A 288,358-nucleotide genomic window follows, 5' to 3' on the forward strand; every position below is an offset into this window, starting at 1 on the left:
AAATCCTTCATTTTGTTGAGGAACCCTTAAGATGGAGTTAGCACAATTTGAACAAGTTCAAGAAAATTTTTGCATTCATATTACTTGGCTGTTGGTGTGATGGTTTCTTCTTGGGGGTTTTGACTCTGAATCAGATAGTTTCATTCAGACTTATGTAAATCACAGACTAGTCTACCCTACCATGCACACACAGCAGGTTTGACAATAGAACAACATGCAAGACCAATGCACCTTGGTGATAAACAAACAGATGCTTATGCAACATGGCAAAATAAGGATAATATTTTATTGTCCTTATTTTGCCTTAAAAGGTAGTTGAGACATCAGTAAATTCACCACTTAGGGCTTCAGAGGTCCATAATTATTCAAAGTGTTTTTATTTTTCCCTTAAATACAAACAGTATTTTGTATACAAAGAGTGTGGCAGATGCACCAAGAAATATGTAAGCCTTTTTTAATTTATGTACTCATTTATTCAAACATTTATTAAGCCCCTTCTATGAAGCAAGTATGAACATAGGGGTGGGACAAAAAATACAGTGTAAGATGTGATCCATCTCCTTCTAGAATTTACAATTTAGATGGGTGACCATATCACATTAAATGGGGGGAAATCTGAAAGCAAAATACTGTCAGAGACTGTTCCAGTGGCATCTTTTCTTTTGTGCCACTGCCCCAAACTGTCAAGGATCCATGAGAACCCATGAAAAAAGACATTAGGGTTGTATATGTGCTATGGGCCCAATATATCATGACTACTGTGATTATCAATTGATTCTATCTCAGAAATAGTCTTGCATCATCTCATTTTCCCAATCTCATGACACTTATGTGGTTCAGGCTCTTATTAGCTCTCATGTTGAGCAGTTATACAGCCTTCTAATCAGTTTCCTTGTTTATACTTGAGTATCTTACCTTTATTCCCCTTAAATCCATTCTCTAGCATTCCTGTCATGATCTTTATAAAACATAAATCTGGTAGTCATCTTTCTCAATTTAAATGCTTCACAGTTTTCCATGTCCACCAAAGTAAGGTCCAGACTTGCCAATGAATGCCGCAGTGACCTGATTTCTGTAGACTTCTCCAACACCTCCCCTTGGCTCCTGCATCTATACCTGTCCATAGTGACCTACTGTGATATGCCTCACCAGCTTCTGCTTCGTGTTTTAATACCGTCATGCCTTTGTGCATGGTGTATGCCCACCTCCCTCTAACTCCACCTTGTTCTATAGGTCTAGTTCCATTTCTCTCCATCTCTACCTCTTCCTCAGGAGTTATCCCTGGATAACTGCAATAGCTTCCTGACTAGTCTCCACATTCACTTGGCCCCTCTCTAATCCATTCTTGACTGTTGGGATAAAGGAAACCATCTCCTATCCACTCTCTAACTAGTTATTATTACCCTTAGGATAAAGAACACAGTCTTTACCAGGGTGTATATAGGATACCCTACCTGACACTGCTTGTCTCTTCAGCCTCATCTCCCCCTTGTGCAGCAGGCATCAACCACAATGACCTTTTCCTCCTGCCGTAGGTTTTATACACGCTGATCCCTCTTGGACAGCTTGCTCACCTCTCCTATTCATTCCATGGAACTCAGTTCAAGAATGACTCTCAGAAGGAAACCCTCCCTGACTCTGATCTAAGTTAAGTTTCTTTATTCCGCATTCTCATAGAAGAGTGTTCCTTTCTTTATAGCACCTACTATACAGGTATTGTAATTAATGTCTGTCTCTGCCCTAAAAGCAAGTTTCATGGGATATAGATAGCATCTACTTTTGTCCTTCATTGAATTGTTAACCCAGCACAGTATCAGGTATAAAGAGGGCACTCAAAAAATTTTAATGAATTAATAAATTCTCTGTTGGAAAGCTCTACCATTAGTACCATTGTCATCACAGGTGGTACTGTGTATATATAAGAGCACATACCTTCATTCTGGTGTTATTTTACTTGTGAGTTCCTTGAATACCTCAGAGTCCAGAGAGAAAAAGCAATATCTTAATCAACCCTACATCTACTATGACTACCCCATAGATAGTGAATAATACATTCACTGATAAGATATTTTTAACCTAGATAAAAGTGATATAATAGAGACTGTACCATTTTAACCATTTTAAAACATATAATTTAATGGTGTTTATCATATTCACAATGTTGTACAATCATCATTATTATTAAATTTCAGAATATTTTTATTACCCCAAAAGGAAACCCCATACCTATTAAGCAGCCACACCTCACACTACCTCTGTCCAGCCCCTGGCAACCATTAATCTGCTTTCTGTCTCTGTAGGTTTTCTTATACTGGACATTTCATAGAAATAGAATGATATAGTATGTAGCTTTTTGTGTTTGGCTTATTTTACTTAACATAATGCTTTCAAGATTTATCTATGTGTTACATAGAATATACTTCATTTTTTGCTTTTTAATTTAATTTATTGGGATGACTTTGGTTTGCAAGACCATAAGATTTCAGGTCTACAACTCAATATAACACCATCTGCACATCAAATCACCCTCCACCCCCAAGCAGTCTCTTTTCATCCCCATTATGATCCCCCTCCACTTTGCCTACCTCCATGACTGGATAATATTCCATTGTATAGATATATCACATTTTATTTATTCAGACATCTGTTCATAGACACTTGGGTTGCATCCATGTTTTGACTATTGCAAATAGTGCTGTTATAAACAATCATGTACAAATTTTTGTTTGAATACCTGCTTTTCGTTCTCTTGGGTATATATACCTTGGAATGGAATTGCTAGGCCACATAATAGCTGTATATTTAGCTGACTGAGGAACCACCAAACTCTTTTTCTACAGAGTTTGCACCATTTTAAAATCCTGCCAACAATATTTAAGGATTCCAATGACTTCTCCACATCCTTACCAATATGTGTTATTTTCTGTTGATTTTTAAAAAACTATTATAGTCATCCTAGTCAGTGCAAAGTGGTATCTTATGTGGCTTTGATTTGCATTTCCCTAACACCTAATGATATTAAACATCTTTTCATATGCTTCTTGGCCATTTGCATATCTTCTTTGGGGAAATGTCTATTCAATTCCTTTGCCCATTTTTTGATTAGGTTATTTGTCTTTTTGTTCTTTTTGTATTCTGGATCCTATACTCTCACAGACATATAATATACAAAGAGTTTCTCCCATTCTCTCAGCTATCTTTTTACTTTCTTGGTAGTGTCTTTTAAAGTAAAAAAGTTTTAAGTTTGGTGAAGTTCAATTTCTTTCTTCTTTAGTTGCTTGTACTTTTGGTGCATATCTAAGAAATCATTGCCAAGTCCAAGGTTGTAAACATGTACCCCTATGTTTTCTTTTCACATGGTTCTTTTGAGTTTTAAAGTTCTACAATTATAAATATTATTGAACATCTATTAGAAGCAAAGAACTGTAGTTCATGGAGAAATGGCCTACTGACTAGAGAGGCTGACCAAACCTAGAAACTCCTGTAAGATGGCTTCATTGTGAAAAAAGTGGAGAGAAAAACCATTTATTAAGCATGTCACAGAATTTAAGTAGATTCTGCAATTTCTGGTCTCACCTGGAAAAAAAAATCCTGTATCTCAGCACAAAAATGAGAGCAATGACAACAACAGAAATTTAAGGGATTTTGAAAACTATGAACATGGAGTCAAAATGGTGTGTGACATAAATTTGATAGTCTTAGCTTTTTGTTTAATAATATACACACTTTTAATGAAGATCAGTAATAAAAAAGGAAAACCCCCAAAATAACAAGTGCAGGCTAGAATGTGGAGAAATTGTAATCTTTGTGCACTGTTGGTGGCAATATAAAATGGTATGCAAAGGAACATACTGTTAAGAAAAACAGTATGGTGGTTCCTCAAAATATTAAAAAATAGAGTTACCATATTCAACAATTTCACTTATGGGTGCATACCCAAAAGAATGGAAAGCAGGGACTGAAACAGATAGTTGCACATCCATGTTTATTGTAGAATCCTTTGCAATAGCCAAAAAGTTGAAACAACCCAAGTATCTATCAATGGATGAACAGATAAACAACATGTTGTATGCACATACAATGGAATATTATTCAACTTTGAAAAAGAAGGAAATCCTGTTAAATGCCATAACATGGATGAAGCTTGAGGACATTATGCTAAGTGAGATAAGCTACTCTCTAAAATGACAGTACTGTATGATTCCACCTATGTGAGATACTAGAGTAATCAAACTTATATAAAGAGAAGGTAAAAGGGTGGTTGCCACATGCTAGGGGGAGAAGGAGAAATGGCAGGCAAAAGACTGAAGAGACTTCCCTTTTCTCAAAATATAGAGAATTAAAGCAGGCACTGGCATGGGGTTGTAACTTCAATGTTTCGCTGTCTCTTATGTTCCTCTAACAGTGACAAGAACCTCTTCATAATGTAAAGATTTTCTAACAGTGGAAGGTGACTTTAGGCATAGCATTTGGGAGAGAAATAACAAGTGAACAGCAACAGGAGGAAAGGAACAATGGAGAAAATGACTGAGTTGGGAATAAAACTGACAAAAGTAAAATTAAAAACTATTTTATGTGAGGGAGAAGCAAATGAGGAATTCAGAAGTTGTAAAAGGCATGACAAAAGAGCTGAGCAAGAAAGAAGACATTCTAGAGAAAAATCCTGGGGTCTAGGGGTTCTGGCTGATGAACAACACTGTTGGCTAGTCAACTTTTGGTTAAAAGATTGAAACCAATCTGTTTTCTATAGGTAGCAAATTTTTATTGCCTGAATGTTAGTTCTGCTGATATACCTAGCAAAATCCAATATTCATAAGCAGATGTTTTATAACTGGAAGTCATGGAAATACCCTTAAAAAAACAGAAAGGCATACTGTTCAGAGTCATATACTTTGATTTTTTCTTTTATTTTTTTAATATAAATTCTTATTTATTTTGTGTCAAGATGAGCTCCAGAGAATAAAATTATTTTGGTGAAATACAATTCATACTTCCCCCATACATGGACAGTAAGTTATTGCATTCAAATAAACTTTTATATCTAGTTGTTTAAGTACTTAAGCCTTTCTTAAGTTGATTATACAGGGAAAAATTTTCAGTTGGGATTATCCTTACTTTTTATAACCTCTCTTCATTCTTGGTAGATGGCTTTAGCCAGTGCTGATTCTTAGAATACTAAAAAAAAAAGATGAATTAAGGAAAAGGAAAGGAAATTTTAAGAAGTCAGTGGGGCTGATTGGCAGTAATGAACATAAAACGTGATTAGGAAAAGGTTGAAACAAACTAAAATTAAGGCAACTGCTTTTTTCACTAGTACTTGCTATTTCTTTTTTTTTTTTTTTTTTTTTTTTTTTTTTCATTTTTCTGAAGCTGGAAACAGGGAGAGACAGTCAGACAGACTCCCGCATGCGCCCGACCGGGATCCACCCGGCACGCCCACCTGGGGCGGTGCTCTGCCCCCCAGGGGGCGATGCTCTGCCCATCCTGGGCGTTGCCATATTGCGACCAGAGCCACTCTAGCGCCTGAGGCAGAGGCCACAGAGCCATCCCCTGCGCCCGGGCCATCTTGGCTCCAATGGAGCCTCGGCTGCGGGAGGGGAAGAGAGAGACAGAGAGGAAAGCGCGTAGGAGGGGTGGAGAAGCAAATGGGCGCTTCTCCTATGTGCCCTGGCCGGGAATCGAACCCGGGTCCTCCACACGCTAGGCTAGTACTTGCTATTTCTATCCTCCATTTTCATAGAAGACAAACTAAAATGATATAATAAAAATAGCCAATATTTAGCAAACTAAGCATATGATGTTCTAGGGCCAGTTCTAAGTGTTTTCTATATATTATCTAATATTCACAACAACCCTACAAGGAAGGTACCCTGTAAGAACCTATTATTATAAATAAATTGCCATGAATTTTGTGAGCCTGTTGGTATCTTTAAATCAGCCACTGTGGAAGTATTTACATCATGGAAATCAACATATGCTACAAATCAGAGATTTGGAGAAGAGAGCCAGTTGTAAAATATCTTCTAGAATATCACTGCTATTGCCCTCCTTTCACAGATTGGGGAAACTAGAACACAGAAAAGTTAGGTAAATTTTTCATGATCATGCAGCTAGTAGTTGGTAGAATTAATATTGTATACTAAGCAGCACCATGCTATCATACTGTTTATATGTCTGATATACATTGACTTGGCTTACAAAGCCTAAGTTTCTCATTTAGACCATTCTACTATCCACTGTAATAGATACGTTACAATCTAATAAGGTTTCATATTTATCTCTGATGCATCACAAATAAAGTAGATTAAGTGAAAATGCAAAATAATCCTAGATCATCTCCCTCTCTCCATTCCTTCCTTCTTTTCTTCCTTCTTTCCTTCCTTCCTTCCTTCCTTCCTTCCTTCCTTCCTTCCTTCCTTCCTTCCTTCCTTTCTTTCTTTCTTTCTTTCTTTCTTTCTTTCTTTCTTTCTTTCTTTCTTTCTTTCTTTCTTTCTTTCTTTCTTTCTTCCTCCCTCCCTCCCTCTCTCCCTCCCTCCTTCCTTCCTTCTTTCCCTTCCTTCTTTCCAAACTTTGATTATGTCTTTGCTCTTGGTAAGGTGACCAACATTTTTACAATGAAAAAGAGAACAAAAATAAATGGAAGAAAACAATATTGTAAATAAAAGAAACATTTTATTCATTGCAACAATAATACACTATAATATGATAAATGCATAATAAAAACATTTGTAATATTTTATATTGTAATTATGCTTACATGCCTATTAATTTTTAATAATTATAAGAAAAAAGTACTTATTTAGATACAAATACGTCACATCTCACACAATGGATCGACTCTGCATCAATTGAATACGGACATTTATAGATTAGTCTTCCAATATCAAAAAGGAGGACAATTAAAAGGACACTTTTTGAGCCTGACCAGGTGGTGGTGCAGTGGATTGAGCATCGGACTAGGATGTGGAGGATCCAGGTTCGAGACCTGAGGTCGCCAGCTTGAGCATGGGTTCATCTGGTTTGAGCAAAGCTCACCAGCTTGGACCCAAGGTCGCTGGCTTGAGCAAGGGGTCACTCACTCTGCTGTAGCCCCATGGTCAAGGCACATATGAGAAAGCAATCAATGAACAACGAAAGTGCCGCAATGAAGAATTGATGCTTCTCATCTCTCCCTTCCTGCCTGTCTGTCCCTCTCTCTGACTCTCTGTCTCTGTCAATAAAAATTAAAAAAAAAAAGGACACTTTTTGAGAGAGGATGGAACTTACAAAAGAAGGACTGTCCTCCCTAAAGGTGGACAATTGGTCACCTTACTATTAGAATAAAATGTATGTAAATCTCTTAGGAATTTTGGCAGCATTTAAGAAGTGAATTTTCTCCCTAATGCTCCCAAACTGCTTTTCTTATTATTGTAGAAAGTGGAACAGCTGTGCTGACAGTGGGCATCATAATCATCATTAATAAATATTTATTGAGCATGCTCTTCGTGTTGAGCACCAAAGACTCAGAGAGGTACAAGCTATGTTCCTAGGACTTGCCCAACAAGTGCTCAGGTATCAAGTAGAAATTGTTCAAAAGAGAAAAGAGAGTAATCATAATGGGTAGGGCCGCTGGGAAGATTTTTCTCGGGAGAGAAATAGCTCCTGAGCTAAAAAGTCAAAGGGAAAGGGAGCATTAATGGTAGGAAGGATGGATGACTGAAGAAAGGCAGTTGGGCTGAGGTCATTTTTGTGTATGGAATAAAAGGAATACAGTTTGGCTAAAGGAAAGTTTCTATAATAGAGCATGAGCCTTGAATGATAGATTCCTATTTGAGGGGGGTGAGGGGCATCTGACCTTGATTGTGGAGCCTGGGCTTCATTTTTTGAACAATAAAGAATCACCCAAGGTTCTGCCACACATGAAAGATGTGTAAAGCCGTACTGTGAATAAGGTTAATGTTAGCCAGGTGTGTAGAATGAACTGGAAGAGAGAGGTACTAGAAACAGAAATAACAGTAAAACAACAATCTGTTAGGAAATCTTTTCAACCTGGAAAGTCGTTATGAAAGAATTAGAATTGTAAAAATATATATATAATTAAAATTGCAAACTGTGATTACAATGACACAAAACATATGCATGGAAAAGACTAGAAAGAACTACAACTAAATTATTAGCTATTGAGTTGAGCTGGTAGAGTTATGGGTGATTTTTTTTATTCCTATCTCACCACTCCACTCCTCTTTGGCAACCATTGGCTCTATATCTATGGGACTGTTTTTGTTTTGTCTTGTGTTTTTTTTTGTTTTTTGGATTCCACATATAAGTAAAATTATATGTCATTTGTATTTCTCTGTCTGACTTATTTCACTTAGCGTAATATCCTCTAGGTCCATCTATGTTATCACAAATGTCAAGATTTCATTCTTTTTTATCGCTGAATAATATTCCATTGCATATATTTTTTTCACTGATTTTGTATACAATAGCAAATTATGCTTTAGACATAGTAAGATAAAGGAAAATCCATTCAAATGTAGATTTGGGGCAGCTGGAGTTATAAGACTAAAATTTTGGAAAGTGGTGAAGATGTGACATCTTATTTTGTGAGCCATAAAACTGACTGAGAATTCTGATAGGGAATTCAAAGCAAGAAAGGCTTAGCAAAAAACCTGAGCCTTGAGGACTTGCCCAAGAAGATGCAGAAGAGGAGCAGGAAGTGAAGTCTATGAAAGGGACTGAATATCATGAACCTGAGAATAAGAAGTGTTAAGACTTGTTAGGACAAAAAGACCAATGTAACTTAGTAGTTTATAATGTAATTATCCTCTGAGAGTTAGAAAAATAATGAAGACTAAGAAAAGCCACTGTTTCTAACTTCTTGAACTGATGAAGCTGGAAAAGAACGATAGTGGCTTCATATTTTGAGTGTTTTCTCTGTACTACGACCCTGATATGTGCATTATATCTATTGTCTTTTATAATTTTCATAATAGTGTCTTGTGCTGGGTGCCATTATTATCCTCATTTAGTAAATGAGGAAACTGAGACAGAGCATTTAAGATGGAAAGAAACTTAGAAATTATTTGAAAAAATTGCCCCATTTTATCAGTGAACTTAAATGGGCTCACAAGTCAAGGTCACATGACTTGTCTAGGGCCAAAGCTATTTGGAGAAGGGAAGCGCACATTGTAGGGAAGTCATGCACCCGAATTTTTCCTTGATGATGGCCAACCTACCCCCTAGTGTGTCTGAGCCCTGCAGTGGTATTTTTTCATGTCCACTTTCTCCATTTTCTCAATACTATATATACTTCTCACAAAAATCTGGGATCATTTATCACTTCATATTCATTTTGAAATATCCTCTAATTTTTGTGAGCAGTATAAATGGTCTACATGTACAGATTTTGATGCTGATGTCACTCAATGTCATTTGGCTGCTCCAAGTAGTTTTCCTACTCCATTTAGCAGCATTTATAGAAGATGTCATCTACAGCAATGCTGTGTAAGTGTAATAATGAATCTAAAGTGGGAATTGTTTTCCTGCATCTGAGAAGGGGCGGATGTTATTCAGGAGAGAATAAAAGTTGTGATCATTTAGTAGAACACTAATTAAAAGTGTGATTAATGTTATACATTGACAATTCAGTCCTACAAAAAAAAAGTGTTTAGGTTACAAATGGCCTAACTAATCTTTATTTTCAATGTTTTGTTAATAGAGTATTAGATGTGTATAGAGCATCTAGACAATTTTACTCTGTTTCTGAAAATACGTGGAACTTAGCATAGGCCCGATACTATACCCTCTCCATGGCTAATGAACAACAAATCCATCATGAGTCTACTAAAACCTTGGTCCCTGAAAGTGTTGCTAGAAATTTTCATAGTCTAAACTCTCACCACAGTGGGAAATTTTATAAACCTTGCTGTTAGCATGAAATGTGACCTGATATGCAAAAAATATAATTATAAACTAAAATTTTCTTGTTATTCATTTGAATTAGAAAAGTGTGCATCTTTTACTAGATTTCCAAAAGTCTGAAACTATTTCATATGCAATTATATATATATATTTATATATTATTAATATACTATTATATTATATCTATTATTTAAAAGATAGTCTGAGTGTGGACCCAATAAAATTTTATTTTACTAAGATTTATATCATCCATAAACTCCTGATGATGAGGCCCATGTTTTAGTGACATGACCTAAAAGCATAATATTTAGGTGAGGGCAAAATATTCCTGAAATGTCTATCTCCTAAGGGCCCAAAGATTGTTTTTCCACTCTGTGAAGTTTGAGTCATAGTGGCAACATAAAAGAAATAGAATAGAAAATATTAACTTGAGAGGGCATTATGCTTAGTAAGAGTCAGAACTGTTTTAGGAAACTGCTGTAGTTATTGTGTTTGTTAGCCCTCAGATCCACTCCTCCTTCTAATCAGCCCTATAAGGCAAGTGGGGACCGACCCTTGTGGACTGCAATTCCCAGGCTCCTATGTCAGCAGCAGTCTGCCCATGAGAGGCACTGGCAAGAGACAAGACAACTGAAGGACAGGAGGGAAGCAGAAGACAGGGTACTTCCCATTCTTCTTTCTGCTTCTAACTTCACCTTGGCTCTTCACCTTGGCTCTAACTCGGAGAACCATCATTAGTTTCAGATTCACTAGGAGACCCTGGCCTCTGAGCTCTGTTAATTCTGCCTCATACCTTGGTTCCCTAGCTTAGGTGTAAAAGTGACCTTACTGTTTATTGTTACTCTCAGTTCTTTATTTGACTTCTCAGCTCTTCCATCACCTGTGTAACCAATTCCCTAAATTAAATTCCTTCTGTTTTCCTGGTTGGACCCCAACTGATACAATTTGCTATGTACATAAGTATGTGTATATTGGGCCATAATATATAATACATTTCATACTGAGAGTAGCTGTTAAAAGAGTTTTGAAAGCCACAATCTATGAAAATAAATTTTATAGCATTTAATGAATTATACTGGTGCCATTTCTTTAGTTGAGTATTGATGGCTGTAACTGAGCTGGAGAACATGAACTTGGGGACTTTATTTCTCCTCTAAAGGAAATAGTATAGTAGAATAGCGTACTGACTGAGAGTAAGGAGACCAAGATTCTAACCTTGGTAGGTGGCCATGGGCAATCCATTCAACTATCTGTTCTATCTAGCACATTATGTTTACTTAAGTGCATGGAAACAAAGGTGATGAGTTTGGCCTGTATTTTTTAAACCAGTGACGATTATAAGAAGTTATAGTGTTACCATTCCAAGGAAGACACATATAGTCTGTGACAGCTCAGACACCAGTGATATTAGCAATTGAAGGCTGAAAGAATAGTCACTTATCTAGATCATTATATTTTGCTTTCACTATTTAATTATGTTCCTCACTTGATAAGTAGTAATTTATTATGTTAGCATTAGAAATAGTAGATCACCATTCTGGTCTTAAGTTCTTAGGAAAATAATAAACATTGATATATGCAGTAGGACATGCAGAATATCAGGTAATGGTGGATATAGTCATTAATGTCAGTAAATAAATCACACCATACAATTGAGGTGTCCCATAAAGACAAACGCCCCTGACAGACAGGTATATTTTTAAAGTAGTTCAATAAAATATAGCTAAAGTGTGAGGTGTCAACCTCTTTAAGACTCAGCTATACCTCCAAGTCCTAAATCCTAAGTATTAATTATACAAAAGCACAAACAAATAATGTTGTATGTTATGATCTTCTTTAACCTTATCAACAAATCCCTTATTGTCCCTCAGATTTAAAGAAAATCTATAACCAAAAAGGCCCCAAATAGTCTTCATAGAAGTAAAATTCCAACCGAATCACAATGTCTCTGTTAAGATAAGCAATTGAATATGTACAATTCCAGACTTTTCCTTTATGCCCAGCACTCACTGAAGTCGGTGACTGTTCGGCTGACTTTATCTGAAGGAGAGATGAAAGCTTCCTGCCCAGCATCAGGCCTCGCCCCATGCAGAATCCAGATGCTTGCAACCCTTTCCCAAACTACTTATTCTTGTTTTATATATTCATCGCTTTCTGTGATGAAACCTAAAATAAAGCCATATTGTTGTGGAATGTGTTTAATCCCTACCTGTGGAGAGATTTACTCCCCTCCCCCTCCAAAAGCAGATTATTTCATCTCAATTTCTTTAAAGAGTCATCTAATGCAATTTTAGTGGTTAGTTCTGATTTTATATGCTCCTGACTTATTTCCTACCCTTCTCTTGAATTTGCATCAAACTGCAGGAATAGAATAATGACTGCAAGAAGACAGCATCAGAGTGCACTTCTGTGTACTGAACTTGAAGTGAGAATCTGGTGCGGGACGTAATGCAGGTAGAGCCCGAAAAGGGTCACACACAAATAAAAGGCAATAAATAGTACCTGAGAAGATAAGTCCAGTGTAAGCTGAAGTGGTCTACAAGTAAAATGCTACAACAAAATCCCATAAAACAGCAGGAGAAATAGAGATAGTAGAGCCTGCTCCTGTGGCATTTGGTTGTGGGGCTTAGAATGAACTACGGTGTCACATTGGTACAAAAGCACATTATCATTCAGAGACACACAGTAGCATGACCTGCCATAACAAATATTAAATTATTTAAACAATTTGTGACGAAAAATATTTAGACACTAAATTTATGTTCTGATTCTTAATGTGCCACTGCCCAAAGATGTGTCAAAACCTTAAAGACATGTTGATGGCAACATTTATAGAACTCTTTCTTGTCTAGACAGCATACCTATAATAGAATGTTCCTGAGAAAATCCTTCAGAAGGAAATTATCCTCAGAAAACCTATCTTCAGAGACAAATGAAGCCTTCGTTTGGGCAGTTATAATGCACTTAAATTATCTAGAGATAGATTGAGTTCTATAAGGTGTTTTGTTTTGTTTTTTTCTTTTTTAAGGGTAGACATGTATGGACATATAAAAGTACAGTTAATTTTATAAATGTTACAGAAAAGATTAATATCTTATCAGAAAATAACCATGCATCATTAATGCTCTGATAACTCTATATCAGTAAATCTTATCCCCTTGGAGGAAGATCCCCTTGAAAATCTGATGAAATGTGTGGATTCTCTGTGCAGAAGTACAAATTAACATGATCACAGAATTTCAAGCAGGTTCAAGAGATTCTCAAATGCTTCAAAAATTATTTATATTCCACCCTTACCTGCACCATAATGAGTGAAGAACCCTGTATTTATGACAAATTATTGGGCAGTTTTTACACAAGCAACATAGATCACTACTCTGAATCTCAAGTTTTATGATGCTGAGATAAAAATTTTGATCTCATTATTTAGTCTTCTCCAAGTTGCTTGATCACTTGCCCCTTGCAGTTAAAAAAAATAGTGTGATGTATGTATATTTATTTATAATACATGTATTCAGTATTAAGTCATATAAAATATATACAAAAAGAAGTTATATAAGAATGAGATGAAAATGATGGAAAAACTTTATTTTCTAGGCATTTTATTTTACTTTTTAATTTTCATTGAGTTTATTAGGGTGACATTGGTGGATAAAATGAAATAAGTTTCAATTCGCCCTGGCCGGTTGGCTCAGCGGTAGAGCGTCGACTTGGCGTGCAGGGGACACGGGTTCAATTCCCGGCCAGGGCACACAGGAGAAGCGCCCATTTGCTTCTCCACCCCCCCCCTCCTTCCTCTCTGTCTCTCTCTTCCCCTCCCGCAGCCAAGGCTCCATTGGAGCAAAGATGGCCCGGGCGCTGGGGATGGCTCCTTGGCCTCTGCCCCAGGAGCTAGAGTGGCTCTGGTCGCGGCAGAGCGACGCCCCGGAGGGGCAGAGCATCGCCCCCTGGTGGGCAGAGCGTCGCCCCTGGTAGGCATGCCGGGTGGATCCCGGTCGGGGGCATGCGGGAGTCTGTCTGACTGTCTCTCCCCGTTTCCAGCTTCAGAAAAATACAAAAATAAATAAATAAATAAATAAATAAATAAATAAATAAATAAATGTTTCAATTCTATAATTCACCTGTGTATTGTATTGTGTGTTCACCACCCCAAGTTGTCTCCTTCTGTCACCAACAATGCATGAGGGTTCCCTTTCCTCCACCTCCTCACCAACACTTGTTGGCAAATTTATTGATGATAGCCATTCTGACAGATGTGAGGTGACATCTTACTGTGGTTTTAATTTGAATCTTTCTTATGATTAGTGACAATGAGCATCTTTTAATATGTCTATTAACCATCTGTATGTCCTGTATGGAGAAGTATCTATTCAAGCCCCTTTCCCATTTTTTTAAGTGGCTTTTTCTCTTTTTCAGATGCTGAGTTATATGAGTTCTTTATTAGTTTTGAATATTAACCCCTTATCATTGGTGAATATGTTCCCCCACTCAGTAGTTGTCTTTCCATTTTGTTTATAGTTTGATGTGCTGTGCAAAAACTTTTTACTTTAATATAGTCTCATTTTCCCCCTTTGCCCAAGGAGGAGATAATATCAAATATATATTGCTATGGGAAATGTCTGAGATTTTACTGCCTAGGTTTTCTTTTAGGATTTTTATGGTTTTGAGTCTTACATTTAAGACTTTAATTCATTTTAAGTTTATTTTTCTGTATAATATAATAAATTGATCTAGTTTCATTGGTTTTGCATGTATCTGTCTAATTTTCCCAAAACCATTTCTTGAATAAACTATCTTAACCCTATTGTATGTTCTCATCTTCTTTGTCGAATATTTATTGACCATAAAGAAGTGGATTTATTTCTTCACTCGCTATTGTGTTCCATTGATCTATATGTCTGTTTTTATACCAGTACCATGCTGGGGGCTTTTTTATTTCAATTTAAACAACATTTTTAGATTGACTTTATTAGGGTGACATTGTTTAATAATATTACATAGGTTTCAGGTGTACCATTCCATAATACATCATCTGCAACATGTTTACCACCCCCAAGTCAAGTCTCCTTCCATCACTATTTAATTCCCCCTTTATCCTCTTTTACATGCCCCACCCCTCTCCCTCCTGTAATCATGACATTTGTCAGTGTCTATGAGTACCATGCTGTTTTGATTACTGTAGCCTGATAATAGGTAAACTAGTTCCTCCAACTTTTTTCTCAAGATTGATGTGGCTATTTGAGGTCTTTTGTGGTTCCATATAAATTTTTGGAATATCCTTCATCTTTCTTGGATCACTTGCCTTTGAGGAATCTAGCTACTAGTTTGGTAAGAACATTCAAACAGACACATGTGTCAAGGAATGGAGCTCTTTCAACAGCCATAAAAAAAGTGAGGTTTCCTGCCAACAATTATGTGAGTGAGCTAACTTGGTAGCAGATTTCTCAGCCCTAGCCATGCCTTCCAGTGATCTATATTACTGGTTAACACCTTGACTATAATTTCTTTAAAAACCATGAGTCAGAACCAGCCAATACTGTTTTTAAATTTCTGACTCATAGAAAGTATATTTGTTCTAGTTTGTGACATATGCCATTGGTATCTTGATAGGAATTTAGCTGAATATATAGGTTGCTTTGGGTAGTATGGATATTTTAATGATGTTAATTCTTCCTATCCATGAAAATGGTATATGTTTCCACTTGTTTGTATCTTCTTCAATTTTTTTCTTAGTAGCTAATAATTTTCCAAGTACATGTCTTTTACATCCTTGGTTGTTTATTTCTAGGTTTTATTTCTTATGCTGCAATTGTAAATGGGATTGTTTTCTTAGTTTCCTTTTCTGAACGTTCATTATTGGTGTATAAAAATGCAACTAATTTCTGGGTATTTGTTTTGTATCCTTCTACTTTACTGAATTCATTTATCAGTTTTAGTAATATTTAGATGGAATCTTTAGGATTTTTTTTATATACAGTATCATGCTATTTTCATGTGTGCATGCCTGCCTGTTGAAATCACATGTATGCGGTCTAACAATTGGGATCCTGGATGCAGAGAGTTGGTCAGCCTGTCTCACAAGAGAGGACACACGAGATCATTATGTGTTGGCACATAGAGACCTGGACACCCACTTCAGCAGCTGCTCAGCCTCCCTCATCCATATGGAACAGGATTGGTGGATCCCATCCCCTCTCCATGGACATTAGTGTTTATCCCAACTCCTATTTCATCAGTTCTCTAATAGGTAGTCTGGAAAAAATATCTTTGGAAGGTTGTACAAGAATCTATTTGGGGTCACTTCCTAGGATGCACACTGCCAAGTGAAAATGAGCACTGGTGGGACTTTGACGAGTCCTGCACACTGTTCTCCCAGAGGAGGGTCCTTGCCCTCTTCTCCTCAGGGGATCTGCAGGGGCCTCTGCTTCGGCATGTTGTCCCCAGCGTTGGATACCACCAAATCAAAAGCCTGTCAGTCTGATGGTGACAGTTCTTCCTCCCCAGTATTTACAGTGTGTGTGTCCCCATCAGGAAGGTCGGGCAACTCTGACATGTAGTGACGTGTACGCTGTCTCTCATTGGAAGTGCGTGTGTCCTTATACAAAACATCAAGTTTCAACAGATTTCTGCACTACAGGGATGTTAAGTCTTTGTCAGGCCTTGGGATTGAAGAAGGCTTTCCAGCTTGTGGTGTGTCTTTCCTGATTTCTATATCTTTCTCATTTTTGTTTTGGGCACAGAAACAGCCAGCTGTTGCCTGACTCGCTCCTGGCCCTGTGGTCACACTTAGCACAGCACTCTCTACCCTGAAATGATGCACATACTTACTAAAAGGGTTTTATTTATTTATTATTATTTTTTTTCATCTGATCTCTAATCCATCTGGGATTTCTCTGTCAAATAACAAAAATGCTATTTCAGATAAAAACAAATGAAACTATGTGAGCAGACACAAAAGGCATCTATTTTAAGATTCCATTTATAGAAAATGTCCAGAATAGGTAAAGGAGCAGAGACAGAGAGCAGATCAGGTACACTCAGGGACAGGAGGAGTGGGGTGAGGACTTTAGGTGCAGGGTCTCCTTCTGGGATGATGGGACATTCTGCAACTAGATGGTCATGCTTGCACAGCATTGGGAATGTACTTCCTGCTCAGGAATGACACAATTTAAAATATATATATATATATATATATATATATATATATATATATATATATAAATGTTTATTACTAAAAATAAATCACACATTGGAAAAACAAAGGATAAAAAAAGAAAAAAGAAAGAAGAAAAAAACCCCAAATCTTCAAATAGTGAAATTTTAAAAAAACTGAATCTCAATAGGGAGAGAAGAAGAACATAACAATGAAAGAAAAGAAAAGAAAGAGGTCAAAGAGGAAGGGCTAAACAAATCCTTCTGATGGGAGGAGCGCAGGTTCAGCAAGCAGCTCAAGAGCCGGCCCCGATGTGTTTTCTAGAAGCAGCTGCTGCTCTGTGGTGAGGATCAGGGCAGGTTTGAGGAAAGCTTCCCCAGATAGGGGTGGCGGGGCCTCAAGTAGCTCAGGAGATGCTGCGCAGGCCCACCCGGCTCCAGAGCCTCAGCTGGAGCAGCTGCTGGAGGGGGCATGACCATGGGAAATGGACACCCTCCAGGCCTGCAGCAGCCTCCTGGTCCACCCCTGCATCTGGCTCCTCAGGGGCTGAGGTGGGAGCAGCCGGCTCTGCCTCCTGGGCAGGTGCTGGAGCTGTGAGAAGAGAAAAGATCAGCCACATGTCTGCATTGCCATGTGATCCCCAAAGACAGGTCACTCCAGAGCTTTCCACAGAAGGGCAGCCCAGGACCCACCACAGGACGTCCTCCCCGCCAGCAGTCCAGCACATGGGTGAGCTGAGGCTGGTCTTTGCTCCTGGCTGTTCTCTGGGGGTGCTCCCTGTGTGTCTGACACTGACCCCTCTCCATAAACTTGCATGCACCTCCACCCTCATCACAGCCCCACCTCCTCCACTTTCTCACCCTTACCCTTTATCTAGTTGGGTTCCAGGTCATCTAGCCCAGTTCCTTTATACTTGGGTATGGTACTCCAGCCTGAAGTCTGAAATCTGGAGCTGTTTGAGAAACTTGGGTGGCTTTGGGGAAGGAGTTCTTTTCTGGCCATCAGAGACCCTGGGTCCCCAGACCCCCAGGTGGTCACACTCACTTCGAGCCTGCTACGGCCCATGGTGGTGTGGCACACCTACCTCTCACTGGTGGACAGAGGGCAGGGGTCTCCTTTGACAGGCTGCTGCTCCTCCATGTAGTGGGATGAGCTCTGCAATGACAGTGACCAGCAGCCACTCCAGAGGCCTCAAGCCCTGCCTGGCCCTAGTCGCTCTTGTATCTGCCCTTGTATCTGCCCACTGGACCTTCTGCTCCTGGATCAGGTCCAGCCCTGTGTCTGTACAGACCTCCACCCAGGGGAAATGAGAGTCACCTCCAGGGCTCAGAATAAACTTCTGGTAAAGGGTACAAAATTGCACTCCATGTCCATCCATCCAGCCTTGACCTGGGGTGTGAACATGACCGGCATACCAGGCTTCTGCCTCCTCCTCAGCTTGTTCTGCGGGGGGCAGGCTCTCCCCACATGAACACTTTTCCCCCTGTACCTGCCACACACACATGGGAAGGGAAATAGAGCTGTTCAGGTAGGGGATCAGAGGGGTGGCCTGACCAAAATAACACCTCCTAGGGTCTCCCTGTGTTACCTCTGGGTCCCCTGTGAAAAGGACCACAGGAATCTGGGTTGAGCCCGGAGCCAGCCCAGATGGCCTTGGCGGAATGTGCTATCACTGCTGCTTCTTTTGAGGCTGCAGCCTCAGAGCACTGACACACAGCAGGAGAACATCTTGTCTCTGCCAGTGTCTCTAGCCAAGTGAGCTGGGTAAGGTCTGATTTAGAATGTGGCTGCCTGGTTACCAGGGTTCCAAATTCTGTTGAGCTCTATGGTCAGAGAAATGAGGTCACTGCTTGGTATAGAGAGGTCATTGCTCTTGTCCAGAAGTGAAGTCACTGTTCTACTGAGGAGATGTTAGGAGTAAGGGACCCAGGCAGTAAGATGATATCATACTACCAATAACTAATATCTCAAGGCAAAAGATAGGCTTAGGTCAGAATTCATCATTAATGATAGTTAACAAAAATCCAAATTTCTAGTAGTCTTGGATAACTGAATATTTTGACCTATCTTGTCAGATGTAATTAGACCATTTCTGCTTCTCAATATGACTGTCTAAGAACTCTTAGAGTTTAGCCTGACTAGTGGTGGTGCAGTGGATACAGCATCTTGGGCTTGAGCCCAAGGTTGTTGGCTTGAGTGAGGGATTATTGACATGATCCCAAAGGTCACCAGCTTGAGCCCAAAAATTGCTGGCATGAAAAGCCCAAGGTCACTGGCTTGAGCCTAAAGAATGCTGACTTGAGTAAGCCAGGTATCTGGCTCTCTGGTCAAGGCACATATGAGAAGCAAGCAATGCATGACTAAAGTGAGAGGAACTACAAGTGGATGCTTCTCTCTCTCTCTCTCTCTCTCTCTCTCTCAGATGCATGCACATGCGTGCTTTCTCTCTGTCAACAACAACATAAAAATAACTCAGAGGATAGAGTGGCAGATTTGATCTTGGTTTTCACCTGTGCTCAGTATTATCGGATTTATCTCTGTTTTCTTTCAAGTAACATTTTTAAAAACCACTTGTTTTCCAAACAAGAAGTTTGCTTGGTTGAGACCAAGTAATATAATCTGTGGAAGCAGTAAACTTCAGGCAATGCCAATGCCTTGACATTGAAATACCCAGAGGAAGTAAATCCCATGATCATCTTCTGCCAGTGGCCCTTTTCTTCTGTAAGTATTTCACATACACAGTGTTTGGTACATGGCCAGTTTATGTGGAACTGTGTAAAGGTGCTAGTATAAATGAGTATAATAAACAGTTACAATTTTTTTTTTTTGCTCATCATTACATATTTTAATCATTAAAGGAAAAAAAATAGAACTAACAATCTTCCCAGATCATGATGAATTAATTATATTGCCCATTCCACATTGGAAACCCCTACCTTAGGTGAATTATTTATTCTCTCTTAGCTTTCTCATCTGTAAAATGGGGATAATACCACATATCTCAAAACATTATGTGAATTAAACGACATATATAAAGGTCTTTGCAGTAATTCTGGCAGATGAGTTTAAAAATAAACAGGAGCCGCTATTTAATTACTACTACTTTATTGCACAATTGACATGTAAGCACTCATGTTACTTTGAGACTAATTTAAAATTCAAACAAACAAAACCTCCTCTCAATGCTTTTTATATGACTGCAAGAGATATTGCTTCCTCACCTCCTACCTCTAAGCCCTACCAAAACAAAACAGAATAAAACAAAAACAGGAAACATATTGGCCTTTTCAGCTTGGAAAGTAACATAAAGATTCAGACTCTTCTTTTTTATTAAGTTAGAGGAGAGGCGATTGACTCCTGCATGCACCCCGACTGGGATCCGCCCAACAAGCCTTGTCTGGAGCCTATTCAACAGAGCTAGCCTCAGCACCTGGGGCTGATGCTTGAACCAAATGATGCCACTGGCTACAAGAGGGGGAGAGGGAGGGGAAGAGAAGCAGATGGGTTGCTGTTCATGTGTGCCCTGACCAGGAATCAAACCCAGGACATCCACACATAGGGCCAATGCTCTATCTATTGAGCCAACCAGATAGGGCCTAGATTCAGAACTCTTAATCTTGTTCATTAACTCTTTGAGTAGTGAGGTGTTTTTTTTTTTATGCTTGCTGGCTTCTGGGAGTGAGTTTTTTTTTTTTTTCAAAAAATGAAATGAGTTCCAGTTACTCTGGATGGTCAGGAGGCACGAGAATGTACATGAATGTTCGTACTACTCAAAGGGTTAACATGATAATTGTTAATAGTGAAGACCTGCAAATCCTCTTTCAGATAGTTTTAATATATATCTCTCATCCTTTCATTCAACAAAGTTGTTTTTTTCATTAACAATATGCAGTAGGTCTCCCTTATCCATAGGACATGGCCCAAGACCCCCAGTGGATCCCTGAAGCCACAGGCAGTACTGAACCATATATATCTATATTTTTTCTATACATATAATTTATGGTTTTTCTTTGACATGTCCAAATTGCCAGATCACCACTCATGGACTTTGGGGCCAATTATTAAGTAAAATAAGAAGTTATTTGAACATAAAATACTGCAATACAGCAACAATCCACCTGATAACCTAGAAAGCTACTAAATGACTATCAAGGCGCACATACAATATGGAAACACTGAACAAAGGGATGATTCATGTCCCAGGTGGGAAAGAGTAGGACTTCATGAGGTTGCACTGCATAACCTGTTTATTTCTGGATTTTTAAAAAATTTTTTTTAGAGACAGAGAGAGAGTCAGAGTGAGGGATAGACAGGGACAGACAGACAGGAACGGAGAGATGAGAAGCATCAATCATTAGTTTTTCGTTGTGCATTGTGACACCTTAGTTGTTCATTGATTGCTTTCTCATATGTGCTTTGACCGTGGGTCTTCAGCAGACCGAATAACCCCTTGCTCGAGCCAGTGACCTTGGGTCCAAGCTGGTGAGATTTTTGCTCAAGCCAGATGAGCCTGCACTCAAACTGGCAACCTCGGGGTCTCAAACCTGGGTCTTCCGCATCCCAGTCTGACGCTCTATCCACTGCGCCACCGCCTGGTCAAGCTATTTCTGGATTTTTAATTTAATGTTTTCAGACCAGGGACCACAGGTAACTAAAACCACAGAAAGCAAAACTGTGGATAAGAGAGAAACTACTGTACAATGTGCAAGGTATCCAGTTACCGTATTTCCTCATGTATAAGATGCTCTCATGTATAAGACACACCTTAATTTTGGGGCCAGAAATTTGAAAAAAAAGTATTATATAAAGTTATTAAAATCAAGTTTTATTCACCATAAAATTCATACAACTCGTCACCGTCAAAACTCCCGTCCATTAGCTTGTCCTCAAATGTATCTAATGAGGAATCACTGTTTTCATATATTGCCTCATCCTCAGTTCCATCTATGGCATTTGAAATGCCACAATCACTGTATAAAATGCACCCAGTTTTTAGACCCCAAATTTTTCAAAAAAGGGTGCATCTTATATATGGGGAAATATGGTAATTGCTGAGGTTTCAAAGATGAATGAACTAGCTCTACACTCTCCAGGTACCAACATTCTGGTGGAGGAGACCAAATAAACGCATCAAAGAGGTAAGTGCTATAAAGGCCGTACACACTGGTTGCTATGAGAGCAGAGTAGGATAAGTGGCTTCTCTGCCTGTGGAGGGCAGGGAGGGCCACTGAAAGGATGCTAAGCCATAGCTGAGTCTTGGAGGATGTGGATTGGGGGCTTGTATTTTAGTCAGAGGAGAGTTTGTCCAATATGGTATCTTGGGAAACAGCAGGTAGATCACGTTTTCAGAGCTCAGTCATTTAGAGAATCTCAGCAAAGCTGGAAGAGAGCTGTCCACACACAGCCTTGGATGACATGTTAGGATATCTTAAATTTCTCATATAATGGATTGAGAATAGACAAAGGGTTTTAAGCTGGAGAATAATATGATCATAAAGAGAATTGGGTTGTTATTTTGGAGGAATGATTGTGGAAAAACAATCTAATAAAACTGCTGATTGGAAAAATGAAAGAAAGGAGTGTTTATTTCTGCAATAAATTTACCTGTTAATTCTAGACTCTTCACTAAATTAAATGTTGGCTGACTCACTTTGTCAAAGTTTAGTTTCCATAACTGCAGATGAACAACTCATTCCATAAATGGTCTTACTTTCTACTGTTTGAAGCTGGGCAGTATTTCAGTCAGCATTAACTGTTTACCTCAGTGGGACTAGAAGCTTCCTAACTTTGTGCCTGGTCATTTTCTTAATTAAGGTGTTGTAACTATATAGATAGCATTTTTCAAATCCAATATCTACCTTATACAGAACATCAACCATGGCAAACTTACATAACATGTGAATGTGGCCATACAAACATGAAAAGGTGACTTCAATTCCTTGATCCCAAACTAGAAAGAGAAAAGCAAGATCAGAGAACCCAATTTGACTCATTAAAGTCCTAAAGGAAAGGCTTCATGTGAATACAACATCCTGGGCAACCTCCCAGAGTCCTTTTAGCCTCCAACTATATTTGCTTTTGTGTGATTTTCTGAAAAACACAAGAACCCCATCATTTTTCTCTTTAACATCACCTGTTAAATTTTGCTTTACCTTGGAGATGAAGTTCATGCTATATGTTCTACAATCTTCTCTTTGTGCTGAGTGAATGGTGCTACCTTTTCATTTCTCCTGAGCATAGATCTTATTTTATAGAATTCATACTTGCTGCAGTGCAAGCTACAAACAAGACAGTGCTTTAGAGGAAAGACCTGAAGGGAGAAGGTGTTGCTCTCTAAGACCAATGTGAAGGAAAAAGGAGATGGGATATCTATATTTAATCTCTGCTCCCCATGATAGGTTGTATTTTTCAAATCCCACAGTTGTGCATATAATGCATGGATACACATCCCTCCAGGTACTGCATCAAAATTTTATATGCACTAAGGAATATATATATACATGTAACAGTGGGAGTGTTTTCTTCTTTACTTTCTCTCTTACAAATTGCCAGAAGAAATGGCCAATCTCTTTTTCCAGTGTCTTACTAAAGTGACTGTTCTCTTTTCTGAAATTGGCATGGCAAGTGGAAGTAGAATCATAAGGGATAAAGGGCACTTATTCATAAGGAAATAATGGTAAATTCATCAATTTCTGAAAAATGGCATGTGAGTTTGGTGCGCCAGGAAAACAAATTAGGCCCTACCCCCAAATTAAAACCTAACATTACCTAATGTAATAAGTATTGCCATTAGGTTAAAGTCCTTTTATAGACAACTAGACTATCTGGCTATATTATTAGGTATAATTTATTGGGTAGTTAGAAGTTATACTTTAACTACATTGCTAATTTTGTTTAAGATTTCTGACTGTATTTTTCCCAGTTAACAGTTATATTGGCAAAAAGAAGAAGGAAGGAAAGAAAGAAGGAAGGAAGGGAGGATGGAAGGGGAGAAAAGCTTATACTGGAACGTCCTTAGGCAGAAAAAGTTGTTCTTACAAAAGATTCTTCAGGTCATATTATATTCTGTTTCTCTTAGTTAGATGTGTTATCTTTTGTTGTCTTGAGATTCCCTTTGGGAAAGACAGAAAATTATGAAGGTGAAGTTGACAAGCAAGTAACAAGTCCTTAAAAAAGGACAGGGTGGGAGATCACTGACACTCCTAGCCACCTGAATACTGTGCCCCTGCAGACTCTACTTCTGCCAGCAGTGGACCAGCAAGGTAAACAATTCTTGACACTTAATGCCTACATGCAGCATTTGGTGTTCTTTCCATTGCTTGGTGTCTTCAATGGGTCCAGTGCATAGTTTTAAGCACCCCATAACTGCATTTCAAACCTGATTCCTCAAATAGAGTCAATTTTGCAACAGTGAAATAGGCTTAAAATAGGATTTTACTCTAGGGGGAAAATCCCCAATCAAGTAGTCACAGTGCACTTTGAATGACTAATTTAAACCATTATGTTACAAAATAGGGGATAAATCATTCTTTTCATAGCGCTATTGTATAGGAATAGTTTTAATTTTAAAAGTCAAGCACCTACATTAATCTGAGACTAAAATAATAGGCCCCTGATTTAAAATCTAACATTCTTTCACACTTCATAAAACTAAATATAACATTGTCTCAGCAAACACTGACCTATTCCTCCCGCCGAAGTACTGTATTGCAAGGAAAATGGGAACAAGAGGTCTCAAAACCACAAAGTGCCAGCAGTTTACTGTTTGTAACCTTAATTGGTCCTAAATGTTGGGTAGGAGAGAAGATTCTGTGGTCTGTAGAAAGAAAAATATTTATTCCCCTTCTTAAAAGCAGATTCCATATTTCAACTGCCCCCCTCACCCCCCGCCCTGCCCCCACGGTGTTGATTTCCCAAATTTTTGTTTGTATTTTATCGAAGAAGGACAGGTGAGGGAAGGTCAAAGTGCTGTGTCTCGTCCACAAAGTAAACAGAAGAGTTAGGGCGGGTTTATTTATTTATAAGGTGTTCAGCCTCTCAGCTGTTTTCCCCCCCGATTGGTATTTGGAAGCTTGCAGTCCTTTAGAAAAGAGGCAGATTTGGCAGGAATGTTCTTTGTGCCCGCCTCCCTTTCTACAGGGGAGAAAGGGGACAGATTTATGATTACAACCTTGGCTGCGGAGCGGGGGGCTGGCGATAAAAAGTTTCAGTCGGCACATTTTTTTTTTTCACGGTCAACACTGTGCCACAAACAGCTTTGGTGCCACTCGGAGTCCTTCCCCTGTTCCCTCCCTTTCCCTCTGCAGGCTCGCTCTGGCAGGCGGAGGCACAGTTAAATTCCAGCACCTTCTTCACCAAACCCCAAACTACTACACAATATTACTACGGCTGCCCTCCCTTTCGCTTTGCCTCCTCCGCTTCCCCAGCCTCCGGGGAGGTGCCCGGCAGCGCCCCTGGGAGAGGAGAAGGATAACCGGCGCCCCGCTCCATCAAGGCTTGGGGCTTCCTGCGTTCTGTGCAGTTTCTCTGCTCTAGGAACAAACACAGCTCCAGAGCCGGCGCCCTGCAGACACTCACTGATCCACGCATACAGTAGAAGCTGTCTCCGACCACATTCTTGCACACCGCCCCCTCCTCCCCCGGCGCTCACGGAGTCGCTGAGCGGGTCGAGTGACAGGCGCTACCCGCCAACCCGCGCCAGGGCGGGCAGGGAGGAGCGGCGCGCGGGGCCAACTGCAGCGCGTCTTCCGGCGCCGGTGGAGGCGGCGAGGGTGGGACGCGGGGCGGAGCCCGAGTTTAGGAAGAGGAGGGGATGACTGTCATCAATGAAGTCATATTCATAATCTAGTCCTCTCTCTGTGTTTCTGTACTCTGGGTGACTCAGAGAGGGAAGAGATTCAGCCAGCACACTCCTCGCGAGCAAGGTAAATATAACTTACAACTCCTTTCTCCTCTTTCCCCTCCCTCCGGCCTCCCGGTTGCAACCGCAGCACAAACCCCTCCGTCACCGCGCCGCCTTCGCCGGGGATTATTCATTATTATCCTAATTATTATTTATTGAGCATGCACGGAGACCAAAACAAACAGGCGGGCCAACCGCCACAACAACAACAATAACAACAAAAAAGAGCCCGCCTCCTCCCCGCGGGCCTCAGGTGGAATGCTCATAACGACAGAACCCGGGCGGCGGTGGAAGAAACGGGAAAGTTTAAACCGAACCTTGCTGTTCTAATAATAACAGTAATAATTACTACTTCAAGGAGGCAAGGAAGGGAAATCCCAACAAACCATTGCCTTGACCCTGGGTAGGCAGAGAGCGATGCGCTGCCAACTCAAGGTTGCAACACACAGTTGGCAAGATTGCAACACCCCCTCCCCATTCCCTTAAAAGCTTGGGGGGTTGGGGAGTGGGGGGGATGGAGACACGACAGTTCATCCCGAGCAGTCCTCCCCGGAAGAGTTGGAAGTGGAGCGAGAGAGGAAGGCAAGGAGCCTAGGTTGACGGCCAGGCGCCGATGAACGCGGCTGCCAATCGCTTCCCGGGGACTTGTTTAAAAGGCTCCGGCTGCGGAGACCCAGAGGATCGCGGCGATAGAAGCCTGAGCTGGCGCGCCGTAGAGGCGGCTGCCACCGCCTCGGGGCTGGTGCGTGCCAGATCGGAGGTGTCACCTCTACTTTGCGCGTTCCCTCGGGCGGGGATGGAAATGCTGACCAGTAGGCAGGCCTTTAGGGGAAAAGGCTGCCACGGGTTTGTGCCGGGGACTCTGCGGGCGTCCCTGCCTCGGGTACCTGGCGACCGCGCGGGCTCGAGTGTTGAAGTTCGGGGTGTCCGGTCCGGGCCGCACTGCTGGGAAGAGGGGGTGGCACCGAAGAAGGAGGTCGGAGGAGCCGGGCGGGCTGTCACCCTACCCTCTTTCTCCCCGGGTTTGTCTTCTTTTGCTGTGCGTCTTACCCTATCTTGAGACGCGGGAATCGCAAGCGTAGGTGGCCCGCAACCGTCCGGGTGCTAGGGGCGCCCTGGGGCCAGGGAGAGCCACAGTGGCTGCGGGCGGGGAGGCCATGATCTGGATAATCTTCTCTGCCTGACTGTCACAAACAGGACTCGCGCGCACCCGGACAGCAGCAGTGGCGTTTGCCAGAGGAGAAGTGCTGCGGGGGGTACGGGGGGGGGGGTGAGGGAATGGTGCGGGGGGTGGCTAGAGTGGGAGGCGGGGAGACCCAGTGGGAGCCTTCTCCCGAAGATAACACGCACCCTATCTTTCTCGTTCCTTGCCTTCGAGTTGCTTTATTCCCATCCTAACCTGGTTTACCCCTTCCTCTTCTCTCCCCCTCCATCCGGCCGTCTTCCCTCCTCCCGTTAGCGTTGCAAAACACGGCCATACCATCTGCAAAGGTGTCGTGATGCACTTCCCCAAATAACCGGTCCGGCGCACCAGCCCCTAGCCGCCCTTCGGCTGCGGGCGCACTCCGACTCCAATGCCCCGGGTGTCCCGCACCAGGCCTTGCAGCCTGGGCTCATTTGTACCGCGCGGGGCCAGGCGCAGTAGTACGAGCTGCAGGAGATACCAGCGCTCGGGTCTAGGCATTCGGGCCGGTTTCCGGTACACGCGGGGAAATCTCCTTCTGCCAGTGTCTGCGCTTTCGCCTCCGCCGGCTGGATTGCATTATTATTTTTATCCGGGTTGCGGTTTGCAGCTGATCCTGGTGAGCGCGGGGCTGGCCGAACTGCTGGAGGGTTGGGGGGTGGGGTGGGGTGGTGATAGAGGAAAGTTGGATGCGGATCAGGCAGAGGAAAAAAAAGTTTGGCAGGGTGGCTAAGTAGGATTAGGGGGGTTGAAGAGGGTGGCGAACTCCCGCGGCTCGGGTCTCCGCACCCTCCGGGCTGTCGCAAGTGTGTCCGAGCGTGAATGTGAATGTGTTGTGCGCGTTAGGTCCAGTAAGTCGCGAGCAGCGGCACGGGCAGACGCTCCTGCTTGTGCCTTCCCCCGGAGCTCGGGGAAGACAGGCGAGGTTTGGTGGCGGGGGCTGGTTGGGGTGGCGTGTGCGTGTGGCTGTGAGTGTGAGTATGCGCGCGCGAGCGACAGAGAATCAGGAAGTCACAGCAGCGAAGCGCACACAGACATGTTAGATCGCCGTGACATGACGCGCTCGAGGGAGGAAGCGGTGGCGGGGGCCGGGCCGCAGGCTACCGCGCTGGCCTAGGGCTCCGGCGGGGAGACCAGCTCTCGGCCGCCGGCCTCGCCGCCACCGCAGGCTAGGCGAGCCCAGCTCCTCTTTTTGTTCCGCATACCCCAGGTAAGAAGCCTTCGTCGCCGCCGCCCGCTGTGTGCGGATCTTTCCAGCACTTTCTCTGCCTGCTCCCTCTAGTCTCCCGGTTCGCTTTTCCTGCAAAGTCAGGCAGGCGGGAGCAATGGGCTCCTTGCTCTCCGATTGATCGCGTGGAAAACTTTCCAGCGGGAGGCATCATGAGGGGGAAGGAGAACGCTTTTCTGGCCGTTGTCGCTTGTCAGTTCTTTCCCGTGCGGGTCCCGAGAGTGGAGCAGCTTCGCGCTGGGGCTGTTGAACATTCAAACTTAGGGCCTAACCGTGCCTCCAACTCTAGCAGGATTTACTCCAGCAATAAAATAAATATTCAGAGTCGTTCGCTTGATCTTGCCAGGCTTTTGGATTTTTAAAAAGAAGGAGACAGACTCCGGAGTCTAGGGAATTGGGGATATTGTGCAGAATCCATTTCTTTAGTGTCTGCACCGGTTGTTATGTAATTCTGGTAGCACATGGGTGCAAAACCCATTATGGTCTTCTCTCTTCCTTTGTTTATATAACTTTCGGGAGAGTTTTGCAAGGTTGTCACCTTTTTTCCTTCCTCCGTAACCTGATAGAGGTTGGTGCTTTTAAAAAGCAAAGAGATCCGGGTTAGTATTTGATGGAGAGGTGTCATTGTCAATTGGTGGCTGTATTCCTAAGCATGTGTAATGCATAAGGAAGACATTAAGGATGCACGTTTGTTTACTGCAGTCAGTGGTTAGTGTTCACCTCTGTGTGTTACCAGTAGCAAAGTTAAATTTTAAATTTCCATTTCAAAGGACTTACTTAATTTACACCTGATTCTGCTGTGCTTGTAGGAACAAAATGTTTGTAGGAGCAGAAAGATTGTTGCTTGCATGTCGAGTAGAAAATTCCTGTCCAACCAGTACGACTCAGAAACCACTGAGAGTTGTACTAAAATAAAGGCCATGCCCAGTTTTGTGTGTGTGTGTGTGTATATACTTACGTATGCACATTCAGATGTTTTCGGTAATATTTTATATGTGGGACCACTACCCAAGGCTTGTTTGCCCATACTAGACTTGGTGGGCTTCCAGCCTACTGCTAGCACACTGGTGAAGTGTTAAGAGGTGTGTCGGGTTTGAATCAAGTTAGTGTATTGTTATGCAAATTGAGACACACTTAGGAATTTAATTGCCCTCCTATTCTGGATTTTTTTAAGCTTGCTGACAGCACAAATGTTTGCTACTATAAACAAGGGATTTGGAGATACCTACTAGGTAAATATGATATTTATTGAAATGAATTTAGGACAAGACCCACACTTCTAGATTGAGGTCCATGTCTCTTGTTGGAAGGTATTCAAGAGAAACGCTATTTTGATAAAGAATATTGTCAAATAAATTAGAAGCTTGGGATATCAGAATCCTTGAAGAATTGACAGAGGCAAGGAACTGTTTCCTTCAATGCAGCCTTCTCTTATGAGATATATCAGTTACATCCCAGTTTTGGGACTGGCTGCACTGTGGTGTTTCACAGAAGATATTCACTGCCAGAGTGTGTTCAAAGCAGCCTTAGATCTTTCCTTTTGTTCCTTTTTTAAAGTGGTTTTTGAGCATTTCTCATCAAGTTTCTTGAAAAGTGCTTTGACCAACACCTGAGGCTTGGAATTGACAAAAATAAAACAGAAAAGTGCCTCTGCTTCTATGGTTAATGCTTGAATTCTATTTAAAATATTTCTGACAGTATAACTAGAAGGTAAGACTTTGGCAAATAATTATTTAAAACTTTTTTCCCTTTAATTAAGTGTAGAATAATTAATTTTACTGACCAGTATGAAAGCATATCCCATTCTTTTCTGGGAGATAATTACGATACCCCTTATATTACTGTAATATTTTGACATTTCATTTTAAAGGCTTATTATGTATTTGAGCAAGACCATAAAAAACTTTCATAAATTATAAAAGTGGTGCTGTCCTCCAGTGTCTCATGCCTTTTTTTCCTTTTAGAAGTCTTCCTTTGTAAACAAGGCTTTTGTTTGTCAAACTCTCCTAGGTCAGCAGTTTTTTGATACTCGAGAGAAATAATAAATCATAGTTTATGACGTCTTGACATGCTGCCATGAGAACTGAATTATCACAGACAGAACGCTGAGGGGTGTTGCCCAGCACTAGCTTATTGAAGGTGTGTTGGGAGGACCTGATTTAACCACCACAGATTTTGATTCTCACTGTTTCTGGTCAAGATGATTTTAAGGAGAGTCATGGACAGTTTGTTGCTTAACATGAGTGGCCTTTGAAAGTTCTCTATAAATGAGTCACATCTCTAGTACTTTTGGTGAACAAATGAGAAAATTTCCCTAATGTAAAAAGGCACATTTGGAACATACTTTTGATTTTTTCTTGTCACTTTTTTTTAATGTAAAAGAATGATTTTCTAATTTGCTCCATCTCCTTAAATGCTGAATGTTCTGTCATCTTTGCAAGAATTTGTGTTATGGAAATTTAATCTCTAGCCAGTTAGTAAAGCCATGGATCATTTTGTAAGTAGATGGGAATAGAAAATACAGATAGATGGTGGTAAGTTATTTGTTAGAGTATTTAAAAAGGTCTGTGGCATTTGTTTTTTCTACATAGAAATCGAGAATTTATATTTATAGGAAACATAGGAGTCTAAAACTGAATTGTGCCAAAGTCATTGTGAAAGATAGTATATTTATTTGCCTAAGCTACGTATCGCCAAGTTAAATGGGATCTTGCCATCTGGGTTTAGAAAACTTTACAACTTTATTACTGTTTATTATGACTTCTTTTCCTCATATTAATAAAGCACTTTTCCTTGTATATATTCAGGATATATTAAAGAGAGCCTTTAAGCTATACCAGTTTTAAAGATATAGTCAAAGATACTTGAATAATTATAATTTAGCAAAAAATAATGGAGCTGACCAAATTCAGGAGCTAAATTACTGGATCTTTTGAATGTTACATATAAACATTTAATTTAAATTCTGAGTTCATTATATTTTAATTTATTCATTTGGAATGATCTTTTAGATAAGGAAAACAGAATTTTTGAAATGTTGACATAAGTAGTGCCCTTATAAACTTTTGGATTTATAATACATTATTATATAACTGAAGTCTATAAATTATGATGTTTTGTTACATATATAAGACTTTCAGAACATTTGGACAGTCTCTATGATTTAAAATATTAAAAAATATAACTATTCTATTGTAGTTTTAGGTATATAAGCACCAACTTAAGCATCAGTCATATATATCATCTACCTCTATGCATGAATTATTGTTTTAGAAACTTTTTAGAAACTGGCCTAATTTAAATATGGCTTGGTCCCTTTATAAATTGATGAATGGAATCCACAGAAGTTGAAATAAATTTAAAATTTAAAAACTGTTACATATAATTATAACCCACCACCTCCTTTTTTTTTTAAACTTAATTCAGAATTTGGGAGTTAAAAATACTTAAACAGAATAAAATGTCTGACCAAAAAGAGTCAGGATATGTGGGTTTATATAAGTGATCAAATTTGGAGGTTGAATGTCCATAAGGATAGCCCTCTCCCCTCTCCTCACTGAGCTTTTGAACCAGGCATGTAATAATGGCTTTGAAAATATTTGCAGGTCTTTTTGTAGCTTGCTGTTGTCCTGTATTCTTATGTGTTCTAAAAGGCTATTAAGCAAAATCCATCGTTCCGTAAAAAAGTAAATAATCTACAGTTGAGAATTTATGTATTTTAAAAAATATACCTGAACATGTAAACATGAATAGCAAATGGTAAACTCCACAGGCCACGTGATATAGGGAGCAATCAGGATGAGCTCTAATGGGCCCATGGGGTAGGTAGACAAGGACTTCGGATACGGGATGGGGTAGCTTTGCTGTTGGAGTGGGGTAGGATATGTCGTGGGCTGTGATCATCTGAGATCAGAAGAAAGTTCTGGTACCACAAGGACTGAGCCGAAAGAATCTGTGAGAAGACTAATATACCAGCTTTGACCTAGCTACCCAGGACAAGAGGTTTCCAGTTGGGGAGAATTTTCAAAAGATATAAAGTTGGAGATGGTAGAAAGACTTGACTTCCAGGCTAAAGTATGACTGTTTTAGCCAATGCATATTGGAGGCTTGTCTCAGAAGTTTTAAGCAAGGGAATTCAAGAACAAAAACAGAGTAGGAATTGAGGCCTTTGGAAGGATCCTTGGGATAATGTACATTTTGATATGATAGCTCAGCAGGTGTCATCATATGTAATGTTTTATTAAAATTGAGATGGTCATCGCAATTATTATGCTTATTTGTAGATAAAGGACTTGAAGCTCAAAGAGGTCAAATGAACTACGTGATGATTTTCTTAAGGACATATAAATGTCATAAATGACCGTTATTCAGTTTAATTGCAAAGAACTTGAAAGGGCGCCTTCTTGAATTTTTGTTGCTACTGCAGAAGTTGCTGCATATCGGAGCTGGCCTGTCACATCACCAGCATATAATGTTGGAATTTTGGTGCTAAATCCAGTGGTCCAGAAAAGTTTTAAAGTATGTATTTCAGTATGTTTAAAAGTATGTTAAAAGTTTTAAAGTATGTTTAATGTATAAATAATATTGCTCTAGCAGACAGAGGAGGAAGTGGCTGTCACTGATTCTTATCAGCATCCCAAAGGAGGGTGCCTTGCAAAGGGCCTACCAGGACTTAGGAAGGCCAGGCAGACGGGGAAGCACACCCGGCACAGTACATTGCAGGATGTCATGTTTTGAAACTAGCTTTGCTTGCTTTGTTTGATTTGGTTTGGTTTGGATTTGACTCATTGCCTGGCAGTTTGGGTTCATAGGAGTTTTAGACACAATCATTCCCCGCAATGACCTTTACAACCACCAATGGAAGTGAGTCCTAGGTTAGGGGGATGCTCTGTTGAGGTGCTTTTTGTTGAGGGGTTTTCTTGTGAACACCCTTTATAAAAGATTTTCTTTCCTTTGTGGAAACATTCACTGCCCTCACTGAGGAGGCCACTGAATCACATCCCAGGTAGATTCTTGGGAGAAGAATCTCCAGGGTGACAGTGTTAAGAGCCAGGTTCCTGTGAGGCTGTGCCTGGGAATGGCAGGGCACTAATTAGCCACTGCGGGGTTTGTTGTTGCACAGAGCTGCCTCAGAGCCTCTGCCAGCTCTGACTTGGGGCAAGGACAGTTCTAAGGCAGTTTATTGAAAGCGCAGGCCACAGCTCACATTTTAATATGTTTCCTTGACACCATGATGAACAGAAGCCCCACAAACACAGCACACTTTCAGTCCAACCACTTTTTAGAGACATACTCGACTTTGAATGGTAAACTGACAGGAATAACCACGAGAGAAAATGTTTTCCGTGCTTTTCTAGAGTTTCCATCCAGCAACGTGTAATGGTAACTTTAAGTGCAGTGTGGTTTTGACCCATGGCACAAACCATATTGTGCACTGTGTCTCAGACCAAGAAGCACAAGGGTTTTTGGTGATGCTTCACCGCCTAGCCTGACAACCTCAGCCTCTGAAAAAGAAACTTCTGGTGTTTATTTCCTGTACCTTCATTGCTGCTCTCCTTACCCAGCTCTGCTGCCCCATTCAGAGTAGTACTGCTTGTGTCCCAGTTCTAGAGATATTGCAACTTCTTGTCTGGGAATTATCAATTCATTTATAGAGAAAGCTGCATAGAAGACAAGAAGCCCTTCAGGTCAGAAAAGACTTTCTGAATCAGCAGACAAAAAAGAACTCTTTTTTTAAAAAAAACCTCCTATCTTTACTATCTCCTGAATCTTACTGTTCTACAGAGCAGCCAGGAAACTTTAAAAAGACCAAGTTGTTTGGGATGTGAACTGGGCCTAATTTTTTGTTCTTAATTTCCACCTTTGACTTGTTCCCCCTTTCTGTAGATCAGCAGTGATAAATATCTGCCAGCAATCCAAGATTTTTCATCTTCCTTATCACCTTTTTGTGGAAAGTGTTAAGAGGTGTTGCCTATTCAAAATGGTGGCACTTCTTCAAACTCTTTCTGTGTAGAAAACAAAAGTTTCCAGGAAACATTTGTTTATGTATTTGTATATCAAAGCCTAGCTGAAATGCCTCAAGGCATGGCTGAAATGCCACCTTCTCCAGGAAGCCTTCCCTAATTCCCTTTTCCTTTCATACTTCAGGCAGCAAGTCATCTTTACTGCCCTGTGGCTGTGTTGGACACTTTAGCTATATCCTTTTTTTTTTTTTTCATTTTTCTGAAGCTGGAAACAGGGAGAGACAGTCAGACAGACTCCCGCATGCGCCCGACCGGGATCCACCCGGCACGCCCACCAGGGGCGATGCTCTGCCCACCAGGGGGCGATGCTCTGCCCATCCTGGGCGTCACCATGTTGCGACCAGAGCCACTCTAGCGCCTGGGGCAGAGGCCACAGAGCCATCCCCAGCGCCCGGGCCATCTTTGCTCCAATGGAGCCTTGGCTGCGGGAGGGGAAGAGAGAGACAGAGAGGAAAGCGTGGCGGAGGGGTGGAGAAGCAAATGGGCGCTTCTCCTGTGTGCCCTGGCCGGGAATCGAACCCGGGTCCTCCGCACGCTAGGCCGACGCTCTACCGCTGAGCCAACCGGCCAGGGCTATATCCTTTTTTGTCTTGCAGGAGGTTGTGTGTGTGTTTTCTTTCTCTCTCCTTGGTATTTATGGATGGATCCTATTTCCCCATCAGACTTGCAGGGCCTTGGGGTAAGCCCTCCAGTCATGTTTGTGCATTCTACATGCCTTGTGCGGAGTGGAGGGTCAGTACAGTTGGGAATAGATGAGTCAAATGGGCCCCCTGGATGTTTGATTAAACATCACTGACCTCTTTAGTTATGACATTGTCTTCACCTCGTATTCTCTGTAGGGCTTCCCTTGACTTCTCTGTCTCCTCGTAAATTAATGTGTTATCACAGCCAATTCTAATCCTTGCAGAAATTCTTCTCCCATTGTTTCCATCTTTGTTTCTCTGCCCCCTGCTTCCCACTGCTCTGTGTCCTTGCGAATTCTCCACGCTGGTGGATGGCCTTGCCAGTGGCTGCAGTGGCTCAGTAGTAGGTGGCAGTCAAGAGATAAAAGGTTCTACTTACAGTTATGACTTTGGTTCATGCCACGTAGTCCCTTCTTGCCTTTCTGCCCTCATCATTTAAATGGGGATGTGACAAAATGTCTCCCCAATTTACGTCACTAAAAGCATTATGAAGCACATGTGGGTGTGTTTTACTACAATGCCGGGGTCTTTGGTATTTCCGTGGATGGCAGTAAGACACTAAGGCTTAGGCTTTGTCATGGTTGTCATGGTTGGACTGGTGACCCTTAAAATTCCATGAAGTGGAAGTCCTTTTAATATGCAGATGGGTGTGCTGTGGCTTTCAGCAAGGGGAGGGGAAGGAGGTTGTGGCTGAGGGAAGATGTCTGTGGTGGCTGGAGTTGTGGGCAGCTCCGAGCTTTTATTTTTAAAAAACACACTCCCCAGTTGTAAAGGCGGGAACATCAGGATGAAAAAAGACATGGTGTACTGCTGAAAAATTCTTGGCTAAGAATGCAGTGGCCTGTCCCTCAGGGAGTCCTGGTCTGTGGTAGAGAGAAGCAAACGGGAGGTTCAAGGACTAGCAATGTGTGTATGGGGAGGTCCCTGTGCCTTACCTCCCCTCCCCTCCCACCACACATTTTCTTCATTGTATCAGCCACATAATTGTAGAATGGGTTGTTCTTTTCTGTGACAATATAACTCCCTCCCCAAACACAAAATAAAAATAAGTTTTGAGTGTTATCTTGTGGACAGACCTACCGCCACCCTATCAAGGTCATCCGAGCCTTCTCTCCCTCACCACCCCATCTGCATCATTTCCTTAGTGCTTTGAAGAAGAGAAAAGGGGTTTGGATTCCTCTGGGATAACAGTAGGGTTGAGGAGGGAGTAGCTGAGTTGGCCAGCACTGGACTTTAAAACTCAGTCCTAGTAACTTAGTAATAACATGCACCTCTGCCATGACTGGTTCCTCTTTGTAATTTATACTCCCCAGTTGCTTTATACTGTGGAGAACTTTAATTAGGCACTCAATCTCTCCTGTACAGTTGCCACCAGAAATGAAGAGGAAGGAGTAGGAGGCCAGGACTGTGGCTGCATTTTTGAGAGGTGCTCATCATCAGTACATTGGATGGTGGCAGCAAGGTACAAATACTGGGACAGCCTAGACTCGGCCCTGGTGCCTCTCTGATGATCTCCATGCACAGGATTGGAGGAAGTGTGCGAGGTGTTCTCCAGCACTGATGGGCAGGTGGAGGGAGCTTTGAGATACCCCTATTAGAAGCCCAGGGAAAGCCTACAGACCCTCAAGGAAAAGGACTTTGACCAGGGCCCCAGAGTTGGAGGTGGCCCTGAGTTAAGTATACAAGAACCCAGGTCTCTGGCCTCTTGCTAGTCCAAATTCCTGCCAATCATGAGTTGTGGGGCATGGGGCAAGTGTCCTCATTTACTAGATTGTGCTATTTCTCGGAGCTCGTTTCTCATTTGTGAATCTCCGCTATTTCATAGATACATTGTTTATGCATCTAAACTTTCTCTTAAAAGTCTTTCTCCTGTAAAATATTAATATTCCACGTGTATGTCCATACTTTTCCATTTCCCTTCTCATATGCTTTCCACTGTAAGAAATTTTTAGTAGTTTCCTTTAACAAAAAGTGAGGAGCATGTTTATAGGACCATATATGAGTAATTATAGCATTCTACGAGATTCTCAGGTGAAGATGATCATATTTGTAGAAAGTAGTATTACAGGATAGTTACTATATATTAAAATATAAAACCTGAAAAGTAGAACTGCCAGATAAAGTATTTGTATTGTCATTTTTCACATTTGTGCTATATACTCAGGGGTCCCCAAACTTTTTACACAGGGGACCAGTTCACTGTCCCTCAGACCATTGGAGGGCCGCCACATACAGTGCTCCTCTCACTGACCACCAATGAAAGAGGTGCCCCTTCTGGAAGTGTGGTGGGGGGCCGGATAAATGGCCTCAGGGGGCCGCATGTGGCCCGTGGGCCGTAGTTTGGGGAAGCCTGAGTCTAATAGCTATTGAAGCCCATTTCAAGGTAGAATTGTAACAGGAAGTAAGCAATTTCCTTTTATTCACTAAAATATAAAGGGGTATATTAGTTTGCTGACATACATAAAAGAACATTATATCTTGTAGTACCTCTGAATTGACGTCAGCTTCCTAAATTTAAAATGCTGACTGAACATGTGTGTGTTTGTATATGTGAGGAGGTAGACAGCAAAAAAAAAAAAAAAAAAGTTACTTCCGCCTGCTTTGTTAATCACAAAGAATAAATAATAACATTTGGCTCTCTAGAGAATTCAAGGCTATAATTCACCTGCAAGGCTTCCCTCTTGTTTTAAAAACCACTTGAACTACATATGTTCTTAGTCCCATCTTGTATCAGCAAAACAGTTTTGAGTGATCCCCTGCTGGTAGTCACTCCGAAGTAGCCTTTCACTGCTTCTGGGTTTAACCCTAACTCATCAGGATGCCCTGAATTCTTTTTTTTTTAAACTTTTTTATTAAAGTATAGTTGGCATATATTATTGTATTAGTTTATTAGTTTCAGGTGTACAACATGATGATTCAACATTTAATAAATCTTGCAATGTGATCACTGCAGTAAGTCTATTAACTATTTATCATCATTCAAAGTTATTAAGATATTGACTGACTATATTCCCTGTGTTTTACATTATATCCGTGGGGCTTATTTTTTTAATAACTGGAAGTTTGTACCTCTTATTACCTTTCACCTTATTCACCCATCCCCCAACACCTTCCACTCTGGAATTTGTTCTCTGTATCTATGAGTCGGCTGCTCTTTTGTTTTATTTATTTTGTTTTTTTAAATTACACATATAAGTGAAATCATATGGTATTTGTCAGTGTCTGACTTCTCCCCTAAGTTCTTGCTTACACGTTTAAGATTTTTCTTTTCAATTACAGTTTACATTCAGTATTATTTTCTATTAGTTCCAGGTATACAGTGTTGTACTTAGACAATCATATGCTTTACAAACTGGTTCCTGTGAACATGCTTTTTAGTCTCTAATTTTTATTTATTAAATAATTGACTCTATTAATAGTTTGCCCTTGAAATTGTGTTTGCACTTCATTCAGATCTTTTTTGAGCACTAACTACATGCTGGTTGGGATACAGGAGTGACAAAGAGCCAGACCCCTCCTTCCTGGCCTCACATTTTAGAGAGTCAGTGAGAGGTGACACGAGGTAGCTAAGAATGGAACTAATGTGGTTTTTTTAAACCTCTGCTTTCACTGTGGACAGAGCCCTGCTACGGGTGACTGGGCCCTAGGGTCTAATTTCATCCCTGCCACTAGGTAGTGGGTAAGCAAATCTCTTAGGGTGGCTCATTCTGTATTTTATGAGGTTGGCAGTAGAAAGTTTTTGTGTGTACAGGTGTGTGCCCCCAGATAACATACAATGCAATTATTAATGTCACTAGTGAATTCAGCTATCTTCATCAGAATTTGGAAAACAGCTTGTTCACTTGTTTTGGCTCATGTCCAAGATGCAGTTGTATCTACCCCACAAGGAGCTCCCCGGTGGGCATGCCAAGAAGTTTTGGAGCGTGGGCGATGGACTATTGCTTTGCTGAAATTGGAGAATCAGAATTTGCATACCTAGTCTGTGGTAGGCCCTGAGCCAGTATTCATGGAGGACTTCTTCCAGGATGTTGGACCACAGAGAGGCCTAGGATGAACTCTTAACTGGACAAGTTGTCTTCAGTTAATTAGCTGGCAGGGGGACCACATCTTAATCTGATCCTTCCGATCCACTTCTGGTATAGGGGAAGTGGTGGGGAAAATAATGCTAAATAGGAGTGGCTAAAGAGGAAGAAAACGCTAATTTGAAAAGATATATGCACCTCATGGTCATTGCAGCTTTATTTACTAAAGTTAAGACACGGAAATAACTTCAGTACCCATTGATAGACGAATGGATAAAGAAGATGTGATACACACAGACATGTACACACCCACCCACCCACACACACCCACCCACACACACACATCATGGAAATTACTCAGCCATAAAAAGAAAGAAAATCTTGCCATTTATGACAACATGGATGACCTTGAGGATAGTATATGTTAAGTGAAGGAAGTCAGTCAGAGAAAGACAAATTTCGTATGATTTCACTTATATGTGGAATCTTAAAAAAAAGGAACAAACAATATAAAACAAAAACTAAATCATAGGAAGAACAGATTGGTGGTTAACAGAAGAGAAGTGGGTGGAGGGGAATGCAGACGGGGAAAGGGGCTCACTTGTATAGTGATGGAGGATAACGAGATTTACACTGGTGAACCCTGTGCAGTGTATACTCATATCTATAATGTCCAACCCCTGAAATGTGTACAATCTGTATACCACTTTTACTGCAATAATATAATAATAATAAATATTGCAGCTTGTTGTGCCAGGCAGAGTTGTGTTTTATATGTGTTGTTACATTTCATTCTCCACTAATAATTATGTAATATGGGTATTTGAATCCATATTTGTCTGACTCCCATAACCTCTGCTTTTCCTATGATTGGGAATTCTCTTTCTCAATTTTTTAGAATTGTACTTTTTCTCAGTTTTAACTATCTAGGATTTTCTATAAAGTTTTCAATGTCCATTTACCTATGAAAATGACTCTCGATTGGATATTTTTAAGGAGGTTATATTTTAATGGCTCTGGGAGGTTAATAACTTGTAAGGTCCCCCAGCCAGTAAGTAATGGAGAGCGTCTGTTGAATTCAGTAATAATTTCAAACTTGTTTAGAATTCTGCTTATGCGTTAAATCTGAGTTTTTCCAGTGAGTCTTTTTTTGTGTACTACATGATTTATATCTTCCCGGGGAATCATTTAGAACATTTTTTTCTTTTAAACAAGTGGTCTTCATAAAGACTAGGGCAGATGGATATATATCACACTCAAACATCTGGATCAGACAGGGTAGTTCTGTTTGATGTTTGTTATAGAAATGGCACCATCAAATACTAACAACTGTTTTATTCTGATCTTAACATCATGTTGAAAACTTTTCTTTCTTTTTTCTTTTTTTCAACTCAGTATCGTTGTACTGACCGGCAGAGAGAGGAGAAGTAGATGTCCACGCCCACAGACCCTGGTGCGATGCCCCACCCAGGGCCTTCGCCAGGGCCTGGGCCCTCTCCTGGACCAATTCTTGGACCTAGTCCTGGACCGGGGCCATCCCCAGGTTCTGTCCACAGTATGATGGGCCCAAGTCCTGGACCTCCGAGTGTCTCGCACGCTATGCCTGCAATGGGGTCTACTGATTTCCAACAGGAAGGCATGCATCAAGTGCATAAGGTGAGAGTTTCTTCTCCTGTGCAGTCTCATCTTCTGTGTTGTGGATAGCGAATATGCCTGACAACCCCTGTATCTGCTATTTTTACAAGAGAAGCTAGGTCTTTGTCTTATCTTGAATAATATTAATAACACACATTCTGAGCTTCTTTTATTGTTACAGATGTTATACTAGTCAAGAAGATCAGATCTTGGCTTTTTAAACACACAAGATAGAATATGCAGTTCTGATAGTTAAGTTCTGTGATTTATGGGCTGAAGCTATTTTGGCTTGGGGAATAAGTGTGTAAGTGAATAGGTCTTGATTTCCTTTTTCTGACTATGTGTTAATAATTTATATCCACAAATAAACATATTGAAAATTATTCTTTCTTTATAATGTTGGTATTTATTTTAAAAATTAGATCTCAAAGAGTGAAAGAAAAATGAGTCCCTTTCTAAAGATTTTATGAAGATTCTAGGGAAATCCCTAAGGGGCACTTTGCTGTCTCCCTGGGAAGTGGCTTTATTCTGGGAGAGGGGTCTGCTTTAGCAGAGCTCAGGTTCGATTGTAGGCTCCTGGACTAATGCTATAATAGTCCTCTATTTATAAGGCTTGGATGGTTGCTGTGGGGATGATCATACTGGTATGATTTTGGCATTAGGCCTTCACAGGAGATGCAAAGAAGAAAGAACAGCCTTTTGAGAAAGTAAACAAGAGCCTCTGAGACAATACGCTTTGGAAGTTAGCAAAGCCAAAAAACTCTATGAGGCTATTGAACATTAACCTGAAGATCATGCCTGATGAGACAAGTAGAGGTTTTATTTCCCTGTGGGGTGACAGCACAGGTAGAAAGGGTGGTGAATGACTCTTGATGCTAAATAGACAAGCTGTGGAAGATACTGGTGTAAAACTGGAAGATTACTGAAAAAAACGAACAATTCATTCCTCTCATTGTGTAGGACTGTAAGTCAGATTTAAGCTAAGGCATTGGAGCCCAGAGGAGAATATCCACCTTTTTACAACTTTTGTAATTTGATGATTTTTCAAATCAGGAAAGTAATGTATTGCTTATTTTGAAAAGTGAAACCATACTGACATAAATAAAGGAAATAGTTAATCCTGGCTTTATTGTACATGCTTTTCACACCTCACTTTTCTCCATGTTCAATAAAACTCATATACAGGGGTGATTTTTTAATAATTTTTCTTTTACCATGATAGAATCAATCATATTATTACCATTAGTTACTCTGCAACTTTCCTCTTTATATTTACCTGAAGAAATAAAGCTGTTTGTTTCCCATATCATATTTTTTAGCAGACATATTGAACATATAGACATATTGAAGTCATTAAATTGTCTTGTGCACATATTAAATTAATTTGGAGCTATATTACAGCTCTGATCTGTCACTTGTAAACCTTAGTCCAGGTGTGTTAAATATTTTCAGAATGGGTTAAGGATGTCTCACCTCCGAAATGAAAGGTACAATTTGAAGGAACTATTTAGCTAATCTCTGTTATTATTTAAGCATTTAAAAGATAAATGTATAAATGAGCCCTTGGGTCAGTGTTACATTTTTGTCCTGGGTTGTTTATATTGATAATTATCAGTTTTGTTACCTCACGTCTTTGTCACACTTTGTCAGATTCTCTACCCCCATCTATGGTCTCTTTTGTTTTGCTCTCATTCTGCAAGGTGTGCATTTTTTTTTCATTCTGGTTTTCCTTAACCCTTAGCCCCTCAGATAATTCCCTGCATGCGGACATGTTAAGTGCCTAAGTTCACACCTGCTGACCAGATGCCTTCACTTCTTTAGATTCTTTTTATAGGCAGCTTTCTTCCCTGTCTTTCTCTTCCTTCTCCCTCTGAGCTTCAGCTTTCTGCTTTTCAACATTACTGGAAATAAATAAACAAGTGGCCTAAATACATCTGCTGTGTTGCCTTGATTTCCTCTCTATTATTACTATTGAACACATTCAGAGACAGTCTTTATACCCAATTCTTCCCATTTTTTTCTTCTGAACATCCTCCTTATGGTAAATTTTTCTCTTTTCAAGTGCATGCTTTGACTCTGCAGAAATTAACTTTTCTTTCTCCAAAACTGCAAACATTCATACTTTCTTGCTTGAAGTTATTTGGTTTCTATAAACTCCTGGAAATATTCCTCCTTTCAGGCTGTTTTGAAAATTGCTACTGCAGTTTGCAGAGGAAGAGACTTTTCCTTTTTCTAACACATGTTCCGTTGCCCAATTCTGGATTGGATTAACGTCAGTTCAATCTCTATTTATTGTGTGTCTGTTATGTACTAGGCCTCAGGTCCCATTTCCAGACCCTGTGCTCTTAATGCTTTTCCCCAGCTCTGCTTCTAGCCTTCTCGGTCTCCCTCCCTCTGTGGCACAGCTTCGTTGCACCATCTTTCCCCTTTTGTGTTCACCCCATTCACTGCTCTGCCCTGGCTCTCTTTTCCCAACTGCCATGGAACTTTTTGGCTTCTGCTTTTCAACTTTCCATAGTTCCTACCCTCTGATGACAAACAAACAAAAACCAAAACCCCATGAAACAGATCATTGCAGGTATTTCAGATAGTCTTCCTTCGGACTTGAGACTGACTTCACCATACAGCAGGTTTCGGGACTTACTTAACAAGGTATGGAGAATAGCTTCTGTTTGCTGGCATGCCTTGGGGACAGGATTTTATTTTTATTTTCAGCTTTTGACATTACAAAAAGAAATTGAACTATTTGCAGTCTTAACTTTTGACTTACAGATAGTTTGGAAGATTCTATTGATGCAGTCTTTTAAATTTTTTGTCCCCACCTATAAAAGAATTCTAATATATAATAATACGTGTAATGTAGGTGTAAAAGTATATGACTATCCTATGGGTAAGAAGTGGTTGTGCCTCAATTTTGAAGACTTTAGAGAGAGGTCTTAAATAGATATATTGTATCTTAAGGAGGTATCTAACCAATGCCCTTCCACATTTCAGCCCATGGATGGTATGCACGACAAGGGGATTGTAGAAGATATCCACTGTGGGTCCATGAAAGGTGCCGGCATGCGACCACCTCACCCAGGAATGGGCCCCCCCCAGAGTCCGATGGATCAACACAGCCAAGGTCTGTAATTCTACATACATGACTTTGGCTTCATACCATAAGCTTTATCTCTTCTATTGGTTACTTTAACTCTGACTTCCAAAGAACATGTCTAAGGAGGATTGAACCCTGCAGGTTCCTTTCCCTATAGAAATTCTGTACCAACACAACTTTATGATTTATAGAGTCAATTTTATTAACAGAATTATAGTAATTTTACTAGCCTCCACAAGTTCAAGTATTCTGCACAGTGCTTTATGAACTTTATTCAGACTCTTTATCATAATCTTATAAGGTAAATTTTATATTATCCTAGTTTTATAGACGGGGAAGCTAAAGCTCAGAAAATTTACTTTATTTTCCTAAGTTTATACAACCTGTGAGTGACAGGGCCAGAAGGAGAATCCTGGTTTGCCTTCCAACAATAGAGTAGACATGAAGGTAAAGTGCACCACCTGTGTTCCTTGAATTGCACGTTCATGCATTGTTTGTAAAGTGGCCTTTTCTGGAAGTGGAATTACCAATCATTACTGGCAGGTAGCTATAGTCTTCTAAGGCTGCCATAACAAAATACCACAAACTGGATGACTTAAAACAATAGAAAATTATTCTTCAAAGTTCTGGAGGCTAGAAGTCTGAAATGAAGGGACCAGAAGGGCTATGCTCTTTGAGGGCTCTAGGGAACAAGTTTTTCCCCCCTCCTAGCTTTGGTTGCCAGCATCCTTGGCATTCAGTGGCTTGCAGAGCTATTACATCTATTTCTGTCTTGGTCTCCACATGACATTTTCCCTGTGTGTCTGTGTCTGTTTCCAGATTTCCCTCTTCCTATAAAGATACCAGGCATTGGATTAAAACCTACCCTAATGCACTATAACCTCATCTTAATTTGATCATATCTGCAAAGATCCTATTTCCTAATGAGGGCACATTCACAGGTACTAGGGGTTAGGGGTTCAACTTATCTTTGTAGAGGGCACCATTCTATCTACAATAATGACCAAGTCAATACATAGTATATTTCTCTTCTCCTTGATGCCTTCTTCCCTCAGTTGAAGGCATGGAAAAGATACCTCACAGTCCTTTGAATGCAATGTAACTTGTTTTCAGAATCATTGTATGGTCATTCCAACATGCAAGGGGCCTGGCTTAATCTAGCACTAATTAACCATAATATGTGGACATTCTAATTCAAAGTTTATGGTTTTTGTGTTGCTTTATATACTCCTTTGTAACATAATATAGGTTAATTTTTTCAACTATCTATGATTAGACATCCATCTACCTGAGAGAAGATTTTTGAGTGTGAGGATTTAGAAAAATATACTCAGTTTTAAAAAATATATATATAAATAAGCAAGTCAATGAGGGGGGGGCATAGAGTAGCATCTTCATTAATATTCAAACACATTTTGATCAATCTGATCTGAATTTTGATGACAGACAGGCATAACTATTACAAATGACTCATAAAATCTTGAACATATCAGAAAAACTGCCTGTAAAAAAAGTCTTGGGATTTTTTGCAATCCAGGAAAAAGAATTTTGATCCATTTAGTGTTAAGAATTAATTAAGACAACACTTTCAGGTTTATCATTCAAATTCTAAGGAGCCCAGTTGTGTTCACAGCACTAATATGGTTCTAATTTTTAATACTTGGGAAGTATAGATGAATTATATTCAGTGATTCTCAAAGCCAGGTGCTTGTTCACTCTGCTCCTGGGTTTGCAGTACTTCTAATTGTGGGGCCATTAAAAAATTCCAAAATGGGTGAATTATAATTGAGCATTTTTACTTTTATGTATCTTCAGATTTCTCTCCTTGCTTGGTTTCTTACTTCAAGTGAAAGACTGATGATTGTTCTTGGCCTCTCCAACACTTGGCGCCAGTGTCTAGCATATGAATGGATAGATACTTAGTACATTTTGTTCAATTAAGTAGAGAAGCAAACCTCTGCATTCAAAAGTCAACAGTTTTAAATAGCTCTTAATTTTTATATAATTTCAGTAAATTATAATTACTTTAAAATGCAGAGGACTGCATTAAGTGGAATCATAATTAGCATGTAATATTTTTCTCTGAAATAGCAAAGTGCCTTGTAGGCTGGGAAATGAGTTATTTAAAAGTGTATTTTTTGACCAAGTAGTATTGGTATAATGCAGTCTTATTTCATATAATGATTTTAAAAGAATTTAGAATCTGTAATAGCACATATCTTTAAAAATTCTGTTGTACAAAGCCATTTATAAACACACAGGTACAGAGAGGTGTGGTACTAAAAAAAAAAAAAGAAAAAAAAAAAAGTTAAAGCTGCCACCTTTAACTACCTAGGAACCCATTAGGTTATTTTAAGATATTGGTTAAGAAGCAAAACCATTTCCTTCAATAAATACTGAATTGTGTACCTTATGGTCCCAATGATAACATTGTTTATTTTTAGTCCTTTGGGTAAAAAGCCTTCAAAGGCAAGTACATAATATTTAATGTTTGTGTGTGTGTGTGTGTGTGTGTGTGTGTGTGTGTGTGTGTGTTTGAAGAGAAAATTCATATAAAATTGGCATTTATAAGTTCAAAATTATTAAAAGGAGTGAGAGAGATGATTGCTTCTTTCTGAGGCAAGGTGAAACTGGGGAGATAATGGTTCTTGAAGACGAGGGAAGGAAAACTGCCACTTTTTGACCACTTTTGAATGAGCAAGGCACACCAGATTTCATAAAGAGCAGATTCTGCATCAACATGGTCATTCTCCAGACAAATGTATATTGATTCTCGGGCAATTTCTTCTCTCTGTTTTCTTAATGAAAGATAATTACCAAAATATGTTACATTGTTTTATTGTCTAGGTTTTATTTTTCCTTAAATTTTATTGAATGCTAGTCATCTAGAACAAAAAATTCTCTCTTTAACTGAAATACTGTGACATTTTTAACATCATAATGTGATAAAATGATTCTGTTAACATCCCCTACAAATTCTAGGACACGATTTTTCCCACCTTTAGTTTCTTCTTATTAAATCTGAAATTAAATTTTGTTTATTAATTCTGAAAAATAATTTTTATTCCACTCTCATTTCTTTTTTAGCATATTTAGTAAAATTACTGTGTATACTGTAACTGTTTCATTCATAACTTTGCCTTGTCCCCAGGTCATAGTTTATAAGAGATTTATTAAAGTGTTATACAATGAATTTAGACTGGATTGTCTAATGTTTTGGTTCATTATATTAGGCAGCCTATGATTTATCATGGATAAGCTATAATTGATAACCTTAGGAAATAGGAGAGAACAGAAGGCAAGAGACATGTGACCCATTTGAACGCCTGGGTGTATCCCGTCTACTATGAAAATGTCATTAGCTTTTGTAGGAAGTTTTTCTCCCTGCGATAGGTGCAGGGTTGGCTAAAAAGGCATCAAGAAGGTGCTTTCTTAATGAACAAATTGCCATTTTGCACCAACATTACAATTAAAGAATGAATGTAAGCCTCATGAAAAAGGAAAAATGCTAATGATCTAGTTATGCGTGTATGTTATTGATATTCTGTAAATGTTTATTGTGATAAATAACAATATACTGGGATTAAATTTCAGCTAGTCTTGCAGGCTGATTTCTGGGGTGTTTTCTTGGCTGACTTCTGTGGCCCACTAGAACCCTGATTGCTGCGTGGTGTTGTGCTCCGTGATGGAGTTGGGATTTGAAGGATGCGAGGAGCTCTTCCATTTCTCTTCAGGACAGGCTTTTTTCCTGAAAGGAGTTCTGATTGTCACCAGTTGATCGAACAAAACCTATTGTCTTAGGGAATCAAGCTAAATTCATTTCTGTTTGCAAATGGCAATTTGAGATAAAAGTAACAGTCCTTTACTTTCTGTAGTCTTGTGAATGGATGGTGACGGTAGGTCCCCAGTCTGTGGCAGTCACATAGTCTCAGGTATCTGATTCCACAAAGGTGCACAGAGCTGTTTCAGCTGAAGCTTGACCTAGTTTCAAACATACAGCAGATGACTAATAAACATCTATGTGACGGCTTTGATGATAATTATGACACAAGTACATTTAGTAAGGGCAAAAACCTTTAATCTGATATTTATATTGTGCCTGAGGGTACTTTGACTTCATTAACTAGCACGTAGTTTGAATTCAAGGCGACCTTTCAGATTGCAGCAGACCCCTTTGTTTTGTCCTCTGGCTTGGGTCTCCCTCCAGTGACATACAGTCATATGATTTTCTAGGACTTCTTTGGCTGAACTCTAGTTAAACTCCTGAAATAAGTTCCTTGCAATTTTTTTCTATTTTGACTTCTTTTCCTCAAGAAAAGCATTTTTAAATTTCCCATGTAGATCTCTTATAATACAAACTATTTACTCTCACTTTTATGTATTGTAATCTTCTAGAACATTTTTGAGACTTTTAAGTCTTTAATTTAAAACCAAAATTAAGACTAGCATTTTTTTTTTTATATATTATGAGAGGAGGGGAGGCAGAGACAGATTCCCACATGCACCCCAACCCGATCCATCCAGCAAGCCCACCTAGGGGCGATGCTCTGCCCATCTGGGGCGTTGCTCTGTTGCAACCAGAGCCATTTTTTAGCGCCTTAGGTAGAGGCTGTGGAGCCATCCTCAGCCCCCGGGGCCAACTTGCTCCAATAGAGCCCAGGCTGCAGGAGGGAAGGAGAAGAGAAAGAGAAAGAGAGAGACAGACAGACAGAAAGAGAAGCAAGAAGGGGAGGGGTGGAGAAGCAGATGGGCTCTTCTCCTGTGTGCCCTGACCAGGAATTGAACCTGGGACATCCACATGCCAGCCAATGCTCTACCACTGAGCCAACCATTCAGGGCACTACTATACTAGCATTTTTATAAAACCAGTTCATATTCGACCATGGAAAACTGTACACATTGGAATCAGACAAACCTTAGTTTGAATCATGAGCTACTGAGATCTAACAGGGTGACTTTGGGTCACTTGCTTTCTCTCTGAACCGGTTTCCCCATTTTAAATCAAAGAGGTGACAATATATATCTTTGGGATGCTGTGAGGATTAAAGAAATAACATGCTGCATCCCTATCCCTTTAATTCTCCTTATCATTTCTGTGCTCCCAGCAGCCTCATAATCACTGGACAGACCACCATCTTGCTTACTATGTCCACCATTTCCACACATGGAAAAGTCCCTAGGGACTAATTTTCCCCAGAGTCGTAACCAGTGATATAAGTAGTGACAGATGATTCTTAACATATAAATACCTCAACTCCTGATCCCTTCCCTGGGATAATTTGGAGGCAAGTAATTTACTTTATATCCCAGTGCTTCTGCATGAGATTAATTTTCAGGCACCCATGCAGCAGCTGGCTCAACAGCACACCCCTTACTGGCTGCCTTCTCTTTATGATACCACCTTTCCATCCCCTGCCAGTGCCCTTGTACCTTCCATATAAATCACCAGCACTCAGTCCTTCCATCAGGCTCTGTTTCCAGGGAGAACTCAATTAAGATAATATGTACAGTGCCTGCAGCAGTAGAGACCCTCGATAATTGGAAATTATTCATAATATTCATAACAGTAAACCAAGTAATATTTGTTATCTCCATAAGATACTCTTCATTTCATTGTTATATAGTAGACCCCTTCATGTTTTGATCTGTAGTTTGGAGCTCCTTTTAATATATAATACTACCTATTGGTGCCTTTCCTTTGGGTGGACAGTAGCCACTAACATTTGCCTTGTAGGACTCACATGGCTATTGATCATTTGCAGTGTGGTTAGTTTGAATTGAGATGTGCTATAACTTAATATGAAAAATAGAATGTAAAATATCTTAGCCCTGGCTGGTTAGCTCAGTCAGTTAGAGCATCATCCTGAACCACCAAGGTTGCGGGTTCAATCCCTCCCTGTTCAGGGCACATATAGGAGGCAACCAGTAGAACAACAAATGAATGGCCCCCTCCCCTCCCCTTCCTTCCTTCCTTTCTTTCTTCCTCTCTCTCTAAAAAATAAAGCAATATAATATCTATTTAATACTTGATATATTTTGAAATGATAATATTTTGGCTATGTAGATTTAAATAAAATATATTACTAACATTACTTTTTGTCTGTTTCTTTTACTTTTTAATGTAACTACTAGAAATTTTTATTTTATTTTACCTTTCTTTTAATCATCTTTTTATTTTTCAATTATAGCTGATGTACAATAGTATGTTAATTTCAGGTGTATACCCAGTGATTAGACATATTACATAACTTACTAAGTGATTGTCCTGATAAATCTCGCACCCACCGGACTCCATGCACAGTTACCAGAATATTACTGACTGTATTCCCCATGCTGTACTTTACATCCCCATGACTATTCTGTAACAACCAGTTTGTACTAATTAATCTCATCACCTTTTGCACCCACTTCCTCAACTCCCCTTCCATCTGGCAACCATCAAAATGTTCTCTATCTGTGAGTCTGTTTCTGTTCAGCTTTTTATTTATTTTATTTTTGGATTCAATTATTGATATGTGTTAATTGCCATTTTATTGTTCATATTTTTAATCTTTCTTTTTCCTTCATCTTAAAGGAGACTGACGTTTCATATAATACTGATTTGGTGGTGATGAACTCCTTTAGTTTTTTCTTGTCTGGGAAGCTCTTTATATATCCTTTGATCCTAAATGATAGCTTTGCTGGGTAGAGTAATCTTGGTTGTAGGTCCTTGCTTTTCATCACTATGAATAAATTCTTGCTGATCCCTTCTGGCCTATAAAGTTTCTGTTGAAAAATCAGCTGAAAATCTTATGTGAGCTTCCCTGTAGGTAACTAACTGCTTTTCTGTTGCTGCTTTTAAGAGTCTTTCTTTGTTTTTAACCTTTTGCATTTTAATTATGATGTGTCTTGGTGTGGGCCTCTTTGGGTTCATCTTGTTTGAACTCTCTGTGCTTCCTGGACTTGCATGTCTATTTCCTTCACCAGGTTAGAAAAGTTTTCTGTCATTATTGTTTCAGATATGTTTTCAATTCCTTGCTCTCTCTCTTCTCCTTTGAGCACCCCCTTGATGCAAATGTCCCGACAACCTGAAATCCCAGAGGCTCCTTACCATCATGTTGTTGTTTTTTCTTTTTACCATTCTGATGGGTGTTTTGCTTCCTTATATTTCAAATTGCTGATTTGATTCTTGGCTTAATCTGCACTATTGTTGATTCCCTGTAAATTATTCTTCATTTCAGTTAGTGTATCACTCATTTCTGACTGATTCTTTTTTATGGCTTCTGTTTCCTTTTTCACGCTTATTTTTTTGTTGATGTTCTCAGTAAGTTCTTTGAGCATCTGTATAACCAATGTTTTGAGCTCTGTGTCTGGTAGATTATTTGTTTCCTTTTTTATTTTCCTGGAGACTTCTCCTATTCTTTCGTTTGGGATGTGTTTCTTTGTCTCCACATTCTCTGCTGCTGCTTCCTTGTGTTTAAGCAGAGCTGCTACATCTCCCAGACTTGGTAGAGCGGTCTTGTGTAGTAGGTGTCCTATAGGGCCCTGTGGCACAGCCTCCTCAGTCACCGGAGCTAGGCCCTACAGGTGCGCCCCTGTGTTAGGCTGTGTGCACTGTCCTGTTGTAGTTGAACCTTTATGCTGTTGGCGTCACTGGGAGGGATTGGCCCTCAGGCTGATCAGCTTTGAGGACTGGCTGCAACTACAGCAGAGTAGCTGCTGTGCAGGAGTTGACTGTAAGGAGGACTTGCTTCCTGGGGCTTTGGTCCTCACAGATTCTGCCCCTTGAGTATGTCTTTTGTGGAGGTGGTAGAGTTATAATCTGATGTGGTCTGAAGCTGTCCACTGGGTACACTGGCTCTGGGATCTCCTAGGAGGTGCAAGGTCAGCTACTGCCTGTGCCCTGCCTGGGGCCAACCAATAGGACCTACAAAGCGATCTGCAGATGGCTGCTATTTGTGCTGGGCTTGGAGGTGCCCAGGAGAGGCCAACCTGTGAACGAGGGCTGGCTACTGCTAGTGCCAGGCCTGGGACCACTTAGCAGGAGGTATGGGTCAGATGCTGTTTGTTTGAGAGATTTTAGGAAAGTCTGAAGCCTGAGCCCATACAGGCTGTTTGTATGGAAAAGCCACTGAAAAAGGCTTGGAAGGGCCAGCAAGTTGGGTGTGTCAGGGCCTCAGGGAATCATCTTAGCCTAGAGGACAGTGTGAACCAGGTTGATGGAATCTCAGATAGGGCACCTGTCTGCTGACTGTGTTGCTGATGGTGGTGGGGGTCTCAGAAAAGCATCAATGGCCTCTGCTAGCACTTTTGTCTGGCAGAAAGCTGCTCCCTCAGCTCTTTCCTTGATGCCTAATAATCCAGTTCCTCCCCCTATCCCTCTGGTTTCTTTCAACCTGCTGCCCCAGTGCAGGAGCTCAGAAGGAGTGAATCAGAGTAAATCTGTTTCTGGGCCCTTTAAGAGGAACTGCGTGGGACTCCCACAGTCCTCAGTCTCCCTCAGCAACAATCCCCTGTTTTTACAGCCAGAAGTCATGGGGACTTCTCTTTCCGGTACTGGAACCTTAGGCTGGGAGGCCTGGTGTAGGGCCAGCACCCCTCACTCCTCAGGGACAACCTCCCCTGATTTCAAAGCGCCACACGTGGGTGTGTGGGACCAGCCCGTTCTATGTCTTCACTCTGCCTACCAGTCTCGATGTGGCTTCTTTAAATCCTTAGTTGTAGGACTTTCATTCAGCCAGATTTCAGGTGGTTCTGAATGAGGTTCTGTAGTTTAGTTGTACTTTTGATATGGTTATGGGAGGATTCAAGTACTGTTTACTGATGCCAACATCTTGAGCAGAAATCTAGAAAATTTTAAATTACATATATATATAATTATGTCATGATTAAGTTACATATACTTTAAATTTCTATCAGACAGCACTGTTGAAATTATCAAAATATTCAGGAATGCCTCTCTTTCTACGTTATCAAAGGCAGCCTGTGATTTTCCTTTTGTGTTTTCTTCTAGGTTATATGTCACCACATCCATCTCCATTGGGAGCCACAGAGCATATTTCCAGCCCTATGTCATCGGGAGGCGGCCCAACCCCACCCCAGATGCCACCGAACCAGCCAGGGCCCCTCATCCCCGGCGATCCTCAGGCGATGAACCAGACCAACAGAGGTCCCTCGCCTTTTAGTCCTGTCCAGCTGCATCAGCTGCGAGCTCAGATTTTAGCTTACAAAATGCTGGCCCGAGGCCAGCACCTCCCTGAAACACTGCAGCTTGCAGTCCAGGGGAAAAGGACGTTACCTGGCATGCAGCAGCAGCAGCAGCCACCGCCACAGCAGCCGCCACCCCAGCCCCCGCAACCGCAGCAGCAGCAGGCCCTTGTTAACTTCAACAGACCATCTGGTAGGTTAATGTGCAACCAAATGAGCGATGTGATGGTCTGGCTTGGATGAGAAAGACTGAGAATGGCTCTGAAGCTCCAGGTTGCTATAGCCCAGGGCTGTTTGAGCCTTTTGTTGTACCTAGCTGGCCAGCTCCCTTGTCTTGCTTCAGTTAGTTGGCCAAGATTCTTTTTTTTTTTTTTTTTGCTGTTAGCTGTTAGTCCTGGAACAATGCTTCTTCACCTTTGGGGTCTCTGATACAAGGTTGTAGTAGGAGAAAAAGCACTATCCCCTATGATTTTGCATTCTCTTTCAAGCGGTTCCATTCCCATACTGGGGTTTAAGAACCCCTGCACGCAGTGCATTCCATCGCCAAAATGTGCTCCTCGAATCTACTCCTCGAGACATTTTATGTCCGTTGGTTTATTTAATTCTACCCCTTTTTGTTGTGAAAAGCATTTGGGAAGGCATCCAAGAAACATACCTGCAGTGGAATAATTAATTGTCAAGTAGAAAATCAGAAACAAAGGGAACCAGAAGTTGAGACCAGGCATGGTGGGGCCACAGGAGATGTCATGGTTGCCACGTCAGAGCGTTCAAGATGATGGAGTTCTGAGGCAGTCGAGAAAGGAGAGGCAGGGGCAGGTACCTAATTCTCACCATTTGGAAGGAAGTTGCTTACCATTTTGCGGAGGGCACAGGCCCATTTCTAGCATGATAGTATAAAGTAGATATCCCAGGTAGAATTACTTTTTAATTACTGTTATTATTGTAAGAGGCCCTGCATGATAGAGACATCCATGACATCTGTTCATCATAAACACTATAACAGAACCCACACGGCCGATTTCTTACATCCAAACTGAGGCTGTGACAGATCCTGGTTGGAGATGAGACAGTCCGTGTATGCCCTCCCGGTGGTCTGCCCTCATCTCGCTGGTAGACTGCAGAGGTACAGGGGCTAGAGCAGCGGTTCTCAACCTAAAGCGACCCCTGGGTTTTGGTCGTTCGACCCCCGCCGGGGTCGTGACTCACAGGTTGAGAACCGCTGGGCTGGAGGATGACCTGTGCATGTTGTTTTCTCCGGGAAGGTTGAAGGATGAAGTTCCAGTTCTCTGGATACTCACGTAACAAGTGCTTCATGTCCCAATAAACAAAATCCTGTGCATTTTTTGGATCATGTCCAGAGGAAAGGGCTTCGTTTTTTTTTTTTTTAAACCCAGCGCAGTGTTACATCTTCCTTCAATCAGGCCTCTGTCATTTTGGAGGAATTCATTTTATTACTCACTGCTCGTGTCTTTTGTATTTCCAGGAGTCAGACTTCACTAGAAGTGAAAATATTTGGGCAGAATGTGTTTTATGCCAGAGTAGGCAAGGAGGCCCTGGGTAGAGGAGGAAAGAAGATACCCTTTCACATAGAGCAGACCCACTCCTGCCCCTGGGAAGGAGGTTGTATTGACAGCATTGCTGAACTTTTCCCCAAATCTCAGGTTTCACAGGGAGATGATAATCTTACTTGACAAAGGTTTTGGCTTTTTTTTTTTTCTTGTTTTTTTGAATTGGCATGTAGGACAAGTCAAAATAAGGAAAAAAATATGTTTAAAGTTAAAATTACCTTTTATTAATTGTTATTGTTTATCTTTTCCCCTTTTTGAAAAAGGTATGATTACTTACATTTTCTTTTTATTGAGGAATTAAATTTAATGGGGTGATGACATTGATCAACAAGAGTGCATAGGTTTCAGGTGGACTTCTCAATAGCATTTGAACTGTGTATTGTGTTGTGTGCCCATCACCCAAAGTCAAATCATTTTCTGTCACCATATATTTGTCCCTCTTTATCCCCCCACCCTGCTCTGTTAACGACTTCAATTTTATCTATGTCCCTGAGTTTCAGTTTTATATTCCACCTATATGTGAAATTATATAGTTCTTAGCTTTTTCTGATTTACCTATTTCATTTAATATAATGTTCTCAAGGTCCATCCATGTTGTAAATGGCACTATGTCATCATTTCTTATGGCTGAGTAGTACTCCACTATATATATGTACCACAACTTCTTGATCCCATCTTTTATTGAAGGTCACTTTCGTTGTTTCCATGTCTTGGCCACTGTGAATAATGCTGCAATGAACATGGGAGTGTATGTATCTCTGCATACCAATATTTAAATTAAAAAGTATAATTACTTATAAATACTAATATTTCAGAAAAAAATAAGTTTAAGTATGTTCACTTACTGGAGGTGGCTGTGATTTCATTTTTTTTCCTCCCATTTTCTGGTGTTATTCATGTGTGAAGAGAATCTTTTTGGCTGGGGTGGTCTGCCTCAAACCTTCTCCAAAGTTACAAATCACAGAATTGACATCATCTTAGCTACCACCAGAGAATTACAGTTTGACTGGAGGAATCTTACACCGAACAAATAACTCTTCAGTCCTGTCATGGGCTCCACTCAAATCTAAGCTATCATTTTTCTTTTCATTTTGATCCATTTTTCCTTTTAGAGACTAAACCAAAATTAAAAATGGGAACTGAAAAAGGTTTGGATTCGGGGGTGGGGTGCAGAAAGGACTGAATGGGAGAAAGTAAAAGTTTTATTACTAAGTTTTTTCACTGCTTGTCCCTTCCCCCTTTCCCCATTTTTTTTAGTTATCTAAAGTTTCTTGGTATGTTCATTTAAGTACACTTTATTACATTTCTTTTTTTAACCTTTGGAAACCACTTAAATCCTTATTCATTGCACGGAATTGTTATTTGCATAACTGTCCTTGAGTGCCAGCAGGCAAACAGGGACCACTGAATGCACAGATATTCTGTACATGTGATGCTCAGGTGTTTTGATGAGTTTGGACCTGTTTCTTATAATCAGGCATGGAGTGCATCCAGTTAAACCCCTCAGCCTCTTGGCTCTACTGGGGTGCCCCTCAGGAGTGTCAGGGCACCTCTACCTTGACTTCTAAGCTGAAGTCTAAAGCAGATTCATCGTGTGTTTCTGACAATTAAACCTGGATTGTTTACATTGGAGAGGGAGCAGGAGATAAGCTAAAGAATGTAATTTGTCTTCCATCTGAAGATTCTAGGGAGAGTCTTGTCACGTAGCAGACCACAAGTATCTGTTGTAGAGATGATTTTTGTCAATAGCAAATCCAGGTAGGCAGCTCAACTCCTGAGGGACAGGCATAAACCCTAAGGAATAGGTGGTGACATTCTGGGCATGTTTAATTTTGGTAAGCTGCATTCTGTCCCCAGCCTCTGTAAATAGAAGTTTTTATATAATCTGTTGGAGGGAGTAGAAAATAGACCCAGGCAATAAATAAACTAACTTGTTTAGTTAGGAAAAGAATTTGCTTAGAAGTGACTGATAGCAGATTTCCAGGAAGCACACGGCAAGCCAGCTTATCTGAGTATTTGTGCTGAGTTGTGTTAAACTATAGAAACATTCTGGAGTTCGCTGTAAAAATAGTACTCCAAAGTTTCCAGCTAATACAGTACAAAATTTCCTAAAAGCCTTTCTTTTGCCGTGGAGTGTATGTAAAGGTAATTCAATTAGACTTCTTTATCTTTGTGTCCTTGGTGGCAGTAAAGATGCTGAGGTGAGGGTGAGCACATGGCCACACTGTCTCATTGAATCATCACTACTACCCTCTGAGGTGGGTACTGTTATTATTGCCATTCTTCAGATCAGAAAACTGAGGCAAAGGGGTTAAGTAACTTGCTCAGGCTCACACAACCAGTAGGTGATGGAGCTGAGTTGAAACTTACTATTCTGTTGATACAGGGCACTTTAAATGTACCTGTTTAATTCACAGCAAGTTGTAGTACTTTCTAAATTGGAGCTTTGGATACGTAAGTCCATGTTTGAATCTCTCACTGCTTCTCAATGTTAAGAATCCAACAACCAGATCAGAATGTCTTTATATGTAGTAATAAAAGGCCAGCCATGAGTATATCAGTCTTAGATGGGAGTAGTAAGCTAAACATGACTAAATTCAGAACCAGAGATATCAGACATGCTCTGCATACCTTTTCTTTTTTTTTTTTTTTTTGGTAAAATGTGGTTTTTAAAAAGAATAACTTGAATATACCTCAAGGAGTCATCATAAGCTTCTGTATACGTAATTGCAGGCCATAATGCTAAAAAGAAAAAAATGCCCAGAATCATTGAAATTTGTAAGACTATTGCACTGTTATGGCTTTTGTTGATGAATTAGACTTTGAAAAGAGGAAAGACAATTTGAGAACTAGATTAAAGTAGTTATTATGATTTTATCTTCTCAGTGAGACCCAAGTTTTCTTTTCTGTTGGAGGTGGGGAGTTTTTCCATTATTTAGTATGTTATACTAGGTCTTCAAATATATTTAATTCTGCCAATTTCTTGAGCTTATTCAGGAAATTCATAGAATCACAGAATTAAAGTAAATGTTAGAAATCTCTGTCTCCTTTCTTTTGGTTGGATAAAGCATTAAAAATGAAAAATTTACCGTTTTAAAAGACCTCTAGGGAAAAAAATGTTCTAAAATGTCCCAGCATAACTCATTCTAAAGCTTAACAACCCTGAGATATAATGTTTAGAAATTGGTTTCTTATATATAGGTGAAAGAAATGCTAAGTATAAAATATTATGAAAAGTTATGCATTATGCAAAAGACCTCTCATTCAGAAAAATATCAGAAAGTAGTTAGATGAAAAGAATCTCTTACGATAGTCCACCTGCAATGCCTAAAATAAAAAATAAAAATAAATGTATTTTTCTCTTGAAAATTTTTCATTAACCCCAGAACCAGAGCTACTTGTTACCTTAAAAAGTCTTTATCTAGCTCTGAATCTTTTTGAAAGTTTTATTTAATTTCAGAAGGAGAAAAAAAGAACAATACTCACACCACACACACACACACACACACACACACACACACACACACACACACACACACACACAGTAGTTTCCTAAGCAATTAGTTCTAATTCGTCACATTCCTCCTGTCAAAATGTTTGCTTGTAGCTACCCATTCATTGTCATTTAAGCTCATTTCTAAATGGTTTTTGCTGGAAGTGGAATAAATGTTTCATTTTTTATAATGTATATCTTTGTATGGTTAATTATTAAGTCATTCCAAAGTGTATAGACTATTATTTTCGTTGCCGTTTAATAATTTTAATTTTTCTTGGAAAAGATATAGAAAATGCTCTAAGAAATACCTGTGAGAGGTTTTAACATCTGCTTAGTGACATGGTCTTCTTTTTTAATTTACTAAATCATCTAGTGGCATCACTAATCTTACTCATAATTTTGAAGTAAAAATTCATTTAGAAGAGATGGGATACTTCTTATGTTAGGTCCATACTTACTAAGTAATTCAAACTCCTTAATTTGAATGTGGACAGTTCCTTTAAATTAACTTATTAAGTGCATTCTGATAAGATTGATGATTACAAAGCTGATTCTCCTGAAAACACAAGAAAAATGCCCTCTTTAATCTTAATATTTGTTAGTTGTTATTAGGTAGAATGGGCAGATGCCCCCCCTACACTGAATGTTTTTAGAAATATTTCCTAATATGTAGTAAAAAATAAAAATTAAAGTTCTGAGATGCACTGATTTAGTCTGAAATATACTTTATGAGTCATTAAGGAGAAGCATGTGCCCCTCTGAGGTCACACCAGAGGACTGGCGAGCTCCTGGGGACATTTATAAAGCATGGTTCTAACAGTAGATGGGGACTGAGATCCGCCTAAAGGGGGCTTGCCTGCAGTTTGCAAAATGTGAGTTTAGGATCATACCCAGGTTGCACCTGACTGTTAGTTTATTGAACTGTGAATGCATTTGTAATTCTTTTTGAAAACCTACTGTAGACCTACATTAAAATCTGGCAGTCTATTTCTTAATCAGTTTATTACTTAAGAGTCATTTTTGGGCCATTTTCACCAATGTTCATTACTGAATGCCATTTTTCTTATGGAGATAGATTCCAGCTTCTTTTTGTTTCTCTTCCACCTCCCCCCACCCTTTTCCTCCCCAACCTTTCTTGCTTTTTCATTTTTTAACCACTTTTTTTTTTCTTGAGACATTTACTTGTCTGTATCATTAGGCTCCAGGGGCATAGCAGGCAGGACTAGTGTGGCTGCAGGTTGATGACCCACCCAAGTTGCTCATGTCGCTCTTGTCCCCCAGGCCCCGGGCTGGAGCTGAGTGGCCCCAGCACCCCGCAGAAGCTGCCTGTGCCAGTGCCCAGTGGCCGGCCCTCACCAGCACCCCCCGCAGCTGCGCCGCCTCCCACAGCCGCAGTGCCTGGACCCTCGGGGCCGCAGCCCACCCCAGGGCAGCCCTCGCCCATCCTGCAGCTGCAGCAGAAGCAGAGCCGGATCAGCCCCATTCAGAAACCGCAAGGCCTAGACCCCGTGGAGATTCTGCAGGAGCGAGAATATAGGTAATGTACTCCACCCCAGGAGGGGTGAAGCTGCTCTGTTCTTTCTTGCAAGTACCATGAGCCGAGGGGTGGGTACATGTCTCCTAGTGTTGTGGTCATTCCTTTCTGTGGGAGGAGGCAAAGGCCTAAGGGAAATAGCAGAGGCCAAAACTCATGCTATGAGAATGATTTCAGAATGAAGTCGCAAAGAAGTTTGTTTCCCACTGGGGTTGGGGAGGTGGGGGGGTGGGGCTCTGATGGCTCTGGGTTGGCAGAACTGTGATTTTCACTATTTAATGAGAAAACTTTTATCAATTCCTGTACATGCTAGGCACTGTGTTTGGCTTTGGGCATATGAAGGTCACAAGCCCAGCCTGGAGTTCCTGTGAATCCCAGAAAGTGGTCATCTCACATGTAGATTATGCCGTTCCTTGATTTAGTTTGTTGGCTTGGCCTTGAATGGTGACTGTGAGCTGGTCAGATGTTGAGTGTTGGCCGGACCTTCAGGTCTCATGAGAGTAAAGCATACTTCAGTAGATTGACATATTAATATATGTTTTGTTTAAATTTATGCTTTTTTTAAAGGCTTATGCCTTGGTTCAACTTTAGGAGTAAGCCGTATGTAAGTGTCTTCATATGGCGTCTGTATTTAAACTCTTCCTCCAGAAACTCAGTTTTGACTTGGTCTGGCACATTTATCTTAGTCAGGGGTTGGCAAACCCAAACCTTTTCTGCGAAGGGCCAGGTAGTAAATATTTCACACTTTGCAGGGCCATATGGTCTCTTTTACAACAGCTCTAGCTCAGCCCTTTGAGTGAGAAAGCAGCCATAGACAGTAATGGGCTGACTGTGTTCCAATAAAACTTTATTTATAAAAACAGGCTGTGGGCAGGATTTGGCTCATAGGCTGTAATCAGCAGAACCCTGATGTAAACAGTTAATGTTAGTGGGAAAGGGAGCCCAGTAAGTGTTGAGTCAAGATTAAAATAAAGCTAAGATCATGGTTTCTGGAGTTAGACAGAAAGCAAGTTCTGTCACTTACTTACTATACTTACTAGCTGTGTTATTTAAGTTTTGTCTCTATTCTGTGACTCTGTTTCCTCACTTGTTAAAAGAAGGTATTAGAGTATTTCTAATGGATGGGGTGGGGGGATAAAATGACACAAAGACATTTAATACAAATAAGCTATTACCATTATTGCACAAAAATGGTTTAACTTAAAAGAAAATTAGAATTTAAAAATTATAGGGAATGCCCTGGCCAGGTGGCTCAGTAGATGGAGCATTGTACCGGGGTGCCAAGGTTGCAGGTTTAATCTTTGGTCAGGGCACATGGGAAAAGCACCCAGTGAGTTGCACAGCTAAATGTAACAACTGGGTGGAACAGCAAGTTAATGCTTCTCTCTTTCCCTCCCCACCCCCTCAAATCAATGGACAAATTTAAAAAATATATATGGAATGTTAGTAAACAATATGTAAACTCCCTTTTAAAATATTATCTTAAACTTTATTGAAAAATACATGACTTATTACTACATTAAAATACCAAGCTTTGAGAGTTATTCTGAAAGAAAGCACAATAACTTGGCATTAAATGTATGCATTTTTTGGATAAAGAATATAACTAGTTTCATTACTATTGCTAATCTTCAATTAAGAGCTTTTATGTTGCTCTTTCTGGCATTCATGTATTCTTAGGGAGCTAGATACTTATCAATTATTATTTCAATGTTGATAGACAGACTGTTGGGTGAATAATTGCTGTGTATTATTATTATTATTGTTGTTGTTGTTTTTATTTAGTAAGAAGAGGGGAGGCAGAGACAAACTCCCGCATGTGCCCCTGCTGGGAGCTACCTAGCAGGTCCACTAGGGAGCAATGCTCTGCACATCTGGGGCCCTTGAGGAGGCCATAGAGCCATCTTCAGCACCTGGGCCAACTTACTCTAATTGAGCCATGGCTGCAGGAGGGGATAGAAAGAGAGAGAGAGAGAGAGAGAGAGAGAGAGAGAGAGAGAGAGAGAGAGAAGTGAAAGGGGGAAGGGTGGAGAAGCAGATGGGCACTTCTCCTGTGTTCCCTGACTAGGAATCGAACTTGGGACATCCACATTCTGGTGGGTGTTCTACCATTGAGCCAACCGGCCAGGGCAATTGTGTATTATAAAGTCAAATATTAGCAAATATTTTTTGGACAGGAAAACTATTTATATGCAGTCTTTTCTTTATGTTGCTATAAAAAGTCAAAAGTATTTTTTAAATGACAGTAAATGGGATTGAGAGTATCATTTAATTACTCTAAAATTCTGATTTCCTAAGAGTGAACATTATTTTTCTTACCCTAAAGCACAAAACTATCAGTACCTTTATAGAGTTATGTGAATTAACCCTCATGACATCTGAGACACTCTCTGTACCTAGAAATACATCTGTATTTTTTTCCTTATTCAGCCTGTGTTGTATTTTGTATGTGTATTTTAGTGACCCATAACTTAACTTTATCATTTTCACCAGAATTTTAATGCTGACCTTTCTTGTACTGAGCTCATTTTAGCATCTTTTTTAGAACTGATCTTAATGGAAGCCTCCCTCAGTATACAATAATAAGTAGTACTATTTAGCCTGTTCTAGTGCATTGAAGACCTTTTGTTCTTTACTTCTGTAGCAATAAAAAAAAATGTATCTGTCAGTATCTTTTAAATTATAAGCATTGTATAATAGAAAGTGATGGAATGGCTATTTTTTATATTATTTTTATTACTTGATAAATGTCTCATCTTCTGTTGTATAAAGCTGAGAACGATTGATCTGGCAACTGTGGGTCCAAACAGCTGGAGGGTTCTTTGGACAGGACAGTTCCATGGCCATCTTGAGCAGAAGCACAGGTTTGCACTGGCTACGTTGCAGGGACATCCTTTTTCTCTTTCATAGAGCAATAGCTGGCTTCTGCCTGTATGAAGAAAATTGTTCACCTGCTGAGATTAAACTTGTCCCTTAAAAAAAGGTTAGATTAAGTCCCTTAGGTCCTTGTAAACACATCTTAAGAAATATTTCCATTTGCCCCTCTTTGAGAGAATGGCTTCCTTAGCCTTTAGCGTTGATAACTGGAAGGTCCAGTATATCTTTACCTTTTGGTCAAGGATTTGAGCAAGGTATTAAAAAAGTCTCTTTTACAGTTTTATAAACTAACTTTGAACAAAATCATTTGTCAGAAAAAATTTTAACATATTCATTTCTTTGACTGTTGTTATATTACTTACTTTGTCCATGAAAATTGAAGTTGCTTTCCTATACTCCCAATAATGAAAATTCAGAAAAGGAACTAAAAAACATAATTCCTTTTATAATTGCAACAACAAAAAAATAAAATACCTAGGAATAAACTTAAAGGATGTGAAAGACCTATATACTGAAAACTACAAAACATTGTTGAAAAAAATTGAAAAAGACATAATGAAGTGGAAAAATATTCTATGTTCCTGGATTGGCAGAATCAACATAGTTACAATGGCCATATTATCCAAAGCAATATACAAATTCAATGCAATCCCAATCAAAATCCCAATGTCATTTTTTAAAGAAATAGAACAAAAAATCACCAGGTTTGTATGGAACCATAAAAAATCCCAAATAGACAAAGGTATCCTGAGGAAATGAATGAAGCTGGAAGTATCACACTACCTGACTTCAAATTATGCTATAGAGCCATGATAAGCAAAACAGCATGGTATTGGCAGAAAAACAGACATACAGACTAATGGAACAAAATTGAGAGCCCAGAATAAAACCTCACATATATGGGCAGTTAATCATCGACAAAGGAGTCAAAAACACACAATGAAGGGAAGAAAGCCTCTTCAATAAATAGTGCTGGGAAAATTGGAAAAGCCACATGCAAAAGAATGAAACTTGACTGCAATTTTATCCCCTGCACAAAACTCAATTCAAAATAGATCAAAGACCTAAATGTAAGATCTGAAACAATCAATTATATAGAAGAAAACACAGGTACTAAACTCATGGACCTTGGCTGTAAAGAATAATTTATGAATTTGACCACAAAGGCAAGGGAAGTTAAGGCAAAAATAAATGAATGGGAGTATATCAAACTAAAAAGCTTCTGCACAGAAATAAGAAGCTTCTGTACAAAAATACACTTGACAATAAAACAAATAGGCAGCCAACTAAATGGGAGATGATATTTGCAAACAGCAGCTCCAATAAGGGGTTAAGATCTAACATATACAAAGAACTCAAAAAGCTCAGCAACAAACATGCAAACAATCCAATTATAAAATGGGGAGAGGACCTGAACAGACACTTCTTCCAAGAGGACATATAAATGGCCAACAGATATATCAAAAGATGCTCATCTTCACTAGCTAATTGAGAAATGCAAATCAAAACTACAGTGAGATAAATTGTCTATTAGATCTCACACCTGTTAGATTGTCTATTATCACCAAGACAGGTAATAGCAAGCGTTGGAGAGGTTGTGGAGAAAAAGGAGCCTTTATTCACTACTGGTGAGATTATAAACTAGTACAACCATTATGGAAGAAAGTATGGTGATTCCTCAAAAAATTAAGAATACAGCTGCCATATGACCCAACAATCCCTTTACTGGGTATCTAATACCAAAACTTGAAAACATTGGTAAGTAAAGACACATGCACCCCTATGTTCATCACAGCATTATTCACAGTGGCCAAGACATGGAAACAACCAAAGTGTTCTTCAATAGAGGATTGAATAAAGAAGATGTGGAGCACTGACCTGTTGGCTCGGCAGTAGAGCATTGGCCCAGGATGTGGAAGTCATGGGTTTGATTCCTGGCCCGAGAACATAGGAGAAGTGCCTATCTGCTTCTCTACCTTTCCCCCTCTCCTTTCTATCTCTTTCTTCCCCTCCTGCAGCCAAGGCTCTATTGAAGCAAAGTTGGCCTGGGCGCTGAGGATGGCTCCATGGCCTCTGCCTCAGGCACTAGAATGGCTTTGGTTGCAATGGAGCAATGCCTCAAATAGGGAGAACATCAACCCCTAGTGGGCATGCTGGGTGGATCCCAGTTGGGTGCATGTGGGAGTCTGTCTCTCTGCCTCCCTGCTTCTCACTTCATAAAACTGCGCGCACGCACACACACACACACACACACACACGAAAGATGTGGTATATACATACAATGGAATACTACTCAGCCATAAGAAATGATGTCATAGTGCCATTTACGACAGCATGGATGGTCCTTGAGAACATTATACTGAGTGAAATAAGTAAATTAGAAAAAGCTAAGAACTGTATGATTTCACACATAGATGGGATATAAAACAGACTCATGGACATAGATAAAAGTGAAATGGTTATCAGGGTGAGGGAGAAATGGGGGAGTAGATGGAGTAGTGTAAAAGAGGAACAAATATAAGGTAATGGAAAATGATTTTACTTTAGGTGATGGGTATACAACATAATCAACAGTTGAAGTGGTATAGAAATGTTTACCTGAAACCTATGTACTCTTACTGATCAATGTCACCCTATTAATTTTCTAAAAAAATTTTTTTAAAATGTTTTTTAATGTTGAGTACCTTAGCTGTTTTTTCTTGTTCATCATAAAATCATGAATTTGACAAATTGACCTTCTTTATTTAGTGATAGCATAAATAAGTTTATGCATAGGAATATTTTGGCTCAGATCTGTACAAAGTCTCCAGTTAAAAGTTTTTCCAGTTTAATTGTATCCATTTTGCTTGAACACCTTTCTCTTATGATGGAGTTTTATTGTTTTTCTTTGTATTAGTGTCACAGAGATATTCCCTGTTCTATTTATGTGGGTGTGTCTTGCCTTTTTGGCACTCTGTCTCTGCCCCGTCAATATACCTAACTTTAGTTCTTTCATTTAGAGTTAGATGTTTGGGCAGAAGTGCTCCAGACATTGTCACCTTTGCATATCAATCAGTTCCACGTATGTTTGTATGAGAAATGCATTTCTCATTCGAAGGAAGAGCCTCTCTAGTCTGTTAGCCCACTTTGGTTTCGAGTCAGAATTTAGTCTGAAAAACAGTAGTCCATTCTCCTTGCTTCAGGAAGTAGGCATAGTCTGTTTTTTCTTTCTTTCTTTTTTTTCCTGCCCTGGTATTCATTGCAATCCTGAGAACTCCTTCTTAAAAATTACCAAGGGCCACTTTATCAGCAGAGTTTCAAAGAGTCAGTCTCCCTCTCTCTTTTTTTAAAAGTGTCACTCAGCTCCTTGAAGGAACAAAATGTGCCAGTGTCATTTTCTGTTCAAATAACTCTCCTACAGGAATCATAAACTTCTCCTCTGGACCTGAACAAATATCTGTTGCTTTAATGGGGCTCTTTCTCTTGGCAGAGCAGTCACCCCTCTTGATTTACTGTTCAATCTGTATGAAAAACTTGAGTGACCTATTTTTGCTTCAATTTTCTGTGCTTGTGAGGACACTAAATGAGTCTCCTGCAGTCATGCAGTATTACATCTGTTGTTTCGGGAAGTTTAGAATCCTGAATCCCTTTATCGGACTACCTGCTGAATCCCATTGATAGGAAGCTGAGATTGTCTAGAGAGAAGCATTATTTAAAATGAAGATTTCTATTAACAACCACCACCACAAAAAAATAAATATTTCTGTGTTAAAGAATCCCCTCCTGTCCTTCTGTTCCTGCCACCGCCCAGTATGTGCAGAATTGCATACATATCATTTTACTATGGAAACTACCCTTCCCCTTCTCCTGCCGCTTTCACATATGTACTTTGTACACTCCTTCTTGCCTTCCTTTCATAAAGGAGAGATTCTGCTGTGCTGTGGAATCTGAGATGCAGTGACAAATTACTGGGCCCTTGGGAGAAGCAGTCATTTCAGGAAGAGGTGTACCCTCCACCCCAAGCTCCTCACCCACTCCAGTGCCCACTCACACCCAAGGCTGCAAGCCCCCCCAGTCTCTACCTCCTTTCTTCCCCTCTCTACTTCCCAACTTCTCCCTGCCTGGTTCAGTGTGATTTAATCTCTGCAGTGTCAGTCCAGCTGTCCTAAGATTATTTATTTAGACTTTTAGAAGATGAAGGACAAAGAAGCTATTTCTTTAATTTAGCACCTGACCCACTTTGTCAAAGAATGTAAACCTGAATATGTTGGGCTCTGGGATTTTCAAGTAAAAAAGGTCTGCAGTGACTCTAGAACCAAGGAAGTAAAAGAACCATATCATTGGCCCTCATCTCACCCCACAGTATATTTAATTTTCCTTATATTACTAGTATGCCTTTATTCTACAAAAATAAAATTGTTTCACTATGATTTTTCTTTAAATTATTTATTTGAAAGAAATCCACAATAGATTTTTCTCTTAATATCTTGATTTTTTTTTTTTTTTCATTTTTCTGAAGCTGGAAACAGGGAGAGACAGTCAGACTCCCGCATGCGCCCGACCAGGATCCACCCGGCACGCCCACCAGGGGCGACGCTCTGCCCAGCCTGGGCGTCGCCATGTCGCAACCAGAGACACTCCAGCGCCTGAGGCAGAGGCCAAGGAGCCATCCCCAGCACCCGGGCCATCTTTGCTCCAATGGAGCCTTGGCTGCGGGAGGGGAAGAGAGAGACAGAGAGGAAAGCGTGGCGGAGGGGTGGAGAAGCAAATGGGCGCTTCTCCTATGTGCCCTGGCCGGGAATCGAACCCGGGTCCTCTGCACGCTAGGCCGATGCTCTACCGCTGAGCCAACCAGCCAGGGCCTTAATATCTTGATTTTTAAGATGTATTATCTGTTGTAGTATTTGAGAATTTTGGGCTACGTGGCTATTTAAGAAATTGAACTGGATAAATGAAGTAGATATTTGTTTCAGGCAGTGAAAATTAAAAAAAAAAAACCCACATACCAGTAATAATCTCATGAGTATCAATATTAAAAGAAATGTAGAAGAAGTTGGGAGAGTTGGAACAATTTGACCAAAAAGAACCATATCATAAAAGTTTATGATAGCCTGACCAGGTGGTGGCACAGCAGATAGAGTGTCGGCCTGGGATGCTAAAGACCCAGGTTTGAAACCCTGAGGTTACCGACTTGAGCATGGGCTAATCTGGTTTGAGTGTGGATTTACCAGCTTGAGTGCGAGGTCACCGGCTTGAGTGCGAGGACACCGGCTTGAGTCATAGACATGACCTCTCATCACTGGCTTGAGCCCAAAGGTCACTGGCTTGAAGCCCAAAGTTGCTGGCTTGAGCCCAAAGGATGTTGGCTTGAGCAAGGGGTCACTGGCTCAGCTGGAGCTCTGCCCAGGTCAAGGTACATATGAGAAAGCAATCAATGAAGAACTAAGGTGACACAACTATGAGTTGATGCTTCTTATCTCTCTCCCTTTCTGTCTGTCTCTGTCTCTCTAAAAAAATAGAAAGAAAAATATATTTGTGATAAATCAGAATAACATGTATGTACTAAATAAAATAGGAATCTGTCAATATTATTTTCAGTGAGGTCAATGAAAAATCATGCATTCTCTTTTTTTTTTAATTTTGAAAAAGAAGACATTTATTTTTCTACCAAAGTAAACAACTGTAAGGTTTTAAAAAAATCATTTTGATATTTGGGCTATATGAAATCTCAAGATAATTTGTAGCATCTAAGTTATAGGTTATACTTTTTCATACAGACTGATGAAACCATAATACTAATTTTTAACATAATCTTCAATGTTTATAGTTGAGATCCATGAAAGTTCTCAAAGTATTTTTTAATTATTCTGTAGTGGTTTTGGTATTAGACAAAGGAGGTTCAATCTAGAGTCCCTCCTTTACTAACTTTGTGAAGTTACATGTTTCTTAATATCTCCAAGCTTCTATTTTCTCATCAGTAACAAAGCACCATTGTACCTTGTAGGTGTGTGTGTGTGTGCGTGTGTGTGTGTGTGTGTGTGTGTGTGTGTGTGTGTGTGAGAGAGAGAGAGAGAGAGAGAGAGAGAGAGAGAGAGAATTAATAAAATGGTGCACCAAATATACTGAACTCAGTGCAGTTAATGTTAACTTCGTTTATTTTTTTAAGACTATTTATTTTAGAGAGGAGATAGAGATGGGGGAGGGGAGGAGCAGGAAGCATCAACTCCCATATGTGCCTTGACCAGGCAAGCCCAGGGTTTCAAACCCACGACCTCAGTGTTTCAAGTCGACGTTGAAGCACTGCTCCTCCGCGGGTCAAGCAACTTAGTTTAACTTACTGCCTTTTTTATTACTATTCTTTCTTTGTTGAAGTCTCCTCTAAGACAGTTTTGCACTACTTTTTGGGTGAAACAGTTCTAAAAATAGATTTAAATGGCATGTAATTATTTGTAAGAAAAGGGTCCAAGTGAACTCTAAAACCAGAAATTTATATGGGTAACAGTAATGGTATCCCAAATGAATAAACAAAAATGGGATGTCTTTTATGAGGAACTACCTGCAGTTATATATATTTTTGATGGCGTCTAAAATGAGAATTCCCTAGCAATGCTTTTCTAGAAACTTAGTTTTTAAATAGTGTTTGCTTTGCTATTTGCTGTTGCCCAAACCATATTTTTTAAAAATTCCTAACTTGCCTTTTCTTTTTTTCTCCAGCAAGCACTGCTCAAAGAGAAAGTGGCTTTGGTTGGCAGGGCTCTCTCTGAATGTTTTGGGCTGGCTGATTTCTGTGGCCTTAGCACCTAAAACTGCTCTTGTTCACTCAGCTTTGAAGGGCATTGTCATCAGCGTCTTGGCAAGCAGGGCCAATGGCCCCACTGCCTTAGGACAGAACCAGAAGTTAGAAAGAAAACTGTTGTTCCAGCCTTGCACTGTGGCTGGCGGGGCGTTTGGGAGCAAGTCAGAGTTTCCTGCCTCTTACTTTCTCTCTCTGTTCAGAGCAAGCAATGGCACTTGACAGTCCTTCTACATGGACCATGAGCCTTCTTTCGTAGGAATCAGAGAAAGGTTATGTACAAGACCAGAGTGTTAAGCAACATATAACACCTGTCTGCATTCATGCAAGGGTAACTCTTCTCTGTTTAACATCAGAAAATCCAGTTGGGTGTAAGAAATCAGCCGTGAGTGTCTAGAATAGGTTTTGCCATGAACTTGATCCTGTTATTGTTTATCATTTATGACTGAACTGTAATGTATATTTTCACCTCTTCTCTCCCTATTTTATTATGTCCTTTAGACTTCAGGCTCGCATAGCTCACAGGATACAAGAACTGGAAAATCTGCCTGGCTCTTTGCCGCCAGATTTACGAACCAAAGCAACTGTAGAACTGAAAGCACTTCGGTTACTCAATTTTCAACGTCAGGTAATGCCTTTTCCCCAGCAAACCTGAGGTGTTAAGAAGTAAATGTAATTGTTCGAGATTGGTATGTTTCCTTAAGTCTAATATTGTTATAAAGATATAAACTTAGTAAGGTAGTATATCTTTTAGACTAGAAGCATAGCGTTGCTTATTATTTTGTTTTTCTCATTTTTTTTTCTCTTATATTATGGTTTACAAAGTAAGAATTCTGGCAGTTTGTTACTATGGATGAAACCCTGAGAACAAACAAGATAGCTCATGTTTGCATTTATGACTCCGAAGAGAAACAGTGAGGTGGTCGATCAGAACTTCTTTGTAAATACTAACATATAATCCTAGCCAGGCCATGAAAATATTTTAACAAAGATGATAGCCACTCTACTAAATTAATTGTTCATCATCTATAGAAAAACATAAACCTGTATTTTGTAACTGTTGATTATTCATCACAAGTTTGGTGCCTTTGATCATGTCAGACCTACATATTGAGAAATCAGTGAATTATCTATTGTTCCTGCCATGTTTATTAATAGTCCCTGACTAATAAAAGCTAGTATAATGATCTGATTTGGAATTGCTAAATCAATAGGAAACTACATAGTAGAATGAAATAGAGCTAATTTTCACTTTGTAGAGTTTTGTCTTATGGACCCAAAAGGTGCAGGTCTCCTGGACTGCATGTTGCCTCATTAACCAAATGGGAAAAGGAACACTTTGTTGCCAGTCTGATGAGTCTGTTTAGTTCAAGTCTTGGGGCATGCAAAATGAATTATTAATTAATGAAAGTATTTTGGAAGTATTGAATTGCATGACTTGGTCTGTTGGAGGATGTGATTAAAATCACAAGGCAGCCTCGCTTGCAATTGTCATATAGATTTGGGATTACATTTGCCTATTGGCCAGGGCAACTTTGACTATCTTGCAAAGAATATCATTGTTAGAAGTGGGAGGCCCAGGCCAGTTGGCTCAGTGGATAGAGTGTTGGCCCAACGTGTCAGACTTCCCAGGTTTGATCCCTGGTCAGGGCACACATGAGAAGCAACCGTCTGCTTCTTTTCCCTCCATCTCCCCCTTTTCTTGCTCTTCACCTCTTGCAGCCAGTGGGTCGATTGGTTCAAGCATTAGCCCTGGGCACTGAGGATAGGTTGGTTGATTCGAGCATCGGCCCCAGAAGGGGATTGCCGGGTGGATCCCGGTTGGGGCGCATGTGGGAGTCTGTCTATCTCCCCCTCTCACTTAATAAAAAAGAAAAGAGAAAAGAAGTGAGAGGAAGCCTAAACTAGTATTTCCAATTTTTTATGTGACACCAAGAATTAACATTGAGTATCTCATGCCATTGTACATGAACAGGAAGTAATTCTTTTATTCTCTTTTGCAGAACATTGTTAAAGTTAATCTTTAAACATGAGGAGCATGTTAGTATGGCATTTAAAACAAAGTAAAACATTTTAAGTCTTATTACTTAATTAGTATAGTTAGAATAGTTAAATAGAATGAATGAATTTATTTAAAAGCCATTATCTACTTTATTATTTTTACTGTTTTAGTTCTATAATTGCTTATTTTCTGAATTATTTAGAAAGAAAAGTTATACCATCTTTGAAAATACATAAACTGGGTATGATTTAGTGCCTTCATTTACTAAAAGGCCAGTTGTGACTGAGAAACCTGTGGAGTCCCCAGTCTGCCCCACTAAATGGAAACAAGAGAAGGGCAAGGTCCAGGGGTCTGGCCCCTGTTTGAGGAGCCTCTCTAACTGCTTTCCTCTTGACAGCTGAGACAGGAGGTGGTGGCCTGCATGCGCCGGGACACGACCCTGGAGACGGCTCTCAACTCCAAAGCTTACAAGCGGAGCAAGCGCCAGACCCTGCGAGAAGCTCGCATGACGGAGAAGCTGGAAAAGCAGCAGAAGATTGAGCAGGAGCGGAAGCGCCGGCAGAAGCACCAGGTACGGAGGCCCGGGCTTTGCATTTCCTCATATTGACAGGCACGTCCAGCTAAGTAGCTGGATGGAACCAGAATGGCTGGAAAATGTACCATGGCAAGCAGCGGGGACATTGCAGAATAGGGAGGCTCCTCAAAACTCACTTAGTTTGATTGCACCATTTTATAGTCGAGGAAAGTTAGGTCAAGCCAGGTAAATGGGCTTTCGTAGTTCTAATCCGATGTTGTATTCATAAGCCCATGGAGATCTGCTGAGTGGGTAGGAGTGCTAGAGCAAAACCCTGGGGAACTTGGAAAAGAAAAGAAGGAAACAAAAAGTATTTTTATAATACATATGAATATGGTATCCATGGCTCTTCAGAGGACTCAGTTTTAGGTTTTACTGGGGCAGATATTTCAAAACATTCCTTTCTAAGGGTTTGAATATATTTTGATGTAGTATTTGATTCTGTGTCATAACAGTATCAGTGGTTGTCAACCATTGGTCTGCAAACTGGTGTCAATCCACCAGATATTTCATCCCAGTCTGGGGAAGAGTGAAGCACTCTGATGCTGTGTGAAGATTATAGACCCAAAGGTCACTACTATGAGTTCTGTTTGTCTCTCTGTGCTCACTTTAGTGCCTCGCTTAATTTCATTTTTTAAAATGGTGGATTTTAGTGTAAATAAGGGTACACATTTACCCCTCCTTTATTTAAAAAGTGTATACAAATTACATATTGAGATTTTAGCTCTAAGATCCGAGTCACCATTCTAAGGTATTTCAAGCAAAAGTTATTGTTCCATTTTTCATCTTTCCATTTCCATGTGGCTAGCCCTCAAAATTTCAGAGACTTCTCTTCCATGGGCCAGCACCAAAATGAACCTTGAGAAGTCCTTCTCCCACCAGCCCTTCAGCGTACGCCTCAGTTATGCAGACACACCGGGGTATCTATCTCCTAGTGGTCCCGTTTCTCATTGTTGTGAAATACATACAGCTGAGTGTTTCCCTGGACTACTCTGAAACTTCAAAGACATTGAAGGAAATGGATTTTCAGTGTTCTTTCCTCTGTCCCTTGGGATCCTTTAGGAGTATCTGAACAGTATTTTGCAACATGCAAAGGATTTTAAGGAGTACCATCGCTCTGTGGCTGGGAAGATACAGAAGCTTTCCAAAGCAGTGGCCACCTGGCATGCCAACACCGAAAGGGAACAGAAGAAGGAGACTGAGCGGATTGAGAAGGAGAGGATGCGCAGGTTGATGGTAAGGGACCCAGGAAGAGGCTTCTCTCACATTCGGTGTTGAGAATGTCAAGCGTGCCGTGACAGAAGGAGAGAGTAAAAGCTGCTTAGCAAATGGAGTAATACGTTTGTTTGAACTTCAAACAGATAGAGTTCAAATATCCTCTTTCCTGGACCAGGTTTGAACTGAGTATCTCGTTCCGTGTGTCTTGGTCTCTAAAGTCTTTCTTGGAAGTCCTTGTCTTTTTGTTTAATGTCAGAAATTTTTTCTCTAACAGTGTATAAAGTGATTTTTAAGTTAATTTTGAAATGTTGCTTTTTTTTTTATTGATAGCTGGGATATTGTCAAAGTCTAGGATCATTATTTTTGCACTGTTATTTTTTTTAATGGACATATAACACAGAAGGGATTGGTTTATATCAGCAAATTTTCAACCCGTGTGCCACTAGAATTTTTAAAACATGCAATACTTGACTATTTAGTAGGGGTACTGACCTCTTTTCCCTTAAATTATCAAATAAGACAACAGCCAACACAACAATAGCCATATGGTGTGAATGAATAAAAAATATACATTTTTCTTGGTCAGATTGGCAAAAGATATGTTTTTGGTGTGCCACAGAATTTTAGCAATTAGTCTGTGTGCGCCATGAGATGAAAACGTTGAAAATCACTGGTTTATATCATTAGTCTGTGTTTTGTTTTTTTTAATTAGACCTCATTGAACCCTGTGGATTTTATAAAAGTGTGTGCTCTATGATGATAGATGACCTACAGATTCTGTGACATAATTCCTGAATATTGTGTGAAACTTCAGTCCATAATTATGTCCTGGGAAAATTCTAAGTGATGTGTCTTTCTTGCTGGTATTATGGTTTGCATTTTATAAAAAAAATTTATTTATAATTTATTGTGTTGACATGGTTTCAAGAGTCCCATTTAACATAGTACTGTCTACACCCCACATCATGCCCCCCCCGAGCCCCAAGCCAAGTCTCTTTTCATGCCTATTTGTATCTTGTTGTCATTATTTTTTTTGGACCCCAGAGAGTAAATACTGTATTTTAAACTCTCAGCATGTTTTTCTGTGTCCCTCTCCTTTTTTTAAGAAGGGAGATGACTACCCAATAAAATTCTAACTAGCTAAGTAGATCATTTTATAGTAATTTGAGCAGTAAGCAGGCACATTTGTCTGATTTAACTGAAGTGAAACTATATTAGAACTTTAGTAACATATTGGTTTGATACTAATGATCAGGCATTTGCAAATCATTAATTTTTGCAATTAAATGATGGAATATACAGATAACAGAGAAACTGAAGTTTTTTTTATTACTCTTTCTTCAAGTGAGATCAACCATAATGAAAAGCAATTAGAGTTATAATAGCAGTTGAAGTTCATGCTCATCCACGGGGCAGACAGCAGCCAGACCGGGGGGTGACACCGCTGTCACTCGGGCACAGGCTGGAGGGACACCTGCCTCTTTAAGGTTTTGCAATGTGCTCCTTTTATTCTGCATCACATGAGGAAAATATTTTTGATGTGTCCTTTTATTGGGATATATATATAAAAGATTTCCCTTGAAATGGCTGAGAGCACAGCTGAGTTTTTATTCCATTTAACCTCATCATGTTGCTTAACAGGATGTGAAGAAGGGAATTATATCTGTTATGTTGCTTGATGGTATCAGACTTCACATTCTAAATGACATCCCTAGTCACGTACGCTCATAACTGAGTGCCAGTCTGTGACAAAAAAAAAAAAATCACCCAAATTTGACTGTCCCTATCAATCACAATGTTTATAAGAAGTTATTTGTTTAATACTCATTTGATTACTTGACTTCAGAAGTACTTACTGAAATATTTATGAATGAAAGGATATTATGTCTTGAATTTGCTTGAAGACAGTCCATTTGGGGATTGTGAGGGAAGGGATGTGAGGGTGGGGTAGTGGTAAGACAGGAATCATCACAAGTTTATTATTGTTGCTTGGTGTTGGTTTATGAGAGAGTATTCTATTCTCTCTACTTTTAATTATATTTGAAAACTTCCAAAATACTAAGTTAAGAATAAACATTTTTTTGGTCACAGACTGGCACTCAGATACGAGTGTATATGACTGGGGATGTATGTCATTTAGAATGTGAAGTCTGATACCATCGAGCAACATAACAGATACAATAATTGTCTCCTCCACATCCCGTTAAGCCACATGATAAAGTCAGAGGTGACTTGTCAAATTTTAACTTTTTTTTTTTTCCAGTTTATATATTTTATTAAATGTAATGCAGTGACATTGATAAATCAGGGAAATTTTAACATTTTCTGTGTCATGAATGAAACACAGAACAAAGAGTCTGGTGCTTGATCACACCAGACAAAGTGTAGCTGTGTGTTCCGACTTTGCCATGAACCCCAGTGCCCTGCGACGTAGGCCTCTCACTGTCCTGTGTCCCCTCACTCCTAGGCCACGTGCATGAAACGAGCAGCCTGGAAAATTTGGTTTGCTGCGCTCTCCATCAGTCAGAGTTCAGACTGTCCAGAGGAGGGATGAGTGGGAGAAGGCATCCACAAACCTTTCTTATGCTCTGATCACACTCTTCTCTCCTTAACAGGCCGAAGATGAAGAGGGATACAGAAAACTGATTGATCAAAAGAAAGACAGGCGTTTAGCTTACCTCTTACAGCAGACTGACGAGTATGTGGCCAACCTGACCAACCTGGTCTGGGAGCACAAGCAAGCCCAAGCAGCCAAAGAGAAGAAGAAGAGGAGGAGGAAGAAGAAGGTGAGTGCCCTGCTGGGGGCAGCTGAGTCAGGGACCATTTTCAGGCATGTATTTCTCTTTAAGAAATACTCCTACCACAACAATTCAAGGTTTAGATTCCTGGATGGCAAAAATTGCTCAGATAAATGAGTATGGAGAAAATATAGTTGATGAGGCATACTAGACAATAGACTGGAGACGAGGGCACAATGGAGAGGAAGATGTAAGAGGTAGCTGTGGGATGCTTTTAGAACAATTTTCAGCTGTTTATCTGAACAGACAGCGATGCCAAAATTGTTCATCAAGTCCAGCGGCCCTTGGTCACACTGGGATAAATGTGCAGGTCAGGGTTTTAGGTTAGTATAGAAAATAATACTCTTATGTAAAGTATATCCTAATTATCATGAGAAGTGAAGGGTAACATTTAGAATTTTTTGCTCTGTGGATATTATTATATCATTTCAAGGGCAACATACTAGTGTAGGCCTGTGAATATAGCTCTTCATTGAAGTTTAAATAGTCTCATAATTTAATTCTTGGCTGATATTTTGTGTTCATGGTAAATTGTAATTGGCCCAGGTACAAAAAGGTAGTCTTCTTCCTCAGAATTGTGGAGATTGGGCATGCGTAGCATTTAACTTTTTTTAATTGAATTTATTGAGGTGACATTGGTTAATAAAATTATATGGGTTTCAGGTGTACGATTCTATAATACATCATCTGTGTATTGTATTTTGTGTTCACTACCCCAAGATGATGAGTAGCATTTAATCATTTATCCTTTGCACTGAATAACTGAACAAAATGTTTTTCCAAAAATAATTTCTTGGCTTCTGAATTCTCATACTTGTTTCATAATTACGGAGAAGGAATAAATGATTGAGACGGTGCCTCCTTGCTCTTGATCTCTTTAGTGTGAGATAGCTTCCCTCCTTGTGAAGGTGAGCGAGGGATGGCACAGGGCCTGGAGTTTGTTAGACATGTCAGTAGTGAGGAGTACCTCATTTTTCTGTCAAGGCAGCATTATAGACTGCAAAATTCCACTTCCCAGTTTTTGACTTAAGAAAACATTTTCTGAGTTTGTAAAGAGCACATAGGCAAACGATACAATTCTGTAACATTTCATACATGGATCCCATAAAATGGTAGTTTTAGTTTTTCTGCATCTAGACATGGGTTTTACTGAGGTTGTCACAAAAGGTCACTGTTAATTGTTTTTAGTATTAAAATTTGTGTTCTATATTTCTTTGTGATTACAAGCTAATGGCCCAGACTGGAGCTTCTGGTTTATAATTAATAGATTCCTGCCATGGTGTTAGATCATTATATCATCATAGGCAAAGAAATACACATAATTGATCGATCATGATTATACCTTTATTTTTGTGTAAATCTTGTACAGAGCAGGAACCTGTCATAATATTTTCATGGTGCTGCCAACTCTCTACCTCTGAGCTTTTACCTTCTGGTTTGCAAGTAGCACTTACTCTATTTTGTGTATTTGCTCAACAAATATTAACTGAACACTTACTATGATGGAGGCACAGCGTGCTGGGTTCTGGGGGAGAGAGAATGGCATGTGAGAAAAAGCACTCTTGCCCGCCTCAATTTAATCATAGAAAGAGAGAGAGAGAGAGAGAGAGAGAGAGAGAGAGAGATTGATCAAATATGCATCTAAATATGTAATTATAAACTGTGATGAATGATGTGAAGAAACACTGAGTCAAATGGGGATGGGGCCAGATTTCCTGGCAAATGAACAGTACATAGTAGCAAAGCGCCCGCAGCCTGCCTGTGCGTCTCTCCGGGCACCTCTTGTTAGTGCTCTCATGCGGCTGAATGTGAACAATTATTGCTTCACGATCAGCCCTTTACTTCTTCACTGGCTTGCTCTCCTTAGCATTTGAGCCCTCCCTGCTCTCAGCAAGATTAAAGGGGACAAGCTGCTTTTTCCCTTGGCCATTTTACTGGGAGAAATGGGATAAAGAAGGTAAAAAAGAAACTGAGCCCCTTCTTAGTTCTTCCTGAAAATTGTATCTGTCACGAGGCTTAGATACTGAGTTCAAAGTGAGTTACCAAATTCCAAATGTACCTTTAATAGTGCAAAGAAAACAGGTGCTTTCAAAAGCTGATTATTTGATACTTTGGATTATTTGTAGTTCTTCTTTCCTCCATTAGAGTGATTGAGAGTTGCTCTCGGCAGTTTCTCTGCTGGGGAGGAAAACTACATCCAGAAGCTTAAAAATCCTGTGCTGTCCTTTTCGACATCTTTCCATAGAACTAAACATTATACTGTACCTGACTGCATTGTTTTTAATTATGAAAGGTATCAATAAATCTTTGTTTTGACAAGACTTTTTTACCAAGAGAACTAATAGCATTGAGCTGGTAGCAACATCTGTTAGAAAACTAAGATACAGATACCTGGAAGAACTCTGCTGTTAAAGATGAGTATGATTGACCTTGTAATGTAATTGGAAAACGGTTACTTTTTACTTCGTGTTAAACTCATATATAATTTTTAAAAATAGCCTCAGTGTAACAGAAAAGGCCTTTTGTTTTTCCCTGCTGGGAAGTTTGTTACTTGTTGTTTTATTAGTGAATAATAGAGTGGGATTCCTTTAACCTGCATGACTTTGTTTAATTTTCTCTTCTCACCATTAAAGCCATTTCTATGAAGTATATATTTATAAATCATTCTGAAACTTCTCAGCCTGATCTTCCATTAATGCCCTTGAAATGGAAGAAAAAGAAGTAAACTGTATGTATCCACTTAAGAGTTGGAGGAGGAAAAAATCGTAAAGAACTGAAATACCTAATTATGGGAATCAGCCTCTGCAGTGGGGCAGGATAGATGCACTATGATGTGCACTCAGCATGACCTTGAGGTCTCCATCCTTTGCCATGCTTGTTCTCTAACATCTACTGGGTGACTGCAGGATAGGAAGAGGGAGGGGCCTAGGTGAAGCCACCAGGATGTACACAATTAGGATTAAACATGCTAAATTAGAAAACTGGACCATTGTCCAAATCATGTTAGCACACAATCTTTTAAATTCATAACTGTGGCCCTGGCCGGTGACTCAGTGGATAGAGCCTCAGCCTGACATATGGATGTCTCGGGTTTGATTTCTGGACAGGGAACACAGGAAGAGCTACCATCTCTTCTCCTCACCCCCTCACCCTTCACCCTTTTCCCCTCCCACAGCCAGTGATTCTGTTGATCTGAGCGTGGCCCCAAGTACTGAGGATAGCTCCCTTGGGGTGCTACATCAGCCTCAGGCGCTAAAAATACTTCAGTCCCCAGGTGGGGTTGCCAGGTAGATCCCAGTCTGGGTGCATGTGAAAGTCGACCTCACTATCTCCCCTCCTCTCACCTAAAATCAATCAATCAATCAATCAATCAATCAATAAAATCATGGGTGCATAAGCATAGGAGACCAATTTGCTCTTATTCCCTTATAGGGTATTTTATTAAAAGTCTATTATCTAGTATTTCAGTCTCTTGACTGGTCAGCAGATGATTTGTTAGGATTGAATGGGAAAGTTTATCCAGAGTATTCAGTTTGTTCCCTGGCACATGGTGAGTACTCAGTAAATCTTAGTTATTTTATCCAGCCATCCTGTGGTATAAATGTAAGACCATTATTACTGAAATATGGTTTTAGGGTTTTGGGAAATACATTCTTTGCCGCCATATTGTATATTCTCTGCGATATTGAGTAAATAGGTGGCCACCACTTTTTTCAGGATAATGACAGGGTCTTGGACTGTTGAGGCATGCAGTAGGAAATGAGTATTTATTAATTTTGGTGGATTTCGCTTATCCTTTTCTATCCAGTTCCTACAAAGAGAATTTGTAATTACGTGGCCTGTAATTTAGAGTGGTTTCTGGTGATGATAAGGTATTTTTTGCAGGGTTGTAGGGTGTATTTTGTCCTTAAGCTGTGGTTAGGAGCCTATGCTGCCCCCTAACCCGAACCTACTGCTTAGAAGTGTAGCCATTTCATGGGTTCAGCTTGTTGCCATTAGGTTGAGAATCAATATTTCATTCCATATTTCAAATCTTTCAATGGGGTATAACACCAGCAGAACTATGCCCTTGTTATTTATTTGTGACATTCCTTAGAAACCCATGACACTAATAGGAACACCCTCAGCGAATCCATGGGGAACAAACAGCTCACTGTGCCAGATCATTTTCATTGTGGTGCTACCTTTTCTTTCTGAAACTTTTATTCGCTCTCTCTTTCACCACCCATGATTATAAGTAAATCTCAGGACTGGAATGTTTTGGAGGGGGAACCTTTCCAGCATAATGTAGTGATCAATATAGTGATAGGAAAGGTGTTCTTATCATTTTTAGATATCAAAAAGACAGAAAAGCCTGTTGGTATAATGGTTGGTAAAAAAAGCATCAAATGTAAAGGAGTAATGTTGAGACATTTAAATTCAAGTTACTCTCCAGTTCCTCTCAATTCTTTTGTCTTATGTTTTCCCCAAAGATGATAGAATTTATTGCAGCTTTTCTCTACAAGGATACTTTTGTAGGTAAAAGAAGGGTTCTTAGGTAATTCTGGGCATTTGAGTGTAGCGACTTTTGTAAAGATCGGTTTATAATAATGCCAAAATGATTAGATGTATTTGATTAGTTCAGTGTCAGAATGGGTGAAACCAGAAGTTTGGATCAAAGTCCTGCTTAACTGGATTGACCAGTTATTTGAGTCAAAATGTTAGAATTGGTTTTCTGTGCAAGGTACAACCAAAGTAACTTGCAATTGCCTGTTAATTTGATCTTCTGGGGTATTTTTTATTGCCTGATCACCTATCTTAATGCTCAGAGGTCTACTTATGTGGCAGTGAAAATAACCCAGTGATTTCTGAAAGATTAGGTTTCCAGTTAGACAGAATGAGTCTTTAAGATGCCAGCACATTTGAATGTTGTTTCAGCATGTTATAACAACACCTGCTGGAGGGTAAACTGCACGCACCGTATAATATAGATTGCAATATATTTGGTGTAAAACTGTTTCTTTACAAAATGAGGCTTTTTGTGGCCTGTGTTGTGATAATATAAATAAAGTGCTCATTGAAGTCTATTTTCTTGAGTTCAGCTTAAACAGGATTTTCATGTTTAGGGATTTCTTTCCCTCCTTGATTCCATCACTGATTATTTTTTATAGCTTCTGCAAGGAAGATGGGTAGCAATGCACATAGCTTCGTTCCTGAATATTTCTAAATAGAAGGTATGACCTGACATTGGCCTTTGGAATTAGGAGCCCAAATTGTCTTTAGTTATGAGTAATTTGTTTCAACCCCTCTCACCTCCCCCCCCCCCCCCTTACTAGGGTAATTACACTCCTCCTTTTCTCTGTGAGTATAATTAGTTCCAAATTTCTGGCTGGTAGGAAGAAGGCAATACAAAGTTCCTCTAGTCCTAATTAATGGATGAACTTCAGTGTTTTGTTTTTAATCAGTGGAAGTAAGCTTGGCTCAGTAATATTGATAGGATGTGTTTGCAATCACAATATATAGATAACTGGATAGGAAAATTCCTCAGGCTGTAGGTGACGTGGTGGCAGCTGCCATCAGCACTGGGTCACTTCACCAGGTGCTCAGAGACTGTCCAAAGTTAGCTCAAACGGTAGTACCAATCACAGTTGTTTAGAGTTCATCTTGAACTCAAAAAAGAGAAGGGTTTTTTTGAGGGGGGAAGGAATAAAGTACCATTTATTTTAAAATGAAAACATGGATTTATGAAAAGCACGCCAACCAGAAACCTTCAAACTGAAAGAATCCAAAGCATCATGGGAGAACTTGACATCTCCTGCCACAGAGTAGACTGCCACCTAGCTTCTACCTCCTCTAACAATATAGCTGAATCGGGTGCAAGTACATGGTGTGCAAGAGAAGTCTCCCAGAGCCCCAGTTCAATGAAGAATTGTGTCTGTATTCTTAACTATTTTGGCTTACAAATATGTTGCCATCTAAATTACAATAATAATTGTATTTCACTGAACATACGCATTGGTCTTGGTGCATTCATTCATTCATTCATTCACCAAGTTTTTATTTAGTGTCTTTGAAATACTAAGTACCTGGTAGATGGGGGACTATATAAGTGAGCAAAACAGAAATCCTAGCCCTGTAATCTTTTGAAGCAGTTTTCAGACAGTGCTGTAGCAGTCTTACATAGACATATAAGAATAGCCATTGGATTATTGTTGATTCTTTTGCATTGTGGAGATTGACACTCATAGTGTGTATTACATGTGACATTGGATTGTATATGTTGAAATAGTGATCCAGTCCCGCAGCAGCTGTATGTGGTAATAGGGACTGTTACTTACAAAATAAGGGAACCAAGACATGGCAGATACGCCCAAGATCACACAGTGAAGGTCTCTTGCACTTAGCGACACAGCTCGGATTCAAATGCAGGTTATCTTGTTCCAGAACCAAGTTTCTTAAATCTAACAATACATTGCTTCTCAAATTTAATACCTACTGGAATTTTTAAAGTCAGTTTAGAGCAGTGGTCCCCAACCCTTGGGCCGTGGACCGGTACTGGTCCGTGGGCCATTTGGTACCGGTCCGCAGAGAGAGAATAAATAACTTACATTATTTCTGGTTGATTTATATTTAAGTCTGAACAATGTTTTATTTTTAAAAAATGACCAGATTTCCTCTGTTACATCAGTCTAAGACTCACTCTTGATGCTTGTCTCGGTCACGTGATACATTTATCCGTCCCACCCTAAAGGCCGGTCCGTGAAAATATTTTCTGACATTAAACTGGTCCGTGGCCCAAAAAAGGTTGGGGACCACTGGTTTTAGAGGATTTTAAATATGGGAGGGCTTGATTATGAAGCAGTTTTTAGACAATACGCTTGCTAGTTTATAATATATTCATAGAAAAGTATCCTTCAGAATAGCTTTGATTTTGTTATTTATGGTCCTTCAAGCTTTTTAGGGTGCTATTCATTGAAATGGTGATCCAGTGCCACTAGCTAGCTATTGGAAATTGACTTATTCATTGTCTCATTTGATTTCTTTGTTGGCCAAATTGGTAGCTTATTTCTGACTTGTATGGAAAGAATGGTGAGATTACTTGACTTTCATTAATTAGAATAGTTGCCTGAATACAGTGCCTAGAAACTCCAGAAATGGAGACTGCAGGTGCTGGTAGCAGGGACAGCTTCTCCTCTGAGCTTCTCTGCCATTGGTCTATTGGTATGTCCAGCTTAGACATAGGGATTGCTGACTTTCGATACTGATCATTTCTTGTGAGCTTGTAAACACTGTCACTTTGAGGTGGCATAAGTAGAAACTTAAGTTCCTGGGAAATCGTAAGCAAAGTGAGGATTTTGTTTCCTCCTTTGGTGCCTTGTGCTTTGACATGCACATGTACATCTATTTTTGTGAGAAAATTATAAGAGAACTTCAGAATTTTGAAACATTTATGGAAATTGCATTTCTTCAGTATGGACCAAAGGCTGAATTTTAAACATTTAACATTTTCAATAAGAGCTGTTTTGTCAAGAGACAATTGAGTTATTTTCATAAAAAGCAAAAATGTATGATGTAATCAATACCATAAGTAAGCAAAGTGAAGTTAATATTAATTCTGTATCATTATATATATTTTTAATTAACTAAAAGGGCCCAAGGGCCTGACCTGTGGTGGCGCAGTGGATAAAGCGTCGACCTGGAAATGCTGAGGTCGCTGGTTCGAAACCCTGGGCTTGCCTGGTCAAGGCACATATGGGAGTTGATGCTTCCAGCTCCTCCCCCCTGTCTCTCTCTCCTCTCTCTCTCTCTCTCTCTCCTCTCTAAAATGAATAAATAAAATTTTTAAAAAAATTAAAAAAAAAAGGGCCCAAGGTAGGAAAGCTGATTTTCTTAAATGCCTTGATAAAGCAAATGACTTGAGATTTCTTTCTCTCTTATTTTACTGACCTGAAGTAGTATAGCTTTGCGGTTACAACTTTGAAGTAAAGATTCTATAAAGGTGATGTTAAAGATTTCACTTGTCAAAGAAGTTCTTACCAACGTAAGAAATATTAGACTATTTTGTTGATATTACAGATGAAACTCTTATGTATGTTCAAAATGTGATATAATAGTAGCTTTTTGTTTAGGCTGTCTGTCTTTGAGGCTCATTAAGGGTAATAGACTAAGATGCTGGGATATTTAAGAAATGGTAGATGACTGACTTTTTTATGAGATCACAGTATCTCTTTCAAAATTCCCCATATCCCCACTGAAGAAATACTGTGAATTATTAAACCCTGTTAGGTAGAATGAAAAACACAAGAGAACTCACAGAATTTTATATTCTTTTGTGTTTTTATGACTCGAGCAGTTCAGAGTTTATTCTCAGTGGACACTTGGAGAAGAACTTGCTAAGGGAATAGGAAAGTTTTGCTGATTACATCAGGATTTGTCTTCATAGCACCAAACATGAGAATATTGCAGACTCTGACCTTTCTCTCTGAATGCTGCCAATATCTTAAGCCCTTTGAATCCTAGAAGACATAATCCACAACTCTCTGGTGTGCTGGCCTTGACTTGCACCTGGATTTCAATAACTCCCTGCAAGTTGCTAATAAAATACATGCTTTGCCTTAGATAGTGAAAACGAGTAGAAATGAAAGGCATGGATACTTGTTTTCCTAGATGAGGATGAGTAGTAATAAAATGCTGTTACCCAGAGTTAACAGGAAGCCCATCCTGTACCCATTTTCTTGGCTGACCCATATCTTGTGATACATTGTCGTTTTACAGAAGGCTGAGGAGAAGGCAGAGGGAGGAGAGTCTGCCCTGGGACCAGATGGAGAGGTAAGGGGTTTTGCTCCATTTCTACTGTGTTCTGCTCAGTGAGTCACTGTCATCTCTTGCTATATCATTGTCCGTGCATACTAATTTTATTTTTACTCAGCTATTCATCTGTAAATAAAGAGTAGTACACTAGCCTAATATAAAAGGGATACACTGAAAAGTAATCTACTTCCTTCTCAGATGGCCAGTTAACTAATATTAAGTTTCTTGTGTACTATTCCAGAATTTTATGTGCACATATAAAAACATATATATAAACACACAAGCATATGTTTTGGGATACATAAAATGTGTAAAAACCTTAAGTGATTCTATAATTACATTTGCTCAGTAAACTGTATAAAAGCATAAACTATGGCCCAGTTTCCTTAGTTTATTACTAATTTGAAATGATAAAACTCCATAAGCTATAAACAGTTTACATATTTGGTTAACTTATTTTTGACCTCTTCTATAGGCTTACAGTATAGCTTCTGTTTGTCAATTCATCAGGATATTCCTAAATTTTATTTTCTAGCATTTCCATTATTCTCCTGAATCATGAGAATACAGTTATTCATTTATTGGATATTTTTGTTTTCCTCTGAAAACTCCCAGTTCTCTGCCAGTGAATCACATGAGGAGGTATATACCCAGAGCATAATGGGAAGGGAGCTTATTTCAATACGCCTTCTCCTCTCACAGATTCAGATAAACCTGCCTAGAGGTCTGGGGTAGGCGGAGGCTTGCCTCTTCCCATTCTAGAATCAGTGTGCATGTGAGATGTATTGTGAATGCAAATAGCCCAGATGCAGAAAAAAGGTCAAAACCACTAGTCTGTGGAGAAACCTCTTGAACAATAAATGTTGCTTAACCACTATAATCCATCACAAGGAAAGAAAGGATCAGGATAAATGCCTAATGTGTAAGAAACTCTCAGTGGGCTGTTATGAGAGAAGAATACTATATATCAGAACATTTGGAAACACTCTAATTTGTAAAAGCCTAGCTTGACCCAAGCACACCTCACATCAGTCTGTAACTAACAGGCACAGGGGAGAGATTTGACATGTTAGTTTGAGAGCGCTTTATTCCGTATTATCTCTCAGGAAAATTACCTACTGATCTTGGGTCTGTGACATGCACCCTTTTATTTCTTTAAGTTTTAGCCTATGTGTATCCTCTCTGCTGAAGTTGGCGAAGTGGACATCTTGCTCAGTTTGTTTTGAAATAATTTTCCTGTTATACTCTGCTGTGCTCATTTGGTGCTTCTGCCAAAGTTTTCATTCCAGCTACAGTGAGTCCCAATTTTCTTTGAGGCGTGACATCTAAAGCAATGAAATGAATTGTATTATAATAGTTGAAGACCATGGAGTATGATTTTTCCATGGGAGACAATCACAAATGGTAGATTTCCTCTCTTGTGTGAGCACATAGGTGACCTTACACATTAATGAGGAAGAAGCGTCGGCTTGGTGTGCAGACTAATGGTGTTCACAGCCACTGCTTTAACACATGTAACAGGAAAAAAGAAAAAGAAAATAGTCTAGAGGAAGCATTTCTTTTTGCAAAGGTTATTTTTGTGAATAATTATTAATATATTGCTTCTTATTCTGACAGCACTTTGTTGAGGGAGAGGGGGGAAAGAACCAACTGAGGATGGAGGAGAAGTCAATTTTCTTATAGAAATAGACAATAACCTACAGTATACCATTTTTCCTTATCATTTTTATTTAACTCTAAATAAGAATAATGTAGAAAACATTTTTTTGGAATTAATGAATAGTCTAAACATTGGGTTTTACTATTTTTAAGGAGATACATACCATGAACGACTCACAAATTAAGCATTTCCAAACAAACATCTTGCCTGGGGGTCTGCTCCTAAAAGCACAGCTGCCCTCTACTCCATAGCGTTCGTTTGCATAGGATTACTTCATTTTTAGGCCTTTTAAAACAGTTTATTCTCTGAAGTAGGTTAAACGCAACCTTTGCAATTTCATTTATTCTCTTAATTTTCTGAGCAAGCCATTTTTCACTGAGAGTCTGATCAAGAACTTCAGCTCAGTCTTGGTCTGTTCTCCAGATTTCAGCTGAGCAGAGTTTTTTGCTTTGTCACCCTTGCAGGTACCCATGGTTGGTCTAGTTTCCTGGTGGTTTGGTTTTGGTGTAAAGGACACTGGTTCTGCAGAAGTCAGACCGTCAGTAATGAGATGACACAACTTACATACTTTTGTTCCTTTCTCTCTGAAACCATAGGTTTGCAATAGTTGTCATCTGGGAACTATTATTTGGGAGTTGAGGTTCTTGGTTGCAAATGACAAAAATCAGCTCTGCCTGATTTGAATAGGAGGGGAATATATTAGTAGAATATTGGGTAATTCATCAGACCTCCGGGAGGCCTGGAGAAGCGGACTTGAGGTGACACCTATTAGTGTATAAACATCTGCTCAGTGGAGAAGTCGCTGACGCCGGGAGCAGGCGGGAGCTCGGCTCCGCTGGTACCCCTGTACTGGCTCTGCTGTCGCTGGGGTTTGCCCTTCCACAATGGCGCCTGTGAAGCCCTCGTACTGCCTTGAACTTTCAGCTCCTAATTCAGAGCCTTGGTGAGTACATCCACTCAACCTGAGGTCTCGTGCTGGTGATACTTCCAGTCACAGAAAACGGTTTCAGATGCTGGCAGCCGAAAGGCTGAGACCTGTCCGGCACAGAGCTGGGAGAACGTCTTCACACCCAGTGGTGACGTGGTGTTGTTTTTCTCCTTTCCAGCCCATAGATGAGAGCAGTCAGATGAGTGACCTTCCTGTCAAAGTGACTCACACAGAAACCGGCAAGGTCCTGTTCGGACCAGAAGCACCCAAAGCCAGTCAGCTGGACGCCTGGTTGGAAATGAATCCCGGGTATAACATTAAAGCAGACTTATTGGTGTTCTTCAACTTTTTAGATTTTCGAGTTCTTTGTAAAACCTTGTAAGACCTAAAACAACACCACCTTTGCTGAAATAGTTCAAGTTCTTACATAGATTTGTCACTGACACATTGGACCTGCCAGTTAAGTCACACATGTATACGTTTTTCTGTATTTAAAGAACTAAGCCTCTTTTTCCCCACTCCTTTTTCTGTAGTTACGAAGTTGCCCCCAGATCCGACAGTGAGGATAGTGACTCTGATTATGAGGAGGAGGTATGTATGTGTATCTCCGTCTGGAGTTTATTGGTTTGGAAGTTTGTGGGGGAAGCACCTGTGTCCTGTCCCTTCTCCTTCCAGTGTTGTCGGCCTTTGGGCGACGACTGGGACGAGGGTTTGCCGGTGCTTTGCTGGAACTTGCCTGGCCCTGTAGTGCCCTCCTGGGGGCTCCTGGGTGGTGGGGAGACTTGGCGAATTCTAAATTTATTTGGAACCAAGAAAGAGAAGTTGGCATTAAATCGGAAGTGGTGGAAAGGTCTTTTGGGGAGAGGTGAAGAGGGATCGCTTTGGGAAAGCCAGTCCCATGCCTCCGAGTGGTTCACGCTGAGGGTTCGCTGCCTAAACATTTCTGAAGTCCTTTAGGCCTCAGAGTCCATTTGCCATAGAAAGTCTGGGAACTTAGAGAAAAAGGGCAACATGGGCTTGACTTAATGAGTTTATTGATCCTCTTGGTTTCCCTTTAACTGTGATTCTTGTTTGAATTCCTTGGATATATTTGTTACTAAAAAGAGAAGCATGTTTTTCAGTCTCTTGGAAGGAGTACTCAAGAACTTAAAGTGGTAATCTTACCAATCTTTTCAAAAAAATTATGAAATAATAAAGGAATTTTTTATATCAGCTGGAAATAAATAAACGCTTAATAATTTAAATAAATGCTTAGTATGATAAATGCGTAATAATTACGAATAGAAGGATGGAGAGAATATTTCCCTCTCCTTTCTCTCCATTGTCAGTGTGTAGCACTGAGTCTGCTGTCCACCGGGCAGAGGAATCTTGGTTCAGAGAGTGCCACGGCGCCGATGCCGTGGGCCGGGCCCAGCAGCCTTCCTGACAATAGCTCACTAGGATTTTAAGACAGTTGTTATTTCCTTCTATTGTGTGGACTATGTTTTCTAAATTAATCTACCATGGACACTTTGCAAAGAGGAAAAGTAATAAAAGTTATATTTTTACAAAAGCATACTATTAAAAAGCAAATCTTTTTAGAGCCATGCTATTTTTTTATAGGCCGCTCTTCCTCTGAGATAGTTGAAGCTTACAGAATCAATTCTAAAAATGTTTCTTGTTTACTCAGATGAATGGGCCCATAAAGATCGGTTGGGAGAATCTTCTCAGTAAATGAGCCAGGGAGGGACCGAGACAAGGTAAAGTAGATGCCAACCCGAGACTGACAACTGTGGGCAGCTCTAGAGAGGCAGGGATAGAATGAACTCTGACTCCGGGGTCCAGAAACCCAGGACCTCATCAGGGGTCTGCCCCCAGCTCATGGCAAGTCCTGTCCCCTCTCAGCTCTCATTTCTCCCCTGGAAAATGAAGAAGCTGTGCTGATTTCCTCAGTTTCCCCCTGTGTGTCAATGATCTGTTATCAAAGGCTTGGTTTTTAGCATTAATATTGTATGTTTTTTCATTCAAGAATTATTGGGAAAGCATTGTTCTCTTGAAAGCTACTTTTAAAGGAAATTGTACCAGATCATCTCTAAAGATTTAGCCTTCAATACCAGTGGCTAGTGGTGGACATAATATTTAGTGAAGCTTTCAAACAGTTCAGCAGAACATAGCACACAGTGGAGGAGTAGGGCCGTAATGAATGAATTTTTTTGCCTGGTTATTGTCGGTTTTAATCTAAATATTCAGAAAGGTGGTGTGAAGCAGCCACAGAAGCTGTGTGTTTACAGGCTCCAGCCCTGTGCTGTGAATCTGTGGGCCCATCAGAAGCCCACTGGCCTTATCAGATAAAATATTTTTATGAATAGGACAATACTAAGATGTCCAGAGTCTGGCTTTCCAGAGAAGGATATAGAATGTTGCTAAATGAGTGAAAGACATGTGGTCTATGCTGGAGTCTTTGATAACCAAGCAGTGACACGTGTGCCTCTTTCTGGCATGGGTTTTACCTTTTTGGTGTTCTCAGGAGCAAAAGTTCTAGGGGCTCCTCAGAGGGTTCTTTTCGTTCTCTCATTTAATGATTTAAACAGCAGTGGAATGATCGTGTACTGCCTCGTATAGGTAGGTATTAAATCTGCTTCCTCCCTTACTTTTATTTAGTTCATTTGTGAGCTTAAGCATGGTTTAATCTCTTTACAGAAAGATGCCAAACATAGAAATTCCCTTGTTAAAATGAAACCTTTGTATCTTCCCAGGATGAGGAAGAGGAGTCCAGTCGGCAGGAAACTGAAGAGAAAATACTTCTGGATCCAAACAGTGAAGAAGTTTCTGAGAAGGACGCTAAGCAGATCATTGAGTGTGTATCTCTCAAGTTTTCTTTCTTGTGGGTGCATTTCGTGACATGAACTAGGCTTTATGAATTCTCTTTTAGGAAAAGTTAAGGCAGAGGCCCTGGCTGGTGGCTTGGTGGATAGAGCATCAGCCTGGCATATGGACATCCTGGGTTTGATTCCAGGTCAGGGCACACAGGAGGAGTGACTATTTGCTTCTTCCCCCCTCCTTCTCCCTCTTCTCTCCCTCTTCCCTCCCATAGCCAGTGGCTCGATTGGTTTGAGCATGGCCCTGGGCGCTGAGGTTAGCTCAGTTGGTCCAAGCACGCCAGCCTCAGGTGCTAAAAATAGCTCAGTACTCCAGCATTGGCCCCAGATGGGGTTGCCAAGTGGATCCCAGTTGGGGCGCATGCAGGAATCTGCCTTCCTATCTCCCCCACTCTCACCTTAAAGAAAAAAGGAAAGAAAATATTAAGGCAGAAAGCCGGCTTTGTGCCCACACTGTACTTACAGCATTGCCATCAACAGTCAGCACTGGGCCCCGGCCTCCCGCCCCAAGGCTTTGGGTTGCTCTTCTCCTTCCCACCAACTCTTTTCTCCCCACCCCATCTCCACCACCAGCGCAGGCTCCCTCCTGGCTCCACACCTGCTACGTGCACTCTGTCCCAGCCTGATCTAATCAGACTTGCCCCTCTGGCTGGCTGCTTTGCTGTCTGCCCTCCCTTCTTCCTTCAGTTACATCAACACTCACCCAGAAACCCAAGTGAAAAACACTGCTTCCTCTGTCCTCATTGTCAAGTCAGTCAGCCACCCACCAAACCCCACCCGGAAACACCCCAGCTCCCCAGGAATCCTCTCCTCCTGCCCCCATCTGCACACCCAGCTCCATGGCCACCCCTTTTGCCCTCTCCATCAGTGCTCCACACAGCTCTTTGCATGCATGGCTCTAATATTAAAAGGAAATTGTGGGAAAAAATGCAAAATAGAACCTTATAGAGTGATGAGATTTAAAAGAAAAAAAACCCCCAGAAATTGACATTCTAATCTTTTCTCCTTTTATTGTAGGGCTGAATGCTCTGTTTTAGAAGCCTGTTTTATCATTCTGCCTCCCTCCTTTCCTGAAGGGTTTAAGAACCCCTCAATGACCCCTCATTGCCTAGAGAATAAAATACTAGCTCCTTACCCTGGCATAGAAAATGAAAGCTTACCTTTCCTCCGGCCCTCTCTTACCTGACCTCCAAGCTTTAGACAGTGTTCTGTGGATAAGATTTAGCTTTGCAGCCTCAGAGCCTAGAACAGCTTCACAGGCAAAGTGTTAATCTTCAGGTACAGCTTGTGTTCATATCAGTCATCTGAAGTCACGTGGGCCAGCATTCAGATTCTGACTCCACTACCTTCCATGTGACAGGCAAATTCACTAATGTCTCTGAGCCTGAAGTTCTCCCCATGCATAAAATAAGGATGAAAATAACAGTGTCCACCTTGCTTAGTTTTTGAGAGGATTACAGATAATATATTTTAATTGCCAGGCAATTGAATAGTAGATGATAAATAAACCACACTCACTGCAGCTATTTTAGGCTTTCCGTTCATCTTTTTGAATGGAACAGAAGAAAACACGTGCACCAGAATGCCTGTGTGTGATCCTCCACTCTCTCTATCTCAGGACGGCCAAGCAAGACGTGGACGATGAGTACAGCATGCAGTGCAGCGCCCGCGGCTCCCAGTCCTACTACACAGTGGCTCACGCCATCTCCGAGAGGGTGGAGAAGCAGTCTGCCCTTCTCATTAACGGGACCCTGAAGCATTACCAGGTAATTGCTGTGGTGTGTGTTTCCTCGGCGAGTTACAATCTCCTGCTTGCTTTTGACTGGAGTGTGTCGTGCACGTGCCGACTGCTTAAGAAGCTTGATGATGGTGAGGTCTTTTAGGTCGCACCACTGATAATGTTGACCTTCTCTCCATCGTGCCTATAATTCTGCTTTGAGAGGACTTCCGTTTTACCATCTTTGCTGGGGCATATCTGCTTTCTCTTTCAGGGTTTTGTGATGAATTGTGTTTTAAGACATACTGACTTACTGTTTGGAACTGTTGCATTGTGGATCACTTGAAAATGGAAAACCCAGCCACACTTGATGAGTATAGGGAATAGGTGTCTCACCTGGAAGCAAGTGAAGTGTTTCTTTAGAAATGTCAGTGGTGTCTATAGTTTGATGCTATGGATTCAGCCATGTAGGAGTCTACGTTTATGCTTTTTTTAAAAGCCTCTATGAAGGGGTGAACATCAGCGCTTTGATGAAAACTGGGCTGTAAACATGACATTTCATGAGACCTGTGTGGAATGAGGTCACCTGCTGTCTTCTATCTTCTGCCACTTTATAGTATTTCCCAGAGTATGTTCCTTGGGGCTTTCCTCCCATGAGATATACTTCAGAAAGAAAAAGAAAAATAGGTCACAAAGTCATTGAATACAGGAAATACGATCAGCTGTAACTTGGAGACTAATGAGAGTCAGTAGGGACCCTTATTATTGTTAATAGGTACAACCCAGGACTGTCCTGAGCCATCTGAGCACCCTGCCAGTGACCCCTCTTGGAAATCCATGATATAATACACATCAGCACATCCATACCTCTAACTATATAAATGTGTAATCTATAATTGCACATCAGTGTCCTACAATAAAATAACTTTAATTCTCTATTTCCTAAATTTCTTTTATTACCCAGACTTGTTTTCATGTGACCTATTAGGATCTTGTAAAAGTAGCGTCTTTTAGAATATATTTTAGAAAGAACATGCTTTAGGCTACTAGTTCTCAAACTTTCGGGTCCACTTCACTCTTAAAATTCAGCACTGTATCTGCTGCCGTGGCCTGAGTGAAGAGTACAGTGGTTACCACCACAGTGCTGCCTGGATTGTGCTGAAGTGACAGCTTTTTTTACCCAGTTGCTTTTGCATTGTCAATGCAGACATCAGCACAATATAAAAGGTAAATAATGCCCTAAAGTTGTTATGAAAATCGTCTGACCTTGTGGATCTCCTGAGCAGTCTAGAGACACCCAGGCGTCCCCAGAACACACTTTGACAACCACTGCTCTGGCCATAGTCGGGTCATGTTTTCTCCAGAGATCACGCTACTTTCATGAGGTCCCAAGTGGTTATCTTATCTTACTTGATAGTCTATGTTGATTAGACATTAATTCATAGTGTGTGCTAATAAACTTTTACATGTCTGTAACTGGGAGATGCAGTCTGGATCAGTCATAAGTAGTTTATAGGCACATAGATCTCTGCTGCCATCCAACACCTTTTTCAGCCCTCCTTCTCACTGTTTTCACACTTATTTCCCCAGCTTCCATATTTGAATTTTATGCTCTTCTGCCTCTGGGCTGCTATGGATCCCAGAACGTGCCTTGTCTCCCTCGGGGTTTTTTGTCTCATGAAGTTTCTCCTACCTCACAAGATTGTTTCCATTTCTTACAAACCAATTCAGATTCTAGCTCCAAGCCTTCCTGGACCACTCTGTCTAGAAGTAAATTTCCTATCTTTTTGCTCCTTGACAAGTTTTAGTATTATTGTAATGCTGGTGGCCAAGGCCAGGCAGGTTCACACTGGATTCGGGTGGATGGTAGAGAAACTACGGAGCCAGAAAGCGTTGGGCCATTCCTTTTAATAAAGTCTCACAGCGGTGGACAAGCACACATGCAGGGGAAACCACCTCTCGGGCAAATAAACAGCAGAATGGCCCCTCACAGTGGCAGGCAGGTAACCTGCAATCCCCTATCTCTCTCAAACGCAAACATCCATAGCCTTATAACGGCTATGCACACATGCCTCTGCCACATGCATACGCACTCATCAAGCAAAGTGCTTGCAGCTAGTACACCAGCGAGCAAGCCTAACACAGCTGTCCCATAATCATTAATAGTTATATAACTCTCACATAGCTGAGGCCTTTCCACTGCTTCCTGGGAAACCCCATAAACTGGTTTAATACCCACCCCTTTCAATTTTACAATCTAGGTAAGTACAGTTCATTTCCCATAATTTTAGTGAATTTCTAGTCCCTTCTGCTGCCAATTTCTGCTTCTGTTTTATCTGAGGTTAACACAGATGCAAAATTCAGCCCCTCTGCCAATTTTTATTTAAAAAAAGAATTCACTACCACCCAGTGTCCAAATGTTCCTGGCATCCAGTTCCTCCTAACGGTCTGGAGGTCTTGGCATCATGTGGCAGGCACGCAGCTCCTCCTGGCCGCCACCAGTTATGGCTCCCAGTCATTTCCTCATTTCCCCTCTCTATCAAGTTTCTTCCCTTTTTTTGTCTATCTCTTGGTGTTACTGTTGTTCTGTGAAATCCTTTAGGCTGACAGAGTCTTACCTGGCACAAGGCACTCCAGGTGCTATATGAAAGTATTAAAGTATTAATTCAAACCACCACAGTGCTATCCCCAAGAAAAACTCTGGCCAGTAGTATCTTATATGCACGGCGCTGGCACTTCAACCATTTCCTGTTGTAAGTGTCTATGCAGATGGCTTACTGTCTTCTCTTTGACTGCAAGCTTCTGAAGGGAGGCCTGCATCTTACGCACCTAGGTATCCATGTGCCATAGCTCCTTGCATGGTTCCTTGCACAGAATAATCATTTCAATAATAATAATAATAAAAATAAATACTTTTGAAATAAATGACTTACTTTTTTCTTACATAAAGCATTAAAATTAACATTTTCCTAAGTGTGACTTTATTAGCAAGCCAAATTGACTTTAGCTAATATAGATGTAGATCAATATATGTAGATACCGATACCCATATTTATCTTCCTCTCCATCTATTATCTACCTGTTATCTGCTATCTGTCAATCATTGATCCTACCTTTTAAATCCAGCACCTGTGGTATGGTGGTGGAATGGAATTAGTGGTTGGGGAGGTTGTAGGGAAAACAGCTGTGTGAGGTTTGCTCACTGGTTTACCGGCTGCAAGCACTTTGCACAATTGGTACATGAGCACATGGCAGGGAGCCATATGTGTGTCTCTATGAAAAGCTATGGGTGCTTTCGCTCTAGGTGATTCTTCCAGATTGCTCTCCTGCCACTGCAAGGTGCAGTTCCCTGATTCCTTGCCCTCTGCTGCAAAAGCAGGTTTTCTTTGTTTCCAATAAATGAGCATGGCCTGAAGCTTTCGGGCTCCACAGTTCCTCTGCATCTGTTCGAATTCAGTGTGCACCTTCCTGGCCTCAACCATCAGCATTACAGAGGTTTAACAATTTTGTATTTTCACCCAACCTTTCTAGTACTGGACAGACACAGGGAATGCAGAGCTGCATCTCTGGTGCAGTGCTTTTGTACTTTAAAAATATAGAGAACATGTGTCTAGGGAGTTAGTTTCCAGTATGGAGCCTTTGAGGAGTGCCCACATTACAAAGTTTCCACATGCGGCCTGGGAGATTCCTCCCTCCCTCCCTTCCTGCCTGCCAGGAAATGCCCTCCTGTGTGCCCAGCGGTGAGCCCCTGGCTCCCTGGTCACCCCGCTTCCTCCCTGAGTGGATCCCAGCCTGGGGTGGAGGCACTTCTTTGCCAAGGAGGGTTCTTTCTCATAGTCCGTGACCCACGAGCCAAACCTGCTCTCTGGTTTGTTTGTCTGTAATCCTTACACTGGCTTTTTGTTCTTGGAGTGTTTGCAGTGGATTTTGGTGTGGGTTTTCTTCATTTATAATAATTCTAGAATGTCATATACTGTGAAATGCTAAATAGGGATGAGCAGCAAAGCTGCTTGAAATCCCACCAGTATGCTCCAGCCCTTGGTTTCTAAATCTGATTAACACAAGGCACCTGCCAAGTAGCAGGGATGATTACAGGCTCATATTTAAATTCTTTTTGTGTTGGCGCTTCCCTCACTTTCCTACTGTGGAAAATCCAACATATAGCACCGAGAAGTTAAGAAGTCACAGGCGCCCTTGAGCTGTATTAGTATTAATCACCTGTGCAGATCGTGGGTAACTGAAGCGCTGACTCTTCGTTTCAGCTCCAGGGCCTGGAGTGGATGGTCTCCCTGTATAACAACAATTTGAACGGGATCCTAGCCGACGAAATGGGGCTGGGGAAGACCATCCAGACCATCGCCCTCATCACGTACCTGATGGAGCACAAGAGGCTCAACGGCCCCTACCTCATCATTGTTCCCCTCTCGTGAGTGAAGTCGTCTGTTCTGCACTTGTCTTCCTGGGGGTTATAGAGTGCCCTGTTAGGAGCTTGTCCCTTGTTTTACCTGAAAGGCAGAATTAGAGCATGTGGAGGGGTTCCCAAGAGCATGTAATCTGGACTTGTGTGTTTATTTCCCACCCCCACCCCCCCTCCCAGCCCTGTAGGCTATTTAAGCACAGGAGAAGGCGATTTTATCAGCCCTTGTCATAGTGGTCCACACAGCCTGTTCCCGGTACAGGGGCCTTATTCCTCATTGCTCCTTAAGTGGCTCACCAAGGGGAAAGGTTTTGAGTTTTATTTATTTTTTTTTTTTTTACTTAAAATTATTTTTTCTTGTTTCATTTCCAAAAGGTTACATATATTCAAAAGACTATATATTCTGAAATTGTTCTTTTTTGTGTCTTTTAAGACAGAACCTAAGTCAGAATTCTGAGAATTTTACATTTTGCTGCCCTCAGTGTGTGTCATTTATTCTCAGTGATTTTACTTCTTTGGAAGGACAGGTCTTCGCTGGTCACCAGCATGTAGGGCCTCGCCCCTGCATTGTTTTTGGTCGCTCGTTGTTGGACACCCTGAGAAAAAGGAGGACCTGTTCACAGCTGCCCTCCGGGACTAGAGTGTCTCTGGCTGTGGGAGTTTGAGTGCATTGCATATTAGCTCTCAGTGCGCATAACAAACTTGGACCTAAGGAAAAAGTAAAGATTATGTTTTTATGTTTTTTCCTAATTTTGTCTAAAACAAGACTATTTGCAGACATTTTTAATCTGCATTATTTGAATCCATCATATTTAGACATTCTTTGCATTTTATCTACATTTAGAATATATTTTTTGCTTTTTATCTATATTTTACTTGAATATTATGGTGATGCTTTTAGGGATTTAAAAAAAAAGACATTTAATATTTCTTCCCCTGCACCCTCTTGATAGATTTATTTAATATTTTCATGTGCTTTTGTAATTTCTTTTTCCTGACTCAACTTTTCTCAGGACATATGTGGTTGTTTCTAAAGACTCATGTAATCACTTCAGCAATTGCTATTTTTCAATACCATATTCAAATCTAGGGGGTTTTGCCCTGTATAGTTATGCATGCTTTAATTTTTTTTCCTTATGAGATTTCTTTATGGGCCCACAACAAACTTGTCATGCTCTGTGGCAGCTTATTTCTAACACCTCTTTTTTTCACATTTTTAAATAAGTATGTGGTTGAGATAGATTCTCCAGCCCCTTTTAAGGTGAGGCCTGAAAATAAATAAGAACATCTTTTTAACCACTGACTTTTATACAAATGTCTTTTTTTTTCTTTTCTTCTTTTTTTTTTTTTTTTGTTTTGTAGGACCCTATCTAACTGGACATATGAATTTGACAAATGGGCTCCTTCTGTGGTGAAAATTTCTTACAAGGTTTGGAATGCTGTATTTATATATAAATGTGGAAAAGCAAAAAATAGATCCTGTGTTCTTCATTCCATATGCACATCTGTGCACTGTATTTGGTTGTAAAGTTTTGTCATGTACATCATGTACTAAACAGTGAGAGTTAATCATCCCAGGAAGATTACTGTAATAAACCATAATTACTTTCAGATAGTGAAATGCAGAAGAAAATTGTTAATTATCATATTGCAAAGTTTCTGATGAGAGTAATACAAATGACAAATATCGCACGTTCTACATGCTGCCAAACGGGCTTGCTGTCGGCTGCTGCCTGGCCCACTGTTCCTGCAAAAAGTTAGGCAATTACCCGAGTACCTGAGCCACCTGCTCTAGGCTCCCATAGAAACGCAGCCTTTCATCAGAGCAGCAGGTTCTGTGCTACCTCAAGGTCACCGTCATTTCCTTTTCTCTCTCTCCGCTCAGTTTTCAGTGGGAAAGCCTCTCTGTAAGATTGTGAAGTGACAGACCTGTGTGATGTCGCCAAGCACTTTCCTCCTGGATAATGCATCTATATATGATGATGCGTATATGTGCAGTCTTTAGTCACGGGTCTGGGCTCCATTAGGCTCTGAATAGTGAGAAATGACACACATGAACCTTGATCGGGTAATGCATATGTTTTTTCTTTGTATTCAGGGCACCCCTGCTATGCGTCGCTCCCTTGTCCCCCAGCTACGGAGTGGCAAATTCAACGTCCTCTTGACTACTTATGAGTACATTATAAAAGACAAGCACATTCTTGCAAAGGTATGCTTACGAATTCTTTTATCTCTAATTATGGACCATCGCACTGAAGTATAAAGTATTCTTCAGGTTATACTCACTGGTGTAATGTGATCATTAAATGACTTTTCTCCCTCTCTTTTTTCTTTCCTTTTTTCTCTCTCTCTCTTTCTTTTTTTCTTTAGCGTCAGATGTAATTTGGTCATGGGTTTTAATTTTATGCATACTTTTTTTTTTGGTGTATGTCATTGATCCTGGGGCTCTTACCTGTCCTCTCATAGTTAATGAGTTTACATCTCTTTAAAAAATTTACCTGTGCCTGACCTGTGGTGGCGCAGTGGATAAAGCATCGACCTGGAACATTGAGGTCACTGGTTTGAAACCCTGGGCTTGCCTGGTCAAGGTACATGTGGGAATTGATCCTTCCTGCTCCTCCTCCCTTCTCTGTCTCTCTCTCTCTCTCTCCTTTCTAAAATGAATTAAAAAAATAAATAAAATAAAATAAAATAAATACAAAGAAAAAATTACCTGTGTTTCTTTCACAACTCTTTTTCTCTCCAACAGCCCTGACTGTGCTTGTGGAAGAAATATTGTTTTTGTTGCCTAGGTTATTGTCAGGAGCACAACTTCATTTCTCTTGTGCCTTTCTCTCACTGAGGAAAGAGAAAGGGGTTTTCCATGTGAACATTTGCCTGAGCTGTGGCTTTTCTGTTATCCCTGTTTTAGGGTTTTCTCTGGGAAAATAATGGGCAATTATTGTTTGAATTACTCTAGGCTATTTCTGTGGACTCTTTGGAGCTGAGAAAGAGTGGTTTTCTACCTACAACCTACATGTCTGCTAATGCAGTGGTCCCCAACCTTTTTTGGGCCACGGACCGGTTTAATATCAGAAAATATTTTCACGGCCCAGCCTTTAGGGTGGGATGGATAAACACACAGAATAAAATTATGCGACCGGCGTAAAAACTAGTATTTTTAAATATAACTTTCAAACTTACGAGGCAAGCGTCAAGAATGAGGCTTAGATGGATGTAACAGAGGGTATCTAGTCATTTTTTAAAAATAAAACATTGTTCAGACTTAAATATAAATGAAACAGAAATAATGTAAGTTATTTATTCTTTCTCTGCGGACCGGTACCAAATGGCCCACGGACCGGTACCTGTCTACGGCCCGGGGGTTGGGGACCACTGTCCTAATGTGTGTGTGTCCTAAGTTGTCCTTTAGCCATAAAATATTAACTTTTTTCTCCATTTATATCATCTTGCCTCCTAGTATGTTCATGTTGAATGATGGAACTAGTTTATTTCATGGAGCAAATATGAAAACTTAATTTTTTTTCTTTAGTCATTTCTTTTGCCCCGTGGTGTTTTGAAAGCACTATCATCTGAAACTAAGTTATAGCCAGAATTTCACAGAATTCCATTTCTAGGGTTCGTTCTATCTCTGCACTAAACCTCTGCCTGGGAACTAAGCATTCCCTTCATGGCATCACAGGAAATAACATCAAGGAGAGGTGTCCCCAGCGGAGGGTTTATAATTGAGGTGGCGCTGACACCAGTGCTGCGTTCGGATCCCTCGTATCCAGAGATGAAGCTGGTAGTGTCAAAGAAGATGTGTTTGCAGCATTACTGTGGGGATGTCTTTATACACTTGGGATCCTTGAAAACAAATTCATATTTTTCTGCATTTGTATTTCAAAATTCATTGGAGACTCCTGTTAATGAGATAGATTGCTTTTATTTATTGTGGGAGAAATGGAGCTAGAATGGGGCAGTAACTTTTTTCCAAGTGGAAGCCCTAATTAGTAGTAGACCCAATAGCAGAATCTAAGACCTCTGCTTCCTTGTTTATTATTTCATAAGCCAAATTAGGCAGGAGAGGAGATTTAGAATATTTATTTAAATACATTTTCTCTGTTGGTCTCTTTTCATGCTATTGATAAGTTTGAGACCATTAATCATACAAATTTGGTTATTCTTCAATAACCAAAGAAGAAAGAAACAGAAGAAAAAAACCCCACCAAACTCTGGTAATTTCTTTTACCTGAACACCCCATCCTGACTGATGATTCGGTATCTTTCCCCTGACTTTACTGGTGCTTCTAACGTGGAGGGCAAGGACTGGGTGGGAGACTTTGCAGCAGGATCCAGGGCCATCTGAACACCAGATGCTTTTCTTGGCCATAGCCCCTGTTTTGTAGGGAATGGGTAGGCTTAGTGGAACATTCCACATTGTTCTCACATTAAGAAATGGAGAACAGTGACCTTGAAAAGGGCTCAGGGTAAAATATGAGAGAGAAAGGGGACTATTCATAGACTTAGGGAGGAAGATTGTTTTAGACAGTCATTCTTTACTTTTGAAGTGATAGTGGTGTGTGTGGGGGTGTATTGTGTTTAATTCTGAAGGTTTGGCATAGATAGCGGAATGCTATTTTAGCACTGCCCTCTCTGCCAGTGAGAATACTCTTTCATTTTAGATATCTTAAAGCAGGGTTCCTGGACCTGGCAGATAAGTACTTCCCAGGTAAAGAATGTGTGACCTGAGAAAGTCCAGGTTGCCAGATCTTCCAATTTTTTTTTTTTTTTACAGAAGCTGGATGTCCAGATTTTTGTGTGAAATATACAGACTTTTAAATGTGAGCAAGTAGTTCAAATTAAAAAATAAATAACACTGAGCCAAGCCCTAAAGGTAATAGTTAGCCAACATAATAGAAAAGGCATGAAGCGCAAGTATCTCAGCTACAGGTAATGTTGGAAACATCAGTCATTAACTTCTGCTTCAAGTGGAGAGCTGTATTCTGCACTTACGAAGAGCAGTGGCAACATGGCTATTAAATCTGTAATAGCTCATGCTGTAGCATTAACTGAAGGAGTGCTGGAGAGGGAGTCACGGGAGCCACTCCTTTGTTAAAGGGTGATTTGAAATCATATGGCCCCTAAGAAACATTGTTGCTTTAATTTTCCTTTATTACATGATGTGTTACATGATCTGTCAGGTATAGGATATTGACTGTTGAGATTCTTTTATCCTAAGGAGACTCCTACCATATCTTATACCAAGTATGGGTTCTTTGGTTTTTTTACTTAACCACTTACTTGTTGGAAATAGTTGTATATTCTCTTACCACGTTGGTCCTTCTTTTTACGTTATAGATTCGGTGGAAATACATGATTGTGGATGAAGGCCACCGCATGAAGAATCACCACTGCAAGCTGACCCAGGTCTTAAACACTCACTACGTGGCCCCCAGAAGGATCCTCTTGACTGGCACGCCTCTGCAGAATAAGCTTCCGGAGCTCTGGGCTCTCCTCAACTTCCTCCTCCCCACCATTTTTAAAAGCTGCAGCACATTTGAACAGTGGTTCAATGCTCCGTTTGCCATGACTGGAGAAAGGGTACTGGTCTAACTTTTGGTTTTTTTTTCTGCTTCTTGACAATGAAATGAAAATAAAGGACATAGAGCTGGCAACATCTGAGTGACAGAAACCCATAGGTGGTCTATAATGTCACTTACATCACAAAGCTCCCTATATGCATAGGGAGTGCATATGTCCTCATTTCAGGGTGTTGTCCCCTCTGAAGAAAATGGATCTAGTAAAGTGTGGGGTGTCCTGACCCCTTTGTCTTTTGCCAGGGTGTTAACCAGGTCACCAGAGAACATTCCGGATGGTGGGATGCATAACTGCTAGGGGCCACGAGGATGAATGTAAGGAAAGTTACTGGCTCAGTTTAACCACATCAACTTATCCAACTGAACATAAATACCTTAAAACACTTTCTCGTTATAAACTTGGGCTTTAAACTATTTTCACATAAGGAGTTTGTGTATAAAATTGAACTGGCCTGACCTGTGGTGGCGCAGTGGATAAAGCATCGACCTGGAACGCTGAGGCTTCAAAACCCTGGGCTTGCCTGGTCAAGGCACATATGGGAGTTGATGCTTCCTGCTCCTCTCTCTCTCTCTCTCTCTCTCTCTCTCTCGCTCTCCTCTCTGGAGTGAATAAATAAATAAATAATTAAAAAGAAAACCTGAACTAGTTTACACTAATTTTCTGTACACATTGTTTCAGATGTTAGCATGAGCCTCAGTTTTGTGTATACATAAATACTCCTCAAGTCCTGCAGTAGCCGTTTTCAAGTTCCCAACTCCCCTTTCCTTCACTGTCTTCCCTTAGAGCTCGTTTGTGAAGGGAGGCACGAGCCCCGATAAGAAAGGAAATGGGTACGTGTTCTTTTGATTAGTGATTTCTTAACTACAGGAATGAAAAGCCACTAAGAATGTGTTAGGGAAATTTATGTTGGAACTCTTAGCCCTTTAATTTTAAGGTACAGTGGTCTCTCGTCTATCGCGGGGGTTAGGTTCCAGAACCTCCTGCAATAGATGAAAATCCACGAAGGAGCGACCTTATGTTTATTTTATTATTTATATATACAGAACACAGTACTCTGCTTGGTTGCCTCCCATCCACCAGCCAATAGTGTGCTGTATACAATCTCACGTGGGCAAACTAGCTCAAGTGGAAGCGGCTGTAGCTGCACTTTCCATACATGCGAGTCTTTACTCATCTGCTGTATGCTACATATTTTATTTTGATTTAATATTCTTTTAATATGTTTTAATATTTTTATATTGTTTTCAATTTTTTAGACTAGAAAAATGCTTATTTTATTGCAAAAGTTATTAAAATAGTAAATATATAAAAATACCTATAATATACCACAAAATCCTTCAATATAGCGAAAAATCCACGATACAAAATTAGATATATACAATTTAAAAATCCGCGATACAGTGAGACCTCGAAATATGAATAGCGATATGGCGAGGGGCAACTGTACATTTTCTTTTTTGTCAATAATTAATTGGCTCGCCTGACCAGGTGGTGGCACAGTGGATAGAGCGTCGGACTGGGATGCAGAGGACCCAGGTTCAAGACCCCAAGGTCGCCAGCTTGAGCGCGGGCTCATCTGGTTTGAGCAAACGCTCACCAGCTTGGACCCAAAGTCACTGGCTCGAGCAAGGGGTTACTCGGTCTGCTGAAGGCCCGCGGTCAAGGCACATATGAGAAGGCAATCAATGAACAACTAAGGTGTCGCAATGAAAAACTGATGATTGATGCTTCTCATCTCTCTCCATTCCTGTCTGTCTGTCCCTATCTGTCCCTTTCTCTGACTCTCTCTGTCTCTGTAAATAATAATAATAATAATAATTAATTGACTCACTCATTTGTGTAAAAGAAAGTCAATCAACTCTGCCCCCTGAGGTTAATAGAGGAGGGTGAAACAGAAAGCAGAGGATATTGTAACTAGAACTGTAGCTTTAACAAGGTCAGGGCAGAAGAAAAAAAAGAGCAAGGTAGTGGGGCTTAGAGGCCAACCGGCATAAATTGGATTGACTCTTGTTTTCATTTTGCTGTAGAAGCCTTGTCCCCTTGGTGGGTTTCTGCATTTGAGGCACAGTGAAGAGCCTAATGAATGCTTCCCCTCTGAGTAAGAACACATTAGGTGTTGCCCCCTTACTCGTTTTCTGTATCAGTCTTCAGTCAGTCTTCACCGCCATTTGTTCCATAAAATTCTGAGCTGTCGACAGTACTGATATAAAACTCATTGCTTAGGAGCCCTTTTCCACAAACCCATTCTTAAGGCACACACTCGCTTAACAGACTGTTTTATTACCACCTGGTAGGCAGGTGGGACAAAAATTCTGAGGTGTACATGACCTGGTATAAACCTGGCCTTAATACATATAAAATTTCAAAGACAGTGAAATGGATAATAAATGTAACATAAAGTGTTATTATATGAAACATCCTTTTTAAAAATAAAATCATAGTCACCGGCGGATCTTTTGTAGGTGGACTTGAATGAAGAAGAAACTATACTGATCATCAGGCGTCTACACAAAGTGTTGAGGCCATTTTTACTGAGGAGACTGAAGAAAGAAGTTGAATCCCAGCTTCCAGAAAAAGTATGTTGCAAAATGCAAAAGTTGTGGTTTCTTCCCCAGATGCTATGGTTCAAGTCTCTGCCCTGGAAATACCTGAAATTGTGTTTCTAAAACAGCAGGCTCATATTTTAGTCACAGGTATTTTGGGCATATCTTAAAGCACTATTTTGTCTGGCAAAGCTAAAGGATTGAGGATACAGACAGAAGGGACATTTTGGCATTTTCAGCACAGTATCCAAAAGCTGTGGGCAGATTTTATAAAATCACCAAATTCCCTGAGTCTCATTCCACTTTAATTTACAGCCACTTAGCATGACATTAATTAGCGTTGCATTTTCATTTTAGATTTTTTTTTTTTAAGTTAACTAACTTTATGTGAGTTTAGTCTTGCAGGCACCATACACGTGTTCTGTTTGTGAGCCAAATAAGGATTTGAGTTTGGGACTTTTACCAAGTTTGCTGGAAATTTATTTAATATTTGATGCTTGGATTTTTTTTTCTTTTTTATTGAATTTATTGGGGTGACATTGGTTAATAAAATTATATGAGCTTCAGGTGTACAATTCTGTAATGTATCATTAGTATATTGTGTGATGTTTGTGATGTCACAGTTCTGATATTTACGTAAAAAATAAAGAGATTCTGCAAATTACAGACCCATCATCTAGTTATTCTTGAAGATGGTTTCTGTCCTCCATCGCAAATATTAAGTTCCTGTGAATATTCTGAGCAAGTATTTTTCAGATTACTTCTTGGACACTTGAGTTTTCAGGGCTTTAGAATGTCTTTTGAGCCCTTAGCTCCATATTTTTTATTGGATTCGGGTACTTAGTGTGTTTCAGACCATAATTTGAAACCACACACATATGAGTTCTAAGTTTTTTTCTCTTAAAGATAGGTTGTTTGACATTGTACATTATTATTTGTAGCATGAGATGTTTTGATTTGAGTTTTCTCTTTAGATGAGCCAACTCTGAAATGTGTTCTTTTGCATCATTGTATTTTTCTGTGTGATGGCTGTTTTGTTGTTTTTCGGACAGATTGTTTATTTCTGTCATTTTTAAGTGGGAGTTGGAAAATAACGTACAGTTGAATGCTTGACTGAGACAGAGTTTTGTTCTTTATTCATTAACAATTGAAAATTAAAAATAAATATGCTATTCATACCATACTATTCCAGCAAAAGCCTAAATATTTAGGTGTTTTACTGTGCTAGTGAATGCATCTTGGGCATTAATGCTTGATATTTCTTTGACTTCCTGTGGTCTTAGCATCTCTGGAGAACCTCCTTTCTGTTTAATATGGAGCTTAGCTGCTGATCAGCTAAACTGGGGAATGGGCACAGTGGTCCTGCGGCTGCCTTGGGCTACTACTGCCCAGCCCACTCTTACTGACGTCCTGCAGGTTACATTCCAGTGGTGGAATGTTAAAAGTTTTGATTTGTCTCATGCTTCCTTTTGTTCTTCAGAAGAGGTATAAAATAAAAGATAACTAAAGTCCTTTATTTGTTCATTCCATAAAACTTTTTAATCTAGTTTATGTATTTACAGGACTGGCTAATGGGCAGATGTTTTTTAAAACATATTACAAGTTAAAAGTATGCCCTGTTTTTTGGCCCTGGCCGGTTGGCTCAGCGGTAGAGCGTCGACCTGGCGTGCGGGGGACCCGGGTTTGATACCCGGCCAGGGCACATAGGAGAAGCGCCCATTTGCTTCTCCACCTCCACCCCCTCCTTCCTCTCTGTCTCTCTCTTCCCCTCCCGCAGCCGAGGCTCCATTGGAGCAAGGATGGCCCGGGCGCTGGGGATGGCTCCTTGGCCTCTGCCCCAGGCACTAGAGTGGCTCTGGTTGCGGCAGAGCGACGCCCCGGAGGGGCAGAGCATCGCCCCCTGGTGGGCAGAGCGTCGCCCCTGGTGGGCATGCCGGGTGGATCCTGGTCAGGCGCATGCGGAAGTCTGTCTGACTGTCTCTCCCCGTTTCCAGCTTCAGAAAAAAAAAAAAATACAAAAAAAAAAAAAAAAAAAAGTATGCCCTGTTTTAAGAAAATACATTCTATAGAAATCCAAACTTTTGCAGCATAAGTATTATGGGGCAATCATTTATATCACAAAGGAATTCTTTAGTATTTATTTCATAAGAGTTCTTTCCACAAGAGAGCTTCCTGAGTGTGAATAGACTTTAAAAAAATTAAGATTAGAGTTTAAGAGTCTGTCTCCTATATAAAGTATACTTGTACTCTTTAATCGCCAGAACATTATATCTGGGGTATGTTAGACACCCTCTGTGATACCTTGTCTCTGGATGAGCTACATTTTCCTGGAGGCAGCTTGGTGGAGTGGAAATCATGGGTTCTGCCATCAGAGTGGACATGGGTCCCCACAGCATTCTGTCTGTCTCTTACTAACTGTGAACTTGAGCAAGTCAGTAACCCAGTGGGTCTCATGGGTGGCATCAGTGAACTAGAAGATAAATAATACCTGCTTCCTGGGATTAGAAGGCTGCAGCTCTCCTACTGCTGTACCTGACATGTGGTGAGCACTCAACTAGTGACAACCGGGCCTACACAGTCCTCATTTTCCACTCATGTTGCTGTTTCTGTTATTAATGAAAGTTCTACTTTCCCATTTATTTCAACTTCTTTCTTATTGTTCTCACATCCCTGCACTTTCTGTGGCCTTCCTACACCTATGTCACCATAAAACTTTCAAGGTCAGTGGGGGCCTAATCACCATGTGTAGGTATGTGAATTGATTGATGTCTTGTGGCCAGTGCTCATACTCTACTCTTTCTGCCTCGTGAGGATTTTTTTATCTGGGAGAAATTGTTCATTTAAGTCTCGTCCTTGGGGATAAAGGGTTTTCTTCTACTGTCACTTGCCTATAGCCACAAACAACGTGTGTGTTTTTCTCAGCCTATGTAAAGAATCCAGGAAGCAATGATGGCTGATGGCAGCATCGGCTACTCTAAATACTTCCATAGCAGTCCTTCTCAAATGTTTTCGTGAACAAGAATCAGTTAGGGAAGTGTTCTTTAATTTTATTTTTTAACTCACATATCATAAAATTTACTCTTTTGGGTATATAGTTCTAGAAGTTTTGACAACTGCAGTTATATTAACTATTCCCACAATCAAAATACAGAGCCATTCTATTTCCCAGTTCCTCTACCCCCAAATTCTTGGGTGCTACCACTTTTTAGTCGGGGCCCCTCTCTACTGTTAGTCTCATGCAGCCACTGATCTGTCCTCTCTCCTGTCGCTTTGCCTTTCCCAGAATGTAATGTGAATGGACTCAGACACTACGTCTCGTCAGACCTTTCGCTTCTGGTTTCTTTCACTCAGCATAGTAGATTTGAGATTCATCCAAGTTGTTGCATGCATCAGTAGTTGGTTCATTTGTATTGTTGAGTAGTATTCTATTATATGGACGCACCATACCTTGTTTACCCTTTTAGTAGAGAGGGACCTTGTTTTTTCCCTAGTTTTTGATGATTATGGATAAATGTACTATAAACATTGTGTACAGGTATTGTGTGAACATAGGTTTTCATTTCACTTGAGTCAATACCTAGGAGATGGGTTACTTGGTCATAATGATAAATGTACACGTAATTTTGTAAGAAATTTCCAAATAGTGTTCCAAGCTGTCTGAACCGTATTGTCCCTTCAGCAATGTGTGAGCATCCCACTTCCTCCTCCACTTTCTCATCAATACTCAGTGGGTGGTGTCAGTTCTTTTTAACGTTTTTAGTCATTTCAAACGGTGCGTAACTTTAATGTGCATTTCTCTAATGATGGGCCAATGATGGTGGGGGCATTTTCATGTCCTTATTTGGCCCCAGTGAAGTGGTGCTCAAATCTTTTGCCTGTTATTTTAACATTTGATTATTTCTTTTCTTATTGTTGAGTTTTGCAATAGAAAAACTCTAAAATTATAAAATGTCAACCTGCCCCAGTAATTCTGGTAAAGTGGTGCTCAAATCTTTTGCCTGTTTTTTTTTCTTTTTTATTGGATTATTTTTTTTATTTATTTTTTATTAAGTAAGAGGTGGGGAGGCAGAGACAGACTCTTACATGCACCCCAACTGGGATCCACCCAGCAAGTCCACCTAGGGGCGATGCTCTGCCCATCTGGGTCCACTGCTCTGTTGCTTGGCAACCAAACTGTTTTTAGTACCTGAGATGAGGCCAACCAAGCCATCCTCAGTGCTTGGGGCCAACTTGCTCAAACTGTTTTGCTGCGGGAGGGGGAGAGAGAGAGAGAAAGAAAGAGAAGGAAGCAGGGGAGGGGTGGAGAGCAGATGGCTGCTTCTCCTGAGTGCCCTGACTGGGAGTCAAACCCGGGACTTCCACATGCTGGGCCAACACTCTACTGCTGAGCCAGCTGGCTAGGGCCAGATTGTTTCTTTTTTTATTGTTGAGTTTTGTGATTAAAAAAAACTCTTAAAATACAAAATATCAACCCACCCCAGTAATTCTGTTTTGTATAGGTAGAATGACCTTAGGAGTATCTGTTTCTTCAGATGAAACTAAAGCAGGCATTGGAGGGCCACAGTTTGATAAATGAAACTCAACTTCATACAATGATTAGTTTTAATTATATTGAATAAAAATTAATTTTAATCAGTGGGTATTTAATAAGTTTGTAAGTCTATGAAACACCTAAAGAGCAAGGGAATGCACTGTCCCTACTTCCTCAACACTACCACCTAGCTGCTGGTGTAAAACCCATCCTTGTTCTTAGGGAAGAATGGCGAGACACAGATAAGGGATTAGAGTAAAACCCAGTTTCAACTAAATACAATTTGATTTTTCAATTTAGCTCTCATTTGAGGTTGTCTATGCTGATTCTCCCCTTGTTAATTTATATAATCAAGAGCCAACTATTATATACTTGCACTGGGCTGTGTATCTGTTCATGTCCAAATATGCTAAAATAGCCTGACCTGTGATGGCGCAGTGGATAAAGTGTCGACCTGGAATGCTGGGAATGCTGAGGTCACGGGTTTGAAATCCTGGGCTTGCCTGGTCAAGGCACATACAGGAAGCAACTACTATAAGTTGATGCTTCCCACTTCTCCCCTCCTCCCACACACATATACTTCTATCTAAAAATCAATAAATTAAAAAAAATAAAAATAAATAGGCTAAAATATTTATACAGTGTCTGAGATTAACTGGAGGTTGATATATCTAAAATTTTATTCTGATTTTAATATATAATCTGTGTGAAACCACCAAAAGGTTCTATTTAAATGGGCAATGTCTATATTCGTTATATAAAAATTTGGAACGCTTGATATAATTAATCATTACTTTGTTCCTCTCTCACATTATAGATTCCAGAACCTGGGACTTTTGTACATTTCATCTTATTGTTTATAAATCTCAGTTCAGAAAGTGACAATGTATTACACACCATAATCTAGGTTCATTGTTCTAACAATACATCCTTTTGGAAGGGAAATTATAAGTGAAGAATAGTATTTGGGCAGAAACTATGACTACAACTTGACTACTTCTGCAGCATTAGATGGGAGGAGGCCCTACACCAATATAATCACCTGATTTGGCTCCTTGTAGGAGCCGCTTTGATCTTTCACTAACAAAGGAATTATTAGGGGATAATTATCATGTACCTGAGGTGGGCACCTCTGTTTTACATATAATTTGAACCACAGTAACCCCAGTGGCTCTCACAAGCCTGCCTTGCTGAGGGACTCATGCCTGTTGAAGGGGCACAGATTCCATTTCCTACAGCGCCAGCTATTCTATAGATTTTTCATGTTCATGCTCTAATTAGGTGCCATCACATTTTGGGGGGGTAAACTCAGCAGACCCCTAATTATCATAGCAACTGTCCTGGCCTCGCCACTGTTGACCTCTGTGTCTCCTTTACCATTGTTCAGTCTGTCCTGTTCTCAGTACGTAGCTCTGATTGCCCCTCCTGTGGACTGTATGGCGTTGGGCTATGGTGGAAGTGCAGGAGCTACACCAGAAATTGGCTGCCTGGTGTGAGAGGTCAACAGATTTGTTGTGGAGACAAGGTCCGCTTACCCTGAGCAAGGGCCTGACAGTGAAGGGCAGCGTGGTTCAACCCATAGGGATGAGTGGTCCAGGCATTCGAGCACTTTAGGGCAGGGGTCTCCAGAGCACACACGCCAGCTAGTGTGTTTAGGGCTGGAGGTGCTTACTGGTAATGCATTGGGCGCAGAAAGAAGATTTTAAAACTTCCATTTGTATTAATTTTTCTCTTACAAATAAGAAAAGTTCTGTTTTATTGATATTTAGCATACAGATTGATACTGACACCTATGTAGAGTACGCACTGGAAAGTCAGTTATGAGTCTGGGCTCGACTATGCAGACTCCCCCACGGGGAGCACCACTACCCAGGGAGTCTGTAAGTCCACCCGCCCTCACAGCCAGGTGCCTGCGCTGCCTTCCTGTCGGGAGGCATCATGGGTTTCCCCGAACCCAGATAAAAGGACTTAGAGTGATCTGATTTTAACCAAATAGCCTCAGCCTCAGAATGGATGAAGGACTTAAAAAGACTCTGCAAAGGACTGCAGTTTGAAAACAAGAAGAACAGGTAAACAAAGAGAAAAAGCAGTCCTGCCTCTTCTCTTCCTAGTCTGGGTTTTTATCAGCCACATCATAGGGCAATTGGACTGGAATTGACCCCTCAAAATTAGATGTCATCAAGTTAGCCCCTTGAAGTATAGGTAGAAGTCAATTGCGACACACTCTAAAAGTCACTTGTATCTGAGACATTACCACATGCATGTAATTTATAAATAAACATATGAGCATATTGAGAAGATATGCTTTTAGCATGTCTTCCTGAGGAGGGAACGGCATCACAAAATCTTAAAAACCACTTTTTTGAGGAAATGGAAAGAAAAAATTGAGTTTGGCTGATAGATATAGGAGGTGATTATGGAAGATCTTAAAAGAGCCCTCCTAGCAGAGAAGGGTTAGAAAGGAAGCAGTAAGACTGAGGAACCCCTGAGGCCTGGAGAAAAAGTGCAGAATCACACAGTGTAGTGTGGAGTTGTTGGGAAGGCGCAGGGAGCACATGTAAAGCTTGGTCATCCTGAGCATGGAGTTCAGTAGGGTGGACACAGTCTCCCATCCTGGCCGCACCATTCAATAGCTGCATCACTTGGAATCAGTCTGCTCGGGTTCCTTCTCTATCAGACATGGACACAGAATGTAACTCTCTGAAACGAGAGACGGCACCTGGAGCTCCTCTGTGTGGGGGCGGCGCCTACACAGAGCTCGAGGATGTTAGCCCCGGTGTCATTTTATCATTGTACCTGTCTGAACTTCTTCAGTTTCTTCACCATGATCATATTTCACTGAGAGTTGATAGCTCTTGAAGAAGGGGAAGGACTTTAAAAATATGACATGATCAGGCATCTAAAACACAAAGCCTATATTATATGCGTCCTTATTTTTCAAACTTGGAGGTTTTCGTTTTTCTGCTCTGGCCAAAAAGGTCATTAAAAACTAAAACAAGGCCCTGGCCAGTTGGCTCAGTGGTAGAGCGTCGGCCTGGCGTGCAGAAGTCCCGGGTTCTATTCCCGGCCAGGGCACACAGGAGAAGCGCCCATTTGCTTCTCCACCCCCTCCCCCTCTCCTTCCTCTCTGTCTCTCTCTTCCCCTCCCGCAGCCGAGGCTCCATTGGAGCAAGGATGGCCCGGGCGCTGGGGACGGCTCCTTGGCCTCTGCCCCAGGCGCTCGAGTGGCTCTGGTCGCAACAGAGCGACGCCCTGGAGGGGCGTCGCATCGTCCTCTGGTGGGCAGAGCGTCGCCCACTGGTGGGCGTGCCGGGTGGATCCCGGTCGGGTGCATGCGGGAGTCTGTCTCTCCCGTTTCCAGCTTCAGAAAAAAACAAAACAAAACAAAAACAAACAAACAAACAAAAAAAACTAAAACAAGTCTGTGGTAGGTCACTTGTGTTTTGTAAGTTTTCTGCTAGAGAGCCAGCCTTTCTCTAGTCTGATTTGGTGTGTGAAACTGAGTGGCAGAGGACTATTAATTGCAGTTCCATCAGGCCTGGCAGGTTTTTTCTAAAGCAGCAATTGAATGAATATTAACTTCTCTTCATCTGTGACCTCCTTGCTCTGGCCCTTAGAGCTGAAAATAACCTGATTATTTTTAATCAGTTTATTAAACATTAGGCAGCTTGCTGATTTACTTTTAATCATATTCTGCAGATTTCTAGGCATTAATCTGATGTTTACTATAAAAATTGCACATTGGTATTCTGGGGATTTTTTTAATAAAGAAAAACAATAATAGGAAATAATCAAGGCAGAGTAGAGTTGATGCATTGGGAGCATGCTGGAAGTACTGCAGGTGTGTGTTAATCCTCAGGCATATGAATTCCCTTTAACTGGTTTATATTGGACTTTTACAGTATTTCGAAGGGAAGTACACAGGGCCTTGCCTTCTGTAGATGGCTGTAGAGCTGAGTCCAGCTATGGATTAGTTCTCTGCCTGTTGCCCTATCCTCTCATCTCTCAAAAGCAGGGGTAGTGCCTGCCCAGGTGGTGGCGCAGTGGATAGAGCGTCGGACTGGGATGCCGAGGACCCAGGTTCGAGACCCCGGGGTCGCCAGCTTGAGCGTGGGCTCATCTGGCTTGAGCAAAAAGCTCACCAGCTTGTACCCAAGGTTGCTGGCTCAAGCAAGGGGTTACTCGGTCTGCTGAAGGCCTGCGGACAAGGCACATATGAGAAAGCAATCAATGAACAACTAAGGTGTCACAACGAAAAACTGATGATTGATGCTTCTCATCTCTCTCCGTTCCTGTCTGTCCCTGTCTATCCTTCTCTCTGTCCCTGTAAAAAAAAAAAAAAAAAAAAAAAAAAAGCAGGGGTAGTAATAGTCAACCTAGGACTGTTATAAGTCTCATTTTAGGACCAGTGTTGGGAGTAGTCACAAATCACCATTTAAGAAAAATGTTCATGAAGAAAATCATAGGATAATGGTCAATCACTGTTTTTCCTAAAACTATTCTGTGCGTGTGAAAAGGGGGTATAGTTGGAAATACTAAAAATACTCTTATATTGAACATCTTTGAATTTGAACAGTTTGCAAGCCACTCTGTCTCTCTTAAATATGGAACAAGTAAAGAAATTCCTGAAAGCATGGCCCTAGCCTCAATTACATAGAACCTTTGGAAGGTCCTGCCATTGTAACAGTACCTTCAGCAGCGATGACTGTGCTCTGTTCCACACCCTCCCACCTTCTCCCCCACTCTAGGAATCCAAGTGGGGAAACAGGTACCTTGTGGCTCCTGGAGTGCCACCAGCAGCTGGGTCTCAACAGTCTCTGTAGAACAGGCACCTGCTCTCTCCTGGTCTGACCTACACACTGTTCTTTTTTCTCCAGGTTGAATATGTGATCAAGTGTGACATGTCAGCTCTGCAGAAGATTCTGTATCGCCACATGCAAGCCAAAGGGATCCTCCTCACAGATGGTTCTGAGAAAGATAAGAAGGTATGTGACAGAGAGGATGCAGCTCCCTGTGCATGTGTCTTCTCGTGACTGCGACATCAGATACTCCCGGGAAGCATCCTGCTCCTGCTGATTTGTTCAAGCAGATTACTGAGTCTCTTCTGTAGCTCTTGTAGCTGCCAAAGGAAATCTCTTAGCCTCTGAGCTATAAACTGCATTGGGGCAGAAAGGAAGGAGTAAGTTCATATCACCAGAATCGTCAGTTGTCCTCATGTCAGTTCTGCAGAAAATGTATTCTGCCTAAGAGTGGGGTGGTGTTTAAGAAGGTTTTAAAACCTAGTTTCATCCTTGGGCATGTCTCCTGTGCTTCTCTCTACCCAGAATCCTAGGGGATAGACAGTCTTGTCACAAACCCATCAACTTGACATAATTCCTTCCTGGAGGATAAGTTAGTCACAAGAAAGGTGTTCTGTCTAACCTAGAAACTGCTATATTTTAAGAGGAGCCTTGGACAATAAGAGGTGTAGGTTCCTGAGGAGACCCATGGCCCTTTGCCCTTTCTATAGAAGCCTACTTTTAAAATTGGAAATACATGATCAGTTAATAATTTGCTCTATTTTTACTCTCTCCACTTGTTCTTAGGGGAAAGGGGGTGCTAAGACACTCATGAACACAATCATGCAGTTGAGGAAAATCTGCAATCACCCGTATATGTTTCAACACATTGAGGTAAGTCTGTCTTCTCTGTTTTGATCCTGAGCCTGCTTGTGCTATTCCTACCAACACTACTTAAAAAAAAAAAAAAAATTTTCGTCCCTGGCCAGTTGGCTCAGTGGTAGACCATCGGCCTGGCATGTGGAAGTCCCAGGTTCAATTCCCGGTCAGGACACACAGGAGAGGCATGTATCTGCTTCTCCACCATTCCCCCTCCTTTCTCTCTGTCTCTCTCTTCCCCTCCCGCAGCCAAGGCTCCATTGGAGCAAAGTTGGCCCGGGTGCTGAGGATGGCTCCATGCCCTAGGCCTCAGGTGCTAGAATGGCTCTTTGCAACGGAGTGATGCCCCAGATGAGCAGAGCATTGCCCTCTGGTGGGCTTGTCAGGTAGATCCCTGTCGGGTGCATGCGGGAGTCTGTCTCTCTGCCTCCCTGCTTCTCACTTCAGAAAAATAGAAAAAAACAAACAAACAAAAAAAAAAACATTTTAACAAAAAACTCAAATGGAGTTAAAACTTCTGTGGAAGTTAAAACAACCATTCTGCCCATCTAATAGCTTAACGGGCAGAATGAACAAATGTGACTTTTCTGGTTATGGATGCTTTTTTGGCACCATGCACTGGAACATCTGGAATTTTATAACCAAGAGTTTAAAGCAGTGAGAAAATGTTGTAAGCTACGGCTCAATATGAGGGTTTGGGTAAGTACTGTGAATTGCCTCATTATGGTAGGCACTCTGAAATTGAAGATAATGATAAATCCAGTTTTCTCAGAAGGATGCTGTGAAAAGTATTAAAATGTATTTACACCTGTTGAAGAGAAAGATATTCCTGAACTCTTTGCTCTGTAAAAGACACTGGCTTTGGTCTGTTACTTAGGTTTGTGTTTTTCCTTTCTTGCTTCTACCACGACATAAATTCAGGCTTTTAAACTGACGCTCTGGTCTCTAAGAAGCTATTTTTAGGGGTGAGGGCATTTTCTGCTCTATTCATTGCATGTGAGTTAGTTCCCTAGGTTGACAGTTTCACCCCAGTAGAAACAATTGACCTGAGTAGGCAGAAAAGGAACCACAGTTGTAGTCTTCATTTTTCAATGTTGCTGCTAATGTGTACGGTCCTGGAGGCAATTCCTTGCCAGTCTAGTACCTGCTTTCCAGTGCACGTGAGCAGGAAGCCTGGGGCAAGTCCCTGCAGACACCTGGGGTCTGCTCCGGTTTATTAAAAAATAAATATGTAGAAGGTTCTCGGAAATTAAGAGTTAATGATCACAGTATAAAAATAGGGTTGAATATTCTTAACTTTGACAGTTCTTTCTTTCTCATTTTTGCTAACAGTTCTTTCTTTCTCTCTTATTTTTGCTAACTGTGCTTGTCAAATAAAAGTATTTATTGCATATCTTCTTCCTGCACTAGAGCCCTAAGACTCCTGATACTACTGTTGCCTCCAAGTCTGTAGGACATAGTATCCGTAGACTACAAAGCCCTAGGCCCAGTGGAATGATTCGGTCAGTTCACACCGGTTCAGCAGAACCAATACTTAATTTCTTCTTGAGTTCAGCGAACCGGTTGTTAAAATGGCACTTGTAATCAGGGTTCTCTCTAACGTGGGTGCCTGGGCAGCGCCCAATGTGGAAATCACAAATTTACATTCCTTACTCTTTTTTAACATTCATCTGTGCAACAGTGTATTCTAAGCACCCGTAGTAATGTTCATTCTGTCCATAGGTGAAAAATATTTGACGGAACTATGCTTGTACTATTTATTTCATAAAAATCATTATACCCTTGATGAAATACTACATTTTAATTCCCTCACGTTTGTTACTTCAGTAAAGAGCAAAAGTGCCAAACAACCACAGGGTAGTGACAAACTCTTACTGGAAATATCTTAAATAACAGTTTTATTGTTTTTTGTCAGGTATTATTTAATATTTTTTCATTACTATTTAAAACTTTTTTATAACATAATCTAGGTTTGTGTACCTCTTTTATTTTTATTTAAGCATTAAATACATGAAATAATAGACTACCTTGCTGTATACCATTTTTTTATATTTAAAATGGTCATTAGGGCAGAGAACCGGTTGTTAAATTATTTGAATCCCACCGCTGCCTGAATGTAGGTAAAATGACAACAGCGATAACACCAATAAGCCGCAACTATGGAACCATTTAGACATACAGTGGAAGGAGGATTCAGTGCACAGAGAGACTTGGTAACTCAGATCGCTCGTACTGGAGCGAAGCTCTCCATTTAGGAAACTTAATCGCAAGTACTGACCTGGTGCTAATCACTCAGCCTCTCTAAGTTGTAGTGTACTTGACTTGTCATTAGTGGTAATAGATAAGAGGACAAACCTTAAAAAAATTAACATAGGAAGCATCTTGTAAACTGATAACATGTTAAATGGATGGGAGTTATCAAGGAATTAGTTGTGGGCTGTATGTTGGGTTAGGGGAGAGCCCAAAAAATGTCTAATGATGAAAATGGGGTCATATCAGGTTAATCTGTCACCCACCATCTCACTTTTGCTAAAAACAATTACAGATATTTACTCTGCTCTACAGAGGGGTTTGGGGACTCAGATTGTGAAAATTAAGCATCAGTCTTGCCCTTTTTTGGTTATCATACAAATATGAACCTGGGACACAAGTTCGGCCATTTGGGTCGGGGTTGGCACCACTCCCCCCATGCTTCTGTCTGCAGCACTCAGGAAGGGTGGCGGGAGAGGCAGTCACAGAAGGAGCTAAGGTTAAATATTATGCCTTCCCTTGCACGCATATTTACATTTTAAATGGCAGTCATCAGTAGGATAACAGACTTTGATTTGCAATTTTTTAACAAAAAACTTTTAGGAGCATATTCCCAGAAACAAGAGCCCTAGTTACTGGCCAATGTCTTATGGATCAGAGGTGATGTGTGCGTTATGCCTTTGCATTTATTTTATTTGCTGCACAACTTTTGTTTCTACTAAGTCATACCAGAAGTCCAGTGTCTCCATTGGGCTCACTGTCTCCCCGAGGCCTTCAAACCAGAGAAATGAAAACAGTATTTGTTTTTTCTGTATTTTTCTGAAGCCGGAAATGGGGAGAGACAGTCAGACAGATTCCCGCATGTGCCCGACCGGGATCCACCCGGCACGCCCACCAGGGGGCGACACTCTGCCCACCAGGGGGCGATGCTCTGTTGCAACCAGAGCCACTCTAGCGCCTGGGGCAGAGGCCGAGGAGCCATCCCCAGCGCCTGGGCCATCTTTGCTCCAGTGGAGCCTCGGCTGCGGGAGGGGAAGAGAGAGACAGAGAGGAAGGAGAGGGGGAGGGGTGGAGAAGCAGATGGGCGCTTCTCCTGTGTGCCCTGGCCGGGAATCGAACCCGGGACTTCTGCACATCAGGCCGACACTCTACCACTGAGCCAACCGGCCAGGGCGAAAACAGTATTTTTTAAATGATTCTGATTCCTAATCTTACCACCATCGACTGACACATACCTATTTGGTTTTTACAGCTCTTCTTAGAGAGTGGGTTAGAATCTAAAAATCTAGGAAGAAACGGCTGCCTGTGGAGAGAGGCATGGTTGTTGGAGTCGGAGTGGTGTTTTTGGCTGTTGTCCACGGGAGGCAGGGCCTACCAAAAATGATGAACATATTTGAGAGGAGAGCCCAGGGGAAAGATCTGGTGCCCTTGGAGGAAAAGCTTCGGGGGAAGGAAGGGAAGCAGAAAAGGGAGACAGCTGGTGGCTCTTATGAAGGTGTGACATCCTCTCCTTCTCCACAGATGGTCTCCCTTTCCCTAAGTAGAAAGGGAAAAATCCTGTGGAGAGCAGTAATGTGTAGAGCAGTAATGTGTTTCTCCCACAGAATTGTGGGGAGGGAATTATGTGATTAAGTTCTCTATTTCAAAAGTGAAAGCTGGACACTGGAGGAAGCACTGTACATTTATGGCCTTATTTATAATAGAGGAAAATGAAGTATGGAAGGGTTGTTAGGATTTCACTAAAACTAAGGGTTAAAATAGAGTATCTGGTCACCATTATGTTTACTGTTAAATATTGTCACAGTATTTACATGCACATCTTAGTCCTGATGTCCTTACTTTAACTGCTCTTCCTCTACTCTGGACTCTGGCTCCCCATTACCAGTATAGCTCGGCTGTGGGCCAGTAGATGTAATCCCTGTTTGATGAATGAACTAACCCTGTCATCTCAGCATGAGAGTCTAGAGACTTGCAGAAACTCACAGGATACATTTCTGGCAGAACAAAAGTCTGAATTCAAAAACATTGAGTCTCTGGTTTACCTTATAACAAGTATTTCTTTATTATTTTAATTATACTCTAGAAATAGAATGACCTCACTAAAAGAATAATCATTAAGTTAATCTGTTTTACTTTTTTTAATCGTTTTCTTTTTTTCTCTCTCTCTTAAAGGAATCCTTTGCTGAACACCTGGGCTATTCAAACGGGGTCATCAATGGGTAAATCTTAATTTATTTTTTCCTTCCAAAAACTAGTTTGTTGGACTTACTCAAGTTTTCTCTCCATAGTGTTTTTTATCATACAAATACACACGGTCAGCCTCCTCAGTCCTCCTCTCCTCAGCAAAGCATACAGAAGTTGTTAACCAAAATACTACCAGCATTCTCTTTAACTTTACTGGCATAAATGGATACATGCCTTGAGTAAGTGGAGGTTCAAAGAACATAGATCTCCTTTAATAGACTTAATAGTATCCAAGTTCTAAAAATGTTGTCAAAGCTTCAAAGGGGGAAGAGATGTCTCATCTGCAATAAATATGTATAACTTTACAGTAATTTGTTAGAATATGGTCTATATATGAAACATTTATTAGGAATAGACATTAAAGAGAATCGTGCCTTGCAACAACAACAAAGAATGTATTAACAGAAAGTCTCTGTTTTGCTTTCTTTGAACCAGGAAAAATGTTCATTCTTGGGTCCCATGGGCAGACCAAGTCACTGGGCTAAGAACCAGGAATTGGAGCCCATTCAGAACCAAGAGCCATTAGGCTCTCCTGCCTCTCCTTCCCTCCCTTTCCTTTGGGTCCTGTAGACACTCCTGGTGCCCTCGGGTTGGCCAGGGCTGCATATTAAAGTCATTGCCACCATGAGTGTTTAGAGGACAGTTCTCAGAGCAAGGGAGTGACATTGGGAAGACCTACAGTTAAAAATGTATCTGGCCTAGGCCCTGGCCGGTTGGCTCAGTGGTAGAGCGTCAGCCTGGCATGTGGGAGTCCCGGGTTCGATTCCTGGCCAGGGCACACAGGAGAAGCGCCCATCTGCTTCTCCACCCCTCCCCCTCTCCTTCCTCTCTGTCTCTCTCTTCCCCTCCCGCAGCCAAGGCTCCATTGGAGCAGCGTTTGCCTGGGCGCTGAGGATGGCTCTGTGGCCTCTGCCTTAGGCACTAGAATGGCTCTGATTGCACAGAGTGATGCTCCAAGATGGGCAGAGCATCACCCACTGGTGGGCGTGCCGGGTGGATACCGGTCGGGTGCATGCCGGAGTCTGTCTGACTGCCTCCCCGTTTCCAACTTCAGAGAAATACAAAAAAAAAAAAAAATGTATCTGGCCTGACCAGGCAGTGACACAGTGGGTAGAGCATCAGACTGGGACACAGAGGACCCAGGTTCGAGACCCTGAGGTTGCCGGATTGAGCGCAGGCTCATCCAGTCTGAGCGTGGGCTCACCAGCTTGAGCACAGGGGTTGCTGGCTTGAGTATTGGATTATAGACATGACCCCTTGGGGCTTGAGCCCCAAGGTTGCTGGCTTGGAGCCCAAGGTCACTGACTTGAGTGAGCCCAAGGTTGCTGGCTTGAGCAAGGGGTCACTTGCTCTGCTGTAGCTCCCTCCCCCCCAGTCAAGGCACATATGAGAAAGCAATCAATGAACAAGTAAGATGCCACAACAAAGAATTGATGCTTCTCATCTCTCTCCCTTCCTGTGTCAGTCCCTATCTGTCCCTCTGTCTGACTCTTTGTGTCAAAAAAATGTGTCTGTTAGAGGTAACATATACCGTGTCATAAAATGAGCTACCAAATGATACATTTCATTGTCAGATAAAAGAGAAGAGTGATTTATTGTGGAGGGGAAAAGACCCTACTTTGGCTTATTGACACTTTTCTCCATCTGATGGGAGTACACATTACCATGTTTTTTACTTGAACTTCTACATATGCCTGGACTCTTGCCCCCTCCCCAGTCCATTCCAACACAGTGTTCATGGTGATCTCATAAAAAGATATGTTACCAAGTACAGAGTGACAGAAGATGATCGGACATTGGGTGGTGGGCATACAACGCAATATACAGATTATGTATCATAGAATTGGACACTTGAAACCTATATGATCCTATTAACCAAGTCACCCCAGTAAATTTAATAAAAAAAAGACATGTCAGATCTTGTCACTCCCCTGTGTGAACCTCACCATCGGCTTTCCATTGCACTTAGAACTAACACATGCAGATGGTGACTGGGGCCTTGCAGGACCCGCCCTGTTTCCACCTCTACCTCCTGCTCTCATCTCCTAGGATTTCCCACCCACTTGTGTTTAAGCCAGCACCTGATTTTTTCAGTTCCCCAGACTCACCAGGCTCTTTTTTATGCCTTAGGGCCTTTGCACCTATTTTCTCCACTTCCTGATATCTTGTTCTTGACCCTCCCAAACTTCCATTCTTCACTTAGCTATCTTTTGCTCATTACTTTAGGTGTTATCTACACTGTTATCTCTTCAGCATGGTCACCCCAACACTCGAAACCAGTGGCTGGCAATTCTTTTTTTCTGAAGGGCCAGATTGCAAATATGTTCAGCTTTGTGGGCCAAAAAGTCTTTCTCACACCTGCTCAGCTTTGCCCTTGTAGGTTGACACCAGCCATAGACCGCACAGAAATGAGGGAGCACGGCTGTGTCCCAACAAAACTTAATTCATTCAAACAGCTGGCAGGTCAGGATTGAAGGCTGCCAAACTGCTCCCATCTCAAGGTGATGATGTGCTGCTATAAGTTCCCTCATAGCAACTTGCTATTTTTCTTTTCAGTACTTACCACAATATGTAATTAGCCATTTTGAAAATAGGGATTCTGTTTTGCTTATCACTATACATATGCCTAGCATTGTGCTTGGCACATAGTAGGTGCGCAGTAAGAATCTGAATGAATCTTAAGTGCCCTAAATTAACAATTCTATGTACTTAATAGGTATGGATTTAAGGAAATACACTATATACATGTATGTGTGTTTATAAGAGGGAAAGAAAGTATGAGGAACATGAAAGGGTTTTCTTTTTCTGTCGTCATACCTAGCATATGGAATGCACTCTTTATGAGTTTTCTATATATGCATTTTATTTTTCCATTAAATACTCTCACTGCTTTGGAGTGGATATTCATTCATTTATTCCACCGGTTTTTATTGTTTACTATGCACAAGGCATTCCATGAAAAGCAGAGTTCTACTGGATCCTGCAGGAAGACAGCAGTAATACTGTCTTCTTGTTTTGGGTTCAGGGCTGAGCTGTATCGGGCCTCAGGAAAGTTTGAGCTACTTGATCGTATTCTGCCCAAATTGAGAGCGACTAATCACCGCGTGCTGCTTTTCTGCCAGATGACGTCGCTCATGACCATCATGGAGGATTACTTTGCTTTTCGGAACTTTCTTTACCTGCGCCTTGATGGTGAGTACGTGAGGAATTAGACTGGGAACCTAGACTGGGAACCTGCGCTGCGGAGGAAGCAGGGATGATGGGCACTTAGATCCAATCTCAGTGGAAAAGGAGGGGTGAAATTGTTGAAGAATGAACTAACCGGGTGGGGTGCAGCTTTTCTCGATAGGAGTTTTTATGCCCTCAAGCTTAAAATAAGATGAAATCATTTGCACAGCTGTTTGTCCCACATACTAGCCAATGTAAGTGGACGATAGTCATTTTAAGTACCATAAACTAAACTGAAATAAAATTTAAAAACCCTCCTTGCTCTTAGGATTATTTATTTCTTATGCAACATATAGAATGTTTCAGTAAGCTGTTAGCTTTTTGTGTTAAGGCAGGTTGTAAGGGGATAAAGGCTGTGTCTTCTTTTTTTCAGTAACACTGTAATAGTTTATTTAAGATTATATTTAAATTCTCATTAAAGCATCCCTCTTTCTAAGCAGAACATGTTACATTATGAGCTAGGGCTTCATTGTTTCCTGTATTTTGCAAACTATTTAAAGTATTTACCTGATATTAAGAATGAAATTTAAATACCATGTCCTAAAAAATTAGTAAGAAAATCTGAATGAAAGTATGAATTTAGGAATACTTCTTAAATTATGATTTTGATATCAGCCCTAATACTGTAAGGTGAAAGATACTAAAATTTTCATACTATGTCAGGAGGTAACACTTTCGAAGAGTGGTAAGTGGGAATAGGAGCTAATTTAAGCCAGGATGATGTTGGGTCTCTGGATATAGAAGAAGAGTACAATATTACTAATACCAATTTTTATCCAATGCAATATGCAAGTTATTGTGAAAAGTTAACTTAGTTTATGTTTAATTGAATGATTTTGTTTTATTTTCTATCTAACAGTTTGCCATGACTTAGATAATAGCTGAATATATACCAAACCTCAGACTTACTGTACTTGAGTTTTTGTGAATCGTCTTTATTATCTAACCGTTAGGGTATTATTATTTTTTTTAATTAATTATACCTCTGACGGACTTTTTTTGTTTGTTTTAATTTGGTGCCTCTCCTCCAAAGTCATTGAAAACAGATGAATGGTTAAGTAAATGTTAATTTTGAATTCAGGACACAGTTATGTCATCCACAGTCTGTCTCTTCAGGCACATCTCCTGCACTGTGCCTTGTCCTCTGACCTGACCGATCCCTCCCTGGCTCTTCTTGTGGGGGAGTCCGCACCCCTACAGCACTCTTCCTTTGAAAGGCACACCCGCCCACTGCTGGTCAGGTGAGGGGCAGCCTTTCTGTCTCCCTGGTTGGACAGCCCCTCCGCCCCCTCCCCCGCAGGTGTCCTACATAACTGTTGTTTACTACTCTGGCCTTTTGTTCTGAATCTCAGCTCTCTGATAATAGTGACCCTGGATATTGAAGTCTCTGAAACTGACCTTTAGTGATTCCTTGAAACAGATCTCTCCTGTGTTCTCTCAGCAGTCTCAGTGATCTTTAACCCTTTTGAGTAGTGAGCTTTTTTCATGCTTGCGGACCCCCGGGAGTGAGTTTTTTTTCAAAAATGAAATTAGTTCCAGTTAGTTTTATTAACTTAAAATCATGTTTGTTTGATAACCAATTTATGGAAACAAGAAGAACGTATGTTTGCCTTTTTTTAATGTTGCCTTACACATTTTTAAAATAAAAATTTTTGTTATCTCATGCCTTTGTTATCTCATCCAGCTCAAAGTTTAAAGACGTAGATGTATGATATACTCTGGATGGTCAGGAGGCATAAGGATATACATGAACGTTCGTACTGCTCAAAGGGCTACTAGTCTGCTGATTGCTGTCACTGTTATTACTAACAATGGTCCTGAGAGCTAAATGTTTATGGAATGCCTACTCCATGTGGGATGCCAGGCAGAGCACTTCGTGTGCATCATTAGTTTAATTTTCTCAGCCTACTTTTATCCCCTGTTTACCGAGGTACCTAATATGATCCTCATTTAACAGGTAAGCAAACAAAGGTTTTAGAGAAGTGAGTTAACTTGTCAAAGTTTACACATGAAGCAGTTGGTGAAACCCGGCTCTCACGTACATTTTTATGCTTCCAACTGAGCTGCTTTAGCAGATCCAGCGAGATGTAGCCCATTTCTGAAAATAGAGGCTGCTGCCCTCATGATAGCATTTTAAGGATGATTTTTGAACTTAATGAAAAATTTTTAATTGATTGACTAAAAATACCAGGCACCAGATAAAAGATGAATGTTCCTGTTCACTGTTCCTACTGTCAAAGCCCTTACCATTAGATTGGAGGAGACAGGTGAGCAAGTTCAAGCAAGTGTTAACAGATGAAATGGAGAAAGCCAGACAGACATCTCCCCGCAAGAAACAGCAACCATTTGTTTTTGGGTTGGAGAGAATAGTGGGCAAACAGTCATTATGCACATGGATAAATTAGTACACACACTTCCAATGACAACACTGCCATCCAACACCCAGTGACTTCAGATTTTCATTGCTAAATTTGATATCACCAATTTTTAACCTCAGGAAAGAAAAAACAAACAAAACTTGCTGACAGCTAAACAGATTTTTCTGCAAAGATTGCGGTCGCTTGAATAGATTTAGCTACTAATCCATTATAGTCTTTGCTTTCACTGGAAATGATTTTTGAGTGAAAGCAAGTGGGGAAGTTATATCCTAGAAGACAAAATTTTCCAAAAGCAGTTGACATGAAGTTAAAATTAGTAATCACGAAAGCCTGGCAATGTGTTCCTTCTGGCAAATTCTGAAGTTCTCAGTACAGTTGCCCTTGCTATTAATTGTTTTCTGGCTGATGTTCTACATCAAAGTCCAAAAGAACACAGAACAGATGCACATTCAATCCTGTGCCACCTATAAGGAGCATTTATTTGCCTGTGGATAAATCTTGACAAGGTATCCTGAGCAATATCCTGAAGATTGCTGATGACCTGCAAAGATCTTGACTCGGGGAACCTTTGACTAATGGAAATGGCAACACAGCAAATTCTGAACGTTGTAATAAAAAATGACATAGTTTTGCATGAAAAGTGATTTAATCATATTTTTCCTTGGCTTTATAATTTGTCAAGTTCCCAGCTATTTATATAATTTAAATACAAACCAGATATATGGTTGGTCTCTTTGCTTGAGGTATTTGTCGTTGGGCCTGAAAACTCTTTTGAACAAATAATTTTGGTATTCCCTTTGTTTTTCAGTGCTTTGTTTTACTTTTAGGATTATTTCATCCCGAGTAGCCATATCCACTACTTAATCTTAATGTATGAGATTATTAAGTTTTTTTCAGAGGATTAAAACTGACCTTCTATCCTGAGTATATGATGCATAGTTTCTGTACCCTGCTGTCAAAAACATATCTCTGGGAACTTTCTGCATTTTAGAAGCTTTTATCTAGGGGGTGGAGAGGGGTGTAGGGTTCCATGACTTTTTATTTAGTTTAAGGCAGAGGATAACTATGTGAACCATTACTTCGCATATTTCAAATATTATTTTTGAAATATTAAAAAATTATCGTGGCTTGAATGATGATGGTAGCAGAAGGTTTCATGATAGAACTGATCTTCCAAGAGCATCGTGAACAAATAGTCCCCCATGACCTCAGAAAGCCAGTTTTGAAAATAAAATAAAACTGAGCCCCACATGTTTGAAACCTCGTTCAGCAAAGCATATTTCATGCTTCTCCCTCAAATTCTTACAATTCACTGTTGCAGGATTTGGCCAGTTCACTAAACTTGAACTAATTCAGAAAGTAAAATGAGCTCTAAAGAATGTTGTTTCATTAAATGAGACCCCCCCCCCCCAAAAAAAGCCCCTTTTACTGTCTGCAAGGAATTGCTTCTTTCTCCCTCCTCAGGAGAGTACTTACTATTTTTATTAATATGAAAAACAGATCCCCCCATGTTTGGGAACTGAACCCTCATAGTAACTTGATTCCATTAGCTCTAGTCACTTAACAGTTTTAATCCTCTGAAATAAATTGCTAGTACATTTTCATCCCGAAAAAAAAAAGCACCATGTAGAAATAATATTTGTATAGCAGGCAGTTAGGGGCTATCACGTAGCATGCATATATATTTCAAAATAGCCCAAAGCCTTTTTCAAAACTCTGCAGCTATACATTTGTGGTGAAACATGTCCAGGTAGAATATGGTAGGGATTTTTCTCCCTTCTACAGTGCAGTTCAGGTAAACATATATATTACAAATCCATGGTAGATGACTGAGTGACTGATTCAGAACATAAGCATGGGTACCTTGGCATCCAAAAGGCGAGCACCATAGCCTGTGATTTGGTAGTCTTTTGCTTACTTATGATTTTGGGATCTCTTCAGATACTGTGGGTGAACCATTGCCAGGTGTATGTATCACACGCTGCTCTGTTGGGTTAGTTTGGTGTCCTGTGAACTCGATGCAGCCGAATGTCAACAAACAGACTGAGAGCTTCCTTTTTTTATTTTTCCTTTTAATTATTGTGGCTTAAAGTCTTGCTAACAAGGGTAAAAATATTTCATCCATATTTTATGTCTTCACCAACAAGATTGTGCTCAGTAGCAATCCACATGGTCAAGTGTAGGAGAAATTGACGTGCCTTTTGTTTCCACTCCCATGGCATAAACAGGACCTCACACTATGCCTGTTGGCAGAGTTGCTTTAAGCCATTATAATAATTGCTTTTTGCTGTGTATGTGTGTGAGTATGAGTGTCTTTTTAAAAAATAGTTGGTGTTTTAAAGCCCAGAAACACATCCAGAAAATGTTTTTGTTGAGTTTTAGTTTAGGATAAGAATGTTGCCTGACCTGTGGTGGCGCAGTGGATAAAGCGTCGACCTGGAAATGCTGAGGTTGCCGGTTCAAAACCCTGGGCTTGCCCGGTCAAGGCACATATGGGAGTTGATGCTTCCAGCTCCTCCCCCCTTCTCTCTCTCTGTCTCTCCTCTCTCTCTCTCTCTGTCTCTCCCTCTCCTCTCTAAAATGAATAAATAAATAAAAATTTAAAAAAAAAAAAAAGAATGTTACAGACTCTGTAAAGTTACAAAGGTGTGCAGTCCAAAATATTTAAACTCTTTCAGCATTTTAAGCAAAGCGTTCCTTCTTGATTGGAGAAAAGTCTCCTTTCTATTATTGCCCACATTTTTTTTTCAAGTAGCAAAATTTTCAAAGTTTCTTTAAAACATACCAAAACCTCCTGAGGATTACCTCAGCAATGCCGAGAGTCTGCGTATTTCTCAAGGAAGCAGGCCCTTTTGTCTAGCTCTGTGCCATTTTGAGACAGGAGTTAATTGGCAAATTTATTTTTCTTATCCCCTCAGGCACCACCAAGTCTGAAGACCGTGCTGCTCTCCTGAAGAAATTCAACGAACCTGGGTCCCAGTATTTCATTTTCTTGCTGAGCACAAGAGCTGGAGGCCTGGGCTTAAATCTACAAGCAGCCGATACCGTGGTCATCTTTGACAGCGACTGGAATCCTCATCAGGTCTGCATATCGGCGACTTAGGTGCCCAATCCCCTCCCCCCCTAGAGAGGAACTAAAAGGCCAGCAGTTTCATCCGTCACATTTATGGGGCAGAGCAAATTTATAAACAAGTGGACCATGTTTTCAAAAGAAAGTAGCCCATCACATTATTACGGCTGCTTTTTTTTTTTTAATCTCCCTTAGAGCATATTGAGATGTCTTATTCATAGCTTTGATGTGCCTTTGAAGAGCTCACATTTTGAGTAAATATACTTAGTTTCTGCTTAGTTTTAACCTTATTTCCAGGGATTGCCACTGAGCAAAGTCCGTTTGGTGAAGGCTAAGTCAGAAATGTTACAAAGTAAAAAATAGCAATGGTAGCAGCTCACATTGATTGGCTCCTCACTCTGTGCCAGCCTCTTTATTAAAGAGACAGAGAGAGGAAGGGAGTGGGAGGAAAGCATTCATTTGTTCTACTTAGTTGGACATTCATTGGCCACTTTTTATATGTGCCCTGACCAGGGGTTGACCCACAACCTTGGTGTTTTGGGATGATGCTCTAAGCGACTGAGCTAACTGGCCAGGGCCTGTGCCAGCCTCTTTATGTACATTGCTTATGTGAATTTGTTACTGTTACTATTTGATTCTTTATAGTCAAGAAAAATGAGTCCCAGGAAGCTCTAGGTGACTTTAAGATAAATGAGTATATGATAGTTAAACTTATATTCTGTGTGTTTTGCTTAAAATCATCATCAAAAATTTTTCTGTGAAGCATCTACTATGAAGTTGTTTTAGCTGGTAAGCTTAGAGTTACCCTTTTAAAGGAATCCCTTGATGATTAATAAAAAATGATAGAATAGGTCCTTTGTGACACTGGGTTCTTAAATTATGCTGGGAGATTGTGCACCGGCCTATAAGATATTTGGTGGAATGATATTCATATTGGAACAAATGTTAACTCAAAATAGTAAAAAGGAAGACTGTAGCTCTAACATACAAATTCTCCACCAGCTTAACCTGGGCTCCTTGCACTTTGATTTCCTCAATGGTAAATACGCAGAATGATACTGTGTTGCTGAGTCGTTGTGATGATTGGGTGGAAAGGGCTTATGGCAGTTGTTTTTGGCAGGAAGGTGGGTATCAAGTGTGCATTAAGAATGATGATGGAGCTTTTAAAAAAACACACATTCCTGCTCCCTGTTCTCTGCTGCCTCACCCCCAATTTGTAGGTGTTTCCCACCCATGTGGACTCGGAAGACTTTTCTGTACAGTCAGATGCTCCCAGGAGGGTCTGACATAAGTTTTCTCACACAGCTGAAGAGCGTTGCTTTACAGAATAAACCAATGGTCCCAAACCTTTGGGTGGCCACTAGCACTGAACCATTTGCATATGCCCACCTGTCCCTCTCCCTAGGTAACTACAGTGGAATTACTCTTAAATCTTTCTGCCCTGGCTAGATATAGCTCAGTTGGGTAGAGAATCATTGTGAAGCACAGAAGTTGCCGGTTCGATCCCTGGTGAGGGCACATACAGGAACAGAGCAATGTTCTTGTCTTTCTCTCTCTCTTCATTTCTTACTAAAATCAATAAATAAACATTTTTAAAAAATCTTTCTGACCTCGTAAAGAGTTTCGAGCCACCAGCACAAAGTGTATTCATTACAAGTCTTCAGGAAGTATTTTAATATATTTTTATCTCCCACATTACATTCCAAAGCACAGGTAGAATATGTATTCATGTGAGAGATCAGCAGTTCTCCTTTGGACCATTACGAATTCAGTGCCTATTCTACAAACATTTACTGAATGGCTCTCTGCCCCAGGCATGGAGCTAGGCTGGGTATCTAGCCTGATCCCTCTCCTCCTGGGGCGCCCAGGGTGGTTGGATGTTTAGATTATCCTCCTTGCTGCTTTCTAAATCTTCATTGGAAGTAACGGGTCCTTGGATGAATGGAGAGTTCACTAGATTTTATCTTCCGAGGGAAACATTTCTGTGACATCTCAGTTGTCCACCTTTATTGGCACAGTGCGAATTCTAAAAGCCAAAGGAAGTCACTGTTTCTGGATCGTAACTTACCGTAAGGATGCTGTCTCTCCCTCTCCCTCTCTCTGTCTCTCTCCCTCTCTCTCCCTCTCTCTCTCTCTCTCTCTCTCTCTCTCTCTCACACACACACACACTCTCTCTCTCTCTCTCTCTCTCTCTCTCTCTCTCTCTTTTTTATAACTAGTAGCTAATGGTAGAGCTCCAGAATCAAAGTAAATTGCATGAGCACCAAACAGTTCAGGCAACAAAACACAGGACCTTAAATTTTGGGGGTTCTGATTTACTGCAAACTGGTCACACTGGACCACATATTTCTGGAATTGTTTATATCTGCTCTAGGTGGATTCTTGGACTCACTTCTACCTGGTTCGGTCACCTAGGTCAGTGATCGGCAAACTCATTAGTCAACAGAGCTAAATATCAACAGTACAACGATTGAAATTTCTTTTGAGAGCCAAATTTTTTAAACTTAAACTGTATAGGTAGGTACATTCCTTATCGAGGTGGTGCCCACACGTGGTATTTTGTGGAAGAGCCACACTCAAGGGGCCAAAGAGCCGCATGTGGCTTGCTAGCTGTGGTTTGCCGACCAGGGACCTAGGTTAACCAGATCTTTCATGTCTGTCACTTAAACAGACATGAAACGTGGCCATTAGTTGGGGCAAACTGTTTTGTTTGTTTTTTAATTAGTGATCTTGGAGTGACCGATGAGTACTGATTTTTTCATTTAGAAGGTAAGAACTGCCCTGGCCAGTTGGCACAGTGGTAAAACATCAGCTCTCCAGGTGGAAGTCCTAGATTCAGTTCCTGTTCAGAGCACATAGGAGAAGCGACCATCTGCTTCTCCACCCCTCCCCCTTTTCTCTCTCTATTCCCTTCCCACAGCCATGGCTCGATTGGCTCGAACAAGTTGGCCTCGGGTGCTTAGGATGGCTCCATGGCCTTACCTCAAAAGCTAAAAAATGGCTCCAATTGCAATGAAACAATGGTCCTAGATGGGCAGAACATCGCCCCCTAGTGGGTTTGCCAGGTAGATCCCAGTCTGGGTGCATGTGGGAATCCATCTCTCTGCCTCCCCTCCTCTCACTAAAAAAATAAATAAAAATAAAAGGTAAGAACTAACTTCTGTTTTGCAACATCTACCAGATACTGTGAGGCACTTAACATAGCTTATTTCATTCAGGTAATCCTCAAAATATTTTACACACTAGGAAACCTGTCAATTTTAACTTGCCCAGGACCCCAGCCAGGTTCACACCTATGTCTTTCTAGGTTTGGGATTGAATCCTAGCTTTGGGCTCTACTATCTGTACCCCTGCATAAATTTAGCATTGCTTTCAAAATGAAAGTTGTGGAGTTTTTTTTATTTTTTTTAACTTGTTGGTTTCTGCATACATTGAAAAATATTCTGTAGTTATTATTTATCATGTCAAATCAAAATTAAGACATATTAATAAAATAGAAGGTTTATTTGATATAGGTGGGCAAATTAAAAGTAGAAGTCTTAAAGTTGATAAATAGGAGGCCCTAGCTAGAAGCAATGATAGAACATGAATGTGGAATTAGCAATAAAACCCTCAGGGTTACCAAGACCTTCATTTCCAAACTGTTGATTAGAAACACAGATTGGAGGCCCTGGCCGGTTGGCTCAGCGGTAGAGCGTCGGCCTAGCGTGCGGGGGACCCGGGTTCAATTCCCGGCCAGGGCACATAGGAGAAGCGCCCATTTGCTTCTCCACCCCCCCCCCTTCCTCTCTGTCTCTCTCTTCCCCTCCCGCAGCCAAGGCTCCATTGGAGCAAAGATGGCCCGGGCACTGGGGATGGCTCCTTGGCCTCTGCCCCAGGCGCTAGAGTGGCTCTGATCACAACAGAGCGACGCCCAGGAGGGGCAGAGCATCGCCCCCTGGTGGGCAGAGCGTCGCCCCCTGGTGGGCTTGCCGGGTGGATTCCGGTCGGGCGCATGCGGGAGTCTGTCTGACTGTCTCTCCCCGTTTCCAGCTTCAGAAAAAAATAAATAAATAAATAAAAAGAAACACAGATTGGTACTTTTATTTTTAACCCGTGGAACGGAGCTATATTACTACAGAATGGTCAACCACAAAGTCACCTTGGAGGCCCTCTTCTCGGGCTGTTTTTATCCTCAGATATAGTCACACCCAAGTTATTGTGATGAAATTTCAGACCACTAAGACCTTAGAAATACTGAATCATCCATTCAATAATTATAATGCTATTTCTTTGTCACATTTTCCTCCATATCCAGCATTTTGGCTTAGAGGCACACTGTCTTACATGGCATAAATTTCTTCAGCCTAGAAATATTAATTTTTGCCACTTTCCAAATTGGTAGATGGTTTATTTTTTTAATTTATTATTGATTGTAGAGAGAGAAGAAGAGAGAGAAACATTGATTTGTTCCACTTATTTATGCATTCGTTTGTTGATTCTTGTGCTCTGGCCAGGGATCGAGCTACCCAGTCAGGACTAGATGGTCTTAAACACACAAAGGAACACCACTGTCACCACCACCAAAAAGCAAAACAAAACTCATTGCAGTGAGTGCCTGAGGGTGTAAGAACTTCCTGCTCTGTTTGTACAATAGACGTCCATACCCTCTGTTTCCTCATCTGGCCTATCCTGCCTCTACCTTGCATCTTACTCTTTTTGTGGTTTATGACCTTTTTCTAGGACAGGGGTCAAAACTATGACCCACGAGCTGAATATGCCCGCCACCTTTATTAATATGACCTACAAACAGAGTGATTTTTACATTTTTAAATATAAAAGTGAAGTTGAAAAAAAGCTATCAGCCTTTTTGTGAAAGCAGTTGCCCAGTGTTTGCTGTTAGCCCAGACAGCCTGGATCATTTACTTGTGGGTCCATCATGGACATGGTGGACCCCTGTTCCAGAAGACAGTCAAGAGGTTAGTGACATAAAACTTGCCATCTTGGCTACTGCTTAGCCACTCTGGTGTTAATGTGTTAAGAGAGATGATTGAACTAAAGGCTTGAAAATGAAATTTAGGGTTTTTTTTCCCCTTTGAATTTTAATTACCCACTTTGCTTTCTCCTCTTTGGAAAACAATGTAGTTTGGATGAGTCCCAGTTGTGTTCATGGTTCAACTGTCCAATGTTAATATTAACTTATTAAAATGTCTTCTAAAGAAAAACTTTTGCCTAGGTAGTCAATGGAATCTGAGAAGACTTTGGCCTATACTCTCTTTGTGCTGTTTGGATGACAGGAAACTTGTCTTGTCAAGAGGATGATGGGCTTATAACTGTGGAGCATCAGCTCTGTGCAAGATTGGTGTCAGGGACTCAGGATACAGGGCTCAGACCTTTGCCCTAAAAATGTACTTGGGTCACCTGGACCAGAATAAATGAAACTGATAAACCAAGAAGTTTTTGTTTTGTAGCCTTAAAATTAGGTAACTCCGCTTCATAGGTTTACGAAGATTTTTATTTAAAGATTTTATTAAAACCTTGTTCTTATTAGAATTATAGATGTTTAAAGCAGAAAAAGATTGTTAAACCATATGAAAATAAACTGAAGAAAATTCAGTAACACCTATAATCTTATTACCTGGAGATGTAAACATGAATTGGCTTGTTGGTGTTTGTCCTTCCTGCCTTCACTTAGTATAAATATGCATATGTAAGGTCATAATATGCATACTAATACAACTTGTTTTCATAAATAATAAGTTTTCACTTATAGCTTTGTATTATTAAATCTTCTACAATATAATTTTATGGTACTATGTTGGTACATGCATACAGTGAGAAACTAACTTATTTAATCAATTTGTTATCAAATGTTTATTTAATTCTGCTTTTTAAAAAAAAAAACAACACATAGCCCTGGCCAGATAGCTTGGTTTGTTCTCCGTGAAGGTCAAGCTACTGCAGGCAGGCTTCTAGCCAGTTTACAAGAGAATCTTTTCACCTTGGGCATGGGGAAGTTCTAAGACCTCCCAATTTTAGTCATGAAAGGCTGGCAGTTGGTTAGAGCATCATTCCAAAGTGCAGATGTTGCCAGTTCGATCCCAGGTCAGGGCACATACAGAAACAGATTGATGTTCCTTTCTCTCTCTCATCCTCTCTCTCTCTCTCTCTCTCTCTCTCTCTCTCTAAAAATAAGGATGAGAGGTACATCCTTATTTGTAGAAGTTTTTTACATATCCATGATTATTTTCTCAGGATAAATTTCCAGAAGTGAAATTTCTGGGTCAGGGGCCATACCCAGTATTAACATTTTTGATACATAGTGCCAAATTTCTATCCCCAAAAAAATTTACCAAAAAGTTGCACCAGTTTACTACACTACTAGCAATTCTTTTCACTTCCCAAACTAAAGATTCGATTTTTGACGGAATTCGATCCAGAAAATTTGCTACAGAGTAGTCACTGTATGTATAATGTATGTGTGTATGTATAATGCACATATAATTCTTGATGTTTTAAAAATCATCTTGAACCCCTCCCACCAAAGGAAAGGTGTTTCCTGCAACTTAAGGGTAGCTGTAGGTAAATTCAGATTTATTATTTTGTTTTTTTCAGTTAGGGGTTAATCCTGATGGTGAACCTGGGGACAGGTAAAAACATTCTGAGACCTGAATCTCAAAACGTGAGCTGTATTTCGCTTGGCCTTTTTAATTCAAACCCAGGTTACCTCAAATAGGAATGATGACCTTGGATATTCCCAAAAAAGATAGCTGGCATGGTTTTAAAATGTAAACACAATCTTACATTAGTAAAGGTTGATTTAAATAATCCTCCCCTGCGTCCCTTCCAGGCCGGTGACTTGTGTGCTCCGCTCGTCCAGGCACATGGCCCTCACAGTGTGCTGTTTTCTCCTCCACAGGACCTGCAGGCTCAGGACCGAGCCCACCGCATTGGCCAGCAGAACGAGGTCCGGGTGCTGAGACTCTGCACCGTGAACAGCGTGGAGGAGAAGATCCTGGCGGCTGCCAAGTACAAGCTGAACGTGGATCAGAAGGTGATCCAGGCAGGCATGTTCGATCAGAAGTCTTCGAGCCATGAGCGGAGGGCGTTCCTGCAGGCCATCCTGGAGCACGAAGAGGAAAACGAGGTATTCTAGAAAGCTGACTTTATGAACTCAGATAGTGACCTTTTATCTCAGAAGAGTTAGAGTAACCTCTTTGGTTTTTGGTGTTAATTAAAATGAATAAATTAGTTGCTTTCTTACCTCCCCAGCACAGAAAATCTCTGAAGGTTTTTCAAGAGTGTTTAAAAGCAGTTGCTACCAGACGTCAAGGCTTGGCCAGTAGACACTTCTCTTGTTTCTCCCGGGAGGTGCATCCAGCATGCTTTGTTGTAAATGCTCCTTTCTAGAGGGCAGATGCAGAGACTGGAGAGAGGCCACTGTCAGGGACAGGGTCAGCCAAATGCCACCGGCAAAGCTGGGAGCGGCCCTCCATGCCTTTTCTTTCTGCCATCTTCCAGAGACCTCTCTCTCTTGCCTTTTGATCTGAGACCCCAGCACATCAGTACGTTTGTAGGACACACCTTTGCAGCCTTGTGAAGATAAGATATCTACCCTGGTTTAGGTAGGATGTAGGGGAGGCTGGAGCTGTCCAATTTTTCGAGGCTACATGCATGTGTTGCCCTCTCCACCCTGCGGGGCCGCCAGGTGGAGCCTGGCAGTGGAATTCCATACCGCCTACTCCGCTGGGAGCAGCTTGCCGAGGCCACACCCCTGCTAGGCTATCAGTGTGTTAGACAGGTTACCATTTTCTGGGTGGCCTGTGTCCTCGTGTGCAGATGTTTGGGGACACTATTAGACTGCAGTCAAGGGCTCTAATCCTGAGTCTCTGAGGCAGCATAGGCTGCCATCTCTGCAGCTGACAGGCCATGAACTACTAGGGTGCAAGGAACCCGGGAAGATTTATTGCCCACTCCCCGTTGAGTGTGTTCTCTGTGAAGTTCAAGCCACCGCAGGCAGGCTTCTTGTCAGTTCACAAGAGAACCTTTTCACCTTGGGCATGGGGAAGGTTCAAGACCCCCCCAGTTATGGCATGAAAGGCTGGCAGGGTTCTATGAACAGGGTAAGCAAAGCAGGACATCTCTTCAGCAGATGTTACATGAAGCAGATTCTTTGTACTGGGATGTCTCCACCCACCCTGCTTGTCTGTATCTTTGTCAGATGAAATGTAATATTTAGGCAAACAGACTTAATCAATCTAAAGATAAACAAGAATAGAGAATTTTTCACATCAATTTTTTTTTAACTTTTATTGAATTGTTTTCATTTCTAACAGAGTGCATAAAATGTTATCTTGGGAACCAACAGTCATGTCATTTTAGCTGTTAGTACATTCATACTCTTTCTAGACCAAATTGCCTCTTTTTAAGAAATGGGATGTTTCAAGTTTCAGGTTTTCCTCTTTCTTTCCTCTACTGATACAGTAAAATTCCCCATTTTATTTTTAACAAGCTAACTCAGCATGTTATAAAAATAATTTTATACGGGTAAGTTCTGTAGGATATGCACAACTATTAGGGTCATTGTTTTAAAAGTGTGGAAGCCACAGACTAACATTTCTAAAAACTTGAGAACTTTCGGTTTCTGAGGAACTTGCAGAGATAAAGTTTCTTAGTCTAACATAATATAAACTGAAAATGTTGGTTTTTCTCCTTCATTTCACTTGTGTGAATTTCATAGGGGTTTTGTTATGGCGTTGTCATATCCACAGATCTCACCGATGGTATAATAATGCTCACTGACATACATTGATTAAACATACCTAAAGGCTATATATTTGCCATATATATGATTTCTGTGGTCTTGCTCTGTGCCTAGTCATAAAAGCTTTACATATTCATGTTTTTTTGTAAGGCTTTGAAAAGGAGCGTTTATATTTGGGATAAGGTTAGAAGAGTAACAAGAATTAATGTTAGGTACTTTTTCCAAGGCTTTCCTTACTTAACTCTTACATCTTCTCTGTGATGTAAATATGTCACACCCATTTTACAGATGAAGTCATCAAGGCGGAGGGGGGGGGCATTAAGTAATTTGTTTCAAAGGGAAAGGAATCAAGATACACACCCAAGAGAACCAGTATTCTTGTAGTCCATCACAGTTCCTTCCTAAACAGATTTTATTCTGGGAAGATGGTTTGAATAACTTGGAAAAGAACTAATGGCAAGTACTACACCCAGTGACCCTTCTCTTTTCTTTCTGGCTTGAGAAAGGAGACCCCTGTGGCTTGGAGGACAGATTCTTGTCACCCATTTCTACCTCACTCCATGTATTCAGCCTCTCTCCTAAAGCTTGTTAAATCATTCCGTTTCTTAACCCCAGGAAGAAGATGAAGTACCAGACGATGAGACTCTGAACCAGATGATCGCTCGACGAGAAGAAGAATTTGATCTTTTTATGGTAATATAGAAAATCATGGAAACAAATGCCTTGTTCCTCTGCCCCTTTTTCTATGAACGCAGGCCATCGGGGCTTTGAGTGCCCTGGAGAAATGGCATTTGTGCAGCCTGTGCCTCTCCCTCAGCTCAGAAGGCTGCATGTGGGCTAGATTTAGCCTGCAGACATATTTTGTTGTTGTTTAAAAATTTGAACTTGTTGCCAACATAAAAAGAATCCTGGCTTTTGGCTTCTCTTTAAAAATAAGAGCAGGCAGTACGAGGCCCACATCTCTCCGTGGAAATGGTTGCCTGCAGATGAGTAGGAGCCGTACCCTCTGGACGGGCTGTGTGGACTGCAGTTTACCACAGACCGCTCCCCTCCTGGGTCATTTTTAATCTGGGGGTCGGCATCAGTGAGTAAACCTGTCTTCTTCTTAGGGCAGGGTTTACAGCTCTTCCCTAGCTGCCTCCTTACTGGATCAAAATACACACGCTCTCTGGGGGGGTGCGTAGACAGCCCCTAGAACAAGGTTGTGACACTTACTGTTGAAGAGAGTCTACTTATGCAAAAGGAACCTTGCAGATGCACATCAAGGTGTAGCCTTCATTTAAAGATCAAAATTGGTTGGATTTTACTTGTATACAGTAGATATAAAAGAACGTTGACATTTGAGGAGTTAACGACCATGGTTTCAACCTTGATATTTCACGATACGCAGTCATCTCTAATTTTGCTGACCCTTGAATTTGATTTTTGGGTGTGGCCTGCCATGAGATCACTATATTTGGGAGCAGCCCCTTGGCCAATCAGAGAGGCTCTCCAAAGTCATCTTTTACTGCATTCTAAGGCATTTGCTACAGCAATTTTTATTTACCTCTGCATCCCCAAAGCTCAAAATAGCATGTGGTAGTTGTTTGATAAACATTTATTGAATGAGGGGTGGCATCTGCAAAATTTCAGGCCTTGTGAAGACGTCAGTAGGGAACTGGATGTATAAAGTTATGAGGCTCCCTGTAGCACCTTCAGTCTGTATAACATTTAGCCTGATTGTGGAGGGAGTGAATACAGTTATACACTGTAACTCTGGCATTTGCTGCAGAACCCCAAAATCAGAAGCCCCCAACTCAGATGCTCAGACAGGTAACTTGCATAAGCAAAGTAAGTGGACAGGTTTGGGAGGTCGGTGGTGAACTGGAACTGCTTTGTCTAAGGGCATAGAGCTGCAAGGCCCATGTAGCTAGAAATCCCAAATTTTCAAAAGAAGCTGAAAATCTGGGCTTTTACATGCAATCTCTGGGTTTCAAAATGTTTGCAGCTAAATTCAATTTTTTATTATATAGCACTTCAGGCCAAACAAAGCATGACAGTGGGCCAAATATGACCCACAGGGTTTGCAATCTCCACCTTGTTAGCCTAGACAGTCTGAGAAGAGAACTCCAGCTGTGAGGAGGCTTAGGTTATTTTTGTGACTTGGTGATTTTTGTCTAGGGAACAATGATTATGTTCACATGTAATGATTCAAGATAAAAGACATTTAATCCTTTCTCAGGAAACTTTAAGGTAGCCATGGGAATATCTCCTAAACTGGTATATATACATCTTTTCCCCTTCTAAATGAACCACCTTACCCCAGGTTAGGCCATTTTGGAGAGAAAAGACACAAAAAAAAAGACTTGAACAGCATGGTCAATATGGGGTGCTCATAAAACCTAAATTTCTTAATTCATACTGTTGGTCACCACCCTTATAGATAGTATCCTCTATTTAGGGAGATTAGAAATACTCATTGGAAATAGACATCTTTTCTCTCCTTGAGGGACTTGTTAAAATGTAGATTACTGGGGAACACTGAGGCAAGAGGCCCTCAGGTTCTCTGGCTGCTGACTGACTGGCAGTAATTCAGTTCTGCCAGAGCCTCACATGCTCTTGAGACTCTGGGAGGGATAAGCCTCCTGCCATTATACAAATTAGATTAAGCCCAGAAATGGAGATTTCCATCAGCAACCCCTAAATAAGCAGAAAATAATACTTCTCTTTTCTTGCTTTTGGGCTGGGTATTTGTAGAAATTGGGAGCTTCAAGAGGGAGGAAAATGGAACGTCTGGCCAAGGCACGGCTTTCTTTTAATTTGGGAATTTTTGTTTGTTTTGTTTTGTTAAGCGAGAGAGACAGTGAGACAGAATGACAGAGAGAGAGACAGATAGGGACAGACAGGAAGGGAGAAAGATGAGAAGCATCAGTTCTTCATTGTGTCACCTTAGTTGTTCATTGACTGCTTTCTCATATGTGCCTTGACTGGGGGGGCGGGGCGGGGCGGGCTACAGCTTAGCAAGTGACCCCTTGCTCAAGCCAGCGACCTTGGGATCAAGCCAGAGACAATGGAGTCATGTCTATGATCCTGTGCTCAAGCGAGCAACCTCAAGGTTTTGAACCTAGGTCCTCTGCATCCCAGTCCAAGACTCTATCCACTGTGCCACCACCTGGTCAGGCTAATTTGGGAATATTTTATTATGCAGAGAACAGGCTTATAACTGGTAAAGCTGGCCAGTTGAGTTTTTTTCTGTAGATATTTTGATTTTGTGAATGTTCTACTTATTTTGACTTCTTATTTTTGGATTATACATATTTTTGATTTGGTTTGGTGTGCCTTTTTACTTTCTTTTTTTTTTCTCCTAAACTTATTAGGGTTGCATTGGTTAATAACATTATATAAGTTTCTGGTGTACAGCTTTATAATACGACATCTGTATATTCCATTGTGTGTTTTTCAAAGGCTTGGAGTCAGCTGGTTGCCTTGGGCCGATTCACTATTCATTAGCACCTCCACCAGAGGGCAGGAAATCAAATCTGAGTCCTTGCAAGCTATTCTAATGAAAAAGTTTAGTGAGAAACAGGAATGGAATGTGAGCTAGATTTGGATTTCAATATTTAAACTCTTTAGCCATTATTATAAAAGAGTTAGTTCTCTGTGAAATGAATACAGACTTTTTGATTTTGTATCATAGACCCTATAGTTAACACACATTGAGCAGATAGTCGCTTGAAAATAAAACCTTCCTCTTGAACATTTTTTTTATTGTTGTTATTTTTTTCTATGACTTAAGAAAAATTTTTCTCCCTTACTGATCATCTATGAATTTTACATAAAAAAGATCTTTGGTCAAGCTACACATCTGAAACATTTAACTAATATATAAACACTAAGCTTTTAGTTGCTATGTTCTCTTTTGTCCTTATTAGCATAAGGCTTATTATAGGGTTTTAAGACAAAACTATTCATGTAATATCTGAATAGCAGTTAGACTTACTAGAATATCAGCTTCGGATTTTATATTGGTATTCTGCACAGAAACCCCTGAGAAGAGATACAGTCTTAAGAACTTTAAGCTGATTAAAAATTGCATCATTCCTTCCTAAAAGAAATCAGCTCTAATTTATTTTTGTTTATATCAGCGAACAGTTATTTTCTCTATTGCGTACAAATACATGGCATGTCATTTTGCAGGTCTTGGTATAAGTAATGGTGGAAGTCTAATAAAAAATTGAAGTGGCAATATTTTGCCGTCTTATTGCAGCACATTCATAAAAAAGTATTTTTCTTATTAGCTATCTAATAACTATTAAGGGATTACCATGTTAAGAGTTTGCACTGTTAACAAGGCACCCCCTGTGTGCTCCTCAGGCAGGTTTGGTGGATCCCATTTCTGATACTAGAGCATTAAGGGCGAGATTAACAACAACCTCTCCAGTTTACCACAGCACATGACATGACAGGATGACTACATGTATCTACCAGTGGCACTCCACCATGCTCCAAGCCTACCCATCTTGGGAATATAATGATTTCCAAAACTGTTTAAGCATGGTTTAAGGACTTTGAACTTTAATTTTTAAATAGATTCCAGGGTTCATATTTGAATTTGAATAGAAATTTCATTTGCATTCTGTTACCAGTTTTAGGTCTTAAGGAAAAATTATATTGAACCAAAGGAAGAAAGAGGGAAAAGGTTGATCATTTTATGGTTAATGGTCTATTGAGTTGTAGAAATGGTACTTCAGCTAGTGATATATATAACTAATGTGTGTTGCAATTCAATGGAGGTTTTATTTGCTTTTCGTAGCTATCAAATTGTTTAGTTAAAAGTTAAAGCTGTATATGTGGCACTTCGTTTATTTACAAGTGCTCAGGCATGGGGAAACAGGCATTTTGAAGGCTATGAAAGAATACACAAGGGAGCCATTTCACTGGTAACTTGATCAGTTGAGATGAGATTGCCTCTGAGGTCCGTCTCTCTGTGGTATAATATTTACATAAGAGCTAAACTTTTTAAGAGCTAAAGAATTGAGGGACATTCCTCTCACAGAGCCCATAGCATAGCGTACTGAAAATTCATGGCTGACTAACTACTCAAACTGTTTATGTGCCCACATGTCTGCCTCCAGCTGAGGGTGCTGGCTACCCTGTTAGTGATGCTTGAGTTGCTGATTTTATTTCCTGGTTGTTTAGTCAAAAGCATGAGCCCTAAAGAGTAAAAAAGGAAATTTTCTTAATGAACTTTAATTTTTTTTTTTTTTTTTTTGTATTTTTCTGAAGCTGGAAACGGGGAGAGACTGAACTTTATTTTATATGCTTAAAGAATACTTTTATGCCATGGCAGCGATCAGTTGTACCGCTAGGACTCATATATTTTCTTTTTATTTTAAAAATATTTATTGATTGATTTTAGAGAGAGAGAGGAAGGGACAGACAGACAGATGGAAACATCAATCTGTTCCTATATGTGTCCTAACCGGGGATCGAACCTGCAATCCTGGAACATTAGGATGATACTCCAAGCAACTGAGCTGTCTGGGCCAAGGCTCATTTTTTTTTTTTTTTTCCATTTTTCTGAAGCTGGAAATGGGGAGAGACAGTCAGACAGACTCCCGCATGCGCCCGACCGGGTTCCACCCGGCATGCCCACCATGGGGCGATGCTCTGCCCACCAGGGGGCGATAATCTGCCCATCCTGGGCGTCGCCATGTTGCGACCAGAGCCACTCTAGCGCCTGAGGCAGAGGCCACAGAGCCATCCCCAGCGCCCGGGCCATCTTTGCTCCAATGGAGCCTTGGCTGCAGGAGGGGAAGAGAGAGACAGAGAGGAAAGTGCGGCGGAGGGGTGGAGAAGCAAATGGGCGCTTCTCCTGTGTGCCCTGGCCGGGAATCGAACTCGGGTCCTCCGCACGCTAGGCCGACGCTCTACCGCTGAGCCAACCGGCCAGGGCCAAGGCTCATATTTTTAAAATACATCCTCAGTTTGAATTCTGTCACTGTTATATAAAGGGAAGCTTTGCACACAGAAAGACTACAAAAAGGAATTTTTAAAGATTATTTTTTAAATGCATACATAAATTTCAGCAGTGGGTAGAGAGGAAGGGAAGTGATTTTACTCTGCAGATTCTCTGGCTGGACATTGTTGAGCGATGGGCTAGACCCTGCCGCCACAGAAGGCAGCTTGGGAAAGTGCTGTGTGCTGTAAAGTCTGTACTGTCCAGAATCCCCTTCCCCACTGGTGACGTATGTTGTCATCCCCAGCGAATGGACATGGACCGGAGGAGGGAGGACGCCCGGAACCCAAAGCGCAAGCCGCGCCTAATGGAGGAAGATGAGCTGCCCTCCTGGATTATTAAAGATGACGCGGAAGTAGAAAGGCTTACGTGTGAAGAAGAAGAGGAGAAAATATTCGGCAGGGGATCTCGCCAGCGCCGGGATGTGGACTACAGCGATGCCCTGACGGAGAAGCAGTGGCTGCGGGTGAGTGTGGCTTTCTTAACTCTCCTGGACAGGTGGAGTGTCTTGTTGACTTGGAGAAGTCAGGGGCCTAGAGCTGAAATTCTTGGAGGGCACAAGTTGCCAATAAACGGGGAGATGGCTGTTGAACATAGATAAAGTCATTCTGCTGTTGCGGGGAATTATTCTACCTTTCAGGGCAGGACCTTAAAATATAATGATTTTTTTTGCTAGAGCAGAGTTGGCTTTTGGAAGCACAGGGTTATTAGAGTTATGAGACCCGCTAATGTTTTATGACCGATTGCCTGGTCATGCCTCACTTTCTCGGAGTTAGAATCAAAATGGAAGGGGGCCTTAGGGATCTTTTTAATTGGTCCCCCTCATTTCATGGTCTTTCATCGGATTTTTACTTTTCCAAGGCCTGCAGAGATGGTTCAAGGACAGGCATTTTCTACTAGCTACATTGTCATTAGACCCGGAAGGTGCCTTTGTACTCTCTTGGTTTTACAGACAGAGCAGTTGAGGCCCAGAGAGATTTAAGTGACTATGCAGGATCACACAGCTGGCTAGAAATAACAGAATCAGTGAGTGCTGTTGTATTTGCCTGTTCACTTTCAGTCTGAGCTGATCTGCCCATTACAAACACAGACTGCGGCCTGGAACTCGAGTCACTGATGCTTTAAGATGTTTTTCTTAGGTTTGGGTTTTTTTCCTACTTTGGAAAATGTTGATTTCTTATTCGGACCAAGGAATGAAATCCCAGAAGGTTCTATGGGGAGTACAGAAATATCAGAAAGACCCTAGGAGCCGCATATGTGAATGTCAAGGGCAGTGTGAATCTTCTGTTTGAAGGTTTGGCCCCACTTCCCTTAGTGGGCGCAGACTGAATACCTAGACAGACTGGGCAATCTGGGACAGCATTCCAGGCAGGGCCAGTAATGCACGCTGGAAATAGTAACAGTTGGGTGAAAACCAAACAAAATAGAGGCTCTTGTTGTGAGTTATTAATTTTATCAAAATGGAATACAGTTTCCAAGGTTTGTAGAACATGCTTTTGGGACCCAGGTCGTAAGTAGGTATATGGGTAGAAAGGGGATAGAAAGTTTTTGAGACTGGATGTCACCTGCAGGCAGGTCTTCGCACCACTTGAGATGTGGTTTACTCAGGACAAATGAGATGTGACCTGAATTTTGAAGAGATTGAAGTCTGTGGTGTTCTGAAAATAAAGAGACTAAGAAAGCATTGCTTGTGTTTATGGTCGAACAGTGGCTATGAAAGGTAATTTCTGTGTGATTGTTTTACCGTCATATCCAAATACTCCTATGGCCTCAGGATACGGTTTTATGGATTTCTTTTGTTTCCCCGTTATGAGGTTGTAACTGTATAACTAAGCAAGATTTATTCTATAAGGTGAAGAGATTTGTGTTTGTTTAATAATCATTTCTGAGCTCAGGAAATTTTACTCCTTTTTTATTTAAGTAATAAATTAAGTACCTGGAGCACTATTACAGGAGATGGGACAAGAATCTAGGCCAACATTTTAGAATCAGTCTTTATGTATATATAATCTCCAGATGTTTAGTGGGTAAGAATGTAGCTGAACGTTTTATTTTATTTCATTTTAATAATCATTGGGAAATGCTCAAGAAAATTAACGTTATGAATCTTAAAAGGTTTACAGGTTTAGAATACCTCATTTTTTTTCTCTTTTTCATTCAGTTTCTGTCATTAATGATTAGTATAATCTAGTGCTAAGCCTATAGTAGAGGCTCAGTGAATGTGTGTGAAATGAAATTATAACCTTTTAGAAGTGGAAAGTTACTAATTTATCAGTAATGTTACGATAGCATTTCTCTTTCTGCTGTATCTAGGAGACTTCCTTTTATCAATAGCATACCCATCTAAAAATGGAAAACTAGTTTGTTACAAAACTACACTGTGAAATTGATGTTCCTAATTCTAAACCTAAGGTGCGTTGTGAGATACCGAGTCACCCCAGAAGGACAAAGCTGTTCTTAGTACAGCTTTATTGTAATAATTTCTTTTGGGATAGTGGCTTGTGAGAACTGGATGTCAATTTTTGGTATGAGCTGGTAACTTGCTGTTAACTGGGAACTAATGCAGAATGCCCCACAGCCTAAGTGTTCAAAATAAATGCTTCCTGTCGTTTTGTTTTCTTGTTCACCAGTAGCAGTCCTGTTTAATAGCAGTCTGTGAAGCTTCTCTGATAATAATATTATATTTAAGGGGTTCTCATGGGCCTGCATGTAAAGAAATGTTCTTGACTGGCTTAAGATTGAGCATGTTGAGTGCACCCAGCCAACACAGCCTTGAGAGAGAGTTTGGCAAGGACCATCGTGTAAGAAATGCTGTAACAGGGCTACAGTAATTCTTCTTTTTCCTGGCAGTGTTTTACAAAGCCTGCTTGGCAAAGGCATTGAAGAGACCCACACTCCCAGAGTTGGAAAGCAGCTGAGCGGAGCATCCATGCATCCTGTGCTTAAATCACATAGTCTGCAGAGCCCATGCCAAGAGGCTGGCCATCCCTAAAGGAAACGCTTGGCCTTCTTGTCTGAATGGCCCTTCCAGTCCGTGGTCAGCCTCGATGAGTAGTTCTTCCTCCGCTTGAACGGAATCCTCTTTGCCTGTAGCTGCTCCTCACTGGCCCGGACCCTATTCCCTGGGGTGAACAGGACAATATTTTTTTCTCTTTAGCATCACGGCCCACTGGATAACATGTTTGAGGACTCATGTTCAGTCTGGAATGAACTTTCTAACCCTACTCTTTCTTTTGAATTTTGCTCACCCTCCAAGGCCCAGCTCAGTTGCCACCACCTATGTGACGCCTTCACAAGTGAATACTGTAGCACTTGCCACTACGTTCTCATATTCCTCCACATGTCCTGTCACAACTCAAATCCAGTGTCCTAGTTTTCTTGGTAGCTGCCAACATGCCTGGTTTCCTGATTGGTTGATAAACTGCATCTTGTTAGAACTTAGGTCTTCTGTGTGCAAACAGTAAGTGCTCAGTGACTGCCCATTTGAAATCATAGCGATTTCAGGTATAAGAGTATATATAACCTAGGGTAAAATGTTCACTGCTGCAACAGATTAAGCTAAACACACCCTATTCATGGGCCTATTCAAAAAAGTAAATAGATTTTTATTTCTCCCATGGACGTCCTGTGAGCATTCCTGGTTGGTGGGGACAGCTGTCCTCCACATGGCCATTCAAGGATCCAGGCTGACACACGTCTGCCAGGATAGGCATCCGCATTCCAGTGAGGAAGACAGCACGCAGTGGTGGGTGTAGAGTTATAATGGGCTAGATCTGATCATGTTCCATTAGCTGGAACTCAGTCCCGGGGCCACACTGGCTGTAAGGAAGACTGGGGACTGTGGTCAGACTGGGAGCCTCGTCTCTGTCTCCAAACACTTAGGTTAAATTTAAGTGATAGGAAATGACCACTCTTTAAAAATTTTATTATGGTTTCATCACAAATGAGTTTTATTTTATAATCATAGTATGCTAAAAATTCCTAGTGTCCTTTAGACAATCTGTTTAGTTGGAAGATTTTAACATTTTTTTCTGTATTTGTAAAGTTGTTTTAAATGAGAAGGATCACAATTTCCAACACAGCTCAGTAAAAGGAAAAAAGAAGAGAGAGAAAAAAGGATTTTAAGTTTGTTTGTTTTTTTATTCCTGTTCCCATTGAGGAAACTAAAATTTGTTTGGTGTTAGACAGTTTCAGGTTAACTTCATCTGTTTGGGGTAGTCAGTTCACCATTCCTGTTCACTGTGGACTGTTTCTTCTGGGGGCTCTTGTCCCACTTCCTTCCCAAGCTGGCATCTGGTAAAGGTAGAAGCAGAGTAGGGACCCACCTGGAGTTACCTCATTAGCATAACAGAGACACAGCTATCACTCAGGAAAAGGTCAAGGGTTTCAGAGACTCCACTGTGGGGTGGGGGTGGGGGATTGTCAGGTAATGGCCTGACAAATTCTTTTATAGAACAGGTAGCAATACCCTCAGGCCTGACCTCCTACCTCTCTTTCTTCCTTTTCTCTCCAGGGAGGCTCTCTACCCTGCCTTCCTGTCCTATAGCATCTTCCCACACACCTATGGCCTAGGCAGAGTGCTCTGAACCATGGCTTCTAAAGCAGTCTGAGGATCACTGTCCACAGGCTTAGCTCTGATATGGAAGAGCCTTTGTAATCGAGGAATCTCCTCTCTGCCAGCAAAGCCTGATCCAAACTGCTGCTGATATTGGGCTTGCACATCCTGTTGTGGAAGTCAGTAGTGTCGTTTGTCTTTTTGTCTTTGCATACCATCTTTATTCTAATCCCTCTCAAGGCAGTGTATTGCTCCCCTGAACAGGGAATGGGCTCTTTAGAAAGTGTGGAAGAGAAAATTAATGTGGTTTTTAAAATACAATGTTCGGTATCATTTTATAGCTCCCCCATGGTGTTCCAGGTGATGACAAGATTAAATTATTAATGACTTTATGTATGTTGTATCAGCACACACAGTAATTGACTCATATCAATAATTTCTTGGAAAAAAATATCTTTGTTTCTTTATATGTGAGAGTGAGCATTTCATGAACCTAAATTGGCAGTCATCTGATGGTGGGTCAGGTTTTTACAGTTTAACTTTAACCCTGTGAGTGCTGTGATGTTTCTAGTATTGTAATCATTATTGAAACGGGCTCCATAAAATTTGGGTGACTGCAAAGCCAAAATATAGGCTGAGGGCGTATTCCGGAATGCCTAGGTTTTCTGTTCTTCCTGTTCCTTTGGTCCTTCTGCCAACTTCAGAATCCTTCCCTTCCTTAAAACATTTAGTGACATCCCAGAATTTATTTAATTGCTGAGTGAGTGATTCGTGCCCTCCAGCACTTGAAGATAATTGGAATACAGTCTGAATTATGTGCTCTGTATAATATTAAATTGCCAGCCTGATGGAAGGAGTGAACTTCCTCAGAGTATGCTTTTGTTTGCCGTGGATCTTCTGTCTGGAAACTGGCATGTGGACAACTCTTTGTTCCTGGTGCCTGTGTGGTCCTTATGCCCGCGGTTGAGGGGCCTTCCTTTGGTATACAGTATAAGCTCCTGCTGATGACGGAAGGTACCTCTAGGGTTTTGCAGTGTCCCTTACAGTTGGGTCCCAAGCTATGTATGGAAATGATGGTGATAAGACTTCCTTCACCAGATCTTTGAATCTGGGAGTAGATAAGGGCTAGTTTTAGACACCATCGGGTTTCAAGAGGGACCTGGAGGAAAGCTGGCATAGAACAACACCCCCTTCTTCCTCCACCAGTTTGCCACTAGAGTAAGTGCTTGAGTGCCCCACAGTTTATGTGCATGATGGTGTCCCCATGGTCATGTCTGCTGACCACTAAGGATTTTTGAGGTTCCCCTTTCCCGAAGCTCGGTGTGGAGAAAACAAAGTAAGAAGCTCTTAAACCATGTAATAGTAGCGGTATAATAAGCAACACTTCTCAATAGTATGTGCCTTAAAAAGCTGCATAACACCAGGGTGCAAATGCAGGAGAAGATCTCCTCCCTGGCATTCCGCCACAGCCATGCTGATCTCCGCACGGGAGCAAGGTTGAGCAGTCCACGGAGAGTCAGGCACAGAGACGGAGGAATAATATGCGCAACGTTTTAAAAATTGGGATTTTAAACAAAATATTTGGAATTCTGTTGAAATATACAATGAAGAAGTAACAAAATATGATATTTCTTTAATATATAACGAGGATTTCTTTCTCTCTGGAAATCTTTGAGACGGGACAGTGTTCCCTGTGTTTGGACTGGGTTAAATCTGATCCTGCCTGAAGTCAGGGACCAGGGCTGGCATCTCCTGGCTGGAATCACTGCTGGGAGCATCAGTTACTCCATGAGATGCCCTTTTCTTGTAAAGTATTTATTTTACACTGGCAAGATTTTTTTTAGATTTCTTATCTAAAGCATAATGTGCATAATACCGATTAGTTTGAAGCTTCTCTTTTGTCTCTTTAAATAATCTTTTCTATTAATATAAGATTTAAAAACTGTTGGGGTTGGTATTTTTTTTGTTTTTATTTTATTTATTTATTTATATTTTTTGGTCTTTTATCAAATGGCATTGTTAGCCTTTAAAATCGGGTCATCAGATTTACTGGGGCAATATTTCTAGCAAGCTGCATTTCCGTTTTTATACACAAGGGAGAGCTAAGGCCCTAGTAAATAGATTTGGGTTTTGCCAAATTCCAGGTTCTTCGGTCCTTCAGAAACGAGGTTACTGAATAGGCAGCTGTGATAATTGTGAATTGTTTGGGGAAATATCTCAAGTTATATCCTTTGAAATTGGGGTTTGGCTCTGAAATTTAACTCACGCATTAAAAGTAACCATGGGAAGTTGGAACTTGCCTACAGATACTAAACCAGCCCAAGTAAGTTCACGTTATCTTTCCGTGGAGTAAACTACTGCAGACAGATAGATAGTTTTAAGACTGTCTTTGCTTTTCTGAATCAAGATTTTGGTTTTGTCCCGTATTCTCTTTCAAATCAATAAAGCTACATGAAATACATTTTTAAATTTGTATTTATTTTTTGACAAATAAAAAGTGTATGTATTGAAAGTATACAATGTGATGTTCTGACATAGATATACATTGTGAAGACCTCACTGGGGTGGAGGTGGGGTAAGATATAATTAAGGAAGGTAGAGATAGGGTGAGGATGACTTTGCTGTCACTGTGCCCATGCCTAGATGGTGTCAGCACGGCGGCTTTGCTGCCTGTCTGTCTGGGTAGTGTAGGAGGGTGGCTAAGAGCATAAGCCTGGGAACATGATGAGCCAAGGTTGAGAGCCCAGCTCCACTTAGCAATGTGACCCTGCTGCCTAGCTTCCTTGTAGTATGTTCTTCATAGAGTTTTCTGAAGTTTAAATGTAATGTAGAACCTGGTATATAAGAAAGAGCCCTCCAAAAACTAGCTATTAAGGAAAAAATATTAAATGACTTCAGAGAATACTTAATAAGTGATAGGAAAAGAAGAAAAACAACATTTCACTTTGTGTCTTGAATGCGAGGTTTGGAGTGACAGGAGAAGAGTAACAAGTGCATAAAGAGGCCTCTGTCCTCACTCAGTGGAACTGAGGAGGAGGAAGTATTCACTAGGTGACTATGTTATGGGACATGCCAACGGGCTTTTTCACCTCAAGTCCACCAACCTGTACTACTCACTCAGCTCTCAACTCTCTGCTCTGGTTCTCTCCTCCACACTCCAGGCTGCAGACCACTGGGGCCAGCAGTCAGGGACCTGGTCCCCATAGGTCTGAGCCCAGCTGAGTCGGTAATCTTGAACAGTTCTCTGACTCTCCTGTGTTGAGTTGCACTATCTTGAACTTGCATGGCCCCTTCCACCTATCTATAGACAATCTCCAAAATCCCATGAAGTAACTGCTACTTTTCATTATGTTTTTTTGTTGTTATTATTTTTACAACAGAGAGAGACAGAGAGAGGGACAGATAGGGACAGACAGGCAGGAAGGGAGAGAAATGAGAAGCATCAAAGTCTTTGTTGCCACACCTTAGATGTTTATTGATTGCTTTCTCATATGTCCCTTGACCTGCAGGCTATAGCAGAGCGAGTGACCCCTTGCTCAAACCAGCGACGACTGGGCTCAAGCCAGCAAACATGGGGTCATGTCTATGATCCCATGCTCAAGCCAGCAACCCCACGCTCAAGCTGAATGAGCTCACGCTCAAGCCGGCAACTTCAGGGCTTTGAACCTGGGTCCTCTGCGTCCCAGTCCGATGCTCTATCCACTGCACCACCGCCTGGTCAGGCTCATTATGGTTTCAGTAATGGTCATCCCCTGCTTTCTTATCAGTGGGTCCATTCATGGAAGCTGTTTGAAAGCAAATTCAGTTCCACACCCATTTACTGAACATCAATACGTTGAGCCTCACACTGTTCTTGGACTGGGAAAAACGGTGTTAATTGTCAAGTTTTTATTCCTTACCATCGTGGCTGGCCCACCTTATTAGTGCAATCAAGAGCCATAGTTGAGAGATGCTATTAGAGGTAATATTGCACACTTAGCCAACCTGAAGAGTGTGTCAAGAGCAGGTCTCCAAGTGTACACAGATGGGAATTAATAGAGATTAAAACTGATTGTGAGATGCTCCAAGTTGGAGGGCGTTTAACTGTTGAGAAAATCAGAGTTAAACATGATGTTTCCTACTTTATGCTGGAGTTTCAGCATCATGCCTCTAGGGGAATTGATTACAATTTTCCCTCCCTTATACCCAGACTCTGGAGTGTGGAAAGGCCGCCACCTCTTTGACACACAGCTTAGCTTCCAGACATGGGAGGTAGTGTCCTTGTCTCCTGGCTGCTTCTGGAGACCCAAGCTTTAGCAACAGCCACACCTGTGTTCCGGGGTTTCCCTACCCACCTTGCTTGGCACCACATGTGAGGAGAAATACAGCAGCACAACCTTGGACAAACGAAAAAGAGATTCCAGTTTTTAGGTGGCAAAATAACAAGCTAGAGCATGGAACATTTGCAGATTCCTGGCTTTTGGGTGGGCAGCTTTTTCTCTGTGTTCACAACAGTCAGGTGGCAACCCAGAGAGGTCAGACTGTAGTTTCCAAAGCAAATACCAACTCTGATCACCCTCTTGCACTACTCCCACCCCTACACCCCACCCCACTCCCCACATAACACCCTCCAGTGTTGATGTGGTCTCCTTTAGCAGGTGAAATTAAATCTGAAGACTTGAACATGACCTGTGAAACCAGGGCCATCTGTCCTCTGCCTGACCCTTGAATCTCATTTTCAGCCCTTGCTTTCTGGGTGGCTGCCACATTGGACTCTCTTTCTGGTCCTTTGCACTTCCAGGAGGGCTCTCGGGTGGTCACATGGCTATCTACTTGTTCTAATGTTTTCTCCCCAGAGAAATCCCTGCTGACCACCCTAGCTGAAAGAGGCAGGCCCAGCCAGTAACTGTCACATAGCCGTTGCCAGTTTTCTTCATGGCCTTTGCCACCATCTAAAGGTTATCTCATCGTCTCCTTCCACTGGAATTAAGCTCTGAGAAAGCCAGGGCCTTCGCTTGTCTAGTTCACTGCTGTTTGCCAACACTGGAGTAGCACCTCGCACACAGGAAGCACTCAATAAATATTTGTGAGTAAGTGAGTGTGCCAGCCAGAAATGAGGGCTAGGAGAGAGGAGATTTGGTTGCGGTCAGTAGACTCCTATGGGTTTTCTGGACCCGTGTGGGTCAAGGGTAGATATTGTTGATGTAATGCCAGTGGCCAAGGCCAGGCAGGTTCACATCAGATTTGGGCCAAGGGTAGAAAAACTGCAGGGCCAGAAAGCATTGGGACATTCCTGTTTAATTGAGTCTCGCAATGGCCGATGAGCAAACAGGCAGGGAAAACTGCTTCTCAGGTGAATGAACAACAAAATTGCACCTCACAGTGGCAGGCGGGCGGGCAGTACACAGTCCACCATCCTTCCTGAGGGCAAGCGCCCGTAGCCTTACAGAGACAATACACACAGGGTGCTGCCACGTGCTCATGCGCCAATCAGAGTACAAGCAAGCAAGCCTAACAGCTGTTTTCCCAACAGTTGGCGTTCTTTCCCATTGCAAGAGTCCAGTGATCTGTGTCTTCATATAAAGATTTTAAAAGAGAATTCAAAATAGGCGCTTTTGACATAAGCGCTCTTAAGAGTTTCAAGAACCTGAAGGCTCTGTTCTGATTTCAGAACACACTGGTGAAGATAGTTCTAAACAGCATTAGAGGTGCAGCCATTGCTTTACCTCAGCTCTTCCCCGGAAATTCCCAGAGTTTACAATAGCTTTCATTTAGCTTGAACCCCCTTCTTTTTCAGCAAAACCCTGATTACTACATCTAACCTAACTTGAAATTAAGAGAAAAAAGTACTAAATTAATTAATTGGGTTTTCATTTCTAGCTTTGTACAAGAAAGTTCCCAATAGAGAATGTTCATTTTAAACGTAATGTCATATACTTCTCAGATAGCTTCCTTTCTTATTTTCTAAGTATGTTGAACTGTCAGAATCAAGAAAGACTGCAGAAGGGACCATGAAGCTGTGCTCAGAAAAGCGCAATCCTTATTCTCCCACTGCTTCTGAAATATATTTAAGTTCACCGTGCGCATAGTCAATTGTAGAAAGCATATTCCTAATGGATGATGCTTTTTTCAAAAAAATCTTCCTCTTGGGCCTTACAGAATATTTTCCAAAGATTATTTTAAATGATATCCTCAAAACTTCAGCTTCATCAAGGTTTTCAGGACTGACTGGTTGGTTCTAGCATTTGGAGAGTTGAGATGTGTCCTGTGTGCCCACAGGGCCCGATGGACAGGACTCCAACAGGGTAGAGCCCGTGACCTGAGCACCAGCCTGCCCCAGGGGACTCCTTTTCCCACACAGGTAACTGGGGGCTTCAGAAATTCTGTACAGACCAAGAATTTTCTTATACTTTATCATCAAGAGGAAATGACCCACCTCCTCATTTTTTTATCCTTGTCCACTACTGCACCGAGTAGCTGCTAAATGGATGCATCTTGTTCATTGGACATAAAGTTTCCCTCAAATTATCAACACTGAATCTCTTTACATTCACTTTAATTTAAAAAAATCAGTACAGTAATGGCATGAGAATTGGAAGGCATGGGAAAGGATATTGTGGAGTCCAATAGACTACACTATCAACATTCCATGGGAACCCCAGATATGAATGTTCTGCAGAAGAATGAATACCCTGGGTAATGGGTCTTATTTGCCACTGTCTTATTTTGTTTATGCAAATCTGCTGTTTATGCAAAAGCAGCTGTTATATTCGTTGTATCTTCCCACATTTTTATAATCAGTACCTGAAAAGCTTTAGTATCTTTTTTTACATGAAGTTTAAAATTTTGGGGGGGACATTTTCCCCATCATAGAAGCATAACAAGAAATACGGAATCAGACTGAGGGAAAGAAAATAGAATCACCTGTAATCTCACTGACCTTCGTGTATCCGGATTGAATAAGGAGCCAAGTAAAATCGCCACTGACAGCGGTTATTTTGGTGCCATTACATTCAGAATTATTTTTAACTTGTGATGAGGCTCAGCTCTTTCATAGCTGTTTCACTAAATCCCAACTCATGAGGCCCATCAAGCCCCAGCCTGTTGTTGGTACGTTCATGTCCTTCCATGTGGTCTTAAGACCGAATGTTTTACTGGGCGCCAAAGGACAGACTTATATTTTAAGGGCCATTAAGGGATATGTGGGGGCATGCCTTCTCACGCTGGATTAGAGTTGTTTGCTGCTTCCTGTAAACGAGGCTTTTATGTCTCCATTTCAAGTTTCACAGGCTCTTTCCCTCTCTCTTTTAAGGTAGCTTTACACCTCTCTGTTACAAAGTTGGTGCTTTTTCACTACCAGAAGTTAGCTCACATCAGGCTGTGCTGTGCCCCCCACCCCCTGCCCAAGACGGAATTAGGGTTTTTTTTAATTGAGACATAACTGACTTATGGCATGTTAGTTTTAGAGGAGCCAAGATTGAATTCTTAATCCAAATTTACTCCTATAGAATTTTCAAGACTTTTGAGACAAATCAGACCCTTTCAATTCCTATGTGCCCTCTCCTCCCCACCACACAAGTGCTGGGCTGGGTGCTGTAAACACTAATCACGTTTTAATCCCCTTAGAGGCTCGGAATATGTATTTCTCCCATTTCACAGATGAGGTACAAGTCCTCCTAGGCATGGAGCATGGTTTTGGATTTAGTATTAGCTCATGGAAAGTATATTTGTTGAATGAATGTTCAATGTTGACCTTACTGCCTTTTATATTTTGAAAATGCACATCCATGCAGGACAGTGGCAGGTTTGCTAGAAGACAAATAAATGACATCCTAGTTTACAGCTCCTCAGCCCACCTGGCCGACCTCCTCCTGACTTGTGAATTCCGGCAGCTTCTTGAAAAGGTGCAGGAGCTCAGAGCTCAGGTGAGATCAACAATTGGTGCATCTCTTGATGAACCTGGGAGGACTTACTGCTAGAGTCTTCAAAAACAGCCTCCTCCTAGGTGAGATATAAGATGCACTCTTGAAGGCTGCGAGCCCGCCGCTCCTTGCAGGAGCGCCTCTGTGGAATCCCTCTGCTGAGCGGCAGGACTCTAGGGGGTCAGGTCAGTGTTTCTCCCTTCTTGTTTGCCTTCTTTTCAGTGAGGCCAGGGCCCCTCCCTGTCCTGTCCTCCTGCTTACCTTGTTCATGGAATTGCAGACACTTTTGCCTTGGAGCTAAAGAAGGGTGTTGATCTCCATTGCTCCTCCACGGTATATGATCCTTTCTGCCTATAAGGTTGAGTAGCTTATTTAAGTCACTTAACTCTCAAAGCTACAGCAAGAGAGATTTACATGCATACCTCAAAGATATTGTGGGTTTAGTTCCAAACCACTGTACTAAAGTGAGTCTCACAGTAAAGCAAGCCATAATTTTGCTGGTGGAGTGTCTTGCCTTCAATTTGTAAAAAACGCAATACCTGTGACGCTTAGTAAATGAGCAATAAAACGAAGTATGTCTGTGTGGTTAAAATAAAGGCAGTTTAAAGAGGTGGGATGGAGCAGGGCAAATGAAAAACAAAAATCTTCATTTTGCCACACTTAGCTGGCATAGTTTAATTCACTGTATTGTTGTGTAAACCCTCCCTTGAACAGAAATCATTTTAGCCGGGCCTTAAAATATGCTTCCTTGGGAAGCCCTGTCATTTGGAGGAAACAGAGGAGTAAACAATAAGACTTCGATTTATTTCAACAAGATTTTTGAGTCCCACTGGTAAGCAAGGCATCAATCTAAAATGCCTTTGAAGCTATTTTGATTAAAATGACATTTTTTTAACATTCCAAAAGAGATTTTAGACTGATAGGAGATTGAAACATATTTTAAGACATAACAAAACTCACACAAAGCAGAATTAAATGAACACCGAATTTTAAAAAGTGCCTGTAATATTCTGAAAAAGGGATTCAGCATAATATTGTGAAGGATGGCATTTTAGACATTTCTTTAAAAGATGAACATTATTTGAGTAAGAAAGGGGAACCAGGAGGAGAATTCCAGGCTGAGGGAGCCACACAGAGGCATGGAAACGTGACTCAGGGACTGTGGCCCTGTATGTTGAGAGTCTGCAGAGTTTATAGGGATGGGAGTGGAGAAAAAAACTAAGTGGGGCCACACTCCGGAGGCTGTGTGTGACCAGAGAAAATGGGCTTTATTTTGTCCTTCCGAAAGACTGTTGAGCAGTGGTCCCCAGCCTTTTTTGGGCCATGGACCGGTTTAATGTCAGAAAATATTTTCACGGACCGGCCTTTAGGGTGGGACAGATAAATGCACAAAATAAAATTACACGACCGGCATAAAAACTGTGGTATTTTTAAATATAATTGTTGAACTTATGAGACAAACGTCAAGAGTGAGTCTTAGACGGATGTAACAGAGGGAATCTGGTCATTTTTTAAAAATAAAACATCGTGCAGACTTAAATATAAATAAAACAGAAATAATGTAAGTTATTCTTTCTCTGCGTACCAAATGGCCCACAGACCGGTACCGGTCCACGGTCCGGGGGTTGGGGACCACTGCTGTAAAGGATACATTAAAGGGGCCCTAGAAGAGGGTGAGGAAAACCTCTGGGGGGGGGGGTTCATTATATTTGACTTTGTAGAAGAGGAGACCTTGCTCAGAGCAAGGAGAAAGAAGGGAAAAGTTTGTTTACAATGTTTATAAAGAAACATTGTTTTAGACGTTGATGTATGTCAGGGGTAAACTACATGGTGACTGAGGACAGGACTGCTGCAGTATAATAAGGGGGGCTGATTTAAAGGTTTCTAGCTGGGATGATTGGGGCGCTGGGGATGGGGTGGGAAATGATGCTCTTCTTAGGTAAGATGAAAAGATCCCAGAAGAGAAATAGTTGTTTGGAAGTAAAGTGATGAATTTGATTTGAGACATTTGGTAGGATATTGGAAACACTGATTGGTAACTCCAAGGAGAAGTCCAGGCTAGGGAAATGTAATGCCAGTGGCCAAGGCCAGGCTGGTCCACACTGAATTCGGGCAGACAGTAGAGGAGCTGCGCAGCTGGAGAGCATCAGGCCATTCCCATTTACTGGAGGCTGGCAGAGACAGGCAAGGGAATAAAGAAAAACTGCTTCTCGTAGTGGAGGGCAAGGGATCTGGAAAAACGTCCCTCACAGTGTCTGGAGAGCAATCTGAGAGAATCGCCACGGGGGGAAAGCACTCATAGCTTTTCAAGAGACACGCGTGGCTTTCTGCCACGTGCACATGCACTAACTGTGCAAAGTGCTTGCAGCTGGGAAACGAGGAGCAAGCCTAACACAGCTGTTTTCCCCATGGGAGAGAATTTTTGAAGCTCTAGCCCTGGTCAGCAAACTGGCTCACGAGCCACATGCAGCTCTTTGGCCCCTTGAGTGTGGCTCTTCCACAAAAGACCACGTGCAGGTGCTACCTCGATAAGGAATGTACCTACCTATATAGTTTAAGTTTAAAAAATTTGGCTCTCAAAAGAAATTTTAATCATCGCACTGTTGCTATTTGGCTCTGTTGACTAATGAGTTTACAGACCACTGCCTAGGGCACGGAAGATTTTATATCCAGAATGGAGGCTTGCACTCCTCCTAGGTACCTGCAACCAAGAGGTAGGGGCTGCTTAGCAGCAGAAAGTCCACAGAGGAGCCCCTCTCTAGGCGTGGGGGTCCTAGAGGTCTTTACAAGGTATGTTTCACATCCCTTAGGACAGCAATTTTCAAACACAGTGCCTCAAGAGACACATTGGTGTGCCTGCAGGTATTTTTAAAACAAATCAGTGCCTGACTGTTTAGTCAGGTGCACTGACCTCTTTTTCCTTAGATTGTCAAATATAAAAATGACAGCAGCAAACACAACAAATAGCAGTCCCATGTGACTGAATCAAAATCATACCTTTTTTTTTGGTTAGATTGCCAAAAAATATATTTTTTGGTGTGCCACAGAATTTTAATAATTAGTTTATGTGTGCTATGAGATGAAAAGACTGAAAATCTCTAGTCTAGGAGAGCTGTTCTAGAGTTCCCCAGCAGAAAGTTCTTCAGGGTCATTACGAGACACCTCTCCAGTCGCTGGTCAGGGCATCCCATTGATTAGTGATATCTGCTGCGACTTGGCAAAGTCAGTTGGCCATGTTTATTTGACTGCATATTTACAGCCTATAGGAATGAAAAGTGAGGGCCAAAGAAAAGCTTGGGGAATGTAGGGGAAAAGGTAAGGAAACAACTCAGGACTGTAGATATTAAGTAAGGAGCAGTGGAGGAGAAAGAAATTAAATAGGTTTTAGGCAAGACTAATAGAAAGGGGAATTCAGAAGCTTTGGGCAACGTTTGAAAAAGATTCATGGCCCTGGTTGGTGGCTCAGTGGATAGAGCGTTGGCCCGGCATATGGATGTCCTGGGTTCGATTCCCTGTCAGGACACACAGGAGAAGTGACCGTCTGCTACTCCTTGCCTCCTGCTCCCCTTTCTCCTTCTTCCCGTCCCTCAGCCAGTGTCTCTATTGGTTCAAGCGTGGCCGTGGGCACTGAGGATAGCTCAGTTGGTCTGAGCATGTCAGCCTTGGGCACTAAAAATAGCTTAGTACTTGAGCATCAGCTCCAGATAGGGTTGCTGGGTGGATTGTGGCTGGGGCACATGTGGGAGTCTGCCTCACTATCACCCCTCCTCTCACCAAAAAAGGAAGAAAAGAAAGAAAAAAAATATTCATGTCCTGGTGTAAAGGTATTTTACTGTGTGGTCAGGAGGTAGTCTTATTAGTCTGTGTGACTCTGGTGGTTCACAGTAAAGGGAAGGGGAGAATTGGGCTAATCACTAGAGGGTAATGCAGAGAAAAGACAGAGTTTGATGCTAGAGTTTCTAATGTTTTGCACTTGACGATTAACATAGAAATACCTAGAACAAGTACACTTGATCTTATTACCTATATATAACTATATACCTGTATGACACCTAACACACTATAGGTATATACTTAAAAACAGTTTTCTAAGACAACCCTGTCTTAAAGTTGAGTCTATTGTATTTATACTGCCTTTTCTTCCCCTACTATTGTGCTAGGTACTAGAAGGGAATTGAGAAAAACAAGGCATGTTCTCAGTAAGGAAAAAAAAAAAAAACTAAATAAGTTGTTACAGCTGAGAAAGATTCTGAGCGGGGCAGTGGGAGTTGGTCATCAAAGCCGCGTACCGCATGCATGAGTGTGAGATATGTGAACAGAATCATAAAGGGAGAATAAAGATGGCGGGATGCTATAAGTGCTGGATTCCTGCTCCTGCTATTTAGGGAATCTTCACGTGCCAGAAAATGTGGCAAGTCAGACTGGGCATAATCAGATTGTGGCGATGTGCAGAGTGCAGACAGGGAGGCTGGGACTGATACACTGAGGATAATTTAGGAACTTGAGCAGGACAATAACCTGATGAAAGAAGTACTTAAGGTCTGACCAATGGGATGTAGCTCATAACTATTGAGAAAAAATTCAGAATCGAGCTATTTAGTCCTATTTCAGGGAGAAAAGTACTGCATGACAAAAAATTAAAAGCAAGGAGATAGGACTTTCCTTGTGCCCCCTGTGCATACCAAAAAGGAATAACCACAGAAGCCTTCTCTATGCAAAATAATCAGAACCAGTAGAAGGTTGGTCAGTGAAAATATCAGTGAAGGTGAGAAAATGATACTATATAGAGATGAAAATTTTAGTGAAAATCAGAATGCTTATGTTTGCCATGTTCTTTTGTTTTCTTTTAATTTTCTCTAGAAAATTACACTTTTAATGGGGTGACATTGATCAATAAGAGTACATAATGCTTATCCGCCACATTCTTGACATAAGGCTGAGGTTGTCTCTTTGAATCTTCTGACTAGAATACTTGAATCTTTCTTGCATAAGTGACACCCATTGTGTTTCATTTAGGATTTCCAGATTTAGTGTTTTTAGGGTGAAAATCTTTTTTTTTTTTTTAACTTCAGCATTTCCAAGGTATAATTGATAAAATTGTGAGACATCCTAATTGTACATTGTCGAGATTGGATTTCCATATACCCTGTGAAAGGCCGCCCCCGTCTAGTTCACAGGTCCATCGCCTGAATTACAATCTAATACTGAGTGCAGACTCTGCCCAGATTATAATAATTGCCTTTGGCAAATTTAAGTGTTGTTCTTTTTTTTTTCTTTTTTTTTTTTTAAAGCAACTCACTTTTAATGGAGTCTTTCATGGTACTCACAGCTTGTAGAAATAAGAACCCTACAATTGCATTTCATTTGGTGTAACACCTAACTGAACCAAAAACATGTTGGGGAGCACAACTGACTGTTGTATATGAGTCCAGTGGAGTGAGCAGAGGGTCCAGACTGTGGGGCAGAGTCTTAAGTGGAGGTCAGTTGAAAAAGGCTTTTTAAGTTCCTTGAGATTTAGTGACTGTCAGGTATGCCCCCTCTAAATCGTTGGCCATGTTTCAGCTGACCCGTCTCCTGGAGTCTCCTCTTCTGCCACCCCACTCTGCCCATGGTGATTTCAGCCAGGGATTCCCTGCAAAACTGCTCGTGCTGGCATAGAATACCGAGAAGCTACAGAAGCCATTCAAGGCCAGAATAGCGCTAAGTGTGTTTATTAGTGAAACCTGGTCTTATCTGCCTCTGTTCTTGTTTCTTTGTACTTTAGAGATTTCAATTTAAAGTTTATTGCATAGCAGATGGTGATTATAATCTATGTATAGCTCTTAGCTAACCAGGGCTCAGAGTTGTGTTTTGGATTTTCAGGTTTGTTGGCTTAGCATCATAAAAAGCAGGACAATCATACTTGACAGAGAGTCTTACATATACTTAAAAAAATCATACAGACATAAAGTGAGCAAATCCAGATTTGAAGTTATTGCACATTTCCAAGTTGACTTCTCAACTCTACTGGAGCCAGACACTCCTTTGACACTAATAGTATGTGCATGTACATGTGTGTATAAGAGTACATCTGCATGTGTTTCTGTGTAGCTGAACCAAACACAGGTGGGTCTGTCTCTATGGAATTATATCCTCCCTACGACCAGCTTCCCTCTGCATGTATCTCTAGGTGTCCTCTGGTTATTCATGGTTCCTCGTCATAACATCTCTGGTCGAGGTGCTACCTCAGGACCTCCCACACTAACTTGACGTAATCTCTCTCACACTTGCAGTTCAAATTTTTAAGGGAAAGTGAACTAATTCAGCCAATCACTCTCATTTTCTGTTTATACAGAGTCCCTCATGCCAGGCCTGTGTGAGCCTAGAGATAGGTCACCCTGAGAGCAGGGACCATTCCCAGTCCCACCAGGTGAGATGAGGACAGGGAGAGTTGCCCGATAAAGAAACATGGCTGCTCAGCCCCAATGAGAAAGGCTGCCTCACTGTTATATACATGCAGGCAGGCCTCACTGTGCACCATTCTCACGTGTACAAACTTCCACCACTCTGATCTAGTTAAAAAACATTAGCACCCCAGTAACAAATTTCAGTTACTCTATGAGTTTTTTAGGGCTGTGATAATAAAATACCACAGGCTGGGTAGCTTAAACAGCACATGTATTTTCTTACATTTCTGGAAGATGGAAATCTGAGTTCAGGGTGTTGGGAGGGTTGATTTCTTCTGGGGCCTCTCTCCTTGGCTGGTAGATGGATGTGTTCTCCCTGTGGCTTCAAGAGGTAGGTCTTTACGCTGTGTGTATCAGTGTCCTTATCTCCACCTGTAAGGACACCAGTCATATTGGATTAGGGCCCACCTTAATTACCTCATTTTGCCTAATTACGTCTTTAAAAACCCTAACTCCAAATGGTCACACACTAAGGTATTGGGGGGAGGGTAGAACTTCAACATATAAATTGGGGGGAACACAGTTCAGCCCATAACTCCATGATACCCTGAGTTATTGCATAAGGTACCAACTTTGCTGCTGGCTCTTCAGTCCACAGGTCATTATGTAAACACACATGATCAGTGATCAGTCACATCACTTGTGTCCCAGTGTATGGTGATGAGTCACTGAGCTTGTTTTGGTCCATCACACACAGCCATGTGTGCAGTTGTGATGTCTCCTTGTCTTCCAGTGACAAACCCATACCACATCCTACAAAAAGAAATAAGGGAGGGAACTGGTTACTAATGGTGACAGTGCATCCAAGATACAAGGAGTAATGACACAGGAAACAAAATTGGATGTGATTAGAAGATTTGAAAATGACAACATCGAAATGAAAATAGGACGAGTCCTGCACTTAACTACAATACAAACTGTATGGACAAAGTCTGTTGAATATATAAAACAAGCTCAAATCGCATCACTGTATTTTAGCTTGAATTGCATGAGAAACATAAAGCTACTTACAGTTGAATTTGAGCACTTACTTTGGCTTGATGACTATAATAAAAAATAATAATAATTCTAATCAATTTGCCTAATGTTCAGGCCACAGTGCTGAAGTGCTTAGTTGCCTCACTGAGAAGCTGGTAATTACATGGAGCTTGGAGAGGAACCTCACTGTCGGTAAAGACTGGTTCCATCGTTTCAGAAGTCGACAAGAGTTGGTGACTGGGCAGGCCGGTGGTGCTGTGAAATTAGCACCCAGGTTCCAAGGATTAGTCAAGGCAGGTGGTTGTGATGATCGTCAAACATTTACTGCTCATGAGACATCTGTTTTGGAAGGCAGCCCTAGCAAGGACTTATGTGAAGAAAAATGTAAGGAGGCAGAGTGGCCGTAAAGGGGAGACTTTAGATACGCATCCAGAGGAACTCAGTGCAGTAGTGAACTCACTGACATAAATGAGGAGGTGGTTATGAAGAAAAGGATTAAGCTCTTCCAGAGAAAGTGACACCAGCAAAAACAAAACCTTCAAATTAGAGAAATTCTGAGGTATTTCATTCACTACATTGACAAGGCAAAAGAAAAAATGTTGGAAGCTGATCCTTGGCAATTTGCCAAAGTATGGAAAAGCTGTTTGCTCTATATCATGTTATTTAATAAGAAAAAGGCAAGTGCTATTCAAACACTCTTGATAAGCTTTTATAAAGAAAAAAATATTATAATGTTAAATGTTTCTAATATTTTAAATTAGTGTACTAAACAAGTATGTTACCATGTGTTTTATTTCTCTGTACATGTGTAACTGACAATAAGGGGTTTTTTTTGTTTTATTTGTATTTTTCTGAAGTTAGAAGCGGGGAGGCAGACTCCTGCATGCGCCCGACCAGGATCCACCTGGCATGCCCACCAGGCGATGCTCTGCCCATCTGGGGCATTGCTTCGTTGGGGCCGGAGCCATTCTAGTGCCTGAGGCAGAGGCCATGGAGCCATCCTCAGCACCCGGGCCAACTTTGCTCCAAAGGAGCCTTGGCTGCGGGAGGGGAAGAGAGAGATAGAGAGGAAAGAGAGGGGAAGGATGGAGAAGCAGATGGTCGGGCACTTCTCCTATGTACCCTGACCAGGAATCAAACCTTGGACTTTCACACACCAGGCCGATGCTCTACCGCTGAGCCAACTGGCCAAGGCCCTACAGTAAGTGTTTTTAATATTTTGACATAAATTTGTAAGGGCCATTGGAACAATCATAATTTTCCCATTAATTATTAAAATAGCTTTGTTATGGGGGAGGTGCAAAAAAATGGCTTTGTATGATTTCAACTTACAGAGTCATTTTTATGCTCCCACACTTCCATGTAAAATAAGGACTGTGTGTGTATGTGATCTTTGCTGGAATTCCTTCAGAGATGTACCCGGTTGTCTTTTTACTTGCATTATTCTTCTACGCTTAGCAAGCATAATTAGCCTTTTCCTGATGGTTCAGTATTCATTTGTGCTTCAAAGTAGATAATATCCCTCTTAAGGGTATGTTTATGCAGCCAGACTTTCAGAATTCGAGGTCCACCTGGCTCTGTGTCTTACGTGTATGATTTGGAGCAAGATGCTTCTCTCTGTGCCTCAGTTTCCTCATCTTGTAGGGTTGCTATGAGTATTAAATGAGCAAATGTCTGGAGAGGATGGAGCACCTGGCAACATAGCGAAAGATGTATGTGCGCTGCTGTTGCCAGCAGTGGTGATGGTGGGGGTGGTAGATGTGTTCATGATGTCACGTGTCTTCAGGTTTATTGAAATTTAGGCTTTTCCTTTTTTCTATCCTCAAACTATAATATTCTTTATTTCTTGGGTTGTTTTACTTATGTATTCTCCTTCCTTGTAGTTTGGCTGTTAATGGCCTTTTTTGTATCTGCCTCAGGCAGAACAATATCCCTGCTCTCAACTACCCTCCATTTGAATTTAATGCTTTTAAGTATAATAGGTTTATAGATCAGAGAACTTGTCTTGTAGGAGCATGTAAACCTGGACAAGGGCCCAGTTCCTCGTGGACAACCTATCACAGGGAAGCTCAGAAGACAACTGATTTTTTTCTGGGGTTTTGGGGGTTTTTTTTGGCTTAGGGACTTCCATTTGTTATCCCTAAATGAGGTTATAATCATAATCACTCTATTGTCGATTTCAATAGCATTAAATTATTCTTTGCAAGTATTGAAATTGTACCACACAGTGTGTTACCTTCTTTTGGCTTTTGCAAGTCTTCATGTTTGTAATGGGCGGAGAATCCTGAAGTATGAGGTGGCCCAGGCCCGTGTGAGAAGCCCTGCTCAAGAGTGGAGCGAACAGAAGTCTGGCTGTGTTACCAGTTGATAGGAACTGGATAAATGGATCAGAAGGCAGAGCTGCATTTCCTTTAATTCTCCATTTCTCTAAGCCTCTTTCAAGCTCAGGTTCCCTGTGGTTCTTTGATTCTACCCAAGGGAGCTGGAGTATTGTTATTGCCTAACCTGTAAGATCAAATGTCACTACATTGTGTGTGTAATATGGTGGGGTCTACAGGGCTGGATATTTTGGGCAGCCACTAAATCTAAAAGTCATTCTCTGAATATAATATTTTGCTTAATACTTCTCAAAAGATACCGATGGGTTCTTGATCTTGTAGCTGAAGTAATTTTTATCCTTCCTATACTTTGTTTCTTCTTCCCTACCCCTGACATAGTGAACTTATTTGCCTCTCTCAGTTGGATAAGCCATGGCTCCCATCCCCTCCCCCCCCCCAGGTTTCTTTATGTAGCTCCCTTTCCCTATGTCATAGGGGAGGAGAGAGGCTTGGTCCATTTTTAAAGAAGTGATGTAAAGTTGTTGACCAAGAAAATGAAAAGGCCTGACCTGTGGTGGCGCAGTGGATAAAGCGTTGACCTGGAATGCTGAGGTCGCCGGTTCGAAACCCTGGGCTTGCCTGGTCAAGGCACATATGGGAGTTGATGCTTCCAGCTCCTCCCCCTTCTCTCTCTCTGTCTCTCTCTTCTCTCTGTCTCTCTCTCCTCTCTAAAAATGAATAAATTAAAAAAAAATTTTTTTTAAAATTAAAAAAAAAAAAAAGAAAATGAAAAGGTCACTGTACCAGAAATTCAGTGAAACTGAAGCTCCAGTTGCTTCCCCTTTATGGCCTGCATTGTACATTTCACTCCCTGACTCAGGGAAAGCTGGGAGTGCCCTCTGCATCCGAGTTGCCCAGCAAATGAGTTAAAGGCATGGGAGTCTAATCAAATTAATATGTCATCGGTTGTAATTGTACCACACAAAAAGAAAAAATGTATACTAAAAAAATCCTTAGCCTTCAGATTGACTTTTTTCTTGAATATTTGTTATTCAAAATGTTAACAAAATAATAAAAATAAAGTTTGTGACTAGGTGTGTTCTAGACACAGGTATTTTCTTACATTGTGGTTATCTCCTTAATAACATTTGAATGAATAAGGTTTTTTGAAAAGCTTCTAGTTATTAGGGCAAGACTGAACATGTTACCTGTTGAAATACTGTAAGGTTTGAGTTTGGAAGGAAAGCTAGCGAGATTTCACTAGTATTGTGTGCTGTGTGTTGAGGTGAGAACATGTAGGAACCTGCAGTTGTTGGGGATTTTTTTCCTCTAATATTTAGAGAATTTGATTTTTTCCAGGTACTTTTTAAAACTGGTAAATTTTTAAATTCTGGTAAAATACACATAACATAAAATTTACTATTTTAACCATTTTAAGTGTACATTTTAGGACATGGTTGTACAACTATCACCACTATGCATTCCAGAACTTTTGCATCATTCCAAACTGAAATTCTGTACTCATTAATCAGTAACAACTCCATTCACCCCTCCATTTGACCGCTGGTCACAGTTCTCTTTTCTCATAAAAGTGCAATCAGATAATATTTGTCCTTTTGTGTCCGGCTTATTTCACCTAGGGAATTTGATTTTATGCATCCTTTTCTAACAGGTTGCTTTGGGGGATGGTAGTAATAAAAACTTATAATTGCCCAAAGCTGTGAGTCTGAAATTTTGTATCCAAAATTACTGCTGTCTTTATTAAACCAAGTGCCTAAAATAAAAATAATGTCATTTTAAGCAAGAATTCTGTGTTCAATTTTTTTACTGTTGTTAAATATTCCTATTATAAGAAAGTTTCTTATACATGAAATCTTAAATTTTCTTTAAAATTCCACTTTTGTTGTTGTTGCTGCTGGTTGTTTTGGGGGATCATTACCTAAACTGTTGGGTTCCACGGTCTCCATGGGGCTTGAGGGGAGTTGAAGCTCCCCGGGTAATGGAATCAAGTTTAGTGAAGTGAGTGGTCCACATGAAGTGTTAGTATTGACATGACCCAGTTCTGTAATGCTTAGCCCTCAACTCTGTAACCCCACCTCCACCCCCAATAGTATCTTAGACTCTTCTGGAACCCCAGAGCTGCTGGGGTGGGGAGAACCCCCACCCCAGAGAGAGAAAGAGAATTTGTCAGTAGGCAGAAGAAATGTGATATTTAAATATGAGAGTTAAACATTGCAATACTATAGATTCACCATTTCACATCCAAGATATTTCCCATGCATTGTCTAGATGTCTTTTGAATTGCTCGGTTCAGTTTTCCCTAAGATGGTCTATTCCACCATGAGGGCTGTGCCACACTGCACGGTGGACTTGGGAGATGCTAAGGGGGAAAAGGCGACTACAGGGAAACAATGCGCCTGAATTGGCTTGTGGGCTTTTGTTTGCTTGTCCCTGGTTACCTATTCATAGCCATGGATTCATTTGTGCGGTGTGTATTGTGAAGTCATGTGTAATAGCACTTCATTACACCACGGGCTTCTCTTTGGGCTGTCTGTCTTGCACTAAAGACGTAGTGTATGTCAGGATGACAGGGGCATGGCTGGACTCACGAGTGACGGATTCCTGGGTCTGCCATGTGCTCCGCAGGCTGCGGAGTGGTTCCTGTAATGCAGCTATTCGTGCACGGTCTCTCCTGCATTTTATCAGAACCTGCACGCCGCTTTCAGAAGAACTAACTGAAGGAGTCCGTCTGTATCTCATTCTTGCCCATCCTGTGTCTTGAAAATGCATTCTTTAAAAAAAAAAAAAAAAAAAAGGAAAGAAAGAAAAAGAAGGGAGGGAAAAAAGGTTGCCATCCAGTGGAGGAAGGAGTAACTCCCAGCTTCATTCAGGAAAAACGTAGGCTGAAATATGCTTCACTGTTTTAACTTGGCTGGGGATTTTTTTTTTTTAATCACCAGAAGGGTTTTTTTAGTGACATCCGGAGCCAAAAGGGTGCAGTGTGCCTTTAAGGAAAGAAGCGTCTCACCAAACTTCGCCGTAGTTGTATCTCACCGTTCCTGCAGGGAAGGAAAGTGTTAATTTCTTATTTGTACACTTTTTTTCCCCCCGACTTCCTTCCTATTCACTTCATTAAATCTAGAGGCAGTTCAGCATGGGAGCCGTCTGTATGTTGAATTAGGGCTCGCACTCTTGCGCAACACGTCACCAGTCGGAAACTGGGGGTTTGCTTCTGTGATTTATTTCATTATTGTGCTGGTAAAAGGTTTGGAAGGGAATTCTTTTTGGGGTAGTACTTTAGCATTGTGTAGCAAGTTTTTTTTTTTGTGGCCCCCCTCCTAGCACTGAGTTGAGTCAGTTGAGCCAGTTTAATAAGGATTTTTTTTTTTAATTAAAGAACAGTTTTAAATGTCCACGGATAATTTTACTTACATGCAGGAGTAATCTTACTCTACTCTTTAAGTGCGAAAAGCACCGGGAAATATTTAGTGAATTGATTTCCATTAGAACAAGACCCTTAGAAATCTCTGAACATCAAGCCCTGCATATGGATGTGTTTGGGGTCTTTGGGGAGGGGGAAGGATGTTTTGTAGCTCTCTGCATTCCTGCATAAAAACCTTAATTTAAGGGGAATAATGGTCAGTACTTTGTGTGTTTCCGTGTGATTCCAAAACCTAAATTTAATAAGAATCTGAACGTCTTAGCAATTGTAATAAAAATTGTTTTACTAGTTCTTTTTGCAATTTAATTTATTTTCGCTTCTTAGCTACTTAGATTTAGAGATTTAAAAGTCCAAATATCACAAGCTTATGCTTTGTTCCTTTTTTTTGCAAAGTTAAGGGGGGGTGAGAGTAGAAATTTTCTTTCACAACTTCCCCCTCTTCGTTTATCCCACTGAAAAGAAAAACAATGAAAAATTTTACAGCATGAAACTGAAAGTGAAGTATCACAGTTGTTCGGGATTTTCTTTAAAGAGCAGAATAACATTTTATTAAAATATTTAAAATTGCTTTTACTGACATGCATTTAATGAAAAAGAAATTCTTTTTATTAAAAAAAAAAATCATGTTAGACTGCTCCAAAACCATGCAGCCTGTTTTATGAAAAAGCACTAAAAAGAGGTTTAAAATACCAAAAAATACATACCTTGTTTTAATTTTTTAAAATAAATTTGAATATTAATTTGTTTTCTTATTGGCTTAATTGTTAAAATGCGAGTAAGAATCAGAAACCGCCTGAGCTAAAAATCTCTAATTCTGCTGCCTGGAATAATAACAGGGGGGAAAAATATGATAAGTAGTTGTCAATATTAAAGCAGGCTGAAGGAGGAAGGCTTCGGGCCTTGTAGTAGGTAGAATGAAACAGCAGATTTGAGTATCCACAATCCTTTCAGTATTAAATTTTCAGTAAAATAAAATTACTTGTATATGAAAACATAGCCTTTCCCCAGCTCTCTTTTTTTTCCTGATCAGCTGATGAAGAGACTAGCAGCTCGCTGCTTTGCTGGCTTGTTAATTTTATCCCCACTAACTGTGATTTCCGATAGCCGGCCTGCTGATAGTGGTAAGGTAAATATCCTTTTTCGTTGCCGTCTTGAAGATTCAGTAGAACTACATCCCAGGCATGTGTAGGTGTGTAACACATCAAAGCCGATGTTCTCCGTATTTCTGTGTGCAACTGGGTGCTTGAGGAGAGCAATACCATTAACTGTTGACAGCCTTGCATGCTGTATTTATTATTAGCATGTTCAGCCTCCAAGATTTGCGGGACAATTTCCTTTTCTTAATCTTCGCCTAGCTGCAGTGTTTTTAGCTGTATAGTGGGTGTCCAGCTTTTAGGCAAATGAATATTAATGAAATAATGTGAAGCCTTTTTTTTTTTCCTTCTTTTCCTTTATTTCTCATAACTCATCAGATCTCGCCTCATTCATAATGCTTATCTGAACATTGTAGGATCGTGATGGAAATTGTCTTTTGATTATTAAGGCCTAGGCTCAGACTGTCCCTTTGGATTCTGTCTGTGTGCATGTTGCTTCTGTGGGTCTGCGCCTTGGAAGATGCATAGGAAACATATTTCTTTAATCCCACTGGCATTCTTTAACATGCCAGGTTGTTTTGTGTTCTGCACCAGGTTTTCTTCACAAAACCTTTCTTTTTCAGGAGGCATTGTACACAAGTGAAAGAAATTATGTCTGAGCTGTAATCACTCTTTATATTGATTGTTATACTCACATGATCATAAATATTAGCCATGTTTGGTGCTGTGGAGAAATGAAGGTAATTGCCTTATGATTAGAGCTCTTTCAGCTACGAGAAAGGATTGATTAGCATTTGCATACTGGAGGCAATATTGAGAGGCAGGAGGAGCAAATAACAACATCAGTTATTTTGTGTGAGAAGGCAACCTTGAAATATAATTGAAAGGTTTTAAAAAATATTTTTCTTTCCATTGTCAAATATTCTTTTATCTGTTGTGGGTATTTTTTTTTTCTTCTTTTGCAGTTTCTTTTTTTTTTCCTCTATTTTTCTTAAGTTTTGAGATTTACCAGGGGAAAAAAAGTTTAAACTTCTCAATCTGTCATATGGATCTTTTAGCCATTTATGAACAGGTTTTTTTTTATACCTGGTTGTTTTTATAGCTATTTTATTATCTCTCTGCATTAGTGCGGCTGGCTCTGGTTTAAAGCAAACGTTTGCAGGTAATTGGAAAAAAGTGTTTGTTGTTTGTGAGTGTGTGTGGTCTTCCTAGGATGATTTAAGTGCCTTTAGAAAGGAATGTGGTTTTGTACTTCTCATTTCCTTGTTTACTAATTGCTACGATAGAACAAAATCTGGATGCAGTTTTGATTTATGTTGTGAATCATGAATAAATTGATGTAAAATCTTAAATGATCAATGCTTATATGATTGTAAGGATGTATTCTTAGGGAATTTTGTTCTTCAGTCATCCCTCCCCTCCCCTTTTTAAGTTGTATCTCCCCTCCTTTACAGTAATGAGACAATTAAGTTCTTTTTCTTCTATTGAGCCAAAATTTCAGTTGGATTCAGTTATCTTTAAACACATAAATGTATATAGATCTTGTGTCTGTCATAGCCTTTACTATTGGTATTTCAGGCCTTCAACATGTTTTGCTCATGAAACAGTCTTGGGTTAAAGGTGCATTTATTCAATATGATGGTCTTCTCTTTCTTTCTACTCCACTGAATGCTGTTAACTATTATCTTTTGTTGTTGTTGGTTTGTTGTTTTTTTTATTAAAAGTGTGTGTGTGTGTTTGTGTGTGTGTGTGTATTGTTTGCTTGTCTTGAATTTTTCTCCTTTCCCTATCAACAGGCCATTGAAGACGGCAATTTGGAAGAAATGGAAGAGGAAGTGCGGCTTAAGAAGCGAAAAAGACGAAGAAATGTGGATAAAGATCCTGCAAAAGAAGATGTGGAAAAAGCTAAGAAGAGAAGAGGCCGCCCTCCTGCCGAGAAACTATCACCAAATCCCCCCAAACTGACAAAGCAGATGAACGCTATCATCGATACTGTGATCAACTACAAAGACAGGTGAGTGTTTTACTCCTTCCCTTGGTCATTTAACCAAGACCATGAGTGAAACCACCTCAGAGCAAGAGTTATTAAGGTGTAGTAGACTGAGGCTTTTAAGTTCTTTCTACTTTTGGCCTTCACTCCAAAGGTGTCAGTAACTTTCTGCCATGTTCAAAATGGCTGCTAGTGCTATCTAGAGGGATGTTCTGTGTAGTGTTTAAGATATTTGGAAATAAGAGTTTAGAATACAAAACTAAAAAACAATCTGAACTGGAGAAGGATTCTGAAGGATCTCAGAAATACCGTCATTTATATGGAAGGATTAGAATGATAGAGTGGAATTATACTTCTGGGTCAAATTGTTAGAGAAAGAATAGTCTTAGCGTATTTAAGGTAAATATTTCATGTTAAGATTCTGTTTACAACCAAACATGCTTCATCAAAATTCTTGTTCCTTCTTTCCTTCCAACACACTTGAATTTCTGAGCACATGTTTGAGCTATCTTCTTCCTAATACTACATAAACAGCATGAAATTTCAGAAAGTTTTACCTCTATTTTCATGGAACTTGTGAATGTGAACTTTGAGAAATCTATACTGGACACTATTTTCAGTACATTTTAAACAATGAATATTTGACAACCAAAGCAAAGGTGTTTTAGGGAGTTGATCAGCCCCGTTCAGTAGATAAACTCGTTAGGCTACAATTTGGTTACTTGATTTGGTTTCCACTTAAAAGTCATGTGATACCATTTTAATGAGAAGATCACATCTCATCCCAGTTGAAAGATTGATAGAAAACAAAACAATTAAACATTTCATTTCTGTAAATTGCATAGTGGTGTTAATTACCTTTTTAAAGATTTCATGTATTGATTTTTAGAGGAGAGAGAGAGAGAGAGAGAGAGCGAGAGAAAGGCTGGGGCAACTCTAGTTGCTTCTCATATGTGCCTTACCAGGGCAAACCCAGGGTTTTGAACCAGGGACCTCAGCATTCCGGGTGAATGCTTTATCCACTGCACCACCACAGGTCATGCAATGTGTTAATCATTTTTTAGTTCCCAGTTGTCTTTTACATTAAATAGTGTAACTCTGTATACCTGGATGTATTTAAAACAAGTAAATTATGATTTTAGTTTTCCATTGTGACTTGAGGGAAAACTTCATTATAAAGATTAAAGAGTGGGAAAAGCAAGAAACTTTCAACCAGGGGGTTTTATTGTTAAGATTTGATTATACTAGATCATTGGTAAGGAGTTTTCAGAAATGGTGACACGTGGGTGGGAGGAGTTGTTGTGAAAGGGTCAGAGTAACTTGCCCCTCCTTACCTCGTAGGTCCTCTGCTTACTGTTTTTTACTATTTTCCCTCTTATTTTGAAAAGTGGATTCCCTTTCAGAATTCTGAAGTAGCCACTAGGGACAGCCCCATTATATTGGGTTTGGGTGAGCTGTTCATTAACACAGCAGAATGACATCAGTCCAGGAAGGAGAATTTGGCTATGAGTCCATCCTTTGATTTAGAGTGAACTGCAAACTTCCTTGTAAACCAAGAATCAGTAACTCCCTCTGTCAAGTTTCTGTTTAGCCCCAGTCTGACTGGTAGATTTGCCACAGGCAGGAACTGTTAACGTCCGGGAAGCCAGCTCGGACAATAATGCCTCATTTTCTCAGCCCCTGGTGTAAAGAAAATAAATAAATAAATAGAAAGTATCACTCTGTCCATCTCAAACTTCTTTGCCATTGTCTCAGGAGAGTAAAATGTCTGTTTCTTTGAGCAGGTATGCCTTGATATTTGACAGGCATTGGGTTCACTACCTGCCAAGTGTGCCTAGACCTGCTTTGGCTCTGAGGGGTCCTTGGAGGTTGAGAAGCCAGGCCTGCTGTTCCAGGTGATGGCTGTGTCCTCCTTTAATGGCATAGCGGAGGTCGCCAGTCAGTGAACCACAGATTGCCAATAGACTGTTTTGTTTCATGTTTCACATAGTTAAAAAAAAATTTTTTTTAAGCAAATACATTAAACTAGAGAGAGATTATCTTATATTTCTCTGGTTTTATTTATTTATTTTATGTTTCCTTTGAAAAGCCCCTTTTTGGAAAACCGAAAAATCTGGCAGCTCTCTACCCAACCTTCCCCCAGGTCACAGTTGGTCCAAGTGAAGATGTGGCTGCCTCCTCTCTGGGCTGCCATGCGGTAGTCACCCACAGTCCCCATCACCCACTCTCATTCCTCCAGTATGGCGTGTCAGTTACCATTAATCACCGTGCTTCTCACACCTGGCCCCATCACTCATATATAGTACCTGCTGGCTCCATAGCCTTTGGAGTTTGTGATTTACTGATAGACGTGGTTATGGACTGACTACTTTCCTAGAAACCACCCAAAATACAGGGTAGTATAAGGTTGGGTACCTTAAAACAGTCAGCTAAACATAGTATAGTTGTTTAGAGCACAAGCTCTTGTCTTGATTTAACTACCTGTGTTTGAATCTTTACTCTAGCATTTCCTTCTGGCAGTGCTGGAGGTTAGGGGTGTGGGGGGTACGATTTATTTAACCTCCTGAGCCTCAGTTTCCTTATCCACAAAATAGAATAATTACTGACCTGCCTCTAGAGGCGTTACGAGGATTTGATGAGTTAGTGCAACCCAGGCTTTCTGAACAGTTTAATCACTAATAATCAGCCTTTCAGACTATGTATAATTAATCACATGGGTGAATGGGGCTCTGAGCACCATAAAGTGAGTGTCTTTCCTGACAGGCTTTCTATCTTTTTATTTTCAAAAAACAGAAAACACATTTTCTGTGGGACTGATTATTGAGCAAGTAAATATTTCAGTGTGCAGATATTGAGCAGTTTCTTACACACACACACACACACACACACACACACACCCCTTTCTCTGGTTTTGTTTATTTTTACCTTTCCTTTGAAAAGCATCTCCTCAGGCCTATTCTGTTAGCTTCCACATTTTAAGTACCTTCCGGGAAGTATGCACAAAATCTCCTATCGCATGTTTCATATATATTTCATGTTAGTAATCCTCTAGAAAAAGCACTTATTCTATTTATATATATTTTTTATTTCTCTTACCAAACTTGGTGCTCAAGTAGGAGGCACTCAAATTAGGATGACTGTAATTAGATATGTTGTCATATTTTCGGTTGGTTCTAGAACATGCTGCGGGTAAATGTACCTCTCCATGTGTTCAGGTTTTTGTACCATTCAAGTCAGCTACTGATATAGATATAGTAACGCAGCCTGCCTGAGCAGGAAACACCACCTGTACTAACCTCCCTCCCAGCCCCTTGGTCAAATGTTAGAGCTCTGTCAGCAGTGCAGGTTAGGAGTGCATTAAATAAGACCTGCCATCTATATTTAACTGATATATAAGAACTAATTAGCTCTCGTGAGACAGTTTTTTTTCTTACAAAGTTTTTCCATGATTCTGGGGCAGATGAATCTTTATAAAGGTCTAGGATCATATAAGAGTGTACTTATTGCCTTGTATTTCAACTCCAGGCCTCATTTTAAAGGAAGATCATTTTTAAAATGTCACCCCAAATAGCCAATATTATGTGATTCATAAACGTAAAATCTCTCCGAAGTAACTGCTATTGGAGATAGAACTGCTCTGATGCTTCTTGTTCCTCCCATTTTATTTCTCCAAATAGAAAACTTTATGTCAAATAGTATTAGAAGGCTTTGTTTTGACTCATTAAGCATACTTTATATTCTGTTTATGTAGAAGGCTTTTATTTTTTTAATGTTTGTTTTATGATTTTTTTTTAAGAAAGTGTAGAAGGGAGAGAGAGAGGTCCCTGTATGTTCCTTGACCAGAAATCAAACCAGCAACCTCTACACTTCGGGACTACTCTCTACCCAACTGAGCTATCTGGCCAGGGTGCTATGTGGAAGTCTTTGATTGATTGGTTGATTGATTGATTGATTGATTTTTAAGTGAGAGGAGGGAAGATAGACTCCCTCATGCACCCCAACTGGGATCTACCCAGCAACCCATGTCTGGGGCTGAAGCTGGAATCAACCGAGTTATTTTTAGTACCTGTGGCTGATACGCTCAGACCAACTGAGCTATCCTCAGCACCCAGGGCCGATGCTCAAACCAATTGAGCCGCTGGCTACAGGAAGAGAAGGGGGAGAGGGAGGAGGAGAAAAGCAGATGGTTATTTCTCTTGTGTGCCCTCATCAAGAATCAAACCTGGAGCATTCATATGCTTGGATGATGCTCTATCCACTGAGCATACCAGCCAGGGCCTATGTAGAAGACTTTTAAAATCATATTCACAGTGTATGTGATGTTTAACCTAAGACTATTTCTTTGAAAAGGAATTCAGTCTAGTTTGCATCTATGTTCTTCAACATTATTCCTGGGATGAGATGTAGAAAATGATGAAGTGTAGGGTCGGGTGGAGCTATTCCAAGTCTAGGGACATGGCTTATAGTTACCCAAATAAAGAAATTTCTAGAGCAGTTCTTCTTTTTCTTAAGTGAGAAGGAGGGAGGAAGAGAAACAGACTCCCATATGTGGCCTGACCAACCGGGATCCTCCTGGCAAGCCCCGCATGGGGCGAAGCTCTGCCCATATGTAGCTGTTGCTTCATTGTTCGGCAACTGAGCTCTTTTAGCATCTGAGGTGACGCCATGGAGCCATCCTCAGTGCCCTGGGCCAACTTGCTCCAATTGGGCCACGGCTGTGGGAAGGGAGGAGAGAGATAGAAAAAAAGGAGAGGGGGAGGGGAGAAGCAGATGGTCGCTTCTCCTGTGTGCCCTATCCTGGAATTGAACCCGGGACATCCGCAAGCAGGCTGACACTCTACTGCTTAGCCAACTGGCCAGGGCCCCTAGAGTGATTCTTAATGTTGTGTAAGGGGTTTCAACTCTACCTGGTCCAACTTCTCACAACCCATACTTGTTCCCCAGACCTCTCTCTGGCAAACTGTCATCCGGCCTTAGTGTGGACATTCCCAGTGTTAGCTGCTGTGTTAGGAAGCAGTTCACTACACCGAGGGACACCTCTAAACACAGCAGCCATTACCTAGATCGAAATGGATTTCAGCCTTATGACTTCTAGTTATTCTACTTAGACCTTCGGAGAGTAAATCTGTCCTCAGTCCAAGAAATGTTCTTCAAAACATTTATAAACACATTCACCTCAGGCTTTTCTCCTTCAGGCTGAAACACCTCTCTTTGCTGTCTAGTGATACCTAGACTTTCACCACCCTGGTCCACTTCCTTTGGCACATTATGCTTTCTTAGTGTCCCATTTAAATAGTAGCGCCCAGAACTTCACAGGTATTCGGAGGGCTAATTACAGGTCAGTTAGCTTTCTTATTCTGAACACCAGAATTCTGATAACAGAACTTGAATGTGTTAACTTCTTTCAGCAACTCTGACACCGAGTTCACACACGTTCAACATGTGACTTGTTGGGGACACTCCCACTCCCTCAAACATGCAGATAGCTCTTCTCTCGCTGGAGGGCTGCCAGGGTTAGTCTTCAACCCAGCATTTCAGTTCTTTTGAATCTGTATCTACTTATTGTTTTATTATCCCTATGCAGTTCCATTTGATTTTTGTTTTCTCATTCTAGTCTGATACAACTGAATTTGTACCTTTTAAAAAAAAAATCCTGTTTACTGAACATATCTTCCTAAGTTTTGGGAGGGTCATCTGAAGATTTGCTGTAAGCTATTGCTGAGAAATTGCTAAAGGACAAAAGACAGGTCTCTATATCACGCCCCTGAAAATCACTTCAAGTCCACATGAATTTATTAACCAGTAATCCTTAAAGTTGATGAGCCACCTGTGAACGCACATGTCCATGCAGCCATGTCACCCACATTTATCTATCCTTTCTCAAGGTTAGCAAGAAAGGCTAAAACCAAGATGTACCATATTTGTGGCCCCTGCAATTCATCAACCTCAAATCCATGGGGAAAGAATGAAATGAGGTTAGCTTGCCCTGGCTTTTTCTAAGAGACCCCCTACTGATCCTTAATGATGTTATTTATCTTCTCTAAAGAGCCCTGTGACTTCTGAATAATTTCTTTTAAGTTTTTACTAAGGGTCCACATCAAGCAGAGCAGTCTCAAATTTCCTTCCTCCTCTTGAAATTGGGACACCAGCTTATCTATAGTCTTCTGATTCCATTCCTGTTCTCTGATTTCTAACCATTATTAGCAGGAGCAATCTACACACTCTTTCGAGACGTCATTGGTGTGGGACTGGACACTTGAATTCATTTGAAAGTCCTGATAGGCTTTCTCTCCGCTCTCCTCTCCGTAGCTTTTGTTCAATTTTTATAATGCCTTGCTTTTCAAATACGAGCATTGTTCTCATTCCTGAAGAATCTGGAATCAGAGAGGCTATTGTCACCTCCTCTCTCTCCACCAGTCATTTGAAGGCTGTAGCAGGAGCATTTCATGAGGACTGGCCCTGTGGTCTGAAGGGTTTGGACTTCAGGTCCAACAGCTTTGAGATTGGAGGCAGTGGGGGAGGTGGCCTGTCTGACTGAACACAGCCCTGGCACACACACAGTGGGGTGACAGGGGTGACAACCATAGGGCCCCTTTTCTCCTGAGGGTCTTCAGGCTCTGCTCTCTTCCCTGAACTGAGACTGTCTTCTTGCTCCTCATTTTCGTAAGCCCTGATGCTACCTGTAGGAGTGGTGGAAAGCCTTAGCTTGTTCTGAATCTTGCTCTTCTCACATTGTAGAAAATCATCCATTCGTTTATGGCACCACCCCCCTTATTTCCAGCCCTGTACTGCTGAATAGGTCCGAAGGTACTGCCCCCACCAAGGTTCACCGTGCGGGGGAGGAGATAGCCCTCTTACCCACTGTTAGTGAACAAGGCAGTGTGAACTGGGCAATTCAGAAAAAGTGGGGTCATGTGAGCCCATTAAATGAGGGTGCAATGACATCTCATGTTTATGGTCACTTTTAGGGGAAATATCTATCTATATCATTATAATGACATTTACTAAGGTAAAGAGATAGAACATTTCACTCCATTACATTGTCGTACCTTTCCAAGGATTTGGTATACTGCAGAAGTGTACTTGTTTAATTCCTACCCCCGCTGAAAAGGCATTTGTAGCATTTCTCTCGTTTTGAGTCCTGTGTTGAAGGCTCCCATGTAGTCAACTCATTCTCCAGAAGGCACAGACTCTTACTAAAGAAATGTTGCATTGTCTCTAGATTTTCTCTACAAAGTGCTTTTCTCCAAAGTACATTCTGGTATTTGCCGTGTCAAAGGCTGTTCCACACTGGTCACCATCCCAGGGCTTCCATATGAAGTAGATTATTTATATTAGTGTTTATTATTGTCTTTCTAATAGATTTATAGTAACAGACATTTTTAGAGCCAAATCCATACCGTTATTTAATATTTCTTTTGTTCTGGGGTTTTTTCTTTGTTTGGTAGTATTTTCCCCGCAAGCCAGTCAGGTTGCCGACCAGCCGTGCAGGTCTGTGTCCCGTGCTCCTTCTCGGCACCATTTACAATTACTCTGCCAGGATGGCCTTTGTTCGGAGGCTCACATCCCCGCTGAACTGCCATTTCCATTTTACTCAAATCATAGAACCATGCCCATATTCTTTTCAGATTATTTACAGTACATTCTGTAAAATGTCTAACAGAGTATTTGTTATGCACAGGTTTCTCTTCCTTCACTGTTACCCATTCTGAGATGACACAGTCTGTTTTGGCTTTTGTATCCCCTTGGTTAACACCATCATCAACTCAGTGTCCCAAAAGTGCAATGATAAAAGCATTCCCAGCTCTGAACCCTATTCCTAACATACGCTCAGATACCACGTTTCCTCAGAACACGAGCATCTGTCTAGCGCCTCTCCCCCTGCCTCCCCACGTACTGTCTTCATCAGACCCTTCCCATCCCTGGCCTGTCCTGTCCTGGCCTGGGACGCTGGGTCCTGCCTGTGTTCCCTGCTCCCATTCTGCCTTCCGTGTATCTGATCATGTCATATCCATAGCTTCCCACTGAACATTTCAGTGAGCCTACCTGATGATGATCAGACTGCTGCCCTGGGAAAGTTAGCCTCCCACAGTCTGGCCCTCGCAACCTTTCCAACTTTGTTTTCCTACGGGCCACCCTTGTGTTTTAGACAGTCCAATGGACAGATTCTGCATAGTCTGAATTTTGCCTGCCCTTTCCCCCTCTGCTTCTGTTTATTCTGTGCCCTCTGAGTGATGCCTCCCACTCCCCTGAGGCAGAGTGGGCAGTGGGTCTGAGGAGCGATGTCTAAGTGGCCACGCGTGGGCTGTGTGGGCCCAAGGGTGTCCTCTGTGCCTAGGGTAAGTTCTCAGTGGGATGGAGGGCTTTCTCAGGATTTGTCACACCAGCAGACACTTCACTGCCACCACACAAAGGGACACCAACATAGCAGCTGTTCCTCAATGAAGAAGCTTCCCTAGACTTCATGAGAGGACTAAAGACCTCAGGTGCTGGTTTTTGTCATTTCCAGTTGAAGACCGTTAGGGGTCTGGGAATCAGGTAGAGTTCTGGGAAGTAGAGCACACTTCCTAGATGCTCAGAAGCCGAGTGTGGCAACTGTTTGGTGCACCCTCTGTGCACTGGCTGCTATAACCAAGTACCTTCATCCTGTTTTAGCATTCACAACAATTCTGAGGTAAGTATCCCCCCACTTACAAATGAACCACATATGGATAAGCTAAGCTACTTTCCTAAGGTCACACCACCCCCAGCGAATGCCACCTGTCTTTCACTGCTTCAGGAATGATGGGCAGACCAGGCATCCTGAAGGCCACACGGAGCTTGTGAAGGGAATGTCACCAGAGTAGCGGGCATTGCCATGTTTGAGAGAAGCTGGGGAAGTCCCAAAGAGGTTAGGAAATCCTTTTCCCCCCATTTCTGGAGAGTTGTATATTTTTTCAGAATGAGGTTCTGAACATGACTCCGTGTGATGTTTCCAACCATCCTGTGAGGTAGGCAAGGCAGGTAGGTGAGGATACTGAGACTTGCAGAGAGAAATGAATGGCCCAAGGTCACCCAACCTAGGAGGCAGGAGCCAGGCCGGGAAGAGTACCCAGGTCTTCTGACTCTAGTGTTCTTTCTACTCTACTACAGGTGTAACGTGGAGAAGGTGCCCAGTAATTCTCAGTTGGAAATAGAAGGAAACAGGTCAGGATCTGTCTTGTATTCCCGTGTCTCTAAATACAGGTATCCCTTGGTACACCACACAGCACGGTTCCTAGGAGTCGGAAACAGATTTCTCCAGTCGCCTCCTGATGACCCCTGCTTGGAATGTGGGATAGAGGCACAGATATTCCAGAATGTCTGCTGTGGCTTTGGGGGCTGTCTGTGCAGTGTCTCCACGTGGGGTGGCTCTTCTGTCACTGCGCTTCTTACAAAGGCATCACTAGCAGGCCTGCCCCTCCCTGCAGTACCTCGGATGTGGTTTCTGTTGCTTCCCCCGCCTTTCAGCTTAGCTTCTGTTTCCATCCTGCGGGCCTTTGAACTCTGTGCTGTCTTGCTTTAGAATCTCAGCGAGAAAAGCCCTGGTGCTCAGATCTGCGGTGCACTGTGTCTGACATTCTGGAGTGAAATCGGGGCGTGTGGAGGGTATGACTTCTCGGCTGACCTGTCACGGGTGCTCCTGACGCTCCTGAGTGTGCTAGCCAGCCTGTTTAACCTTTGTGTGCCTTCGCTTCTGTTGGGTGGAGAGTAGAAATGCTTTTCTCCTAAAGATCTTGTGAGAATGAGATGATATTCGTTGAGAGGGATTTGTGTGATTTACTAGGGTCGGGAGTTGTTATTAATGTGTTAAAAATAACATTTCTTTTCCCCTTTCAGTCAGCTGGTACCTTTTACAAAGTGTCAATGTAATACTTTACCATCTGTATTCCACATTTGTCAGTTGAACCAATAACGTCCTTTAAGGCATTTTCACCCACTCGTGTGGAATCTGATTAAGGGCAAGGAGGAAAAAGAACAGAAACTGTCCTTTGTTTCAGAACAAATGTCGATTGCCAGTTGTGGAGACTAAAGTAGGGGTGATTTGTACCTATCCATATTTGTGTGGAGACGAAACTATTGGGCAAGATTGTCCTATTTTTTTAAATATTTTCTTTGGTGTTCAGTAAACAGTTATCCATCTCCTGGGAGCCAGACACACCATCCATTACGTGTATTGGGAGACGTCAAGAATTGTGTTCTGTTTTTGCCACTATGAGAAAGAACTCAGTTTGGGTTTGAATTTTGGGATTGAAACAATAAACACTTGTCTTTATTAATGTGGGCAGTTTAAATAACGAACCAGCTTGGGTAAACATGTCCACCCCTCAACATTGAAAGGAGGCTTTCAGGTCTAAATGGTATACTGTAGGCTAAATGTGAACGAGGATGGATGAAAGCTTTTTTCCTTCTTCTATCAAAATGGTCATGTGACCATGGAAAGCGGATTTATAACAATATTAAAGGCTGTTGCAAGCCTCCAGTGTCATGCTTGGGCTTTTTGAGGAGATGATGTGACTGCAGGTGGTTGGGATCTAGAAAATCCATTTTTACTGAGGACATGTGTGAACTATAATTCCCAGAGCCATAGCAAGGGGCTGGTGTGTGCTTCCTCGAGGCTCTGTAGTCTGTTTCATCCCTTACTCTCTCATATGCTTCCTTTTCCCATCAGCCATAAGTTTATGACATGTTTGGAGGCTGTATTATGATGAACACATTTTTAAAATTATTTTTTAAATCCTTTCTTCATGTGTGTGAAAGCACTGAGCATTTTCTGTGTCAGTCTCTGTGCAAGTATTGAGAAAAGTAGAGAAGTGAATAAAATGGAATGTCTTAAAGCATAGCTGGAAAGAGATCTATAAAGTAATAATGAATAAAGCATATGTCCAGGGCTGGAGGGGAGGAGTGGGGCAGGAATAGGGAAAGCTTCAAGTGGGCTGTGGGCAGAGCGGGAGTTCCCCAAGGAGATGGTGGCCGGGATGGGGGGGCAGGCAGAGGTATTCAGCCACGTGTGTGTAGGCAGCCATGGAGGTATGGAAAAGCAGAACCCCCTTAGAGGCCACATGGATCTGTGTGGCTAGGTCATCAGGTACAAGGGGAGAGGGACATAGTATGAGACATGGCAGTGTGTATGAAGACAAGAGAAGAAATACTTAGAGATGGAAAGACTTAGGGGCAGACGAGATGCGAGAGGAGGAAGATAAAACTCTTGGATCTCTGTCCTGAGTGGTAAATGGATTTACAGAAATGCGTGTGACATGAAAATATGACATGAGTCGGTATGCACGTCACCGCCCAGCCCGGCATACTCCATCCCAGGAAATGTAAACTCTCTCTATTGCTATTAACAGCTCTTGATGTTGTGATTATGTTGTTAGTATTGACCATGCCTTCCAGACCAACCAGGCACTCTTTTAGACAAAATTTATTTACAGCAATGTTGACACCAGACATTCCTTATCTCTTTAAATGGGGGATAGGAACTGTGACTGCAGATTTTGAGCTCAAGCCCTTTGCATTTAGTAGCTCTAATTAGATTATAGAGAAATGCTATGAAACAGTAATGTGACCAAGTGGGTACACTTTTAGAAAATCTTAGTTCTTGGTGATTAGTTCTCGGTGAAGAGCCTTCTTTGTTTGTTCTCTGTATCAGATGCTTCTGACTCCGCCTCCACCTGACAGTTTATCTTGTGCGGTTGCAGCCTGGCCAGGCCAGAGCCTCGCACACAGGGTGCTTCCCAGAATGTGGTCCTCACACTTGAGTCCTGTAGCTTCTTGGAGAATCCCCAGTACAGTTAGAGGCTCTGAGAAGTTTTTCTGTTAAGTGACCTATTGAACTTTGTTAATGCAGTGTTTCCCAGACATGTTAGACCAGCGGCCCACCCCATTTTTCAAGGAACACTATCGGTAATCCATGAAGCTTGTGTTCCATGGAGCATGCTTTGGGAAGTGTGGACTTTGAGCTCAGATGTTGCATTTAGTCCAGAGAGAGTCTGCTCAGGGAAATCTGGATTCCAGACTTTTATTTTGCCCTCATTACATATATTAATACTTTCAGATGTTTACTGGACTAGGCTACTTTGACTCCTGGCATCTAGATACTTGTTTCTGTTGCTCAGCCAGTTCGACCCACATGCCGCAGGTGGGCAGGCCACAAATAAACTCAGTTTGTTTGCTTTGCAGGGCACAAGGGCCTCCCGGGAGCCCAGGCACTCTGCCTCTCAAGGCTTCAGGCCCTTCCCAAATAAACGACCTCTCTCTGTGGGAGGGAATGGAGTCCCAGCTGGAAATAGAAAAACTCATTTTATTTTTTTACTTTTTTTTGAGAGAGGGGGCGGGGAAGACACACAAGTAGGAAATAGAGAGATGAGAGGCATCAACTTGTGGCACTTTAGTTGTTGATTGATTGCTTTCTCATATGTGCTTTAACCGGGGGCTCTAGCTGAGCCAGTGACCGCTTAATTAGCCAGCAACCTGCACTCAAGAGGGTGACCTTGGGGTTTCAAACTTGGGTTCTCAGCGACCCAGGCTGATGCTCTATCTGCTGCGCTACCACCTGGTCAGGCCAGAACTCATTTTCATATTGCCTTATAAACTGTCTTCAAAACAGCTCTCGTAGTGTTTTGATCAAACATAGATTGCATTGAAATATTGCAGTTATTTGGGCATATACAAGGGTGGGCAAAAGTAGGGCTACAGTTTTTTGTGTGGAAAAGAATACAATACAGAATATAAGAATAAACTGTTTCATGTACTAAAAACTGTACAAGTAAACCTACTTTTGCCCACCCGGTATGTTCTTGTATATTCGGGGGGAGGGGGGGGGAAATCTTCCTCATTCCATTAGAATCACACTTCATATGTCTTTAAGAATTTACTAACAGGACCGTTATACGAAAAGGCAGTGCTCTGGAGCCTGCTATAGCCCACCCCTTAACCAAGTGACACTTGCGGTTAGTGGCTCAGGTGGAGAGCCATTTGATTTTGCCTGCAGAAAGCTTTACGTAAGCTTTTGAGTTGGGTCACAATTCGGCCAAAATCTTTGAAGCATATTTATTTTATTTTATTATTTTATTTTATTTCTTTACCTTTACAAAGGGAGGCACAAGGAAAGATCAAAGGCAGAACAGTCTGTAGAAGGGAAAGTGGGTCCTTGCCTTTCGGCAGGAAGGCACCCTCTGAGTGGCACCCAGGTCTACAAGACGAGGTGACAAAAGCTGGCGAAGTGGCTGGACAGAGCAAGCAGCAGGCTCAGCTCACGCTTTAGGCAGATGGACAGTGAGAACCCTGTCCCTGTATCTGCTATTCCAAGATGTCAAGTGAGAAAAAGAGAAGCATGTACATGTCCCAAGTCACTATTTCTAAAAAGTTCAGTAATAGTTGATCTTCTCAAATGTGTACTCAAACTACTTGCTTAAATATACAAACAGTACTCCCTGAATTCCGTGTCCTGCTGAGCACCCCTGCTTTGCAGTAATAAGTTCAATGAGAGAATTTTGAGGAAATGGAAACTTTATATAGTAGATTCTGACTTGAGATAGATTAAAATTTTTATAGAATTGTACTGATCTGTTATTTATTTATTTGGCTTTGTGTGATAGAGTTAAAAGGTGCCAATTGGTGAAATGAGATGTTTCTGGTGATAAAAATAAAGAGGGGGGGGCATTTGCCCTTAGACATCATCCCTCTGGGAAAAACCAGACTAGACTTTTCACTTGTAGCGTGTTCTCAGAGGAGGGACCCCAATAAAGGGTTTGAGACCTACTTCATGTATGGATGAGAATATGATCCCAAATTACAGTAGATTGTTAATCTTCATTTTGTTGAATAAGAGTGTTGTTATTAATGTGTATTTATGCTCTGGCATATCTCACACTAGTCCTTAGTTTAGGCCTTTTTCAAAACCTCATTGAGATTGCTCTGCATTTAAAATGTGATATCCTGTGTTATTTTTTTTAGTGAATGGCATAAGAAGCATCTTAGCAGTATTTAAGGCACTTTCTTTTTTTCTTTTACATTTTTCTGAAGTGAGAAGCAGGGAGGCAGACAGACAGACTCCCACATGTACCAGACCGGAATCCACCCAGCATGCCCACCATTGCAGTGGAAGCCATTCTAGCGCCTGAGGCAGAGGCCATGCAGCCATCATCAGTGCCCAGGCCAACTTTACTCCAATGGAGCCTTGGCTGTGGGAGGGAGAGAGAGAGATAGAGAAAAAGGAGAGGGGGAAGGGTGGAGAAGCAGATGGGCACTTCTCCTGTGTGCCCTAGCTGGGAGTTGAACCTGGGATTTCCACACACCAGACCAATGATGCTCCACCACTGAGCCAACCGCCCGGGGCTAAGGCACATAATTTTTAAATACATACATAGTTTTAGACTCTCCAGCATAAGTGTATACATACACACATATATATAACTATATAAGTGTATATATGTACATACATAAATATGCATACACATGTAGATGTACACCTATATAAACTGTCTATATATAAAATATATATGAATTTGTATTTTAGTATAGATTACCAAAAGTAAAACCATGCTTTAGAATCTGATTGTATTTAAGACTCTTGATTGAGCCATGGTACTTTCTGATTGAGCTAAGTGAGCCCTTTATAGGATTCTTACATCAGGGCATCTACCTTGCATTAACTTGCTGTAACTTTATTTTTGTTGATTGCTTAGGCACATCGTACACCTACAGTCCTTAAAGTAATCCTTGGTGATCTTTACCGGCTACCAGCTCCACTACCAAAAGCCAGTCTACCCCCATCCCATTCTGTTTTGCTCTGTATCAGAAACATGCTTCAAGTCTGGGAAGTCAGGTTTCCAAGCTTGTCAGAGAGGATCATCAGTCAACACCCAGTAAGGTTTAGGTGAGAGATCTCAGTAGTCAGTACGGGGTGCAGGCGCTTGCAATACCTCATCTACGGCTGGCCCAGGTCTCTGGGATCTTTCTGGATAAGTAGGGTGCTTCTCTGATCTAAGTGCATTTGGAAATGATATATATTAAAGACATCTCACAGGAACCCGACCCTGAAAATCAGCAGCTTGCTTTCACCTACTGCCCTCTGATGTTGACCCAATTTTATAGTCTTCCCCCCCCCCCCCCACACACACACACGAGATTTCCTGTGTTTGACTTTTTTAAGACTGCAATAACTTTTCTGTAAATTTCTTCCAACTCCAAGTGGTATTCTAAGCCATGGCATAATTTCTTAGGCAAGGTAGCCTCACATTCATATTTATTAACTAAACAAAATCTATTTCAAATGTAATTAAAATCTCTTTTTCACCAGTAACTATTAGAAATCCTTGTCAACCGGTTACCTTGGACAGATAAAAAGAAAAATCTATAAAGCAGGAATAAAAAAATAAATAAAGAAACGACTCACCCAATATCATGTCTTCACCTAAACTACAGTCAAAAGTAAAGTTGATGTAGATGTAATGTTTATAATGTATGCAGTCGTCATTTCAGAATCACAGTAGTACAGATGTGAAATTATTGCCATCGGGTTTGTGGAGGTAATGGGAGAAATATTGGTTCTCAGATGAAACCTAGCAGAGGAAATCTCAAGAGTGTGTGTGTGTGTGTGTGTGGCTATACATGTAGGGTTTCAAACCACCATTTACACAGTGGCATGTAGGGCTTTTGCATCTCACTGCGTGACACATTGTCATGTGTCCCTGTGCCCATAGCCCTCTGTGGAAAGATAATGTGCTTGTCCACCAGAACCAATAAACTCTAGTAAGTGCATTGGGCTCCTTTAAATTTTTATTTCCAGCTACGCTCCTCCCCACCCACCTTATGCCCTATCAGGGTCATGCTTCTTATCTGTGATAAATCATTGTATGAAGTAGATCTGAAATTATAGACCATCAGTGGAACCCTGTTTTTGGAGGAAGAGAGCAGGTATCACTGTTGTCAAGGTAACAGTTTATACTTAGACCTTACATTGTGTAAAATGACATAATGGAAAATACCTTGGGGGTAGGGTAAGCATTTCAACAGAAAGGGAACACCTTCTGCAAACCACTGTACAATTAGCCCATTGTTCCTGTACTTAAAAAAATCTTTCCAGCACTGGGAAAGAAAAAGCATTTGAAAAGGTATATTGAAAAAGCTTTTACTAAGCTTCAGTTTGAGAAAGAAATGCCAAGAATTTAAAACTACTTTTTTCTTACCTTTAATTTTGGAAAATATAAATTACTGTAGTGATTCATTAGCAAGTGGTCATACTAACTCAAGTGGTCATACTAACTCACCGCATTCTATAGGCCAGGGGTCCCCAAACTTTTTACACAGGGGCCAGTTCACTGTCCCTCAGACCGTTGGAGGGCCGGACTATAAAAAAAAACTATGAACAAATCCCTATGCACACTGCACATATCTTATTTTAAAGTAAAAAAACAAAACGGGAACAAATACAATATTTAAAATAAAAAACAAGTAAATTTAAATCAAGAAACTGACCAGTATTTCAATGGGAACTATGGGCCTGCTTTTGGCTAATGAGATGGTCAATGTGCTCCTCTCACTGACCACCAATGAAAGAGGTGCCCCTTCCGGAAGTGCAGCGGGGGCCAGATAAATGGCCTCAGGGGGCCGCATGTGGCCTGCGGGCCGTAGTTTGGGGACCTCTGCTATAGGCTGTGGAAAAGCTGGATGTCCTTTAGGTTGTCCTGGCATTTCCTCCCAAGTTGGCCACCAGGTCCATTGCCTCTGATAGGGTGAGAGGAAGGGTTTGACTGCAAGTAAAATGTCCCTGCCCTGAGTGGAGGAGAGAAAAAAGAACACATGTGGAAGAATTAAATTCTGAGCAGTGAGGCACTGAGAGTTAATATTGAGAATTTCTTCTATTTTTATGGAGAAGGGATTCGTGGTCCTGGATGTATAATGAGGTATTTAAAGAAGGGAAAGGATAGAGACCCTTCCAGACATGGAGTGAGAGATGGGTCAGGACTGGAGACCCGGAGTTAGTCATAAAAGGGGAGGGGAGGTTGGCCATGGTACTTGGGGGTACACAGGAGAGAGGCTGTCCTGACAGATGAGTCAGGGCAACAGTACCAACCAGGTTTTCAGAGAATGAGCTGAAGAGGGCTCCGAAAGGCTGAGATGATTGACTGGTGATGGAGCCAATGGAGCCACAGGAAAACTTCTTAAAGAGCTTCCAGGGTCTCCTTTTGTCTATGCCCTCTCTTCTTAGGAAGGGGAAAACAGGAAGTGGGACAGATATTTTGAAACAGAATAAATTTATCTCCTTTTCAGTATTGGCCCTGAGTCTCAGAACATTCAGTTCCCTCCTTTATGAGCACATATAACTCTGCACTTGTCTCCTTGTAGGGTCTAGAATTTCTATGACCTGACTGAGGACAGAGACATCAGACCAAGGTTGGTTTAGCCATTTTGGCCCTGTTAGAAAGAGCTGTATCACACTCTTGGTGACAGACACTCATTTCTCACATCAGCAATGGCACAATTGAAGTTAAGGGTATGTCCGTCACAGGTGTACAAAGCAAAGATGTGCTCATAGGCTGTCAACAGAGAAATGACACCATCTGTTGGCAATATAGAAAATGACCGTGAAGATGCCATTGAGGGTCAAGTGTTAAATCTAAGATTACCAAGATGTCTGACTCTTTGATTGTTGTTAGGTTATAAAGAATGCTAATTATAAAGAAGTCACTGACAAATAGAAAAACTAGTAGCTATAAATTGCCTTTTAGATGTTCCTTTTCAAATAGGTAAAATGTCTGTATATATAAATCTCAGAATGGTAGAAAAAGAATAGACCAGAAATCGTGGCCATATATTGAAGGTTGATAGTAAACAAAGCAGGTTTTGTCGTACATTATGTGGTATAATTTATGGAGGTACAAATACATTTCTCAACCTGGGGAGGTAGAGGCGGGGCATGCAAGAGTGACTGAGTGTTAGAGAACACCTTGATTCTTGCCACAATAATCTAAAAATCCAATTCCCTATTAAACTAGTCTTCTTAAACCTCTTTGTTTGCTTTTGATTTTAGTATTCATGAAGCCCATATATGCGTTAAGAAATAAAACAATGACCTAGTAAAACAGAGAAACTCGCCCATCCCTTTGACAGAAGATTATCGGTTAATTTATGCAAGCCCCTTTGCACTTCAGCATTTTTCCCACTGGTTGCTAGGCAACCACTTGAGTAGCTGCGCATGCCTCTTTTATGATAACTGTCATTATGATTATTTTTTAATTATACAACTGGGACTATGTATTAAAACAGCATATTGTCTGTCACTCATTCTTTGCTGCTGCTTCTAGCTTTCTGGTGCACTCCTAAAATCACCTTCCGACATTTACATGGCAGTGATTTATGGGGGTTTTGTTGTTGTTGTTGTTGTTGTTTTGATATTTCTGGCTTCACAAAGGAAGGAAATGGAGATGGCATTATAAGAGCAGCAAGATTTTTGTGGAAAATGACTATACAATATCCCACCAGCTGTTATTGATCTAAATAGGCCAAGTCAGGTATTAGGCTTGTGAATCTCAATTATATATATTTTGTTCTTTTACCCATATCTGCTTCTAATATTAAATGATGCTAAAAGCTTATATTGCTGTGTAGACTGTTTTTCAAAATTACAAAACAGGAAGCATTTGTTGCTATTAAATCGGCTTTCAAATAGAGCTACCATGCACTTGGGGGAGGGTACAGCACTATTTCCAGAAACATCAGACATCCACACTGGTTAAATATGTTTGTTCTTTTCTGCCCAAATTGCTCCATACACACAAAAGTGCAGTTACAAGAGACGAAGGGGTTCCTTTGGCAAATAATAAAGGTACACAGTGTGTAAAATACTCTACAAGGAACAAGACCGAAAAGATACTCACTAGGCACATACAAAAGGATTTTATTTGCGGTTCCAGAATATATTCTAATATGTTTTCTAAATATAAAGTGAATTTGAAGACAAAGGAATATGGAAATCTTCTTTTTAAACCAACTCAGTTGTTATTCATTTAAAAATTAAAGTTTGGTTGAATGGGATATTTAAATTTTTTCTATCAAAATGAAAAGATGTAATTTCTCTGAAAGAAATTTACAGTGGACTTTTCATATCAGATGTGTGACAGAAGTGGGGACCTAATGCTATATTAATGTGATTTTGAAGTTCACAGGCATTAACCTTTAATAGAGTTGTAGAATTGTCCTTGTCATAAAGAGACTCACATCACTGCATGGGAAGCCAGTTTGCTTTTCTGATGTTTTCTGAAATGAAATAAAACCTTTCCTTGGTGGTGCATGATCTATCTGTTCTGTGTCTGTTTGTCTTCCCCACTCTCCAGTTCAGGGCGACAGCTCAGTGAAGTCTTCATTCAGTTACCTTCAAGGAAAGAATTACCAGAATACTATGAATTAATTAGGAAGCCGGTGGATTTCAAAAAAATAAAGGTAGATATATATATATATATTTTTACAAACTTTATTTTTTTAATGAAATGTAAATTTATTTAAATGATTATAGTTCCGATGTGGCAATGGCATCTTGTCTCTTCACTATTGACACACATCCAGTGCTTGTCACCAGAAAGGATGGGGTGTCTTCATACCTTTACATGTGTCTTATTTAATCATTATGCTGAGAGCTCCTATTTGTTATGTTGTATTTTATTTAAGAAGTTTCAGACTTTTCTGACCCATTGCTGTTTCTGTTTCCATCATATGCTCCTTCTTTCCCCTTCTGAGAAGGAACAAGTGGGATGGTGGGCTCTGGGAATGGCGCCCCCTGGAGTTGTGCAGTCTCACATCCCTGGCAAGGCTGCATGCTGAGAAGACCAAGGGAATCGGGCTTTGTGAACCACATAATGATTGCTTTATTTTTCTCTCCCTCTTCTTTCCTCTATTTTATTTAAAATTTTCATTAGGAAAGAATTCGCAATCATAAGTACCGGAGCCTGGGCGACCTGGAGAAAGATGTCATGCTTCTCTGTCATAATGCTCAGACGTTCAACTTGGAGGGATCCCAGGTCTGTCTTTAGTTGTCTGAAAAAATGTCAACCTCAAATGTCTTCTGTTCTTTTTAGGTAATACATTTCATTTTCTACATTTGGACCATTGCTACTACCCAGGCAGAAGAAAAATGAAAAATAAATGTCTGTATATCTCGCTCCCTGTATAAGTGAATTGAGGCTTTGGCATTTTCAAATTCATGTCAGCTCTTCTGTACTATAGCTGTGCTAACTCCTATTCACACTTCCCTTAAAGGCTTTACTTCTAATTAAGGAGGAATTCAAATAAATCACTTAATCATGTAATGCTTAAAGGCAGGAGGTCCAGTTTTGGCATTTTTAGAAATTGTATATTTGATTACATTTACCTTTTTTTTCTGATTGTAACATTGCATCAAGAGTTGAAACTTCTATGATATAAAACAAACAAACATGTTTATATAATCATTGCCTTAATTGCTTACAAAATTTTGCTTTTTGTCAGGCTAATTGCAAGCTTCTTTTTTTCCCTGTATCCTCATTAAGTAAGCATAAGAATACATAAGTGACACTGAATTTATTAAAAATAACTATGGGGAGGACACTTTTACTTCTAATTCCACCCCAACTCCACTTACCTTTTGTAGGACCTTCCTTGTTCCTTATCTTCTTGCCTGATGCTCTGTATCTGGGAAGAGGACAAGGAGAGAGGTCAGTGTGTCTGTCACTCACTTGAGTGTCAGCCACCATTAAATTCCGTAGGCCTCCTTCCTGATCTTGTTTCTTGACCTTCATGTCAATTGCAGTCACTAAATTGGAGAACATGGGAATCCTCAGAATGTGCCCAGAACAGACTGTGCATTTCTAGGTTAATAGCAGTTAACAGGAGTATTCTTTTGATCAAAACAGTAGATCCTGAAAGAAGACCTTGTGTTTTCAAGACACTCTTCAAAAAAAATTAAGATGAAAGCCAGGACATACTGAGTAGGCATAGAGAGTAAATACACGAGTCAACAGGGTTTTGTGAACGACCATTTGTAGTCTCTGGATAGATCTTTGGGTTATTTATAATACGGCAGCAACTTCGTGACAAATACCCTGTCCTTTTCCAGTCCCACAGTTTTCCTGTCTGCTCACACTCTGCATCATACCAAAAGCCTTCATGTCTGGCTTTCCTCCCATTCCATCCTGGATGTTAGCCTGTCTTTCTCTGACCACCTTCTTATCCTGTCTCCTGCCCACCAAGCTTTGTGGTTCCTCATGCACTATTAAATTCTAGAATAAATTTAATCTCCATTGGTTGTTTTCTAATGCTGTACCCTACCCTAACTCTGTAGCTTCATTTCTTGCTGCCCCTCAAAGTAACTAGTTTATGGTCTAGTCAGATCCCTTAAACACCGCCTTCCTAGAATATGCATGCAGTTGCGAGGAGTACTGCAGAGAGCCTGTGTGTCCTTTGTACCATCACAAGATTGTAACACGTTGTGTAACATCATCCAGTATCATGACTGGAAACTGGTATTGGTGCAGTCCCAGCTGCATCTTTTTTATTCTTGCCTCCTCCCCTTTCTCACTTGCTTTCCTCCTCTCAGAAGCCCGTCCCCTTTCTTGCCCCTGATAGAATGGATCCTCTCCTCCCCCCCCCCTTTTTTTTTTTTTTTGTATTTTTCTGAAGCTGGAAATGGGGAGAGACAGCCAGACAGACTCCCGCATGCACCTGACCGGGATCCACCCGGCACGCCCACCAGGGGCGACGCTCTGCCCACCAGGGGGCAATGCTCTGCCCCTCCGGGGTGTCACTCTGCCGCGACCAGAGCCACTCCAGTGCCTGGGGCAGAGGCCAAGGAGCCATTCCCAGCGCCCGGGCCATCTCTGCTCCAATGGAGCCCTGGCTGCGGGAGGGGAAGAGAGAGACAGAGAGGAAGGAAGGAGGGGTGGAGAAGCAAATGGGCGCCTCTCCTATGTGCCCTGGCCGGGAATCGAACCCAGGTCCCCCGCACGCCAGGCCGACGCTCTACTGTTGAGCCAACCGGCCAGGGCCCCCTTTTTTTTTTATAGAGAGTCAGAGAGAGGGATAGATAGGGACAAACAGGAACAGAGAGAGATAAGAAGCATCAATCATCAGTTTTTCATTGTGACACCTTAGTTGTTCATTGATTGCTCTCTCATATGTGCCTTGACGTGGAGCCACAGCAGACTGAGTAACCCCTTGCTCGAGCCAGCGACCTTGGGTCCAAGCTGGTGAACTTTGCTCAAACCAGATAAGCCTGCGCTCAAGCTGGCGACCTCAGGGTCTCGAACCTGGGTCCTTCGCATCCCAGTCCAACACTCTATCCACTGTGCCACCGCCTGGTCAGGCTCCTCCTCCCCTTTAACCCTTTGAGTAGTAAGAGTATTCATGTACATCCTTGTGCCTCCGACCATCCAGAATATGATCATACATAAATTTTTATTTTAAAAATGTGTAAGGCAGCATTAAAAAAAGGCAAATGTACTTCTTGTTTCCATAAATTGATTATCAGGCAAACGTGATTTTAAGTTAATAGAACTAGAACTGGAACTAATTTAATTTTTTGAAAAATAACTCACTCCTGGGGATCAGTGAGCATGAAAAAAACTCACTACTCAAAGGGTTAATATCCAGCTCATCTCTGATAGCTCTGGCAGGTTCTACCCAGTGACTGCATCCCAGGGTTGTCTCCTGGTCCCCTGTCCTCCTGGTGGACTGTAGTGTTTGGGGCTCAGCATAAGTGTGTGGCTCATCTTTACAAGAAAGCTATACATTTCTAGAGAGCAGAGATCATTCTTCCCTTGTTATTAATTTGTTTTGCTTAACTGTGGTTAAAACACAGAATTTATTATCTTAACAATTTTTAAGTGAGTAGGTCAGTAGTGTTAAGTATATTCTCACTGTTGTGCAAAAGTTCTTCAGAACTCCTTTATCTTGTAAAACTGAAACTCTGTACTCATTACACAACTCCCATCTCCCCCTGCCCCTGGCAACCACTGTTCTACGTCTATGAACTTGGCTACTTTAGATAGCTCATAGAAGTGAAATCGTACAGTATGTCTTTTTGTAATTAGCTTATTTCACTTAGCACAATGTCCTGAAGGTTCATTCATGTTGTAGAATGTGGCAGGATTTTCTTTCTTTTTTTTAAGGATGAATAATATTCCATTGTGTGTATACACCATATATTGTCTGTCTAGTCATTCATCGATGGGTACTCAATTCACTTTCACCTCTTGGCTGTTGTGAATCATGCTGCTGTAAATATGCATGTGCAAATAAATACCTCTTCAAGCCCTTGCTTTCAGTTCTTTTACTATGTACCTAGAAGTGGGATTGCTAGATATATGGTACTTCTATTTTAAAATTTTTTAAAGAAAAGGAACATTTCTTAACTTTTTGTCTCTCAGTAACTATACAAGGCTATGCCCGGGTACATGCATACACAAAAAATAAAGTTTTGATTGGAATAATATTGGCTGGCATTGATAAACTCAGTAATAAAGACTAGCCTCTATTTTGTTAGGGGAATTGCATTGTAAAAAAACATTACCTTGCCACCCTATTTGATAAATTCCAGTAAGAAATGTAATTTCTTTGAATACTTTCATTGTCAAAAATGAGAGGATATGTTATGGAAGTCCACCCTTATTTCCCCAGTGTGCATGCATGCACACAGAGATACATGCTGAAATTATTTCAACTGCATACAGACTGTTCTATAAGAATATGTCTGTTGGTGTTAGACTTGGGTGTTTTCCTGTTTGCTTTTCCTATAGAAATCAAAGCTAACACTGATTGATGTTTCTACTAAGATTCGCATAGAACAATGCTGACGTGATGTACAAGGTAGCGAAGCGACGCTGCAGTTGTGAAACTTGGCCCCTTGGCCTGCAGTTTCTGACTGATGCCACTTTGACCCTTTAGATCTATGAAGACTCCATCGTCTTACAGTCAGTGTTTAAGAGTGCACGACAGAAAATTGCCAAGGAGGAGGAGAGTGAGGACGAGAGCAATGAAGAGGAAGAGGAAGAAGATGAGGAGGAGTCAGAGTCGGAGGGTAAGCTCCACCATCTAGCTCATCCCGACCACACCCTGATAACTATTGCTTTAGAAAACAATTCCCCCCCCCCCCCAATGAATTGGAACTGTGGTCTATTTTATCCGTCATGGATCAGATATCCTTTTTTTAAAATGTGATATTTTGTTCATAGTGTGTTTTTGGCATTAATTTTGGGTTTTTACTAACTAGAGAAATGACCCCTGAAAGTATAGTCTTTAATTTTGAGTTTTTAAAACATTACATTAGACTATTTCTTTTGGTTACTGAGTTTTGATGCCCTCTTAATTTTGTACCAAGAGAAGAACCTCTCTTGTCTTACCATAGCCCCAACCCTGGTTGATAACCTTGGTCTTCAGTCATTAAAGCTACCTTCAAAAGTCTAATTTTTTTTCTTATCTAATTATATTTTCACCCCATACCTCCTCTCAGAGTAAATCCCAGTAGGTTATGATCTGCTATGTAACATAGTACAGATATGCTTTAAAAATTTTTATTAAGAGTGTGGTGGTTACGGGGGGGAGGGGGGAATGGGAGAGGGATAGGGGGTGGGGAGGGGCACAAAGAAAACAAGATAGAAGGTGACAGAGGACAATCTGACTTTGGGTGGTGGGTATGCAACATAATTGAACGACAAGATAACCTGGACTTGTTATCTTTGAATATATGTATCCTGATTTATTGATGTCACCTCATTAAAAAAATAAAATTATATAAAAATAAAAAATAAAAAAATTTTATTAGATTTGGCCAGACCAGGCAGTAGTGCAGTGGATAGAACATCGGCCAGAGACACTGAGGACCCAGGTTCAAAACCCAGGTGTCGCTAGTTTGAGTGCAGGCTCTTCTGGCTTGAGCGTGGGGCTGCCAACTTGGGTGTGAGATCATAGACATGACTCCATGCTCACTGGCTTGAGCCCAAAGGTCACCAACTTGAAGCCCAAGGTTGCTGGCTTGAGCAAGGGGTCACTGGCTCGACTGAAGTCCCGTTCAAAGAGCATAGGAGAAAGCAGTCAATGAACAACTAAGGTGCCATAATGAAGAATTGATACTTCTCATCTCTGTTCCTCTGTCTCTCTCTCTCTCTCTCTCTTTCTCACTTAAAAAAAAAATTTATTAGATTTGTTCCTAATTGCATACTTAGTGCAGACACCTTGAAAAATATTTTTAAGTAAAATTTGAAAAAAATAGAATTTGTGTAGTGTAATTACCCAATATACATTTAACATTTTGAGAAGTTCCCTTTCAGTTTTTTCTATACCTAAGTATTTTGTTTATAAAAGTATAGCACCCTGTTTTATAGTGAACATTTTTCTATAGCAATCAGTGTTTTTCTACAGCAATTTATATTACCAATCATTAATGAATGTACTAAAATGTATTAATCTCATAGTAAATAATGCTGTCCTAAATCAGTGGTTTTCAGACATAGGTCTGCCAGAAATTATGTGCCAATTGGCAAAAGATTTAACTCTTTCACGGACCAGAGTTTGAAAACCACTGTCCTAAACGTTCTTACCCATAAATCACTGCAAAAATTTTAAAAATATCTGATGCAAACGTATACCACACAGCTGGAGTTGATATCCTTGACAGCAGTGTATGTGCCTGTTTCCCCACACCCAGCAGCATTCTTATGATACTGCCTTTTATATAGTTAACCATTTTCAATTTTATATGGTTATTACCTAGTTCTGATATCCCAGCAATTGATGAATAAGTCTACATTATCTTAGCTAGATACTTCCTTTTTTAGAGCCAGATTTCTAATCTATTTTCAAACATCTGCCCTCCCATTTCATCTATCAGTTTAGCCTCTTTAATCTCTCTTGAGGCCTGGTGTATGAACTTTTTATTGCTGCTCTCACAGATTACCACAAACTGTGGCTTAATAAAGCAGAAACTTGTGATCTGCTATTTCTGTAAGTCACAAGTTTGGTGTGGGTCTCTCTGGGGGCCCTAGGGAAGAACCCATTTCCTTGTGTATATCTTTGACACTTTCTTGTGCCTCCTCTTCTTAAACTTTCTATTTTCTGTTGAGGTATAATTGAACTATCTAACATTATATTAGTTTCAGGTATATAGCATGATTTCATATTTGTATATATTGTGAAATGACCATCATAAGTCTAGTTATCTTATATCAACTATACGTAGTTAGAACATTGATTTTTCTTATGATGAGAACTTTTAAGATTTACTCTTAGCAACTTTCAAATATGCAATAACAAGACTCATTACGCTATAGCTTACCCATGACTTATTTTATAAATGGAAGTTTGTACCTTTTCACACCCTTTGTTCTGACACTTTGCAACCCTCCCTCTCAACCTCTGGCAACCACCAAATCTATTCTCTGTATCTGTAAGCCTCTTTTTGTTTTTAGGATTCCACATATAAGTGAGATCATATGGTATTTGCCTTTCTCTGACTGACTTAATTTAGCATAATGCCCTCAAGGTCCATTCATGTTGCAATGGTAAGATATCGTTCTTTTTATAAGGCTGAGTAGTATTCAGGCATGTGTATGCGTGTGTGTGTTTGCACACGTGCATACACACACACCCCACATTTTCTTTATCCGTTTATCGATTGATAGACACTTAGGTTGTCTCCATATCTTGGCTATTATAAATAATGTTGCAGTGAACATGGAGGCGCACAAATCTTTGAGTTAGTGGTTTTGTTTTCTTCTGTTCAATACCCAAAAAGAGAATTGCTGGATCATACGGTAGTTCTATTTTAATTTTGGGAGAGTCCTCTATACTGTTTTCTATAGTGGCTGAAGCATTTTACAATCCCACCAGCCTACGGCGCACAAGGTTCTCCACATTTTCACCAATACTTGTTATTTCTTATATACAATATTTGATGGTAGCCATTCTAACAGGTTGAGACAACATCTGATTCTGGGTTTTGATTTTTATTTCCCTGATTATTAATGATGTTGAACACCTTTTAATGTACCTGTTGAAAAAAATGCTTATTTAGATCTTTTGCCCAATTTATATTACATTGTTAGCTTTTTTAATTATTGAGTTATATGTGTTTTTTTTATATTGGTGATTAATTCCTTATCAGATACACGAGTGACTAATATTTTCTCTCATTCAATAGGTTAACTTTGCATGTTGTTGATAGTTTCCTTTGTTGTGCAAGAAGTTTAGCTTGTGGTCCCACTTGTTTATTTTTGTATTAACAGCCATTGCTTTTAGTGTCAACTCTTAAAAATCATCTCCAAGATTGATGTCAGAGAGATTACTGCCTATATTTTCTTCTAGGAGTTTAATGATTCTTTTTAACAGGCATAATTCACTTTATTTTCCTTATATAAAATTATGTGGTGGCCACAGCAGGAGCCTGGGTCCTCTGCACAGAAACTCGGGTGTGGGTCTTTACAAGATGGTCAGGGAATTCCTGATAGGGAGACTTAGTGAACACAGTCTCTTTCCAGAGGTCAGGGGTGAGAGAGCTATAGGTCTTGGAGATGGCATCAAAGGTGGCCTTGGCAAAGTTGCCCAGGGTAGCAATGCAGCCCCTAGCTGAGGTATAGCAGTCGTTGATACCAGCCATCATCAGCAATTTCTTGGGCACAGGGGCAGAGACAATGCCAGTGTCTCTGGGGGCAGGGATGAGGCGCACCAGCACAGAGCCACAGCAGCCTGTCGCCTGGAAGGGTTGAGGGGTCAGAACCCTGGGGTTGGAGGGAGCCTGCCACTGAAGGTCCCACCAATCACTACCATCCAGCTTACCTTGCAGGGGACAGTGTGAGGAGTTTAATGATTTTAAAGTCTTATGTTCAAGTCTTGGAACCATTTTGAGTTCATTTTTGTGTGATGTATAGTATAGTAATCTAGTTTCATTACTATGCATGCAGCTGTCTAGTTTTCCCAACACCATTTATCGAAGGACTACCCTTTCCCTATTGTGTATGTTCTTGCCTCCTTTGTCATAAATTGACTGTATCTGTGTGGGTTTATTTCTGGTCTCTATTCTGTTTCACTGAATTATGTGCTGATATCATACTCTTTGATTACTGTAACTTTTTATTGAAATCAGGGAGTGTGGTGGTTCCAACTTGGTTCTTCTTACTCAAGATTGCTTTGGCTATTCATGGTCTTTTCTGTGTTTCATATAAATTTAGGGATTTTTTGTTCTATTTCTGTGGAAAATGCCACTGGAATTTTGATAGGGTCTGCAATGAATCTGTCAATTGCTTTGAGTAGTATGAATATTTTAACAATGTTAATTCTTTAGTTTATGAGCATGAACTATGGTTCTTTTTATTAGTGTCTCTTTTAATGTTTTAAATCAGTGTCTTGGCATTTTCAGTGTAAAGGCCTTTCCCTTTCATGGTTAATTTATTCCTAGGTATTTATTCTCTAGTCTGACCAAACATGATAGTCTAGCTGCAAAACTGGTTTGAATGAGAGACCCACATTCTCAGTGACTTCGTCATCAAATCCTAAACTGGTGTTCTTTGGGCTCCTGTCCCAGAACAATGCCATGGAATGGATTTTCATTGTACTTTGGGATACACACCTATATTTATGTTATAGCACGTTGAATGCTTCCAAGCGTTTTCATTTCTATCTTTAGAATAGCCTTGTGAGAGTGGAAATGAGTGCTCTCTCTCTGGGGGCTAATTTAGTGGAACACTGTTATATAGAAGTTTACCATATGGAGATGTACACCAGACCTTCCTCAGAATCTGCCAGGATATGTCAACAACTAGCTTTATGGCACTTTGTTTGTAGAGGCAAAAAGCTGGGAACTTCAGTACCCATCACAAGGGGCCTGGTTTAAAAAATTATAGTGTACATATAAGGTGGAAATTTTTCAGGTTGATTCAAAGAACTGTCCCACACACATTTAGAGTAAAAAGCAAGGTGTGGATTGTAGGCATATAAAGATCGCTTTGGGCCTGACCTGTGGTGGCGCAGTGGATAAAGCGTCAACCTGGAAATGCTGAGGTCGCTGGTTCGAAACCCTGGGCTTGCCTGGTCAAGGCACATATGGGAGTTGATGCTTCCAGCTCCTCCCCCCTGTCTCTCTCTCTCCTCTCTCTCTCTGTCTCTCTCCTCTCTAAAATGAATAAATAAAATAAAAAAATAAAATAAAAAATTTAAAAAAAGATTGCTTTGGGATAAGCATGTAAAGTACATGTGTGCATATACTTGAATTCTTTATATTCTTTTTGTATAGCCTTATAGAGAGAATGGTACACACACATACACACAGATGGATATATTTGTAGGTATGGATGTATACTTTTATTCTGAACATAATCAACATAGAACAATAGCAGGTAGAGAGATGGGAGATGGGCAAGGAAAGTTTCATACTCATCTATTTGAATGCTTTTAGTTTCCATTTTGAACCTCCTATGCTTTTAAAAATATTATTTAACTGTTTGAATTTTCTCTTTAAGTCAACTTGAATTATCTACACAGTAAAATTATTGGCTTTTCTTTTTACCCTTTAAACTTATTTTATCTTTCAATGTCAAAGTTCTACTAAATAAATGCCTATACCCTTCCACAAAGTAGAAAGGGCAGTTCTCATTATCTGTTTAGGGAGATTCCTATTTAGCCATTAAGAGACAGGGGACGTACCCAGCTGCCCTCCTTGGGACCGGTTCTCTCTTGTTGCCTGTTTAAAGTGACTGTGCCATTTCTCGTCTGAACTGGGTGAGACATGTTTGCAAGTGAAAGGGGGTACAAAATAGACAGGACAACGAAACCAGGCATCAATTGTGAATGGTCCGGACACTCCTGGACATCTGGTTTGTCATCCACCTGTAAAAAGATTTCCCTGTGATCCCTCATTGCTGTCTGTTTTGTTTCTGCTGTAGCAAAATCTGTTAAGGTGAAAATCAAGCTCAATAAAAAAGATGAGAAAGGTCGGGACAAAGGAAAAGGCAAGAAAAGGCCAAATCGAGGCAAAGCCAAACCTGTCGTGAGCGATTTCGACAGTGATGAAGAACAGGATGAAAATGTAAGTGGACCTGGCTCCTGGGGAGCTAGAAGCCCCCTCCGCTTCCGTTTCCCTGTGCTGTGTCCTTTCTAACCTCGTCACTTATTACCTAGAAATGAAAATGTAAAGATTCGGTGAGACTTTGGCGGATGTGAACGAGCTGCATGCTTTATAACAAAAGAATCGGGGTCTTTGTTTTCTTTAATAGTCTTCAAAAATGAAAAACACTAAATCAAGTTTTCTCTTCTCCTTTCCGTCTTCCCACTGCTTCCTTACAGATAACATTTTCTCCATAGCCAGTTACTATTTTAGATCCCTAACACCGAGCCTCGTCCCTAGCCTATAGCAATATATAGACGAAATCAGGATTAAATGGGAGAATAAGAAAAAGTGTTAGAAGTACCTAGAGGTGTTATTTTTAATAATTGAAAACCTCAGGCAGCATTTATAGAGCCAAGCCCTGAAATAAGTACCTCCCTAAATTTAATGCTTTTATTAGCATCATGAGATAGATGTCACTCTCAACATATTACATAAACCAATGCTAAGGTTATGTTTTGCTCCAGGTTGTAGCAAATAGCAGAGGCTGAATTCAGGTTCAGATAGCCTGGTTGCATCCAGTGCACTGTCCACAACTGTGTGGGCAACGGGGAGAAGTGCCCTCCATTCACTTTTCAGAGGACTGCAGGTTCCCTCCCTCCCACCGCCTACTTTTTTCTTTCTGGAACATTAGTTTTCTGTTTTACAGTGCATGCTAGTTTGCTTTTCCTTCGGCACGCTGCCATTTGGGTCTGATGAAAATGCAGCAGAATTCTTATCCCACCCCACCCAGCCTGCCCATTGGCCACTAGCATTTTCAAATATATTTAAAAGACCATGCTTTCTTTAGTAGACTTACCAGGGGGTAGACATCAAATGCATGGTACTTTTTTCCTCCTGGGAATTTTCTAAAACAGAGCACTAAAAATAGAAATGATCAGCTGTTCACTTTTCATGCCGAAAGGAAAGGGGGCAGACGCTGGCAGAGAGGGTGGTGTTGCTTTGTGTTCTGACGTAGGAGCCTTCCTCTTGGCGTAGGGGCTGTCCCTGCCTCTGTAGTGTCTTTTCATCTTCTCACAAAATGAAGAGACTTGGAGGGTTGACTGTTCCCAAAATATCATTTGTTTTCTACATTGCTCCCCTGAGGGTTTATGTCTTTTTCTTGTATGTAACATCATTCCATTTTATCCTCTTTTTACTTGTAGGAACAGTCGGAAGCAAGCGGGACTGATGATGAGTGATGGATACGGACCTTTTTCCTTGGTAGAGCTGAATTCCTCCCTCCCCTCTCGTTGCTACCCAGTGAGTTCATTTGTCATATGGGCACTGGGTTGTTTCTATATCATCGTCATCTATAAACTAGCTTTAGGATAGTGCCAGACAAACATATGATATCATGGTGTAAAAAAACACGCACACGTATACAAATTTTGTAACATATTGTGACCAAATGGGCCTCAAAGAGTCAAAGATTAAAACAAACAAAATAAAGCTTTTGATGGAATATATGTGGGTGGATAGTATATTTCTATGGGTGGGTCTAATTTGGTAATGGTTTGATCATGCCTGGTTTTATCACCTGTTCAGATGAGAAGATTTTTGTCTTTTTGTAGCACTGACAACCAGGAGAAGCCATTAAAAGTCACTGGTTATTTTATTTTTCATCAGGCAATTTTCAAGATTTTTATTTGTTTGGTTTTTTTTTTTTTTTACACTGTGGTACATATAAGCAACTTTAATAGGTGATTAATGTACAGTAGTTAGATTTCAGCTGCATAGACATTTTTCCATTTTATGCTCTATGATCTGAAAAAAACGCTTTTTGAATTGTATAAGATTTATGTCTACTGTAAACATTGCTTAATTTTTTTGCTCTTGATTAAAAAAAAAAGTTTTGTTGAAAATGCTATGGAATATTGCAACTATATAGTGCATTTGCTGGCTTTTTTTTTGTCAACCTGATCTCTTACGTTACCAATGTGTATTGTCTCCTCCCTAAAGTGTACTTAATCTTTGCTTTCTTTGCACAATGTCTTTGGTTGCAAGTCATAAGCCTGAGGCAAATAAAATTCCAGTAATTTCCAAGATTGTGGTGTTGGTGCTTTCCTAATAAAGAGGTAATTTAGCTCAATGAACGTTGCTTCTTTATTTCGAGTTCTAGAGGAGTGAAGCGCCAGTGCCTGAGTGACAGTCTCCTGCAAAGGGCTCGACAGGCTCTTGCTACAGAGCGTCTAATAGGAAAAACACTGAGCGAGAGCTAGTCAGCTGAAATGAACCAGGTATGTCACAAGGGAAAGGAGTCTATTACTTTGGTGACTTGAAACTTGAGCAACAGCAGAGACATTGCCATGGGTTAAGCTAGACTAAGTCCCCTCCTTCAACCTTTCCTAGTGGTTTAAATTGTTTCCCCAGCTAGAAAATCTTGCTTTATTTTACTCCAAGTAAACAAAAATTAAACTCATTTTTAAAATAAAATATATATGTGCATTATAGAAAGTGTGGACAATAAGAAAAGTACAAAGAAAAAATTTACTTATAATAATACCACCTAGAGAAAAAGCACTTGAGACTTCCATTTTCTGGTCGGGCATGGAAAAAGCTTGGAAGTCATCTCTTCTGTTCACACAAGAAAGAAGAAAGCTGAACAAACTGAAAATCAACTACTCTTCTTAGATCAAAGAATTGAGGTCGTAGTACAAACCACTGCCCCCCAAAACTGAAGACATACATGGGTAGATGCAGTGAATCACAACCTAACCTGTGATTGAGAATCGCTAGAGACCCAATGGGGACAAGTTTGAGTGACACACTCCAAGGGGCAACACACTTCCATTAACTTCACCTCCAGTAGCTCTATCAGGTTCTCAGTGAAGAGAGAAGGGAAAAAACCCTCATGTTTCCAGCAGAGGGAGGGAGGAATAACCATTTTAAAATATTCCCAGTATATTTTGTTCTTAACAAGGCTGTCTTGAACAGAAACTTTTACCAGGCCTAACTGGCCTGGAAGAAGGGAAATAACCCAGTTCTAGTATTCTCTAACCTTCCTGTCTCTCCTAAGAGGGAGAAAAAAACAAGAAAATTCAGAAGTACTTGTAACACAAAAATGAGAGTAGACCTACCTTGCAAGAAATGTTAATTTTTTTAGAGAAAAAGATGATATAGGTTTGAAACATATATCTACATAAAGAATGGAAGAGTATTGGAGAAGGAATAGAGGAAAAATAAACTTTTATCACTCTTATTCTTAATCAAACAGGAAAGAGCCTGTTTAAAAAAATAATTATTCCTGACCTGTGGTACAGTGGATAGAGTGTTGATCTGGAATACTGAGGTTGTCATGTCAGTTTGAAACCCTGGGCTTGCCCAGTCAAGGCACATACAAGAATCAAGCACAAGTTGATGCTTCCCACTCCCCCCCTTTTCACTTTCTCTCTCTCTATCCTCTCTCTAAAATCAATAAATAAAATCTTGTCCTGGCCAGTTGGCTTAGTGGTCAGTGTCGGCCAAGTGTGAGAATGTGACAGGTTCGATTCCCGGTCAGGGCACACAGAAGAAGCAACCATCTGCTTCTCCACACCTCCCTCTCTCGTTTCTCTCTCTCTCTCTCTCTCTCTCTCTCTCTCTCTCTCTCTCTCTCTCTCTCCCTCTCTCCCTTTCTCCCTCTCTCCCTCCTACTCCCACTCCCACTCCTGCAGCTATGGCTCAATTGGAGCAAGTTGGCCCTGGGTGCTAAGAATAGCTTCATGGCCTCCGCCGCAGGTGCTAAGAGGAGCTCAGTTGCTGAGCAACATAGCAAGCCCCAAATGGGCAGAGCATTGCCCCCTAGTGGGTTTGCCAGATGGATCCTGGTCAGGGCACATGTGGAAGTCTGTCTCTGCCTCCCCTCCTCTCACTGAATATAAATAAATAAAAATATTTTTAAAAAATTTTATTCTATGATTATAGCTTATGGATAGTTAAAATGAATGACAACTCTATTATAAGAGTGGGGAGGGGAACTGGGAATGCTGTATATGAGATAACTTGTACTACCTGTGTGGTGGTGTACCATCATCTGCAGTAGACTTAACATTCATTGTAAATCTATATTGCTAACTCAAGGGTAGCCACTAGAAAAGGTACAATTTTAAAAAGTATAATTGAAATGGCCCTGACGGGTAGCTCATTTGGTTAGTGTCATCCTGATATGCCAAGTTTGCAAATTTGTATCCTGGTGAAGGCATATACAAGAATCAACCAATGAATGCATAAATAAGTGGAACAACAAATTGATGTTTCTCTGTCTTAAATTTTAATTTTAATTGAAGTTCTAAGAGAGTAGGTGGGGGGAGGGAATGGAATTATATATGATACTTAAAGCCTGAGGAGGCAGGGAAAAAAATAGAACACAAAAACAGAACACATAGAAAACTATCAATTATGCTAGCTATTAATCAATTATATCAATGATCACTTTAAGTATCAATGGTTTAAATACACCAGTTAAAAGAGACTGTCAGAATGGACCAAAAAACAAAACCCAACTTTGTAAGAAATGTATTTGGTTGCATGTGGGAAGGTCATAGTGAGTAAGTACCCTTACTTGCCTCTCACTCCACTTTGTAAAATGGTGAGGGCTTCTCTGGATGTTCCCAGAAGGCGAAGTTTGGGAACCACAGGGATACTGAGGCCTGGTTCTCAGGCAGCCCATTTGGGCTGGCAAGAATGTCAAAACAAAATTATTCTTTATGTCTGGGCTTATAAGGAAATTGTCTGGTAGCTCTTGGGGGAGCTGGCCCATCAAGATGACCTTAGTTTCAAATTGCCCCTCTGTGGGAAGGTTATGAGTTTGTTGTTTGTTATGGCATCATAAAAACACCACAATTTTTTTTGTTTTTGAGAAGGTTTAGTATGTTGAATACTTGAAGTGAATGTGACCCTGGGGGTGAAATCTCCCAAAGAGGGACAACCTGATAGTAATAATTCACATTTAAGTAATTCCAGAGAATTAGTATTTACTCCAGCATTTTTTAACGTTGGTGGATTTGGAGAAATGATAAAACTCTATTTCAGAGCTTTCACTATTATGTTGATTCAAGCATAGACCCCATAGAAAAATACTTCCAGGAAAGGACCAGTTTACTAGAACGTCGTGAGGCACTATGTGGTTTCGTTGTTGTAGAACAGTGTTAGGAAGGGGTTGCACTGTATTTGCAGGGCACAATGGAAGCAGAGGGTCAAATTCTGAGCATACTTTCCCTCAGTTTGAATCAGGACATGACCTTACAGAATTTTTTCAGAACCCCTAGGATCATTTCTTGAGAATCCACATCTTTAATAACCTGAAGAGGGAGATTTCCTAGAATCGAATGTCAGTTTCCATTTCTTTCCAAGTCTAGTTGCAGTTTTCAGCCTGGCACTCTCCCTGATGATCTTCCTTTACAAACTGTGCTAAGGGTGTCCCATGCCAGGTCCTCTGCTCCGTGCTGGGGAAATAGCAAGGAAAGCAAGCTCTAGTACGTGTTCATGTCTCCCTTACAACCAGTAACCCTCACTGCCCATTCTGTCACCCTGCTCCCTTCTCTGTGGCCAGTGATACCCAGTTTAACATTCCTGCAGTGGTATCTTATCATCCACTCGGTGCCAAACTCGGCCTGCTTCAGAAGGCTGAGCAGGAACAAAATATAGCATCTTTTCTTAGTTCTGAGGATGGATGGGAATCACAACTTAGACTTAGTTCTAAGTTGTTTCACTTTTGTTTACTCCCAAACCAGAAAGTAAGCCGTGGAATGGATGTACACCAGACAAAGGGACTAGTAAACCAACACGCCAGATAAAGCTAGCAGCACATGAGCACATCACTCAGCCTCCTCCAGTGGCTCCCAGTGGTCTGTCCACAAAGTTCTGTGCTCGTTGCACCCCACACACAGTGAGGAGCCCACTGAGCAAGATAGCTACAGTCCCCAGTGCTCCCAAAAGATGTGGCAATATCGATAATATAAACACCATGTAAATAAAAGCAGAAACAGTATGCCATATTTTATAAATTCTTTTTAATTTTTATTATTTTATTGTGTTAACATGGATTCAAGTGTCCCACTCAATATAACACCCTCACCCCACACCCCTGTGTCCCCTATTACACCCCCTTTTCCCCCTGACCCTAACTCCCTCACTGCTTCCCTCTGGGATATGCTGTCCTGTTATCTGTATCTATGTGTTACGTATTTATAATTTCACTAATCCCTTCACCTTCTCTGATACCGTCCCCTCATCCCCCTTCCCTCTGACAGCTGTCCCTCTGCTCCCAGTGACCCTGCCTCTGCCTCTGTTCCATTCCTCAGTTCACTTTGTTCATTAGATTCCACATGTAAGTGAAATCATATGATATTTTTCTCTGCCTGGCTTATTTCACTTAGCAAAATAATCTCCAGGTCTATTCATTCCATCACATAAGGTAAGGTTTCCTTGTTCATGGCCGCATAGTATTCTATCCTGTATATGTACCACTACTTTTTAATCTACTTATCCACTGACAGACACGTGGGCTGTTTCCAGGTCTTGGCTATTGCAAACAATGCTGCAATAAACATGGGAATGCATATCTTCTTTTGAATCAGGGATTTGGTATTCATAGGATATATTCCTAAGAGTGGATTAGCTGGGCCAAAAGGCAGTTCCATTTCTAATTTTTTGAGGAAACACCATAATATTGTCCACAGTGGCTGCACAACTCTGCATTCCCGCCAACAGTGCAGGAGGGTTCCCTTTTCTCTACACCCTCACCAGCACTTACTGTGTTGATTTGTTAATGAGCACCATTCTGACAGGTGTGAGGTGGTATCTCATTGTGGTTTTAATTTGCATTTCTCTGATGATTAGTGATGTTGAACATTTTTTCATATGCCTATTGGCCATCTATATGTCCTCTTTGAAGAAGTGTCTATTCAGTTCTTTTGTCATTTTTTAATTGGAATGTTTACCTTCCTGGTGTTGAGTTTTACAAGTTCTTTATAAATTTTGGTTATTAACCCCTTATCAGACATATTGGTGAATATGGTCTCCCATCGTATCGTGTGGGTTCTCTTTTTATTTTGTTAATGGTGTCTTTGCTGTGCAAAAGCTTTTTAGTTTGATACAGTCCCACTTGTTTATTTTTTCCTTTATTTCACTTGCCCATATAGATCTGCAAAAATATTGCTACGAGAGATATTGGAGATTTACTGCCTATGTTTTCTTCCAAGATGTTTATGGTTTCACAACTTAAATTTAAGTCTTTTATCCATTTTGAGGATATTTTTGTGAATGGTGTAAGTTGGTAGTCTAGTTTCATTTTTTTGCATGTACTTGTCCAATTTTCCCGACACTATTTATTAAAGAGACTGTCTTTACTCCATTTTATGCTCTTACCTCCTTTGTCAAATATCAGTTGTCCATAAAGCTGTGGATTTACTTCTGGGTTCTCTGTTCTGTTCCATTGATCTGTATGCCTGTTCTTATGCCAGTACCAAGCAGTTTTGATTACAATGGCCTTATAGTATAACTTGCTATCAGGAAGTGTGAAACCTCCCATTTATTCTTCATTTTCAAGATTGCTGAGGCTATTCGTATTCTTTTTGGTTCCATATATATGTTTGGAATATTTGTTCCATATCTTTGAAGTATGCCATTGGTATATTAATAGAAATTACATTGAATTTATAAATTGCTTTAGGTAATATAGACATTTTAATGATGTTTATTCTTCCTATCCATTAGCACAGTATTTGCTTCCACTGTATCTTCCTTGATTTCTTTTTTCAATGTCATATAATTTTACAAGTTCAAATCTTTTATTTCCTTGGTTAAGTTTACTCATAGGTACTTTATTTTTTGTTGCTGTTGCAATAGTAAAGGAGATTGTTTCCTTAATTTCTCTTTCAGACAGTTTATAGTTGTATAAAAATGCCACTGATTTCTGAATATTAATTTTATATCCTGCCACCATGACAAATTTATCAGATCTAGTAGTTTTTTGACTGAGACTTTAGGGTTTTCTATGTACAGTATCATGTCATCAGCAAATAATGATAGTTTTACATCTTCTTTTTCTATTTGGATGCCTTTTATTTCTTCTTGTCTGATTGCTGTGGCTAGGACTTCCAGAACTATGTCGAAGAAGAGTGGTGAAAGGGGGCACCCCTGCCTTGTTCCTAATGTTAAGGGGATCACTTTTAATTTTTGCCCATTGAGTATGATGTTGGCTGTGGGTTTGTCATATATGGCCGTTATTATGGTGAGGATTGTTCCCTGTATTCCCACTTTGGTGAGAGTTTTGATTATAAATGGTTGCTGGGTTTTATCAAATGCTTTTTTCCATCTATTGATATAATTGTGATTTCTATCCTTCCTTTTGTTTATGTGATGAACCACATTTATTGATTTGTGAATATTGTACCAGCTTTGCCTCCCCAGAATAAATCCCATTAGATCATGATGTATGATTTTTAAATGTATTCCTGGATCTGGTTTGCTAATATTTTGTTGAGAATTTTAGCATCTATGTTTATAAGGGATATTGGCCTATAGATTTCTTTCCTTATAGTGTCTTTACCTGGTTTTGTAATAAAGATAATGCTTGCTTCATAAAAGGAGCTTGGAAGTCTTTCCCCCTCTTCAATTTTTTAAATAGCTTGAGAAGGATAAGTGTTAGTTCTTTTTTGAATGTTTGGTAAAATTTGCCTGTGAAGCCATCCAGTCCAGGACTTTCATTTGCTGGGAGTTTTTTGATAACTATTTTAATGTCATTTGTTCTAATCAGTCTGTTTAGGTTTTTTTATTCTTCCAGATTGAGTTTTGAATGTATGTTTCTAGGAATTTACCCATTTCACCAAGGTTGTCCAATTTTGGCATATAGATCTTCATAGTATTTTCTTACAATTCTTTGTATTTCTGCAGTATCAGTTGTTACTTCTCCACTTTCATTTCTAATTTTATTTGAGTCGTCTCTCTTTTTTTCTTGATGAGTCTGGTTAAAGGTTCATCAAACTTGTTTACATTTTCGAAGAACCCACTCTTGGTTTCATTAATCTTTTGTATTTTCTTTTTTTAGCCTCTGTCATTTATTACCACTCTGATCTTTATTATTTCCTTCTTTCTACTTCCTCTGGACTTTATTTGTTGTTCTTTTTCTAGTTCTTTTAGATGCATGATTAAGTTGTTTATTTGAGCTTTTTCTTGCTTCTTAAGGTATGCATGTAATGCTGTGAACTTCCCACTCAGGGCTGCTTTTGCTGTGTCCCATAAATTTTGAGTTGTATGTTCATTTTCATTTGTTTCAAGGAAATTTTTTCTTTCTGTCTTGATCTTGTTGTTAACCCATTCATTATTTAATAGCATGCTATTTAGTCTCCAAGTGTTTGAATGTTTTTCAGTTTTTCTATTGTAGTTGATTTCTAGTTTCATGCCATTGTGATCAGAGAAGATACTTGATATGATTTCATTTAAATTTATTGAGACTTGTTTTGTGTGACCTAACATGTGGTCTATCCTAGAGAATTACCATGAGTGCTTGAAAAGAATGTATATTCTGCTGCTTTGGGGTAAAAGGTTCTGAAGATATCAACTAAATCCTGTTAATTTAGTGTGTCATTTAAGGCTGCTGTTTCTTTGTTAATTTTCTGTCTGGAGGATCTATTCATTGATGTTAGTGAAGTATTAAAATCCCCTACTATTATAATATTGCTGTCAATCTCCCCCTTTATGTGCATTAAAATCTGCTTTGTATATTTAGGTCCTCTTATATTAGATGCATTAATATTTACAATGGTTGTATCCTCCTGTTGGATTGCTCCCTTTATCATTATGTAATGACCTTCTTTATCTCTTCCTATAGCGTTTGTTTTAAAGGCTATTTTGTCAGATATAAGTATGGCTACCCCAGCTTTTTTTTTTTTATTTCCATTTGCATGAAATACTTTTTTCCATCCCTTCACTTTTCAGTCTATGTGTATCTCTTGTTCTAAGGTGGGTTTCTTGTAGACAGCATATGTACAGGTCCTATTTTCTTATCCATTGCAGCTACCCTATGTTTTTTTTTTTTTATTGGAGCATTTAATCCATTTACATTTAAGGTTATTATTAATATGTACTTATTTATGGCCATTTTATTCTTTTTCTCAATTTCTTATTATTTTTTATTTCCTCTTTTCACAGCAGGCCCCTTAACATTTCTTGAGTACTGGTTTGGTTGTAATGAATTCCTTGAGGTTTTTTTTTCTTGAAAACTTTATTTTTCAATTTTAAATGATAGCTTTGCTGGATAAGTAGTCTTGATTGTAGGTTCTTGTTTTGCATCACTTTGAATATTTCTTGCCAGTTCCTTCTGGTGTTTCTGTTGAGAAGTCTGATGTCATCCTTATGGGGGCTCCTCTATAGGTAATTAACTGCTTTTCTCTTGCAGCTTTTAGTATTCTTTCTTTGTCTCTTAACTTTAGCATTTTAATTATGATGTGTCTTGGTATAGGCCTCCTTGAATTCATCTTTATTAGGACTCTCTGTGCTCCTTGAACTTGTGTGACTTTTTCCTTCATCAATTTAGGGAAATTTTCAGCTATGATTTCTTCAAACAGATTCTCTATCCATTGTTCATTCTCTTCTCTTTTATGAACCCCTATGATGTAGACATTGTTTCTCTTCATGTTGTCACAGGGTCTCTTAGAGTTTTCTCAGTCTTTTTGTGCCTGTCTCCGTTTTGCTGCTCTACTTCTGTGCTTATTTTTATCTTGTCTTCTAAATTGCTGATTCGAATCTCTGCTTCATCCAGCCTGCTGTTGATTTCTTCTAGTGCAGTCTTCATTTCTGATATTGTATTTGTCATTTCTGCCTGGTTCTTTTTTTATGATTTCAGTGTCCTTTTTGATGCTTGCTATCTCTTTATTTAGGTGTTCATTATATCCATTGTTGCTCTGAGCTCCTTGAACATTCTAAAAATAATTATTTTAAATTCTGTATCTGGTAGTTTGGTTACTTCTATTTCATTGTTATTTTCCTGGGAATTTCTCTTGTTGATTCATTTAGGTCACATTTCTTTGCCCATTTTGTCTGTGTATTAGGTAGCACTGTCTGACTTTGAAATTTCTGTGTTGTCTTTATGAGGAAGATGGGCTCAGCGGTACTGCCCTCCAGGCCACCTATTTTCCTTGTTCTAGGAATGCTTTTTGAGGGTACTGTTTTCCCTCCTGTTGTATGTGAGTATTAAATGCCGTTGGTCCTTTTTGTGTGTACAGTTATTCCTTCAGGCTGGCTGGCTCTAAGGGTCAACCTTGATCATGTGTATTACACACTGTGCATTGTCTGTCCTGTGGGCATATTCTTCACAGTGTCTGGTGCCTGCTGGACTCCTCCTTTGTGTGTGCTGCTTGTGTAGCTAGCTGAGTCTAGGGCTGGTGTTATCTGCCCAGCCACTACCAGTTGTGTTTGTTCTGGATCTTCTGGGTTAGAGTCAGCTGTTTGTTTGTAACCACTGTGGGCTACCTGTCTGCAGCTACTGTTCTTTTCCCTGTTTGTGTCTGCATTTTCTATGCCTGAGTAATGTGGGAGGGGCCAACCTGTGTATAAGGATCATATTCCTCCTACTTAGAGATGACTGCAGCTCCATAAAACTTCCAAGCTCCATGATATTTGTCTCCACTTTTCAGCTAATCCACCTCCTCTTGCAGCTTCCTGGTCTTCCCACAGAGTGTTCTGTAGAAAGACTGTAGTGTGGGCTCAGACTGGCCTCACTCAACTAGCCCCTCAACAAATTTCAAGCTTTTTGGTTTGGGGCAGCTGAGGTTGGGAATACAATATTAGTGTGACCCCCTACATCAGGGTTCTCTTGGTCAGGAGCTCAGTACAGAGAATGTGGCCCCTACTCCAGAGCCTAATCCTTTAGCCAGTGCTGGATACTCAAATTTTATTTCTCCCCAACAAGGTGAGCAGCAGGTTCAGATTGAGTGGGGCCGACAGTCCTTTTGCAGGAATTCTTACAGCTAGTGAAACCGTGGTCTCGGAGGAAAACTGAGTGAGTCTCTCCTGGGATTGACTGTGCCCCACCAGAAAGTGGCTAAGCCCCCCGACTAGATCCAACAATAGGCTCACAGGGACCCACACTTTAAATTTTCATGTTTCAATCCTCTCTCCCTTCTCCCTGTGGAATCTAGCCCAGTAGGGCAGGATATCCAGCACCCAGGCCAGCTGACTGTGAAGCTCCACCCTATCCAATGTGCATGAGCCTCTGTGCTGGTGCTGATCACAGAGAATGGAACTTGCCTCAGCTGGGCCAGTTGTGAGGAGCCCTTCCTTAGGTTACCCCACTACAAGGGTTGTTAGGTCCTCAACTGATGCTCTTGCTGCTGTCCACTGAATGTACCAGCCCTGGGCCTCTCTGTCAGAAACTTGGAGCAGACCAATGGAAGACACTGCCTGTGACTGGGCTTCAGCAACCTTCTTGGAGCTACAAACAATCCAGAGTTTGTGGCTGCCTCTACTGGGCCCAGGTGCTCATTGGAAATACCAAGCGGCACACCTAGGTTGGTTTTTACCCACAGTGGGCCTGGGGGAAGGTTCGCTTAAAAGGCCAAGGTTCCTTGAGTCCCACCTCCTGCAGCCTCTGTCTGCTAGCTGCTTGTTGGGCTTGGCCACAGAAAAAAACCTCTGATAGAATCTAGAGCCATGATGGCAAACCTTTTTATAAAAACCATTCACTTTTGCAGTGCTGGTCAACCTGGTCCCTCCCGCCCACTAGTGGGCTTCTAGCTTTCATGGTGGGCGGTAGCAGAGCAACCAAATGGCGCCACCATTGGCCCACCATGAAAGCTGGAATGCCCACTAGTGGGCGGGAGGGACCAGGTTGACCAGCACTGCAAAAGTGGGCAGTTTTTATAAAATGGTTAGCCATCACGGGTCTAGAGCCTGGCACAATGTAGGGATTAGGAAGGGTGGTGGGTTTGGCTCTGCCTCTTGACCCCAGGTGTTAGTCTGTCCAGACTTTTTTCACAGACCTCAGTGGGGTGTGGCCTCTGAGACCCAGAGGTGTGGTCTGCCATAGTCTGGATGGTTTCCACTGAGTCTCCCATGAGGCAGAAGCACCAGTCTTAGTCTTGGTAGCGTGTGGGGGAAAGCTCCAGCCTCAACACCAGAAAACTGAGTCACTGATGCACCCCTGCTTCCTGACTTCTCAGTAGGACCCAATATTTCTGACTGGGGCAGGAGAGACTCCCAAGAGTGGAGCAGTTGCTTTTCCCCAGGCTTATGCTGCTCAGAAAGGACTACTCCACACAAGAAAGATGGTGACTACAGTATTGGAGAATGAATCAGCACAGGGGTTCCGGTGGCTGTCCCTCACAGTGTCTCTCCTTGGGCCTCCAACTTTACACTCTCCCCATGCAACTCTAGTCCTCTCAGCCCTCCCTCTGCCGGAGTCCCAGGTAAGTGGCTGCGATTTGCGTAGGCCCTTTAAGATGGAATCTGTGTCTTCAAGAGCTCCGTCTCTCACAAACAGAAATTGGCTCTTTTCATCTTCAAATGTTATGTGGGCACCTCTTCTAGGCTCTAGGGCTCTAGACTGGGGCTCTGAGCCTAGGGCTGAGGACCCTCACCTACCAGGGCAAACCTCCCCACAGTGAGGGTCCAGCCACCACTCGCTCCTGGTTGCAGGACAGCCCTTTTCAAGTCTCTGCCCTTCCTACCAGTCTCGGTGTGGCTTCTTCTGTGATCCTTGGTTATAGACTCCTCTTTGTTTAGACCAAAGTTGGTTTTTCAAGATGATTGTTCTTAAATTAAGTTATAATGCAATTTGGTCCTGGGAGGTAGCATTTGGAATGTCCGCCTACTCTGTCGCCGTCTTGGAATCTTCTCCACATTTTATCACTTCTACAACTTTTTACATCTTTGAAAAATGCATGCACTTCTTTAAATTTATGACATTATAGTTTTTTATGGGCAGCTTTTTTCCTGTCTTAGTGATGAATAAAATAATAATGCATTTATAATTTACGGTGTCTTAGAGTCAAGAAAATACTGTACATTTTCTTCCTTTCTTAACACAAACTCTTCTGTGTCTTACTTTTTGTGCTTGATTTAACTCCAAGAGCATTCATATCAGTGCCTAAAGGACTGCTTCATTCTTTCTCACCACTGCATGTATTCCATTATATTGTTATCATAACTTATCTAAACAGTTCCACACTGATGGGACATTCTGGTTGTTTCCAGTCCGTGTTTATTTATTGTTGCCAAAAATGATGACTGCTAGGAGAAATGTAAGAGCCAAGTGCTGCAGAGGAAACTTGAAGGTTTTGTGGAAGATGTGGAAGATGTGAAATTAGATTCAAGACTGAAGGAAGGGGGAAACATGAGACAGATTGAACTGCTCTTTGAATTTTGATTTGGGTGGGCCATGAGCGAGCCCAGCAATCTTCACAGGAAGAGTGTGCTTAGTGTGTGCAGATTTTAAACAGTTCACAAGAAATGATTGCCTGGAGCTTCTTTTACTTGTTCAAAGCCTATTCAGTGATCATTGAAGATTAATACCCATCTCCCTGCTGCAAGGGCACTGGAAATAGTCATCAGTCACTTCCTCCTTCAGGCCGACCTGTGGCACGTGGAAATAGACCTGTAAAAGAAGATCTTTAAGGAAGATGTTGATGATTCAGATAAGACTGAGGAGCTTGCAGTGGGTTCCTGAGAGAAGTAGGAGCATGAGAGTTGAAGAGTACAGGCCAGAGTAAAAGAAACCAACAAAATGAGAAAAGTGAAATCAGAGTGGTCCCTTGCTTAAGCAACTTTATCCATTCTGTTTTCTTCTGTCTTGGAAATGTCAGGATTTTAAAACAGTACCATAACACTAGTATTCCAGTTCAGAGTGGAAGCTGGCTAATTCCTTAGTTCTTTGCCTGTACCAGTTCGCCTTAACCAGTGATAGTAATTGTGGTATTGCTTACTGTGTGCACTGTTCTAAGCTTTTTAGAGATAGGCAGATACATGGATAGATATAAAGATAAAGGTATAGATATAGGCTCATTTAATTCTCTGCAACATCATGAGGTAAGCATTACTTCACAGATGAGAAAATAGAGGCTTAAAGAGATGATCTGACCATGGTCATTTAGCTAAATAGTGCAGCTGGGATATAATCTCCAGGTTAAGTCCAAAGTCCTTGTTCTTAACTAGTATTCTAACTTGAACTCCAATCTCCCCTTCAGTGTCTCTTTTCTATACTAGACTGTGTTCTCCTTTGGGGACAAAGATCATGTTATTCAGTTTTGGATAAGCCCTCCTTCCTCATCCAGCAAAGTACTATTCACTGGAGTATTTTCTCCTGTTAATCTGTCTCTGTTAGTTTGATTAGCCCAGCTAGAAGAGCTTAGAAAGTGGGAGGAAATTATATCCTTTTTCAGCCCCCACAGAAGACACACACAATGTCAATGCCAGTCCACCATCTCCACCACTGGATTACTCTATCTGGTGGTTTCTATGTGTAAGTTCTGCATCCCTCCACAGCATGAGCCACTCCTCAGACAGTGTTTATCTAAAACACCAATCTGATCATTCCTCTCATCAGCTTAGATCATTTCCGAGTTTCCTGTTCACCTTTTGGGGGAAAGCATACTCTTTAACATGGCTTACAGTGTTCAATCAAGCTCGTCTCTGCTTAACTTCTTCAGCCTCACTTACCCACATTCTCCAGCTCACAAACTGTTGCACTGAGCAATGGATACATGACAAGTATACTTTTAAATTTTCGAGTAGCCACATTTTAAAATGTGAAAAGAAATAGGTGAAGTTAATTTTAATGATTTTTTTAACCCAATATGTTCCAAAATGTTATTTTAACATGTAATCTATCTGTCTTATCTATCTATCTATCTATCTATCTATCTATCTATCTTATATTTATATATATGTATATATATTATCCAAAATCTTTGAAAACCAGGAGTAGCCACATTGCAAGTGCTCTTTGGTCACATGTGGCCATTATATTGTACACTGCAGCTCTAAACCTATGGTTCTCAAACTTTAGCTGCATTAAAATCACCTAGAGGGACAATGAGAGGCAATTAAGTCTGGCGTGGGCCCAGGAATTTGCGTTTTTGAAAAGTTCAAAGGGAACACTGACACTGATCATTGTTCTAGATTGGAGATTATGAATGATCCAGCTGGCAGACCATTTTATTTGAACTATGCAGTGTTTTAAAATTTTTTGAAGTAATCACCAACATTTAAAAGTAGGTAGATTTCTCATAAAACTTTGGATTCCAAGCTTCTGTTTAAAAACACAACAACTATAATTATATAGGGCTCTATTTCTGCCTGGCAATAAGCAAGAAAGTGACAACTCATAAGTACCCTGTCCTGAAAGGTCACGAAGACCCACTTTACTCTTTCACAACACCACGGCCCCTATTGTGGTTGAGTTGGCATCCCAAACCTAGGGCTTCTGGATTTCCCAGTACCTAAATACCTAAAGCCCTCACCTGCCTCTGTGACTTGGTACATGCAGTTCTGTCTGTCTTGAATGCTGTTACCAGCAGCATCACACCAACCTGGCTAATTCCCACTTACCCTTCGGGCCTCAGCTGAGATGCCACTCTCTAGATCACCTGTTCTGGTCGCCCTATGACTGTAAGTGCCTCTCTTGTGTACTTTCCCAGAAGCCTGTGCTTTGCCCATCAGAGCTATCACATGCATTACTATAATTTCCCACTAGCTCACCTGTCTTTCCCATTACTCTTTGAGTTTCTTGAGGGAAGGGAATCACTTCTTTCTTATTCACTACTGTATCTTAGTGTTTAGTCCAGTGCCAGACTGACTTCTGGCTGTGTTCAATAAATATTGAGCCAAATAATATTAACCAAATGAATGAATGAAGACATAAAATAGCTAGAAGAGATCTTTAAAATAATATTACCCAACTTTGACTTTCCCCAAGGGTCTGAAATGGGATCTTTGCTTTATTCCTAATTCCAGAGGCAACAACAACAAAAGGCAAATGGTAAATTTTAATTAAATTCCTTTTTAAACTGCAGTACAAAAATAAAAATTAATTTAAATTCTTGAATTATTTAAAATAATCCAGTTAACCATGCTCGCCAAAAGAATCAAAACAACAAGAGCACAACTTCCACCTCACAACGTTCATTTCTTCTCTCAGATCCCACATAAGTACATCTACTTGACAAATCTCATGTCTTGTGAAACACCTGAACTAGACTTGTGGGCAAGATAGCAGTGTAGGTAGGCAAATGCTGTCCTTGCCTCCTCCCACAACCACATCAGAATTACAACTAAACTACAGAACAACCTTCATTCAGAACTGCCTGAAACCTGGCTGAATGGAAGTCCTATAACTAGAGAATTAAAAAGAAGTCCACATCTAGACTGGTAGGAAGGGCAGAAACACAGTGCATTGGATAAAAATTGGGAGGGATATCTCAGTGGCAGAGGCCCCCATCCCAGGGTTCCAGTGTCAGGAAAAAGAGTACCCATGACTTCTTTTTTTTTTTTAGTTTTCAAATTTTACTTAGATAATTAACTTTAACAGGGTGACATTGATCAATAAGAGTACATGGTTTCAGGTAAACATTTCTATAGCATTTGAACTGTTGAGTATGTTGTATACCCATTACCCAAAGTCAAATCATTTTCTGTCACCTTATATTTATCTGTCTTTACACCCTTCTCCCCACCCCTTTCGTCACATACCTCTCCCCCACATCTCCCTCCCCCTGGTTAACCACTTTACTTTTATTTATGTCCATGAGTCTCAGTTTTCTATCCCACCTAGGTGAAAAGTCATAGAGTTCTCATGACTTCTGGTTATAAAAGCCAACAGGGATTGAGGCTGAGGGAGATGGGGCTGCTGGAGTCCCAGATTCCAGGTCTCTTAAAGGGCCTGTGTACAGACTTACTTGGGCGTGCTCCCTCTGAGCTCCAGCACTAAGGCAGAAATTTGAAAGGCACCAAAGATACACAGAGAGGAACTGAATTGTCTGGCATCAAGGCAAGTGCTGGGGGGACAGCTTTCTCTGGCATAGGTGATTGTTCCTATGATGAGCCCTCCTCCACACAGACAGCAGGCAGGTGCCATACCTGAGACCCCAGCAACCTGGATCACCCAGGTGATTCCCTAAGGCCTGCCCCACCTAAGTTTCAGGCCCACCCAAGTTGTTTCCAAAACTTTTCCATATAAATACTATGTCTTGGCTCATGCTTCATTCAGATTTTTTTCTAAACTCTCTCAAGCAGCACCTGGCCTCTGGGTATCCCATATTTTCACTAAATGGTCCCAGGACCAGCACTAGCAGCAGCCCATGTTGGTTTGCAGATTGGCCTCACTTGGGCACCTTCAAACTCAGCACAAATAGAAGCCATTTGAAGATTTCTTTGTAGCTCCTGTCAGGTGGCCCCAGGCAGAACACAAGACTGAGTTTGGCCTGTACTTCCTGGAGGCCCCAGAGCCAGTACAACCAGTGAACAGCTTTAGAATATGTCAAAGTATCACCACCCAGCAATCTCCACCACTGACACACTCAAGGGGTGGACTCAGCAGGCACTACTGAAGTAAGTCAAACTCTGTGGAATGAGCCCCTGCACAGTCGATCCTCCACGGTGGTTGGAGGTAAGTGATCCAATGTGTCAGCCAGTCTTTGCAGCTGATTGACTTGGAGGTAAATCCCTCCCACTGACATGCCAACAGCAATCAAGGCTCAACTACAAGAGAATGGTATACACAGCCCACATGTGTGATCAGGGAGATTGTGCCACTGGACCCTACAGGACACCTACTACATTAGACCACTCTACCAAGCCTGGAGATATAGCAGAGCTACCTAATACATAAAAACAAATACAGGGAGGCAGCCAAAATGAGGAGACAAAGAAACATGTCCCAAAAGAAAGAACAAAACAAAACTCCAAAAATAAGAACTGAACAAAAGGGATACAAGCAAACTACCAGATGCAGAGTCCAAACACTGGTTATAAGGATGCTCACTGAATTTAGTGAGAATCTCAACAGTGTAAAAAAGGACCAGTGAGAAATGAAAAATACACTAACTAAAACAAACAATAATGTACAGCGAATCTACAGTAGAGTGAATGAACCTGAGAATTAAACCAGCAGTTTGGAATATAAGGAAACAAAAAACACCCAATCAGAACAACAAAAAGAAAAAATCCCCAAAATGAAGATAATGTAAGGAACCTCTGGGACAACATCAAGCGTACCAACATTCACATCTTGGGGTGCCAGAAGGAGAAAAGAGAGAGAAATTGAAAACCTATTTGAAAAAATAATGACAGAAAACTTCCCTTAGTGAAGGAAATAGTGATACAAGTCCAGGAAGTCCAGAGTCCCAAACAAGATGAACCCTAAGAGGCCCATACCAAGATGCATTATAATTAAAATGCAAATGATTAAAGACAAAGAGAAAACCTTAAAAGCAAGAGAGAAGCAGTTAGTTACGTACAAAAACGCTCCCATAAGACTGTCAGGTAATTTCTCAACAGACACTTTGCAGGCCAGAAGGGATTGGCAAGAAATATGCAAAGTGATGCAAGTAAGGATCTAATACAACCAAGATTACCCAGAAAAGCTATCACTAAGAATGAAAGGACATATAAAGAACTTCTCAGAAAGGAAAAGCCAACGGAGTTCATTACCACTAAACCACTATTAATGAAATTTTAAAGGTCTTCTTTAAGAAGAAGTGAAGAAGAATAAAAGATAAAAAAAATATGTTTCTATCAACAATCGGATCTAAAAAACAAAACAAGCAGAACAGAAACAGACTCATAGCTACAGAGAACATTTTGATGGTTGACAAAGCGAAGTTATAGGGATGGGTGAATAAAGGAATTAAGAACTACAAATTGAGCTCTGGCCAACTGGCTCAGTGGATAGTGTGTCGGCCCTGAATATGGATGTCCTGGGTACGGTTCCCAGTCAGGGTACACAAGAGAAGAGATTGTCTGCTTCTCTCTTTCTCCCTCTCCTTCCTTTTTTCCTCCCTCAGCCAGTGGCTTGTTTGGTTTGAGCATCATCCTGGGTGCTAAGGATAGCTGGGTTGATCTGAGCATGTCAACTTCGGGCACTAAAAATAGCTTGGTTAATTCAAGCATTGGCCCAAGACAGGGGTTGCCAGGTGGATCCCAATCTGCACACATATAGGAGTCTGTCTCTGTCTCCTCTCTTCTCACTTAAAAGAAAAAATAAAGAAACAGAAGTACAAATTGGTTGTTACAGAATTTTTATGGGGATGTAAAGTACAGCATAGGGAATATAGACGATAATATTCTAATAACTATGTATGGTATCAGATGGATGCGAGATTTACTGAGATGATCACTTAGTAAGGTATATAAAGTTTAAACACTGGGGTATACACCAAAACTAATATAATAATGTATGTCAGCTGTAATTTAAAAGAAAAATTATTTTAAAATGAAAAAAAAATATTGAAAGAAAAATATTCACACTAGCCAGTGTCCTGAGCAGTTAGGAAATTACAAAAATACACAAGGCAGAAATTATCTTTGTAAGGAGCTCATTATTGGTAGAAAAGGAGTCATGGACCCAAGTAAATATAACATGAGATTGGAAGAAGCCAGTGTTATATGACAAGTACAGAATGACATGAGAATTCAGAGGGAAGAAAGTTCTTCCAGTTTGGAGTAAGATCTGGAAATCTGGCATGGTGAAGGTGGCATTTGACCTGATCTTGCAATAAGATTCAGAAAAATTTATGTCCTTTAACAAATCACATTTCTTCTCATTATATTCAGGAATATATTTTCAAACTCTCTCAAAGTGCATAATATATGAAAAAGTAGGTTAATATATATTAAGAGGAAAAAGTTTGAAGTTCCTGGAAGCAGAATTTTAGACCTGACTTTGCCCAAAGTTTGTAAGTGATGTTCAGAAATTTCTTAATATTTCTAGACCTGAATGTTCTCATCCGTAGGCTGAGCTGATAATAAATGATCTCTAAAGTCCTTTCCAGAAGTAGCATTCAATGAGTGTCTATGTTCTAATTTTTTTTACACTGATTAGACTTTTGTGGTTAAATGCAATTAGTCTTGCTTTGTGCTTCTCAATAAATTCAGGCTTTGCCATACTTCATTATGCACAGAGGCAGTTTTGTCATTTCTTAGGAGACAAATGAATTGTCAACTTCATAAGAAGAAAATGATTGGAGATTATGTGTCTGGAGGGGAAGAGTAACTCACATTCAGAAGTGAAATAATAACTTCAGAAGGTCATAAAAAGACTACTGAAATGTTCTTTGGAGTCAGATAATTATCAATAAAATAAGAAGGCTGCATGACTAGGCTCCCAGATGCAATGGAATTAGGGATGCATATCTTAAGTAAATGGCATTTCATTAGTCATGACCAGGTAAGGGAGGAAGAAAGAACATACTGACATATTTTGTCCAATTTCTTTAATCCTTAGAAATGGCATTCAGCCAATTTAAAGAAAAGCCTTTGCTAATGAGTATGACCATAATTTGCATAGTTCCCGGGGGTAGAATCCACTGGAAAGCCCCGGTGTAACTCACACCAGTGATATTTCACTTAGCCTGGCTCTATACCATGTGGTATTCAGTGACACTTATGGACAAAGATGGAGTCACTCCCAGATGCATCAAAGCAACTATACAAGAAGCAAGACTGTGAACATAAGAAACTTCAAGTTGATGTGTTATTCTTAAGAGTCCACTGCTTCACTGAAATTTGAGAACACAGGAAAGATTTCCAAACAGTGAGACGCCTAAAGTAGCACTGATAATTCTGTATTTTTCCTTTGGAGCTACAGTAAAAATAATTTCTTTGATCAATGGAATGAAAATAAGTCATAGGCAAAGGGACAGCTTAAAGGACACCCAGGGACTTGGTGCCCTACTCATCCCAGTTCAGTCACTGGTTTGGCAGCCTCACAATGGTTTTGGTGGTTAAAGCAACCATTGCCAAGAGGGTAGAGTCTGAGCCTCAAACATGGTCTGGGATTGGGAGAAATAGAACCAGGACCCTGACGGTTTGTGTTCTTTGTAGCTGATCACAAGTGAGTTTACCCACAAAGAAAGTGCAGAAAGCAAAGCTAGGAAACAGGAGGAGACAGAGGATCAGAGAAGTCACCCAAGGTTATAGAACTAGTGAGTGACTGAAGTAGATTCAAACCCATTGTCCTACTTCTTCCATAGTTACCTGCATGAGGATGGGTGAAGATTTTGCTCTACTTGAAAGGGTGAGATTTGGAGCCCCTTGGATCTAGGTTGAGTCCCAGTGAACTGCATGAGGAAATGTAATGCACGTATAGTGTCTGGTGTGTACATGACACCCAATGAATGTTAGTTTTCTCTTTCTCATTCCCACCCCAATCTAGCTGTCTAGTGGCAAATGTAACTGATAAATCGTTTTCATTTTCATTATAAGGTTCAAGAATAATTTTTCTTTTTTTTTTTTTTTTTTCATTTTTCTGAAGCTGGAAACAGGGAGAGACAGTCAGACAGACTCCCGCATGCGCCCGACCGGGATCCACCCGGCACGCCCACCAGGGGCGACGCTCTGCCCACCAGGGGGCGTTGCTCTGCCCATCCTGGGCATCGCCATGTTGTGACCAGAGCCACTCTAGCGCCTGAGACAGAGGCCACAGAGCCATCCCCAGCGCCCGGGCCATCTTTGCTCCAATGGAGCCTTGGCTGTGGGAGGGGAAGAGAGAGACAGAGAGGAAGGAGGGGGTGGGGGTGGAGAAGCAAATGGGCGCTTCTCCTGTGTGCCCTGGCCAGGAATCGAACCCGGGTCCTCCGCACGCTAGGCCGACGCTCTACCGCTGAGCCAACCGGTAATTTTTGTTTTTTAAAAAGTTTTTTATTAATTTGATTTATTGTGTTAACATGGATTCAAGTGTCCCACTCAATATAAAATCCTCACCCCCCAACCACGTGTCCATTACATCCCCTTTGCCTTCCTCCCCCTAACTTTCTCCCCCCTTTCCTCTGGGATTAAGGATAATCTTTCTTTCTTTTTCTTTTTTTTTGTATTTTTCTGAAGCTGGAAACGGGGAGAGACAGTCAGACAGACTCCCGCATGCGCCCGACTGGAATCCACCCGGCATGCCCACCAGGGGCCACCGCTTTGCCCACCAGGGGGCAATGCTCTGCCCCTCCGGGGCGTCGCTCTGCCATGACCAGAGCCACTCTAGCGCCTGGGGCAGAGGCCAAGGAGCCATCCCCAGTGCCTGGGCCATCTTTGCTCCAATGGAGCCTCGCTGTGGGAGGGGAAGAGAGAGACAGAGAGGAAGGAGTGGGGGGGGGGGTGGAGAAGCAGATGGGCGCTTCTCCTATGTGCCCTGGCCAGGAATCAAACCCAGGTCCCCCGCACGCCAGGCCGACGCTCTACCGCTGAGCCAACCGGCCAGGGCCAAGGATAATCTTTCTTAACAAAACACAAGCATATGCAAAAGACAACTGTGTTGTGATATATTATTTTGAAAACTTTTCACCCACTTTTTATTAAATAATGATAATACTTGTTAACTTCACTGTGGCTTAGTACGTACTAAACACAGGTCCAAGTACTGTTATAGAAATAATCCTCAACATGAGTGTACAAGATAAAGTCTATTATGATTTCTATTTTACACGTGAGGACAGCAGGCATGGAGGGTTAAACAACTTGTCCACGTCACTCATAAGTGGCAGAGCCACATTCAAGCAGTGTGGTGCCAATGATCTGCCCTACCCTGCCCTGTTTTTAATTCCTCAGCAAGGCTGCCTTCTTAGAGTAGAACCAGCAGAAACACAAAACATCTCAGCTTATTTATGATCAACTTTAGAAGCAAATTAAATCTGTCCTGGGGAAAGAGTATTGGGGTGATTAAAAATCCTCAGCATTATAATAAATTAATTGGCCTATAGCTGTCAATATCTCTTATTGCCCCTAGATGCTTATGTTTCCACACTGAACCTCAAAATAAGCTACAATTCAGAGCACCATATATCCTGTGTATTATCTTCCAAGCAAAAAAATTTATTTTAGTTCCTAATATAAACAGATTGTTGTATAAAGCATGTCAACTTACTACACAACGTGATATCACCTTTCAGTTCAGTTCAGAACAGCAAATATATTATATTTACCAATAAAATAATTAAAGGGGGAAGTTTTTTGGTTTAAGAAAACAACCTTCAGACAACCCCAAACACTCTAGAGGCATCATTTAATCATAACAATAGGTATACTGATTATTAATAGATATTCGATATTAATAATGCAGTTGCTATAATTACAGTGCCACAGTGCCTGGCCAGTCCGTCCCTCCTTATTTGGAGCTTCCTTTCACTCAAAACCCACTGTGGAGGGTGAGCCTGGGTGTCTATCACTCCAACTGAATCAGCGCCTCGGCTGAGTAGCCAATCAAAATTTCCTTTTTGTGGACATTTGAAGTAAAACAAAGAGACCACACGAAACTATTATTGGAGCTGGGTCAATGGCAGAACCAAAAAAATTGTAAAACAGAATTTAAAGTAGGAGAAAAAAGCAAATGCCACAGCAGTTCAGAAATAAGAGGTCGCAGACTCTGGAGAGATGCAAAAATTACTAACTTTAAAGTATCATTTCCCATGTGACCTGTATGAGTAATAAAGAACTCAAGATTCGTAATTTCTAAAATAACACTTGGTTAATTATATAAATTGCCTTGCTCAAAGAAAGCTGGGGACAGATCATCTTGTGGTCAGCAGGGACAAAATTCCTAGAAAGTCTCAGGTAAAAGTAAGAACGTATGTATATCTACTTGAATGGGGAAGGCAGGCCTGGAGGACATGTGTTACGGCGTTTATTTTATTTTATTTTATTTTTATTTTTAATCAAGTGAGAGGCAGGGGGGCAGAGAGACAGACTCTTACATGTGCCTTGACCAAGATCCACCTGGCAACCGTATCTGGGGCTGATGTTCTGCCCATGTGGAGCTGCTGCTCTGTTGCTCAGCAACCAAACTATTAGAACCTGAGGTAAGGCCATGGAGCCCTCCTCAGCACCCAGGGCCAACTTGCTTATTCGAGCCATGGCTGTGGAAGAGGAAGTGAGAGAGAAAGAGAGAGAGATAGAGAGAGAGAAAGAGAAGGGGGAGAGGTGGAGAAGCAGATGGTTATTTCTGTGTGCTTTGACCTGGAATCAACCTAGGACTTCCACATGCCAGGCCAACGCTCTACCATTGAGCCAACTGGCCAAGGCCTGTTAACACATTTAAAAAAGACTATTTGAAAATAGCACTGTTTGTCATTAAAATACTATGAGCCAATTACTGTATTGAGAATTTTAGTTCCTTTCTTCACTGATGTGGAGAGCAGATTAACTATGGAAGGGCTGATTTCTTTATCTACCTGGCTGTCCTTGGTTGCTATTATCTGTTTTATAAGATAATCTCTTATGGACTTTCATTACTTTCATTGCAGTCTTTGGCTAGGTTCTCCCAGAAGTAGACCATGACAAAGTGCAAATATGATAGTTTGGGAGGTGACCCCCACAAAGCCCTGGCAGGGGAGTGAGCAATTGAACCAACGCAGGGGAGAAAGCCAATGCACTTTGTTGACATGGTTAAAGCTGTGGGTCACTGGGGTGCAATCCCACAGGAGACCTCTTGGAGACCACGTAGAACATGCCTCATAGTTAGCCCCCCAAAACAGTGAGGAGCTGAGGTACTTCTCCACCAACTCCTCCTAGCATTGTTTGATGTTCCTCCGTAGAGATGGTTAACTTTCTAACACTCTGTCCTGCCCAGCCTGGGCCCTACATGCCCACACAGTCAGAGGTAACCCTTTGACTAAAAAACCTAAGTCAAGGAAAGATCAGTGCATGCTGAGAAATGTGAGAGGGACACCCAGAGCATCTCACCCATGGCTCTTTTCTTAACCCTGCGTAAGTCCTTCTTCTTTGCAACCAAGCAGTCTCTTAATAGACCAGTTCCTCTAAAAAAACGTCTTTGGTAGCAGAATTTAATTTACAGTGTTTCTTTAAAGAAATAAATCTTAACTTTCATTCATTCAAACTGACCTCCCCTCTCAAGCCTGAATTAAGAATCATTTTATTGCATAACTAAAAGTTGATTCTGTTATAAAAATTTCAATAAAAGTTACAGCATGGGAACTGAAATTGGAACTAAATCTGATGGGCCTGACAGTTTCCTTCACTAGAAAATTCTCCTTTTATTAATTATTCATAAGCTAGTGGCAATACAGTGTCATGAGTTAGGAGAGATGCACAAGTCATCCATCTCCCATACTAAGAATTAATGGCCTCACAAGACCAGACAGAAATGACAATGCACATGAGACACAAAGTCTTTTAATCTTCACCAAATTTAAAAAAAATTAAAGGATGTGGGGAAAATGGCTGTATTAGGCTTGCTCGTGGGTTTACCGGCTACAAGCCCTTTGTGCAAATAGTTCAGGGGCACATGACAGCACTATTGTAAGGATGTAAATGCTTCCCCTTAGGGGGTGAAGAAAGGAGATTGTGCCCTACCAGCTACTGAGAGGTACAGTTGGGTTTTCCTGATTCCTTGTCCTCCACTGCAAAAAGCAGGTTTTCCTTTTCCTTTGTATATTTTCCCTTTTCCTTTGTTCTTTGGCTTGCCTGTCTTGATTATCCTCCGATAAATTGGAATGGCCCACCATCCTCCAGTGCGAGGGGAGAAACCAGGAGAATGCAGAAGAAGGGGCCTGCAATGTCTGTGATCTTATGCTCAAGCCAGTGACCTCAGGGTTTTGGACTGAGGAAGGAAGGACTGGCTGAGAAAGTTTGAAAAGTAATAAACCACAGCTGTAGCCCCTTTATCAGTTCCCTAAAATAAACTTGCAGCACCAGCAAGAAAAATGGGATATGTGAATAGTCAAGGACAGACAGTCCAAACCTCCCCTCTTAACCCACCCCTCCTGGAAACACAAAAGTCATGCAGGACAGCAGACAAAGAAGTCAAAGAAACTAGGTACTTGTCACGTGAAAACTAAAGGTGTAAAGGTATAAAAGATTCAGGAAAACTAACTCTGGGGAGCTCGTGCTTTGTTGCTATGAGCCCTCCATGTGCTCTGCCAGCTAGTAATAAATTCTTCTTCCTTCACTGAGTTGTCTGGGAGCCTATTATCCTCCATTTGCGGGGCAATTCCTGCTTCACCGACTCCACTGTTCCTTTACTGTCTACAAAAATTCAATGCGAATCTGCGTGGCCATGGCCACCAGCCTTACAAGGGGAGATACCAAGGTGGCAACAGCATAGGCAGACTTTCAAACTGTACCTCCCAGGACCAACTTGGATTACAACTTAATTTAAGAAAAATCATCTTGAAAAACCAACTTTGGACTAAATGAAGAGGAGTCTATAATCAAGGATCATAGAAGAAGCCACAAGACAGGTAAGAAGGGCAGAGATGTTGAAAGGGCTGCCCTGCTCCCAGGAGTAAGCACAGATGGAGGGTTTGGAGGGACTCAGGAAGTTCACCCTGAGAGGGGAGAGTCCTCAGCCCCAGGCCCAGCACCCTGCATTTAAAATATTAATATTTAGGATGCTCAAGGATCTTAGAGCAACAATGGAAGGTCACAATTAGAACTTAAACAAAGAGATAGCACACATCAAAAGGACACTGAAATCATAAAAAGGAACCAGTCAGAAATGACAAATGCAATTATCAGAAATGAAGACTACACTAAAAGTAATCAACAGCAGGCTGGATGAAGCAGAGGATTGCATCAGCGATTTAGATAACAACATAAATGAAAGCACAGGAGAGCAGCAGAACAAAAAGAGGCACAAAAAGACTGAGGAAACTCTAGAGACTTCTGTGACAACATGAAGAGAAACAACATCCACTTCATAGGGGTTCCTGAAGGAGAAGAGAATGAACAAGTGATACAGAACCTGTTTGAAGAAATCATAGCTGAAAATTTTCCTAAATTGATGAAGGAAAAAGTCACACAAGTTCAAGAAGCACAGAGAGTCCCAATAAAAGGAACCCAAGGAGGCCTACACCAAGACACATCATAATTAAAATGCCAAAGAGACAAAGAAAGAACACTAAAAGCTGCAAGACAAAGGCAGTTAATTACCTACAGAGAAGCCCCCATAAAAATGACATCTGACTTTTCAACAGAAACACTTGAGGCCAAATGTATTGGCAAGAAAAATTCAAAGTGATGCAAAACAATAAACTATAACCAAGATTACTTTATCCAGCAAAGTTATCATTTAAAATAAAAAGCTTCCCACCAAAGAAAAGGCTGAAGGACTTCATTACAACCAAACCAGTACTGCAAGAAATATTAAGGGGCCTGCTATAAAAACAGGAAAAAAAGAAATCAAAAGAAATAGGATTGTACATTCAAAGAATAAAATGGCAATAAATAAGTACATATCAATAATAACCTTAAATGTAAATGGATTACATGCTCCAATCAAAAAAACATAGGATAGCTGCATGGATAAGAATACAAGACCCGTATATATGCTGTCTACAAGAGACCCACCTCAGAACAAAAAATACACATAGACTGAAAGTGAAGGGATGGAAACAAATATTTCATGCAAAGGAAATGAATAAAAATCTGGGATAACAATACTTATATCTGACAAAATAGCCATTATGTAATGATAAAGGGAGCAATACAACAGGCGAATATAAGCATTGTAAATATTTATGCACCTAATATAGGAGCACCTAAATATATAAAGCAGATATTAATGAACATAAAAGGTGACATTGACAGCAAAACTATAATAGTAGGAGATTTTAATACCCCACTAACATCAATGGATAGATTCTTCAGACCAAAAATTAACAAAGAAACAGTGGCCTTAAATGACACACTAGATCAACTGGATTTAATTGATATCTTCAGAACCTTTTACCCCAAAGAAGCAGAATAAACATTCTTTTTAAGTGCTCATGGTACATTTTCTAGAACAAACTACATGTCAGGACACAAAACAAGTCTCAATAAATTTAAGAAGATTGAAATCATATCAAGTATCTTCTCTGATCACAATAGCATGAAAGTAAAAATCAACAATAGAAAACCTGAAAAACATTCAAACATTTGGAGTCTGAGAGCACATTTTTAAATAACAAATTGGTTAATAATGAGATCAAGGAAGAAATAAAATATTTTCTTGAAACAAATGAAAATAAAATTACAATAATCCAAAATCTATGGGACACAGCAAAAGCAGCCCTGAGTGGGAAGTTCATAGCATTATAGGCGTACCTTGAGAAGCAAGAAAAAGCTCAAATAAACTACTTAATCCTGCATCTAAATGAACTAGTAAAAGAACAACAAATAAAGTTCACAAGAAACAGAAGAAAGGAAATAATAAAGATCAGAGTAGAAATAAATGACATAGAGGCTCAAAGAAAAATACAAAAGATCAATGAAACCAAGAGCTGGTTCTTTAAAAGGGTAAACAAGATTGATGAACCTTTAACCAGACTCACCAAGAAAAAAAGAGAGGACCCAAATAATGAAAATTAAAAATGAAAGTGGAGAAGTAACAACTGACACAACAGAAATACAAAGGCTTGTAAGAAAATACTATGAAGATCTATATGTCAACAAATTGGACAACCTAGGTGAAATGGATATATTCCTAGAGACATACAATCTTCCAAAACTCAATCTGGAAGAATCAGAAAACCCAAACAGATTGATTATAATGAATGAAATAGAAACGGTTACCAAAAAACTCTCAGCAAACAGAAGTTTGGACTGGACTTCACAAGCAAATTTTACCAAACATTCAAAGGAGAACTAACACCTATTCTTCTCAAGCTGTTCCAAAAAATTCAATAGGAGGAAAGACTTCCAAGGTCATTTTATGAAGCAAGCATTATTTTTATTCTGAAATGAGATAGAGACACTACAAAGAAAGAAAACTATAGACCAATATCCCTGATGAGCTAAAAGTTCATAGCATTATAGGCATACCATAACTTAAATATTTATGCACAAAATATTAGCAAACAGATTCACCAATACATTAAAAAGATCACACATTATGATCAAGTGAGATTTATTCCAGGGAGGCAAAGCTGGTACAATATTCACAGATCAATAAATGTGATTCATCACATAAATGAAAGAATAAAAATCACGTGATTGTACCAATAAATGCAGAAAAACGATCTGATAAAATCTAGCACCCATTTATGATCAAAACTCTGAGCAATGTGGGAATAGAGGGAACATACCTCAAACATAATAAAGGCCATAAATGACAAACCTAAAGCCAACATCATACTCAATGGGCATATATTAAAAGCAATCCCCTTAAGATCAGAAACAAGACAGGGGTGCCCCTTTCACCACTCTTATTCACATAGTTCTGGAAGTCCTAGCCACAAAATCAGACAAGAGGCAATAAAAGGCATCCAAATTGTAAAAGAAGAAGTAAAACTATCATTATTTGCTGATGACATGATATTGTACATATTGTACATAGAAAACCCTAAAGTCTCAATCAAAAGACTACTAAGACCTAATAAATAAATTCGTCAAGGTGGCAGGATATAAAATTAATATTCAGAAGTCAGTGGCATTTTCATACATCAACAATAAACTGTCTGAAAAAGAAATTAAGGAAACAATCCCCTTCACTATTGCAATAACAACATAAAAAGTACCGAGGAATAAATTTAACCAAGGAGATAAAAGACTTGTACTCTGAAAATTATAAGACATTAAAAGAAGAAATCAAGGAAGATACAAACAAGTGGAAGCACATACCCTGTTCATGGATAAGGAAAATAAACATTATTAAAATGTCTATACTACCCAAAGCAATCTATAGATTCAATGCAATTCCTATTAATATACCAATGGCATACTTCAAAAATATAGAACAAATATTCCAAAAACTTGTATAGAACCATAAAAAGAACCCGAATAGCCTCAGCAATCTTAAAAATGAAGAATAAATTTGGAGGTATCACACTTCCTGATATCAAGTTATACTACAAGGCCATTGTAATCAAAACAGCTTGGTACTGGCATAAGAACAGGCATATAGATGAATGGAACAGAACAGAGAACCCACAAATAAACCCATGTCTTTATGGTCAATTGATATTTGACAAAGTAGGTAAGAGTATACAATGGAGAAATGGTAGTCTCTTTAATAAATAGTGGTGGGAAAATTGGACAAGTATTGCAAAAAATAAAAAAATAATAAACTAGACCACCAACTTATACCCATTCACAAAAATAAACTCAAAATCATAAAATATTTAAATATAAATAATGAAACCATAAACATCTTCGAAGAAAAATAAGTAGTAAACTCTCTAATATCTCTTGTAGCAATATCTCTGCTGATATATTTCCACAGGCAAATAAAATAAAGGACAAAATAAGTAAATGGGACTATATCAAACTAAAAAGCTTTTGCACAGTAAAAGACACCTTTAAAAAATAAAAAGAGAACCCACACAATGGGAGAACATATTCGCAGACATGTCTAATAAGCGGTTAATAATCAAAATTTATAAAGAACTTCTAAAAGAAAACACCAGAAAAGTAAATATTCCAATTAAAAAATGGACAAAGGAATTCAACAGACACTTCTCAAAGAGAACATACAGATGGCCAATAGGAACATGAAAAAAGTGTCAACATTGCTAATCATCAGAGAAATCCAAATTAAAACCATAATGAAATATCACCTCACACCTGTCAGAATGGCTCTCATTAATAAATCAATACACAAGTCCTGGCAAGTGTGTAGAGAAAAGGGAACCCTCCTGCACTGCTGGTGGGAATGCAGACTGATGCAGCCACTGTGGAAAACATTATGGCGTTTCCTCAAAAAATTAGAAATTAAACTTCCCTTTGACCCAGCTAGCCCACTTTTAGGAATATATCCTAGGAATACCAATCACTGATTCAAAAGAAGAAATGCATCCCCATGTTCACTGCAGCATTGTTTACAATAGCCAAGATCTGAAAACAGCCCAAGTGTCATCAGTGGACCAGTGGTTAAAAAAGCTGTGGTACATACACACAATGGAATACTATGTTGCTGTGGAAAAAAAAAAAAAAAAAAGGAAATCTTACCTTTTGCGATGGCATGGATGGACCTGGAGATTACTTTGCTAAGTGAATTAAACCAGGCAGAGAAAGAAATATATCATATGGTCTCACTTCTATGTGGAATCTAATGAACAAGGTGAACTGAGAAACAGAATAGAGGCAGAGGCGGGGTCACAGGGAACAGAGGAACAGCTGTCAGAGGGAAGGGGAATGAGGGGACAGGATCAGAGAAGGTGAAGGGATTAGTGAAATTATAAATACCTAACACATAGATACAGATAACAGGACAGCAAATTCCAGAGGGGAAGCCGTGAGGGAGTTAGGGTCAGGGGGCAAAGAGGGTGTAATGGGGGACACGGGGGTGGGGGTGAGGATGTTATATTGAGTGGCACACTTGAATCCATGTTAACACAATAAATTAAAAGTAACAAAAAATTTTAAATTAATGATAAAGGAACTTATAACCACTCTACAGTGGGGAAGAGTAGGTGAAGTGCAAAATAGAAATTTATGGGTAAGAACAAATTGTCTCTAGTAATAGGGGTAGTCTTAGATTTGCCACTACAGTACTAATTAAACTCTATTGATCCTTCCAGGTTTGTTGTGCTATGTCACCAGTTCAAGTATTTATATCATTCTAGATTGAAGAGTCAGACATATATTACAGTGATGCTCAAGATATAGAGGGCCCTAGTGCTGAAAAGTTTAGCACTGACTACTCAACTACTGAGATAAAGGAGTCTGTCTTAGTTCTTGCTTTGTGCTGTGATAGACATTATAGTCTACTACATATGTGCTCTGGGGAATTTAGAAATAAGCCTACCTCCAGGCTTAGGTAAAGGGCACTGCATATGGCCAACCATCTGAGCCTAGGGGGGCAATTCCCATTCACTATATGTGACCTTGCATAATATGAACTTGCAGCAACAGTTTTGAAAGAAGTCACAGGCTTAATTAATAGATAACCAGACAGATATATAGCTTTTGATTGCATTATCAGAAAGTTCCAGAAATACTTTGGATAAAGAATCTGTGGAAAAAAGACTGTAATTTCAGAAGTCAGGTGGGATGAAGCCTCAGACTCATGCCATTGGGCATTATAGGAGAGAACATGGGACCAAGAGCTGGAGCAGTTGGGGACATCTAGCTTACATGTGTCCCCTCTCCTCACCACTGCCGCTATCACACTCCCTGCAGGCTGGTGACCTGCACCCTGACTCAGACCAGTTCTGCAGGACACTGAGCTCTCCCAGTGGGACCCAGGAAAAATCCTCACCCAGCTTCTATTTCTCATTCTGAGAATCCCGCCAGCCACAGGCTGTTTGGTTTGTAATTTCTTGTAAAAGTGGGAGCTAAGTATACCAAACTGAAAAGAAATGGAATCCAGGGGTGTGGTCATATTTTGCAGCTTTGTAATTGTTGGGCAGATAAAATATATTATGCTCACTTTGTTAAAGATGGCGCTGCCCACTTGGAGGCCATCGCCCAGGTGATATTAATGTGTGTCTCTGAGGGCTGTGGGCAGGCAGGATCCTTGTAGCCTGGGGCTTGGTTTTAGGACTAAGCCTTTCCCACCCTTTTTGATGTGGGGTGGTACAATCCAATTATGCCTCAGATAAGTGACTTTGTATCAGAGACTTCCTTATTTTGTAAATTGGATTAAAGGTTTTGATTTCTACACTATAAAATGAGGGCAGAACAGGAGCTTGCTCTCTTGGTTCCTGAGATTAGTAGCAGAGAGCAGAAAAAGGCCACATGGAGGAGGCCAGGAGAAGCAGCCAAGATGGCGAGTGTTGAATGAGAAGCCAGTTTGTGCAGAGTTTGTGCAGGGAGAAGGAAGGAGATGGGGAACAGAGGTGAATAAGTCTGGTGAGCTAGAAACCTTTGATTTTAGGAAACTCGGATAAATCAGTAGCTTTGTGAGCACTGAATGTGAGTGGGTTTTGGAGCCCAGTGTGTGTTTTTACTTGCCCGCCAGGTGCAAGCTAGGATTAAAGATAATGGCCCATCAGTTTTTGGCTCCATTGTTTCTTTACCGACTGTTCGAATCCAATGAGAACCTGCATGGGCCGGGCTGCTGTGATGGTAGCCCTGGCTACTGGCTTTACAGTATTCTAATTTAATATAGGTTTAGGCTTTGCTGAAAACCCAATTATTAACCTATGTAGTAGAACATTCCAGAGTGAAAGCCGTGTTAGATTTCCCAAAGGAGTTTTGGATATGAAGTGATGAGCTGATAAATACATTCATGAGTTACCTTTCCAGCTCCAAAGCATCACAGGGGATTGCAGCAGAGTAGGCCAGGATAACCTACTAGTTTCAGAAATAGGTGGTCCACACTGACTCTGTAACGCTGGAGAGCTCTCCCCTTTATCTTTCATTTACGCCCTGTCAGTAAGCCCGGAAGACACTACTATCGAATACCTCACGTTGCTTGATTTGGATTTGCTTCACTTCTCATCTATCACCAAGACCTTGGTCTGCTTACTACAGGTATACCTCAGATATTGTGGGTTCAGTTCCAGATCACAATAAAGCAAGCATCATCAAAAAAGGTGAATAATGTTTTTTTTTTTCTTTTGCTGGTGGAGAGTCTTCTCTTCAATTTGTAAAAAAACGCAACAGCCGTGAAGGGCAATAAAATACAATAAAGCAAAGTCTGCTTGTATACATTTGCCTCTTAATGGTTCTTGCCCGTCCACACTTGGCCCCTGTCATCCATCCTCCAGACGGAAGCCAGAAAAATCATTCTGTAATACAAGCCTGATTATGGATCCTCCTAAAAGCACTTTGGTAGCTAACCACAGTTCTTAAGACCAACGTCAGAATTCTTAACAGATAACAGACTACTAATGTCTGGCCCCACCTATTTCTCCAGTGTCTTCTTGTTATTGTGGCTCTTATTTTCTGCATTTCTGTCAACCCACATGGTTTCAACACATTTGCAGACCATTCCCTCCTGCCACAGGTTGTTTGCGTATATTGCTCCCTTTATTCAGAGTGATTTCTTCTCCCCCTTCATGTAGAACCTCCGGCTCAACCTTGAGACTTCCCTTCCAAACTCATCCTCAGAAAGCTTCCCTAATTCCCCTGACATGGTGAGGCCCTCCTGCTGACTCACAATGCATGCTCCAATAAAAAAAAATCTTTATTTACTTATTTATATCAAAATTATACATGAATATACTTTGGACAAACCTAACAGGAACAGAAAGCCATCTTTGAAAATTCACTGCATGTTTTTTCACACCCACGTGTGGTCAAGGTCAAGAGGCAGATCATCATTAGGGTCCCAGAAGCTTCCCTTTCCAGTAACTAACTACACCTGCTCCCCAGGGAGATGACTGCTATTTTGAATTCTAACACATAAGTGAACTTTTGTTTTTAAAATCGCTGCAATTCACAGAAAACATTAAGCCCCAGATCCCTTACCACAATAATTGGGTTTTATGCTTCCACTCCCTTTTTTGGATACAAGAATATATATATAAATGATATGTATGTGGAAATGTGTGGGGTTTTTTCATCATTTTATAATTTTACATTTATTTGTGTGTTTCATTTTCTGTGTCTGCCACTAAACTGGCATCTGCACCAGGACTAAGCCCATGGTAGCATCTGCTCTTTGCTTTCTCCCCAGCACCCAGTGAGTGTGGTGAATTAGTAAATGATTATGCCAGGTGCTGGGGCCCCAGGACTGAACAAGGCAAACAGGTTTCTCTTTTGTTTTATAAAGTGTAATTGATTAGAAATTTGTCTTAAAGCCTCTTAGAAAGGATGTTCTAAAGCCACAGTCTCTGTCCTTCCTTTCGAGATGACCTGCATCTCAGAGAGCTCTTCCCTGCTGAATGACACACCAACCCTGGGCTAGTAAGGGGGCCTCTGCTGGACTTTCCCAGGCTTCCTCCCGGACTCCACAGCTCAGCTCCCCATGCCAGCCCCTCTGGGTGGATGCCCCTGGCTGGTATCTTCTTTCTTTTATTCTACAAAGCTCAATATATCCTGTAGAATTAGCTGGTAAGACAAATACAATGGAAAGGGCTTCATGCCTAAAAGTCAGGAGACATCGGTTTAGGTCTTAACCCTTTTACTTTCTGGCTGATCTTAGGCAAATCCACGAATGGAGTTGGACTAATAAAAATTCTAGGGTTCATTTTTGCTCTAATATTCTATGATTTTAAGATGGAAAGTACCTAAGAGTAAGGTAGATAGCTCACCTCTCTACAAGTGATTCTAAGCCCCAGTGATGATTTAATTCCCTCAGGGGAGGCTTAACACTTTGAAAGCCCTGTTTGGTTTCTTCATTACACTAGTCTCACCCCACCCTCCACTTGACTAAGATGCACTGCAAATAGTAACAGCAGAAGGTAGGCAGACAAGTGCTTCAGGCCGTTTGAAATGGATGATCAATATCCCTGTGAAAATGCCAACATGTTTGGGCATTTTCTTCTAAAACCTCTTTCTTTAGAGAATTGTCTTTTGAAACACCATGATCTGATATTCAGGGATGGAATGATTACAAAGCCTGGGGTTTCTTGCCAAGGCAGCGTGTTTTTGATTTCCACTCTATGATTAAAGTCTAAGAAAAAAGCAAAACAATAAAAGCCTGGCATCCCTATCTGATTGTCTCAGGCTGGGTAGAGAATGGAACTAAACCCTCTGTCTAGAGACTAGGCTAGCCAATCAATGTATGTGGTGTTCAACAGACCATGGGAATCCCAGATTTCATACTCACCTTGCAACGCAAGGGTCCCCCTACCCCTTTTAATAAGTCATTCCAATGTGACTGAGGCTGCTCCAGTTCTCAGGGTGAGAAATGACTCTCTGTGGGTGGATGTGGCTTTTCTCCACTCTTCTTGCTCCCTGAGACACCAAGCACTCTCAAGGCTTTGGGAACTGAGAACATGAATAGGTATGAATTCTGTGGGACATTTTAAAGTTCATCTCTTTGTCATTACCTAATTTAAGTATAACAGTAGCATTCAAATTAGATGTTTTGGGCCCCATTTTACAGGTGAGGAAAGTCAACCAATCTCATAAGACCAGGGCAGAGCAGAATTAGATTTTGATTCATGTCTTAGGACCTCACAATGTTAGTGACAACCAAGGAAGATTTCCGGGGACTGCCGCCACTCCTTCCAGCCCCTGATTATGAGAAAATTCCAGGGGGGCACAAGGTAAACTGTCCTTTTGGTTGAACAGAGTCACTACCAGCCTCATTCTCCCCTTATAAGGGGCCCCTTATACATTACTAAGCAGTAATGGCACTGAATGGGTACCCCTTGGGGGCGCCAAATCACTAAGGTCTTGTGGACTTTGCCCAAGGCAAGAAACATCTGACAAAAGTAATTCTTCTGTCTCTTTTCAAAACAATGGAAGTGATGGAATTGGAAAACACTGGCTTTGAGTGAAGTTGAGCATGAGGCAGAATTATACCAGGAAGTCATTCACAAGTGTGGCATTATTTTATTCCAGAGTCTAGCACCAAGCCTAGTTCCCAGTAAGAAGTGTGGATACACCAATAAATCAATGTGTAAATGTATGAACCAATTTCACGAGGAGAAGCCTCTTGAAGGACACCACTGGTGTTCCCTCATCCTCGATATGGCTCTGTCATCTACTGCCATGCTCAGGCATCCTTTATCCTCAGACATGTGCTCAAATTCTTCGCCCCACACTGCCCTTACCTTGAACTACCCTTCTCTTTGCTATCAAACTTCTGGAAAAGAACAGTTTACAACCACAATCTCCAGTTTTCATCATCATCCTCTTACTCAAAGTATGATGCACTCTATTAGAATAAGACTGAATCTTATTATTCTTATTCTCAGCGCCTGACACATATATGATAACATGGATGGTCCCTGCTCTTAGGAGAGTCCCTGCATTCTCTAGATGTGTCTCTTCTACCGCACACAGAAACTAGATGCCCTGCTCTGCTATCTTCTCTACATTGATGCCTCTGTTTGCCAAGGTAAGGTCAAGTTAAAGCTCTAGGTACAAGAGAATATGTTTAGAAAGCATATTCTCTTCCATATGAAATCAGCAACCTGCCCAGGCACCTACGTGAACTAATTTTAACCTGAAATCAGCAGTTGGTCCAGGATCAAGATTGTGTGCAGCCTAGACAATGGGTAAGAGGCAGCTTGGACCTAAAAATTCTGCCAATATGAAACCAGGTGGCTCTGTTCAAATCTCTCTCTTTTATGAATTTGTATTGAAAAATATGGAAAGAACCAGGTAAGAATAGAAACAGAAGCTAAATGGTCATGAGAGAGGGATCAGAAAAAAAGCTCTTTTAAATGAGCTAGTGTTTGGGAAATGAAACCTTAGTAAGCTCTAATGGAGATAGAGGAAGATAGGAAGCATAATTGAAGCAGGAGAAAAATTGAGAAATCACAGTGAGAAAATGAGAGGTAACTGAGTTACATTTATATTAGAATGCTACCGAGATGATCCCTGAGCTCCGAAGGCACTGAGACCTTAGCATAAGTTGATGTGGCTCTAGAATGGATGCTTGCCAGCCATAGCTTTAGTGGACAGCCACAGAATGGTCTATTCTCTTGGTTACCAAGCAGAGATTTGAGCTCTCCTTTAAGCCAATCCTTTCAAAGGAAAACCCTTTCAACTAGAACTTTCTGGGAAGACCCTATTATTTGCAAGCATATAAACCAAACCCAAGTAAGTTATGCAGACATAGGTGAGGATTTAATCTTTCTACAGCCCTCTGAGGAAAACACAAATATTGCAGAGTGCTCAAAATGTTGTAACCGGTCTTTTCAACCTCTCCACGGAACACAAGGCCAGCTGAATTTCCTGTTTTAGAGAGACTAAGTGGATTCAAAACGCAGCATGTGTCCTGACTTTTCAGCCTGATGTTCTCTTCATCCTTCAATCTTTATGGACCCCCTTCTCTGTTCTCTCTTTTTCCATCATTTTTCTGGGAAAGATCACAGTTTCAGGGATGAGCTCATGGAATCCAAATACCATAGGTATAATGGAAATGCCAGCAAGAAGAACCAGAAGGTCTACAAGGAACTGAGGTTATAACCAGTGTTATTCTGAGCCAATAGGGTACAATGAAGATGATGTGATGATGGTATGAGACTTGACTTGGAATGACAAACCCACAATAAAATATACAAATGATGTATTTTAGAAATGTACCCAGAAACATGTATGATTTTATTAACAAACATCACCTCAATAAATTCAATTAAAAAAAAAGATAACTGGCCTGACCAGGCAGTGGCACAGTAGATGGATTGTCACCCTGGGATGCTTGAGGACCCAGGTTCAAAACCCCACGGTTGCTGGCTTGAGTGAGGGCTCATAGACATGACCCCATGGACGCTGGCTGAGCTCAAAGGTCGCTGGCTTGTTGATGGCTTCTCTGGATGTATTGAATAGTTGACATCTACCCTTCACCATCTGATCCCATTATTTCTGATCCATACATCCTGGCTGGCTTTGGTCCTCTCGGTCCTAGGTCCTCTAGCCAGGTAGAGAAGATTGTTTCATTGCTCCCTTTCCCAAAATGGGTTTTTGTCCCAGTTTGGCCTGATTTATGTTTAAGAAGATGCCTAGTCCCCCAGTGTGGGTTTAAAGCTTTTGGAGCTCCTTATCTGGACTTTCTCCTGCCCTGGCCATATTTCCTAAGAACTTCTTCTGGAGCCCTGAGCAGAGCTTTCTAAGCTGGTAGGAGAGCTTGGAAGACAAGCGCCTCAATTGTTGTTTGAGACCCTAGGTCTCTTTGGGGCGGAGCACACCATTCAGGAATCCAGGAGGCTGGGACTTGAATTTTGATGAGAGAGGGGGAAATGTGCTGGGGAGAAAGTAGTCCTTGATGTATGCCCCAGTGGACAAAAGCTGCTACTTTCAGCTTGATTTGCAAGATCAACATTCATGAGTTCGACTGCTTAAAAAGGGGGATTATCTGCAAACTTGGGCCTGAATAGAAGCCATAAATAAGTGATTTCACACTACCAAGCAGGAAGAATATTCCTCCTCCTAAATTATTCCAAACAGCATGTTCAGCCCCTCCCAGGTTCCCACCAGGGTCCCTTGGGTGTGGTGTGCTCAAATGGTGAACCTCTGGGAACATAAGACTGGCAATGACTTCTGGTAAAGGAACCAAGTGCAGAGCTCCGGAGCCGCGTGCACTTGGCTTCCTAGGAAACACTCCGTATTTTTCTCTGTGCTGCTCCGACAGCCCATTCCAAATCCATCCCGTTCCAGACAAGGTTTTCTTTTTCACCCACTGGCTGCGCAACTCTCTGCTGGGGTTCCCCAGCAGAACTCACGACAAACGCACATTTGAAACATGCTCCAATGTGTACCCCCAGCATCAAAACCGTAGGGAAGGTCTTTCATCAGCTGCTTGAGGAGGGACACGCTCCCAGCTGCCCTCATTTGTAGCTGGGTTTACTCTGAAATGTAAATGTGCCCCCTGATGCAAAAAGGTTTTTTCCCCTCCCACTCTGTACACCGGATTTCTCATTTTTCCTAGCCCCCATCCATCCTTTGTGTATCTCTGGCTTTGTTAACCCTATGAGGAACCGCATGCTAGATTTCCTTTCTTCCTTGTGATGTCACTCCCTTTGCAACCTGACTTCTTCCAGCAGCCACGCCCCGTCTCCGTAGGACAGGCATGGAATGATAGTCCCTGGTGTGTATCTTGGGAGCTTTGAGGTATGAGGTGTGGGGCGAAAGCACAGGCTGGGTAAATTCCCTAAGTACAGAACAACCCGAGTCCTTGTGCTCTTCCAGAGGTGAAGCCTCTGGAACCTCTGCTTATACTACTGAATTCCAGCTGCCAGCCACAACGCCCCCGTCTCCCCCAGCCCCAGCCCCACCCCCGCCCCAGGAGCTGCATTGGGACGCTGAAAGAAGTAAATGGCGCCAAGAGCCATCCTCTTACTAAGATGTTTGATGATGAATTACCCTCAGGGGCTAAGCAGGCGTGTTCGGAAATTACTCCAATTCTGAAACCTTGCCCAATTTTTCCTTTTGCCTTGGGAGCCTCCCACTGTTTAGAGAAAGAGTGGGCTTTTATAAAGGAAGGTGGTGTGTGTGTGTGTGTGTGTGTGTGTGTGTGTGTGTGTAGAAGAAGGGAAGGAGTTAAGATTTATTTCTGGAAAGAGTTGACCTTTTCATAGGGTGTGTGCGTGTGTGTGTGTGTGTGTGTGTGTGTGTGTAGGAGAAGGAAAGGAGTTAAGCTTTATTCTCTGGTAGGACTGATTTTGTAAGGGAGGTCAGAACCAGCAACAGGGAAACTTTAGGCAACATGCTTGTATTGGAGATAGGTGAGAGCCTGTAAGGGTCATGCAAGGCATTGGCAGACAAGGGTCTGCACACCCAAATCATGGGGGACAATTAAGAAACAGGAAAGAATGTGATACCAGGAGCCTGCTGGCCTTGGCTGGGTGCAGAGCATGTGAAAATGGTCTACCCTGCAGGTCTGGTTCACTGTGGACACAGGACTCCTGCCAACAGCCATGTGAGTGGGCATGAAAGTGGATTCTTCTACAGTCAAGGTGCAAATGAGACCACAGTCACAGCCAGGTGAGAGACCCTGAGCCAGAAGACCCAGCTAAGCCACATCAAGACACTGAATGTGAAAATGTGAAATCATAAATATTTGTTATTTTTCACTGCTAAGATTCACAGTAATTTGTTTCACAACAATACCTATTCTTTGATAATCAGCTACCTTTCTACATGCTGTAAAAATTGCTTTCAACATTATATACCGAAGCAGAGGGTACAGTAACAGTCAAAGGAGGATTGGTTCTGTCGGGAACAAGACTTGAATAAAAGATCCCAAGTGGGTAAGTTCTTTACATGGATCTTGAATGCACAAAGGAGACATCTGTCTTGTTCACCTTTGCTTCCAACAGCTGGAATTTGGCATCAATAAACTTGACCAGATTATTCACTGTGATTTGTAAGGAGTCTATCTTTTCTGCTAGTGGCTCCAGAGATATCTTTGAGTCTGTGAGAGGGTTACTTGCTTCATCACTTGACACACTATCATGGAATTTAACACTCCTCTTCTGTTTTGTTCTTGTAGCTGGCAGAATTGATTTTTCTGTAGAAATTTCTTCCACTTGTGCCTCTGCTCTTAGAATAGTCAAGTGCTGGAGGCCTTTTGTACAGCAGGGTTGTACAAAAGGTTGTGTTGTGCCTGTTGATTCAGTTTTCTAGTCATCTTCAGTCAATGAAGCTGGAGATCCACTATGGGGTCTTTTGTATGATCAAAGTGTAGCCATGACTATATCTTCTGTGATTCTGCAAGCAGTAAGAACTGCCCATGGTTCATCAGTAAAGGTTGACTGACCTGTCCTTTTGACCTTCCATTGAACTACATTACTTAATTTGGTCTCTGGTATGGCTCCGGGTACTGGACACCCCGTCTATGATTTTTCATAGGGGCGCTTGTTTCCGGTGCGTGATAGAGAGTGGCAGATGCAAATTTGGGGAAGGCAGGTGGAGAGACTTCAGCACAGAAACCACTTGGCACCGGTTTGCTGCTCCAATTGCCTCCATGCTTCATGGAATTTTGGAACCTCATCAATCAATTCTGGTATCAAAATGAGGGCAGAGTTGAATTCCTTAAGAAATATATTGATGGCAATGAGATTGGTCATTTGTGTTTTCTTAGCAATCACATATACTTGAACCATCAAGTGTTGGGCTGTGCCTCCAAGCTGTGTAGAAAGTATATTAACCAGCATCGGATGTGCCCAATTATATGAAGCAATTTGTGCCACATAAACTGATATCTTAAGTTGAAAATAAGTTGCATGCATTCTGTTTAATCATGCAGCTGCCTTGAATGAATTAAGTCTATTTTCTGAAGCCTGTATATATGAATTGTTCTGTGAATTTCCATATAGGGCCACCAGAAGGTGCGTAGTGGCATGGTTAAGTCCAAGCCAGTGAGGAGCATTGTTGGGAACAGCAGCAACTGAACTAGAATTTGTCCCATATTCAAAAGGTAACCATTCCAAATTCATCCCATCTGGCTTACTCATGTAGTTGTCTACTTTGAAGAACACACAAAATGTAGGAACAACATTGCATAATGATGGTACATACTGTGAGAAGAGTGGCCATTTAAAGTCATTAGACACTTGAAATATGTAAACCAACTCTGCAAGCCTATTTGCATGGCTTACTCCCTTGCATTATTCAAGTCTCTGCTAAAATGTCATCTCTAATAACCTCCCCTTGACAGCTCTATCTAAGGTAGTTTCTTTATCCTGCTTGATTGTTCTTTCTACTGCTCATCACTACCTAATATAATATATTCTGTGTTGATTTCTTCTCTTTGTAGTCCAGAATGGAAGCTCCCTGAAGGCAGGAACTTAGCTCACTGTTTGTCGCTAAAGCCTAGAGCCTGACACATAGTAGATGCTCAATAAATATTTGTTGAATAAATAAGTATTCAGAAAAAGAAATTTTTCTTGAGAATTGGGGTGGCCATGGGAGCTTCCTGAAGGCTGATTTGAATTATAATAAACCATAACTGTGAGTATATAATAGCTTTACCCAAGGAAAGTACCAAAACTAAACTACAAACTTATGGGACACACTGAGTATTGCCAACCTGGGAAGCTCACCCAAGCCTTGGTGTCCCGAATTTTTTTTTTGTGTGTGACAGAGACAGAGAGAGGGACAGATAAGGACAGACAGACAGGAAGGGAAAGAGATGAGAAGCATCAGTTCTTCATTGCAGCACTTTGGTTGTTCATTGATTGCTTTCTCATATGTGCCTTGATGGGTGGAGGCTACAGCAGACCGAGTGTTCCCTTGCTCAAGCCAGCAACCTTGGGCTCAATCTGGTGAGCCTTGCTTAAACCAGATGAGCCTGCGCTCAAGCTGGTGACCTCGGAGTCTCGAACCTGGGTCCTCTGCGTCCCAGTCCAGTCTGATGCTGTACCCACTAGGCCACTACCCAGTCAGGCAAGTGTCCAGAATTTTTACTGGTAGCTCCATCACCCAGTAAAGACTGAGTGACTGGTCAATGTATAATGGTATTTTCTGAGTTGGTAGTAATTGGTAGAGGATTTTTTTATACTTTACTCAATGAAGCAGAGTCCTTTTATACTGGAAAAACTTGCATCTTTCAGAATCTATACAATAATTCCCTGGCCTGCCTCAAATGAAAATGCCCACTTTCAGGCCCAGCACATGTGGTTGCCCGGAATGCCGAGCTCTGGGGGGGAGGCTGCTTCCCTGGAGAGCAGGCTGGGAAAATGATGTTCTGCCTGCTGGGAATGGCTTCCCGAAACAACTTGAGCCACTCTATAAAGGAAAATGTTTAATCGATATTGCAGTTGGGCTGTCAGACATGTTTAATTCCAGAGGATGGAACATTGATTTTGAGGATGAAACACCCATGGGGCCTGGAGGCAGGAGGGTAACAAGTTAAGTTGGGGTGGGGTGGGGTGGGAGCTGTGCTTTGGGTTTTCACCAAAGCTTTGTGCGCTAACTTCCCCGGTGCCCGGGGAATTGAATTTCCCACGAAGTAAAAATGAATCACTCAGGGAGCAAAACTAAAATTTCCAATAGTAGAAGTTGTCCCCAGTGATCTTCATCAAAGTAGACATGAGTTTTATAATGTAATGTGTTATTACCCCTGTCGAATTAAAATTTCATTTCTCCTGGCGTCACATTCCTGCTGCATGGCCCGAAAGCAGGGCTCGGTTTTGAAGCAATCTGCCCTGGTGCAAAGGACATGATTAGAAGGAGCAGGGAGGAATCACCTCACTCACATCAGCAGTGAAATATTTTCAAGGAATTGACCTTGGAGTTCTGCCAGTTGGAAACCATGGCAACCACTGCTTGCCCCTGGAAAATGATTTCTCCTTACATCACCCCTGTCAATCAGTGCAGGCTTTATCCAACTTCCAAAGCTACCATCCTTAGGATATGGCAGCTAGATTCTGCTGTCCTCACATGGTGGTGACTTGGTACTTGGAGACCCAGAAAAAATGTCATCCCAGAGTCCTGAGGCCAGTAGTAACAGCTAGTATTTGTATAGTACTTGATATATACCAGGAACTTCTTAAAGCATTTTGCATATACTCTATTAGCTGGTTTAATTCTTAGAACAATCTCATAAAAAGGTTACTGTTATTTTCAATTTACAGGTCAGGAAGCAGACACACAGAGGTCGAGAAACTTGCATGGGATAATGGAGGCAGGATTTTGAGCCCAGGCAGTGTGCTCTGGAATACTTACATGTATTCCAGAGACCACTACAATGTTTTGTGCCTCATCAAAGACAGTAGCAGTTTTCTGGCTGGAGGGGAGACGTGGCCCTTTGCTAGCAAGCTTTCCTCTTAGACTATGTCACCCTTTGCCATGTCACGGTCTCAGCTTATTAAGAGGCTTGTATTCAGCCCTGGCCAGTTGGCACTGTGGTAGAGCGTTGGCCCGGTGAGTGGAAGTCCCAGGTTCAATTCCCAGCCACAGCACATAGGAGAAGCGATCATCTGCTTCTCTGCCCTTCCCCCCTCTCTTTTCTCTCTGTCTCTTTCTTCCCCTCCAGCACTTAAGGCTCCATTGGAGCAAACTTCACCTGGGCAGTGAGGATGGCTCCATGGCCTCTGCCTCAGGTGCTAGAGTGGTTCCAGTTGCAATGGAGCAACACCCCAGATGGACAGAACATCATCCCCTGGTGGGCGTGCCGGGTGGATCCCGGTCTGGCACATGCTGGAGTCTGTCTGACAGCCTCTCCGCTTCTCACCTCAAAACAATAATAAAAAAATAAATTAATTAATTAAAAAAAGAGGCTTGTATTCATCTGGATCTAACCAGGAAAACAGAAAACATTTCAAATATTTGTAAAATAGAATATACTACCAGGCGCTGGTTGCTCAGGTGATGGAGAGGTTGGAAGCCAAACACAGGGATGACAAGGAAACCCAACACCAGCAATGGCAGCCCAAAAGCCAGAGGAAAAGGGTCGTGTTCCAGGAGCCCAGGGACTGAAGTCACCTGCCAAAACCCAGAGCCACAGCAACGTTGGCTGCAGAAGCTGGAGTCACAGATACTGCCAATAGTCTCTCAAATCTCTCTCCTTTCCAGTTCATTCTCCCCGCCACTGCCAAAATGATGTTTGTAAACTCAGATGGGATAGAATCCTGTTGTGTTCTAATGTCCTAGTTTACAAAAGTTTGGTGCTTCCCTTGCCTCCCTCCCCCAGAGTGCCCTTTATATTTTAGCATCTCTAAGCTACACAGCTCCTTCCAAGGATACAATAGTTTATCATTCCTGTGTCTTTGCTCAGTCTGCCCATTGGACCTCGACTACTGTGCCAGGCAGGGTCCCAGCTGGGAAGAGGACACCCACTCTCACTGATGTGTAAGGGGACTGATGTGCAAAGGAAAGGTTGCACAGGGAAGGAAGAGAACCTGAAGGGCCAGTGCGTTAACTTAGGCCAGACACAGGGGAAACATGCCACCCTCACCTGGGTGTTGATGTAAAAGGGGCCTGTCTTGTAGAGGCCACCTCGAGTGGAACAGTGACCCCTGCTTTAACTTTAGACAGAAACCACCAGCCTGAAGCAACTTCTCAGGAATGAAACAAGGCGAATAAAATACCCTGACAGCCCTCCTCTCCCTTCAGACTCCTGCAGGGGCTGCCCATTGACTGATTACAAATTAAAGCCAAAGGACAAAAGCCTGTTGAGATGGTGGTTTGTCCAGGTCAGTGGATGTTGTCACCTCAGCAGAGGATGGAGATGAGATAGACAGGGTCTGCAGGGGCAAACAGAATAATCCAATGCATATGCACTCTCCTGACCTCTCTGATGCAAATTTCTACATCTGTTCCCAAAGATAAAGCTGACATACTACTTTTCAGTAATAATACCCCAGCTTTCCAAGCTGAGGCAGTTACTCGTGGTCTCCATAGTCCCTTCGGTCCCTGGTATCTGCACTGTAGATGGTGCACAGGCCCTGCCTATTAGTATCTTTATTAGATAACGAGTCCCTTGAGCACATGAACTATCCCTATTTATATTTACAATATCTGCACCTAATTCTAGTGGTGTTGCACTTGAAAAATGTGTGGTAAAAAAGAATGAACCATCTAAGGCAATTTCTATTTCTGCTCTGCACAGGTGACACTTTCAGTTAGCTCTTTTTCTTTATTGAGAGGAAGGGAGCCAGAGAGACAAACTCCCCATGTGCCCTGACAGGGATCCACCTGGCAAGCCCCCTATAGAGTGATGCTCTGCCCCTCCGGAGTGTTGCTCTCTTGCTCGGCATCCGAGCTATTTTTAGCGCCCAAGGCAGAGGCCACAGAGCCATCCTTAGTGCCTGAACAATATGCTTGAACCAATCTAGCCATGGCTGTGGGAGTGGGGAAGAGAGAGAGAGAGAGAGAGAGAGAGAGAGAGAGAGGAGAGGAGAGGCATGGAGAAGCAGATGGTCACTTCTCCTGTGTACCCTGACTCGGAATCAAACTCAGGACAACCATACGCCAGGCTGATGTTCTACCACTGATCCAACCAGCCAGGGCCTCATTTAGCTCTGCAACAGCATCTTCTTTCACACAAAAATAATACAACAATTAATAAAAGATAATACAAGAATAAGCTGTATTTTGTGTGCTTACATCTGTAAATTTACTTTGGACCTACCCTGTATAGGAAGAAAACAAATTTGAGTCTTCTTCCCATTTCTGTGGCATGAATTACTCCTAGACTGCACTTCTCTACCTCTTTCAAACAAACATATGCATTCGTTGACTCAGTTCTGTTATTTTGTCATACAGTTATTCTATCTTAATGCTAGAGTGATGACAACTGAGATTTACTAGATGCTTGATGAAAATGAGGGGTGACCTGCAGAAAAAAGTAAATCTGGACTTTATAGACTGATGTCTGCAAAACACTGCACAAAACAAAGCACCATAGTTTGGGCAGCTTTGCTCACCATTCAGTTTTTAGCACTTGAAATTGGTTGGTCTTTCTGTAAAATACCTCTATTTCCATATGTTATCTTGGCATACCTGAATTACCTAGAACTAGTTATCTTTTTCTCTGACTATTTGTATTCACTCATAGCCAAGGAGACTCTGGTCTTTGGGTAATAATTTATTGTGTTGTTTTTAAGATTTAGGAGTTGTTACTATAGATACATTAAATACCAAATGGACTATTACAGCTAGATGCCAGACATATATATAGAGGACTCTCTTTTTCTCTTTGGAATAGAACCCCTGTCCCAGAATGCCACCAATACTCAGGTCCCACCACTTCTTCCTCTCCAGGGTATCCATTTCTAGCTTACTATGTTCTGCTGGGTACTCAGGATATTAATGCCCTCACTATTCTGCAATATTCCCCCACTTCTAAGTCATTCTTTATCCCACCCTGCAATTCTCTTTGTAAAACATTACCTATAATGGAAAACACAAACTTATTAGGCATTTACACTAATCTACAAGGCGCTTAAGATTCAGGCCAGCAAGTAGCTTGAATGGTGCCCTCAGCTTGCCAGCTTGTGCATCACCACTGTCTGTGTGTGCCCTCTGATGGTCCCGCCCTCCTGACAGCAAAGGGACTCTTCTTGGCTGCCCACCAGAAGAAACAACCTCCTTGAATTCAGAAATAGGGAGTTCAGGCTCCAATGAAGTCCATGAAGACAGTCTTGTACTCTAACTCAACATATTTTAAAAATATTTTCAACTTTCTGTCTTTTCTTTATGCTTATTTGTCTACCTGAAGCAAATTATATTTGCACATGGTATTTATACATTTTAAAAAAGTGTTTTTAAATAGTAAATTTTAGTGTTTAATTCAATGATCGAGGGCTTTTATGCATTTGAATGAATTCAATCAGGATGTAGAGGGGAAGGCATGAAATAGGTTTCTTGTTTCTGTGTTAAGTGACTGCTATTTCTGTTGAACTAAAGGTGTTCTATTTAGCCCCTGTTTAAAGAACATTTTTATACATGTTATTTTATGTGATTCGCCCCCCCCCCCCAGTCAAATCATGTAAAATAGAACAGGTAGAGATGACTATCCCACTGACAAATGGAGAAACTGAGGTTCAGAGAGGTTAAGTGACTAGTCTGGGATCAGCCTCTATGATGCACAGTAAGAACTGAAATCAAACTATCTGACTGCTAGCCCTGGCCGGTTGGCTCAGCAGTAGAGCGTCGGCCTAGCGTGTGGAGGACCCGGGTTCGATTCCCGGCCAGGGCACACAGGAGAAGCGCCCATTTGCTTCTCCACCCCTCCGCCATGCTTTCCTCTCTGTCTCTCTCTTCCCCTTCCGCAGCCAAGGCTCCATTGGAGCAAAGATGGCCCGGGCGCTGGGGATGGCTCTGTGGCCTCTGCCTCAGGCGCTAGAGTGGCTCTGGTCGCAACATGGCGACACCCAGGATGGGCAGAGCATCGCCCCCTGGTGGGCAGAGCATCGCCCCATGGTGGGCGTGCCGGGTGGATCCCGGTCGGGCGCATGCGGGAGTCTATCTGACTGTCTCTCCCTGTTTCCAGCTTCAGAAAAATGAAAAAAAAAAAAAAAAAAAAAAAGTAAAAAAAAAAACAAAAAACAAAACTATCTGACTGCTAAACCCAAGCTCCTTCTCTGTCTAGCAACCTACGTGATTGTTTGGTACATTAAACCTTGATTGTGCCTGACCAGGCAGTGGTGCAGTGGATAGAGCGTCGGACTGGGGTACTGAGGACCCAGGTTCGAGACCCCAAGGTCGCCATCTGGTTTGAGCAAAAGCTCACCAGCTTGGACCCGAGGTCACTGGCTCAAGTAAGGGGTTACTCGTGCTGAAGGCCCACGGTCGAAGCACATATGAGAAAGCAATCAATGAACAACTAAGGTGTTGCAACAAAAAACTAATGATTAATGCTTCTCATCTCTCCGTTCCTGTCTGTCCCTGTCAATCCCTCTCTCTGATGCTCTCTCTGTCTCTGTAAAAAAACCCCACACACAAAAAAAACACCTTGATTATGAAGGGTGTAATTCAGTGGTTCTCAAACTTTTTGAAGTCGGGGTGCATTTAAAATCCTACAAGTAATTGTAGACACATTATATACAAATTTCTGAGAAATATGTCATAATAATTAAGTCAAATATTAAAGAAAAAATATAAAGTCAAAGTGTGCTTTTATGGTAATTAAATAAAATAAATATGACAAAATTAAATTTATTCTGACATTAAAAAACATTTTTATGTTACATGTTTTGAGTTATGTTTTTTAGAATTTATAAAAAAGAGGGGTTAAAAATTTAAAAATGACAAAAAAGTTATCTTTTTATATATATAGATACATTCTTAGTAAGATTTAGTAAATTCAGCAGGTCTTGGCACAAATATGTTAAGTTTTTTTATTCTTGTCTTTATGAGAAATATGAGCCTGATGTGTCCTAGTGATTTCTTCAATATTTGGGCATATATTTGAAAGGCAAACTCTCATTTCCTTGTCAATACATTGAAGAATTCCTCTTTTTTTACTCTTAATTGTGTTGAGGGTAGGAAATCCTAATTCACATAAATAAATGTTGAAAATTGTAGTAAAATAGTAGTTCAAAGCTTTTTTTAGATATTACCACATATTCTTTTATAGAAAAGGCTTCAAGAGACAATTCCTTATGTTTAACCATCAATGCAAAACCCCCACCATACATATCATCTTAACTTTACACCAAACAAAGGATAGAAGAAACTTGCCTCCAGTCTTTCCAGGGAACATGGGGGGTAGTGTAAACAGTCCAGCACCACAGCTTAACAGCCTTTTGCAACCTAATCAGGCAAGTGAGGTGGGACGTTGGGCAGACTGTCAGCTTACAGCCAATTCCCCACACTTCTGTCCCCCAAAAATCTAAACTCCAAAACCCCTGTTGGTTTTTTGGTCCCCAAAAGACACATATTTCTCTGGAATACCATAGGGTGCACCTGGAAATCTTCTAGGGCGCACCAGTGAACCCCGGCGCACACTTTGAGAACCACTGGTATAATTAAAAGGGTTGTTAAAATACCGTTTATCACAAAATCAGTGTACAGTCTATAAATCAAGCCCATTTTCCATATTCCAAGCCAGCTCTTCTAGGGTTTCATAGAAGAGGAGAGAAAGGCGGTGAGAAAGCTGAACCTTTCAGCTTCTCCCCTCCCCCTTACAAACTCCTTGCAGCTTTAAGAACAAAACCATCCAAGAGGCAGAAGCAGTTTGTTATCCTAAGACTTTGGAAGAATGGCTGGGAGAAGGACCCTGGCGGCACCACGACAGATGGGGCAGGCTGCTGCACTCTTCCTCCCTCTCTGTACTCGCTCTCCCCCTCTGTGAACTCTCCGTCCCTCTCTCTGCACTCTCCGTCCCTCTCTCTGCACTCTCCGTCCCTCTCTCTGCACTCTCCGTCCCTCTCTCTGAACTCTCCCACCCTCTCTCTGGACTCTCCCACCCTCTCTCTGCACTCTCTCTCCCTCTGTCTCTCTGCACTCTCTCTCCCACCCTCTCTCTGCACTCTCCCACCCTCTCTCTGCACTCTCCCACCCTCTCTCTGCACTCTCCCTCCCTCTCTCTGCACTCTCCCACCCACTCTCTGCACTCTCTCTCCCTCTGTCTCTCTGCACTCTCCCACCCTCTCTCTGCACTCTCCCACCCTCTCTCTGCACTCTCCCTCCCTCTCTCTGCACTCTCCCACCCTCTCTCTGCACTCTCCCACCCTCTCTCTGCACTCTCTCTCCCTCTCTCTGCACTCTCCCTCCCTCTCTCTGCACTCTCCGTCCCTCTCTCTGCACTCTCCCTCTCTCTCTCTGCACTCTCCCTCCCTCTCTCTGAACTCTCCGTCCCTCTCTCTGCACTCTCCCTCTCTCTCTCTGCACTCTCCCTCCCTCTCTCTGCACTCTCCCTCCCTCTCTCTGCACTCTCCCTCTCTCTCTCTGCACTCTCCCTCCCTCTCTCTGCACTCTCCCTCCCTCTCTCTGCACTCTCTCTCCCTCTCTCTGCACTCTCCGTCCCTCTCTCTGAACTCTCCCTCCCTCTCTCTGCACTCTCCCTCGCTCTCTCTCTGCACTGTCCCTCCTCCCTCTCTCTGCACTCTCCCTCCCTCTCTCTGCACTCTCCCTCCCTCTCTCTGCACTCTCCCTCCCTCTCTCTGCACTCTCTCTCCCTCTCTCTGCACTCTCCCTCCCTCTCTCTGCACTCTCTCTCCCTCTCTCTGCACTCTCCGTCCCTCTCTCTGAACTCTCCCTCCCTCTCTCTGCACTCTCCCTCGCTCTCTCTCTGCACTGTCCCTCCTCCCTCTCTCTGCACTCTCCCTCCCTCTCTCTGCACTCTCCCTCCCTCTCTCTGAACTCTCCCTCCCTCTCTATGCACTCTCCCTCCCTCTCTCTGCACTCTCCCACCCTCTCTCTGCACTCTCCCTCCCTCTCTCTGCACTCTCCCTCCCTCTCTCTGCACTCTCCCACCCTCTCTCTGCACTCTCCCTCCCTCTCTCTGCACTCTCCCTCCCTCTCTCTGCACTCTCCCACCCTCTCTCTGCACTCTCCCTCCCTCTCTCTGCACTCTCCCTCTCTCTCTGCACTCTCCCACCCTCTCTCTGCACTCTCCCTCCCTCTCTCTGCACTCTCTCTCCCTCTCTCTGCACTCTCCCTCCCTCTCTCTGAACTCTCCGTCCCCCTCTCTGCACTCTCCCTCTCTCTCTCTGCACTCTCCCTCCCTCTCTCTGCACTCTCCGTCCCCCTCTCTGCACTCTCCCTCTCTCTCTCTGCACTCTCCCTCTCTCTGCACTCTCCCTCCCTCTCTCTGCACTCTCCCTCCCTCTCTCTGCACTCTCCGTCCCCCTCTCTGCACTCTCCCTCTCTCTCTCTGCACTCTCCCTCTCTCTGCACTCTCCCTCCCTCTCTCTGCACTCTCCCTCCCTCTCTCTGCACTCTCTCTCCCTCTCTCTCTGCACTCTCCCTCCTCCCTCTCTCTGCACTCTCCCTCCCTCTCTCTGCACTCTCCCTCGCTCTCTCTCTGCACTCTCCCTCCTCCCTCTCTCTGCACTCTCCCTCCCTCTCTCTGCACTCTCCCTCGCTCTCTCTCTGCACTCTCCCTTGCTCTCTCTCTGCACTCTCCCTCCCTCTCTCTGCACTCTCCCTCCCTCTCTCTGAACTCTCCCTCCCTCTCTCTGCACTCTCCCTCCCTCTCTCTGCACTCTCCCACCCTCTCTCTGCACTCTCCCTCCCTCTCTCTTCACTCTCCCTCCCTCTCTCTTCACTCTCCCTCCCTCTCTCTGCACTCTCCCACCCTCTCTCTGCACTCTCCCTCCCTCTCTCTGCACTCTCCCACCCTCTCTCTGCACTCTCCCTCCCTCTCTCTGCACTCTCCCTCCCTCTCTCTGCACTCTCCCTCGCTCTCTCTCTGCACTCTCCCTCCTCCCTCTCTCGGCACTCTCCCTCCCTCTCTGCACTCTCCCTCCCTCTCTCTGCACTCTCCCTCGCTCTCTCTCTGCACTCTCCCTTGCTCTCTCTCTGCACTCTCCCTCCCTCTCTCTGCACTCTCCCTCCCTCTCTCTGAACTCTCCCTCCCTCTCTCTGCACTCTCCCACCCTCTCTCTGCACTCTCCCTCCCTCTCTCTGCACTCTCCCACCCTCTCTCTGCACTCTCCCTCCCTCTCTCTGCACTCTCCCTCCCTCTCTCTGCACTCTCCCACCCTCTCTCTGCACTCTCCCTCCCTCTCTCTGCACTCTCCCACCCTCTCTCTGCACTCTCTCTCACACCCTCTCTCTGCACTCTCCCTCCCTCTCTCTGCACTCTCTCACTCTCTCTCTGCACTCTCTCTCCCACCCTCTCTCTGCACTCTCCCTCCCTCTCTCTGCACTCTCTCTCCCTCTTTGAACTCTCCCTCCCTCTCTCTGCACTCTCCCTCCCTCTCTCTGAACTCTACCACCCTCTCTCTGCACTCTCCCTCCCTCTCTCTGAACTCTCCCTCCCTCTCTTTAAACTCTCCCTCCCTCTCTCTGCACTCTCCCACCCTCTCTCTGCACTCTCTCTCCCACCCTCTCTCTGCACTCTCCCTCCCTCTCTCTGAACTCTCCCTCCCTCTCTCTGCACTCTCTCACACTCTCTCTGCACTCTCTCTCCCACCCTCTCTCTGCACTCTCCCTCCCTCTCTCTGCACTCTCTCTCCCTCTTTGAACTCTCCCTCCCTCTCTCTGCACTCTCCCTCCCTCTCTCTGAACTCTCCCACCCTCTCTCTGCACTCTCCCTCCCTCTCTCTGAACTCTCCCTCCCTCTCTCTGCACTCTCCCACCCTCTCTCTGCACTCTCCCTCCCTCTCTCTTCACTCTCCCTCCCTCTCTCTGCACTCTCCCACCCTCTCTCTGCACTCTCCCTCGCTCTCTCTCTGCACTCTCCCTCCTCCCTCTCTCGGCACTCTCCCTCCCTCTCTCTGCACTCTCCCTCCCTCTCTCTGCACTCTCCCTCGCTCTCTCTCTGCACTCTCCCTTGCTCTCTCTCTGCACTCTCCCTCCCTCTCTCTGCACTCTCCCTCCCTCTCTCTGCACTCTCCCAACCTCTCTCTGCACTCTCTCTCCCACCCTCTCTCTGCACTCTCCCTCCCTCTCTCTGCACTCTCCCTCCCTCTCTCTGAACTCTCCCTCCCTCTCTCTGCACTCTCCCTGCCTCTCTCTGCACTCTCCCTCCCTCTCTCTGAACTCTCCCTCCCTCTCCGTGCACTCTCCCTCCCTCTCTCTGCACTCTCCCTCCCTCTCTCTGAACTCTCCCTGCCTCTCTCTGCACTCTCCCTGCCTCTCTCTGCACTCTCCCACCCTCTCTCTGCACTCTCCCTCCCTCTCTCTGAACTCTCCCTCCCTCTCTTTAAACTCTCCCTCCCTCTCTCTGAACTCTCCCTCCCTCTCTCTGCACTCTCCCTCCCTCTCTCTGAACTCTCCCTCCCTCCCTCTGCACTCTCCCTCCCTCTCTCTGCACTCTCTCTCCCTCTCTTTGAACTCTCCCTCCCTGAACTCTCCCTCCCTCTCTCTGCACTCTCCCTCCCTCTCTCTGTACTCTCCCTCCCTCTCTCTGCACTCTCCCTGCCTCTCCCTGCACTCTCCCTCCCTCTCTCTGCACTCTCCCTCCCTCTCTCTGCACTCTCCCTGCCTCTCTCTGCACTCTCCCTCCCTCTCTCTGCACTCTCCGTCTCTCTCTCTGAACTCTCCGTCCCTCTCTCTGCACTCTCCCTCCCTCTCTCTGCACTCTCCCTCCCTCTCTCTGAACTCTCCCTCTCTCTCTCTGCACTCTCTCTCCCTCTCTCTGCACTCTCCCTCCCTCTCTCTGAACTCTCCCTCCCTCTCTCTGCACTCTCCCTCTCTCTCTACACTCTCCTGTCTCTCTGCACTCTCCCTCTCCCTGCACTCTCCCTCTCTCTCCCTGCACTCTCCCTCCCTCTCTCTGCACTCTCCCTCTCTCTCTACACTCTCCTGTCTCTCTGCACTCTCCTGTCTCTCTGCACTCTCCCTCCCTCTCCCTGCACTCTCCCTCCCTCTCTCTGAATTCTCCGTCCCTCTCTCTGCACTCTCCCTCCCTCTCTCTGCACTCTCCCTCCCTCTCTCTGCACTCTCCCTCCCTCTCTCTGAACTTTCCCACCCTCTCCCTGCACTCTCCTTCCCTCTCTCTGAACTCTCCCTCTCTCTCTCCACTCTCCCTCCCTCTCTCTGCGCTCTCAACAGTAGGAGGAAGGGAGAGCTTGAGCTGATAAAACCACCATGACCTAACTGAGGCCCCAGAGATTACTCTATTCCAGGGGTAGTCAACCTTTTTATACCTACCGCCCACTTTTGTATCTCTGTTAGTAGTAAAATTTTCTAACCGCCCACCGTTTTCACAGTAATGGTGATTTATAAAGTAGGGAAGTAACTTTACTTTATAAATTTTATAAAGCAGAGTTACAGCAAGTTAAAGCATATAATAATAATTACTTACCAAGTACTTTATGTCAGATTTTTGCTAAGTTTGGCGGAATAAATCTTTATAAAACAACCTACTATAGTTAAATCTATCTTTTTATTTATACTTTGGTTGCTCTGCTACAGCCCACCATGAAAGCTGGAACGCCCACTAGTGGGCGGTAGGGACGAGGTTGACCACCACTGCCTAGTTTCTCAATGCTTTGCCACTTAGAGAATATTTAGGGAAGAGAGTGGGAAAGCTGTTACACAGCCGGACTCAGATCAGACTTGGGCCTCAGGTAGCTGCTTGGTCAGGCTCTTGAATGTGGGAAAGCTGGGCTCCAAAGTCACCTCCCAAAGTGCTCATCTGTGAGAAACTCTTCCCTGATTTTTAGATTGGATAAAAGGCTTAAAAGCCAAGTTAACACAATCATCAAATATGTCGAGAAGAGCAACCTCGGTGTCAGGCTCACTTCTCTGCGTACTCTCTCCTTCAGAGCCCTGTACTACACACGTCTCATGTACACTGACAGGCCAAAATTTGCAATTTTTTCCTCCTAGTTCAGGAACATTGCCAAGATCTCAGCCAGCTTCTCTCTGTCTCTTATGTCACCCTGTGTGTGCCTTCCCTGACAATTACTTACATTAAAAAAAAAAAAAATTGGCATATACCCTGAGGAGAAATGAATAGTGTAGCATGCTGGGATCACTTTAGTGAGCTCCCCTTCTGGACCCTCAAATGCTGATTTTCTTAGTTGGTCTCTGACATTTTGAAGCAGATGAACTTTTTAATACTACCTTTCTAGACTTATTGACCTACTTCAAGCTACTTCATAGCAGGAAAACAAATGAAATATCTTTTTCCTCAAATCCTGTTTATCACTTATGGTCCAACTCCATTCCAACTCTCTCATTAACTTTTTTGGTTCATCCTCTTCTGAATTCTTATGGTTCTTGTTCTATGAACTTACACTTCATATTAATCCCCAATCAACTACATATGATCAAACAACCAATATTTAAATCCCCCAAAGGTCTTCCTAACCACTTCTACATGAACTTCTCCTGCAAAGTTTGTAGGTCAGTGTTTCCCAAATTATGTTTGAGTGTCAGCAAGAGCTAAATAGTTTAGGAGAGAAAAGTTCTATGGTTAAACAAATTTTGTAGAAATGCCCGCTATGTATGTTGGCTCTTTCTCAGATATTTAAATGCACATCAGTACACCGAAGGCTTGGAGATAACCTCTGGGAATGGCTCTGATGAACTCTGTATTCCCTCCACCTAATTCCCTAGGGAAACATTTTCCTACAGAATTTCTAACAGACACATAGACATCATCACTTCAAAGAAAAATTCAGAGTACCAAGGCACTGCTAAGTTTGCAGGCTTCCTGAGCATTTGTACACTCACATTTCCAGCTAGATTATAAAGCAAGATTGGTCTCATCATTGTTAATTTGCCTCAGCTTTAGCATCCCCTTACTCATTCAGTTATTCCCGTAACAACTTATTAAAACGAGTGCTATGTGCCAGGTGCTGTTCTTGGTGCTGAGGATGCAGCTGTGAACAATACCTTGTTCTCATAGAACACACAGATAAACCCAATAAATAGCCTGACCAGTGGTGGTGCAGTATACAGAGCGTTGATTAGGTACGCTGAGGACTCCGTTTGGAAACCTGAGGTCGGGCTCCTGGGCTTGATCAAGGGGTCACTGGCTCAGCTTGAGCCCAAGGTCGCCAGTCTGATCCTCAGTCAAGGCACATATGAGCAGCAATCAATGCACAACTAGGTAGAGCAATGAGTTAATGCTTCTCTCCCTCTCTTTCTTCTCCTCTTTCCCTCCCTCTCACTTGTCCTATCTCTATAAAAAAACAAATAAATAAATTGAAATATAAAAATATTAATAGCAAGTGTTATGAAAAAATGTAGCAAGATAAAATATTAGAGAGTACACTAACAGTGGATCCTTAACAAATATTGATTGATTGATTATGGCCATATGATTGCATCACTGATGGTGCTGCCTTCAGAAAGAATGCAAGAAGAGAAAAGTGCTCCCCTGGCTTCACAGGTGTGGTCATTTTCTAAAGGTGAGACATCAGAGTGGGCAATATGTTGATATTCTATATTACTCTGTTCCTACTATTCACCGGCGAGCACATATTCCAATGCTGCATTTTGGCTGTCAGAACTACGTATTCGGCACGCTTCCTCTTGGTATGATCATCCTGAAAACATTGCTACCTCCTCCTTTTAACTGTTAGCCCCTTGTAATTACTTCAATGATTTCAGATTAAGATGTTAAAGTAAAAAAATTTCAGAAAAAAATTGGCAAGTGTCACTTTTGAATACCCAGCTGAATTGCTGAATGAATAACAATGCAAAAACACTTACCGAAAGAATAAATAAAAGCTCATTGTTATGCAATAAATCCTTTTCTATAAAACACCACTGAGGAAACTGAATCTGGGTTTATCACATTTCCAAGTGTTCAGGCCATTTTATTTAATTCTTTTCTGTGCTTTATTCTTTTCCAGGGGCTGGTGTGTGGTCCTACCCATTGTTCCTCCTGACATGAACGCTACTGGAATGTATGGGTAGAAACACTAGCTAGATGGCTGTTGATAGGAGCAGCCAGTGACTGGAATAAGTGATTAGTTCAGAAGGTGGCAGGGATGTGTGCACAATGGGCAGAGAGCACTATTTATTATCTGTTTTTTTCCTATACATCCTGAAAGAGCATTAAATCCAAAACCAAGATTATAACTTTAACCTAAAACAAACTGTTGTCCACCTCTGCGATTAAATCAATGTGTATCAAGGTTTGTTAATATCAACAACATAGATGACAATGATAATGAAAAGTATGACAAAAAAGATGATCACACTGCTGAAAGCTTGCTTATATGACCAGTTCTTTGGTTTTTTTTTTTTAAAATAAATTTTTATTAATGGTAATGGGATGACATTAATAAATCAGGGTACATATATTCAAAGAAAACATGTCCAGGTTATCTTGTCATTAAACTATGTTGCATACCCCTCGCCCAAAGTCAGATTGTCCTTCGCCACCCTCCATCTAGTTCTCTGTGCCCCTCCCCCTCCCCCTCCCCCCAACCCTCCCCCTGTCCCCCCTCCCCCCACCCCTGGTAACCACCACACTCTTGTCCATGTCTCTTAGTCTCATTTTTATGTTCCACCAATGTATGGAATCATGTAGTTCTTGTTTTTTTCTGATTTACTTATTTCACTCCTTATAATGTTATCAAGATCCCACCATTTTGCTGTAAATGATCTGATGTCATCGTTTCTTATGGCTGAGTAGTATTCCATAGTGTATATGTGCCACATCTTCTTTATCCAGTCTTCTATTGAAGGGCTTTTTGGTTGTTTCCATGTCTTGGCCACTGTGAACAGTGCTGCAATGAACATGGGGCTACATGTGTCTTCACGAATCAATGTTTCTGAGGTTTTGGGGTATATACCCAGTAGAGGGATTGCTGGGTCATAAGGTAGTTCTATTTGCAGTTTTTTGAGGAACCACCATACTTTCCTCCATAATGGTTGTACTACTTTACAGTCCACCAACAGTGAATGAGGGTTCCTTTTTCTCCACAGCCTCTCCAACATTTGCTATTACCCGTCTTGTTGATCATAGCTAATCTAACAGGGGTGAGGTGGTATCTCATTGTAGTTTTGATTTGCATTTCCCTAATAACTAATGAAGCTGAGCATTTTTTCATATATCTGTTGGCCATTTGTATCTCTTCCTGGGAGAAGTGTCTATTCATGTCTTCTTCCCATTTTTTTATTGGATTGTTTGTTTGTTTGTTGTTGAGTTTTATGAGTTCTTTGTAAATTTTGGAAATTAGGCCCTTATCTGAGCTGTTGTTTGAAAATATCATTTCCCATTTAGTTGGCTGTCTGTTTATTTTTATATCAGTTTCTCTTGCTGAGCAAAAACTTTTTATTCTGATGTAGTCCCATTCATTTATCTTTGCCTTCACTTCTCTTGCCATTGGAGTCAAGTTCATAAAATGTTCTTTAAAACCCAGGTCCATGAGTTTAGTACCTATGTCTTCTTCTATGTACTTTATTGTTTCAGGTCTTATATTTAGGTCTTTGATCCATTTTGAATTAATTTTAGTACACGGGGACAGGCTGTAGTCGAGTTTCATTCTTTTGCATGTGGCTTTCCAGTTTTCCCAACACCATTTGTTGAAGAGGCTTTCTTTTCTCCATTGTGTGTTGTTGGCCCCTTTATCAAAGATTATTTGACCATATATATGTGGTTTTATTTCTGGGCTTTCTATTCTGTTCCATTGGTCTGAGTGTCTATTTTTCTGCCAATACCATGCAGTTTTGATTATTGTGGCCCTATAATATAGTTTAAAGTCAGGTATTGTAATGCCCCCAGCTTCATTCTTTTTCCTTAGGATTGTTTTGGCTATTTGGGGTTTTTTATAGTTCCATATAAATCTGATGATTTTTTGTTCCATTTCTTTAAAAAATCTCATAGGGATTTTGATGGGAATTGCATTAAATTTGTATATTGCTTTGGGTAATATGGCCATTTTGATTATATTTATTCTTCCTATCCAAGAACAAGGAATATTTTTCCATCTCATTGTATCTTTTTCGATTTCCCTTAACAATGCTTTGTAATTTTCATTATATAGGTCCTTTACATTCTTTGTTATGTTTATTCCTAGGTATTTTATTTTTTTTGTTGCAATCGTGAAGGGGATTATTTTTTTGAGTTCGTTTTCTAATATTTCATTGTTGGCATAGAGAAAGGCTATGGACTTCTGTATGTTAATTTTGTATCCTGCGACCTTACTGTATTGGTTTATTGTTTCTAATAATCTTTTTGTGGAGTCCTTCGGGTTTTCGATGTATAGGATCATATCATCAGCAAAAAGTGATACCTTTACTTCTTCTTTTCCAATATGGATGCCTTTTATTTCTTTGTCTTGTCTGATTGCTCTGGCCAGAACTTCTAGCACCACGTTAAATAAGAGTGGAGAGAGTGGACAACCCTGTCTTGTTCCTGATTTAAGGTAGAAAGTCCTCAGTTTTTTGCCGTTTAAAATGATGTTGGCTGATGGTTTATCATATATGGCCTTTATCATGTTGAAATATTTTCCTTCTATACCCATTTTGTTGAGAGTCTTAAACATAAAATTGTGTTGTATTTTATCAAAAGCCTTTTCTGCATCTATTGATAAGATCATGTGGTTTTTGTTCTTTGTTTTGTTGATATGGTGTATTACGTTAACCGTTTTGCGTATGTTGAACCATCCTTGAGATTCTGGGATGAATCCCACTTGATCATGATGTATTATTTTTTTAATATGTTGTTGTATTCGGTTTGCCAGTATTTTGTTTAGAATTTTAGCATCTGTATTCATTAGAGATATTGGTCTGTAGTTTTCTTTCTTTGTGCCATCCTTGCCAGGTTTTGGTATGAGGGTTATGTTGGCCTCATAAAATGTGTTTGGAAGTATTGCTTCTTCTTCAATTTTTTGGAAGACTTTGAGTAGAATAGGAACCAAGTCTTCTTTGAATGTTTGATAGAATTCACTAGTATAACCGTCTGGGCCTGGACTTTTATTTTTGGGGAGGTTTTTAATAGTTTTTTCTATTTCCTCCCTGCTGATTGGTCTGTTTAGGCTTTCTGCTTCTTCATGACTCAGTCTAGGAAGGTTGTATTGTTCTAGGAATTTATCCATTTCTTCTAGATTGTTGTATTTGGTGGCATATAATTTTTCATAGTATTCTACAATAATTCTTTGTATATCTATGATGTCTGTGGTGATCTCTCCTCTTTCATTTTGGATTTTATTTATTTGAGTCCTGTGCCTTTTTTCTTTGGTGAGTCTTGCTAAGGGTTTGTCAATTTTGTTGATCTTTTCAAAGAACCAGCTCCTTGTTTTATTGATTTTTTCTATAGTTTTTCTGTTCTCTATTTCATTTATTTCTGCTCTGATTTTTATTATCTCCTTTCTTCGGCTGGTTTTGGGTTGTCTTTGTTCTTCTATTTCTAGTTCCTTAAGGTGTGAAGTTAAGTGGTTTATTTCGGCTCTCTCTTGTTTGTTCATATAGGCCTGAAGTGATATGAACTTTCCTCTTATTACTGCTTTTGCTGCATCCCAGAGATTCTGATATGTCGTATTTTCATTTTCATTTGTCTGTATGTATCTTTTGATCTCTGCGCTTATTTCTTCTTTGACCCATTCATTTTTTAGAAGTATGTTGTTTAGTTTCCACATTTTTGTGGGTTTTTCCCCCTCTTTTTTACAGTTGAATTCTAGTTTCAAGGCTTTATGATCAGAAAATATGCTTGGTACAATTTCAATTTTTCTAAATTTGCTGATATTGTCTTTGTGGCCCAACATATGGTCAATTCTTGAGAATGTTCCATGTACACTAGAGAAAAATGTATACTCTGTCGCTTTGGGATGAAGTGTCCTGTAGATGTCTATCATATCCAGGTGTTCTAGTATTTCGTTCAAGGCCACTATATCTTTATTGATTCTCTGTTTGGATGACCGATCTAGAGCCGTCAGCGGAGTATTGAGGTCTCCAAGTATGATTGTATTTTTGTCAGTTTTTGTTTTAAGGTCAATAAGTAGCTGTCTTATATATTTTGGTGCTCCTTGGTTTGGTGCATATATATTAAGGATTGTTATGTCTTCTTGATTCAGTGTCCCCTTAATCATTATGAAGTGACCATTTTTGTCTTTGAGTACTTTTTCTGTCTTGTAGTCAGCATTATCAGATATGAGTATTGCTACACCTGCTTTTTTTTGGGTGTTGTTTGCTTGGAGTATTGTTTTCCAGCCTTTCACTTTGAATTTGTATTTATCCTTGTTGCTTAGATGTGTTTCTTGTAGGCAGCATATAGTTGGATTTTCTTTTTTAATCCATTCTGCTACTCTGTGTCTTTTTATTGGTAAGTTTAATCCATTTACATTTAGTGTAATTATTGACACTTGTGGGTTCCCTACTGCCATTTTATAAATTGCTTTCTGTTAGTTTTGTATCTAGTTTGATTCTTCTCTTTTGTTTTTCTATCATTTGTTTCTGTTTGTTTGTGTTCCATACTTCTTTCCTCTGTTGCTACCTTTTTTAAGTCATGTGTTTTTGTGGTGGTTTTTTCTAGGGTGGTTACCATTAAGTAATGAAAAGGGTACCTACCATATTCATTGTAGTACCCTATCTTATAAGTATTTCTGCACTTCATCGTCCTTTGCTACTGTTAATCTCCATTCTCTCCCCCCTTTTTTTTCCTTTGTTGTCACAGTTTAAGTTTGGTTTTATTGTGTTCTTGGTGGAGCTGTTACTTGTGGTGTTGTTTTCTTTTGTTCTTTGAATCTGGTTGGAAAACCCCCTTTAGTATTTCCTGGAGTGGGGGCTTTCTCGTGATAAATTCTCTCATCTTTTCTGTATTTGTGAATGTTTTTATATCTCCTTCATATTTGAAGGATAGCTTTGATGGGTATAGTATTCTTGGCTGAAAGTTCCTCTCTTTCAGGGCTTTAAATATTGGGGTCCACTCTCTTCTAGCTTGTAGAGTTTCTGCTGAGAAATCTGATGATAATCTAATAGGCCTTCCTTTATATGTTGTACTCTTCTTTTCCCTGGCTGCCTTGAGAATTTTTTCTTTGTCATTGGTTTGTGTCATCTTTATTATGATGTGCCTTGGAGTGGGTTTGTTGGGGTTAAGAAAACTCGGTGTTCTGTTTGCTTCTTGAATTTGAGGCTTTAGTTCTTTCCACAGGCTTGGGAAGTTCTCGTCTATTATTTGTTTGAGTATATTCTCCATTCCATTTTCTTTCTCTTCTCCCTCTGATATACCTATTATTCTTATGTTATTCTTTCTGATGGAGTCAGATAATTCCTGTAGGGCTTTCTCGTTTTTTATTATTTTTGAGTCTCTTTCTTCTTCTCTCTGTTGTGCCTCAAGTTGTTTGTCTTCTATTTCACTAATCCTATCTTCAATCTGGGTTGTTCTGCTAGCTAAGCTTGTTACCTCGTTTTTCAGCTCGTGAATTGAGTTTTTCATTTCTGTTTGATTTGTTTTTATAGTTTCAATTTCCTTGGTAATATATTCTTTGTGTTCATTGAGTTGTTTTCTGATCTCCCTATATTGCCTTTCCGTGTTTTCTTGTATATCTCTGAGTATTTTTAAGATTTCTATTTTAAATTCTCTGTCATTTAGCTCCAAGGCTTCCAATATGTTAAGTCTTTTCTCCATAGATTTTTCCACATCTATTTGTGTTACCTCTCTTTCTTTTGTATCCATAATATTTGATTTCCTCTTTCTTATTGGCATCTGAGGGTGGTCTTGTTGATAGCACTAATTAGAATTAATAAAGAGTAAAAAGTAAAAAACAAAAAAACAAAAAAACAAAAAAAACAAAAACAAAAACAAAAAAAAACCCAAAAAACAAAGGGTAAAACACCCCACAAAAAAAAAGCAGTAATAATTTATTATTTCCCCCTTTTTTTTTCTTTGTTCTCCTTCCCTCCTCTCCCCTCCTCAGGGAAATATCGTGCCTATAATGGAGGGCCTGGTTTGCGGTGTAGAGTTCAAGGGGGCAAAAAATAAAAAAAATAAATAAAAAAAAAAAAAAAAAAAAAAAAGAAGAAAATCTTAGACAAGCATAAGTTGATCTGCCTGCGGGTGACGGTCAACCAAGAGATATAATGAGAGGGACAAGAGGGAACCAGAAAAAAGGACAAAAAAAGGAATAATCAAGAAGAAAAAATAAAAATAATAAGTAAAAATACGTTGTATTAAGTGGAGCAAAGACCAAATACAATGGAGACCTTGGGTTGGGAGGACCCAAAATGCCACAAAAACAAACCAACCAGAAAAAAACAAAAACAAAACCGAAAAAGAAAAACAAAGCCAAAAAAAAACCTTGAGTCCCAAATTAACTAATTTGTTCGTGATTGAGGATTAAATGGGAGGAAAGTAAAACGAGAAAAGAAAAAACGAATAGAAAGGAAAAAATAAGAAAAAGAGAAAAACGAAGGAAGAAATAAAAAAGGAAGAGAAAAAAACAAAATAAGGCAAAAAAAAAACAAAAGAGGAGAGAGTGAGAATTAAGTGTCCTGGAGTATAACCCCAAAGGAGGGTGAGGATGAAGAAGAGAAATAAAATGTAACACTTATGGGTAGTGTAGTTCAAGAAAAGGGAAGCATAAGATGGGCAGAGAATAGAAGGACTGAGGTGGAGGAAATAAAGGCAATAAGATAGAAGGAGCAAACAACAACAACAACAAAAAAAAACAAAACAAACAAAAAAAAAAAAAACAAAAAAAAACAAACAGTGGAACAAGCTGCAAAGTCTGTGGATTTTTCCTGATTTTGAGATGTCAACCTCTTCCTCCTTCTCCTCTCTCCCTCTTCCCGGTCGGCGACTCTGCACCCCAGGCCCTGCCCCTGCGCCACACCCAGGCAGGGACTTGCAATTGATGGGGTTCTACGGCAATGTCACACAATTGGCTTTAGTCTTGCTGGTAGTCAAGGCCTGCCGGCGTCTGCAGGGTCTACCGACGAGAGAGTTCGCCTTCGTGGATTCTCTCTCCCAGTCCCCCCTTCCCGAACCAGCAGCCTGGCGATCCAGCCACAAGGCTGCCACTGCTTCTGTCTGGGGAGTAAGAGGCTCAACGAGCTGGGAAATCCCCACTCTATCCCCACTCAGTGCAAGGCTCTGGGAAGGGCTCTGACAGTCAGGGCCTCCAGTGTAATCAGGCGGGGGTGGGAGTCAATTGTTGTCAAGGTGATTGTTCAGCGCCTAGCATTCCGTTGGACCTCTCAACCCAGGCTTTCCACACTTTGTAGCCTGTTTTGGCCGGTAAGAAGAGGCACTAGCCTCTGCTTGCGACTAGTGTGCTATAGATCTTATTATCTGCCAAGTCCTTCTTGTTAGCGTTTATCCCTGAATATGGAGGCTCTATCAATCAGAAGTTGCCCCCGCCCCTTTAGCGAGAGGCACCAAAAAATATCAAGCCTCTTGTCTTGGGTCGGTGAACTGAGAGAGATCTTATCAATTAGAACCGAGGGTGCGCAGATTTCACGGGTTAAGTTAATTTTAGTAATTGGGTCGCAGCTGTGCTCCCGAAGGTATTTCAGGCTGCCTGCGCGCGCCCCTCCCCCAACGCTTGATTGTTAGCTTGAATGGCTGGGTGAGGTGCCCCGCCCGCGGAGAGAATCTCCCAAGTAGGGAATACCGCCCTGGGGCCTCTCCCGCTCCCCGTGCGCGGGCCGCTGGGAACGTTAGCGGTGCTCGGTCTGCAATGCTCGGTCTGCAACCAGACCGGGAGCGCGCCAGCAGCTGCTCGCCGCTCGTTCTGCAACCGACCCGGGCTGGCGGCGGCAGCGGCGGTGGCGGCGGCTTCCGAGTGCGGGATGACTTACCCCAGGCGCACTTTCTCGCGGCTTGAGTGAACGTCCCTGGGGTAGCTTCCTCCACACCCTCGTCTTTCAGATTCGAGTGATAACAGTCCTATTGCTTTCAGTTTGCTCCGAAGATAAATTTTCCTGTTTCTAGTTGATAAATTTGTTGTGATTTTGGGGAGATCTGTCGGACGCGCTGCTCACGGCGCCATTTCCGTGACGTCACTCCCCACTTCTTTGGTTTTACTACCATTTGAAAGACCACGAAAATTTGTCAAAAATTTCAGAAATCTTTCATTGAATTATCAGAAGCAGTATGATTTCTGATCAAATAGCACTACTGTTTGCATGCACTCAGTGCTCATTCACTGTGCAAAGCAGAGAAGCAGAAAAAAGAAATAATGAATATAGCTAAGAGTCTAATAGAAAAATTCCAGACAAGACTATAATTGCTCAAAGAATTGGAGTGCCTTTCCTTTGATGTGCATGTTTTTAAACCCATTTACCGTTCTGTCATCTCCTTTTTTCCTCTTGCCTATTTCTCCTATTGTTCTTATTAATTTTTTGTTTTAATTTCATTTTTTATTTTCTTTTTCAGCAAACAATACCATGGAAGAAACAGCTTCCTAGATAATGAATTGCATTATTAATTTGGTTTGCGTTCTAAGATTCTGGTTCTGACTTAACGTATTAAGTGAGTGCTAAGATTGAATCAAGGGATGGAGGCTGTTATAGAAAAGAAAATCAACTCTGCAGGTGAGTAAGTTTACAGTAATTGGCACGTAGAGCTATGCATTAGGGATGTTTGGTTCAAGCTCTTTCAAGAGGGGATAAAATGAAAATGATATGGTTGGTGAGTTCAAAAGTCAGATCTTTGCAATAACAGGGAAAATAGGAAGCTTTTCTGACGCCTTCTGTTGAACCATCGATATCCGGAGTCCTTTGCACTCATGGACCGTTGGGAGAACATTGATTGACTAAAAGAGGCTGCAGTTATTGTCTAGGCAGCATTGTGCATTCTTCTGAGATGCCTTGTTCTGACCTGGACTATTCATCTTGCCCCCTTGCAAACTCTAACTTTTACTGACAGGACGGATCTACTGCCAGAGGTCAAATGGTGCCAGATGAAAGGATTTATCAATTCCTGAACCTGATTATCTACTGTTAGAGTGAATGTTGAGCACCTTGGCTAGCATCTCAGATGCACACTTGTGAGATTCAAAGCAAACAGAAGGGGTAAATATTTCTACTGTACTGTAAAAATTGAAATAAAAAAAAATGTTGACTCTAATTGCTCAACCCAGGACTTCGGATGCTGATAATGGTTGCCAGGAATAAACACCCACTAAGCACATTCCAGACACTTATTGTTTTCTGTGATTTACTATTTTCAATCCTCAGTGTGCTCTGGGGCAGCTGGGCTCATTTAAAGAGTCCTGTCCGGAGTCCTCTGTGCCCCCAAAGTGATGAAAGGTTAAGAAATCCGCCCATGCTAATACGGAGAGCGAACTGTTTTCCCTTTTCCTTCTTTTCTGTGCTGTCCTGGAGAGATGTAAGCCCTGCTGTCCTTCAAGATCAGGGCACTAGCTCCCGTTCTTTGTCATTCTGTTATCTATTGGTCACCAACATGTACCATTAAAAAGAAGGGACCTTGAAGATGGGGTAACAAGGAGGAGGGAGCTATTCAGAGGAGGAAGTGTCTGGGGAACTGAAGATTTCCTTAAAAAGTAGGCAGGTAAGTGGACCCTCATCGGGCCTCCTGGAAAGAAGTTGTTGGAGCCTCGGAAGCTACCTGGGTGCTGAATCATTGCTCTTTTTACTTTACTTTTGCAGGCATGTATACATGTATGTTCATCTCACTGTCTGCCCAGGAACTATGTAATATAACATTCTGGGCCAGATCTGAGTCATAGCAGTGCTGACCCTGTGTACCTGGGACTTATGCTGTACCCCTCCCAACATATGCCCGTGACCATTATCCACCTCCTCTTCCCCCTATATATGATATAAAGCCAAAAAAAAAAAGAAGAAGAAGAAGAAGAGAGGTCCTATGTATCAGAGGTCTGCGTGTGTACTGAGTTGGGGGTGGAGGGAAGCGCTGTTTCATATCTGTTTGGGGGCTGGCAAATACTCATCACTGCCACAGAGAAGGGTCAGTAGTTATTGTTACCCTGATAAAACAACAACAAGATAAACCCTAGATTGTCAGCCTGTGACTTGCTCTACCTGCTGCCTCTCTTCAAGAGAGATTTAATTCTGCTTAAATTAAAGCCAAAGACAGCAACAGCACTTGCCACGTTCCTTGACCATCTTACATGGATTCACAAGTTACTTTCACCTTAAGCTTCAGTCCTCTAGGCAGGAGATCAGACCTGAGGAGTCGGGGGTGGGGGGAGGCGGGCATGGAAACCAGATGAAATGTGTGCTTTTGGGAGACTCGGTTAAGACCTCTAGCTGGCTTATAGCATCTTAGAAAGTTATAGGACTAATGGTGTGTTTTCTGCTGGTTAATTTAAAAGTGAGGAAAGTCTCTAAAACAAGAAGTCAGCAAAGTCTTTTTGGGATTTGCCAATCATTTCAAGGTTTTGGTTTATAAGACCAGCTCTCATGAAACTTTTAAATATCCTCCTACATACTCTTCTTTAAAATAGTACCTGGGGTCTGGCCTCATCTGCAGACGCATCCTTCTCTGGCACGTACTATGAGACAAAAATGAATTTCAAATTCCTGATGCTATCACATACTTTTAGCCCTCAGCCTAAAGGAATTGTCAGTTATCCACAGTCACTTGCCCAGGAGCTGATGTACCTAATGTACCTTATACGGTGACGAAGGCAGGCAAAGCAGGATTGGATTTCTTCTTGCAAATAAGCCCCACATGCATCACCAGGCAACTGAGAATGTGTGGGTGAGGGATAAATGTTTTGACCCTTTTAATTAAATCAACCAAAGCAGAAATTAAGAACGCATGGTAACAGCCAATCATCAGCATCTGTTATTATATTTGTGACTTTTAGTCTTGTTTTTCCTTAATATTTGATAAAAACATTTCAGAGAACCGCAGACAAAATTCCCAGAAAGTTTTAACCAAGTACCTTCAGAAACAGTATACCATAATCACCCCAAAGAAACATTCATCACAACTTGAAACACGGCATGGTTTTCCTTTCTTAATCAGATAGACAGGGCGATACCTCGCAAAAGCTAAGACCCTTGTCATTTTTTGCTGATGGCTAAGAGAAGAAGTCCCTCTCTGCTGATCTTAGCTCCTTCCACTGGGAAAGTAAAAGTTTTAATGGGGGTGTCAGGAGCGAAGGATTTAGGAGTTCCTCTAACATCCATCCTGGGGACAGTTCACTCGGTGCTAGAGAACCCTTTGCATTGTCACTCTGTGAGCGGGGACCGGGGTATACAGTCTCTTTATTTTATATCAGGATGCATACCGATTCACTGGCAGTCTTTAACCCATACAGGTAAATTTAACATAAAGATTTAAGGCTTTCACTGCCGGAGTTTAAATGTCAAAGTTACATTCCAATTTTCTGCTCAAATGGAGGGGGAAAAATGAGATGCTGGGATTTTCCAAAAAGTGAGTGGAAGGCTACTCATGGAGGAGACACTTTATTGGAGTGAATTGTGCATGTCAAGGGTCCATGGCTTGGCTAAAGGGCCTGGGGGGACAAAACAGCACAAGAAGGAAGGAGAGCTGGCAGTCGTAGGCAAGAATGAGATGGGGAGGTTTTGCCTCATTCAAATGATGCTACTCCAGGTTTGGTGGTCCTTCAGTCTGTTTTTACTCACCTTTTGAGGATCATGCACATGGAATGTTATAAAGGTCCTAGTCTAATAATGCTGCTACTGCTGGTAATGATAATAACAATAACAAAAATAATAATGTTTCATTGACTCTTAAAGTTCCATTGATTGAAACATCAGCATTATTTTGTGAGCCATTGAGGAAAAATGCTACCAATTATAATTATAAGATGCTATTGATTGCCAGTTACTTCCTGGTTTCATAGATGTAAAAATGTAAAAATAAAAATCTTAACATCATGAAATATGCTATTAATTCACAACTCTCAAGCTTCTACTGTATGCCAGACACTAGGAAGCACTTGAACATGAATTATCTTATATATGCCCCACAACGTGTTTTACTGCTGGCTTTCCACAGAGAAAATGCTCTTGTTTGTGGCCTTTCCCAGTTTCCATGGTGGAACTACTCCCACCAGGCCATTTTCGACTTATCAATGTGAAGTTACTGAACTCAGAGTTGGAAAAAAAAAAAGTGCACAACATCAGCTCTTGCAAACCAGTGAGAACTGACTACAGCATACCACTGAATAGACCCTATTATTATTTCCATTTCACAGATAAAATGAGGTGAACTGAGGCTACAAAGGTTAAATAATGTGCTCAGGGCCATGCATCTGGTAGATGGTCAAACTTGTTATTCCACCATCTTCTTCTTACAAAACCTAAATAATAGGGGATTGAGTGATTGGGTAAAGGGCCTAGAATTATTCTTATAACAATTGCTGTAATGACCTAATTGCTTCAGCTGACCCCTAATTCCTACCATGTGGGGCTGAAGCACTCTTGGGGGTAATGGAAAAAGACTGAGTCTTGTTCCCTCATAGTTCTTTTGCTCTTCCCTCTGTGAATATATTTATTCTTTGTTTAGATTCAGTGCAGCAAGTATTTATTGAGCACTTATTATAAGCAAAGCATTATCCTGGATACTACTTGGCATCCAAAGGTCACTGGAAGGCACCTGACTCCCTCTCTTTTCTAACTTTCTGGTGGAGGAGAAGGAATAGCTACCTGATTACTATTAGAGCTGTCAAAAGTATAGGAACTCACCTATGAAAATCATGAAACGTAAATCAGGATTTTATTCGTGTTGAGATGAAATAAAATAGATCATTTTTAGCCATGAAATGAAAAGTTACTTCCACCATATACCCTCTTCCCTTCCCCTATCCAATTTTAATTAAGCTATCCAGTAGAGGTCCCCAAAATGAACATATAGCACATCTGTCTTTTGTTCTTACCCGTCTCCTGAAGACTAGAGTATATGCTTAGATTGGTTGGCTCTTTCAAGCCCAGAAGGGCTTCATGAAGATTATGCCATCACTGAGAAAAGGTTTTCATTAGCTGGGTGGAAACTCCAAATGTAAGCACCACAGGCATACCTCGGAATATTGCTGGTAGCTCCCAGACCACGGCTGTAAAGCTAGTGTCTCAGTAAAGCAAGTCATAATCTCTTTACTGGTGGAGGTTCTTGCTTTAAATTTATGAAAAGTCCCATTTCTGTGGAGTGCAATGAAGCAAAGCAAAAAACAAAAAAAAAAACACACAAAAAAGGATGCTTGTAGAGAGAATGAAAACTTTGCAAGTTCACGGATGTGAAATAAAAATTTTTACATCTGTGCATCTGTTACTTCTCAAATCTCTGACTCTACTTCCACAGAGTAGGCTATATCCAGATGGGCTGCTGTCACCTGGGTATGCCAACAACATGCACTGTATTTAATTTATTTATTTGCAGCCATGCCCTGTGACATTTTGCTCTGCCTGGCTATTTCTCGCACAGCTCACATGCAGGTGTCACATTGTTGGTGGCCTGATCCCTGTGTAAGAGCAACACTCAGCAGACCAGGGCCTGGCTGCCTGGGTGGCTGCCAGATGGGGACATTTTCAATGGAACTGTTTGCATGCTGAAACAGAGCCAAGTAGCAGGCAGTCTGCGAAACCAACATGGCTTTGGAGCCACACTGTCACTGATGAGTAGGAGGCAGGGGTGTGTTTGTGGAAACCCAGCTATTGCAGATGGTGGATGGTAGCATTATCTTGCTCTGCTCTGGAGGCAGTCATCTGAGTTTGGGATCTCTAGGGAGATGTTGTTGTTGTTGTTGTTGCTCCTACTATTCTTTGCTGATACACCATGGTCTTCAGTGTCAGCTGCTGCTGTCTATTTCTGAAGACAGACTTTTCCAGCTCTAATCACCAGAATGTATTAAATCACATGTGCTGAGGTAGGACTTCCCAGTGACACTTAAACCCATGCTCAGGACACTGGAACCTGTACTTTTCTTGCTGGTTGCTAAATACCTCCATGTCTGCTACACTATCACCCATCCATCATCCTTCTGAGAACAAGGCTCCCACAATCTATGCATTTGTTCAGGAAGCAAATATAAAAGGGGAGGCAGGCTAATCATTATTCTGGCCTGGTTCCCAATAATCCAGGTGAGTCATTCATCTGAGGGTCTCAGTCTCAGGACTGATCTCATAGTTAAGTATAGAGGGCAACAATCTTTGTGCTTTAATTAAAGCAGCATTTGGGGGTCAGATAATTCTTTGTTGTTGGGGCTGTTCTGTGTACAGTGGGATCATCAGTAGCATACCTGATCCATTAGATACCAACAGTTCCCCTTCAAAATGTGACAACCAAATGTGTCTCCAGATAATGATAAATGTCCCCTATGGAGAAGACAGTAAAATTTCCCGCTAGTTGAGAACCGTTGATTTAGAAGAATCATGACCACAGGTTTATATTCAATGAATCAATTTAACTATCCAACCACAATTTGATAAATAAGTATTAATTATTAGTATCAATTTAATATCTAATGGTGCTAATTTAACATTAATTATTAACATCCTATTAGGGACTGGGAATGTATCATTACCTCTGAGTGATGATGGAATGGTGTAGAAGACTAACATAGAGGGGAGAGGAGTAGGGGGGAGTCAGTGGGGTGCGTGTGGGCACGTGAAGACCCTCTCAGGACTCAGCCTGGGCTGCCCTGGTGAATCCCAGAAGCCCACTGACAGCAGATAATTTAGAGAAAAATATTGTAGTCTGTAAACTTAAAGGCTTAGCTTTTCATCTAAACCTTTAATTGGTGAGAAGAGGGACTTGTAGAGCACAGCAGTTAGGAAAAAGATGAAGAATTAAGAACACTTGAATTAAAAGATATGAATTAAAGTCTCTTATTCAATGTGTACAGCAGATGAGTTATCTTCCCTGAGCCTCATCTTTCTCACTGACTGGATGGGGCTCCTAACACAGACCTCATTGTACAGTCGTGAGGATTCCATGAGGAGGCCTGGCTCAGGGGAAGCGCTCAACAATGGCTGATGTTACATGTAACATGCCAAGATCCTCAGTCCTGGGCTTCCTGGTCCCACCTCTGCAACAGACCTGGGGGTGGTGGTGGCAGGGGGCAGGAGCCATCACTGTTTCAGACACATATCTCTGGAGCATTAAGCTAGGACAGTATAAAGGGTTGGTGGATTTAACATGAGTCATTAAAAAAATCAGAGGATATTTCATCCTTTTCAAGGTACAAAATTCAATTACTGGTCAACAGACACTGTGGAAACAAAATAATTTTGATTCTTATTATATTTTTTTTATCTATGGAATAGAAAAAGAGATGTGACCCCAAAAGCTAACTTCCGTTTTCTTATACTTATTTTCTCTTGGTGCTTCTCCCTCCCCTTTAAACACACGTCTTTTGTCCTGAGAAGTCTCTCCTTCATCAGAGAGGGTTTCTCCCTTGACTGATAACTCCCCATAAGATGTATGTGCAGAGCAGGAAGCAGAGGGACATGGGCCGGGGAGCTGATCAAATGGACAGCAGGATTGCCTGCACCTTCCAGAGACCAACTCAGTAAGAAACATTCCACATCTCCTGTCCTGTAACTTCACTAAGAGGATTAACAGATCTCTGGGAAGTTTAGAAAACTTAGTTGTTTCACAAGAGATTAGGGGTTCCTAGACAAAGAGTAAACGTGTTCATCCTTTGAACTATATTCTAATACCCCTAACATAAAGACAATTTGATGAAAAGGAATAAGAAATTTCTAAAGCTCTTTAGGACAATTACATTTACCTACAAATAAACTCTGAAAGAGGTCTTACCTTTCAGTAAATCTCTGCTGTTCCAGAAAATTCAAGTTTTGTAGGAACAACTGGGGACCCAAGAGTTGGAGTAATCCATGTGTCCAGATGATGACAACAGGACAAAAAAGTGAAAGAATCACCAGCTGAATTTTCAAGGAAGTTATAAGGCTTGGGACTGCTACCCAGTTTTTAATTACCCTGGAGGTAGACTTGAGTATTTGCCAATAAACCTGGGCAAAGGAAGCTTGACCCTTGTTAGGCTGAGTTTCTGGAAAGGACATGCAGACTTTCTTCTTTACTTGGGAGATGAAAGCCTCGCCTACCATTATGTTTTTATCAAACTATAAGCAACTCATTTTTTTTTTCCTACAAGAACTGTAAAAGAGCAAAACCAATAGTCTTCCATGTCTTCCTGCCAAGAATGGTCCTGTGTCTCCAGGACGACTGTTTTTAAAGAGGTTTTAAATACTTGTTCAAAGACATGCTGGGCTACTCACCCCTGGGTCTCAGTGTGATCTCAGCACCCTCTTGGAGATTAAGGGTACATGGAGAAATGACTGTCATAGATTTATATAAAAGGATTAATTTATTAAATATGTATTGGAAGCCCAACTTTAACCACACAAGGTGCTAGATTCTGGGACTTACAGAGATATTAAAAAAAGAAGGCCAGTCCCTTCTAAATAGATCATTATCATACTGTGTGGTGAGTGCATCATACTTTCTTATTATACACACAGGAAATTGTGTGATCGAAGGAGAAGTTTCGTTAACCAGGTCTGGGAGCCAAGGAAGGTGTTGTGGAGGAGAGCTGAGAAGACTTCCAGGAGAAAGGGACCAGGAGTTGAGTTTGAAAGAATGAGGAGGCATTTGATGGTTGAGGTGGGGCTTGTATGAGTAAAGTGCAACTAGAATTAATGTAAGTCGCTAGATTCACAGATAAAGAAACCGAAGTCCAGAAAGACAGAGTGACACAAAATGAAACAGCTGCTTAGCTGCACAGCTGGACCAGAATGTAGAATGTTTTCCACTGAACTATGCTGCCTTGCAAGGGTGAAAATATGAGGTTTAGCATTGCAGTTCTTCCCTGAGAAATCCATAGTGAAGCTTACTCAAAGCCATGCAGGTAGCTCATGACAGAAACAATTATTTCTATGAGGAGAACACCCCCCCCCCTTTTTTAATAAGTGTTTAAAAAAAACCCAAATTTTGGGAAGATGGACCCTGGAAGAAGATAGTAGGAAGTAAATTCTTTATAAGTATAAGAAAGAGAAGCCTTTGCCCTATTTCTTAACACTTGAGAACCCTGTAATGCAACTACTTGTAAAAAATGTAAAAACCGTGTTTGCAACATATATGCATATGGGGGATAATCATTTAAAATACATTTTATGTGGTATGCCCATTTCTTAGCATGATTCCTGCCCTGGGGCTCCACGCCCATCATTGGAGAAATGGATTTAAGAGCTTCAGGGAAAGGATGGAGACAACTCTAATAATCAAGTTATGGTATTTCTCATCTCTGACTAGCAAATAGGATTTTTGAGTCACTGCCTAGATAATACTGTAGTCCTCAAAGCCAGGCTTTGGGGAGGATTAGTGAATTTCTAAATTCCTTGATCTGCTATTAACATAGCAGGAGCCAGGGCTAGTGAGCAGGCTCAATAGTTTCCATGAACCTGAATAGAGAAAACTCAGGATATAATGTAATATAGATCTTGGTCACACTGATTGGACAGGCAGAAATCTGGCCTCTAGCATTGGAGGTTGAGGGAATAGGAAGGCGAGGACTGGAAAAAGCCAATAAGTCAAACATATGTGTTGGTTTCCCCCTTTTGGGATATCTTGAGTAAATCTAGTACTGAGGTTGGTGACCTCCTCTTGCTGTTGAGTCCCTGTGTTTTACAACTTTAAGGGCACTCATTACATTGTACTCTTTGGGAATGGCCCCTCCTGTGGTTGTGTATTGTTGTGACCCTGTCCCTTGGAGTGACTTGGGAATATGTTAGGTCTCCAGGAGAACTCTGGTAGGAAGACAGTGCAGCACAAGTAAAGGGAAGTGGCTTGCAAGATGAGCCTGGTGATGAGCCACTGAAGCTTGGTGTCTTGGAGAAAGGGCATGATTATGAGAAACGTCGGTCATGAGTATCAGGGGGCACTGTTTCGTGTCATAAGGTTAGACAGGACCATCCTTAGCAGGGGCCAATTCTCAGATTATATCAACACAGCCATCTACTGCAAGTATGCAGAGAGGGACAGCTGCCTCTCACTGCCCCAATTGTGAGAAATACCCTCAAACTTTCACTTTCACTCAAGCCATCTTGGAAAAGAGGGAAAAGGGATAAACAGCTCTCTTTATAGAGTTTAAATTTAAATAAAGTATTTGTCCAAAAGAGTAATTTTTAATATGGAGACATTATTTATGAAGTTAAATTCTTGTCTCTTTTCCCACCACATATTTAGCAGGGTTGGGAGAGAAGCTATAATGGGGATGATTAAATTAGTTAAAGAACAGAAAGAAGCTTTTTATTTTTTATTTGCCAGTAGGGTGAAGTATGCCTCCATTTGTAATCCTGTTCCATCAGTTTGGTTCATAACTAAGCCCTTTTGACTCAGCCCTTAAAATATTCTGAGTCTATTGTAATTTATTTGGTGTTCCTAAAAGTTCTCTGTTTTTTTGAATAAAGAATTAATTACTGAGTACACAAATATGAATTAGTTTAAGTGTGAGACTTGCGGGACTGGAGGCAGTCTGGGAGACCATCTCATTAATGTAAAAGTTTTAGTTTCAGAGAAGAAACTGCCACCCAAGAAACTTCCACTTTTTGTCTCCTGGAGCACTCTCTGGGAGATCTGAATTGCTACAAAAGAAGTCTTGCATTTGCTAGGGACCAAGTATTAGTGTCTGGATGACAGCACCCACTGAGACCAGCCTTTCACCTTCCCATCAACTTGCCACACATCAACTGTGCTTACTCATTCACCAGAGGAATCCCACCCGATGACTTCAGTTCACATCAGATGAAGCTGAAAAACCACCAAGCTGAGCCCAGACCAAATTCCAGACCTACAAAGTCATGAGACAAATAAAGTGGTGGTGGATTGAAGTTGACTAATTCTTGGCAGTCTGTTGTGCAGTGACAGGTAACAAGTAATATAGAAAATACAGCAGGACGTCAGGGAAGAAGAATTTAATGCTCACTTTGGGGATCTCTGGGATAGGAGAGGGAGATTAAGTATGGCCTTGAAGATGGGCAGACAGTGGGCAAGTGGAGATGATGAGGGGCATGGTAGAGCACTCTCCATGCAGGAAGCAGGGTAGAACAGCAGGTGGGGGCACAGAGAGAATGTGATGATCCTGTCCAGGGTGACTGGAGTGAGTCTGGCATGAGTAGACATGGAAGCAGAAAGAGATTTTTTGGAAAACATCACTGGTTAATGTCAGGACAATGCCTGAAATGGGAGATGCATGTTGCTACTGAGAAGGTGGATTTAATGTGAAGAATTTGCCTCTGGTTATTGCTTCAGTGTCAGAGGCTGTTTATTGAAATGTCATGGTGATCAATGAATAGGCTCACTTGTCCATCATAAACGTTAACATGAGCTTTCAGCAGTGACAGTACAAATAATGGGGTTGCATTAAATATATCTCAAATTTGAGTGGTTTCCTGGCCATGGATTTAACCTGAAATCTACATTCCGATAATGCCAGAAGGAGAGTCTGATTGACGCTCTGGCTGGTCTCCCTGCTGTGTACCCGCTGAGCTACATGTGCAGTTCTGAGACTCCTCCAGGAAGGGTTACTCCTTTTCAACCTTCAGAACCTCCTACCAAGGCATAACCATTCTGTTCATTCACTTTTTCAATGACTCTTTCTTGAGAATCCATTATGTGCCAGACACTATTCTAGGCACTTTCCAACGCTAAGTACAACAGATAAGGCCCTGATCCTGGTCAGCTTACCTTCTAATGGAGGAATCAATGGTAGACAAGTAAATAAACAAGATGATTATAAGAGCTTTCAAAAAAGATACTAGGGTATGTAAGTGAAAAGGTGTGAAGCCTGGGGGCAATATTTGGTAAATGGTCATGGAAGGGCCTCCCTGGAGAGACAGTTTGAGTTGACCTGAATTATCAGTAAGAAAAAGCCCTGTGGCATCAGATGGAAGGGCTCCCAGGAAGAACGAAGTGGAAAGTGCCCAGACTCAAAGCCCAGGACCTCATTCACTGTGTCTGAAGACTAGAAAGTGAGAGGCAAGGGGACTGAAAGGGTAAGAGGCAGGGGAATAAGCCGGGAGGGTCAGGAGGGGTTGATCACTAAAGCCCGCGGGGCCTGGGAAGCTGTTGGGCTTCGTTCTGATTCATGGAAGCAAGAGGAGAGGACATGTGACTTTACCTTCAACAAGTCTCTGGCTGATACAATGAGTCATCAATGTCAGTGATGAAGTTACTAGGGATATGATCAGAGGTTGGAATTTTTTTTTTTATGTAAATAGCCTGAAAAGTATGCATTTTAGGCTTTAGGGAGGTTTGGTTTTGGTTGCAACTAGTACTTAATTTTGCCTCGTGAAAGCAGCCCTAATCAATAACATAAATAAAAATAGTGTTGCTCTGTTCCAGTAGCAAAGAGCAACACTGTGTTTCAACAATCTAAGCCTCATTATTTTAAGTCTGATTGTTTCAATAAAGCCCCCTTTAGTGACATCTGCTGCATGCCTAATACTCTGAAACCCTCAGAATCCTAAAAAAGGAAAGAGCCACCTGCTCTGAAGTATACACTGGAGTCCTGCTGTGTCTGTTTTGTCATTGGAGGGTACAGGTGCCCAGGCCCAATGCCATCCTCCGTTCCTTAATGACACAAACAGCAGCAGCCTGACTCCACACTGCCGGCTTAAAGGCTGACGTCCTTGCACTTGTATTACCGCAAATGACACTGGAACCAGAAAAAAATGCATGCAGGTGCTCTAGGTAATGAGATGGAAAAACATTCACGGACTGGATTTATTCTGTTTTATCTTGAAAAAAATCCTGCCTATGAACCCCTTCATTTGGTTCGAAAAATTCTAATTAGGAAGATATTTGGCTAGCACCTGTAGTAAGAGTACCTATGCATCCAGGTGTGAGTGAAAGTCAAGAGGAGAGGGCTTATGAGAGAGGAGGAAGAGAGAGGAAGAGGGAGAGGTTGAGACCACGGGTGCTGGAAGGACATCTGTCTGCAATATGCTGTCACTTTGAATCCCCATTCTGTCCTTTCCCTGTCATACAAATCGTATGTTAAATCTACAAAAGGGAGGGAGGAAAGAATGGCAGATCCCAAGTGTGTGATGTGCATGGATTTCCTTGGAAACAGCGGAAGAGCTGAGTTCTGAAGCAAGAACGTGGAGGAGGATTTTGAAGGTGGATGAGCAGTAAACAAACAGCTAAGGAGGTGGAAGCCATGGAAACTTACAGAAGCTGGGGAAAAGGTTCAGGCTTTCACAAGCCCTGGAATGAAAGTTGGCTCCAGAATTAGCCACATCGATGAAACGCGGAGGGGCCTCCTGGTAGCTGTGATGGCAGCAGGCTCAGCGTGGGCCTGGGAGAGTCCCTGTAGGGCGTGGTGGCAGCCAGCAGCCCAGAATGTTGGTGAGCAACGTAAGCTAATCTCTGGAGACCTCTAAAAGTATTGAGGGGCTTAAAAAGGAGTTGAGTTTCTGTGTGAGTGGGTGCATCCTTGGAAATCGAGGACATATGGGTATAAATGTAATGTGACCTCATTGGAGACGCCAGGAGAGTGAGGTCTATGGACATTTGGGCTGTTGTGGGTGGTGTATTTTTGTCTCTCCCACTTGCTGGGAGAGCCACTGAGGTCATGAACTTTGTCTCATTCATTTTCATAACTCCCTTCTTCCCAAATTACTCTTATTTCATCCAACCCAGTGCTTAGCATAGCCCTGGCATATGTTGTATTCACTCAGTGATTATATGTCTAATTAATAAATGAGTAAAGAACATGTGAATAAAATATTCCTCGGAAGTCTGCACATTGGCCCACACCATTCTTTACTCTTGATCAGCTCTAGCTTCTTTCTTGGGTTTTTGGTCCCTATCTATCTGCTCTGAGAGCATTGCTCAGGCTGACACATTAATTATATGACCCATAGCATTATAGAATGGCAGAGCTGGAAGGGACATTTGAGATGGAGCCCAAAGCTTTTGATGACATCTGAGCTTCTTAAAGGAAAATCTGAGGCACAGTTTGGTAAACACCCATTTATCTGAGATCCAAGCAACTAGCAAGTGCAAATGACTTGAATTGTTTATATAGTCTCTGCCGTATTTTTATCTGTAAGAATATCTTATACAGGTAAAGGTCTTTATGGGATATCAAATCTTTTACTTACAGTATCTCACTGAACTCTCAACATATGTTATTAGGTAGCTAGTGAGCTCATCTATTTTATACATACAAAGGTTAAATTTCTGGCCCTGAATCTTTCCGATAGCAAGTGGCAACCAGGTATCATTGCAGTCAATCCCAGGTGTTCTGTGTCCCCACCATGTGATGGGAAGCTTACCATTCTGTGAACAAATGGGCAAGTTGTTCCCAAGAGTCTCCATGATAAGGAAACAGTTTATCGGTTCTCACTCAGTTGCTTCTGCAGCTCCAGAGCTAAATGGTAAAATTCCAGATACAAGTTAACATGGCTATTCCACAAGTTCTCCTGGGATGTGACAGTTGCTAAACTCAGAGGTACTTTGGGTAAGAAAGATATATTAGTGGCCTATTGCCACTGTAACAAATTCCCATAAACAGTGTTTTGAAGTCTGTCAGCTCTGGAAGTCAAGTCTGAAATGAGTCTGAGAGAGCTAAACTCAAGGCGTCAGCAAGGCTGATTTCTCCTGGATACTTCAAGGTGAATCCCTTCCTCTACCCTTTCAGCTGCGGAAAGCTGCTGGCATCCCTGGCATGTTGTCACATTACTCCAGTCTCTGCTTCCTTCCTCACTTTGCCTTGTTTTTTTTTACTCCGATTTACCTTGCATCTTTTTATAATGATGCTTGAGATTACATCAGGCCCACTAGATAATTCAAGATCACCTCCCCATCTCAAGATTCTTTATTTTTTCTTCTTTATTAGTGAGAGAGTGAGAGAGAGCAAGAGATGGAATCAGACAAGAAGGGAGAGAGATGAGAAGCATTAATTCCTAGTTACGGCACTTAGTTGTTCATTGATTGCTCTCACATAAGTGCATTGACTGGGGAGCTCCAGCTGAACCAGTGACCCCTTGTTCAAGTCAGTAACCTTGGGCTCAAGCCAGTGACCATAGGGTCAGGTCTATGATCCCACGCTCAAGCTGGTGACCCTGCATTCAAGCAGTTGAGTCCACACTCAAGCTGGTGACCTTGGGCTTTCTAATCTGGGTCCTCAGCAACCTATATGATGTTCTTTCAACCGTGCTGCTGCCTGGTCAGGCTCTATTTCAAGATTCCTAGTTGAATCACAGTGCAAAGTCCCTTTAGCTATTTTTATAGGTTTTAGGGATTAAGGTATAATTATATTTGGGAGCCATTATTCTGTCTACCAGAGAAATTTTTTTTATTATTTTTAAATTTTATTAAAAAATGTTTTTAAATCTATTTGTTAACATGGATTTAAGTGTCCCACTCAATATAACACCCTCAACCCCAAACAACCCTCTTACACCCCTTTAACCCCCACTCCCTATGTTGCTTCCTCCCCTTCCCTCTGGGACTTGCTGTCCTGTCACCTGTATCTATGTGTTATGTATTTTAATTTGGCTAATCCTTTCACTTCCTCAGGTCCCATTCCCTCATCCTGCTTTCCTCTGAGAGCTGTCCCTCTGCTCCCTGTGACTGTGCCTCTGCCTCTATTCTGTACCTCAGTTCACTGTGTTCATTAGATTCCACATATAAGTGAGAGCATATGATATTTCTCTTTCTCTGCCTGGCTTATTTCACTTAGCATAATAATCTCCAGGTCCATCCATGCCATTGCAAAAGGTAAGATTTTCTTCTTTTTCATGGCCACATAGTATTACACTGTGTATATGTGTCACAGCTTTTTTATCCACTTGTCCACTATCAGACACTTAGGCTGTTACCAGATCTGTTTTTTCAATGTCTTATAATTTTCTGAGTACCTTTTATTTACCTCCTTCATTAAATTTATTCCTAGGTACTTTGTTGTTGTTGTTTCAATAGTGAAGGGAATTGTTTCATAAATTTCTCTTTATTGTTGTATAAAAATGCCACTGATTTATGAATATTAATTTTATATTTTGCCAATTTCATTTATGAGGTCTAGTAGATTTTTGACTGAGACTTTATTTCGGATTTCTATGTGTAGTATCATGTCATCAGCAAATAATGACAGTTGTACTTCTTTTCAGATTTGGATGGCTTTTATTTCCTCTTGTCTGATTGCTGTGGCTAGGACTTCCAGAACTATGTGAATAAGAGTGGTGAAAGGGGGCACCCCTGTCTAGTTCCTGATCTTAAGGGGATTGCTTTTAATTTCTGCCCATTGGGTATGATTTTGGCTGTCAATTTGTTATAGATGGCCTTTATTATGTTGAGGTATGTTCCCTCTATTCCGACATTGCTCAGAGTTTTGATCATAAATGGGTGCTAGATTTTATCAAGTGCTTTTTCTGCATCTGTTGATATAATCATGTGATTTTTCTCCTTCCTTTTGTTTATGTGATGATTCACATTTACTGATTTGCGAATACTGTACCAGCCTTGCCTCCCCAGAATAAATTCAACTTGGTCATGATGTATGATCTTTTTAATGTATTGCTGGATCCTGTTTGCTGATATTTTGTTGAGAATGTTAGCATCTATGCTCATCAGGAATATTGGCCTATAATTTTCTATCTTCATAGTGTCTTTACCTGGTTTTGAAATGAGGATAATGCTAGCCTCATAAAAGGATTTTGGAAATCTTTCCTCCTCTTGAAGTTTTTACAATAGCTTGAGAAGGATAGGTGTTCTTTGAATGTTTGGTGAAATTTGCCTGTGAAGCTTTCCAGTCCAGGACTTTTGTTTGCTGGGAGTTGGGTTTTTTTTTTGTTTGTTTGTTTGTTTTTACAGGGACAGAGAGAGTCAGAGAGAGGGACAGACAGACAGGAACGGAGATAGATGAGAAGCATCAATCATTGATTGCTTTCTCATATGTGCCTTGACAGCAGGCCTTCAGCAGACTGAGTAACCCCTTGCTCGAGCCAGCGACCTTAGGTCCAAGCTGGTGAGCTTTTTCTTTTTCTGCTCAAACCAGATGAGCTCGCGCTCAAGTTGGCAACCTCGGGGTCTCGAACCTGAGTCCTCTGCATCCCAGTCCAATGCTCTATCCACTGCGCCACCACCTGTTCAGGCTGCTGGGAGTTTTTTGATAACTGTTTCCATTTCATCTTTTGTAATTGGTCTGTTTAGATTTTCTGATTCTTCCAGATTCAGTTTTTGAAAATTGTATGTTTCTAGGAATTTTTTCATTTCACCTAGATTGTCCAATATTTGGCATATGCATCTTCATGGTATTTTCTTAAAATCCTTTGTATTTCTGATGTCAGTTGTTACTTTTCCACTTTCATTTCTAATATTATTTATTTGGGTCCTCTCTCTTTTTTTCTGATAAGTTTGGTTAAAGGTTCGTCAACTTGTTTACTTTTTCAAAGAACCAGCTCTTGGTTTTATTGATCTTTTGTATATTTTTGTAGCCTCTATGTCATTTATTCCACTCTGATCTTTATTATTTCCTTCCTTCTACTTCCTTTGGGCTTCATTTGTTGTTCTTTTTCTAGTTCTTTTAGGTGTAGGGTTAGGTTGTTTATTTGAGCTTTTTCTTGCCTTTTTTTTTTTTTTTTACCAAGACGGGGAGAGAGAGAGGGACAGATAGGGACAGGCAAGAAGGTAGAGAGATGAGAAGCATCAATTCTTTGTTGTGGCTCCTTAGTTGTTTATTGATTGCTTTCTCATATGTGCTTTGACTGAGGAGGGTTATAGCCGAGCTAGTGACTCCTTGGTCAAGCCAGTGACCTTGGGCTTCAAGCTGGCGAGCCTGCGTTCAAGCTGGCAATCTCAGGATTTCAAACCTGGGTCCTCCACGTCCCAGTCCAATGCTCTATCCACTGTTCCACTGCCTGGTCAGGCTTTCTTCTTGCTTCTTAAGATACGCCTGTGTTGATATGAACTTCCCTCTCAGGATTGCTTTTTCTGTGTTCCATAGGTTTTGGGTTGTTGTATGTTCATTTTTATTTGTTTCAATGAAATTTTCTATTTCTTCCTTTATCTCATTTCTCATTGTTAACACATTTGTTATTTAATAACATGTAATTTAGCCTGACCAGGTGGTGGCGCAGTGGGTAGAGCGTCAGACTGGGATGTGGAAGGACCCAGGTTCCAGACCCTGAGGTCGCCAGCTTGAGCGAGGGCTCATCTGGTTTGAGCAAAAGTTCACCAGCTTGGACCCAGGAATCACCTGTACACTGGGTGTAAGTCACATGCTCAGTGCACAAGAAGTTAAGTGACATTGTAGGTCAGGGGACCACATCTATCACTCAGATCACCCCCGCGCAAGGACATGGACAAGAATTTTAAAACGTGATGATAAGCTCTAAGAGCTGCTTTTCTAAAATCCCTGGAGGCTTTTCAGAGCACAGAAAGGACTTTACTGACTTGGTAGCCTGTTTCCCTGGGTTTGGGCAGTGCAGCAAGTGGCATGGCAGCTTTGTAGCAGCCTCTAGGGCTTCCTGGGCCTTAGCAGCTAGCAGGGGAAGGGAAAAACAGTAAAAGTTTTAGGATCCTCCTAGGAATAGTTGAAGGGAGGAAGAGCTGCAGGTGAGATGGAGCTCTTGAAATTGCAAGTTACAGCAAAACCAGGGACTACTTGTGGTTGTATAATAACTTATAATATTACCAGCCATCTTAATTTTCCTTTTATTTTCTGTGTGGATGAAAAGGGGCCACATGCTGAACCTGACAAGCTCAGGGAAAGCCTGCATGGTAGCCTTACAGACTCAGGGACCTAAAGTGACCACACAGGATGGTCTGAAATGAAATCTTTCTAACTAAGCAGTTCATGGCAGATAGTTATGTCCTAGGGAGGTGTTTTTTTCTAACAAAGTTCAATGTTTACCTTAATCTAGCCTATCTGTTGTCTTTTGTATCTATAATATTGTACTTGATAACACGCAGGTAAATCTTTTCCTGCCCTATCTTATTTCTGCTTTTGTAAAAGAAGTTTCTGTACTCGTTAACCAGTCCCAGAGATTTTCCCAACTTGCTTTCTCCCACCTCCCTACTCTATCACCAATCCAATCATTTCATGTCTCTGTATCAAATAAGTGGTGAAACTGCCATCTTCTGGAGCACTTTCTCAATCCGTTGAGACTTTGCTTTCTGGCAATTGTCGACTGTTTGGCTCAAACTCATAAAAAATTCTTACCGGTTTGGAAGTTGTTTTACGTTGACATGATACCCCACAACCCCTGGACCATTTCCCTGTTTCAGCCCGGACTTTGAAGTGTTCATTGCCATGGGGAATTGATGTTATTGGAAAAATAGGAAAAGACTTTGAGTTTCAAAAGCCTAGCCTTGAGGATACTTAAGGCATAAATAATAGATTTGGACTAATGCCTGACGAGTTGGGTGAAATTGACTTACCATGAGACGAGCTCAATTTCCCAAAATTTGGGTGGAGGGTAGAGAAAAATAGAGTGGAAGCCAAGAATTGGTGTTTGTTGTGGGTTGATAGGGGTTGGAGTGTGTTCTTTTCCACCTATCCTGATGGGAAACTGGGACATGCAGTTTAAAACAAGTGAAATGCTAATAAAACCTGGGCACTGCCTGACCTGTGGTGGTACAGTAGATAAAGCACTGATCTGATATTCTAAAGTCACTGATTCAAAACACTGGACTTGCCCAGTGTGGGGCAGTTGTGTTAGGCTTGCTCACGGGTTTACTGGCTGCAAGCACTTTGCTTGATTAGTGCCCAAGCAGAGGCACATGAGCATAGACTATGGGTGCTTCCCCTGGGTGGTGATTCTCCCAGTTTGCTCTCATGCCATCGTGAGGTGCAGTTTCCCTTGCTACCTTACCCTTACTGCAAATAGCACGTTTTCCTTTGTTTATTAGCTCTGTCCCTCCTTTTGTTGTTTATTTTCTTGCCTGTCCTTGCCAGCCTCAAATAAATGGGTATGGCCCGATACTTTCTGGCTCCAGAGTTCCTCTACCATCTGCACGAATTCAATGGGAACCTCCCTGGCCTCGGCCACCAGCATTATACCCAGTCAAGGCACATATGACAAGCAATTAATTAACATCTAAAGTGAGGCAACTATAAGTTGATAATTCTTGTTCCCTCTACCTCTGTACAATCAATAAATTAAAAAAAAACAACACAGAAGATAAGGGCCCTGGCCAGCTGGCTCAGTGGTAGAGTGCTGGCCTGGCGTGCAGGAGTCCTGGGTTCGATTCCTGGCCAGGGCACACAGGAGAAGCGCCCATCTGCTTCTCCACCCCTCCCCCTCCCCTTCCTCTCTGTCTCTCTCTTCCCCTCCCGCAGCCAAGGCTCCATTGGAGCAAAGATGGCCCGGGTGCTGAGGATGGCTCTATAGCCTCTGCCTCAGGCACTAGAATGGCTCTGGTTGCAACAGAGCGGTGCCCCAGATGGGCAGAGCATCGCCCCCTTGTAGGCATGCTGGGTGGATCCTGGTCGGGTGCATGCGGGAGTCTGTCTGACTGCCTCCCCATTTCCAATTTCAGAAAAATACAGAAAAACCTCAA

The 288,358-nt window shown here is 41.2% G+C and overlaps 1 protein-coding gene and 1 non-coding gene across 11 annotated transcripts; one reads left to right on the forward strand and one right to left on the reverse strand.

Annotated features, from left to right (window-relative positions):
- Positions 1–25,831: 25,831 nt before the first annotated feature.
- Positions 25,832–203,340, forward strand: SMARCA2 (SWI/SNF related, matrix associated, actin dependent regulator of chromatin, subfamily a, member 2). Of its 10 annotated transcripts, none has more exons than XM_066368053.1 (35): positions 25,846–25,980; positions 36,441–36,537; positions 40,493–40,753; positions 43,727–43,856; positions 52,822–53,208; positions 59,361–59,616; positions 69,764–69,890; positions 71,662–71,835; positions 72,901–73,074; positions 75,672–75,842; positions 84,609–84,662; positions 87,411–87,541; positions 87,766–87,823; positions 89,968–90,068; positions 91,709–91,856; positions 96,070–96,233; positions 97,587–97,653; positions 98,323–98,433; positions 101,565–101,807; positions 104,267–104,380; positions 113,756–113,863; positions 114,464–114,550; positions 118,958–119,004; positions 122,055–122,221; positions 127,554–127,717; positions 134,604–134,831; positions 137,064–137,141; positions 142,694–142,912; positions 170,977–171,194; positions 180,303–180,356; positions 190,529–190,634; positions 191,108–191,209; positions 195,108–195,240; positions 201,095–201,237; positions 202,461–203,340. In XM_066368053.1, exons 3-35 carry the CDS (start codon positions 40,529–40,531, stop codon positions 202,494–202,496), a joined length of 4,725 nt encoding a protein of 1,574 aa, XP_066224150.1. In that variant the 5' UTR covers positions 25,846–25,980; positions 36,441–36,537; positions 40,493–40,528; the 3' UTR covers positions 202,497–203,340. The 10 variants fall into 10 exon arrangements, with proteins under 10 accessions (XP_066224148.1, XP_066224156.1, XP_066224150.1 ...); XM_066368055.1 differs by lacking the exon at positions 25,846–25,980 and adding an exon at positions 26,351–26,700; XM_066368056.1 differs by lacking the exon at positions 25,846–25,980 and adding an exon at positions 27,323–27,760.
- On the reverse strand, positions 117,884–117,959 carry TRNAI-GAU (transfer RNA isoleucine (anticodon GAU)). Its single transcript has one exon. It is a non-coding gene; the product is annotated as a tRNA-Ile (tRNA).
- Positions 203,341–288,358: the final 85,018 nt, after the last annotated feature.

This window comes from Saccopteryx leptura, chromosome 2, assembly GCF_036850995.1.
Source record: "Saccopteryx leptura isolate mSacLep1 chromosome 2, mSacLep1_pri_phased_curated, whole genome shotgun sequence".
Lineage (NCBI taxonomy): Eukaryota > Metazoa > Chordata > Mammalia > Chiroptera > Emballonuridae > Saccopteryx > Saccopteryx leptura.

Bases quoted from the DNA above. Each gene is read 5' to 3' on its own strand.
- SMARCA2 (XM_066368051.1), top strand. From the start codon at position 40,529: ATGTCCACGCCCACAGACCCTGGTGCGATGCCCCACCCAGGGCCTTCG. The intron at 69,891-71,661 runs GTAATGCCTTTT...TCCTCTTGACAG, and splicing joins TACTCAATTTTCAACGTCAG to CTGAGACAGGAGGTGGTGGC. The intron at 90,069-91,708 runs GTGTGTATCTCT...TCTCTATCTCAG, and splicing joins GACGCTAAGCAGATCATTGA to GACGGCCAAGCAAGACGTGG.